Source organism: Caloenas nicobarica, chromosome 14 (assembly GCF_036013445.1).
Source record: "Caloenas nicobarica isolate bCalNic1 chromosome 14, bCalNic1.hap1, whole genome shotgun sequence".
Classification (NCBI taxonomy): Eukaryota; Metazoa; Chordata; class Aves; order Columbiformes; family Columbidae; genus Caloenas; species Caloenas nicobarica.
In genome coordinates, this window is record NC_088258.1 from 8,503,796 (window position 1) to 8,723,720 (window position 219,925).

A 219,925-nucleotide genomic window follows, 5' to 3' on the forward strand; every position below is an offset into this window, starting at 1 on the left:
TTGGAGCCTCCATCACCACACTGGGACAAGTGCCTGGTGCTTTGCATGGTTTTGGTGAAGTACCATCCCCTGTGAAACCTGCCATCCTCAAGCAAGTCTCCAGGGACCTCAGGATCAGCTTGTTTAACTCAAGACGCTTTTGTACAGACCACTGCAGTGTGCCTCTCTAGTAACACAAACCACAGTGTCCATCACTATACACTGGCTTCTTAAGAGTGATGTTCAAAGCAGTACCTTCTACATGCTCCATGCCACACCATGCCAAAAATCACCTTCCACCCTGCAATGAAGGCTGAAATGAGGAGATAAGTTTCATTGGTCTGCAGACCATCCTTTGATAAACTCACCCTGATTCTCCAAAAACACAGCAACACTGAAGTATTCCCAAGTGATAGTCTTTCCTCGGGATCTCATCTGAGCACTGGCTGCCCTAAAGCCAAGGTTCATACCCAGTAATGCGTCTGTAAAGAGAGGAACTGTAGGGTGGACCAGATAGCTCAGACAAGGAGGCAACACCCAGCAAGCCAAAACTCCTGTGGAAATTTGCAGCTACAGAAAGCAGCGTTATGATGACAGACTCGCCATCCAGTGTCACTGACACCAGGCAGCACTAAATACGGCCACTGGCATGCACAAATGAAGAGTTCTGATTTCATTGCCTCTTATGTGCTTTTTAGATGAAATAACCTCTTGGTATAAGAATGGATCAGTCTGTCTAATCAATTAGGGGTTAGGCAAAGAGCAATACGGAAAGAAAAGGATGAACAAACAGTGCCAATTATTTTTTCAGCTCATTTCAGATTCTCTCCATCCCCACCCACGTCTCCAGCTCTATCCCTTGCAGCTTCTAGCATTTTTTCCCTACCATCATACATCACTTTTTATCACTCCCGCCATTTGGTTTCTCAAGTCTTCCTCATCTAATCAGTGAAAACTTTATCTGTCTCTCTCAAAAACAAAGCCTCAGTGAGCTATTTCAGAAGAGGTTCCAAGAGCATATATTTCTGCTGACAGACAGTCTGAAAAACTGCCTAATCATGGTCCTCATACCCTATATGACAGTCTATTCAATGCATTAACTGATACTTTATGGCATTAAAGAGATAACTAAGTTTTTTAAAAAGCTCCTGATACCAAACATCAGGCAACATTCTTTAACTCCAACTGCCAAAACTTGTGCTTACTCATCCATTGTTATTCCCTGCCACACATTTTCTGAATGGAAAGTCAAAATGCTGAACACATTTTAACCTAAGTAATCAAGCACTGACTTCAACAGCACCAACTGCTCTAAATCACTGACATGTTTTATATTTTAAGGGCAAGTTAGGGTTTTTGCACTGTACTTCAGTTGTTCTTCCAAGGGAGAGGAACCAGGACAGGAGTCAAGCAAGGCTGGTGCTGGGCAGGCAGGAGCAGACAGCAGGCAGACCAGGAGGGAGGAGCTCAGAAGGATTTCAACAGAGGGACAAGCTTGAATCAGAGGTAGAAAAAGCTATCTAAGCATATGACATATTATTAGTATACACTTATATTACAGTGGGTAATAGGATAACGTACTTAAGTGATAAATATAATAACCACCTAAGCTTTGAGTAATACATGAGCAGTAACTAGAGGGTTTTCATACTGCATTCTCTGAATCAGCCCAAGGTCCTCCCTGGGCAGCTCTGGGGCTGGTTCAGCAGCACAGAATGTAAAGATGTGCAGTCTCCCTTCAGGCCACCTTGGGTTTCCTGGCATCCACCTCTGCTCCATCTGGACTAGTTAACCAACCCTAACACCGCACCTCTGCTCCATCTGGACTAGTTTAACCTATCATCACTCCCCACCTACATCCCTCCTCTGATCTGTCAGGACTAGTCAACCAATGGTTGTGGGAACTGGGGGTGGAGGGTGGAATGTGGTTCTGGGAACTGGGGACAGGGACAAGACCCAGGGCTGGGGAGAGAGGGAGGGATATGGCCCAAGGCTCTGGGCAGAGGGAAGGATTTGACTGTGGGCACTGGGGGACAAGAAGCCAAGGTGCCTGTGGACCTGGGGAGAGGGAAGGCTATGGTTGTGGGAACTGAAGGGACAGAGAAGGACATTGTATGTGCAAATTCAGAATAACTTGATTTTATGGATCTCTTTTCACTCACGGCCAGTATCAAAACGAACTTTTGGGTTTACTTCATAGAGATGGTAACCTCTCAGAGTTTCACAGAGGCTGAAACCACTTGACAAAGTAGTGATGTAAGGCAAAACACCACTGAAGACATTAATGCTGCAGAGCAAAGCACTGGGGAAGGGGATGGCAAAGAGCAGGGCTGCTGGTGCAAGATTAGCTTGGCTCCCATGTGGGAGCACAACTGCAGCCTAAAACCCAGCCCGCACTGTAAGAACTGGCATGTACAGTGGAACTGTTTTTCTCAGTAAACTTGGCAAGCTCCTGTGCCTGTCATCAGTCGTATAGTTCAGCTCAAAGGTACACGGAGTTTTGCTCCCATCCAGTTATTGACTGATCGGTCTGTTAAAAGCCTTGTTGCCAGGGGTTGAACACCACAGCAAGTCTCATCTGGGGGCAGGGAGGTTGTCACAGCTAAAGGGATCAGGAGGCATCTGTCACCCTCACATCCACCCACACTGTCAGCTGGACGGAACCAGCCCTTCTCTTTGTGTGCATGCTCCAGGAGAAAGGCTGGAGAACAGTGCTTGCACTTCCTACCTGACACACTGCTCCAGCAACACCAACCTCAACTCTCATCGCAGGCTCAGTATTTCCCCCCCAACATACACACACAATGATTTCACAGTTTTGTTTCTCTGCACACCTTGAGACAAACAAGCACAGCTGTTCAAGTGTCTGCATGAGCAGAGCATCCCACAGTGCTCAGAGGGCAAAATGTGCTCTGAACAGGGAGACAATCTGAGCCTTTACACAGATGAACACAAGCCACTTGTCTGATGAGCAAATGACAAAGTCGGGAATGTTAAAGCTTCTGACACCAACAGCTCAGCGTCCAGCCCCCAGGAAAGAACGCTTCTGCCCCCAGGTGGCAAGCAATCGATGTTTAAAGGTAACTTAAGACAACGGAGAAGAAACAGTGCCCAACACCTCATTCACCAGCATTAAGGGATACAATGGAAATACAACATCAAATAAAGTAGCACCTGAGCAGCACAGTTTGATTGATGCAAGTTTCAGAATAGGACCTCTCCCCTGCAGCAAAGTGAGACTTGCAGCTGGATCAAACACTAATGTAGAGCCACATTTCTTGGTATTGATTTAGCAGTACAAAATGCAAATCAAGATTTATTTTTAAAGCCCTATTGCAGTGAAAAGAAACAGTTTCATACAGAATTGCATGGTGGCAATGTAGAGATGATGGCTACAGTGGTTACCATTTCCTTGGGGGGAACTGACAATGCCTTGACCTTTTGGCTCCAACCAGAACCTACTCATTTGTACACATTATTATTTGCACCCACTTATTCCATCAATAAAGCTTGTCATATTTTCCCTCCCTGGTCTTGAGCATCCAGTGCAGCAAACAACAAATGTCCCAATCCATGAGACAAGTTTTGACCACAAGCCCAGAGTGCCACAGCTTTAGTGCATGAGTCAATAAGAAAGCTCTGAGGCTTCCTTAGGATGTGCAATTTTATTCCACTCCCATCTCTGAGAAGTCAGAGCAAAACCAGTCACAGCCAAGAAGCAGAATTCAAACCACTCCTTGGGTGAAGGCTCTTGTGCTGTCTTTTCTCCATTAGCCTGAGATGGAGAAGTAAAGTACAGAAAGACAAGGGCGGGGGAGAGAAGTTCAGAAACAGTCTGCTTTTGTTACCTGCATTTTTTGGTAAAAGCACAAGGAACAAGACTCTGGCCTGGCAGGCATTTGTCACAGCCCTTCATTGTGGCAGCTGGGCAGGCACTAACCCTCCCTCAAGAAAGGAATTTTCTTCCTTGAGCTCCCTCCTGCTGCCCTTGCACAGCAGAAGGAGCTAACAGCGTCTGCACTGGGGGCTGGCTGCTCCCAGCCCCAATGGAAACGGCCAGAGCTACCAGGAATCTCAGGAGAAGGAAACCTGCAGCCTCTCCCGGGAGTTAGTTTTCATCACACCGTTTTTGCTGGAGGAGAAACTTCTAGTGACCAAGAACAAAACACTCAATTAAACATTCCTTCCTCAAACAGAAACAAAACAAGACACAAGCACGGAAGAGGTAGGAGGAAGAAGTTTTTTGCATGCCCAGTTGACTCCAAATTCCTGGGTAATCATGTTTGTTTATGAGAAATTCACTCTTCTTACATCAACTTTGGCAGCAGTTGATATAAAGGAAAGATATCAAAAAGCATAGAAGTGACATTAGGATCTGGAATTGCTCTTTCATTAGCAATTGTACTTTCTTACACAGCATGGTGAGTTCATGCCATGCATTAAAGAGCACAGCATCTCTGCCATTAGCATGAGCTCTTACTGATTCAATTGCTGGTCTTAAAGCTATGTTGATGAGTACTATTATTTGCTATTTGACACAAGAGGTGAAGAGGTAAGATTCTTCTATACTGCTCTTGAAGCACTTCTGACTTATTTGAAGAATAATGTAGAAGTACATAGAAATCTTCACCAAGATAATATTTGCTGGGTGATGTACATTAACTGTAGACACAGTAGATCAGAGCAAAAATGCACCTGTCCTAGCATCCTGTCTCCAATAGTGGCCAACATAAGACACTTAAGTGACAGCATAATAACAAAGTGGTATTTCCCTACTGTGATATTTTCCTGCCAGCTTTCAGCAAGCTCTGGCAGGTCAGAGCCTGCCTCAAGTAACTATATTCTAAACAGTGTTTAGCTGGTAAACTGAGGCACTCGGAAATGCAACATATCTCCTCCAAGGTCTTACAAAGAAAACAGAGAATCATATCCAGTGATATGTAACAGTCTGTGAAACACTACACTTTGCTTTGGAAAAATCCCCAAAGAGAGTCAACATGCTGGTTGTTTTGGTGCAGACAGTATCTGTCTCCCAGGAAAGGGAGAGATTTCTTTGGCTTAACAGTAACACATCACTACCCTGTAGGGCCAGCCCAACCCTGTCACTCCACACAATACATTCCCAACATGGATAACTGCTAGGATTGCCTTTAATGGGCAAGACTTCTCAGGAGTCATTTGCAAAATTGTCACAGAAGGACTTGATTCATTTATCAATTTTCTAGGTTAACTATTCGCAGTAGATGCAATACAGGATAAAGAATGGGAAACAACTCTAAATAAGAGGACAAAAATATTTCAGAGCAGTTGGAGGGCTCCAATTACTAAAGAACAGTAGCTGGGGCCTTGAAAACTTTTAGCTTTACCAAAGGCGAAGATGAACTTTAATCTGAAAAGCTGTATAAAATTATCAGTCCCACCATCTGAGTCTCTATTGATTTCCTCCAGACTTCTCAAAACTTTGATATTGCAGGCGGCTTCTTCTCCAACTGCAAGCAAATAAAGCTCCAGCTGTGTTAGTCACTAATTCTGACTTGGGTAAGAAGAGGTGAACATCGCTACTTGTCCCTGCGTGAAATAACTATATACTATCTCTACAAACCTGAACTTCTCTATAGGATGATGAAAAAAACCAAACAAACACCACAAACTCCAAAACAACCACACTGGGTTCTTTGTTTCCAAGCCACCTGACACATTTTTCATTCTGATTCCATTCTATGAGCCTACCACCCTCACGCAGATACATGCACACCCACTCCCCTTTTTTATCCAGCTGTCACAACCCAGTGTTGCAAGACCCTGACCTTGCATCGTACCCAAGATCTGCTCGTGTCTGTTTACTGCCTTTGTTGATCTGCCATCACAGCCAGCACAAATCCGCTCTTCTTTTGAGAAGATCCATTATCGAAGAGTTAATGCTGTCACACATAATTCTCATTAATTGGTAAGAGTGAGGCCTGTGCACTCTACGACTACGGAGGTTCCTACAAGATGCAGATGAAGTAAGTAGCTAAGATAGTACCACATAAATTAGCAGGTTAGCTTTTGTTTAAAAGGAAAGTTTAAAGGTTTCTATGAAAGCTGAATAAAGCTTTTTCTGTCAATTATTGCAGCCTGTTTGAGATTTCACCAACTGGAATATTGCACAGAGGTTGCATGCTGTGTACTGCCAGTTTCTACCCCTGCTCACAGAAAAAAGGATTTGTTTCTTTATGGAGCCACGTGTATCTGCCAGGCCACTCACCACAGCCCTTAAGAGCCTGAATATTACTGAAGTGGTTGGATCCTGGTAACTGGATAGACTAAGACTGAGAAAACAAGACACAGCAATGGTCGGAAACTTGGCAGAGATAATGGGAGTGTGGACAGAAGCACAATTGTGTCCTTTATAAACAAGCACAAACCCTGTGCTGGAATAAAACATCCACTGAGGGGTGTGTGTGCACATAGAATTCAATCCATGCTTCCTACCCTAGAGGAGAAAGTTACTGAGAAAGGTGCAAGGAGAGCTTTGTTTGCAATAAGCCAGTTAGTTTTGGGTGAGGGGGAGAAGGGAAGTCACCAAGCACATTCAGCAGCAATGCAACCAAAACTTGAAGAAAGATAATATACCTGAAAACCACAGTTACCAACCTATAACATGTGCAAGTTCTAATCCTCTTGGAAATGGGGATTTAGCAGCCTAGAAACCACAGCATAAAGAAACTGTATTCTAGTTCAGCAGTTTCAGAGTCGCATTGAAAGGAATTACAGAGAAGAGTTGAATTCTACTTATGATTAAGCAATCTTAGGACTGGATCATAAAACTTTACTTCCCCTTTGGTGCTTCTGCAAAGAGCTTGACCTGTACTCAAGCTTTGGGTTCTAAAAGCTCTTAGAATGACTGTTCTTATCCCTGAATAAAATACGTTGAGTTTCATAGGCTAAGGTGTGACTTTTAAGAGGAAAATACAAGGCCTACTGTATGTGGTTTAAGTGTCATTTTTTACTTACCAGTGTCTTCCATCTGTTCCATGTAGGCACTCACACTTCAACATGCACGGGCTCCAGAGTGAACCAACTCTCTTCTTCCTATTTGTAACCCAGAACAATGGATTAGTGATCCATCTGCAGACGTCATAGCGCATATGGTAAAAAGTATTTTCACAGTTTGAACCGACAACACCCTGATTTGTTTCCTACTTAATTTAAATAGTACGACCAGTTCACTGCTAAACTTGCAACTACAGTAATGTAAAACAAACAAACAAAAGCAATATGGAAAACTTGTTTAACTTCATGCAGGATTTATTAGAAAATATTTGGCTTCTACTGGTTCTTACCAGTAGTACAACGTTGTAAAGGCTGGTGCTGCTAACGGCTGACGAAGAGACACTCGTGCTCTCCTCAGGTGCACAGTACCAGAGGCCTGGGCCTGGCCAGGAACCATTAATGTGAAGCCCTGAGGTATCTCCACTCACATGGTGAGGTATTTTCACATGTTCAAGCAGCGACGCATTTCTCTCGAGCTCATGTGAGAGAAAATGACACGACAAGTGTGAAAAACACACCAAATGCTTCTCTGAACGAGCTGGAGTGGAACAGGTTCCTGTGAGGGTCCCTCAGCTCCCGCTCCACAGCCTGACATGTGCTGGGAGCCGCCTACAGCGACCTGCAGCACAAAGGGAAATCGATCGCTGAACCAGAGCGGGCAGCGGAGGGCACCCTGTTGCTCACACCCGGTACAAACCCGGGTGACCAGCCCCTACGAGCGCGGGCCGGGCTGCACCGGAGGGGCCGGGGCAGCGGGACGGGCCCTGAGCGGCGGTACCGCCCGGCGGCCGCTTGGGGGCAGCAGCGCGCGGGCCGGGGCCACCGCGCACGCGCTGCCCGGCCACGGCCGTAGCGCGGCTTCCTCACCGCGCATGCGCCACAGCCAACCTGCGACATCGAGCCCGGCCCACCAGGAGGCAGCAGTGAGTGAGCCAGCTTGCGCGCCACCGCGCATGCGCAGCGCTGAGGGACGGGACTGACTGCCGCTCGCGGGGGCGGAGCGGGGACTCCACCCACGCACGGGCGGCAGCGTCACCGCGCAGGCGCCGTCCGTGCGCTGCTGCCACGCGTGCCGGCCAGCGGCACCGGCCCCGCGAAAGCCGGCGCGAAGCCGGCGGGACCGCGCAGCTCCCGGCGGGACCGCGGCAGGGCGGCAGGCCGCACGGCCCTGCCTGCACCGGGAGCACGTGGCCGAGGGGCGCCGGAGAACTCCCGCTCCCGGCACACCCCGCTGCTGCGGGGACGCCGCAGCCCTGGGCGCTGCCCTCGCCTGTCCCGGGAGCCCCGAGCGTGGCCTCGCCGCTGTCTCGCTTCAAGTCCCGCCCCTTCGCGCCCCCGATCGGCACCACCGCCCCCAAGCCTTTACCCGGGACCGCAGTTGGCGCGGTGCCGGCCGGACGCAGAGCCCCCGGGCAGTCCCCCGGCCCTGGGTCGCTTCTGTCCGGACCCCGTCCCGGCGCTTCCCCGCCCCTCCCGGCGTTGCGTTCCGTTCCGTTCCGCCGCGGTGCGGGGGCCGCCCGGCCCCGCTCACCTCGATGCGCCCAGGGGACGCCCGGCAGCAGATCCGCAGGCCGGGCTCCCTGCCGCAGCTCGGTTCACAGCGGCCCGGCCACCGCCCTCCCCAGCCGCACCTGCGGCTCCTCCAGCCCTGGCCCGCAGCTGCAGCCCATCAGCAGCGTGGGGCCACCACCCGCTGACGTGCAACCTGCTGCCCGGGCGCCGTGACAGCCACCTGTTGTCATCACGGGAATTAATCCTGTCTGCAAGTCCCTAAAGATAGGGAAATGCTTTCAGCTTTAGGTCAGTCTGGTCACATAGCAAAGATAAGAGCGACTTGCAAGACAGCTCATTGCGAGCTACAGACACTACTGACCTTGCAGCTTTAGACATTTTGAAGCCCGCACAAGTAGTTGAGTCTTGCTCTCAAGACTGTTGGATAAAGTGTCCTTAAGCTGAATGTTGCTCATTATACACTAAAATGATTATGTAATGTAATATGCAAATGTGTAACCAATTGGCTCTTTAGGACTGCCCTGAGTAGTGGTAAGATTTTTGTATATAATGGCTGTTACTTTTTTTTTTTTGTATGCTGTCTTTATTCCAGTATCCAGCTTGTGCAACTCTCTAATAAAGCATATCTCATCTCTGTGTGCTACAATTTGGCATGTTTGCACACTGGTCGACAGAACCCTAGTTTTGGGACAACACACCGACCAAGTGGGCACAGCCATATGTACGAATAAAAAAAAAAAAAGCACAATCATTTATTTTTCAATGCACATGGGTCATGGGACTCAATCTGCTGCAGGGCTCTGTGCCTGTACTCCCTTTTCCCCTGGGGCACCCATTGCTGCAGCAGCGTTCACCAGGCTAGTGAGGAATGGTCGGTTCCTGCAGGGAAAGGTTGCAGGGCAGTGATGACAGGATAAATTAACAGGGCTGGGGAGCAGGACGAAGATAGAGGGGAAGAAGGGACAGCCAGCTGGACAGAGTGGCAAGAAACAATGGGGCAGGCAGCGGAACACAGAGGAAAAAGAGAGGGACAGGGTGCAGGACAAAAAGATACATGGAAAGTGAGGGACAGGGAGCAGGAGAACAGATAGGGAAAGAAAAAAAAATACAAACGAACAAATAAAACCCCAGGAATAAGGAGGAGGACAGAAGGATAGAGAGGCAAAGAGAAGGATGGGGAGCAGGACAGTGGGGTAGAAACACAGAGGAACAGGGAGCAGTACACAAGTATACAAAGAAAAACCAGGTACAGGGATGCAGAAGGAATGACAAAAAGGAATAGAGGTCGAGTAAGAAAAAAGGAACAGGGAGGACAGAGGGATGGAGAAAAAGAGTGGGGCAGAGAGCTGGAGAAAAAAATACTAATGGGGAGCAGAAGATGGGGATCAGGTGAGCAAGATGGGTGGGAAGCAGGACAGTGGGATGCAGAAAGAAAAATGGTGATGTAGAGAAAGGGAGGATGGGGTTGGGGAGCAGTACAGAAGAACAGAGAGAAGAAAATAAGGACAACCAGTTGGACAGAGGGATACAGCAAGAATTGAAAATCAGTAGGACTGGGAGCAGGACACAATGACAGAGGAAAAAAAAAAGCAAAGGCCAGAAAGACTGAGAGTAGGAGAGGGACAGGGACCAGGACAGAGGGACTGACAGAAAAAGACAGGGACAGAGAGGAGGACAGACAGAGAGGCAAACACAAGTGGGAAGAAGAACAGGGGACATAGAAAGATAAAATAATGACAGTGTACAGGACAGAAGGATAGAAAGAACAACGGGAAGAAGGACAGAGAGATGAAGAGAGAAAGACTGGGACAGAGAGCGGGAAATGTGGACAGAGGGAGAAGAATAAGTACAGGGAACAAGTCAGATGGATAAAGGGGAAAAAACAGGGGGATGCAGATCAGGACAAAGGGATGGAGAAATAAAAAAGCAATGGACTGCAGGACAGAGTTGGAGGAAGAAGAAATAGGGACAGGCTGTCAGCCTGGGCCCACCAGCCCAGCTGGAGTGGGTATCTGGCCATTCCACCATCATGGGAGCCCAGGCGCAGACCCTGGAGTGCAGGGGACCCAAGGGTACCAGCAGCCTGAAATACTTGTGTGTGTCCAAGGAGCTGGTGACTCCCTGGGTTCTCTTAGGGCCATCCAACCTCTGCCCAGTGCTCAGGACTCCCCAAGAGAAGCTGCTGGGGGAGCTCCTGCTGCCCCTCAGGTCCCCAGATAGCGCTGGAGCCCTCCCTGGTGCCCATCTGGGACAGGTGGCTGGTGCTGAGGGATGCGCGTGGATGGAAGTACCTGTGCAGGTGTGTCAGAGGTTGCGTGTGCAAGGGCAGGCATGCGTCAGGTTGTGCTCAGTGTCGGTGTTCAAGAGGCTTGTGCTTGCTGTTGGATTTTATAAGTGTGTGCTTTCGGGGGAGTGTGCATGTGGTGCGGGTGCTGAGTGTGTTCTGCGTGCGGGGGGCGTGCGGTGCGGGGGGGCGAGTGTTCACACACGGGTGTGCAGGAGTGTGCGCCTGTGTTACTGCCGCTGTTGGCGTGTGTGTGTCTGCACACGCGTGTGTGTCCGGGTGCGTGTGCATGCACGGTTTGTGTGTGCGAGTGCTCGGGGACGCGCTGGGGCAGGGGCGGAGCCGCCGCCAGCAAGCGAGTTCTGCCCGAGCGGCACCTGCAGCTGGAGCGGCACCGGCCAGCGGCACCGGCAGCGGGAGAAGAAGTGGTACCCGCAGCAGAAGAGGTACCAGCAGCAGCACCGGCAGCGAGCAGCTGCCCTCAGCGGCGGCGGGGCCGGGGCCAGGTAGGGTCCGGCCGGTGCCCCGTCGGGGGCAGCGCGGCCGCGAGCGGAGCGGGTGGCGGCGGAACCTGCAGCGGACAGCGGTGGGCAGCGGTGGGCAGCGGTGGGCAGCGGTGGGCAGCGGTGGGCAGGGGAGCGGGTCGCAGGCACAGGAAGCCCCAGCGAGGCGCCGGCGGCCGTGCCCGCTGCAGGACGGGGCAGCGCTCGGGCTGCCCGACCCTGCCCAGCGCAGGCAGGGGGCTGTGGCCGGGCTGGGTGCCCGGTGGAGTGCTGGCGGGCAGCGGCGGCTCCCGGGCTAAATCCCCGAACCGGCCAAGCAAGGGGGGCTCTGGCTTGTGCCCCCGCAGAGCAAACGAGGCGCCTGATGGCAGCTTTGCTGCACACACGGGGAAGCAGAGGCACCTACAGCCTGTCCAGCTGGTGAGTGGCAGCTTCTTGAGAAGATGCTAAATAGGGATTGGGAGACATCTCACTCTGCCAGAGATGCTCTGAATGACTCCATGAGACTTTCTTAGCATCTCAGTGTCCCAGCATCAGCGTCACAGTTTGTATGTGTCACTTAAGAAAGCCTGATTTCACTCTGTGCCCGTTCTACCACTGTCCTGTCTGCAGGCAGGACTGGGCACAGAGGAGTGATCAGAGTTAACCCAGCAGAGATAAAGATTTGTTTCTCAGCTGTATCAGTGAGTTCCCTGATCAAACGAGTTATAAAGCCACCTCTCCATGCTTGCCGTGTCTCAAGTCCCATCTGTAAAGGGACTGAAGCACTAATTTGACTTCATGTAGGCAAGTCATGAGCCATGGGCAACCACAGAGAACCTCAAGATGGCATCCTGCTTCCTAGACCTTATGAGCCTTTGACACTTGCCTCTAGAGATACTTGAAACTGTATGGGAATGGTCTCGTTACAGCTGTGATAGTGCTGAACAGGGCTTGGTGCGATCCCAGGCAGCTTGCTGGGTCCCCAAATCTGCATGGACACAAGGAACACTTGCAGGCAGGGACCCATGCTCACATGCCCCTTGCAGCGCTTCTGCTTCAGACATTTGCTCTGTCAGTGCTCCCCAGGGAGCACCTGCTAATTCCCCAGCCTGAAAAAGAATGCACAAGCTGGAGGTTGGGTTCTTGCACAGGCTCTGCAATGTCCATGCTCATGGTGAGGCAGCCTTGGACCACACACTCTGGTAACCACAGCACATCCCTACAAACACTGCAAAGAGGGGAAGAACCCAAATCATGCTTTATTTAAGGGAAGCTATGCATCTGTATGTGATATTCCTCCAGCTCCAGAACTCAAAACCACACAGATTTCTATGCCTGTAACAGAAAAACTAGTGTTTGCACACATAATCTCACCTTCTGCTTTCAGTCCAAATGCTTGTTTTGGGGGCAGGGGAATGATACAAAAAGTGCAAGTCCTGGGGAGAGCTGCCCTGTGAGACATAGAAAGGGTCACTGACACCAAAGCAGGAGTGATCCTGTCAGAGCTGTCCTTCTCAGAAAGTTCCCACCTGGGCACAACAAGGAGCTGCGTAGTAGCTGTTACTGCCAAAAGCATTTCCAGTCCTATGCCTAGTGTGCAAGGTTTATTCTAGGAGCAGGTACCAGCAAAGCTGGGAGCAGGGGAGCGATAAAAGTCCGTATGCCAGTATTCGGGCAGCAAACATCTTTGCTTGTCTAGATGGTTGGTTTGGGGCTGAAGCCCCATTTCTGGGAAGGAATATCACACCCCTCCTGCAATCAGCTGGACCAGCTGGGAGGCGGAGATCCTGGCTCCATTCTCTCATAGAGGAGGAAGCTGGGGACAGATGCCATCCTCTCCTCTGCTCTAAACCTCACCTCCAGCAGTCAAAGGCAGTGTCTGAACATGGGCTGAGGATTCACTCCAGGGCACCCCACACCCCCAACCTAACCCCACCTGCCATCCAGGCCAGCAGTGTCCAGAGGAACCTGCTGAAAACCATGCAGGTCACAGAGCTGAAAATGGGCTCTGTGTCTCCTGTGAGCCAAAAGGTCCATCAGCCGAGCTAACAAGCTATGCAGTGTTTCTCCAGTCTCTCACATCTTTCCTTCTGCTGCCCCAGGCTCCAACATCTCACCGCAACGCAGAATGACGGAGCACGAGGACTTCGCAAGCTTGGCTGGGTACTGGAACTCGTCCAACAGCTACCAGTTCAGCCCTGCCAGTGTCATTGTCCCCGTGGTCTTCTCCCTCATCTTCCTCCTGGGCACAGTGGGCAATAGCTTGGTGCTGGCAGTGCTGCTGCGCAACGGGCAAATGGGCCACAACACTACCAACCTCTTCATCCTGAACCTCAGCCTGGCTGACTTCTTCTTCATTGTCTTCTGCGTGCCTTTCCAGGCCACCATCTACTCCCTTGAGGGCTGGGTCTTTGGCTCTTTCATCTGCAAGGCTGTCCACTTCTTCATCTACCTCACCATGTATGCTAGCAGCTTTACTCTGGCTGCCGTCTCTGTGGACAGGTAATGGTCTAAAGTCACCCTTGGGCTGAGGAAGGAGGGTGGTCTGAGAAGATGGGCTGAGTGAGGGCATGGGAAGATTGTGGCCCACCACCATGAGGCAGATGGTTCAAACCTCAGTGGTATTGATCCAGGCCAAAAGCAGTTTGGGGACCAAACCTTGCCCCAACAACCCCCAAGCAGCACTTCCAGATCTCTTGAGGGCATAGCTGGTGCTGATCTTGTCTGCGCTTTCTGAAGGAAAGACCTGCCTTGTGGTTAGGGCATTGCGAGACCAAGCTCAGCTCCCCGCTGTGCCAGACTCCCGCTGAGAGTCACCTCACTCTATATTAGCGATGGCACTCAGAGGGTCCCCAAGCCACCACTTCGGAAAAGCATCACGTGCAGGCAGCAAGGTAGACAGAAGGCACCATAAGAGAAGCCACATAAATTCGCAAGAGAGATCCCAGTCCTGCAGCAAACACATCTCTCATTCCCCAGGGGCTGCCAGCCCAGCACAAAACCTGTCATCTAGCAATTCCCACCGCCCTCACCCCCATCCTCAGTCCTCCTGCACTCCGTGCAGAAAGGCACCTGCACTGTGAGCAGAGTCCCTTCTTGGGAGGTCACCCAGGACACTCTGGCCCCGACTGGTGCCACCTACATTATTCCCAAGGGCTCTATAAGGTGACTGTGTCAGCTGCCCCACTTCTGACTGAGCCCACACTAATGGTCTAGGATGAGGAAGAGGTCCCCACTGGGGTGAGCTCCAGCCTTGATTCCCACAGGGAACACATCCTGGCCCACCTTGCTCCTTGTACTTGTGCCCAATGTACCAAGACAAGACAGGACCAAACAGCCGCCTGTAACAAGGATGTTCATAGCACTGCAGGCAGAAGGAAACTTCAGTATCAGGGAATATCTGGGCTGAGTTAAATCCTAGCAGAAAGTATGGTTGGGATACTCTTCCACCCCACTTCTACTTCATCCTGCTCCCAGGTGCCACCTGCAGAAATGGGCACCTGGACTCAAACAGTGATCTGACACTTGAGCAATTCCCTCACCCTGAGATGCCAGCACCCCTTGGCTGGGGCAAGGGAGTCGCGTGGAATCCCTGACAAAAATATCCCAGTCCTCTGGGATTCCAGTTGTTAAGCACACAAGGAAGACCAGAGATTTCTCATGGTCTGAGCCCCTGCACCTACATCACGCGAGTGCAGTCTGCCTCTCCAGCCTGCTCAGAATTAGGACAATATCTTCAAAAAAAAAAAAAAAAAAAAAAAAAGGACATCTTGGCAAGGTGCTAATGCCTGTGTTCTTTCCTTTTCTGGTGGCACCTGTGTGCCATGGTGCAGTGCTCCACTCAAGAGGGGTGACAGCCTGACATAAAGTGATTCTCACAGAGCTGCTGGCAGCTTTTGGGATGACAGGACCATCAAGCAACAAGGGTTTTGTCACGTGTGTGACCCTTCACACCAACTGCATGTCTTATCTACCTGTTCTGCTGGCCTTGAGGTGCATCAGATGAGCATCCTTCTGCAGATGTTGGCAGGCTGAGGCTGCAGCAGCTGCACTCCTGTCTGCTGACAGCTCCTCTCCATCCCCCACCCACAAGCACCAAGCCACCTTCTCTCCTTGCCAACATCTACATCTTTGCCCCGTGGTGTTGCCTGAGGTGAGCGAGCAGAGCTGGCCATCACACCGTATCTGGCCACTGCTGCTGGAGGGAGCAGACAGACCATCACTGTCTGCTTTGGGCTGGCCTGAAAAAACAGACAGTACCAAAGGCAAGGGCCCACCTGGTCCCTCTGGTACCAAGGTGGAAGCAGCCACAGCTCCAGTAGGCAAATCTCCCTCCTGCCAAATTGATTCAAAAGCCTGAGAAGGCTGGAAATATGCCCTCAGTGGGCAGGAGCTTGCATGGTGTCCATCACCCTTTGAAGCTTCCCCAGGTCTTGAATCCTCAGTTCAGACCTCTTTCTGCTGGATAATTCTGCTAAGCAGTGGACATCTGCGTGTTCTCCACAGCACCATCGCTCTGGCCCCAGCTCAGGGACATAACCCATCCCACCATGTACGTAGGGGATGAGCCAGCCTAAGGCTGCGGAGGAGAAACATCCTTGCTAGAAAGAGAAAAGCTGCTTTACTCAGGGCTGTATCTCAAAGAGGATGTGAGATAACAGGTAGGGCCACTGCTCAGGAACTTTCAGGAGAATGATGGAAACTTTCTTGTCCCTGGAGTTTCTGTGGCCAGGCAGAGCTTGGCTGAAATATCAGTGCTGGTTGCTTTGCTCTCCCCTCAGGTACCTGGCCATCCGCTATCCCCTACGCTCTCGGGAGCTGCGGACCCCCCACAACGCAGTGGCTGCCATGGCTGTGATCTGGGGCCTCTCCGTGGTCTTTGCTGGGCCCTACCTAAGCTACTATGACCTGATTGAGTGGGAGTCCAGCTACATCTGCATGCCTGGCTGGGAGGAGTGGAGACGCAAGGTCATGGACACCAGTACCTTTGCCTTCGGCTATGTCATCCCCGTGCTGGTCATCAGCCTCTCCTACACCAGGACCATCAAGTACCTGTGGACAGCAGTGGACCCCCTGGAAGACATATCAGAGTCCAAGAAGGCCAAGCGGAAGGTAACCAAGATGATCATAATTGTTACCATCCTTTTCTGCCTCTGCTGGTTGCCCTACCATGTAGTCATCCTCCGATACCTCTACGGAGACTTCCCCTTCAACCAGGCCACCTATGCCTTCCGCCTGCTTTCCCACTGCATGGCCTATGCCAACTCCTGCCTTAACCCCATCGTCTATGCTCTGGTCTCCAAGCATTTCCGCAAGGGCTTCAAAAAAGTTTTCAGCTGTCTCTTGAGGAAAAAGCACCGCAACAAGGTGCATGTGGTGCACGCTGCCCACATAGTGCCAGGATTTGAGCCAGGCTCCACTGAAGTGTCCCAGATGCATGAGGAGAACAACAGGCATGAGCTGATCCCAGCCTCCATGGCAGTCCCCTCCAGTTCCTCCAAGCCCCTTCATATTCCTTAGTGGCCAAGTTCCACACCATCTGCCAGCTCAGCTGTGTCACCAGCTTCAGACCACCCTTCCCCCTGGGTGAGAGGGGATGCTGGAAAGGCAAGCCAGCAACTGCTACACATGACTTCTGGCCTTGTCGTTCCTCCCCGTTCCATTCACCAGCTGTTCTCCTGAGCAACAACATGCTCTCCCCACAACATGCTGCATGCATGGGAAAGGAATGAACCCAGACTTGCTCCTGATCCTCAGACCTGCTCCTGATCCTCAGACCTGCTCCTGATCCTCAGACCATCTGGACTCCAAGGACTAGAGCTCCAGCTCCTCTGTTGGCTCTCATCCTTCCAGCTCCTCTGCTCCATGACCCCACTGCTCTGGACACACTGGTTAGCTGTCAACAAGTCTCTTCTGCCTCTCAATGCCCCATCTGGCCAGACAGGCTCCCACCAGCAGGAATGGCAAGGGAGACGGGCAGTGCCCACAGGGCCAGACAAGCAAAGGTGGTGTGGAAAGTGGCTGGAGCAGCCTGTGGATGGTTGCACTGACGGCGTTGGTGTTGGCTGCACTGCCCTCCCAGTGACTGGGCCCTCCCTCGGGTGGGGGGGTGGGCTGTTCGCTCTCTGCATGTGTGGGATGTTGCTGCTGTACACGCTAGAGAAACGTCTTTCTAACCCAGAGCAAATAAATGCACTTTCCTCATCCGGCCAATAGTGGAGCCTGTGGTGGTCATCGGGGGTGGGGATGGTACCCCGTGCCTGGCTGGGCTCGCACAACAACGTCCACTTTATTTGCTTTCCCCTTCATCTTTGCCCAGAGGCTCTCAACCAAAAGCCACGCCAGCTGACTGAGAGGCCAAGGAACGCTTGATCTAATAAACATATTTCTCACTGTGACTGATGGTAACTCACAACAGCCAAGCTTTATCAGGCCAAAATCTGCAAGTGCAAGATACTTCCATGCCAGAGGCTAGCACCTAGGCAGTCAAAACTGGGAATAACTTACCACTCCTTCCTTGCTGTGCTCAGTATAGTCCAACCAGCTCTCCTCACTAACTCAGGGACTACTCTACTTTTCCAACAGATGATCCCAATCTTGTAGAGCTGGGCAAACAGTGGGATAATGCATACCCTCCTTCTGGCTCTAGGACTGGGACCTGTATGGAACAAAACATATCTAGGCCTTAAAACCAGCCGGCTGCATTCTCTGCACACCTTCCCAGTCCCACTGGTAAAGCCCTGGCACTTGTCCGGCACTGCCACCAGCTCCATTGCAGGACAGCTTGGAAACCCCAGCTATGGGCCCTCACTGCACATGCACAATGCTGTGGGAACCCAGAGCAGGGTGGGTGCCTGTCCCAGAGACACTGCACTCCAAATAGAGCCAGGTAGCAAGAGTCTTACAGTTGTAAATAACTCGACAGGTCTAATTTCTTCCTGACATGCAGGAGAGTGAGCAATTTCTTTAAGCTTCTTTGTCGTCTGGATCTATTTTGCTGTACATCATCATCCAGCGTTAACAGTAATGCCCCAATATTTGCCCAGGCACCCAGACAGACAACCACAGCACCCATTTCAACCCCAGCAATGAGCCACAGCAGAGCCAGGACTCACCCTGCTCTGAGGGGAGCGCTGGGAGCTCAGCTGATATCTGGGGGTCGAGTTTTGGTTGTCCTGGGGACAGAGCCCACACAGCACAGTTGCCAGGGGTTTCTCCTTGGGCTGGCTGGAGATCTCTGGGTTTGCTCTGTATTCTGATGGTTTGGGCAGACTAACACACCGTGTTTTTCTCATATGAAAGACAGTTTGCTGTTCCTGACCGATACCGAATGGCTTGTAATTACCTTAATTATGCTCCTCTGTCCTAATGTCAGACAGAGACCGGTACTAATTCAAGTACATTGGCGCAGACACGCGCTATCATTTAGCTGGGTGGCTCATGCAGGGTCCCAGCAGCACCCTTAATAAGTGCAACGGTAACACAGTCAAGGAGGAGATGTGAGTCCTGGAGATTTGAGCTGGGGTCAGTAAAGACATGAGCAGGCAGACATCTCCCTTGGGCACGGAGCCTGTCTTCCACATGGGCTGGACTGCATTCCTGAGGGCCCCCCTCCCATGCCTGCTTCTCCATCCTCTCAATATATCGCTTTTATAAATGCTGTGATTAGGGAGACTGTAGCATGATCTGACATCAAATAACACAGTCTGTGCTTCAGGACAGGAGTCACAATGCTTCCAGATTCCTTCAGAGCAATGAGTATCAACCCAGGCAGAAACAAATGACTCCATCTGCTCTTACAGCAAGTCCATCCTTCCCCGCTAACCAGGAACATTCAACTGTCAGAGAGCAATAATTTCATTTGGATGAATAATGCTCCAGTCAATGGAAAAAGAAGCTGTGCTGGGGATACCAGGGTTGTTATTCTGCTCAATGTTTCTGGGTGAACACGTTTTCTTCCCAAAACTGCATTCAGTGGATAAGTTAGGTTTAGCTTCGAGGCCCACATGGCTGTCATCTACACAGTCCTCTGTTAAAGTCTTTTTTTTTTTTTTTTTTTTTTTTTCCATGTAGCCAGAAAGCATCAGCGGAAATAGTCAAACCATTCCCAGATTGCCAAGTCTTGAACCCAGGCCAGGTAATACAACATCAGGCTTGAAGGGGACCTGTGGGCAGACATAATCCACTCAAAACACAGCATGCTACCAGCTTTCCTCTGGATGGGTGGATGGAGGGGCTGCAGTGTGTATAAAGGTGGAATTACTGCCCCACAGGTATAGCAAGAGAGCATCAGAGTCTAAGTAGTCCAGAGGACAGCACAAAATGGGGAGCAAAGGCTGGGGGAAAGAAGAATAGAGCTGATTTTCTCCTCTCGGTAGAGAAGATATTTCTTCAAGTCACAAACAAAGAGCAAGGCTTTAGGAAGAGCCAGGATTCACTAGGTCAATTTGCTGGGCTGGATTCTGGATCGGGTCCTCCCAGAAAAAGACAAGTATTTCAAGGGACATTTAAACACAAATTGATTAGTGCCATCTAATAGACTGATACATTGTAATCAATTTGTGCCAACAGCTTTGACACATGAGAAATATTTTCCATTAGGGACTATTTTCCATTAACAGAATTACTACATCCTGTGCTCAAGTGATCTCATCAACTGCTCTTGCCCAAAAACCAGAAGACACTTGACAACAACAGAGAGACCTCACAAATTACAGCAGCAGAACCTGGGGGGAATGCTCAATGCAGGAATATGTGAACACAAACCCCTGTGCAAGGCCCACGAGGAGCAGGCTGAAGGCTCTCGCATGTCACATCTCCCCAGCACCTGCCAGTGCCGCTGCCTCTGAAAACCACCTGCTGATGTCTGAGCAAAGGGATTGCACCCCCTAGCCCAGCCCCACGCCACAGGGAGCTCTGACAGCAGCAACACAGACCCTGCGCGCCCAGCCCACCCCCAGCCCGCACCCCCAGCACCGTCAGACACACGGATGCCGTGCCGGAGCACGGCCTGCGGAAAGGCTGCGGACAGAGCAAGCAGTTTGCAGATTTGCTAATATTAGAATGTTACACAGCTTGCTTCTAATGAAGTGTTCATCCTGACTTTGGCTAGACAGCAAAATCCCGGCACTGTGTCCTGTACGGCTTCCTGCCCACAACACCTACCCATGTTCTTCCTGCTCACACTAATGACTCCCAGCTGGCTGTCGCCCCAGCCAATAGCTAAATCTAGAATAAGTCGATCTTAGTCTAAATTTTTCTCAAATGTTTGGTGGTGTTTTAAATTAAGCCACTTGCATCTTTTCCTTGATGATTTTAATGAAAAAGCTTTCCTGGAGAGAGATTATTTTAAAGCAGGGGAAGAGCAAAATGCATACAGCGAAAACAACAAGAGTTTCTCTCCTGAGTTTGACTCCACCATGAGCTGCTGCCATTGAGCACAGGGCCTGGTGCAGAGGAGAAATCCCAATTGAACACCACAGCTTGGGGATGCTCAGACTACCTGACAGCTGGCAGCAGGTTAGAAGAGAAAAAGAAGATAGGTAAGAATAAACTGCTTCCCGACCAATGTATAACAAATAACCAAAGCTAGAAAACTGATAAGGGAAGGAAGGAGATGGCTATAGCCAACAGAATTACCTTGAGGAGCTGCAATACTAGCACAGACAGGACAGAAGAGTTAATTAACATTTCTGTTCTCTTTTGGCAAGCGGTCATAATGTGTCCCTATCACAGGAAGCAGAAATACTCCCCTGCAGTAATAAAACCTGGCAATCAACAGAAAGCCCAGAAGCAGGATTTAATCAGCAGAACTGGAAAACTTGCATCTAAACTTTCTAGGAACTCTCAGGCCAGTCAACGTTGGCTTTCGGTAAACCTTCAGACTCTTTGGAAGGTCTCAGGGCTGGCACTGAAATTTACAAAAGGAACCAAGAGGATAGAGGTAACTATACAGCCATCAGCCCGATGCCAGCTCAGGAAAATAATGGAAAAGCTGAAATGGGATTCATTAATTAATACGTCATGTGCTGGTAGTTCAGAGCTTTTACAGATATCTTCTTATATAAAATATCCACTTGCATTGAAAAATATCAAGTGATTTTGATGAGAGCTATTTTCTATAACCCCACTTTGATTGGCACTGTCTACCAGACCATCCCTGAATGCTTGATTAACACACCAGAACAATACAGAATCAGAATAATGCACACTAAGTGGGTTAAAACTCCTTTAAAACGTCTGTGCCACAAACCACAGCTAGAAAGGGAGAATCATTGCTGAGTATCGCTAGTGATGTGGGATCCTTCATCACCCATCTTGTTTGGCAGACTGGGGAAAGCAAGCACTTGGCATTTCAGTCTGGCTGAATATTGCATTGTTGTGCTAAGCAAGAAAAAAAAAGAGAAGCCCCATTTGCAGGCTGGGATCTCAGATCTAGCTGGAAATGGAACCAAAGCACGTATTTCTTTTACTTGGCAAGATGACAGTTGTTAGAATTGGCAGCAAATCCTCCACCCTGACAGTGGAAATGTTCAATCTCAGATCAAAGGCTTTCTCAAAGAAAAGCTAAAGGTCAGCCCCGGTGACAGGGCTTGCAGGAGCTTGTGCAGTCCGAGGCTTGCAGGGGCGCGGGGCTGCTGTCTGACCACCCAGGCTCTCTGGGTGAGCTTAGGGCTAGAAACACCCCCTGATGGGCACCTCACCTGAGCAAGAAGTCGCTGAGTGGCTCCCTTGGCCCCTCTCATGCACCAGTATGAGTGTTTGTATTCCCTCCCTGTCTTCTTCACTCATGATCTGACTCCCTGCATGGGATTTGACCTCCAAATCTGTGTTGCTGGTGTGGCCTGATCCTGCTGATCACCTGAACAGCATCGCCCACATCACTACCAAGTACAGAGAACCTGGCGATCTTCTTAAAGAAGGAAGAATTGCTCTCACACCTATCTTGCACTGCCCCACAGCCAGCGGCCATAGAGGCTGCAAGCTCACCATGCTCTCCTGGGGGTGTCCAGCAAGAGGGTATCCCAGTCCCAATGTTTAGTGGTGAAGAGGAAAATGCAGGGACAGGGAGAGCAGCTGGACCAGCAGTGGGAATGCAGCAAAGGGGGGAGCAGAATGAGCATAATGGGGAGATGCAGGAAAATGCTGAGTGATTTTGGTGCTCAAGAGTCAAGGACCACCTCCCACACTGGCTCCATATTTTGGAGACTGTATTTTCTCTGGGAGCACAAATTACTTTTGCACCCAGAGGCATGTGAGCCACAATCTCTCCATTGTCACCATTTGCTTAATCTAGTTCTTCCTCCTGTCTATTTGCACTTATCTAGCCATTCAGCAGATAAATGCAGCATTCTGCCTCTCAGCCATTCAAGCTTTCAACTTCCCCAGCTAACTTTCCATCTGCCTGTAAACCCACTCAGTCATCTAGCTGGCCATGTGGGCAAATCTATCCAGCCACTGTCTCTGGTGTCAGTGCCCCCAGTCCAGCTCTCACAAACAGCAGCCCAACGAGGAGACTTGAACGTCACTCCCGTCTCTGGGCAATGAATCAGCGCATATGAATATCTTTCAGGTGAATTACGGACCCTGCTGATAAGAAGCCAAGAGGTAAAATATTCATTTGCCTGAGTCGACTGCAAATGCTTCTATACTGACACCACAATTCGAGTGGTGGTGGAATTTGGCTCTAACTATTAGATTGTAGGAGAGAGAAGCAGGGACATATTGTATGGCCCGCTGCTGACAGCAATCAGGACAAGTAATTACACCTTCTGCAAAGATTACCAGCAAACAGAACCCGTTCTGTCTCCCACCTCAAATATGCCACAAGGGTGCCTGTGTTCCCCAGCGCACCTTGATGCCTCCTGCTCCTGCACACATCCTGGGCGGAGACAGCAAGCTCTTACATCTGTGCAGTGCATTCTTACCCGTGACAGACCATGAATTCTGCATAGAACTCCTGCCCTGTGTACCAGGAGTTGTATCGATTTCGTGGAAGTTCTCCTCATCCCAGAGAAGGCAAAATTTTGCCCTGGATCTTACCCCAGGTAGACCACAAAGCACCACATTTCAGCTGGAGCCCCCATGCTCCTTCCTTCGGGGTGGAACTGCTCTGTGGGGAATACAGCAAAGTTCCCTGCAGCAAGTTTAGCACAGGCCAAACTAATCTTGCTTCTGCCAGTGATTTTCCCATAGGGAAAGATGTCACCAGAGCAGCCAGGAGGAGGTGGAGGCAACTCACCCTGTGCAGCCAAGGCTGACCAACGAGATCCTCCCTCCCGTTGCCCAAATGAGCAGAGGGAATGGATGTCTCCAGGGGATTACAGCCCACCACATTTTTGGAATGGTGTAACTGAGGGACCTGCAGTGGAGAGCAGGCGGTCAGGAGACCACGGCTGCCACAGTGAGCAGCCATCTGGGTATAAACTGCAAGGACCAATAAATGAGACATGTTCAGTGAGTTTCTATGAAAAGCGCAGGGTACCTGATTTTGAAATGTCCTTGTTGTTGCAGTTTAACCTGAGCTAGCAATTCAAAACCACGACAGCCGCTCGCTCACCCTCATTGCCAAATAGGGGAGAGAATTGAAAGGGAAGGGAGAAATTGACAGCAAAGTAATCTTACCATGGTGAAGTCTGAGCCTCTCCCAGCCCAAGCATGCACCAAGAATCTCCATTGTTCATCAGCTTCTCTCTTAATGAAAAAATAGCAGCAATAATATCACCAAAATAGCACCCATAACAGTCCCCTACCCACTTTGCAGGGGGGCTTGTAAGGCCTTGTTAGGGTTCCCTAGTCCTTTTGAATACTAATAATTTTCTTGAGTCAGAGCTTAATCTGGAAACAGGTGTGCTTTATTACAAATAGAAGGCAGTTGGGGATTTTCAAATGACAGAAGCAAGAAATCAGTGCCTAATACTTTACCTAGTAAATGCTCTGTTAAAACATCCCACACCCAGACACTGCCTCTCACCAGCCACCCCAAAAAGCTCCAGACACCCAAGCACTCCTGGCAGGCTTTGCAGTGGCCTTCCCTCTTGATCCAGCTTTCCTGCTACTTTAATGCTTGGCTTGCTGAAACTCCAGTAGGTCCCTCCTGTTTAAGCCACAGATCAAGCGTGCGACCCAGCATGGTCACATTCAGGCTGAGCGCCGATGGATTCCTGTATTCTGCCAGTGTTTAGATAAACAAAGCCAATGTACATCTTAGCCCCGCACCTCTTTCCTTCTGATGTCAGCTGATGGGTGTCCCTGGGAGCAAGGTATACGGGGCTCTTCTCAGCTCCAGTCGCCAGGGACCCACATGGGTCGCTCCCTGTATCCCAAGGCTGATCACAGAGCCCTGTCATGATGCCTCCATCCACCGGACTGCTCTCCAAGAAGCAAGCAGGGACAGTCTCCTGGAAATGAGCAACAAACCGAGGGTTCCCTCCCCAGTGTCCCATCCCAGGAATGAGAGCCAGGTCCTGATCATAGGGGAGATCAGAAGGAACAGCAGTTCTGCTGGAGCAAACAGCTTGAGACCTGGACAGCAGTTCTGCCACGCGAGTCACCTTCAGAAGCAGGAGGCCATGCATCAACCTCTGCAGCACCTCCTCCCACCTGCTGAGGATCTGGGAGATGGGACCAGACAGGCGTGAAACTACACTGTTAACTCCACAGAGCAGAAACCTGACTGTCAAATCAGCTTGTCTGCTGCCATTTCAGATAACACAAGCACTGTCAAGCCTGGGGTGTGTGCAAGCAAAATCCTTGTCTCAGCCCCCAGGTTTTTGATGAGGAGACACAGACCCACCCCAAGCATCAGGGAGGATGGTGCTCAGGCAGCACGGCCGCCGGCACTCGGCTCCGCAGGAGGCAGAACCCCCAGGCTTCTCCTCATTGGCGCCAGACCAGCACATGCTGCTGAGGAGTATCACCCTGCTCATGCTTCCACGGCACCAGAGTTGTTCTGACCCCACGCTGCCTTCCCGAGGACTGTGCCATCCATCTCCAGCTGCCTGGGATGCACATACAGAAAAATCACACCAAAAAACATGTTCAACACTGTTAACTACAGCTATGACAGTTACCACCAGCTAAATATCTAGCCCTTGTCAACTGAAATCAAAGCTTCAGCTAACCTTGCAAGATCTGAGGGCTGCTCAACTTGGCTCTAAACTCACATCTTCACCTCACACGACTCATCCAGGTCTATCTTTGCTTCATTGGGATGTCTCATTCTAGCAAACTACTTTTGCTATGTGTTTTTTTAATTGTTGTTATTGTGCAAAAATGAAAAGCAGCTCTTGGTATTAGATGTTCCTGTCTGTAAGCAGCATTCCCTCAGGACTACTGTACTGCTCAGTAATATGCACAAGGTTCTTACAAGGAATACATTTTTATAGCCTCAGTGAAGAGCACTGTGGTCTGAATTTCAAAATTGGTTTTGCACCTTTTAATGCAAAACAGTATGGAACAGCAGTAAAGGCAGAAAACATTGTGAAGAAAGGCGAAAATAAACTGCAGCAGGTCCCGTAGCTGCTGCTCTCTGACCCTCCAAGAGAAGAGACATGGGGGGACAGGGGCTGACCACCTGGAGCAGGACCCCCAGCCTGGTCCCTCCAGCCTGGCCAGCCGTCTTACTCTGCTGATAATCTGGAATAAGCCCCTCTTTGGGACCTGCTTTAGGACAGCTTCAAAAGCAGAGAGCCAGGGCCTGGAGAAGATCTCTGCCCAGGTTCCTCACCACCAGTACAGTGGGGACCACATACATGGAAATAGTGTCAGCAGCACGGTGGGAAGAAAAAAATGACAGCATGTGGTGGTGGCAGAGAGGGAACACTGCAGAGAGGTGCCCCTGGCCTCTGCACGCCTTTGGGGCAGCTGGGCTGCTCCCATGGATGGCGGTGCCTCCAGCCAGGCCCAGTAACACCAGCCCAGGGGGAAAAGCGCAGCTTCCCCAGCCTCTTGCCACGGTGGGTGCACAGCTCAGCACAAGGCATGTGCCAAACAGCTTCTGGGTGCTGGGCTTGACAGGCAGCTGCCCTCGTCCCAGCAACTCTCACAGTCCTATAGGAATGGCAGAATGTGGCCACTCCGTGGCCATTCAGCAGGCAAGGGCAGCAACAACAGCAAAGATACAGGGCCTGGAGGAAACACTCCCTGTGTGACCTCCCCTGGGTGCAAGGCCACTGTCATAACCGTGCCATCACCTTGCCTAATGCCAGCACAGTGCCGAACAGCCTGGGCTCAGACGGTGTTTGCGGGGTAGCCATGCCCGGTGTGATGTACAGCACTTCATGCAAAGTGCTGCAATGCCAATGGGGAAAACGGGGAGCAGAGAGCCAAGAGGGTCTTCTCCATCTTAGTTCAGGCAACTCTAATTCTTTTTCAAAGGGCATGTAGAAGCTCAGCAGCAGAGGCCCATGGATCAGTGACTTCTGTGGTTCCAGAACCAGCAGCATCCAGGCGGCAGCAACACAACTGCTAGACCCACCAAAAGCAGGCAGCTGGTGGATCTAAGCAGCAGAACTCTATCCCTGAAGACTTAAGTAGAAATTCCCTGGGCAAAAGGGAAAAAGAAAAGGGCCAACAGGAAAGGTTTTGCTCAGGAGAACTACAGCTTCCCCAAACAAAGCAAAAAAAGAGAGAATAACAACCCAGCCCAGGAAAAGGCAGACAGTCTGATTATTTTATTCTGCTCCAGTCTCACAGCAGCACTCATCAGCGCACATACCAATCAAAAGCCCTGGCAGTATTGCAGAGTCCAAAAATCACACACACCAGCCTCACCAGGCTGCAAAAGCAGAGCCCTTGGGGCCTTGTTACTTTTCTTCTGCACTCAGAGGTTTAGCGGGGTAAAGAGATAAGACTGTTAAGTCTTTTCATTGGCAGACCCTTGTTTTACCTTTCAAATCATGGGGTACCAGGCCAGGGTTCTGGGCCAGCCTCTCCTGCTGAATCTCACCTACCTTGCCGTTACACTGTTCTGTTCCAGTGACCTCGGCAGTGTCCTGCAGCAGCTATTGCTGCCACCCAGCAGTCCTCACAACACAGCCACTGCGCACCAGACCTCGCATCAGGACAGGTATTCCATTTTGCATGTTCCTTGCCCTCCAGAACTGAAGATTATTTTCATCAGAAGAAAACAACACACACTGGGTTGCACGTTATATCCCTTTCAGCAGGAAGCCGAGTTGGAGAGGATGTGGCAACATTGATTGGACTGAACGCAGCAGTGTAAATTAAAACAGGAGCCTCCTCCACACACAGGAAGGGTTAAAGAAGAGCACAGACAGCTCCAGAGAGGTTATTACCTGTAAAAATACTCTAATCTGAGAAGTTGTTAATGGCGAGCGGTCCCGCAGATGTGCAATCACTTTCTAAGCAGAGAATGGTCTGGAACAGAGCAAGGGTTGGTAAATGCATACCCAGGGTCATGACCGCAGCCAGTCACAGGGCTAATTGACTGGAATCAGTAATGAGTCTGCTGTTGCATCAGCCCATCCAGGCCTCTCTACCTGTCACCTTTCATTACTAACAAACACATCCATCGGTCACAGCCTGATACTCATTTGTAGGCTCTGCTAGTGCCTCCAACCTGTAACATTAGCATGCGTTGGACCAAGCACAGCACCAAGTGTCAAGTCCTCAGAGAAGGAGGCTGCAGCAGTAACAAAGCTGGCACTAACCCACTCCAGATCCCAGGGACCTCACAAAGAGACAGAGAGGTCACAGACAAGGTAGGCCACACACACCCAGAGCAGAGGTCTATACAGAAAAAAAAATAAATTAAATCAACACACCTATCTCCAGTCTCCATCCTTGGAGTTATTCAAAAGCCATCTGGACACGGTCTTGGGAGACCAGATTTGGGTGGCCCTGCTTGAGCAGGGGAATTGGATGAGATGGACCATGAAAGTCCCCAACTGTTCTGTGATCTCTTCCTTTTGAGCACAGTGCTCTGGATAGCATGTGGAGAACACCAGGATCCTCCTGTTTTCCAATCATGCTCTGAAGATAGGTTCCATTGACCCTGACGTTTTGTAGGGACCTCAGTGGGCCTGCAGCCTTCACCCTGGCACACATGTAGGCTCCTGGGTAAGGTATTCCCATGAGGAAAGGCACCAGAAACACAGGCTGGACAGGGTGAGCTGGAGCCAAGCAGGAAACAAGTGATGCTTCCTCATCCCTTGACAGCCAGCAACAGGAGCCAACTCAACCCAGCTTCTTCCAAACATGACCGTCAAGGGAAGCTTGAAGAGCTACTCCAGGTAATACTCAGGTGTCAGAAGCTACACAAACCAGGCCCAGCCTTTGACGTGCTGCCCAGCTCAGCCCTCAGAGACCACTACTGTCCTCCCAGTAAGGCAAACAGTAATCCAGCATGTGAGACTAAGAACAGCCACTCACTTGTAAGAGAGCACATAATCCTTGATACTCTTTCATTCTCACCACTGACAGCCCGCAGGAGCATGGCAGGTCTGAGGGTCTTTATTTCAGTTATCAATGGCTAGAGGGATGAGTTACATACTGTAGCATCCATAGGTAGGCAGCAAATTGTAGTAACAATGTGATACTCACTTTGGGTTTAATGACAGGATGTGAGACTGCACAACTGTGCTCAAGGTACCGAGTCAGCTCCAAAAGCTGGCAATGAAAACAAGATACTACACCTGGAAAAAACCAATTGGCCCAACTCCAACTAGGGCTTAGGAAAAATATATATAATCACATTGATGCCAGGGGAAAAAAAGAAAAAAAGTTCAAACAGCAGCAAGCAAGAATATCCCCAAAGGGGAATCAATAACATGGACATAGACCAGATAGGAGCTGGAGAAGCTCAGGGCCAGTCATAACCACAGCTGGACCGGATCACAACATATTTCACTACATGGAGCAACATGCCTTACACTTTTTGTGCTGTGTTAAATTAGTCTGTCTTCATCCCTCCCCAGCTGTAGCCCAGCAGTTAGTTGCAGCACTGTGTTCAAATTCAGTTAGTGAGAGTAAGTCCACTGCTCCCGTCCCTTGGAATGCACTAGTGTAATTCACCAGAGGCTTGGAAGCATCAGCCACATGACACACATGAGAACAAAGTGAGATGGAAGCTCTTGCCAACCACACAGCGTTGCTTGGTGCCCTGCTCATGCGGGAGTCCCAGACACGGCTGCTAAAGTTGTGTCTCTGGACAGGCTGACCCTACCCTACGGAGGGCCACATGGTAGTGAATCACAGCACTCCCCAGGCTGACCTGGACTCAGCTGGCACGTTGAAAACAAACAGGGAGACACTGGAAGTACTGTAAGAACTTGGATACTCCACAGAGAATTAATACGGCCTGTAGTTCCAGTAACTGGAGAAAACAGAGATCTGGAAACCAAGAAGAAAAGCAGGTAAGTTCCTGTATCCCTTGGGCCATAGAAGAAAATGCAAACAATGTGTGTGTGAAGATTGAGCTTTACAGTGTTACACACTCCAGCACTGCACTGCAGGAGGACAGATTTGCTGCTATTGTCACTGAAGAGGCAGCCAGGTCTACTGGAATCTAGTTTGCCGAGATCTCCATGCCTCCTCCCCAGCACCCTGGCATCTCCTCACATCCAGCTCATGACTGAGAACACAGAAGTGTCTACCTGCTCCTCTCCATCTAGTCACATATGCCACACTGCTACACTCATCCCAGATGGCTGTCTCCCAGGCAGTGTCAGCCAGCTCCCTGACTCCAGAGCATTAACTCATCGCTTGTTTTCAGTTTATATATAAGTTGTACAGAGTAACATCACATCAGATTTTCAGGAGACCTGAGGTCCTCTCAAAATCCAACATTAAAAACAAAGCCCCTTCTCTAAGGCCATTACCTTGTCCTTCAGCTGCTGGCAAAGCTGCAGTGAAACTGTGAAGAAGACTAGGGCATCATTTAACCATGGGACAACACATTCCACTTTATGGACATGGCTGACTTCATATCGCTGGTTGCCAAACTCACTGGAGTGGGAGAAAAAAGAGCACAGCTTCACACACAACACTCAACTGTCCTCCATTCTCACAAAATAGATCGTTATGATTTCTACTACACTTAAAACAGCACCTGGCAAAGTTATAGGGTGTAAACTCTCAGTCTACCTCTGACCAGATTTTGAGTCAAGCTAAAATCTGAAAGGGTTAAGGTAGAAACTTTACCACTTTCCAGAGAGGCACAAAGGCAGGAAATGCAGGTGACAATGCCGTCACCTGATGTTCATTTTGGTTGACAGCTCTCATCTCTACACAAACTCATGGCACTGTTTGGGTGGGCCATATCCTGAAAAGCCACATCTTTGGGCCTTTATGACCAAGTCATTAAAGAGACACTATTATGGGCACCTGTGCATACACAGGCACAGCCACAGCAAGTGACTCAGTCCAGCTCCTCCACTTAACAGATGTTATAATCAAAACCGCGTAGTCATTCGGATCTCATCCTCAGCATGCTCCTACGCCTGTCACACAGCCCTTGTAGTGACTGTACTTACAACATGGCTCCAGGGTTGTGTAGAATGGACCCTCCAGCAGGCTTGAAGTTCTAAAGGAGAAGGAAAAGGTTATCAGGATTTTGATGCAGTAAACAAACTACTTAGAAGGAAAACATTTCAGGTTTGCACTTTCAGTAGCCTGACATCCAGAAATGCCTATACAGTATCTGCCTGAATACTCCCTTCATAAAGAAACTATGTAATTTAGTCTCTTCCTGCTCCTTCATGAAAAAAATTCCACACAGTGTCCCAGTCCAACTTAGCTCCAAATTTTAGCACCACAAAAATAAGATGAGAAGATGCATTAGAAAAATTAAAGATAGAATTTAGGGAAAATATCCTTATGGAAGGACCGCATTTCATAAAGCGTAAGAGCTTAATTCTGTTTTTACAGGACATTAAGCTGACCCAAATGAAACAGGTGAAGCAGAAAAGTATCCATCAAAACTCCACTCAGAAACCCCAAGATGCTACTTGGATGTAAACTGGATTGAAACAATTATACCCTTCCAAAATTATCCAACTATATTGTAAGATAAAGCATTACTTGGGCAAAAAGGGTTACTGTCTTTCTCCAGAGCATTGGTATTTTCTTCTGAGCTAAGTGGGCATGCCCCAAACTAGATTTAGAGCCAGTGTTCTGTCTGCAGCAGGTCTAAACACAGACACTTAACACCAGTTACAGTCATTTCTGCATTATCTTATGTATGTAACATTGCACCATGTAGCAGTGTGATCTCCTTCTCACAGTGGGACGTAGGAAGAGGTAAGTAAACAAGGCTCAAGAAATAGTAGGCATCACCTTGGTTGTGCTGGGCTGCAGCACATGGAGTTGATAGACAGTCAGGCACAGCTTATTCAGGTTAATATAGAAATTCACGAGGACGTCTGGAGGCAGAGCAGGGGTGAACATTTTCTGTTGAGAAAATAAGTAGTTTCTTTGTCAGTGAAAGGAACATTATTTCTTAAAGTTGGGAAATCACTACCTTTTTCTAAGCCATACTCCAGTTACCCCATAGTGAGAGGGACATTAGGAAAGAAAAAAAGACTGAGCAGCTTGCAGGCAATGGTTCTTCCTCTTGCTGCACTTGATCAAATGGTGTTGACAGGATGGTGACAAAAGAGGACGGAGCAGTGTTCACAAGTACAAATCATCCCTGGCCAAGATTCCTGGGCAGAGAGCAGAACTCACTCTGTGAGATCCCCAATCATCTGCTTTCCCATAGGAAAATACAGAACAGCCAAAAATGCTCCAGGTTTGCACCTACTTCAGCTCTATTTCTGCCACAGGGGACACTTCAGAAATTCACTTCCACCAGGATGCCACACAACATGCTAAATGTTGCATCCTGCCAGACCGCGCGGAGATCGAGACCACCACATACTTACTGTGAGGCCACTGGAGGCAATCTCTGGTAGAGTCAGAGTGGCTGGAGTGGTAAGCCGATTTCGGGCTCTTGAGAGCTGTAACATCACAGCGTCCATAAGCTACAAGATAATGTACAGTACACAGCTGAGTGGAGATCCCTGGACAGCTCTGGATAGCGTGCTGCAGAATCCTACAGCCTTTTGCAGTGTTAAAACAACAACAACCAGCACCACCAACATCCCCCACCCTTCCAGGAATTCAGGGACTTATTGGGAAGGGGTGGCTCCCACATAAATGCAGTTTAACTGTTATCACCGTCACAGACACTTCTGAGACAGACCAGGAGTGTTTAATACCAGGGAATGAAGAGAGAGCCGCTATTCATTAGAAAAATAAGAGGAGAACATAAGATTAATTACTGATGCCACAGAAGCATTGACAAACTCATCATCAAATCTTCTGAAGAGCTGGCACTAAGGAAAAACAACCAGCTGTGTTCTAGTTCTCCCCATTCCCACATCAAGGGTACAGCAACTGCTGAATGGGCTCCCCTGTTCATAACCATCTATGAGTTAGGGCACTAGAGAAAAGAACCAGCACGTTGCGAATCCAATCCTGCCAGAAACTACAGTTCAAAGGCTTTATTCAGGCAGACTTCCTTTTGCAGAAAAAAATGTGGGAAGCAACACATCTGTTATAGAGATCATGACTGCAAAGATTAAGGCGTTTTATATTATGACTAATTTCTCCCCCTTACTTCCACCCAGAAAGTCAAAGAAAACAGTTTTATTACCTAGCTTCTTCCTAACAGCAGCCCTTGCCCATACGGAGACTAAAAAGGTTTAGCTTTCTCATGTTTGATATTGTGATGGATTCTAATGAGTAAGTTGAAATTCTGGTAGCTTCAGAGAGCATTTCCAAGCAGAGGGCTGGGCTTTATTGCCATGCAGCAGCTGCTCTGTATCAGACTGCATCAACTACTACTAGCAAGCGAAAAGTCACTCAAAATTGTCAGTAAATAACAAGTACTAACTGTAATCTTTTGTTTGCTGACAACTTCCTCATTTCTTGTCTCCCCAAAAGCACTGACTGACCAGGAAGAGCATGAGCTGTGTAACCACATCATCCAAACAAGATCAAGGGAGATGCTCTCAGAATATCACTGCTGTGCAGCAGGGCACTAACTGCTCAGATTACCGTTCACCAGACTGTACAGCCCTGCTACTGATGCTAAACTGGAATAGATTCATATCAAATACAAGGTCACGCGGATACTCTTGATACAGGTACATATGGGTACAGCTGGGGAATCCATTTCCAGTAAGAGTCTCAAACAGTAATGTGCATTAACTGTGTTTAAAACAAGAAATGGAGGGAAGAAAAGTGCACGTTCCTACCCAAGTAGAGAGGGCTTTCTCCTCACCTTGAGAACCTCCGAGCCTGTCTTGAACTGGTAGTTTACATCTCTGTTCATAAGCAGGTAAATGGCTTGGTTAACATGGTTTCTAGCATCCTGGATCTGTAAAGGTACAAATGCAGCCCTATTAAAGAAACACTCTCTATAACACATACGAGAAAGTAGAGGTTTCCCTGACTGTTTCATTGGCCCTAAGAAAATGGCGACTTCTCAAATCACAGAATCACAGAATGTTAGGGATTGGAAGGGACCTCGAAAGATCATCTAGTCCAATCCCCCTGCCGGAGCAGGAACACCTAGGTGAGGTTACACAGGAAGGCGTCCAGGCGGGTTTTGAATGTCTCCAGAGAAGGAGAATCCACAACCTCCCTGGGCAGCCTGGTCCAGTGTTCCGTCACCCTCGCTGAGAAGAAGTTTCTTCTCAAATTTAAGTGAAACCTCTTGTGTTCCAGCTTGAACCCATTACCCCTTGTCTTACTGTTGGTTGTCACCGAGAAGAGCCTGGCTCCTTCCTCGTGACACCCACCCTTTATATATTTATAAACATTGATGAGGTCACCCCTCAGTCTCCTCTTCTCCAAGCTAAAGAGCCCCAGCTCCCTCAGCCTTTCCTCATAAGGGAGATGCTCCACTCCCTTAATCATCTTTGTGGCCCTGCGCTGGACTCTCTCCAGCAGTTCTCTGTCCTTCTTGAACTGAGAGGCCCAGAACTGGACACAATATTCCAGATGAGGTCTCACCAGGGCAGAGTAGAGGGGAAGGAGAACCTCTAAATGTTAAGGCCATTTCTGTCTCAGTATCAGACACTCACTGACACAAATCTACCACTGCTGCCCAGATGCACGATTAAGTTCTTCACTCAAGGACTGGAGACGCAAAACAGCCTGATAGCTACATCTTGGATTGTCAATAAAAATATTGCTGCTGTTGTGGAGAAACTGCAACATCAGGCACTCTCATCCCAGGAGGACTCTGATTGTGACTGTTCCGGTAGGAATCCTCACTGTTGATGGGATACGGCAATTACACCTAGCAAGAATGATTTATTCCTTAGGAACTATCAGAGCTAAAACTAATGACGTAAATTACATCAATAGCAGCAAACACTGATTTCCAATAGAGCATCTCTGGCAGTATTCCAGAGTCCTTCTGAACTATAATTGTTGGGGTTGAAAGTTATCTCCAGCAACAAGAAGCTGCAATCGTGCTGCTTGTGTTGAACCTGACCAGAGCAGTTAGCTCGAGTCCCTCTTGAGCGAGACCACTTGCAGCAGGGAGAAAATTATCAAAGCAAGGTTGATAAGTGTAGGCCAGTGCTTTCATGGGAGCAAGGACAAACCAGAGGAAATCAGTTTCTGGGGGAAACTGATTTGTGTTCAGTTCCAGGGAGCAGCAGGAAAATTGAAAAAAAAGCAAAGGGGTAAATCCGAGGGTGTAAAAAATTGAAAAGATAAGGAGGGAAGCCTGTTTGAGAGGTGGCTGCTGGGAGAGGGATAACACAGCCTGGGATATTTGTAGTTTGATGCATCTAAACTGCTCCCCAGGAACCCTAGATCCCAGCTCAGCCTTGTAGAGGCCCCTCTGGCATAGATCTGCACGCTGGTTCCTTCTCGTGTGGAGCTCAGAGATCACAGAACAGCCCTGCTTCTTAGGAAGTACAAGGCACTGGAGGCTACAGAAAAGAGATGATAAAGTCCACTGCCAGACTGCAGAGAGAGTCTGCGGGTACTTAGGTTATGGCATCTCCAAGCGTCACCACCTCCAGCCTTCACATCTCCCAGATGCTTTTGAACAAGCTAAGTGCTTCCTGGCAGCGTTACCCAAGCCAGCAATGTCAGTCCTGCTATTATAAGGACTTGCTTCATTCCTATTCCCCCTTGATTTTTCTCTAGTTTATAATAAAGTTCCTCAAAACTTGTGTGGCTGACCTGTGTCCCTCAGAAATGTGCCTATACTACAATTTCTTACTGATGACTTTGTACAGAGAAACAGAACTCCAACTGGCACCACTCAGGGAAGAAACTCACAATACTTCAAGTTGCTCATTTTTAATTTAGACAGGACAAAGATCTCCACATAATCACTGTAAATGCTTCTGCACAGAGTCCTTTAGGCACTGACATTCCACATCTGAACATTAGAACACAAAACTCTTCCAAGTAAATAAAGGAAGGTGTTTTCCATAAAAGCTCGTACAGCTGCTGCCTATGAACCAGGCAGCAGCACAAAACATGCGCAAAATAGGATGCACTGCTGAGTGTTATCACAAAAACTTCCTTGCCTTTTTGCAAGGCATAAATAAACTCAGTCAAGTTTGGCATTAACATCTCAAGAACACAATTTTCTAGATTTCTACAAAGTTACTAGGTAGAGCTTTCACTCCGCTGCCAATGCACTCAAGACAAAATGCAGATTACCTAGAAGAATCTGAGCCATGGCATAGCGAAGCACGTGGAATACATATTTCTCCAACCTACTCAGCTATGACAAAGCAACTGCAGGAAACTATGTTTTCAAGATCAGGCACTAGATCAGATCCTGAAATCAGGTATTTCACAGCAAAATGGTGGGAAAGATTCACTGTTCTGGATAGCCACATCCCTTTAACTCCTCACCTGAGGGAACTCAGCTATGCTACAAGAGCACAATGCAGTGAGATCTGTTCTTAGCATAAAGAAACACTTCTGTAACAGAATGAGACGAAGCTATTCAAAGTCCCTGAAGTTGCTCTTTGCCCTGCTAGCCTGGGTTTTATGAGCAGACACAAGGCCAGTACTGCACAGGCAGCCTAGGCACTCCTTTTAAAGGATTATGGCTGTTATGCACACAGCCTTTGGCTTGCGGGTGTTTCAGGAACAAGCAGAACACACCTCTCTCTCCTGCACCGTAACTGAATTTAATTGCATCTGTTTCCTCCCTTCACTTTTTCTGCTGAACCTAGTGTGGGACAGACATAACCTCCTCTCTTGGAGAGCAAGGGGCTACAGCTACTGCCTGAAGGGCGCAGATGCTACAGAGGGGTAAGCATCTAAAGTTAACAGTACCTGCTGCAATTTCCACTGCTTGTCTTCGCGAAATGCAAAGTGCAGGAGCTGATTATTTCTGGGCATTTTCAGATTAACGTCCTGAAGAAAGAAACAAACATGTGAGAGCAAGCAACTGCCATGCGCAGAGCATGGAGACTGCCAGTCCCACCCCATTCTGCCTGCCAGACCACCCTGGCAAGCCGCTTTCAGCAGTCCTGGCATGACCAGAACATCAGTCTCCTACGGGAAGATGTTAATACAAAGGATAAGTTGAAAGGGATTTAGTGAACCAGGATCCAGGCAGGACACACGACCTCACCTCAGAGGGCCCCCAAGGAAATTTGATATTACGCAACAAAGGTGGTAAAGGGAAGGAATCCCCTTGAAAATCGACTCCACCACTCACCAAAGAGTGTGTGTGCGGAGGGGGTTAGATGCCAGATCCTGATAAATTTCAACAGTTGCTGAAAAGTTAAGGTTTTACAGCCTATTAGGGAAGACTGGCAAAGAATAATTATTGATCACTGGTAAAGCATAATAGGGATGGCCTCTCCCTTGAGGTCATCAAAATGCAATACAGATGACTCCCACCCCTTGATGGTTGTATGAAGCAGGAAGCAAGGCAAGTACTCACAGCTTGACACAGAGCATCTCCCTGCAGTGTCAACACACCCTTCACCTGGTCCGTGCTGGAATGAGAAGGAAGATCTGGGTGACACAAGTTACAGGAGGCAAGAGACACCTACCGCAACTGCCAGCCTGACGCTGCTCCTCACCAAACCCGAAGCTGCCAAGTTCCCATCCTTGAGGGGTCAGCTGGGGGATGCAGGTGAACCCTACACACACTTTCAAGACCCCAGCTCTTGGCCTGTGGAGGCTGCTGTCATACTCTTTTTGAGCCACCTCCCCCTAACCGCCCTGCCTAAACCAGTTCATTTCTGATCCCATGCTTAGGTCATGTGTTACCTACCAACAATTCGGTTGCTGTTACAAACAGCTCTCTAGCAGGCACAAACACCAGATGTTAGATGAATTACTGACATTGGAGTGCTATCTGGTTAATATGGGAGTTGAAAGCTGCAAATCCCACTACCCCCAAGAAAAACAAACCTAAACAAACAAAAAAACCCACACACCAAAAAGGTCCTGCAAGATGGCTCATATCTACAACGAACAGTGGGGGAAGACTGAAGCGCACTGATGCAACACACCAGCCTGTGGTCGGGAATCAAGGACTTTATTATAGTTGTCAGTAGGAAATGGCACAAGTGTGGCTAAGGCAGCCCCTGGAACATGGCTGCAGGCTGCTCTGTTAACCTGCTGTGAGAGTTTGTCCATTTGTTTTCCTGAAAGTGAAATCTCCTATTAAAAAAACTCATGTGACTCCAGGGGTGCTGTGGAGGCCTTTGCCACAGACATTGAGGGAGCAGAGAGCAGCCCCTGGCACAGACACGAGCATCGCCATGAATACTTACCCTGACGTGCCGAGAACAAAGTTCTCCTGCTTGACGGCTCCTCCCGAGCCGCTGGCAGGCAGGGCGAACCGGTGAGCGGCCTCCTGCGCAAGAGAGGACACAAGAGTGCTGGAGCGTCCACTGGGGCCCAGCCCACCACGATCCGGGAACAAAGACAAGGCAAGAGCAGAAATGCAGATGCTGGAGCGGTCGCCTTTGTGCAAGCCTCCCGCAACCCATATAGCAGAGCACACGGATTTTCGCTCATCCTCCTGCAGGACGCACAGCCCAGGAGAAGGCTCAGTGCCTGCAGCTGATGGCAGAAGGCACTGGAAATCCTGCACTCCAGCTCCGCACCCTGGAGCCGGGCGCTGCCCAAGGGTGATCATGCTGCGGCAGGAGCGGCAGCCCCGGCTGCACAGCGCAAGCACCGCCAGTCCCTTCCCCACGTGGGACGTCTGGAGCGAAAACCAGCCCTCCTGACCGGGTTATACTGGTTGGTGACTGTCCTTTAATCATGCTTCACCCTTTAAACTACAACAAATTCTTCAAAACAGATACTGTACATACAGATACTGCACCTTATTGTCACCTGCTGCTGAGTCACGTCCTGGGTCAGTCACTCCCACATTCTTGCCCCTGCTCTTGCACCACCCACTAACACCCCCAAAACCTCGGAAGGTAAAGGGGCTGGGCCCGTGGAAAACTAACGGGTCGGGTGAGCAGGGACTCTCCTGCTCACAATCCTCTTTGGCCAGTTCACCACCTGGCTGCCCAGGAACAGCTGAACTCGGCAGCTCACGCTCCGGCTGGTGAAAGTGTTGCAGGCCCAGTTCAGCTGAACGCTTCATGCCTCTAAATGGGCAGGTACCGGCAGAGAGGTGGGTATATCGAGGGAAAGATGGTTTTGCATGAGGAGGGTGCATGCTACTTGTTACTGTGCAAGTAGGAGCTTGTCGACTAAAGGCCATCGTGCTCGTCCCCACTGTCACACAACAGAGTTCCAGGCAGATCCAGATTCTCTGCTCCAGAAAATATGTCTCAGGCAAATGCCTGGCAGACAGGTCTGCCTCTTCCATGCAGCCCTCTCTCAGCGAAGAGGGTCAAGAACAGAGCAGTCCAGGGGAAATCAGCTTTTTTGTGAGTCCTTGAGATCAGAGGGCAAGCAAACCCTTGGGATAGCACTGGATGTGCATAATGGACCTGTCTGTGCACCCTCCACCATGATTTCTTTCCTCCAGGGGAAATCTACCACCATTCCTCACATGAGAGAACAAACAAACCTGCAATGCAAAAAACCAGATGAAGCAAACTAACGTTACCTTCAAAATATCCTGCAGCTGTTTCAAAACAGCATGGACCTCTTCTTGTAAAAGCCATTTAAATTCTTCTTCCTACATTGTGGAAAGATAGCAGCAGAATCATTAGACATCAAACACTAGTAAAAACACTAGATAATATTCCTGTTCACCATGAGAAACACAGAATAACTACTCGCTGATGTGTCATCACCTTATGCAGGAGTTATCTGAACAATGAGCAGGACAAGGACAGTTTTATTTTAACAACCATTCACTCCAAGCAGGTACACACAACAAACCCAGGCGAGATTCTCCATTATCCTTCAAGCCTGTTTTGGGTTTCTGGGCATCATGTTGACATATTGGATTCCCTGATCTTCCGTTCTCTTCCCAAAGGAAGAGAAATCACGTAGGTAGACACCTTCACTGCCTTCCCCATCCCACTGCTGTCACACAGATGCTTCTACTTCAAATCATCATTAGTGTCTTTCATCCCCCTAGAGACAGGAGTTGATCTTCCCTCCCGGTATGAATTTCAGACTAAGGCAACTTCATTCACCATGTCTGCGCACCACTCATCTGTATTTCTGTGGAACGCTAGCCCTATCGTTCTAGATCACATTAACTACAGAAAACTCTGGTTTTCACACGCGGCTTTACACCTCTCCCGGGTGCATCCCTGAATTCCCTCCCCAGCCAGGAGGCCTCCACCGCCCGCGCAGCCCGTGTCCCCGCAGGTGTCCGACCCGCCAGCTGCTCTGCGGCGCCCGGCCCCGCCGGCGCAGCGAGGCCGCTCCGGCACACCTGCCAGCCACGGGCCGCTGGGCTGACGCGAGCAGCGCGTCCGGCGGTGAAGCGACCCGGGTCACACAGCGTGTGTCACCGTTCCCCGTAGGCAGGGCTGCTCCCGGTACCGACCTGTGCCCGGGCACGCTCGAGCCGGGGCAAGGAGCGGTGTTACCGCAACCCCCGCTCGGGGGCTGCCGGGCGGCCGCGGGCCTGAGGGCAGCCCGACGGCGGAGCCCGGGGCCGGGCACCCAGGCACGGCCCCGCAGACCGGCCGGAGCGGCTGCCCCCAGCCGTGAGCGGGCGGCCCCCACCGAGCGCCTCAGCTCCGCACGGGGAGCCGGGGGCGGGGAACGGCGTCGCCGCTGCCCGCGGCCAAGCCCTGGGGGGCTGCTCCCCACCCGGGCCCGGCCAGCCGGAGCAGGCCTGCGGGGGGCCCGGCAGGGCCACCACCGCCCGGGCCAGGCCGCTGCCGCTCGCTGGTTGCCACGGCAACCGCGGACCCTCCGCCCGCCGCGCCCCTGCCGGCTCACCAGCACCGCCCGCTCCGCCGCGCTCGCCATGGCCGCCGCCATCCCGCCACCGGCCCCGCCCCCTCGCGGCGCCCTCGGCCTCCCCCATTGGCTACCGGCACCGCCCTCCGCCCGCCCACGCCGGCACGGCTTCTGCCCGGCAACGCGGCCGAGACAGCGTCTGATTGGGCAGCACCGCCCTCCCCTCGCGATGGAGGCGTGGCGGGGGCGGTGCCCGAGGTGTGACGTCAGCGAGGGGGTGGCGCTGGCAGGGGACAGCGGGGACAGCGCGGGGTCAGCGGTGGCAGCGGGGCCCGCGGGCTCGGCCTCTTTCCGAGCGGGATCAAGCACTGCCCAGCGTCACCCACACACCCCACAGCTCAGCGCCGCTGCCAGCAGCACCGGCGCGCGGATGCCGAGGTTGTCATGGCAACAGGATGGTTTTTATCCGCACCGCTCTCACCCATAGCTGACCGCGTGCAGGTTAACGTAAAATTGCGCTACATGTAAGAATCCTCAAGAACTCGTAAGGGCTTAGAAGTCTCATCAGTTTATTGTCAAAATTTTGCAATTGAAATGAATTTATAGTGGGACTGAAGCCTCTGCATTGCAGCTGGTGCGTTCCTCTTTGCAGGGAATGTACTGCGGGTGAGAGGCGGCCGAGAGAACAGCATCGTCTTCACAACCACAGCAGCAGGACGGGATGCATTATTCACCCACAGAGCAGGGAAAGTTTCTGGTGGAGACAGCTCCTGCTGCAAGCACAACTCTGACTCGGTGGCCTTGCTCCATCACTTTCTGCATTGCTTTTAAGCACAGCGCTAAAACTGAGTTTTTCCTTACTTAGCACCTGTACTTCATTTCAACTAAAGCACACCATTAATCACTACTAGCCCCTTATGCCTCAGTACACAAACATCTACTGCTATTTGACAGCAATCACTGCCTGGATGACAGAAAAGCAATGCTCTGGAGCTTGCAAACACTCCAGCTAAGCGATCTTGTCTTGGAAAACCCCACTTACTGCTTAGTACTCAAAAAACCCCAAACGCTAGAAGGAAGGAGCCTCCAGACAGAGCACTTGGGCCACCAGGCTCCCAACACTTTGGCAACACAAGAGGTCATCAACACCAGAAAGCTCCTGGAGCTCCCTTGCAGCATTCTTTGCTTTAGAACTGACCTTCATCTCCTCGCAGCCCAGATGCACAGAGCCCTCTGCATGCGGAGGCTGGAATTTATCCAAAGTCCTCCTTTGTAGTGCCTCGCTGACAAGATCAGGCTTCTGCAACAGACAAAAATGCCCTCGGGCATACTGCTTTCCTTCAGCAACTCGGATTTTTGAATGTTTTGACGAATGCACATACTTCTTTAATGCCAGAAACTGCCACAAGAACATTATGTTACCATGAAAGATTTTATTCCTTTTTGCCAGTAGCTTTGTTAATTGCACAAAAAAATTTTTGTTTCGCCATTTAAACATTTTCACACATCCTATTCTGAATGACAAACGTTAATTAAAAACAAGGCAAAAAATAAAAATTCACAACCTTAATTAACTATAGGATCTATCATTGAGGAAAAAAGAAATTGCTTTTCTTACAAGCTTTTCACAAGTGTCACATTTTCTCTTTAAAAAGGAGGGAGTCAAAAAAAGCAAATAGCTAAAACAGAAATCCTCGTAAAAAGGAACTTTACAGAATTGTCAACAATATTAAGACAACATTGACTAGCCAGTTTTATTGGAGCATCTCTCAATCCACAGCTTCTGCCCCTTCCCTCCCCCAAATCTCAGGCCTCGGAACAGACTAAGATCCATGTTCAGAGGCAACAGACATAAATACAAGAATCTGAGTGAGACTGACACAAGCCAGTCTCAAGCGGCATCTGAAACAGTCCAGTTTCACCATTTCCATCCCTCCTCCTCACTTCACATCCACTTCAGAGCTCTCGGTCTCCTGGCACATCTGGGACGGCACAGCTGGCTGGGCAGCTCCGCGCCCTCCGGCCACTCCACATCCACCGACCTTGCCAGAAAGCTGCCGTCAGGCTTTCCCAGGATAAATGACAGTGTTTAACTAGTCTGCACCTGCTACTCCCACATCAACAACCATCTCCATTTTGAGAACTACAGTATTTCTGGAAAACAAAACCTGCAGCTGTAAGTTGCCTAAGGAGTGGTTCTCTTACAAATAGGGTTCTTTGAATTTGCTAAGAAATACGCTTCACAGGACTCGAGAGCTCCTTTTGTGTTCTCACTCTAGCCAGAGGCACCACAACGTAAAAAGGAGGGAGATCCCCCATTACCTTTGCTCAGATCCATTCACCTCCGCTCCGGCCCAAGAGACCTTCTCAGGACAGGTCAGGGATGCTGCTGCGCTGGCTGGCTCTGCACGGTTCCACCCTCAACTGGACCCCAGACAGCTCCTCTCTAAATCTTACACTATAAAACCTGTGGTCTTATCTCCTGCCCCCAAACCCACAATTTCCCTGCTGATGCCCTCAATACACAATTAATGTAAGTGATTTCTTAACCGCGGCATGTTTAACCAAGGACTTCTGACACTAATAGCCAAGTTCTTCAGGATGGGGGAAGCGCAAGTGTGTCAAAAGCAGGCTAATGGCTGGTTATCCTGGGTAGCTATATGTGCTTTTAATGTGAGCATCTACATGCAGGATGACAGCTGCACTGCAAAAGAAACATGTATGTATAACTAGTATTGTTCACAGATACCACTGACAAACAGGCGAAGTGATGTTTAGCAGATCTATTACTTACTAGGAGGTGTTCACCACAGGACATAATGCGTAATACTATTAGCCCACAAATAATAGTGATCACAGGAGGTGAAATACTTAACAAAGTAACATTTACAGCATTAGATGTCATGATTCATAATGAGTAACTGATACTTTCTCTGTTTCTTAATAAGATGGCCCTGAACCATATGCACATGCTGCAAAAAGCAGGATTGGTAAGAAATCCTAACCCACAGGAAAACTTCCCTACAAAGCCATTAACTTCCTAGGAATTTAAGATGGTGGGAGGGGCAGACCTCACAGATTTAAAGCAACAAGGTCTACTTTGAATTTGCTTTCTTTCCTGTCAGAATCCCAACCCAAGGGAGGAGATTGTGCCACTGAGAAGTGATTTTAGCCAATAAAGTTTCTTACTGGCATTTTACTTACTCTCAAATCTAAAATGCAAGAACCCTCCTAAAAGGCTAATACTGAGAACAATTTCTAAAAAAACCAAAACATGCTCTGTGTATTTTTAGAGAGACAGGCATCCTTTGGGCTCTGGGTTGCTCTGCTATTAACATTAAAAGCATCTCTGCTCTCTGGCCTTGGCATCTGCAGTTCAAGCCCCACGTTTCTAGACAAAAGCCCAGCAGTGGTCTTAGCCTTCCACTTTCCTTACTATTCTTTCTAGAAGTTGGTGTCTGGCCACAAGCAGGGTCACGGGTACAGAGAAAAGTCTCATGCTGTGCTACTGTTGTACTCAGAGTAGTAACACCAAGAACACGTATGGAAAATCTGACATGTATAAAGATCACTAATCAGTACACAAAATATCCCAGTGAGGTAGGTAACCATCCCCCACCTTTAAAGATGGGCAAACAGGCTAAGAGATGTAATGACCACGCAAAGGCCAGAGAGCGAGTGTGGCAAGGAGCTCAGGGTCCTCAGACTCTTGGCTCTATGATTGCACCTTTCAGACTCACTCTGCTTGTGACACTGCTACAATCCAATACACCTTTGTAATTATTGACTACAAGGGCAAAAAAAAATAGAAAGCGAGTAATGAAGCAACATCAGCTAAGGCCACGAGTAACCCTAAGCTTTGTTCCTTCCCCAGATAAAATATCTCTGGCCCAGTTTTAGGCAATGTTTCTCTTGCAATTTTCCATGCAAACATGTTCTCTCCAATGCTGTTTGTGGAATAGGCAGCTGTGATTAGCCTTTTAGGAGGCTCATTTAGAATGGCTTTCTCTTATCTTCAGCAAGGTTTGTGTTCCCTAAGCAATAGTTGTCTGTACAGGGGAAGACATCAATCCAATCTGTTTTTCTTACCAGTACAAGGAATTCCTTCATCAAAGTGCTGGGGAGGTGGAAGTTTAAAAAGAAACAGAATCAAGACAGTGTTGCATGCAACCTTCTAGAACTGCCATTCTCCTCCATGGGAGGTGCTTTGTTCTCTAACAGTGGCCGATTAACAGGAATGCTCCTCACCTTACTTGGGACCAAGGACTTTAGTGATATTCACAAGTAGATGGGATGTATGTCACCTGTCCCCTTGATGCAGAGAGTCCAACACGCGCATTATTTCACAGCAAAGGAGAAAAAGGATCGTTAGAAACAGCATCTTGGACAAGCATACAAAGAAGAAAATAAAAGCAGCCAAGCAGCAGATTTCTGGCAGAGTTGCCTCAGAGCTTCTGAACAAGCCGCCACTGTTCTGTTCCATGACTGTCAGTGCATGGCATGGAGTTTTCTAATTAGACTGCAACAATTCGAGCCCCCTCCTCCCCCCCTTCTGCCACCAGGGGAAGGCTCACCGCAGCAGCTGCCTCCGTGGCAGATCTCAAAGTCTGTATAAAAGGAAATGGAGAGACAGAGATGGACTGGTCCAGAGTTAAAACCCAGTATCATAATAATATTAATCAATAATCATAGTATTAACAGTAAGAACGGTGCAGCCTAATGGATGTAGGCCCGATACACTGCAGACATGTCGTTGTCTGATTGGTCCAATGCTTTTGCTCGTTTATAGACCTAGAGAAGAAAAATTAGAAAAGGATCAGTGTCTGCTCTTGTATAAAGCCTTTCCCTGGTAGAAAAATTACTTTGCTGACCATTGCAAACCACAGAACTGCATAGTATGTCAAGTAATTAGAGCAGCGCAGATCAGAACACACCAGGTCTTGTTGAGGCCATCTGTGTTTACTGATGTGACACTCTAAGGGGTTTCTACAATCAAAACAAACCCAATTCCATCCTAGTCAAATATATTTCAATCGCTGTTCCCTTGTCTTAGAGATGGCAAGGGAAGAAATGTTGAGTAACATATCTGAACGCTGAACAACTCTTACCTCATTGGCAGCAGCTGCCATGGGAGTTGGGTGGTTGACAGAATCGCCCAGTGCAATAGCTAATCTAAGATCCTTCTGTATGTATTTCAGGTAGAAATCAGGTTTAAAGTTTCCTTGCAAGATATCTGTTGAGAGGAACACGTACGAAAAATAAGTATGACAGAAGTAAATCAAGTCCACACTGCAAGGGTATGCAATTCAACACCAAACTTCCCTTTCCCATGCTGATCATCACGAATACTGCTTTTAGCTCTTCTGTTTCTCTGCTCTGTATTTTCATCTGGCCACAGCTGATAACTTCACTATTGCCCACTGACAAAGTGAACTCAGATTTCTAAGCAGCTTGCCCTCCATGTCAGTTAATACCCTGCCCCAGTGAAACCCTCACTGTGAACTCAAGTCCTAAACAGGCTGTAGACAATGCAGAGCTTGGGTGTATTCTCAGAAGCCCTGGCTATGAAGGGGAAGGAAAGGAACTCAGCTCTTCATTTCCAGAATGCTTAAAATACCCCAAATTCCAGGCTGATAAAGATGGGACAGGTATTTTCTCCCTTCTGCCATTATCTGAAATGCTGCTAGCTTGTGGCAAATATCCTATAATAAAACAATGTAAGAGAACTTTACTTTGGCACTTCTGGTCCAGGAAGATGCTGGCAAGTTGTCCCTGATTGAGGATATCCAGAAGGGTCTGCTGGGACTGGCCAGTCACTTGAGCCAAAGTCAGTCCTTCTGCTATCGTTGCCATGAAGCTGCCTTGGACCATGTTCACGATCAGCATCATCTTGGCAGCATTGCCTACTTCACCTGAGAGCAAGACACATGGTTGGGCATCCCTCCACAAGAGACACAGCAGCCTTGCTTCCCCACCCCACACAGTATTAACACTACCAGACTCTTCATATCAAGCACTTGGCAGCTCTCCCTCCCCCTGAAAGACTGCAGAAAACGAACCCACTTTCCAGGCACTCAAAGGAAGGGAGATATCATAATAAAGTATGACTTTAAATAAAAAGAATCATAGATCCTCCAAAATGAGCCAGTATTCAAAAAGAAAACTCAGGCTGGAGGCTCTGAAACCAGCCAAGTTCCAGAAGAGAAGGCCAGGTTCCCATACTGCCCAAGGAGACCAGGAACAGATGACACACACACCTCTCAGACTCCTTGCTGGAATTCCCCGTCCTTGCACTAAGAAACTGCTATCAGGCCCTTTGTGTTTCAATTACCTAGAAAAAAAGAGGTCTTCCCCATTGCTTGGAAACAGCTACTGCAGTCCTCGTATAAACCCCTGTCGCCAGCAGCCAGGATCACGAGCATCCCATCATTAGATAGCTGCTGATTTCCTGAGACTGGTGCTTCCAAAAAGCGACCGCCCCGGGACACTATCACCTGGAAAAAGAGCATCGCTGGTGAGCTGTGCACAAACAGCACACACTGATGCTGAGCAGGCAGCACAGCAAGAACGTTGTTTAGGGCATTCCTGTTCCTGAGGACAGAATTTTAAAGCCAAACACACAGCTCAGACATACAAACAGGAGAGGAAAGCACTAATACGTGATGCACTGCATCCTGAAAAGGGTACTAGAGAACAAAACTTGACCTCACATTCCAGCAACACTTTCCTTCACCCATCATGACTGTTCCTGTTTTAAGCAGCTGAACTTATGTGCTTTTGCCATGGCACCCCATAACGGTCAATGAATCAGTGCTGAAGTTGTACATGTGGTGTAGGATCCTAAGTCAGAAGATTGACCGTTATGATATTTTCCCCTTTCTGCCCAAAGAGGAAAGGCCTTTGACAGATCTCTTGAATCAGAGGTTTACTAATATGTATGACTCTTCATTCTCCAAATTCATGTTACACACTACTGCATCACCAATATGTCTCCTTAAAACATCACCAAAACTAGCTCCTCTTCCTTGTGCAACAACACATACTGCTGTTAGGGCAGAGGATAACAATCAAGAACACTGAAGAGGAAATCAAAGTCACCACATCAGAAATAATCAGAACACTTCCACAGAAATCCTCTCCGTAATAATATTTCTACAGAATGAAACATGAAGGCACTCTTTTTCACCAACCCAAACATTTAAAATAAGCAGACTAGGCATTTTATCAATTTAAGGACAGTTATTAATCCAGACAGTGCTTTCTCCTCCAGTTTGCTAAAGAATACCAATCTGGCTCTAAATACTTCTTAAAAGATCAAAATTTGGCTGGCTGTTTGCATTGCTGCCAGCTAACAGCCCTGCCAAATCTACAAGCTTTGCTGTTACCACCAACTTTGTTTGGTCAAGATTTGACAGTTTATTTTGTCTTATTTTCCTGAGACTTGAGTGTCTCCTAAAAGAAGCCCCAAAATCTTCAGAAACATCTTTATTATCAACAGCTTACCACCTGAAGCAAAAAGAACTGCAGTGCTGCTGCTGAATCACAGATGTTACAAACTCAGTTCAATGTGATTACCTGGGCCAACTCCGTGACTGTATCTGCATCCACAGTGGACATGTCCACGTAACACTTCCCTGGGCGAATCCCCTGCAACACTCCACTCGGACCAAGTACCAGCTGTGGGGAACAGAAGAGCGGTAAAGCAATAGGGTGTCTGCAAGGAAACCTCAGTCCTCCAATCCTGCAGGACAACAGTTCAAGTGAACCTGGCACTGCAGTGGTAGATTCCTAGAGTGATACCAAAACCTGTCCCCCAGGGATTATTTTTTAAAAAGCATGATTTTTGTCAAGACATTTATTTTTACATAGCTGCACCGCCCTGCATCTACAATGACCCAGGCTACCACAGTTAGTAGGAATCAGAACTGGTACTCAGCGACCGTATCTTGTAGTCTAGCTAGTGGAGGAAAAATAAGAGTTAATCCTTACATCCTTCGCTGCTTTTGGATCTGATACACAGGCAAAGGTGATATCACAGGTGGAGACAACTTCAGCGGGGGTTCTTCCCAGCCGTGCCCCCTCCTGGATGAACAAATCACACTGCAAAAGTCACAAATTCAGACATGAGAAAAATTAAGTACAGAGCAAATGGGTTCTCTAGCATTTTGCTGAAACAAACTCTGCTGCTGGACCCAACTCAAAAGGAACCAGGCATGTTAATTACACAGCAACTGTGTTGTCTTCTGTTGGTTTGTCCCCACATACACAAGGGGCTCTTTTGCAGCTTTTCTGAAACCCCAAGTGAACCATCCATGTTTTGCAGTTAAAAAAATATATTTTAATCCCTTCTAACAAGGTAACCACAGTGCTCTTCTTGCCTTTGATATTCCATTATATCATCTGAGTACCACATCTCCCCCAGTTACCTACTTTCCCTCCTCCACTACTAAGAATAACGCCAGCTAAATGTAATATAAGCTCCATTTCCTCTCTGAATATACCTATAAAACCCTTCTCATCCTGGCCTTACAACACAGGCAAGTTTCCAACAAAACTTTTGTTACTACAACATGAACAGCACAATGGATGTGTAGATGAAGCTGTGATCAAGCAGTGCATCTTACCGCACCGCTCCTAGGACCATCTGCCCAGCACCTGGTCTTTTGTCAGGCTCCATGACACAAAGAATTGGCTATTTGCATCAGCAGTATTTCCAGAAGCTCTTGATACCGCACTTGATTCCGCAACAAATAGACAAGGTTGTTAACTTTTCTGGCGACTCTCTCCTCTCACACAAACCAGCAATGGGGTGGGGACTGGTCACATAAGAACATAATAGCATAGACCACAGCTTCATTTAGCCAAAAGTAGCCACCAACAAGCACCTAGGAAATAATACTGGAACAAGGTGGCAAGCAAATACTTGTGTTTCTTTGGCATACTCTCCTAGGCAGCACTGACTGGTGACTCCAGGCCTCCCTGAGCTAGAGGTGGTAACTACATGTTTAGAAAAGGTTAAGTATCACCGGTACCTTAAACATGTGCCTACCTTCTCAGCAGTTCGGTTCCAGACAGTGACAGTGTGACCCATCTTCAGCAAGTTGGAGACAATGCCACTCCCCATCAGGCCAAGTCCCAGAAATCCTATCCTGAGGGGAAGAGATAAACATTAACGCAACAGAAAACAGTTAGTGTCAGCTTCTCATGGTCTCAGGGATGACGAAGAGCAAACCCTGGAACATCACCAGCAAAAAAAAAAAAAAAAAAATCCCCAAACATGTTCCACTGCAGCCACAGCTAGAGTAAGAGGATTTTTAAGCCACCCATTCCAAATGGGCAGATACTGGTATTTATTTTGCTCACTAAGCATCCCTAACAATTTTCTGAAGAAAGTCTTTAGTCTGCTTCGGAAGACTATTTAAGTATTAAAGGTTTGGGTGGTCTGATTTTGTTTGTTGGGGTGGTATGCTTTGTTTGTTTATATTTTTTTCTGTTGTTCGATTAAAATCGCTGCTCTTGTGCCTTCTATTGCCAGCCACTGACTTACTGAAAATAAAAGGAACATTTAGAGATCATCAGATGCTTCTCTAATTAATCTTCTGATTTTTAAACCAAGTCACAAGTACAACAACTTGCTTATACTATTGAACGACACATTACAATGTAGACCCAGCAAGGACTACTGGGCTAAGCATCATGCACAGACCAAAGACCTAGTTCCTGCTCTACAGCTGCAATTTTGGATAGACACAGAAAGGAAGGAATAGGCCAGTACAGGTCACCACGAGTGACAATACAACAGCCCCAGACACCAGCTGCCTTCCCCGAGCCTCCCCACCCCCACCGCAAAACTGGCAAGAGTTTTGTTCTCCCTCTTCAAAAGAGCGCACTAACAAGTTCCATCCCTAGTTACCTGCAACAGGAATTCCTTTGCAGTCATTTCTGCAAGGATACTTTTCCACGTCACGCAGCTAGCTGCATACCAAACCCACAATTCTAGTAGGAGATTCTGAAGTTTCAGTTACACGTCTGATGTAACTTCACGACAAAATTTGCCTGGCAATTCCCCAGCTAATTCTTCAGAATCAGCCACACTACAGATGTGCTGTGGATTTCACAAGCCACCTGAACTCTTCCACCAAGGCATGCTGCCTTTTGCTAGAACAAACTAATTTAGACAGGTCAGAACAAGTCACTATAGGCTCCTTAAACAGCCTGAACAAGGTCCACCTATTTTAAAGTCTCTAAATCAGAGGAGATATTCCTTCTCTCCCAACCCACCTCTGAGCCACGCTTTCCTGAGAGCCTGTTTTACCTGAACAGCTTCATTGTTATTTTGGTTCCCCTGGAGTACAGTCGAGAACTGACATCCCATGAGAACGACCCCAACGGCAAACACCAAGCTGTGGCCTGAACTCAATTTGAACAGAGCGGAAGTTACAGAGTGAAACAGGAAGCTCAAGTTAAGCTTCTCTCACTCTAGAAAGGAGAAGGGGGACGTTAGAAGAAACCAGAAAGCTCACGTGCTACACAGCAAAGCTCTTGTGCTGGGAGAACACGCCTCCCCCTTCCTCTTGCCTTCTACACACTCAGAAGAGCGATTAAACAGCCCCAGTCAACTGCCAGGCACTACTGGAGAAAGATACCCGTTTATCTTTCTGCCTTATACAGCACTCACACTGCTCCACGCTCTGCAGTCTGCCCTACAGGAACAAAGCAACTGCAGACAAGCCCTGAAATGCAAATGTATCCAGGCCAGACCTTATTCTGAATTTTTCTACTGTATAGCCCCTGTTCATTTTTAGCTGCCTCCCTTCCCCCCTGCCCCCCAAATCGGAGTTTGACACAAGGACAGAGGAGATCTGTAGTTAGAGGGAAACGTTAGATTTATTTATTCTCAGTGACAAGCTGGATAATGGCTGCATGTATGAGCTGGGAAGGAGAAAAAGGAAGGGAAATGGCTGAAGTGCGTTGGAGATCTTACTTTTTGTCTGTAGGTGTGATACTGCCATTGACTGCTGTGCTGTCTGCTGCCTGGATGGAGGTGGATCCTGTTTCCTGGGGGGGTGGGGGAGGGAAGAGGGAAAAAAAAAAAGAGAGTGCACAGCTCTGGAGGAACTGCAAGTCCTCATGACAATAAGGAAAATCCATCAAAACCAAGATTTGCCTTACCTCTTCACAAACCTTCAGCTTCTTTGTGATGGCTTGATAGCAGACAGCTGGCTGTATGGAGAAGACAAAGCATTCAGGGGAAGGACAGTGCTGATTTGCTCTGCTGAGCAAGCAGACCATCTATCCTCATTACAAAGAAACAGGCAGCTCACCCACTCACCACCATCTGCAAAGCAGGAAAGCTCTCAGGCTTTCCTCAATGGGAGAAAAATAAAACCAAAACGCGTTGCAACATACTGAGCTCTTCTTTTCCTACCCTGTCCCAGCAATTCCATCCATCTCCTGACACAGGTGCTGCAAACTCCCTTTGACAGGATCCTCCAGAGCCGAGGATCCAGGGAACCCCTACTCTCACATTTGGCCCAAAGAAAACAGAGATCTCTCAAGCCTGCCACAACCTTGCCTCATACCTATGCTCAGTGTGTCAATGCAGCTGTGGAAGAAAAAAAACCTCCTTGTTATGATGAGAAGGCATGTGTCTCTCAACAAACATGAAGGTGAAGGCTGCCCCTTCCCATGCTGCTTGTTGTGAGCTTGTCTAGATTAAAACTGTTAGCTGCTCTTAATCCTTCTGGCTCTGCTCAGATCCTCAGCTAGATACAAATCCTTTTTCATTTAGTTTTATCTTTCCTTTTCCTCCTGATGTCCAACTGCTGAAGATAAAATCCCACAAGGCTTCTGAGTCTCAGGAGGTAATTTGGCTATATTTTACATGAGCTTTTCTGGTCCTGGAAATTCTCCTGCCATATTCAGTTAATTGACAAGTTCATTCAGATGAAGGAACTGGTAGGACAACCAAAGATAATCAAACAACAGGGTTTTTAAACAGAAAAACAGCTTTTCCTGCCCCATGAATTTACTGTAACAGATCTGTCAAATCCTAGATAATCTTTAATTACTTAAATGACTCACTGCACTCAATGCTAAACCATTCTAAACCTTAAGGTTAGGAAGTAATTGAACTAGAAGATTGCACATGAGAATCTAATTGCTGCTAGCCCCAAAAGAACACAATTTCAGAGCTCCTTCCGTGTACTCCTTGTACTTAGCCCCAGCAAAGGGCAGGACGCCAAGCTAGACAGACCAGCAGAACAATCCTGTCTGCCAAATCCTCACCTTCTCTGTCTGGCTCAGCAGGAAGTGATGAAAATGGGGGTCACTGTCCTTCACAGGCTACAAAGAGAGAAAGTACAGGCTCAGAAACATTCCCAGAGAGTCACTAAACAACAACAGCGCAATTCCCTTGTTCCCCCAAGCTGCATGAGAACAATAGCTTCAGGTGGAAAATATAAAATGTATCAGCAGTATCAAGCAGCCTGTTTCAATTAAGCAGTTTACGTTGCGTTTCATTCCCAAAGCCATTCATATCAAATTCCTAATTTTTTGACATCTGCCAGAAAACAGAAGATTATGAGCAAGATTTACATGGCAGGAAGAGATCTCATATCCTGCTTCTTCCTCTTCCCAAGGAAATGAAAACATTTATTTTCCAGCTTCCAAGGAACTCCTTAAAACTGCATTCTGGAAACTGACTGGAGATGACACCTAGCACTGTCACATGCTAGGGAAACTAATATTAACAGCAACAAGGACTGTAGCCCAGGTATCTCACCTCCCCGATGAGCATCATATGCGCTGGCCTAGAGTCACATTGCTCTTATTCTGCTTTACCAATCACTCCTTTATTTATGGACAAAAATGAAAGGTTTCCAAAAGCTGCTTATGCGGGAAATCAGATGAAACCATCCCATACAATGGTATCTAGACAGGGAGAGACTATCCACATCATATCCTCCCGTTTTGGAAAGCCAACCCCAGAAATACTTTTGAAACAAGAAGTGCAAAAATTAGTGAAGCAAGTCAAGTGTGAATCTGCAAATGGTTCCACAAAGACTGAAATCTCACTTGCCAGCATACTTCTTAACTGACCAGAATTTTGTCTAGCTTTGTTACACTACAGAATGAGAGTGTCTTGTTTGTTCCTACAGGCAGAAGGCATCTCAGTGTTCGACAGCCCAAAGAGTTCTAGATTTGCCTCCACAAACTCTGTTCCTAGATCACATATGTTGTGAAGTTTCTCACCTCACTGACGCTTGGCGGCCACTTAAATCCAGCCACTGTTCCAGTCATCACTCTCTTCACTGTACTTGACTCTGGAATTGTGAGGTCCTGAAGAGATAGAAGGAGGATCAGAAAGAACTCAGAACCTGGCTCAGTGGCTGGCCACAGCACGTTGATCATATGAGCAGACAGAGTTTTGAAAAGCACTACAAATGCCTTCCATTTCACATGCTTTTCCATGGAGAGCTGATATTTAAAGAGACAGTGTACTATCAACACAGGTGAGGTGAAGAAAACATGAACTGCCAATGAAGGAATTCAACCACAGTTATGGCTTCTGGAGAATCCATTCTTCAGATGCAAGAGGAATCACTGTACTTGTGTAATCATGAAATGAGCAGAAAAGCAAACAAACACATTTGATCCAGCATTTTCCTCTGGTGGACGCAAAAAGCTAAACAAACAGGTAAAGAACATCACCACGGTCAGAGGTCTGAACACTTCTAATCCTCCGCTGCCATAAAAAGTAGCCTGTTAACAGAACCTTCAAAGCATGAGGGTGACAGTCACACCTGCTCAAATTTGCAAAATCCACGGGACAAACTCTACGTGGAACGCCCCATTCACTCAATAGGCCCCGATTTGTAACGTCATGATAATGCTTAACACATCAGGTATTTCACTGTTGAGCAGATTAAAATTTATCTGTCTTATTTCCTCAGGATACGTAGGTTAAAATAGGTCTTTATGCTACAGGTCACAGACGTATGCTATAGACATATAGATCTTTACGCTATATGAAGAGAATGCGCAGGACTTCATCATATTATGTGTTGTCTTCCTGAAATGAAGGTTCAGAAATGGAATCACATTATCTCCCCTCCAAAACAACTTCCTGAAAATGCACAATATACCTTGGTGATCATGCAGAACCACAAGAGAAGAGCACTGTGAGAGCAAGGTCCCTGGATGTAACCCAGATTGATGCGGCTGTTTCATCTGTCACCAGGGACAATTTAGACATGAGTCTCCCATCTTAAAGTGTCATTTCAGTCTAGGGAGAGCCCTGCACACTAAAATCCTCCCCTTACAGACCACACTGCTGTTTCAACTGGTAAAGTGTGGACGTAACCTGCCCTGATACCTATGAAGTCATGTTGGTCCCTTGAAAATACTCATTTAAACTTAAAAATGAGAGTATCTGCATGATTTGAACATGTATGCCTACAGAGCATTTCTAGATAGAGCACACCTCAGTAACAACGGCATCCTCGAATTTTGTGCATCCTTATTACTTGGCAAGCCAGAATTTGGACTATGACAGGGCAAAACCCCCTAAATCCCCACAATGCAGTAATTCAGAACAGTGACATGTTTTCTACCCTAGGGCTAAGAATCGTGGGAAAGTATGAGAACCAAGCAAGAAGATGACAAGATTTTAAAATTATTTCACAGGCTGAAAAATAGTATTAAGGCAGTACTGTCATATTTTCACAGCAATGCCTTTGTCAGTACATCACTTCCCAGAAGCTAAAAGGCTATTTTCCTACATTAGCCTGTGGCCAGACATTTATCACATAGCTGGCCCCCTCTTTGTGATAATCTGTTCACAACCACTCAGCTTGCAACTTGCCAGTAAAATAGTTTCTACTACCACAATTAACTCAAAGTGCTCTGATGCCCTGAGGTAGCTAATACAGTAAAACCTAAGCATGGAATGTGTCAGCACGATCAGAATTCTCCCAGCCATTAGTTTTGATTGATTTTGGAATGAATCTACCTCAAAGACACAAAAGCATTTTGCAAGCAGGAAAAAAAGGCCCTGTGGCTTCTTTCAACAGAAATATGCAAAGATACAACATGCTCAGAGCAAGACACTTTGAAAGGTGAAAGTATGTTGCCAGTAAAGTGTTTTCCTCTATCACTCAGGCCACAAGTTCTGTAATTATTAGTAAGAATGAACAAATATGCATCCATTCCTCCCCTCCTCAAACTCCCCCGAAAAAAGGAGAAACTGATGGGCTATTGTACAGCCTGATTTAACAGAAGCTGGCTCTACAAAAAAAAGCCAGTATTTCTTTCATCGCTCATATTTGAGATGATCAGCTTCATTTTACTACATCAAGAAAGAGTTTGCTCTTCAAGCAGTGAAGGCCAATCCGTTCCCAATTTTGGAGATCAAAGATTACCATCTTGACTTGCATCCTGAAGTGCACTGAAAGCAAAGATTGTGAAGCACAGCATAATGTGATCCCTTTGGAGCACAGGTGAGCAAGCAGGCTGCCACACGGTGTATCAGCTGAAGTCTCCCAGTGGTCTTCAGGTGTGGTGTCTGATGGAGCACGTGCATTGTAATAATCCACTGAAATCATTATCCACTTGGAAAAGGAAGATCTGGACCACAACAGTGAGTTCCGCAATAAATAACAAGGCTGGAACTCAAGATGAGTAGACAAAGTATCGGTGGCTATTGTTGCTGCCACAACATCCAGAAATAACAGGGAAGTACTGGGGATAAACCAATAATGCTCCAAGGTTGGACCTTTATAATGGAGGATGGAAATATATCCTATAGCATAAAAGCTGAAATGAATACAATTCATTCTTCTGGTGGATTCCCCATGCTACAAGAGTTTCTTCTTTAAGCCCTAGCCCTTAAGAATAACCCATTCTCTGTAAGTACTGAGGGTTGACTAATAATCACTTAATCCTACAAAGGAGATGAGATGGCAGAGGTCAGGAATCAGATGAAGACCTACATCTCTTCACTAATCCTTCCCACATAAACTGAACTTGAGGGGTGGCAAGATGAAAGGTGGAGTCTCATGTTACAGCTCTCCAAGTCCTCTCAGAGATACGAATAGAGCCACTCAAAATAACTAACTGGTAAAAATCACAGGAAGAATCAACAACATGCTTGCCAAAGGTATCTGGCAGGCAAATGGTCTAGAAGTAGTAACATGGAACAGCTTAAAAAAAAACGATACTGAACTGACTCTTCCTGCTGGCCTTTTAGTCAAGGTGCCAGTCAACCCTAGAGTCCATCTGCAAAGTCCACAGGTATTGGCGGACATGCACAACACAAACCTTCTCATCCTTGGGTGGACGCCCCCGCTTTCGGGGGCTCTGATCCTGGGCTCTTTTCAAAGGTGATTTTGATCCTCTCTCTGACGATACAGAAGAGACCCTCTTTTTTCCTTCCCCTGTGCCCTTCTTCAACTTCCCTTCAGACAAACTGGCTTTGCGTTTCTCTTCAGCAGCAGATTGCTTGCCTCTTTCTTCACTGGAATTACGCCGATTCTTCTCTTCATTGGAGTTATGGGAAGACGCCTGAGAGATTACAGAATAGAAGACGGTAAGGAAAGAAGAGAAGAGCTGGAATGATTTTCATGCAAAACCAAGGATGTGAAGGATGCTGTGGTGATTACTACCAAGCAAAACAACAGCATGGTAACTTGAAAACTAGGTATTTGTTAGCCCTTACAAGTTGGTGAGTGAAGTTCCTTGTTAGTTCTCCTGCAAAAATGCATCAGTTTAAGTAAGTGAGTAACAGAACGGGCCACTTGAAGACTTGCTGTGAGTGCGTGCACTCCATCTGCACTTCCAATATACTAAAGACAAGATTAGTAGATATCAAATTCTAGCCCAAAACTTAAGACTGATTTACCAAATCATCATAAAATCAATCAGCCTCTTCAGTTTCTTCATCAGTTTAACACCACCTTTTTCCCCACAAAACAAGATTGAATGGGGAAGAAGATAAGATAGTAATAACAAACAAACAAAAAACCCATAAAGGAATGAAAATGACACACCCCGCCCCCCTCAAGAGGCATCAAACTCCTTTCACATAAAAATGTATCTGACCACCACTCATGCCAAGACTTGTTTTGATGCACACAGTAAAAAAGAAACCACTCACCTGGTCCTTGCCTTTGGTTTTTCTAAGAAACTCCTCTACAGCATCCACGGCTTGCTGGAAGCGCTTACCCTTGTTAATCTTTATCATTTCCTCTTTGTGAGCGTGATAAGGCTTCAGCTGCTCCACTTTGATCCAAGCACTAGAAACCAAAAAAAAAAGTTAGTTATATTTTCCAAACAGCAACTTTCTCAACCACCATCCTTTTAGAAACAGGTATATTTTTTGTCTCCAGAGCAACTGATGATGGTAGTCCTAAGTCACTTGCTTTCTACAACCTGAATGGCTGCAATTTCTGCATTCACTGAAAAGTTTTCTGGCACTTTTACTTGGTTTCTCTTTCAAGTTTTATAACCTCTCACGCTAGAGGTGCTCCGCTCTAAGCATTATTCATATTCTCTGTCACCAAGACAACTTTTAGATGTGATCACAGGTATTTGTTTAGAACAAAGGTGGTCTAGAGACTGCTCTAGTATCACCAGGAGGAATACCCACAAGCACATGCCTCCACATAAGGGAGCCAATAATATGAATCTGCTCAAGAGGCTGACAGTGGAGGCCACAAAACAATTTTAAGTCATCAATCCCTCGTTCAAACATACTATGCACACACAAGTGTCTGCAAAAATTGGAGAAAAAATCCTCACAAAATTACATATCTAACAATAGAGCTGACCACAAATAAAGTGAGCACACACAACTCATTGCTGAACATATTTCTGATGTACCTTGATATTCTACAGGAAAACATCATTTTGACTTTTGAGGAAAAAGAACTGTTTTATTCGCTGTTGATATTTTAAGATAAACTGGTACAGTAGCAGAGTATTAACCTGACTGCAGTCCTGTGAGGAAACTCAAATGACTTTCCTGTTTCCACTGCTGCATTTACACATGGTTAAGTGGTCAAGTATAGGGTGACAACTCCACTTTCCTTCAGGTTGACCAGCTCTTCCACCCCTCCTTCACTGCAGGAATGTCTTTGCTTTTAACATTCCCTGGGGCTCTCGCAGAGCTAACACTACCCTCTTCTCACCCCAAACTCAAGCCCAGGCTTATCAGCCACACTGTTACAAAGCTGTTTCCATCCTACTGAAAACAGACCTGTATATGAGTTAGAAAAGCTTTTCCTGAGCTAGAACAGCCAACGGTACTTCTTAGCATACAGCAGCCCAACACACAGCCAAAACCAGTCAAAATTATTTTTCGTGGTCTCAAAACACCTGTGTTACAAACACTGAATAGCCACGATTACAGGTTTAAAATATTCTCCAGTGCAGTCGAGCTCCTGCAAGCAGCTGAAGTGATTTAATAGCTGCTTTTTCAGACACTGTGAGCACCATGTCATACAGTCAAACTGAAAATAAAGGTGAAAATAATAACAACAACACTGCTTTGCTGGATCTTGCTTGTCCTCTCTTCATGGAGTAGTAAAGCCCAATAAACTCTTTAAAACTTCATGGAGATCTTTCTCTTCAATGGCATTAGCCATTGTTTCTAGTCAGGAATCAACTTGCGTAAGGTAAACTGAAACTTCTTGGGTCGTATTTGGAGAGGTGAGGTCTCCTGCTAGAAGTGACTACAAAACCTGCCGGCATCTGTCCATGCTGCCGAAACCAAGATTCCACCACAGCTCAGAGGCAGAACCGCATAAGCTTTTGCATGCAAAGCTGAATCCTTGTGCTTAGTTTACACCCTCCTCATAGTAACTGACTTCATGTAATATAATGAATCAAATCGTCACTTTCAGACTAGAGCCTGCCATCCAGCGGCTATCAGAGAATCCCTCCTAGCTGCCCAGACAACATAGTGAAACATATAGTGAAATTCTCTTATACTGTAAAGCTCTTCTGTGTGGCACCTGGTGACAAAGCATCCCTAGGTACTGGAAAACATCAGCTCATCAGAAACCTTTCCTCTATGTATATAAAGGAAACAAAATTTTTGACTGCATTATTATAAAGCATTTTAAAAGTTGTTGCCAGATTTGAATTTCTAAATAAAGATAACTTTTTTCTATCAAGGCATTCTCTTTGGTTTCTGCACACCCTATCCCTCCTCACTGCACAATGTTCATTAGCTTCCTTTCTCATTACTCTTCCTTTGCTACAGAAAAACTCTGAAGCATAAAACTTTCTGGCTCCTGGCTTCAAAGGTACATCTTGGCACTTGTGATCCCCCAAGACAAAGAGCTTGAGATCTCAGAAACAAACAAATAAGCGAAAAAAAGTCTAAAATACTGCCTCAGGGTTAAAAATAAATAATAAAACCAACATTTTTTAAAAAATAACATCAGTCTTTTTCTTTATGGCTTATCCTTTGTGTGTCACCTACCTGGACAACCTTCTAAAAGATACAACCATGTCTTTTGACACCTGATGTCCATAAAGGATTTGTGTGCAATGTTTCAAACACTTGCAAACAAAAGAACCTTCCACCAAACAAAATCATTCATGTTTACAAGAAAAATTTCTCTCTGTTAAGCAATAACCTCAAAGCCAACAAAGGCAAATATTTAGATAAGAGGTCTCTAGGATGCAACATATAAAAGGAACTATTCTCTCTCCCAACTCAGCAATGAGTTAGTGCCCTAGAAAAGCATTAGTGACATTACATCACTGAAGATGTGATATTTAAGATGAAGTTGTATTTATACTGCTGCACAGAGGTACCTGAAATCTGTAAAGAACGAGGTAAATGGAGAGTGAAAAGGTGTAAAACGATACACGTTAGTAATGGGTTTTTCTGTTCATTTCTCCATATCCTTTCTCATCCCTTCCAAAATACACTCTTATAAAACCACTACTCATGTAAAATCCATGTTATATTCATGAACAATAATCAAAACTTACACTGCTTGTAAAGCAGAGACAAGTACAAATGTGACCGGGCACAGAAAACACTGGCACAGAAGAGATGCAACCAGAGATACCAGATTCAAACCCATGATAAAAGCTTAGCACAGGCAAGGAGACCTTAAAACCCTTAACTTTCTAGTCATTCTCTCCTAGTCAAAAGATATCAATTCCTAATGATAAATTAGAGACATGAAAGTGGAAGAATATCCACACTCACTTTTTCCAAGCCTTACAGTTAGGGATGGAAAACAGTAACACCGCATCTCCAAATTTCTATTACTTACTACAGTCTTGGAAAAAAAATCATAAAGTTTTACACTCTAGCAGTTTAGATACCCACACAAAATGCTAACACAACCAACAGTCAAAAGAAAACTACTTAGTTATTTACAAGCCCAGTGTGCATGAGCACACAACAGAGAAATCAGGATAGGTTTCCTGCTGTCGAAAAGGGATGCCCCAATATTCATCAGTAAAACGACTCAAATGGCTGAACTCTGGAATTTGATATGTAAACTTCTTAATGGATAAAAGATACAAAAATGACCACACTAAATTAGAACGGATGTCCATGCAGGGGATACTTAGAAAAAGACAATAAGCAGCAAGGCAATTCTGAAAGAAATCGTAAGTATTAGATTTTAAATTTGTGCAATAAAAAAAAAATGCAGAACACACATCCAAAGATACCTGTAAGAGGTGGAAAAGTTTTGACAATCGTAATTTTCAGCTATGGCGCTCTGCGCGCAGAGATACCTTACAACATCCCAGCTGGCTCTGCTGCCCAGCAGCCTGGCGCCAGCCACAGAGAGCTCTGCAGGGGATAATGCGCACAACTGAGAAACACCAGCAAGGTCAGGGAGCCCCCTGCGCCTCAGACTGCCAATGAGCACCACGTCCGACACCTGGCAAACTTTAAGCAAATGTCTTCTGATGTCAGGACCTGAAAGAACATTTTAGAAAGACTACATCCCCAAATTCCTCTCTCCTTGAAAACCAGGGAGAACAACAAGGCAGAAGAAGAGGGTGGGTGTTTGCATCCCAACAGGATATAGAGGATGGGAAGGCAATAAGCGCTGTGCTAAAATCACTGTGACTGATGGAAACAGGCTGCAGATTATTATACTTATCTTGGATTGCAGGCTTCCTCCAATTTTTCCATAATATTTCAAGTCAGGAAGTGCCCCTTGACCCCATCACATTTAGTGAGACTATTTGGTTTTGTACTGGGGCTTCAAAAAGGTGCTATGAGTAAGAATGGACTGATCCAGCTTCCTATTAAGACTTTGATATCTATGACCTGCAAGACCATTTGGATATTAAAGAATATCTAAGGGGGAAAGAGGGTGGCATGGGAGGTGAATGTGTGTTCGTGCACACATCTCTGATGACTGCAGGACTCTCCCTACTACTTCCATGAAACAGAAGGATAACTCCAAAGCAAAGATTATTTTTTTAGTTTTGACAATATCATGATGAATTCCATAGCAGGCCGTGAAATATAAGAATATTTTGAACTGGATAAAGCACACCAAGAAAGATTTGTAGGCTATGGGTCTGCCAGTCTATTAGTTCTAGCTACTAAAAGCAACAAATGCACATATATAGCAATGTATACGTTCTCACATTGCAGAACTTGACTACTGGAATGATCTACAAGATTTCCTACAAGAAGACTGTAGCTTGGAAAATAAAAGCAGATCTAAAAACTATCTGAAAAAGATGGTTAGAGACACAGATAAGAGGTCAAAGTTCCTCTTCTATTTAGAAAGACTAAATTAAAACCATTTATACTCCCATAATTGTTACATGCTTGCCAGGTCTATGGGCAGGAAACATCAACTCTTCTGAGTTCAGATGAGGAATCCTTTTAAGGTGACTTACTTTGGGAAGAGACACGCTAGAGAAATAACTTCTAGGCAGACTAGAAAAAAAATCTTCCAATCAATTTGGAGAACAAGTTAACAAGAGACATTACATGGGTATGTGCATCACAGTTAAGGCAATCACAACAGGACATGGATACTGTATTACTACTAAGACCATCAAGGTGGCTTTCATGGGTAAAGCACGGGTGTACTTTGCACTTTGAACACCTCACACACACTGGACAACAGGCCAATAGCTCATATCCGCATCCTCACCTGTTAAACCTCGACAGGGTAAGGCAATAATAAAAGAGGTGTAAAAATGGATCAGTGGTACAGTAACGTCACCCTACAAACTTGAAAGCGGCAGAAAGTGAGGTGCCAGAAGACAAGCAATGTGCACTAGAATATCGGCATGAGTCAGCGTACTCATCACACCACGGACTCCAGCCAGTGATGGAGCTCTGCATCCTCCTCCTCGTGCTGTTCACTACGCAGAGTAGTGACATTTTGTCAGCTACGTATTTCCACTTGTTGTTTATACACACTGAGGAAAAAGTATTTGCAAAACACATTAGCTTACCTGCACAAAATAATTAAAGTGATTTTCCCTTCACGCTCACTTTTTAAGTGAAAATATTCACATTTTTCCTCATTTGGTTCTCTGATTATGCTCAAAGATAAGGATTTTCTAAAGCAGCACACTGGTTAGACCAGCATAGTTCTAACCACCACACTCTTCTAAAGTTTCAAGACAGAACAGGTACACAAGCTTCTCTCTCTTCTATCAATATTATTTTAAAAGAAGAACAAAGGGGTCAGTATTTATATCCATTTAATTTCCAGGTAGGGTATGCCAGTTGAAGCAAGTAAATTTCTAAATAATTACTATCTGGCAGGAAATTATTACATTTCACAAGCTGGAGTAAGGAGGAGACACCACCTTACTGTGCCAGACAACTGGATTTTCCCTAGCCAGAGCTTTAGAACTGTGTAATAAATCCTGATTATTTTGCAGCTCTGAACTCTTCATCTGCAATCATGCTGCTAATCTCAGCTACAGTACCCCAGATATATGACCACTTTTTCCAAACTTGTCTTAAAACAAAACATCTCTATTTTTGATTCAATAATGTGAAATACAAGAATCAAGAACTAACAACTGGGACAGAAACAGGCAATCTCCTTAACTTTTAGAACTTAATTAGCTCAAATAACCACATTTAACAACGTCACCACCAAAAACCACTCTCTGCCCTCAAATCAGCTTTCACCTGCCTTTTGTTACTACAGATCTAACAAATGTTCCTATTAGTATGCAGCATTCACTTCTACTCTATCAAGTTCACACCCAAATTTTTAATGGAAAATGATTTTTAAATATTGAGCAGTCAAAAAATATTTTCCTTAAGGAACATCCATTAAATGGTCTCAGTTCATTACCTTTCTTCCAAAAAGGGTTTTGTAGTCTTCTGCAGATATTTGTAATTTTTTCCCTTATTGTATGACTTAATGCAAAACAGCAGAAAATAGGGGAAAAACTGGAAAATTAACAAAATAATATTCAGTTTCATGAAATATCCAAGTTTTCAGTGGTACGGGTGTTTGTTTGGTTTTTTTGTTTTGGTTTTTTGTTTGTTTGTTCTTGGTTTCTTCTCTCCAGTTTGTAAGTATCTAAGTCTAACACAACTATGATTTTGTACATGTGTTTGGAATGAATAAATTCTGCCTTGCAAAAAAGTAGCCTACAACAGTTTTGGCATTCCTATAGTGTAAAGTCTTCCCAAAGCACAGCCAGAATGTTTTCAATCACCAGGTATGATGGTATATTCTTTAACAAATGGCAAGCATATAGCTGTTTTATTCTTCTGGCAGAAAAACAAACAAATACTCTTAGCTGTACCTTTCTCATACATGGTTACATGCTAAAATCTAAGTCATGTCACACCTACTCTCCTAAAAATGGCAAACTCCCAAGAACTTTCCTTCACAGCAGCAACTTAAATCCTAACATGATTGAGTACTTAAGTCTTTACAGTCTTCATACACCCACATGAGCAGCTATAGCATGCAATAATAGTTTAATTTTTTGTGTGTGTAGATCAAAGACAATCCTCTACAAAGTTACACTGCACTGTTAGTAAATATTTCTTCCACGAAATATCCATACTATAAGGCACAGTATTTTCACCAGATGAAAACAAGCAGGTACATACTGATCTTCTGTTCCAAAAAACTTCACAAAGAAGCACTTTTTTCCACGAGGTTTCTTCAGATCTTTAGGTGGATTAACAATCTGAAGGTGATTAGAAGTGAAAGTTAAAAAGCACATAATGAAAATTTATGCTCTGTGATTTTACTGTCATGTGTTCCAGCTATTGTAGGTGGTTTTTTTTTTTTAAATCTGACTAGTAAGAGAACTTGAATCTGTTCTATGTCTTTCAACTAAACATGCAATCACGCACTTCCTTAGAAACGGGTATGCTGCAGCAGAACGAAAAGTACCCAAACTTCACTGATACATCACTACATTTTTAGTGAGGTTTCTTCTCCCTATCCCTGATAGATACACCAGCAATCTTTTTTAAAATTTAGAAAACCAGATGGCATTAATAAAGGTTTGTTCCACTTAGGCAACTTTTAAAATTTACATGTAAAGTTTTGTCTGTACTCCCAGAATAGATTGCTTTAAATCTTTAAAGTATTAGTAAAGGTAAAAGCCGTCATTCAGTTACACAGGTGACACCTTAAGGACTGCAGTGGAGCCTGGACTTGACTTGATCCAATAACCAAACATTTGCAATTGTCAGCCACAGTGAGAACAACTTTCCCTGCTGGTTACCTCAGCATGCTTAGTCCTCATACTTACACCAAAAGTAAAAACAAAGTTCTTTCAAAGAAGTTGAAATAATAAAAATTACATACATAATCTATTTTTTAAAATTATTTTTTGGTCTCTAATCAGAAAGAAAACAACCAGATCAGAAGAGAAAGTTCAACTACTCCCTACCTCCCAAATTATTACTCAAAAACCACAGCTCTAAACCAGGATCTTGAGAAGCCAGGCTCTTTATTTCTATTATTTAACACAGTGCATTTAACCAATTTACTATGGGAGGAAAGAAATCTGCCTTGCAGAAAGTGATAGGGATTAAATAACTAAATCTGGGAAACACAACCAGTTCCAGAGCCGGACGAACAGCTCTCTGTTGCTTTTCATTCCATCTGAACTAACAGCTGTTAGTGACAGGCTGAACTTCTAGATCAAATAAAGCCCTAAACTGGTTCACAGTTTAGATTTGTGGGGTATGTATTTAACAAAAAACCCTCGAACAAAAACAATAACAAACCAAAAAACCACCACACAAAGAAAACAAACCAAACAAAAAAAAAAAAAACAAACCAGACCCAATATTAATCTTTAACTGAAATGCTTTCAGGCAAAGCTTTCTCTGTGCACATGGAAAAAAGCAAAACCAAACAAACACAAACAAAGCAACAATAAAAATAAAACTAAATCTTACCTTTCCTGGCCATGGAGGATACCGGCCCAGTTTCCCCCTAGAGAAAAAAAAGTATTAGGCACTAGAATCAGAGAAAAAACAAGTATCCCATGTCTACCTTTTTGCATTACATCACATTTTTCATATTAATAGAGTTACAAGTCACAGTAACCTACCGTGAAAGGCAAGACACACAGCTGACACACAGGCACTGGATTGTTAGATACCTACACCCAAACTAAGCCTCCAGTCTGCATGAACTCGCTGGACTATCAGAATTTAAGTGAACAGAACAGCAGCAGCACAGCTGCTGCCTGGAAGACACAGTGCTACAGGGCTTACTACTCTTGTAAGACTGGATATTCCCTCACAAGGAGCTGAGAAGGTGCAGGGAATCAAACCACAGTTCAGTTGGTAACTTATATCCATCCGGACGGAACAGTCTGGGGAGCAGAGCAGCCACCCACTGTCAGCTCACATAGCTGAGATTCTTACAAGTTCTCACAGAAAAGCATTAATGGCAGGATCCCCCGAACAGATGCTCCATTACCACTTTCTTCGGGTGCTCACCACCACAGTAAGACGTGCTAAAGGTATAAAAGAGCTATAAAAAAGGAAGAAAAGTTTATTTCCTACGCTTGCAAATGTTTCCATTATGAAAATGACACAAAAAATATTTCTTCACAGAGGAGGAAGAGACATCAGTTTTAGCCCTCAGCATGGTGGCTTTATATGTGTTTTACCCTTGTCACTTCCTCGGGCTGCAGTTCTCTCACTAAACCTTACCAGTCTTCATCTTGCAAGAGATTGGCAAAGGACCTGTGGAGCCTGCCAGCTCTTGAACCAAAAATTCTCAGCAAGTGGCTCTGCAGCCCCTCCTGAGGTGGCAAAGCTATGCAGATGATTCGATAGCGATGGTCAGGCAGGAACACTGCCAAGAGCTGTAACTGTGCATCATATTCAATGCTTCCATTCATGTACTGAACAAGACATCCACCAATGCCTTTCATATGTTACTGTCTTATTGTTACAGTTCTTCTGTAATGGCTCTAGGGTTAGTACCTGTCTAGGTTGTCATGTACAGAATGAAAGCAGGATAATCTGCATTCCAAGACTGAAAGCAGTGCACTCCCCAAATCCTTGCTGGAAAAAAACAAGTTTGCTAAAAGGAACCAATCTTTACTTACTTTGCTATATAAATTAGACAACTTCACAGCACTGTCAATTTTTCGGATGAGAAACTGCAGTTGCCACAGCCTGGAGCACGCGCTTCTTTTTATCTGGGATATAAATATAAATGCATGCACTTGCGTGTTGGGGATTAGCTATTTCTTGCAAGCCCTAGCAGGATGCCCTAGCTTATCGATTACAGTAGAGCCTTTGCACTGAAAAATCAGCGCTCAAAGGGCTCGATGGAATCCCCTTGGTTCTCCTGATCAGGAAGTAGGAAATCACAGGTCTCGGACTATCTGAGGGTAAAACTGGAGTGACAAGGGGAAATGGCTTCTGTGAGCTTCAGCAGGGACATCCTAACCTGGAATAAACCCTTTGTTTTCCCAGACTGTTGTGTTGGCTCATTAAAGCACTGCCAAGAAATCGCATCGTTGCTCTCCCTACATACGTACTAACTTATCTACGTTCTTGTACAGCTCCTTTGGCAGGAGACCGTATTTCCAACCGAGCCCCGCAACGATCGCCCCGCTGCCCCGCTCCCCTCACCCGGCTCCGTCTCACACAGGTTCTTTTATGTGCCGCCTCCCGCCAGCCCCCGGTGCCGGCCGAGAGCCGAGCCGGGCTCCCCCGGGCCGCTCCAGCCCCGTCCCGCGGCCCCAGAGCGGCCCCCGCCCCTCACACCGCCCCGACGGACGGCGGCAGCGAGACCCGGCCGCCCGGGCCGCGGCCCCACCGCCGCCAGCCCTACCGAGTCCCTCTCTCCCCGCTGCCGCCCCTCAGAGCACCCGCGGCTGCGGGGTGACAGCGGCGGGCCCGGCCCCTGTCGGCTCCCGCCGCGCCGCGCTCCGCCGGGCCGGGCACAGCCCCGCCGCCGCCCCGCCCGCGCCTCCGCTGCCACAGGCGGAGCCTCGGCCTCGTTGCGCAAGAGGCGCCTGCTCCGCTGCCCGGCGGCCGCTGCCCCGCTCTGCCCCGCCGCCGCCCGGCCTGCGCCGCCACTCACCACACCAGGTCTCCGAGCCTCAGACTCACGGCCGCCATCTTACCGACAGAGCCACAGCCGCCCCGCGCAAGGGCTGCCGGGACAGGACGGCACCCGCCGCGGGGGGGGGGGGGGGGGGAGGGGGGCAACGGCAGCGGGGATTGGGCAACCTTCATCACGTGGGCGGGCGGGCTGTCACCGGCCGAGGCGTGATTGCGGCGGCGGCGCCGATTGGACGCGCGGTGTCGTGATGACGTCGGGCTCGCGCGGGGCGGTGGCCGCTCCGGGGCGGCGGAGCGGGGATGGGCGGGGGCAGCCGCAGGGTCCGCCCGCCCGCCCGCCCGCCCGCGGCTCGGGAGGGGCCGCCAGGCGGGAGGACGTTGTGCTCAGCACGTCGGGGGCAGCGGCCGTGGCGGTCAGTGGGTCGCTGCTGCCGTGCCCGGCCGCTCCCCCCGCTCCCGTGTCTGTGCCGGGGGCGGCTGCGGGAAGGAGGTTTCGCCTTCAGGAAAAATAAACAAAGGACGCGGTTGCTGCCAGGATGGCACTCCTGAGGGGTCTGCGTGCCAGGAGACATTGTCACCGGCACTTGTATCTCCCAGTGGCCCCCCCGGGCCACGCTGGCGGGTGGTGGCTGTGAGAACACGGTTTGCGCTTGCTGTCCTGCGCAGCGGCCAGGACTTGCTGTCTCTGCCCACCTGTCGTAGCGCCACATCGGTTTTTCCTGATGGCTGGCTGTGTTTGGTGTTTCCCTTCCTTTCTGTGCGCCTGGCTAAGCCAATTTCACGATTTTTTTGTGCCTCCTTGTGTCATTTTCTGTGCCCCCACAGAAACCTGAATGTGGGTGCCTTAAAGGGCACGAGTTTGAGAACTGCTGCATAGCCCCACGTATGTACCTGTAGTAAATGATTAATTGCTGTGCTGCTTCTCCCGAATTTGTGTGGATTGAGGTCGAGTATGTTATTCCAAATCAGCGTTTGTCAACTTCATCAGGTATGTTCTCCTTGTTACAGCTCCCCTGTCCTTTTTCAAGAGAGATGTTTTATATCAGGAGGAAATGGCCTATTTTAAGAGCAGTAACAGCCTTTAAAACGGGTGTTTTACTTGTTCTGTAACACACACCCCCGCCTCCCCCACTTTTCCTCCACACATTGATCTTGGCTGCTGACAAAACCCGTGTGTGCCTGAATGCCTTCAGCAAAGGGCTCTACGGCAATACTGGAATGGATGCGTTTCCTTCAATCTAAGATATGGGTTTGAAAAGGAAAAAACAAACAAACAAACAAACCACAACCTTTCTCCTGGCAGGTGTAACTGACCAGTCTGTAGCCAAAATCCAGGGGTGAATACAGCCCGAGCAGGTCGGGCAGAGGGTCGGAGTTACAAAACTCGGCTTCTGCTTTTGGCTCAGCATGACTCCAGCCGCGGGCCGACCTTCAGCATTGCTTTAATCTCCGAAAAACCCGAGAGACTGACTCCCTGCTTTTGAAAGTTCCTTTAAATAGGTGAATCTGTCTACCCGAGGCTTTCAGTGATTAAGCTCCAGCTGAACAAGCAAAACGTGCCGATTCGAAGAGCACGGCAGAACCGCGGGGCGCCGCTCAGCTGCGCCCTCCGCACGGCGGCCGGGCCCCGTGCCCGGGCCGGGCCGCCCCCGCTGCCGAGCGCCCGGGGCGGGGCAGACCCGGCGGGGCGCCGCACGATCGTTCCGCCGCACGATCGTTCCGCCGCGGCGCCGGGCGGGGGCGGCTTCCGGGGGCCGCGGGAAGCGGCGGGGGCGGCTTCCGGGGGCCGCGGGAAGCGGCGGGCGCGGCGGGGTCGCGGGGAGCGCCCCGCGCTGCGTGCCGGCGCCATGGCCCGCAAGAAGCTGTACCGGCCCATCGCCGCCATGGCCAAGAAGATCCGCGAGTACCGGGCGCTGAAGAACCGGCCGCGGGACTCGCAGCGCTTCGCCCTGGACTACGAGACCATGCGGCGGCCCCTGACGGAGAAGCGGCTGCCGGTGCGGGCCTGGGAGGACGTGCGGAACGAGAACCGGCTCTTCGCGCTGCTCTGCCGCCTGCCGCAGTTCGGCGTGGGCCGCACCGTCACCCGCAAGTCCTGGCTGTGGGAGTACGACGAGCCCTGCTACTGGGTCATCACCAAGGTGAAGGCGGACTACACGGCCGAGGTAACGCCCCCCCGAGCCCCCCGGGCCCCCCCGGCCCCGCCGCCACCTCCACAGCTTCTTGTTTTCTTTGCAGAACATGGATCATGGGAGAGCTTGGGGCTACCTGACCTTCAGAGGTAACGCCGGCTTGTTTTCCTACACACGAGGTTTGCAGAGGGAACAACGGGGCTGCAGCTTTCCCACTTGGGAAATTTGTCTTTCTCAGAAGAGAAGTTCTCCCTTTTTTAGTTTCAAATGCTGGGGTTAAGCCCTCAGAGTGTGTTTCTAAGGAAAGACAATGGGGTGACAGACTGTTTAGAGACTTCAAAAGCGAAATTCAGACTGAACACAAGGGTATTCCAGGTAAAATTGTCGGTATAACAGGAGCGATGGCAAGTAAACTACATTACTAGGATTTTAAATTAACATGGAGTTGAGTGAGTGAATTTGCCTTTTTAAAGCTGCTTTATATTAGGCATGTGTTTGTCGCTTCGTAGAGTTTCTGAAACATTTCTCATTCAAAGGTTTTAAAGTTATTGGGTATTTTTAAAATATTTCTATATCTATCTATCTATATCTATATTTCTGTATCCTGTGTAACCTCATCTGGGTGTTCCTGCTCCAGCAGGGGGATTGGACTAGATGATCTTTTGAGGTCCCTTCCAATCCCTGACATTCTGTGATTTCCCAGGGAATGTTAACCAGTGTAGAGAGAAATTACTCTCGTTCCTTAGCCATGGAAACTGAACCAAAGAGAGATCAAGTGACATTTTAAATTAAGAGAGAGAGTCAACCATGGAATTGGAACAACTTGCCTGTAGTCCTTTCAGCCTGTTTCTGATTTGATTACCAAGGACAGAAGTGGGATCCCATAGTATAGCAGGAAAGATACTCTCTGAAACTTTGAAAACTTCTTTTGATATTGCCTGTTGAAGCACCTTTGATACTGGAGAATCAATACTTGCTACATTTCCCAGAGGGAGTTTGTTGCCAATAGTGTTGGACAATGGTGTTCATCATCTTTTCTCAGGCAAAACCGAAGAAGAAGTGAGAGAGATTGATAAAGTCATGTACCACGACTGGCGTATGGTGCCCAAGCATGAGGAAGAGGCTTTCAAGAAATTCACCCCAGTGCCAGAGGAGACCATTCAGTACGTTCCGTACCCGCCTCTGCTCCGAGCCATGATCCTTGCGCAGTGGCAGAAAGAGGGAAAACCAATCACAGAGGAGCCAGTGATTGATCTGAAGAAGGTCATGGCCTCTCCCTTTCGGAGTGCAAAGAAAAAAGCTGCAGGGACACCTGTGTAAAGACTTGTTCTATGTCCCAAGCTCCCCACATGCTGTCACTGCGTGTTAGAAGCACGTCATCTTATAGAAAACCCTCTTATCTGCTGCGGTATGGTGTATCTGGGTTTCCTAGCACTGTACAGTCACCTCATCTGAAAGATGCAGCTGCATTCAGATTGTTTTATCCATAACTTTGGTCTCAGTCAGCAGAGAATCCTTCTTGGTTCCTTGTGTAGTCTCTGAATGCAGAGCTGCTGTCATCCAGTTATAGTTCTTTGGAGCACAATTTTCTTTACAGCCTGAAAATGACGTTTTTAAGAACATTTTCCAGACAATTTGGGTTCTACATAAATCACAGAAAAATGGGAATATAATGTTATTTCACAGGGCTGTGTACAAACGTATCTGCTAACAGAAATAAATGTTTTGTTATTTCTGCAGCACAGTTCTAAGAAAACTTGGTATTTTTTTTTTTCAGTGCATGGATATCATCATGAGGTCCAAATACAGGCATAGCGTCAGGTTCCTCTTAACCACTGCAGAGTCATTAGGGTTACTAACATATGGTGGCAATGAGCAACTTGGAACCAACTTCTCTGGTTTCCACAGCCTCTGCTGCCATGTGCTGGGCTGAGCTGGTGCCTCGCTGTCCTTACTGTGATTGGAGTGCTACTGAACCAGTACAAAAAACAAGGACAAGCAAGGTGGGACAGGAGGTGTGGATGTCAGACATGATAAGTAGAACAACCTTATCCTGTCCTGCAGAGCCAGGAGCTGAACACAACCCCAGCACAGGCAGTGTCCTCCCTGACAGCGCGCAGGCCCACAGAGTGTGAGCTCGGTGTGCAGAGCCAAGCGCTGGTGACAGGGTCCACCAACAGCCCCATACAAGGCAAGAAATGACCCATGACCAGGGTCTATCCAGGGATCCCAGCCAGGAGCAAAAGCAGATGGAGATAATCCACCATAAAGCATAGAATCATGTAGTGGTTTGAGTTGGAAGGGACCTCTGAAGATCATGTAGTCTAAACCCCCAAGTCCAAAGGGTCCATCTAGGAGCAGGTGGAGATAGGCACAGCTACAGCACAGCTTGGGCAAAGACTGGAGGCCCCAGCTGGTGCTTAAATGAGGCTCCTGGGCCGTGGGTGGAAAGGGCCTATGTATGGTGGAGGCCCAGGTGAGGCTGACCAGTACAATCGTGGCCTGCTTTCATACACAGCCCTGGGCAGCCTGGGACAGTTGTCTGAGTGTGAAGGTCCCTTCTGGAAAGCTGCACAGCCTGGGTTTGCGATGTGTTGCATTCAATGCCTAGAACATGCTGGGAGCGCTGCTGAGACTCTCAAAGCCGTGCATTAACCTCCTGCATCGTTTCAAAGCATGGAGATGGTTGTCTGAAGGGTGACATTAGTGAGTCCCTTCCGCAGCCACCCACCAACCCACATTTAATTTCTTGCCACCAAATTGATCAATGGTGAACACTTGATCTGCCATTCCCACATGCTCTTCAATGACTGAGAAGAAATCCCAGTGCCCTTCTAGGAACGAGATGCCCTGCACTTGCTCATGTTAACACATTTATTACATACAGAACAGATATGGTTTGTTGTTTGATAGCATAGGGGACAAAGCATAGGAACATATTCATACAGCAGTCTCTTTACAGAATGCCATCTTCAGACCAAACAGCGGAGTTTACAGGCCTTAAGACACTTTTTAAAATCCTTTTGTAACATACAAGATACTTTACATACATCACAGTGGAGATATGACAGGGAAGTGTGTTGAAGCCAGTCAGCTCTCACCTTGCTGCCCAGCAGCCACCAAATGCCCACAGGATCTGACAGCAGAGGCTGGTTCTACGTTGCTGGAGTCGCCCCTCTTAGACATGTGCTTCTCCTGGAGGAAAACATGCACTGAGCTGGAAAAGAACCTGTTGGTAGAGGCCCCAGACCGGTCTCCTTGTGTTGCCAGGACCCAGTGGGTGACAGAAGACTGAGTACTGTCATTTTGACTGCTAAAACCAGATACAGAACAAACAGTAAGAGGTAAGAACGTTGCAATTCGATATTTTCCTATGAAGGGTCGATAGAGCTAAGGAACTGGGCCTACTAGGGCACTTCTTTTTTCCTTCAGTTAGCTTAAATTATGAACTTTACCTGTCCCTAACTGATGAACTGTCACGTCTGTGGAATCTGTGGTCTAAATGTTGATCCTGTTAACTTTAATGCACTCTGTGTTGTGATCCAAAGAGCTCTTCCTAGCAGAAAGCATTTTGGGAAAGTGAATGAGAACTCTCGCACGCTCAGCAGTGCCCCAGTGAAATGTCCCTGGTGAAATGTCCCCCTGCATACAAGTGGTGGCTCCAAGCATCCCTTGGCCAAATGTCAGCCACAGAGCCTGGCGTGCCAACGGCTAGAGGACACTCTGCAGCTGGTCTCCTACCTCGGTGAGGAGTGGTGTGGGTCACCAGCACCGCTCACAGGCAGCATGGCCACCACTGTGGCTCTGTACTTGGGTGGCTGAGGCCTCTGTTCTCCAGAGATGTCCTCTTGCCCCAGCCTTTTCTGAACTGTGGATCCAAAAAGCATTCTAGTGCTGCTGCATCAGGACAGATGCCACATGTTAGAGCTTCCCCAGGGAATACTGCATCCCTGCAGCATGAGTAGCTTTAGATCACAAGCCTTGGGGGCAGCCTGGTCCATGGGGACAAGCACAGGACACAGCTGGGAGATGCCCAGGAGATGGAGGCTCCCCCCAGCTGTCCCCATAGTGCCGCACTGGCACTAGGACATCCCTGTGAACTCTGGAGTGCTGCACAGCTCAGGGAAGAAACAAGATGACCACAAGAAGCTTCCAAATTCATCCCTAACAACTGCTACTCGCTCTAGTCCTGCACATCCAGGAGGGAGCATTCAAAGGAAACTGAACATGTCCTTGTGGAGACAGGACTGTTTCTGCTGTCAGAAAGGGAGGACAAACCATTGACTCTACATCTGGAGCTGCTTTTCAAACTACTAACAAAGTCAGTGCTCGCATTGTTAAGTAAAGGAAGTCGGGAGATCTGGCCTCAATTCCTTTTTCTGTGTGACCTCAGGTGAGACACAGCCTTTCTATACCTTGACTGCACCTACAGAGCCTTTCCTAACGGACAGCCAGGGCGTGAAGGAAAACAACCATCTCCTTCCAGCGGTTCCTGGGACAGGGACACAGCCTTATGAGACAAGGTAATCTCAGTGTGTTAATGCAGAATTCACAGCAGACCAACATCATCTGCCTTCACCTGTATTTTAAAAGCCAAAAAATGCTATGCAGAGATAGCTTTCTAGTGAACCTTTCAGAATGAACTCAAAAGAGTTCTCTTCTGTCTGCCATTTTTGGAAGGGGGAGTTAAAAGTATTGCTCTCTTTTTTTCTCTTAGAAAAGCAAGGTTCCAGTACTCCTTTTCTACCACAGCTTCCAAAGGCTCTGTGGCCTCCACGATCAAACACCCATCTCCCATCTGAGGCTACCCAGCAATCCTCTCGGGACACACACAGTCACCCAGCACGCAACTGCTGAGACAACAGCAACAGCAGCAACAGAGGAGGGGGATTTTCCATCTGCAAGTACGGCGGATGTGTTGCCCACAATAATGGCACTGCTGCCTTCTCCAGCCAAACTGAAGTGCTGCCCAAACCCTCACACCACTTTCTGTTGAATGTTCCTTGGACATGGCTGCTCTCAGTCCATGAGACATTATTCTGTGCTTAAGGGTGATACGGTGGAAAGTCCACTGGTGAACTAGAAAGGATTTCTGCTAGGGTGCTGCAGAAGTTGTGATTCAGCATCACCACTTTGGCAGGGGGAATGTACTTCTTCTCATGCAGGTGGGAGTGAGGCAACTGCTGGAGAACCTGAGCCACTTGCCATCCAGCTGCCAGCTCCCGAGTGCTGGTCAAAGGCTTTGCACAGTTCTAGCTCCAAGCTTCACTTCACCGATGCACTGCCATTTCTCTCCTTGTAGATGCCAGCTCTAGAGCAGAACAATAATCCAACCACGCAGAAAGCGCACGGGCCCAAGATGAAAGCTGCAAGTTCAAGGGTTAGAAGGGGGTCACAGTCCGAGGCAGGAGCCGTTGCAGATGTCTGGGGTCGGTTTCCAGCAGCAGGTATAATGCAGGCGTTCTGTATGTACATCTTGGCATTCAGGTGGGAAGAGGGACACTTACATTGGTGGGAAAGGAGAAATTCTCACTCAGGGATGTATGATACCTGCCACACAATAATGTGGCTCCTTTCAGCCTTGGAAAGTACTGGCTTCACCTGGGTGGCATCTCCTGCATTCTCCTCTGTCTCATCATCTTCTCCATCCCCTGAAAAGAGAAAATGGAGAATAAAAAAGGCAAGAATGAAAATCCTGAACTGCACTGCTCTGGAATACTTCCAAAGAGGCTAATATTCCTGCTACAGTCTCGGCAGCCTGACAACACACAGCATGAACTGAGACCTTCCTTTATGCCTGGAGAACATTTATAGCAACATGGTGCTTTTCTGAAGTAGGACTGTATGGATGGAAAAAAGCAGCAGTAGAGAAAATCCCCCTTCCTTTCAGAGAAGCCAATGTTTACAACACAGAGAGCCCTCGAGCAGCGTAGGTGACCACAGTGGGGCAGCGATGTTTGGAGCCAGTAGCACAGATGATTTTGTTCTTTCTACGGCGATTAACGCAGACTGTGTGGCACTGCAGGCACAGGCAGGAGCATGGTTTGGCAGCCCTGTGCTGTGCAAGGAAAACACTTGCTACCTGCCCTCAGAGCCAGAGGCAGAAGAAACAGAAAGCATTGCTTTTCAGATTTCATTCCCCACAGCAGTGACCTCTCTACACAACTGCAGCCCTGCACCTCCCCCCGTTCCAGATCCCTCCCACCACTGGCACTCACCGATCCGGAAATCAATGTATCCTTCTCCTCCGCTCAGCACCAGGACGTTCTTCAGCTTCTGCCCCTCGGTCTCTGTGGCCGCTGTGCTGGGGTTCTCCGAAGGGCTGTCCAACACGCTCCCATTCAGGGTTGCCAGGACATTGCCTGGGAGAGGACAGAGGTGCTGTCAGTGCCCCTGCTCAGCCCCATGCGGTTAACACACACACACAAACACACACACACAAATGGGCAGACCAGTTCCTTCTGCTGGTGAAATCACTGCAGATTAAAGTACCAATGCCTGAGCCACAGTGATCTGCCAGCGCTAGAAATGGCACGGACAGCCATCTGCTGCAGAGCAGCTCACACTCCTGACGCAGAACAGATGGCAGGACAAGACCCTCACAAGAAAGGGCTGGGCTCATCCTTACCAGGCACAGAGACGAAGAATTTGACAGCATCGCGGTGGCCGTGGAAACAGAGCTGTGCCTGAGCCATGGAGCAGTATGGAATGAAACTGCTGGCAGATTTGTCACTGTTGTCATCACCATACACGTGGATGACCCCACCAGAGCTTCTGCCCTCTCCAGAGGTTGGTGAAGTCTTGTTGGCTGGGGACAGGGAAGAGAAATATTGTCAGCGATAGCTTTGAGTCCCATTTACAGAAAGGACTCAATCAAAGAGAAAACTAATGAGCCATGAAGGAAAACCTTTAGAGGTGCAGGTCTCTTTAAAGGTCTCCTGTGAAGGATGTGATTGAGGAGACCACACTAGACTCTCTCTCTTAAGCTGGTAACAATCCACTTATTACAATAAACTACATTTTCTCATCAAATCTAGTACTTGGCTACTAATGAGGCACACATCCCTGGAGGTGCTAGGCAAGAGTGACCCTAGGGCAAGCTTGACCAGGCCTCTGAGGTATCCCAGTGAAGGCCTCTTCACCAGCAGCAATCCTCCAGAAATCACCTACTGTCCTAGAATCAACCTTGGTCTTTAGTTCCTGGCACAGCATCCAAAGGTGTCCACTGTACCCATGAGACATTAAGGCTACCTGAAGAAGAATCACTGCTATTTTGTGGATTGGTGAAGTTACTCAGTTTCCAAGTCACATCCTTTGCTCATGCAGAGCCATGAGCACACAGGCTGCTGAAAGCAGTCTCTGGGTCTGGTGAAGACCTCTCAGTCCAGTAAAATGTCACAGCAGCGGAGTGAGGTTCTTTCATAGTCCTCGATTTAGCCATGACACCAGAAAATCAGCTACTCAAGCAATGAACATCTCAAAGCTGCTCACCACCCACAGCTTCCAATGATTTTAAGGTGGGCTCAGGGGCCCATACCCTTCACATCCAGGCTTCGAGAACGGAGGTGCTCATCAAGGAACAGAGACCAGTGCTTAGAGCTCAGGATGGGAGATGCTTTCCTTCCGCACGCACCCACATCAGTCAAACAGAAACAGTACTGAAATCAGAAGGCTTTCACTTCCTGCGACAGAACTGAACTCCTTGTTAATTATCTGTAGTTCTGTATTTTGGTTCGGGCTGGATTTCAGTTATTAAGTGACTTGGACAAAGGAGACTTCTACCTATCAGGCTCAAGCTGGGATGGCAAGACAAGTACAAATATTTTAATGGAAGAATGAGAACCAGTGTATGCAGGGGGAAGATCCCCAAGATGAAGGCTCTCTGCACCTCTGTGCTTTTGTTTGCTGTGAGCGGCTACAACTGAACGATCTCATCTGACTGGCATACAGGGTTGGTATTAGGACTTCTTCTTGCTCAATATCCGGCTTCTTCCACAACCAATATCAGATACTTTAGAAGGAGGAGAGACATGTTGATAATGCTTCTGGACAGCCACAGAAATGTCTTACAATGAGAAAAAAATACTCATTTCTGACCCTGGAAAGGCTAAGGTAAGCATAAATTTGAACCCGGACCCTGCCTTAACTGGCACAAAACCAAACCATTCTTAATGTTTACCAAGGTCCTCTCTGGTGAAAAATCTTAGTTGATTACTTGCAGCTGGCAGGTACCACAGCACCTCCTGCCTTTGGCCTGGAGCAGATGAGAGAAGCATCCTTAGAAAACTGGGGATGACCAAGGAAGACCTTGGAAGAACAGTCCACTCCTGTTTCCTGGGAATCTCTGACTGCATGAACTTTTACAGTCCCCAATCTCAAACCTAGTTTATCACAACAAGGGAACTACTGATGAAGAATAAAGTACTCTTAACACGAAATAAACCCCAGAGGGATGGCTGGTGAGGTGGATGAAAATGGTTTTAGCCATGGGAAATTAGGATATTTACATTACTGTCTCTGCTTTTCTCAGATGCAACATAGAGTGATGAGGAGAGATGGATGGAGAGCGCTGAATGGCAGGATGGAAGGGTGGGGAAGTGATTGCAAAGGTGAATGGGTGTAGAAGGAGTTAAAGCTGAAGGAAGGAGGCAACCGACTTACCCCGGAGCCCAAGGAGTTGGCCTCGGTGGAGGACTACAGCTAGGCACAGGCAAGGAGTGGGAACACAGAGAGGCACGGGAAGAGACAGGCAGGACAGGAGAGAAGAAAAAGGTGATTACTGCGAGAAACGTATAAAACCTAGAGAAACCGCACCAGGAGCTACAGGCTCTGATCAGTTTATACCGACATTGTTCTTGCTCACTTTGCTAGAAAGACAAATGTAATATCTGAGATGGGAGAGGGACCATGGTCACAAGGATCCATTACTAAAGTTTCCAGTGAGACCTTACTGCTTACCACATTTTTACAGGAATGCCAAAAGATAGTGCAACTCATTTACAGCAGGGAACAAGCTTGATTCAAGATTAGGGCAGCAGCCCCAAAGAAGAACGGGCTTTAAAACAGGGGGTCAAAAAGGAGACCGAGATTGCAATGTGCAAAGATAACTGTGTCACTGGCTTCCTGGTGTCAGTCCTGGGCACATCCAGCTCCAGCAGCCCTAGAGGAGACCTTCTTAGCCCTGACCTCCACAAGGATTACACCAGGTTTGTTCCTCTTATACAAGAGCCATTTGCTTCTCAGATTTCCTACCAGCAGCGGTGAGAAAATGCAAATTTGGCTGCTTTCTGTTGAAAGCAACTGCAATCAGCCTCAAATCCTACTCCCCCATTATAATCTGCAACAGATCTTCAAAATTAGACGTTGACTGGCAGCTACAGAACAGGATTACTAAGAGCTCTGACTAAACTTCCAGCTTCAGAGACGCACCTATTAACTACTACCGCTGGGTCCTCTCACCAGGTTGGATTTGGTGTAGGATACTGATTTCTACTTGACTGATAAAGCTGAGCCCTAACTTGAGTAAATGAAGCTTTTCTAAGGTCAGTTTCTGGAAAATACTGTCACGGAGACATTTAGATGTCTATGCCAAGGCAAAATTTCCAGGGAGGTCTTCCTAGTGGTTTCTCATCCCATGGCCTCCTTTTGGAGACTTACTACAATTCCCAAAGCTTTGTTTCTCCTGCTTTCCAGTAGCTACAGAACCAGTTCACATCAGTCTGCTCTGTCCAGGTCACACTCAAAAAAGAAGACTGTACAGATGGCAGAGATGTCACTGGTCCCCAAGAAGAAAATGGCTTCAACTGAACTGAATGGGACAGTAACAAATACCTATTTGGTTTTAAACAGGTTAAATCCATTCAACCGAACACTTAATTCCTTAATAGAGAGTTAAATTCCTTAATAAACAGTTAAACCAAGTTCAGAGTGGCTCATACTCAGGGTGCTTCTCTCTGAACACTGCTATGATCAAAGGTGCATCAGGTTCAGAGTAAAACTATCCAGAAAGCATCAGCCTGCCAGAGCCACCCGCCATGCTGCACAAGTAACAAACAAAAGCATTTCTTTTTTTAAAGGGAAACACAGAAGTATTTCCAATAAACATCACTTACTCTCAGTCAATGGAATGGAGATGACGACACCGTTCCCTGTCCCTACCCAGAGGCGGTTGCCAGCGATGAGCAGGGCTGTAATCCGCACAAACGAGAAGCCCAGCTTTCCAGTGCCTAGTAAACAGGCATAACAATTGGAGAGCCAGTTATGACTTTGGGCAAGGTCTGCTAAAGAATTTTGATTTCTTTCTGATCTCAATACGCAACAGACCATTTACTGACAGCCTCTACTGCCTCACCTAGCATCTTGCTGACATAAGGCTCAATGTCGACATCTTGGAGATGTTGATGGCTGTGGGCATGGTAAAGCCTCAGAGTGGAGTCCAGGCGGATAGAAACCCACACGCCATCTCCGATCCACGCCAGCTGTCGCACCTGACTCTCCCGCCGAGGGTGAGCGTCAAAGGATTTCTGAAATGCCAAACAGGTGGGCCAATGTGAGTTCACAAAAGGTTTGCAATTATCTACATATTTACTCCATTTTCCTCAACTGAGATCACTTGTTTGGTTTTCAAAGCTCTTGGAGAATATGTGTTAATGCTGGCTGACCTCAGAAGTTCACTACAGTACAAAGTCCCTCGCTTTAAAGATGAGTTATATAGCAGCTCTGCAGAGATTATGGTCTTTGCAGACCACTTCAGGAGCAAAAGAACATTTAGAAAACAAGAGCTTTCAATGTGCTCGGTAGAAAAGGAAAACACACAACTCCAGTATAAATTCTAACAATCAAACTGCCTTGGCTCACTGACATGAACTTCAGATTCCGCTCTTCTTCTCCCTTTAATTAGAATTATTCCAAACACTACCAAACAGGTTTGTAGCACAGCACTGGACTGAATATCAATGAAAAGGCTCTAACTACCATTTTATAGTTAGGCAAGTGGGATCACTGGGGCTTGCTAACGGTACTCTTCCTTTGTGCCACAATACCTACAGATGGAGAAGTCTTAGACCATATCAGAAGGGTCGCTGTGAGCACACACATACACTTGTACAGTACATGGCCACTCAGACTCACTAGTAAAGGCAAAGCAAGTGCTCAGGTTAGACTTATCTGAAGATTTAAGGTCTGCAAATGGAGGAAGGAATAAACACACGCCCCTGGCTAACTGCATCATAACATGACCCTGGTTGACAGTTTGAGTCCTACAGCCAGCAATGCCAATACAAAAGTTTTGCATTTCCATACCTGTAGCAGAAAACAGCTCTAAGAATAAATACAACACAAGCGTGTGCATGCATGCATACACATGTGCTCTCTTACCTCAATCTGCATTGTCTTAGGCTGGATAACATGGATTTTGTTCTTGTAGCCACACCAGACTCTATCATACACAACGGCCATGCAGCGGATGGAATGGTGAGTGTGACCGAGGTCCATTAGGTGGTAATTACTGAGATCCCACTGACCATCTAAGGTGAAAAACAAGTGTGGAAAGTTGCATCTCTTTTATGACGTCAGTATACAATAAAATCATCTGCCTTTCCATGTATGTCTAGGTACATGGGCTTAGCTAATACTGCAATGCTCATTTTGCTTATGACTGTGAACTTCCCATGAATCCATACTACTGCTGTGTATGTCAATTCCCTGGGAAGCAACAGCCTTATTTGCAACTGCAAAGATGATCTGCCCAGGTACAGCCTGAGCTATGTGGAGCTCCCTGTACACACCTGTACCTGCCAGAGGCTGGTTTGGGGTTTGGTTGGTTGTAGAGCTGGAGTGGTGTTGGTGCAGCCATTGTTAGAACAGGGATGAATTCTGGAGTTGTTTAGTTTGGTGGGAGTGGATGTGCATCTAAAGAAGGGTCTAGATCGCTTGATAGGTTCTAGATCACGTTCTAGGGTGCTCGAAAAGTTCTAGAGCGGGTTCTAGAGCGGGTTCTAGAGCGGGTTCTAGGCAGCTTGGGAAAAGTTCTAGATTGGGTTCTAGATGGGGGGTTCCAGAATTCTTGGCTGTTTTAGGTTACTTGCCTGGTTCAGAATGGGGTTTAACTCAATTGATGGTCCACTTGAGGCTGTTGTTCTGGCTCTACCCAATGTTTCTAGAGTCTGTTGTTAGGTAATTTTGCTGGTTCTAGATTATGCCCCAGCTCAAAGTCTCTGGTGTTCTAGACCGAGCTCTAGGTAATTTTTAAGTCTAGATCTGGTTCTAGATTGCCTGAGAGGTCTAGAGCGGTTCTAGAGTGGGTTTTGGGCCACTCGGAAGTTCTAGATCATGTTCTAGACTTGGGGGGTCCAGAATTCTTGGCTGTTTTAGGTTGCTTGCCTGGTCTAGAACAGGGGTTAACTCAATTGATGGTCCACTTGAGGTGGATGTTCTGGCTCTACTCAATGTTTCTAGAGTATGTTTTTAGGTCACTTTGCTGGTTCTAGATTATGTCCCAGCTCAAATTTTTTGTGTGTTCTAGACTGAGCTCTAGGTAACTTTTGGGTCTAGATCAGGTTCTAGATGGCTTCAAAGTCCTAGAGTGGGTTCCAGAGTTGACATACAGTTCTGGAGAGGGATTGTGTTCTGAGAGGGGTTGTTCCTAGGATCTAGTAATGTACAAAATTCGAGTTGATTTGTGTGTGCACAGTAACACCAATACAGCCCAAATGCATTACATTTCCCAAACACACCTCAAACGACTGCACAGCATATGTATTCCTAAAAGTGTTGCGTTTACCTCCCATGTACTACACAGCACATACACACATCATTTTGTTCAGAAAAGCTCAGGAAATGTTGTTAATGGAAATGGCCTTAGATGTTTTAGTATAAGGATTACATGTATATAATAGCTATGCATTTTACCCATATGTTTGTACTGTGGCAAGACAACACCTTTCCTTCTTGACCCAGAATAGCATTTAATCCATTGTTACAACCTTGGCCAAGCTTGGTTTTCTCTTACTACGTTGATTCTTACCTTCTCCCCGGTGGAATATGGCTAGTGTTCCATCTGCCAGAGCAACAAGGACCCTCCCTTTCACATGCCTGGAATCACCGAAAAGTAAATACTTTAAAAAAATCTGGAGAAGTAAGCGACTAGCAGATATTTTCTGACATCCATGCACACCATCTTTATGTTCTGTCTACAATTCCCACTCAGTTTAGCACTTGCAGGAACATCCTGCAAGGATCAAGGGTCATAGCTCTTACCTTTGCTGTAGTAAGATCATCCATGAATTTCCTGTGGAGGTTAACTTTTCCTTCATACTACAAACTCCATCAATTTCAACAGATTCCACCTAATTAACACGCCAGTGAAATTTTCCCTTTCTCCTCCTCACTTATTTCCTTCTGATACTACTAATCTCATTCAGTACCTTATTCACTGAATGGGGTCAGGTCTGGAGTTGAGCAGAAAAATGACTCAGTATGAGGTTTTCCAGTAACAAACACCTTGGGAAACCCTCCTCACAAACCAACACACTTAGGAGAGCAAAGAAAAAGACCACTAACTGAGAGCTGCTACCCCCATCTAAAATATTGCTTAGGCACTGAACCTTCTCCTTCAGCATCCCCTGCCATGCACACTTACACTAGACTCAGTACAGAGTCCTTCAGCTTTATTGAGTGCAGACATTTCTTCCAGTTGGATACAGCCGAGTGCACATAAAGCCTGCGAGAAAGGACAAATTGGGAGGGTTAGCAGCAAGGCCCCACACCTTCAGCCCGACTAGGCTTGAGCCTTTTCTTCTGGTGGGGAAGGTGAAGGTTAGGTAAGAAAGTGAGATTAAATCCCTGTGTTTGTGATGAGCAGAGGGCTCAGAACGACAATGACCAATGAAAAACTACTCCAGAAACAAGAAGTGAACTAAAGGTGTGAGGACATGACAAATGGTGCCCAGAGAGGAATGGAGGTGAGAGAGGGACCTGCCAACCCGTGGGGAACTCACCAGCCGTTCTGTGCTCCCAGCCACATGGTGGGGGCAGCACTGGTGCAAGTCCCAGCAGCGTCCCCGTTCAACTCCTGGTCTGGCAGTGTTGTGCTTGACTCCGTCTTTGGCTGCCCATTCTCCCTGAAGAGGCAGAAGAACATTGTCAGAGGCTTTTATTAGCAGCAATGCACAGAATGCTCATCTGTGCTCACAGGCTGGCACTCACAAGCAGATAAGGGCACTTGTATACACAAATCGCTTCCTTCTGGTCAGTGTTTTTTAATGCTTGACTCCTGAATCTGCAATTTGCAAAACTTCCTTTTTTCCCCACCAATACAAAGTACCTCAAATCTATGAGCTTAACTTAGTGTTTGGCAGTACTACTATATAAACAATATTTTCTCTGTTCATTTTCAACTTTAACAGAAAGAACTTAGAACAACTTAGTCATTTAGGAACAACTTCTATCCAAGACTTCCACCTTGCTCCTCAGGCTATCACATTAGACTCATTTGTCTTAAGAATTTTTGGGTGGAGAATATGCTTTCTTCATTATCTTTAGAGCACATTAGAGATACTACTAGAATAAATCATTCATTATTTTTACACATGGATCAATAAGCTCCTTCAGTAAGAAAATCAAGTGTACACGCACTTTGAAAGATCTGTCTTAACAGCAGGTCTAAATTCATACTGAGAGATCAAGTATTTGCACTTAAACAGCTGACACAGTCTGCTGCAGGTTGAACCATGTTTATTTTAATTTCACTTCTTTCTTTCCCTATCATCCCAGCCGTAATACTATTTGGGCACAAAACTGAAAAAAGTTTGACACTTTATCAGAATATCAGGCTGGTTCTCATATCAAAAGGCTTATGAAAACAGAGCTGATAAATAACGGAACTGGCACTTTGGCCCCAGACTGCCTACCCGTTCTGCCTGAGAGGTGCCTGTGCAGGGACTGGATCCGTAAACACGTGCTCCGTGAGGGGCCCAGGCCGGGCCTGAGCAGGCTCTGCCTCACTTGTACCGTTCTCTGGTACCTCCGTAGCTTCTGTTGCCTCCTCAGTAGATTGGGACTGGTTGATCTTCCCATTGCAGACAGCAGCAACCTCACCTAAAAGACAAAGAACAGTGTGAGACATATTGGAAAACGAGCTGGTAAGTTACCTATACAGAAATCAGGCTGTCAACTTTTTAATTTATCCTTCCTTGCTGAATTCAGTCAAGCCCTGAGCCTGTACCACAGATGTACCACCAATATGTTCTGCTTGGATGGGGAACGGAGGCTATTTAAAAGTGAGCCACGGTCTGTGATGAGCAAAACAGCAGTTGTCCAGGGCTGCCCACGGCAGTATGGAGTCAGCAAGGGCATCTCTATGGTTTTCATATGGGCTTAACTGACTTCACAAGAAAACATGGTTCAGAACAGAAAGCAAAGAGAACAGAAGCAATTATAGCAGAGAAAACATATAACTTTTCCAAAATACTCTGCTGTATGACCCCCGCAATCAGGCTGCAGGATGTGGATCACTCGGAGAGAAAAGAAGGGCTCTGAAGAGAAATGTGCCAAAAGGGCCTTTCGTCTTCCTGTACCACATCGAGAAACTTCTTGAGGCCTCTGGAGTAGTTAAGTCAGGGACAGGAGGATGCAGCTGTAAGACCGTAAGCTCACATAGGACTAGCTATAATTGGACTGCCACTAGGTTTTATGCCCCAAAACTCACTCTGTCCCTTGTCCAGCACAGGTGTGTCACCACGTGAGGAACAGTTGCTTCGTGGCACATTGCAGCGGGTTGCACAGCCCACCAGAGTGATTCCTGCCAAGACGCCATCCGTTCCAGACGACTCTTCAGGATTTACATCTCCCTCCAGAAAGATCTCACCTGGAGGATAATCGCTCTCACTGGCCGCTGAAGGGCAAAGAACAGATTGTCCCGTAAATCTAGCTGTCACCGCTAATTGAAATGCAGCATCAACATCCAGGCTGGCTACAGAGCACTCCCAAACCTGGGCAAGGCTCACTCTTGCTCCCAAAAACCATCCTTTATGTGCCAAAGGAACCATTTGCTAAACATTCGACAGTGAGGGATCTCTGTAGAAAGGTCCTACAAGAAGGCGAGGTCTGAGTTATGGTTTTGAGGTACAATTACAGAATGCAGCAGGGTCCAAGGGTTAGTTCTGAAGTGAGGACGCTACATTTGTCACTCCTCGGTGGAGCAGGTGACCCTGTGCAGGTCACAGCCAGTGCCTGGGCCCCACTTACCAGGGATGCTGGAGATGCAGAGCACATGAGCATTGCAGACAGTGAACTGGTCCACCACTGTGCCAGGCTGATTGGCATCAATAATGACAACTTTACTTGTTGACAGCGTACTGGTGAGGATCCAGACACGACTGGATGTGGCATCCATTTCATGGAGCTCCTTTGCCTTCAAGAGAGCAAAGACACGGGCAGGATAAGTGCTCCTCTCAGATCAGACTGAGCGTATTAGCGCTTGGCAACATTTACACACGGAAAGACCACAATGCCGGCTTCAAAGAGTGAAGTGTCTTCCTAGCTGATGCAAGTAAGCAATATCAGCTATGAAAATTTCGTTCACGTTACCACGCTGGTATCCGGAACACCAGCCAGAAAGCCTGTCTGGCTCCTTAGGGCAAGAGGAGTTTGGCCATTCATCTCCCTTCTGAGATGTCTGACTAATGTATGACTGAACGTTCACTTTAGACAGAATACCACGGAGCTGGGATGCACTCGACCTGCCAACTTAAGCAAGCTCATCTCAGAAGACTACAGGGCAGCAGTGTAAGACAGTGTAGAAAAAAACCCCACAAACCAGAAAGGATAAAATGTTGTATTATTATCTGCAAATTACAGCTTGGTTCTTAAAAAAAAAACCCTAACACCTAACGCTATTAAAAAACAAAGCTGGAATAAATTTCAAGAGCTTCAACTTCTGAACCAAACAGACTTCATGGACTCTGCTATATCTCTGTTCTTTTTAAGAAAGCTTTACCTGAATTTCTTTTTAGTTTACAGTGATGAGGACTCCACAATCTTCCTAGCAACCTCATCAAGCACTTACTTACACTTATTATCAGGATTTTTTTTTCAAAATTCTAAATATTTCAACAGCAGAAGCTGGAAAATTTTACCCTGGATCCTGATTTATCCCAAATCACACATAAGTTACTGAAGAGCTAGAACACCAGAACCCTGCCCCCCACAACACAATGTCTCAGAAGTACAAGTGAGAGCATTATATGTCATAGTACAAAGGTATTGAGGGAGGGGGCTTGTCAAGGATGGAATGAGAAAAAACCCTGGAGGAAAAACAAACATTTTCTTTTCTGACCTTTTTCTTTTCAGGAGAGGTATGGTTACTTTTGTTGTTCTCGCCTTCTACTTCTCTGTCACAGGTGAGGGGATCACGTCCAGGATCCAGTTTCTGTCCATTCCCAGACTCCTGCTCCAAAGGTCTCCATCCCGTGAGATTGACTCCAGCTGCACACCACAGCTAAGTAACAGAAACAGGAATCTTAAACCAAGAACTCTGTAGGCTTCAGGGTCTCTTGAAATTCAGGCACCTTTGTAGAGAACTGTGGACACGTGTCAAACATCTAAAATATTTACTTGTAAACAACACATCTTGTTGATTCCTACTAGGAGACAGTCATATTTGGTGGAGGTAAGATAAGGTTCTTGTAACCTAGCAAAAAAAAATCACTGTTTTTTTAACAGATGTGACTCACAAATTTAAAGAAAATAAAGATAATAAATCAGGTGCATAACTGAAAACAGGCTTATGAAATGTCCCCACTCTGGTGTTCCTAAGTCATGGTAGCAGAGCACGCAGGACATGGCAGATATCACTAGCCTGGAGAACAAGGAGCATGACTGCTCAGCCAAAACTGCCAAAACTTGGCTGAGGATCCACCCTCAGTGCACTCCCGTCCCCCTCGCACCCCTTGCACTCTTCTGCTTCCTCACATACTCCTTTGCCCCAAAATCAGTATTTATCTAATCTTAGAGAGCTATTTAAAGAACTAAGACAGCAAAAAATGAAGTTACCAAAAAAAAAAAAAAAAAAAAAAGAAAAGAAAAAGGAAAAAAAATTCTGCTGGTGTAGCTCCTTATGTAACAACTGTGGAGCGAAAGAAACACACCGCATCCTGGGCACAGGGCTACAGAAACAAATACTGGATTTACCCAAAATCATAAAGGAAAGATGCTGAACAGAATAGTATCCAAAGATCACACCAACCTTCTAGAAACAACAGTGTAAGAATTTTCTTACGATTTAAACATCAGAATGACATTCTAAAAATCAGCTCTGAATAAACTTAATGACAAACTACCTATCTCAAAACAACTAATTACAGCAGATGAATGTGCTACCCGCAGAGAGACGACCATCCATTTTCAACTGCAATTCTACTCAAAATATTCCACTATTGATAGACACAGCTTCACAAAAGTCTGCTCTAGATTATTTTGGCTCATTACCAGTGAATCTCAGTCAACAATGGAAACTTAAAATGAATGATGAAATGCATTTTTACTTTCACCTGCTTGTTTTCATGAATTTTATATTGTTTTGTATTATACCCATAGGAGTCTCAGTGAAAGCCTTATAAGCCTAAAATGTTGCTGATATAAGAGTTGTCTCAAAAAAGTATAATATGTAAGACAGAGGACCTGGCAACCAGAATCAGCAGAGAATTATGTCCTTACAGAGAGAGGTACTTTTCCCTACGCATACTAGAAACCACCATCCAAAAAAGGAAGCAGAAGATAGAATTTGGAATATATGATGTAAAAAAGTTATAGATTGCTGTAAAAATTGCACGATTAGCAAGCAAAATTGTTTGCTTATTCCCTGTCCCCTTTCTGGACCGGAATGAAATGCAGAGACAACGTACCTTCATGGTTGGGTCCTTCTCTACTAGTGGGCGACAATATACAGGCACGGGGACGTTTTTCATGCGAGTGTCTTCCTGACCACCATTGGGACTCAGCTGGGGGGGGAAGAGAAGATGAAAAAGAACAGTACAAAGCTGTGAACACCAGATTATGATGAGAGAGGTGTCACCGATGTGGCAGAACCAAACTTACTAGCCTCAGAGATGGGTGCAGCTGAGGCTTCACCTCACATCTTGTGTGAAACAGAGTCCCTACAGGGCTGGGAGCAGCCGACCCAAGACACTGCCCCTCTCCCTGTGACATGGTGCCCCAGCTCTGCTCAGCAGAGGCTACACACTGCATTGCTCACGGAGAAAGGGTTGTTAAGAGGAAAGAAGTCAGAACACTGGTGTTCCCTTCCACTATGACTTCAAACTCATCCACTTTCAAGCCACACTGCAAGACTCTGTCCTTTCAGGTCATCTTTGACCAGCTGAATGAGTCACAGGCTAACAAATGAGGCTGATGGCATTTGATTTTGTGTTACTGCTGGGGAGAAGTAGAAGCAAACTGCGCTGCATTTGATTTTTATACTAAATGATTGGTAAAGTTCTCAGGGTATAAAGGAAATATATAATTGAATGTGAACATTAGATGACACAGAAATAAAAACAAGTACCAGGCTTGGGACAAAGATGAATTACTTTTGGTTTAGGATAGGTTCTTTCAGCACTTTGCATGCAGAGGAATACCCCCTCCATTGACTTTGGTGAACATACAGAAAAGATTAATCCAATTATCATACAAATAAAACACGCGTATGATACCTCTAAATGAACTATTTCAGGACTAAGGCTAAGGTTACCGGTGGGAGAGTTAGGTCCTCACAGGTTTCACTGTGAGGGACGACGTCCCCTCAGCCTGTCCAGAGGGCAGTCCCTACCTGCTTGTACTTGGCAGGGAGGCTCCAGCCACAGGCCTGCAACCGCCCATCGTCGTTCCGCACGTGCTCCCGCACCTGGCGGTACTGCTCCCGCTTCTGCTCGCGACGTGCTGAGGACGTGCAGTCACTGAGGAGAGAAGCACCAGCGTTACTTCTCAATCTCTGGTTAAAAACAGAAGCTTGAGGTTAAGGGAGTGTCGCCGTAGCAGGGGGAAGAAACACAAAGCAAACCAAATCCATCTTTGAAAATAGATGCAGGAAATCAAAGAGAAAAACTGTTAAGAAGCAGGCAAAGGCATCCCTAATCTACAGCTCCCTGTTACCCGAGCGATGTGACAGGCCAAATCACTGTCGTCTCCGCTTCAGTGCTCCAAGAGCCCTTCACAAACAGGGAATCAACCTTCCATAAGACCTATGAATCTATGAGATTACACCAATTTTTGCTTAGCTGCTAGAATTTACTGATCTAACGTCTCCATCAGGAAGACATTCTGAGTTCTTCCCTTCTTCATTATAGTCAACTATTTATTTTTCTGTCCATTTTAAAGCTTTCTTTGCTGACAAGGAAAATATGTACTAATTGCTGTTGAAACTGCTGGTTTCAAGCTGGAACAACTCCAGCTTTACATTGGCAAAGGTTAAAAGAAAAATTGATCCGTGAGCTTTTAAGATATGTATTAACATAAACAAAGGCTGTTTGAATACCAGTTCCAGCTCTCAATAGGTTTTTAAAGTATCATTCCAAGGTACAAACATCAGCAAAAAATCCAGTCCACAACAAAAACACCTACACACATATGCACAAACATAATGGCATATATACTCCAAATAAAAACAACCTCCTGCTAAAACAAAATATTTCCCTGCACGTGCTTCGGCCCCTGGGGAGAGGATGAGAGAACAAACAACTTCTGACAGTGGTTAGTCACATCGTTTAATGCACTGCTGGACAGCACTCAGACACCACATAGTGACTACGATATTGTAAGCAGATAAAAAGAACAGAATAAAGGCAGTTGGTATCTATAAAATCCAAATTTACCCGTCTAAAGACAATCTCTATTCTCCTGATCTGGCACCCTTCCAACAAATCCTTTTTATTGCTGAAGTTATAATACTTTACCATGACACTCTCCAAAGTCCTTCCACAAAAACATACCACATACAAAACTGTACAACCTCGTCATGGTAGAACACATGCATTTTGACATCAGGTAAAGCACAGAAGAGTTTTCTCCCTTCATACCAGAGACATAAAGGCTAGGGAGAAGATTCTGCAGTAGCAACACTTAAGAGGCTCTTTTTAGCATTGTTAAGATTAAAGCCAGATATTGTAACCTAAATGTGCTGTTGAGAGAACTTCTAATCTCCTTGTCAGGAGGGCTGGGCAAGACACTCCATCTCACTGTCCTAATGCTGCCATCACACTCTCTCTCACAAAAGTCCTACTTCAGTCCATCACGCAGTCTGCAAACACGAGTGCAGAACCAGGGGTGAGGCCAACTCAAGCCGACAGTGGTCCCTGCTGAGATGAACCATCACGGCCTAGAAAGCCATGGCAGCGATATGTTTGGGAGGACAAAGTTTGCTGAGCCCATCCATGTGGTAGTTAATGAGTAAAAGACCAGAGAGATAAACCACAAGAGACATAAACATATTAACACCACACAGACTTTTTAAAAAGTGGAAACCAGCTTATTTTAAGAAAAGCTGCTATTTGGGAGAGCTGCAGGGAGAGCTGGCTTGGCACCCAGCACGCGACTCACTCGTCAGGGAAGAACTCCAGCGTGCGGCTGCCGGAGGAGATCTGGCACATGGTGTGACTGCGGCGCTGGCTGAACCCCGCTGTGGTTGGAGACTTGTAGTGGATGTTCACAGACGGGTAGGTCCTCTTTGCTGGTGGGGGACTCGAGGAAGAGCTGAACAGACGGCTGAAGCTACGGACAGAAAAAGGCCAAGAAATAACATAAAAGGTGCCTGGGGACACAATACACTGTCAATTAACAACAGGGGAGCAACAGGTATGCAACCAGGGGCTGTAAGCCCTTCATGAAAACTGCCCGACTTCAAACACAGAGCTAAGTCCTCAGTTTGATTGACATAAGGTGTTTTTAGCTTCCATGAAGAGATACTTTCTGAAAACAGTTCTTTATTAAAACTGATCGTGAGTGTATGTATGTTTCTATTCCAAGGTACTCACTATTTTTCAGCTTGTAGAACAAAACCAATGTGGATGTTCAGATCTGATTTTAATTTCGCTAAGAACAAAGGAAGCCCTTGAAGGCAAAAGGGTTCAGCTAACAATACTTTCAGTTGACGTTTCATTAATGTCAGAGTCTATAAGTTGCTGTTTGAAGTAGAAATGGCAACGCTTCCCCTTTTCTTAATCTTACACAAACTACCAAAGAACTTACAACTGCCAAATGGTGGATTTCTTCTTCTCCTGAACAGATGGGTGCTCACGGGAAGCTCTAAGGATAAAGACAGCAGAAGCAAATTAATTTCAGCTTCTCTTATCCAGGTTTATGCCAACTAGCAGGCCGCTTCCATCAAGGAAGCCATGTCAAAATTCAGAATTCATTCTAACGTTTCAAAAATACAGAGGAATTGACATGCACCAGTCTTCAATGTAAGCACACCCGAGCACTTCATGTTTCAAAACTGAAATGAAGCGTGTGTCCAGTTGGAAGTTTTATCAGCTCCCTGCAACATTATCATTGCCACAGTTCTAGTCTGGTAACTACAAACCCCAGCACTACATTCATTTCAAGCCGTAGCCCTTAGAATTAATTAGAGGCTGTCCTATTCCCTACAGCTTCTCCTAGCTTAATTAGCACACAAGAAACAAGCAAGACAAGCAACTGCCCAGTGTCTCCAAATAATGACGGTAACTCGAGATTTGTGGCCCAGGTTCGGAAATAAAAGAATTAGGCATTAGGAGAGAAGCACCTACAGTTTGGAAAACTTTCAGCACTTCTCAACTCGTATCTCAGTAAGGTTTCCATCAACCACAAGGTCAAACACGGCCAGGTTCTGTCCTAAATAGGAATGTTCACCACCGCTCAGTCTCACCTGATCATCTCTGTCCACCTGACAGCCTCCTGGAGCTCCATCAACCGCTCCTTGTATTGATTGCGCTCCATCAGAACCCGAGCCATTTCCACGCGGGTGAAGCGGCGGCGCTGGGCTATGGGAATGTTGTCCTGCAGGGGGGAGGAGCACTGCTTCAGCCAACAAAAGATGGAAGGGGATTGATGTTAGTACAGGACAAGTCAGGAGACAGAAAGACATATTTGTTAGCTGTCCTTCCGCATATGAGGTGCTAATTCTAGACAAGTGATCTCCAAACTATGGCCCACGGACCTCTGGGGTGTTCGGCAAACCCATGGAAATTAGAATTAGAACCACCACCAAATTGAAAACCCCACCCAGGGACTATTGCCAGCAAGGTGCTTTGATAGTCTGCAAGGAATCAGGAGAGGTGACAGTGGTCCGTTGGTCCAAAAGTTTGGAAACCAAAGTTTTAGTTCATTAGTAAATCCAGCCACAAGCAGCAGGGAGCACCACATAATGCCACCCATCCCCTCAAGGGGACTATGAAGGAGATGTTCTGGTAGTGCACACTGATAAAGGTGTAGGGCACAAGAAACTAAAGGAAGGCCTTTTCCACTTTAGTGATACAACTTGGCCTTCCAATGAGGGCACATGTGGCTTTGGGTTTGGAGGCAACAGAAATGAGATCCTGTCTGTCTCTTTTGAGGAGTGGAAAACAAGAGCAACATGGCTAAGTCGGGGAAAACACCTGCCCCAAAATAAATTGTAGGATTTTGGGAACTCATTACTAGGCAGTGGCACTGGGTTTTGCCTAACTGTGGCAATTCCCAAACTCAGCCTGTGTGGTGAGTACTGAGAGCTGGAATAGGGCAAATTAACCAGGTCCCTCTACAACCTCCCTGGACTTGGAATACACATGTATGACCAGTCAAAATAAGAAGCATATAAATGAAAAATAATTTTACAAACATTTTTTATTATTTAAAAAAAACAGACTTCCTGCCAGTTCAGCTTAAAAGAAATCTCTTGAGCATTTCACAAGTGCAACTTGAAAATTTTCTTATCTGCCTAAATTCTCAACAGACCAAGTTCACTCCAGTTAAGCCAATGAAATTAGGATAGAATTGAACCTGCTCCAATACCTTCTACACACAGTAATATTGAAAAGAAATGTATCTAATTTCCTGTCCCAGCAAAGTGATATTTAGAGGTAAAATCTCTATTACTGCTTTGGTTTGCCTTATTTTTTTTTCCCTACAGTTGGTCTTTGTTGAAAAGTCTCTACCTCAGCCAAACCAGTCTGAAGAGCTATAGAAGAACAGTCCGTGAGCCTTCTCTGCCTGTACCTTGTAACAGGCACTACTGGCTTGTGTAAAAGAAATAATGAGAAAAACAATGTCGCAAGATCGAGATTACAGAACTAATAAAAGAAGGCAGTTACGCTGCAAAGCTGCCTGTATAACCTGGGTTTCACTGCATAATGTCCTCACAACTTACAGCTTCACTGACAACGTGGAGACAACCTCTTCTGAACTAGCCTGACTTGTCACAAGACCCCAAGAGAAACCACACTGCACACTAGACTGTAATTCAAAATTAGGAGGACCTAGATAAAACAGGAAGATGCTGAGCAGGACACTGCTCAGATATTGTTCTACAGAAATCACATTGTGCACGGTAATTGCCACTTGTGTGGGCTGCATATTTGTGCCAAACTATGGTTTGAAACTCATATGAAGAGGTAATCTCACAGCATCTATTAGCAAAGCTCATCAGCAAAAATCTTCAGCTGCCATCATTGTTAATGAAGATCAATCTGCATCTCAGGACCCAGATACATGGAGAAAGAGAAAGTAAGTAGATAAACCCCCTCTCCCCGCAGGCATTTTAGTAATGTAATATACCAATTCTGTACAGAGATAGCTGCTTACATCCTCCACCTCCTCTTTGGGTTCTCGTCGGGCAACAATCGCTTCAGATTTCACTCTAGGAAACAGGAAGAAAGGCATCAAACCAGCAAGTGATACCATGGCTGGCCCTGGGGTGTTTTGGGAGAATCATCTATGGGAAGGTCTGTCTGCATGCCTCACAAGGAAACATTTTCAAACCACAACCTAAGTGTCCAAGTTATGAGATGCTTCTCTGGTATTTTTCCTTCCCTTTTGCAGCACGTTACTCTGAACAGCTTCACCAACATCACACCATTTCTTTGGAATATTTGATGTAAGCATCAAAATACAGACCACTGGAATGGACCAGCCCATTTCTATTTCAGAGCAATAATCTCTGTTCAAATGTTTGATGAGATCTTAACCACGGGAAAACTGAGCCTTTATCAGCAGTGAAAATGCTGGCTTACGTTCTTTTGGGCTACTTCTGTTTTCAGTGCAGTGAAAAAAGTCTCAATTGTGAAGGACAGTCTGCCATAATGGTAAAGAACACCAAATCTGTGTTAATAAAACATTTAAAGTATTTATCTGAGTGCCTTTAATTTCTTTAAACTCCATACTGTGGTGCAGTCGTGCAGTCCCATGTGAATTACAAGCACTTTTATTAACAGCAAAGACAGTGCAGAAAAAAAAAATGCTGTCTCCATCTCCTAAAAACTCGCACTTGCCAGTTAAAAGTCCGTGTCCCTACTACGTAATATATATAATATGTTATATATATTACATATGAGAGACTCAAAAAGCATTAAAAAAAAATCAGACCTATTTCCACTTCTGTGAGACTACTTCTATTTCAGACATTTTGAACAATGAAGAGACCAATTTGTGTTAATCTTGGTGATTCTGCACTCAGATTACAAGGGCAACCTTCCAAATTCCAGCTGCAAAATAAGCACTGTCCTCTGAACTGAAATACCACCGTGCAATGCACAGCTAGTCGAAATACAATTCTGCTGCTTTGAGCCCTGTGGGTCATCTTTGGTTTTAAGGATGTGAAATTATCACAGGCTTTGCTAGTTATGCAGGCTTCGCTTTCTCTAGTTTGAATGGAAAAGATAAAGTGTTATCTCACCATATGCTACTTGCATGGGACTTTAACATCTCTTCTGCCTCTTCTCATTCTTAACATGAACAATGAAACAATTAACAATACTGACATTTAAATATTGTTTGTGGGAGTTTGTATTAGCTCTTTCATTAAATGAATGGGCATTCATCCCTCTCAGAGCTATCTTGGCTGCTGCAAGGATCAAGCTCTTGACAGTGCTCTTGACAGTTTCCTTCAAAACTATTGGTTTTGAAATTCCCACCCCCCCTTTTTTTTTTTTGGTTTCAAACTGCAGATTGAAACTCTGAACACTTCCCTCCAGGGAGCCTGGATTTGCAGTTGCTGGTGCAGAATCCTAATCCTGGGGAGGCAAATTCTGCAGGTTTTCTGACATTCAATATGTTCCAGTCCAATAAAAACAACATAACACTAAAAATATCTCAGCCACCTACCATCAGCCTTGAATTACCTTTGAATTCCAACGCTGACCTCCGCGATGGAAACAGAGCAAAACTAACAGAGGAGGAGGGTTTATCACTCATGTCCTCCCAGCTCCCTGGGGCAGGGTGTGAATCACTCACCTTTTCAGCTCCTCCTCCAGCTCCTTGACTCTGGTTTCCATTTTGGCTTTGGCCTGCTTTGCTGCTTCCAGCTCTCCCTTCAGCACTTCTTGCTCTCCAGACAGCTGGTCCACCTTGGCAATCAAATCATTCTTCACAACGTTCAAAGCATTTCTTAAAGGTGTGAAAGGGACAATAAGCAAAAATGCCCAAAACCAGCAGCTGTCCATAAGAGAGACCTGAAACTAAAGTCACAGGCACTACAAGGAGAGTTGAAATGAGTGTACTTAAACAAATCGGTCCAGCTATAACTCATGGAAAAGTAGATTTTGGTGAGAAGGAGCTGCAGAAGAACACAGAAATCATAGAAACATTTAGGTTGGAAAAGACCTTTAAGATCACAGAGTCCAACCGTAAATCACCACAATTGGTCAGGACGAGGTTTGTCCAGTCCTGTATCCTGACTGACAGACCAAGATCTCCTTAAGAAGGTGACAGAATACTGCAGAAAGGCAGGTGTATGGTAACCTGTCATCTGCATAAGGTTCAAAACTATTTTTAACTGAATGAAGATCTGAAACGCCTTTCAGAACTGCTATTATCTGTAATTGTGGATAATTGTGGATGATGGTGATATAAATAAGCACTTCCAATCAGCTCCGAAATACCTTAACATCTTTAAAATCAGCAGCTTCCTATAGTAAGTTCTCCAACTTTACCCTAGGAGTACTTTGCCTTCCTCTTCCTGACTGCTTAGCTTAGTATCTGGTTTGCCAGCCTTTCTCAAAAAATAAGTCCATTACATTGTCTGCTTCTCCCTTATCAACTATTAAATCTTTGAAAACTCTTCTCAATAGTAAGAAAATTGCCTTTCCAAATAGCAAACCTTGCAAATAAAAGCTTATAAACAGCAATATCCTCACAGAGACTCAGACCCACATCTAGATTCCCTCTGAAGTTCAAAGCTTGCCATTGATTTTGGCTGGGATGAGACCCCACCAGCACATGCCCAGAGACCTTACCCAAGTGCCTGCAGAAAGGTAACAGGAAAGTTGCGCAGAAGAGCAATTCCTCTTCTACAATTGAAGGAACAACAAGTATTCAAGAGAAACTGTCAGACAAGTGAGCAAGCCCCTGTGAGGCAGGAGCTCTGGGTAAGACCTACTTGAAGAGATCTCACTTACAAATAGGCAGGCACATCAGAGCACACAACCGTTCCTTACTTGGTCTCCAGCAGCTGCGAGTTCTCCAACAGCAGATTCCCCACTTCTTTGCCCATTCCTGAAAAGAAAGGCCAGGCAGTTTTCACCTCCTCTCCCAGAAATACGAAGCTTGTGTGGCACTGCCTGACTCATGCTTGAGGAAGATAAACCACTTTCGTTAGGCTTCCCTAAGCTTCTGTGTCCTGCTGTGGAGGGTGAAGGGCCTCTTGCTGAAAGACCACGCAGCACAAGAAAAGACACTCACGTGTCCTTCTGTAAAGGGCCCAGATGCAGACCTAGCTTCTTAGCCCAGCTTCCACAAACCTCCGTGAGAGGGACAGAGGAGAGCTTCCCTAATGCCAGTGAGGGGAAGTCAGTAACTCCTGGTTCAGCCCTGAGCTATTGCAATAGTTTTTTTATCATCATGCGTACAGAAAGAAGGTAGAAGTTACTGGGTTTTTCACGGAGGACAGCAGAACACTGTCCAAATTGCTGGCCAGAGCTGCACATCAGTGATTTTCTTTCTTTCTTAGTATAAGCCAAATTTTAGGTTTCTCAGTGCAGATTTGGGATCATGGTTGTGACCAGCTTCATGCAAGTGAAAGGATGCCCATTATCAGTCTTCCACCAGAAAAAAAAATTAACAGGAGTTTAGACTGTCCATTGCTCTATCTTTAACAGTTTTCTCACGGATGTTTAAAATATGAAGTCCCAGTCCTACCACTTAAGACCCACACTCAAGAAAACATCTACATCAGACACACTGCACTTGCACTTGGGCATCAACGTACGACAACTGCAATATGCAGATTGGGTTGCAAGCACTTTGAAAAATCTGGGGCTAAGAGTGAAGGTCGAATTCAGTATTTTATAAAACCAAACAGAAAGGAATTTAGGGACCAAAAGCACATCTGGATTGCTTCCTGTTGCCAGGGGACTCGCTGGCTCTCCGGGTCAGCTTCTGTCTTACAGTGGGGAATAAAGCCCACTCGAGAACTAAAGGCAAAGAGACTTCTCCCTGTCAGGGGACAGTGCTGAGGGTTTCAGCTCATTTCTCACCACGGGTCCCAGAGCACGAAGAAGTCTCACAGCCATCGGTGTCTGTGCTCCTTGTCCTGCCCTCTGAACTACCTCTTCCTTTACAGCAAAGACATCAACAGTTTTCATGATCTGTTATTTGCTGATTAATTAATATTTGCAATAAAATAAAAACAACACAAACTTGAAGTAAATGGAAGTTAAGAGAAACATGGTAGTATACAAGAAGTGAGAACACAACACTCCAACATACAGATCCTCTTCCCACAGTTAAATGGGATGAATTTATGATGCCAAAAGCAAATTCCCAGCAAGAATGAGTAAGAAGCAGCATTTTCAAACAACTTTTGAAAAATTAGTTGGTGGATAATTAATCACTTTGATGTTTCAGGCAACAATGTTCTTTGGATGCTGTATCAAAGAATACTGCAAACAGCAAAAAGTGAGAAACACTAACTGCAGTATAAACTGAGGTGTATTTTTGGTTTGGAAAGGTGAATGACTTATAGCCCTTTCTTTTGTGGCATGCCATGCGTTGATTGGAAGAACAAGAAGTCATCCGTTTATTCAATGATTTTCTTGTTCTTTTTTACTGATTCTACAAATTATCAAATAAATATTTAGCCAGTAAGACATTAAAATGGCACAAGGACTTTACAGCTGCTGAGGGACATCAAAGGAAAGAGTTCATCCCCAGGTTTTTTGGACTAAATCCTTTTCTTTCCCATTCTTGAGTCATCTGTCCCTCTGTGTGGCTGTTTTTGGGAGGGAAATGAACTCTGGTGAAGAGGGTGAGCTATCATGACAGAACTAAAAGCCGCACAGCGTTCCAACCATCAGTATCCTCACCATAGCTTCTACCTTATTTGTGTGTGACAGTCACAGCCCAACACTTTCACCAGCGAGAGGTCTGAAGGGCTAGTCTTGCAAAAAAGAAATGGATAAAGCCACCTCAGAGCCATAGAATGGACACTATGAGATAACCTTATGCAGGTTGTAATGGGAGAACCCTGCTCATGGGGAAAAAAACCACTGTGGAGTGACTAAAAGGAGGTCTCTTCAGCCCTTTGTGTTGTGGAGCAAAGGGTTAGGGTTAGGTTAGGTCTGGACTGAACCCTGTCTAACAGAGCCCATCCTACATGGTTCACCTCCCATAGCAAGGCAAATAGTGTGAAGCATCAAAGTGGATAATCAACTACAAGAAACAGAGGAGAATCCCCAAACCACCGCTACTGACCAGCAGCATCCTGCTTCTTGGAGAGGTGATACCACCACAACAAAAAAAACCAAACCAAGGTAATGCAAGACATATGGAGGGATGTTGAGTGAATGGAGGAAATTTAGAAAAAAATGCACATTAAAAAAGAAAAAAAAAAGAAAAAAAAGAAAAAAGGCCTTCGCCTTACCAAAGAAATCATCCCGTACTATGAGAGCCATCCCATACGAGAAAGGGAACAGAAAGAGATGAGGACGAAGGGGAAGAAAGGAAGAGAAAAAAAGCAGCCATTAAGTACCAGTCTGTAAACAGCAAACAGAGCAGCTCATCAGCGTGTGTACAGCTGTGTGTGGTGCCAGAATACGTGATGCTCAGCAGTAACTAATCTACACCTTGTTCTGCTGCAGCCTGGCCTAACAGGGATTTACACCTGCAGTGTCAGGACAAGCTCAAGATGAGCTCATCTGTTTCTTCCATCTTCATCATTTCCCCTGGACTACATGTCTTTGGGTTTCTCACCCCACAACAAAGGTAGTTCAACAGACATTATGAGTACGGTGAGGGAAGGACAGGGGCAGAAGGAAAAACAAAAGGGGGGTGAACACCAAAGCTCTCATCTGGCCTTTTGCACAGGCCCAAATCCACCTCCGCACTGCGACAAACTCCAACTCAACTTCGGCGGGAGGTTTTCTGAGAAAGGACCACAAGAAAGTGGCTTACAGTAAAATCAATTTGAATTAAAAGCAAGGATGACGCCATCCCTTTCTTTTGTAGCCTCACAGAGCCAACACCAAGGGGTGCTGGGCAGAGGAAGGTGGCAGCGCATCACCACACAGCATCACGCTATTGCGTCCGCACAAGTCACCTGCCTTTACTACAGGGAAAACTTCATGCAGTTTGCACTGAAATCAAGAGAGATCCCCTTGACTTCATCTGAAATTGCATCAGGGCCTAAGTGCATTTTATGGAAAGGCGCAAATCTTCTGACAACAGAAGGTGGTGTGTCTTCATCGAAACAAAGGACAGAGCTATGACTTAAACTCCTGTCAGAAAGGCAAAGCTTCCATCAAAGACAGAGGCTTTGCCACTCTAAACCATCAAGAAAGTGTCTTTAACATCACTACAGATATTCCAGAAGAGGGCCAGTCTGCATCAACTAACCCACAGTGGCCATCATGCACGAGGGATTCCTCACAGCGTGGTTCGCCGGGAGGGGAGTGGAACCTAACCCTGCGCCCAGCCCAGCTCTGCTCCAAGCTCCGCACCCATCCTGACAGAAAAAAACCACTTTGATCCCCAAGACCTTGAGTGACAGGCCAGTGTGACACGGTGGAGCAAACCTGCAGAAAGCCACGTAAGAAGAGCTTATTGAAAGGCAGCAGGCGTGTGAGCACAGAGCGGGGATGTCCTGCTGCCCAGGGACCCGCCGGTGCAAGGCAACCAAACAAGGAGAAGTGGGAGAAGTCTGCAAAGCCAGCCGTGTTTGGACAAGAGCAGGGGAGTATCACACGTGTATACCACGTCATTCCACCTCAACAAGGAAAAAAGAAACAAGAAAGGAAACTGAGCAGAGGAGATACACACCTGAGAACTCCCCTATGGGTCATGTCCAGCGAAGCACAGAGAGACAAGGGAAAAAAAGGAAGTGAAAAAAGGATCAATCAGTGACCGAAACCAACAAAATAAAATTTTGTTAAAAAAAAAAATTAACAATGATTCAGCCATTTCAATGTCAAAAGGCATGAAATAGTTAAGGACAGGACCTGCCATGACTGTATATGGCATGACTCTACATACAGGACATTAAAAAAAAAAAAAAAAAAAAAAATCAAGGGAAGGTAACCCGTGGTACAACTGCAACCACATGCCTCAGCTGCCCCCAGTTTTCCAGACATGAATCTCAGGCAATCGCATCTTCCTGAAGCGGATAAACCTTATTTTCTTGTATACCACTAAATGCAGAACAGCTAGTTCCCACTACCTTCTCACTTCCCCTCCCCTTGTGATTTTAGTAACTCAATCTTCTGATAATAAATGTGCTCTTCAATGATACTTCGGCTTGCAAAAAGACAATTAATTGTATTTTAAAACTTTTTTTTTTTCTTTTTTACACCACAGTGCTGGGACTCAGTTTGATAAGCCCACTTCAACTTATGTACAAAACTTACCACTATTATGGCTGAGTTTCTGTCTTCACCACAAAACCCCTGTTATTTGAAGGGAGGTTTTAATCTCCAAAGCAGACACAGTTGGGCATCCTAAAACTGAAAGGAAGGACCTGCCCATAGCACACAACCAAACTGCTGGTGCTCCTGCATGTCCAGAAGCTCTTGGGATAGGGAAGAGCAGGAAGGGGGAGGACGTGAGAAGGGGGAGCCTACTCGGGATTAGAGGTAGGAACCTGTGTTTAACAAGTAACTACACAGGAAAGCAGCCAACTAGTGTTCATAAGGCCATAGTGATAAAACAGGAATTTGGTCTACAATTACCACTAGTAAATAATTGTTCTCATTCCACATTTTTTCCCCAGAATACTTCCTATATAAACTCATGTATGTAAAGCAGTATTAGGGGCAGGGGAGGAAACCCACGGATTTTATTTATTATTTTATATTCCAAAATTGCAATGAAGGCTGTCAATTTTGTACCAAGAGACACTGGCCGCTTTGCAGATACCTGGAAGGGATGAGTGAGATTTTCCATTCAAGAAACAGAACTGCCTGCCAGGTGCTGCTCAAGGGTAATTTAAGCAGGAGCCCCAGCCTTCCTGCAATGACTGCTAAACATCCAGGTGATCCTCAGACCTGGAAATCTTGCTTTTCCTTCTAAATCCTTAATTTTGTAAGTATCTGCTTCAATTTCAGGCAGAGAAAGCTTGTGCTTTCATTTTGACTCTTCTGTAGATTTTTTTCTTTTGGCAATCTCGAGTTGGAAGTGAAACAACAGGTGTTTTAACACTTCATTCATGAGTGCTCTCTAGCATGTTGCAGAGCTAGCACCATGCTTCTAAAAAAAAAAAAAAACACACACCTATCCATATCAAAAAGGTATTGCAAGTGTTCTGATCATAGTTTAGAGTGTGTTCTTACATTCCAGTCACACTATTGCCTACAATAGTAACAATTTCACAGATTTTTGTCTTTGATAAAGCAAGTACTGCATTAACCTCCTTTCCAGTCTTCAGTTCACGCCTTCATGGTTAAAATCTTCGGCGAACAGGGTAAAATCTATCCCTTCTGCAGAAACAAACCCTTTTAGAGGGTCCTGATACAAGACTCATATTCAAAGGTGATACAAGTATCTTCCTATTTTAATTTCTGCAAAGCTGAGCTGCTGCAAATCTTGTGACATGATTCAGCTCATCCTGTTCTGGACATACATACAGAACCAAACTTAACAAGGTTAACCATAAGCAGCTCTTACACCTGTAATCACCAGAAAAGAAATGTACACTTTCAGGATCAGATCTCTTGCTACTAAATGCATAAAAGGCGTATTGTTGGAGTCCTGTTGTTTCCTAAGGCTCCCTAGATCAATCAGTAAAATAGAAAGTGAGATACACAGTTATAAACTTTGTCAGCTGCCCATGTTGTCTGAGTATTCAAAGACCATTCGTATTGTCCTGAAAACAGTCAGAAGGACTTAAGAACACGCTTAAATTCTGTCATGAATTAAGGTCTAGATACTCAGAGTCCAACACCAAAAAGTATGGCAAGGGCTCACACCGCTACCTGAGATAAAGCTGCTTCTCTGACTGCTTCAATGTCCTAGTCAGGAATATGGACTATAGCAAGAGTTCAGGTATTACAAGCTCCTTCAAAATCAGCCTAAAAAGTGAATTACTACATCTCTTAGACTGACTATAAAAGGGTAAAAACTGCAGTACAGACCAAAATACTTCGATATCACTTAAACTTCCAAAACTTAACAAAAGGAGTTACTTTCTTGCAAATTTCAAGCAAACTCCTTCTTCCAAGTGAAATTTCTAGTGTGTAAAATTACTGGGGGGCAAAATTTGGGGGAAGAAGCAGAGGAGCAAATTTTGTCTTCAAACTGTTTGTGTAGGAGAATCCTACAGAAAATTAATTATGCACATAAAGACAACCCAAATAAGAGTTACCCAACAGCTAAAGTTATTTTCTAAGTAAGCATTACTGTACTGCGGGTATGTATTTCAGCCATATAATGTATCGATTTCCATGCCATTTTTTTAAAAGTCAAACTTCCAAGTTCTGAAAAAAAAAAGAATATAAGTGCTTCTGGAAGCTTAACATAGCTGGCATTGTACCAGACCAAACAGAATGGTTCTAAAGTTTTTACCTAGCAGATCTGCTCCTTCATCAACATCTCCGATAACTTCGGACCCTGCTGTGGAAAGTTCATGATACAGAGAGTCTGTGTTGATGCCAAATGCTTTGTTCACAATCCCCTGTGTTGGGCTGTTGGAATTAAAACAAAAAAACAAAAGCAAACAAGGACTCTTGTTACTTGGCAACATTTAAACTAGAACATTCCTCTCTGAAATAGTGAGCATCCCATCAAAACCCTGAGAGCACATTCCACCTGTTCACCATGGGCTGATTCAGGGAACATATTAAGAAAAAAGCATGTTTTATTCCCCATATGAAGGACAAGTACCTATCATGCACAACCTCAAGGCCCACCTAGCTGACTTCTTTTTAAATCATAACAGTTAATAACTATTCAATATTTGATTGATAGAAGAATTTCAACTCAGAGAAACTGTCAGCTCTGACTCCTCAGACTCTGCAAGGATTCCCACACTTCTGTCAATTTAGATAGCAACCTTAGATAGCGGTAAGATCAGATAAGGACTCAAATGTTGAAAACAGCAATGGTCTGAAAGGTTAGCTGCTTCTTCGGGTGAGTCTATGTGCCAAAATGCTTCTTCGCATGTCAACAAAATGTATTTTGTTAAAGCTAAATCAAAGGTGATGTTTTTGAATGATATCATATGGGAGCACACCTCCACCTCTTGGTGTTTCTGGTACCATCAAGAATCTTCTTGCACTTGTTGACAGTCTCACAGCTCAAACAGAAAACAGCTGCTACAGGAGGCGAGGATGAGGCAACCTCTGGGGTTGTCATTATCTACTCTAAAAAATGTTCTTAATGTGGGTATAAACGCTTTTAAGTGCCCTGCCTTGTATGAGGGGAATCAGCTAGCATGAAAAGAGGCTGTGCAATTTTTCCAGCAGGTCAGTACCACTGGATATTATCTCAAGTTGTGTGGCTGCTTTGATAAATCAACTCTTGTTGATAATGCCCAGAGATTACAAATGGGGTGCGGTAGCTCCCTCTGATATTACAGTTAGAGCACATTATGGAGAAAAATTTTTTTAAAAGGTGGGTTTTTTTTCAATTACAGAAAAATTAGAGCTACCCAGACATCTGAGCACTGAGGAGTTAGAAATGCGGGTCATGACTGCACCAGAATTAATCAGTGCATGCAGTCTAATGGGCAGCACAAGCGACAAGAAGCAACCAGCACTCAGCATCTGACCTAAAGACCCAGTTCAGCTGGAACTTACCTCTTCAGCACTCAGCTTTCAGAAGCTGTATATATCTCAAAAGCATTCTGCTTTTAAAGCAGCAAGCACACTGCTCAGCAGGTCCAGAGTTAGCTTGTGTCTCCTGTAGCTTTCAGTCTCACTATATGGATCAGAGACCCCTGCCCAAAGAGCTCCCAGTGCAGCAATCTTCTCCATTCCCTTCCTGTCCTGGGATCTGACCAGTTTTTGATCTCATCAGTCACTTCTGTTTTCCCCACACAGAACTGTTTTGGCTCCCCAGATTCCTCCTGCATCTGACCCTAAAAATTGTCTGGGCATCCAACATATTGTGATGGGAGCTTAAATATATGTGGTTTCACAGCTGAGAAATGCATCTATTGTTGCTGCTCACGCCCTTCTCAATGAGGGTGTTCAACAGAGGGAATGCAGTCCAGATTTGAGAGAAAATCTTGTCTTAATTTTGTCGGGGTGTTATCTTTCGCATACCTGTAAGAGCTAGGGGTTATTTTTGCTGGTGTAGTGTTAAATTACCCACTGGATGAGGGGAGAAGATAATGAATCCTGTAAAATTAACCACCAGACCTTAATAAAAATGAATCAAGATACCTAGACTAATAATCTAGACTAACACATGCCTCACAGAAATATTGTGCCAAAATTAATAGCCTTTAGGGAGCCTCCGATTTAACACAAAACAGGTGATGGATAGGAACCAGAGCAGCGGAGTAGTTCAGTAAATGTCTGCTAATTCAGATGGTTCTGTTGAGGTCCTGAGTGCACTGATGGGTCAAAATTGCTCTGAGCAGCCTCACCTGCACCCAGCCACTGGTCCAAGGGCCCCGTTTAACCTCAGGCCTGTGCATTCAGTCCTGTGAGCTACACTGTAGACGTCCCTGTCTTCAGCCGTGTCTCCTGCTGCTCATGGGCAGCACCAGGACCTAATCCATCCCCTTGCCTCGTCTGCGGCTGCTGGTGGAGCTCGTTATCAGTGCTCTGCCCTCTCTGCTCAGAACCTGCAGGACTGGGATCACCGGGGTTACTCCGGCTTGTCCTCCCTTGTGGAGCAGCCCTGCTCCTGCTCTTCAAACACTTGAAAAAATTAAAACTGAAAAAAGCTTGAGGTTTTAAAACTGAGTTCAGAACTGATCTTTTATTAGACAAATGCATCTTTTCCCTCTTCCTGACAGCCTAAACCCATGTCTCCTTTGCCTGTCTTAAGCCTTTTGTTGCTCCATTTCCCCGTCCTCCCTGATCCAGCAAGGCAAACGAGCCCAGTTCTGGGTCAGCTGGATGGATCCTTCTGCAGTTTACCAGCTGACATTTGCCTTCTCCAGAGAACTCAAAGAAAGTCAGAATCCATCATATTCACACTAGGCAGAATAGATGGACTTTCTCAAACGGCTGCATCTTGAACTCAGCGTGAGCCACCACATCTACTCCTGATCTCTCATAAAACCAAGCGAAAGGTCACAAAGTCATAATCTATACCTGTTACCAGTGCGTTCCAGGCGAGGGTCTTGACACATATCCAGCTCTGGAGTAGAGTCTATGATGTCCTGAACATCAGACCACTCATCACTGCTGCCCATTCCTAGGAAAAAACAATACATATGATCTATAGGATCAGAACTTCCACAGGATGGTATTCCTTGAAGGGAATTTTGCAGCTTTGAATACTGAGGTTTCAAAACTTCATGGTGTCCTGTTCAAAGTCTTAAAACAGGAACAGAAAGTGGCTGATAACTAGAATCACAAATGCGCCAGTGCTGGGAAGGTGTCCTTACAATTTCAGAGCAGGAAGACCATAAGCATCCCCTCCCCACCACCTTACCAGAGCATCACCAAGGCCACTGGCCTGAATTCTCATTAAAACGTGATAACCAGAAACACTTCATCCATTAAAACAAACTCCAAATAAACTTTTTATCTGTCAGTAAAGGCTCTTCAATCACCATGTAGCTTTAGCTGAGATTGGAGACAGCACAGTGATTTTCTGTATAGTTTCACAGAGATTACTGAAGTTATGAATTGGCACTATTTAGTTCTAATAGAAATGAATTTTCAATACAAATTCTGAAGTCTACAACTGGTTTAGATAACCATTACAGCGAAGTTTCACTTAAAAATTGATAAATCAATTCTACCCTGGTTTCTGTATAATCTACAGCCTGAAGCCAGTATTTGAAGAATAAGGAATTTTCTCCTCTTGTGAAGTCACATTTATTGGATACCAAACTGCTCAAAAGCTCCAGCTTGCACCTATTCTAAACAAGCAATACAAACGCGGTGTCTGTACACACAAGAAAATCTCGAAGGATTAAAGATCTAATTTGTAAACTGCATTAGTCCCTCAAGGGTGCTAGATGTGAGATTTTCGACCTTTCCAAACATCCTCAGAAGCCAAATATACGAAGTCCATGACAACTTGAGGGTTGACTTTGTTCACTTAGGCTGGCATCGTGCACCAGCTGGCAACAAATGCTGTGTTTGAAAACAAAGCGTGATGTGTATCTGTTGCCAAAGTAGGCATCCATAGAACAGTGGTTCTCAAGCTCACAGAAAGAGAGGCTTCCTTTTCTTCATTTTTCAAGCTGGGAAGCTTTTCTGCAAATACCTTTGAGTACTTTTTTTTCTGTAGTTCAGCTCTAAGGCATTTGCATCACTGACAGACATTTGAATTATAGACGCATAAAACACATAATTAAAATTCAAGTATCTGTGTTTCTCCTCAGCATGGAGATCTGATTTTGCATTACATGTGAGAAATAGCTCAAAGGTTGAATATGCAGACTGTGTCATAAAGATACAACTATCTGCCTTGAGTAGATTCTACAATGACACTTCCACCAAGAAAAAAGCAGCTTTCATGTGCACAATGACTTCGGGCTTACACACATATAGAATAGAGCAGACTTGGACCCAAGAAAGCCACTGATGGTAAATGAGCTTGTAAAGCGGCAACTGTAAAAATATGGATAAGTATCTGCAGAGCATTTGAACTACTGACATCCATGCTCTATCTCTACCAAGTGCTTCTACTGACTCGCCCTGGCCAGGACCACCGAGGAGATCACCATTCACAGGTGGCTACGCAGAAGCCATCCGCTTTTACAGAAAACTACACTAGTTTCTGGCAGATTGACATCTGTGACCCTGGGACCCCCTCAGCTGCTAATAGAAATACAGAACGGGATTCAGTCACGACAATTCTCATTCGAATGCTACAACAAAAGATGTTATGTGTTGTTTTAGTCTTAATTTGTTCAGAACCAGCTGTGAACATCAGCAGAGGAATTTCCTCTGCATTACTTAAGAAAAAAAGATCACCTGGTTCAGATGCTAACCTCAGAGACCTACGCTCATCCCTGTGCTCCTGCACAGACTTTCCTTATGATCTTCGGCTAGTTTTACAGTCCTTTTGTTCACGACCTGGAAAACAGACCACTTCTTGTTTCTGAAGGCTGCTGCAAGTGTAAATACAGCATATGCTGGGAGTCGCTCAGACACTACCTTGGCACAGCTACATTAAAAAGCACAGAAAGGGCCTTTCATCATGTTATTACACCATTTTCTTCATTTAAACAGCCTAGTACTAAAGCCTTAGGTGATGGTTTTCCTGACAAGAAATAATGAATTCAAATCACCAAAGGACTCCAGGAAATGGAGAGAAAACAACCATAACTTCCAACGATTGGTGAGTGTCTTATACAAGAAACAGCCTAAAAGAAAACAGCTTATTTAGCTGAGAAAAACAGCTGGATATAGTTGCTATTTTTAAACACATCAGGGTGTGGGACGAGCGCACAGAAGATAATTATTTAACGCGACAAATTTGTCATATGAACAACTGGATATCAAATACTTACTAATAAATCCAGAGAGAAAATGAAATGGAAGCTCTGAACTATCATATTGATGAGGTCCAGAAACAGCTTTTAAAAGCTCAGTTAGACTAAGATGGGACTTGATTGTGCATGAAAGAGGTTCTATGACATGGATGAATGCAACTGCAGGGGACTGAACTCAATAACCTATTCCCATCCTGCACATTTGTGAAACTATTTGCATTACTGACATTTTAAAAATTTGCTACCTGGAAAACTGCTAATACCCAATCAGCCCTGTCTCACTTACGGATCTTTCTAAGTAAGGCAACCTCAAATTCTATACTTACGAAGCTGATTACCCCTCAGTCTCCCAGTTTCTTGCTGTAACAGAGGGACACAAGCACTGGGAAGCCAATTACTCTAATGACCAAACCCCCAAGCTCCAGCCTCCATACCTATGCTGACATTCCTCATCTCCTGGGTGACCTGGACTTCCATGTTCCGGCTGTTCCGCTTCTCTCGTGCCCTCTTATTGCTCTTGGTCGTGCCGTTGTATTCGCTGATGGGCTGGATGCTCTCGTTCAAGGGTGTGACGGCAGCAGAGGGCACAGATGACGTGGGAGTGTTGGACTTGGTTCCAGTGGTGCTCGGTGTGGCAGCTGCTGAGGACTGCCCAGATTCGGACATTTCATCTTGGGGACACTGTGGCAATTACAGGGTGGGGGAAGAACAGAAAGGGAAAAGCACAGCTATACATTTCAATTAATCTCCCATGTGGTGGTGTATGGCTGCCTTAAAGCATTATGGAGAACGAGTTTTGCTCACTGTACCAGCTACATGTCCAGCGCTTGTTGGTGACACCGGGCACTGCAACCACAATGAAGCAGTGAGTTCTCGTGCTGAACTCAGCAAGCAAATCCCACTCGAGAAAGGAGCGATATCCTCCCTCTTTTACTACTAAACATGGTTCTTCACAAGTCACATCAGTATGTGATCTCTTCACCATGCATCTCAGGATAGGTGGCCCTGTCACCAGTGAAAAGCACCTGCAGCTCACACTGACTGCAGTGGAAGCTGATGGCCTTTAGCACTCGCAGTAAGCCAGGCCAGCGTTTCCCAAGACTGGAAGGCAACATGGATATTGCTTGGGAAGGATCTGGAGTGGTCTCTTGGAGGTCTTGGATGGTGTTATTATGGTAAGCCATCAACACAACCTGGATGAGAGAACAGCAAAGTGGTTTTGACACTGAACTGCAGAAGCAAAGCGGATACTGAGCTGGGATGGTCTGGCTTTGCTAGCGCAGGAGACCTGTGCCCCCACACCGCCTCCGGCTGAGCCTGGCCAGGCATGGTCCAGCTTGACAACACAGCAGAAACACGTGTGGTCTCCCCACTTCCAAATGACAGGATGACAAGACCCAAGAATTCAGAAATGAGAAGCTGACAAATTAACGTAGGAGATGAATTCCCAGTGTGAAATGCACACCAACGGCTCTCAGTTTTACAGACATTACAGCCCCATTTCTTGTAGTATCACCTCTTGAAAAACATGGGAGGCTTTCAAGGCTCTGGCAGGATTTTACACTGTGACCCTTGTTTGTCAATTAAAACGGCAGTTTCACAGCCAGCCAATTAACATCTTGACCAATGCTGTGATCACTCCCAGACCCAAATGAGATCTCCTCATTCTTCATGGCAGCCCACTCTAATTACTGCCTGCAGGGAGATGACAAAATTAATGTTGAGAGTTACATGTGATAATGAGTTGCAATTGGGTGCAGTGACATTCAGCATCTGCACATCCAGGCCCAGCTTTAATCTTTACTACTTGTCTCTCCTCTCCTGTGCAAGTACTGGAAAGATCCTGATTCTGTTCAGAGGCTGCTCTGAGCCTTCCAACCTTGGAGCTGTGACGCTGTTTCATTTCACTGATTTGGAAGTCTTGTTCTCTTATTCTAATAATAACAACCTCATAACATGACAAAAAAAAAAAAATCAAAATCAGATGAGAGAGAAGACTGAAAAAAATGGTGAGTTAACCCTTTGCAGCCTTTTTTTTTTTTTTAAATCTAGAATCTTACTAAGATCTTCCTTTAATTAGACTGGCCTCTGTACACTTATCTTAAAATACCCTGTTGCACACTGCACTGTGGAAGTCAAAGGTTTTATATTGCATCTGTGCATTTATACTGGAAATTAAGATTTTTTTTAAAAACTGCTTTACCATTAAATAAGATCCACATTTTGTATATAGTTTCTACAGACAGCACCCACATTCCCACATGGACATTCAAATAATCTCCCTGCACATTTGCTGATTTTAGCATCAAGACTGAGATGGGGACTTTTCACTTAGGCTGCTACATGTGAAAACCACACTTCCCACCTGTACTTCATACCCTTGTTTTAGGAGCTGCTTTCCTAATATGTAAAGAAAAAAAAATTAAACCAGGTTTCTGAGAACAAATACAACCCAGTAAACTTTGTACTACTTCAACTGCAGTTTGCCTGCTGTGCTTTCTAATCTACAAAGGGACAAAGAGTATCAAGTGTGAAGTGCAACCATAAAACCTCTTTCCTCAAACAAAACCCTGTTGGATGAAAGGATTCAGAGATGTTCTTGTACCCACTCTAAGTCTGTAAGCATAACCAGAGTCCATGAGCATCTCAGCGCTGTAAAAGAGACCCAGGTAGGTCCACATGTCATTCCTTGTTCTTAGGAACTAGATGTCATTCAGAAACCCTGTATCATCAGTGTCTACAGGATGATATTTGTATCAGAGATATGCTGTAACTTTTTGTTTATGGACATAATCTGCCCTTCACCCAGAACACACCAGTGAGTAATTACCTTGGTCTTTCACTTACTCTTTGGTTATACAGCTGAGTTTTATGTTTAGCTAGAAAATGTACATTATCCACCTATGAGCCTGCATTGGAGAAATTCCTCCCAAATGTAAATACCACCAAGATGCTCCTATTCACAGTCCAGAAGCTCTATTATAATCTTAGCTGGTATCTTCCTTCTATTGACCTGAGTGCTCCATTTATGCTAAATATTCCACTAAGTGTACAGCTCTCTTCTACAGCGTAGGAGGCATTCTCCATAACCCAGAGCTCACCCAAAGAATACTCTCCACAACCACCACTTACCTACAGCCATACCTGTCAACCTCCTAAACATCAAATGTGTAGTAGTGACCTCCAAAATGCATTGCAAAGGCCCAACATTCATAGCAGTCATATGTCACCATGAGAAGCCACAATTGTATGGTTATAACACTGAAAGCATAGTACATAAAAACAAAAATGTTAAGGACTTTCATCTGCAAAACATTGCATAAAATAAATGTACAACTGAATGTAAAAATAAAATAATATAATGACAGCAACTAAAACAGAAAATAGTAATAATAAGTATACAAGAACACTGAAAATATGACTACAGTATGGCCCCATGAAGAAGGAAAACTAGTCAGAAGAGTCAGGATATACATACTGGGAGGGCGAGCCATGTGTGTGCAGTTGATGTCAGTGAAATATCAGAGCTGCTGAAGAAGAGGTGAGGAGTGCATGAGCAGGACTGCTGAGATTTCAGTCGTGCAAAATATTTAAGAAATAGCATTGCAGTCAGAGAGTGTGCAAGAAGCTTGCAGGAGGAAAATCTCCATTCCAAATTGCAAATCTATTACGTCAGTAAATCACATCCTTTAATTATTCATAGGTTTGCTCCAGAACACTTAGGAAACTGTCAGTAACACACCAGCCCATCCAAGTCTTCCACAGCCCAAGCTCCCTAACTCCACCCCACCAGCTAAGCTGAAACCCAGCACTCAAACGAGTGCCAACACAGATCCCAGCACTACCTGGCAAATCCATTTGGAGCAGCACACCACCGCTTCTGCACAAAGCTTTCCTGTAACCAGAAGTGGATTTTTTTTGCCTGGCACTACCACCACCATATCACTAAGAGATGCAGTCAGTAACCCTCTATTACCTGAGCTTGGACATCAAACTTCCAATTTATCTGGGTTCCTGTTACATTCTCCTGCAACACAGATGCTGGATTATCAGTGAGATCTACTCAACGTCTTTCTGAAGTTCTGCAATGGAAACACTTAAAGAATTACGCCTTAGCAAGTCTGTGGACGACAGATCTAACTCCAATGTCCTCCCAGCTCTTCTCTAAAAACTAACCCTTGCTGCACATGCCTGACTGCTACAGAGCTCAAGGGCACATTCACACCATGGCGTGCAGCACTGCCTGGAGACCCCGAGGGATAAACTGGTTCCAGAACCAGAAGCGGGTTGGTCTCTGTGCATTTTGGTTGTTGTATCCTTGGCAGCAGTGCTGTGCTGGCACAGCACTAGTCTGAAGAAACACACTCACATTCTATCTTCATGTCCAGCATCCTTAACTACATGATTGCACTGTGGCATTGCTACTCCCTAACTCCAGGCAAAGCTCTCCTGAAACGACTGTAGGACCTGACTGGCATTCTGCAAGTTGCTGCGTTTCCCAAACTTCCATGCTTCTGACACTACAGCAAGAGTCGGGTTCCAAGAACAGTTCCCATCCCAGCAAAGATGCTGCTTTCGGATTTCCAACTTCCATCACAGCACAGGGCTGACCAAGTGCTACGGTCTGTGCTGTGCTAGCCCTGGCTACTTTACAAAGGTAGTACTAAGAAGGAAAGTCGCTGCTTTGTTTTCTGCACAAATTTTGAAATTGTCTAAATTTCTTGTGCTATGCATCAAGGAGGCCACTCCTGCAGAGTCCCTCAGGCCAAAGTACCATTAATGTAATCTGGAAACATGCAGAATGGGTACAATAAGTTGGGTTTTTTCTTTCTTTTTTTCCCCCTCTCCTCTTTGCCTTTACTGCCTCAATGTGTTTCACAGGATTAGTGATTTACGACTTCTCAAAAGGAGCCCAGTCATTAGATGCGACGTATGAAAAACATGATGTTCTACAAATTCCAGGCAAAGAGAAAGAAAATTTTATCAGACACTTTTAAAGCAGACCAGAAACTCTGTGAGACACTGGTGGACATACTGCAAGCTGTGCTGGGTAGATGCACCGCTGGCTCTTAGGCCCACCACCAGGCATTTGTGGAACATCACTCAAAGACAATAATTTGGTGGGATCCTGCGCACAAATACTTCGAGAAGTCTACAGGTACAGCTCATGGGAAATGCGGCTCCCATGCGTAGTCTAAACTGTCAACAATCGCGGTGAGCTGTCAGCTAAGAGTACAACATCTGGCTCTTTGGGCTCAGACCAGTCTCTGAATGGCAGAGCAGAGCACCACAAGCAACAGACAGAACTGGGCAGCTGCTCCAGTGCAGCTGCAATGCTGCGAGTTTTTTGGCAAGCCCCAGTACAGAAGGCGGCGTGCTGGAGGTGACAAGTGTCCTGAAGCTAGACAATGCAAGTTTGGAGCAATGACTGGAAAGATGAGGAACTGAAGACCTTTAAGCACAGTGCAAGACTCTGGTATCTGGAGAGGATCAGAAGCCGTTTTTACTAAAAAGAGAGGAAGGCCAGAACAGTGGTCAGGCAAAAAGGACAAACACCGTAGAGCAAGCGCAACCCAATGCCTGGTCCCAGCTGAGGTGCAAAAGCACTGCTCTTATTGAGGGGGAGAGAGGGGACAGGTTCCACCGTTTCCTCTGCCAAATAAGTCAAAAAAAAAGTGAAAGATTCATCTTCCCTAAATCCCTAACTGTCTCCCCATACATCCCTTTCTACTTGGGGCCAGCCAAGTAAAGGAGATTATCACTGAGACAAGAAGCATGAGGAGCTGTGTCAAATCCCTTCCGCACCATATGCCAGATCTGCAAAAGAATATCCTCCCACCTACAGCACAGCTACCAAGGGAGCAGATGCACGGCAGGGAGAGGCTGCAAAGGGTTACAGACACAGATTGGTCTCCATCTTAATGAAAACATGAGATGCTATTGACAGTGGGAGAGTGGGAAACCCTTGCTCCGTGATGGTCTATAAAACCTTGTAGCTGGAGTTGGACTGCAGCTGGCCGAGGTCACTCAGGTGCCAGTGGTCCAGTGTTGGGACGATCTTGGCCCCTATCTGCCCACGTACCATGCCATCCGTGAGAGGGAACACATTCAGAGAGTTAGGACGTTCCTTCCTGCTAAAGAGAGAAACAGAGAGAGAGGGGAAACCAATCTGTTAGCCATTTACAAGGTTCTTATAGAAAAGAAACAGCACACTAGCTTGCGTGAAATATCAGTCACCAGAAATTGAATTGCACTCCTTCCCCTCATGTAGCAGCTGTACGAAACCTCAACTCCCACCCTGGTGTTGTCTACTCAGACCGGTGGTGTCCACTGCTAGAGCCAGACATCCTCCTGGGGAGACTCTAAGAGGGAAGGGGTCAAGTGACCAAACAGGCATGACTGACTTCTTCATCAGTAAGGAACATCTCGGGGGAATGCAAAAGTGCAGGGAAGCATCAACCAATTTAAGTCGGTGTATTTTCTGGGAAACAAAAGTACTGTGGGAAAACAAGCCACAGCAAAAAATACTCACAAAAAAAAAAAAAGGTTCCATAGATCCTAGAGAAACCATCACTGCGTCAGGAAAGAGGCTTTTCAGTATGAGTCATTGGTGTAGGACTTCTGCACACTTCACCCCAAAACTGGTTAGCTTCAACAGCAGAAATCAGAGGGTTTGGGATCACTTCCAATATTAAGAAATATAATACTTGTACTCTCTGATCCCCTCTCCATATCCCTACTATAATGCACTCAAAATTCAGAAATCAAACAAAGGTATAAATGAATGCATCGTTCATATTGCTAGATGTCTGTAATAACATTTTCTTCATCCTCTTTTTTCTGGCAATTGCAGGTGACTAGCTAGCTGCAGGTTTGATCCTGAACACACAAGCTGGCACAAGTTTTGAGATTAAGTTCCAGTGGGAGAAAATCTAGAGCAAGCAGTGGAGGTGGAAAAGGCTGCAGTAGCGCACTGAAACTGGCAGCTGGTTTTGTGCCAGAAGGTCCCAGGTTTTGTCACAGGCTGCAGGGACAGAGCACAGATCCATTTAGGAGACATCCCCAGCAGCCTCTGCTCGCTGGACTCCAGTGGCCCTGCAGAGACAAGCTAAGCTGAGCCGCTGTGTGACAGGCACCCACAAAGGGGTTCAAGGACGGTGCTTCACCTCCTCCTGCAGGGGGCTTCTGCTTATTGGTGTGGGGAGTGATGAAATCTGCCCTTCTGTACATCAGTGTTAGTAACAATAGACCTTCATGTGCCTTTCTTTAATGATCACCAGCACTGGTTTGATGACCACGCTTGGGAAGCATCGCGACCACCTCACTCATGACCATGGGCGAAACCACTGCAGCAGGACCTGAGAGCCCTAACACAGGACACTGCACCACTCAGCTCCTTTAGGAAGGAAGGAGGTGCAACGTCTAGCAGAGGAGACAATGTTTGTGGAGAAAACCAAAATGCTCCACTTTCCTGCCCTCAGCACTGTCCACCCAGCACAGCGGGTCACAGCGCTGCAGTGTCACTTGTGCTGAGGAGCAATCACTGCGGTGGCCGATCTTGGACAGGCAGAAAAGGCAGAAAGGTGTTTCCAGTACGGAGATTTGGGATGCACTTTTCCTAAGAATCTGCATTAAAATCCTCTCCTGAAGATCCCAAAGACTCATACACAGAAGTGTCATAGAGAAACCTTCTTACAAAGGCAGGATGTTAACTGGATTTTAAAGGAACAAATAATTGGCACAACCTCATTAACCTTACTTTTATAGAGAAGATGCAATCACCTTTCAACAGATTCAAAACCGGATTCATGTATGATAGGGATTATGAGTTTCCTTGTAGCCTTTCCACTCAAAAGGCATCTTGGTGCTTGTTACTTTTAAATTTTAACAAATCACTGAAGGTTTATAGAAAACATTCCACTGGTGCTTGCCTAAATATTGATTAACGACCTCTGTCCTGGCATTTACACCTGCTCCTAGTAGGTCATGATGCCAAAGTTCATTTACCTTTGTCTGTCTTCCCATATTTACCTCTCTTCATCCTATTGCTATCGCTCCAAGACCCTGAAAGTTTCTAACAGCTGTGTTTAAAGTTTCTAAGTAACGTATTAAGGGAATTTTTCCCCTAATACGAAATCTTCACCACTGGCACTGTACTGATCTAAAAGCCACAAAAAGTATAGTCAGTTACATATAAGATATTATGAAGAGATTCAAAATGAGAAATTAGAACTGTCTGCCACAAAGAAAGAAAATTCCTAGTTTTACAGTTAAAGAAATAACTCAAGGGCCCCAAAGAGTCTACTTCAAAAGAATCATTCTTTTCAGGGAGGAAAAAAAAAGTAGGCCTTTTTTTGAGCTGCTTTAACCATTAGTTTCATATGTAGTTGGAGATAATTTCCTATAACTGCAAAACATTCCTTGCAAAACAAGTGGTGTATTCAGAATATCTAATAACATGCTGTATGCTTTTGTGACTATGCTGGGATGGCCTGACGTAACTCACTGGCAGCACTGGAAAATATGAGCCTTCCAAACGCATGCCGAGAGAAACACTAAATTATACTTCCTCTTTGGGTAAACTCTGTCAGATTTCTTTTGGGAACCCATAGCTTATTTCTACATTCATTTACAAACACATGCACATTTAACATGCAAGGAGACACAGCACCCATTGAATGTACAGGGAATGTCTGAATTTCACAGTCCCTGCTAAACAGGGACCAGAGGTACAAGGGTCCCCATCGCATCAGAAGCTGTAGGATCTTCAGGAAAGGATTTTAACATAGATTGTTAGGAAATTTCCTTGCTGAGTTTCTTTGAGAACATGTTCTAGCCACTTCTGAACCTCCCAGGGAAGGGGAAAGAGCAAACAAAACTAGGATTTGTTTGCCAGCATTCAAAGATGGGAACTGCTCTCCATGCAGGCTCTGGGCGCAGAACTTGCTGTCCAGTTCCAAGTCAGAAGTGCCTTCGGAGAGCTACTAACAGTGACACACATTTTCTGCCCTGCTCAGAAAATTTGCATGCCTTGTACTCTATAGGAAAATAAGGGAGAAAAGATGACTTTTCAAAACATTCTGTGATGTTAAGTGTAAATGTCCAATCACAGAGGACTGATCCTGTTTTGGGACCAAATTTCTGTGTCTTCTGCTTCTGAGTACACAAGGTTCTTCTGCTGTGTTATCCCAGCAGGTTGGTGGCTCCCTCTGACTCATCTGAATGAGCAAATCTAACACAGGTACCAGCAGACACGGGGCAAACATGCCAATACACTCCCAGCATCACACTATTGCCACTCAACAGCAACCTCCACGACTAGGATTAACAAAGTTAAGATGCAGCAATAGGATTTACCTTTTCCTCCACGACTGGCGATGACTGCAGTGACAAACATAACAGCCAAAACAGAGCAGCAACCGCACAAAAAGCGAGACAAAAAAACAACCATTAGAGAGCAAAGGTCATGCAAACATGCAGCCCTACAACAGACATGGTGTAGGCATGCACTGGAATCCTATAATCCACCCCACGTGAAGTGTGCACCCTGCTCGTCACCCCTCTTAGGCAACAGGAAACCCCCCACCCTCCCCAAATAGTTCTTGCACCAAGTTCTCCCAAGTGACAGGCAAACATACTCGATGTACTTACGGTCTTATGTAAATATGCACCCCCTCCACAGTCTAACACACCCAAGCACATTCACAGATGAAAATAAATCAATGCACTTGAGTTCGTGTGACAGGCCATGAGAAATTATGCCTATGTCCCCCGTCCCCCCCGTGCACATCAGTTCACCAAGATCCACAAAGGCTGGTGTTCGCCCCCACCCAGCTGTGCAGGGACACAAAAACACTCGTGTGACCCCAGCACTTGTGCACAAGCATTTACAAACACAGAGCTACACACGCACACACGCAAACAGTGCAAAGCTTGAAATGAAGGAAAAAGTCCCATTTCTCACTGGTGGTTCCTACAAACTCAAGTCACAGCCCCACCAGAGGCTTTCAGAGACATACGGTGTTTCTCTTTGTTGCTCTCCAAGGAGACTAGCAATGCCACACTTTAATAGGGTGAAAGACTAATTTCTCTAACATGAGGATGCAATTCTTGATGAAAATTTTGCCCTTCATCCCAGAGAACGACAGTTAAGATGTACCTGTACAGGAATCAATGTAACTGCAACCTTTGCACTTTAAATTTGTTCTAACACTACAAAAGACTAGTTCTCCATACTGAACTTCTTTCCTACCACTGCCTTCTTTAAGCAAAGGCTGGTTCTTACGGAAAAAATCAATTTCTTGGGTATAAGTAGGTCTATTGGGTGATTGATTTACAGAAAGCTTCCCTTGAAAGAATAGGGGAAAAAAAATCCTATAATGGCTAACACATTTAATTGCTACGGTTTTGCTGGTCATCACACATATAAAGACACACACACACAAATACTTTATTTGATGCCTCCATCCATTCTAGAAGTAAACCTTTTACATGCTACCTGAGAATACAAGCAGGTTTTTGCAGAAGACCCCATCAGGAGCAGTGTGACAAAGCCTAAGCTTTGTAGCAAAACACATAAAGCTCCTCACCATCAAGCCTTAGCAAACATACTCACAACTCACCCACAACCCATTACAAAAAAGCTTCAACCACAATCTATGCCCATGGGGAAAGGTCCCGCTTCTGGTTTCTCTCAAATGCGCACACTCGGTTTGTAAGTTGCCAGATGGCGAAGGTGACACGGAGAGGTGACAGCCCTACCTTCTCCCAGGTAGACTGCCCTCTGTTTGATTATTTCCTCCAACTTGCTGCATCTTGGATCGTTCAATGTGTTCCACGTAGGTCTGGATCATCTGTGAAGAGAAAAACAATCCATGAGCCAAACACATAAGGACAGACTCACTTTCTACTTTTGTTTGATCTTCTCCAGCACCCATTTCCAATTCCCCTTGTTTTTTTGCACATATCCTTGTCTTTTCTCTCATCTTCTAAACTGATGATGTAAATGAATGGAATAATCTGACAGAAAATCCGACAGTAAATAGTGTTGGAAATTACTTAAGCTTAACCTCATAACTGGAGAGCCGTGAAAAAGCGTATCCAAAAATAATGTAAGACATCTCCTGGAGGCTCGTTTGCAGTGGGAGATGAGGCAAAAGGGCACTGTTCACAGAATCACACAACAGTTGAGATTGAAAGGAACCTCTGGGGCTCCATCAGGTCCAACATCCCTGCTCAAACAGGGCCACCTAGAGTAGGTTGCCCAGGACCATGTACAAGCAGCGTTTGACTGTCTCCAAGGATGGAGACTCCACCACATCTTCAGACAACCTGTGCCACTGCTCATCATCCTCACAATAAAGAAGTTTTTACTCATGTCCAGAGGGAGCCTCCATGATTCTGTGATTCCAGTTTGTACCTGTTGCCTTCAGTCCTGTCACTGGGCACCACTGAAAAGCGTCTGGCTACATCCTCTTTACACCCTCCATTCAGATATTTTTGATGTTTCCAAAGTTCAGAAGCTCTAAACATCACTAGTATTGTAAAGCTGAATTCTTTGACATGACTTTACATCTAGGCTAAAACTTTATTTATTTAGAAATAATGAGATGACATCCTACCTCTGTGTGACGCTGATGTAGAGCATTGTACTCTTTCTTCATTTCTGACTCACGTTCCTCCAGTCGTGAAACTACCAAGAGAAGATTTCAACCATCAGCTAACACACAACAGGATCCCCAAAGAAACTAGAAGTCTCAAAGCCTATTTTGTTAGAAATTAATTTATACCTTCTGAACAAAACAAACAGTAAGAGAATAATGCACGTTGTGGGATCTGGTCTTCATTACAAACCCAATTCATGGGTATTTGCATGTTCCCAAGATGAACAGAGCAAACAGTACAAAAAGACCATAGAAGCAGAGCTCTTCAGCAGCAGCCTGGTGCCCCGTAGATGTTCTAGTTTGACAACAATGTAAATTATCCTCTTGGATGGGCATCTCTGGTTATTTGAGGAACAGGAGTACTGGACAAAACACCCATGAATTCTGCAGGGAATCTCAGGCAACAAAACATGGCTACACATGTTAAGGAGCTATTTGTAAAAATAAAGAAACAAACGAGTAAATGTGATAGTTTATATATTTTAAAAATGGGAGGTTCTATTCAGGGACAAGGAGAAACTGGAAAGCAGATTCCAAAGCTACACCAATAGCCCAAATCTTGTATCTGGAGAGACTGAACATGCCCCACAGAAGAGAAGTAATGATGCCTCTACTAAATTAATGTGGATACATCCCATTCTTTAGAAGGCCCAGAATTTTATACCAAAGTAAAGCATAACCAGACATTTCAGATTTTGTGTAAGTTACACTAAACCAAACAAAAAGTATGAAAAATATTTTCGAAGTAGCACTATATTTGTATGGAAGACAAAGTGTATAATCACGTCAGGTGCACAGCTTTGCTTACTCTGATCTGCATAGTTTTTGGTCTTCAGCTCCAGCTGTCGAGTCTGAAATTCAAGGTGTTCCACTTGGATTTGTAGTTCTTTCTTCTCCTGCTCCAGTGCATCTTCAAACTCTATAAATTTCTGAATAGGGAAGAAGCAGAAAAGGAGGCACGGATGATGAATAAATGTCAAATGTGATCGCCCCAGATGCAGCTCTCATCAGCAACAACAAAGTGGCGGCTGTGCACAGAGTAGTGTGGACTCCTGCACAGAACATTGGGCTGAAGGAATGATTTTTACAGATACTCATTTCATGATGAAAACACAACAGAAAAACACCTATTTTCAGGTTATTACTTCTGTAAAATGTCACTTTTGACCTGGGAGCTTTAGTCATTCTCTGCATCAGATACCAGCATGCACAGCAAAGTAACGTAAAACATGTGAAACATTCAGTTCAGCTCCACTGTACTGAACTGGTATTGAGCATTAGTCTTGGTAAGAGCTACAGTTGCAGTTGCTTTCATGAAATATTTCAACTAAACAGGGTCTCTGGAAAGCAAACAGCACCTTCAGATCTCTGAGTATGCTGATACAAGCCTGGTTCTTTGTGGTCACCAGTGTTTCTCAGCACAAAACACTAATAAATACCCATATGCAATAATGACCCACAATCCATACTTATGGACTCAGAAACTGAGCTGATTCTAGTAACACCTCTGACACAAACTTGTGGGAAAATCCATAAGTCTCAGCAAACATTTGCTCTGTTAACCACATACATCCTCTCCACAGCTAACCGAGTCTAAAGCACGGCATCACCACATTTACAATGGCGTAGGATACCAAAGCTGCCTCACTAGCTCCAGAACAAGTCCTACCCTGGCATTACGAACCCAGACATTTTAGTCTCTTTACATTACTCCTCAACAGCCACATCCAAGGACACTAAAACTACAGTCATCTGCACCAACTAGTCCAGTAATTAAAACGCAAACCCATCAGCCGAGCGGCAAGAGCAGGCCTGGGGCCGGGAGCAGCCCTGGATCCAGAGGGAGCAGGGGACAGAGCTGAGGTGGCTTTAATTGACCTTCCAGGTGTTGATAGAACAAGAGGAACCTGTGGGACATCACTCGGGGCTATGAGGAGCTCACAGGGGTGCTCTCTCCTGACCCGGCCTCTTCCTATCCCTCTGGTCCCAAAATGCTCATTAGGTGGAGCTCAAACAGACTCACCAGCACATCAACTGGCTGAAACCTCCTCTAAAATTACGAATTCTAGAGAAGAAAAGCCTCCTCTCATCCTCTGTACTCTACACAGGGGAAAGTATTGCACTCGGCAAAGAATGCTGCTCAAAAGGGCATAGCAATTTTAGTTTAACAAATTACTCTAAAAGCCAAAGACTCTGGTGAAAATCATTTTTGACAAGATTCCCAGGGAAACTAAGACATTTAAATGCACAGTAAGATTATTTCGTTAAATTCTGCATGTGAAACAATATGCACAGTATTTAACTGCATTCTCAGGATAAGCCACGTGCCCATTTCCTATTACTTTTACTGGAATAATTAGAAGTGACAGTGGAGCCATCATTATGTTTGTGAACCGGATCTTCTCTCTGTAGACGACTGAAAGGCTATATCATTTATTATTCTTGCAGACTTTTAAAATTGTTCAGTAAATTCAGCTGAACAATGAGTCAGAACAATGAGGAGTTCTTTCCTACATACCTGTATTTATAGAAACGACTAAATGTATTCTAGCCATATCTCATTTTCCTGCACTCAAGTGCTCTGCAGTGCTTTTAGTCTTTAACTGGGCTTATAACTTTCTTTTCCTTCCTGCCCAAATTTATTGCAACAAAGGGGTTTTTCTTCCCCCTTATGGTTGCTTTCCAGCAGTATTTTCTAGAAATACCAGAAATGCCAATACCTTTCTTCCACTATAAAGGAGTCATCTCAGAGGCTAAACATTTACTTTTTAATTAAATTTTAAGACTGCACAAGGTTTTGTAATTTTAAGTAAGCATTTTTTCTCAGAGATGTCAATTAAACATTGAAATCACTTAGTCACTCAAATATTAATCGATCTATTTTACGGATTTTGACAAATTTATAAAGCAATCTGCTTTGTAAGTTTTCAGATTTACTCTTGAAACTTTTTACAGAATAACAATATAATTTCAGAATGAGTAAAAAGGCAAAAAAAATCCTAACTGACACAGCTACACTGAGCAACAGTCCCAGAGAAGCAGCAGTTTAACTCGCTCCGTTCAGAGGACCGATGAAGCTACACTGACAAAAGAGCTATTTTCCTGGTATAATCTCCATCTCCTCGCAGGGTTTTGCTGGAACCACTCTGTGCTAAAGCTCTATTGATGAACCCTTTTAATTACAGCCAAGGGCTAAATCCCCATCACATCGCACCGGCTCAGCTTTCACCACCCTCCTGGCTCGAGATGCCCTCCTGCTCCTGGTCCTCCGCCCAAGAGAGTTCCAGCCAGGCTAGGCAGGAATGAGGTTTTTAGCAGCAATAAAAATGGACTTCAAGGAAAACCTTCACAGATTTCTCAACAGTAAATTAGGAAGCAAATGAAGGTACAAGCCCAATTTTATTCCCACTATGTAGGTCATCTTAAATAGGATTCCTGGATTTGCTACTGCTGTTTCAGTTTAATTTAGAGGAAACTGATTGAAATATTAAGTCTTCCACAAATATGGCTCAGTTTTCTTATTTGGTCCTGTCTATTTTGCAACCTAAAAGTAATAAGATACAGAAAACTATAAATCAATTAACCATTTGGAGAAGAGACACAGAGACAACAATATTAAAAATTAATATTACCCCAAGTATTCTCAGGGAAGGAAAGCATTTCAGATAAATGTATTGCAGTATATCCTGTCCCGTCTGCTGAAGAGATCGAACGACGATATTTGTGTGCGGGGACCCAAGGTCTCTTTAATTTCCCTGTCTCTGAAGCATCTTTCAGCTGCTCCTGCATCGTAAGCCACCATCTCACCTGAGATTCCGCTGTGCGTCACAAAGTCTGGAGGACTGAGAGCAGGAAAAGCCCCAGATCCAGACAGGAGGAACAGCCCCCGCAGGGGATGAGGAGGGAAGGTTTCTCTGGCAGGGCTGTCCCCGAGGAAAGTGTGTTCCTGACTGAGGAGACGGCTCAGCACAGCTGTCACTGCCGCGCATCCTTCGTGGTACCAGTGAGCTCTCGGCAGGGTATCCGGGCAGACTTTATTTTTTTCCAACAAGCCAGCAGCAGACATTTCATGCAGCATCCAGGAAAGAGCCCTACCAGCCACTAAAAGCAGCAGAGGTTGAAATCAACGTGCTCAGGAATACGAGCACATCCACAAACACAACTGAGCAGTGCCAGGAGTTCGGGGAAAACAGGCACTTCAGGCACGTTTCCATTACTCTTGTGAACAACAGCCTCCAGAGACAGAGACGGCAGAGGCAGCGCTTTGCCTGCAGCATCATGTTGTGCCACGGTTCTCAGTCCAGGGCCTGTGGACCACGGTGCGTGGCTGCAGATGGCCGGGGCAAGCAGCACCCCCGGGCTGGCCACCCACTCTCTCCTGGCTAACCCATCCCCAAGCCCACAGCAAAGCCCCACCACACAGCGCTCCCCACACCAACCCCTGCCTTCCTACATCGCTAAAAACTCACACGAGGACAGGAGAAACAGAGAACACAAACTGAATTTAAAGTATCTATTTTTTTAAAAATTATTTTTTATTAATCAGACTCAGAGAGGCAGTTATGCTTTAAAACCAAGCACAGATTGTTGTGTGAATGCAGCTCAGTTAACAAACATCCACAGGCATTTCAAGTTTTCCATCTTCCAGGGACATGGGGTAGGATCCCGGTCCTGCTGAAGCTGTGGGAATGTTCTCAGTAGCTCAAACAGGACCAAGATCTCACCCCAACCTTTTTAATCTCCTACAGATAAACAGGTAGAGGGGACACTAATTTGAAAGTCACCTTCCCATCTGAACATTTTCTGCCTGTAATATTTTTTCTAAAGCACCAAAATAGTTATAATAGAAAAAGAATCCTTCTGGTTTACTCTTGTTTCTTGTGTTTTTCATCTAAGTTTGTGCACACCCAATCCTATCTAAATGCTGCAGTTCGATGCACAAAGATGAAGCTCCACGTCTCTGGAGGTGCTAACTAAAATCAGCAAGCCTTCAGAGAGGAAAAGAACATCCACATGAATCAAATTCATACTTCTGGCCTCAGACATAGTACAAATTCCAATGACTTACCGAAAGCAGACACTGCAGACATTACTCTTGCTTCATTATACACTTAAATATTTAACAGGATAAGAGTGGGTAACACACAAAAAGAAGCCAAACCCAAACAGCATAGCCTTATAACCTTTTAAAAGAAATCTTTAAATAACTGAGATACACTATTTACAAAGAACTCTGCCACAAATTAAAATGCCCAAGGTAGTAAGTTTAAAAACTGAAATGCAAATTTGCTGACTGCATTCTTTTTACTTCAGTGCTGCCAAGGGGCAAAAAACCCATGGTGCTGGCAAAGAATCACAAGCTTAACTTGCTGCTGTGAGCTGCCCTTGATTTCAAGGGTTTTCTCATTTGCAGCGCCAGGTGCTGCAACTAATTTTCTCTGATGGTTTCACTGCACAGGGCTCAGTTCAGACCCACACCTCAGGGATTTCACACCTCCCAGCTCCATCTTTATGGAGATACAGTAAAGGCACTCAGAAAACAGAAATAAAAAGGACCAGATAATTCCACCGATAGTTTTTTTTTCTTGGATCCCACTATGACAAAGTAGATGAGTACACTGGAAAAAGAAACTGCCCACATTCCCAGTAGTTCTCAATAGCAAGGCTGACCACAGTGGGTTTTTTACTATTTTTAACCATGTTTACTATTTTTTCCAGAGGTTTATGCTTGCTTTCAAATAATAATTTCTGAATATGAACAGCTACAGTTAAATAGTTAATCACCTCAGTAACCTAAGAAAACTGGAGTATGAAACTGCTAGATATACAAATTAGTCACATGGATTTTTTTCTGCTAGCCACTGTCCCCCGATTTCAAGCAGGATAACTGGGCTGCAATAACCCAGGATTATGACAAACAACAATGGCTCACACACTTGTCTTCACAAGGAAAATATCTAGCATAAAATCATCTTAAGGCAAAAGAACGAGTATTCCTCTGAAAATCAGTGGTACAATGCAGATCGCTTGGCTTCCTGCTTTACCGCCTTTTGCAGAGGAAGAAAATGACTAAAAATAGTAGCATATCATCAGAAATCATCACATCACATCAGTGATAAACCAAGCAGAGCGCCAGAGATGCACATAAACGCAGAAATCTTATTATGTGGCCTTAATCTGCGGTGACTGGCAGTGTGTGCAACGGTGCCGGATGGCACAGGGAGCAGCAGGGGGGCAGTCTCAGCCCTGTCCCCTCGTCCCTTTGCTGGCAGGGGATGGCAGGGCTGCTCAGACATCACTTCACCACCTGAAGTCAATGCAGAGCAGCCACCGCTTGGCCAGCACTCCCCATGGGAGCTCCAGGACCGTGCAGGAGATAAGAAGAGGAATGGAGCAGCTCCTCTCACCTGGGACACCCCAGGCTTCCTCCTCAGGGGCATGAAAGAGTCTACCCTGCTACAACTTGTTGGAGGCATCATGACAACCAATGATCATGGAGATGTGTGCCATCTTCATCCTCCTCAGCAGGCAAGAGGAAGAACGGAGGTGCCAGGGTGCCTCTGCTAGATGCAAGATTGCACCATTCTCAGGAGAGTGAAGACTGGCATGGGATTGTTCCTCAAACTCCAGCCATCACCATTATTTAAATTCATTTGCAATGGTAATAAGTCCAGACCTTCCCATACCTTCTTAGCTTTTCTCCTCCAGTTCTACCTCCTGAAACCCCAGTGCCAAGTTCTGCCTTCCCAACAACTTCCTTGAAAAATACACCTGCAGAGCCATGAACAGAAAGTGACCACGAAGCAGCCTGATTCATTTCATCAAGAGGAAAAAAAAGCTTCTCATCAAAGTCTGCTTGGGGATTACAACCTATTTTATGCAGATAACCCTGTTGAGGGGAAACCTGGCCATCACCCCAGATCATCATCATCATCAATCAACATCCAGAATATTATCTTGAATTGTTCCTTAAATAAAGTACCAGCTCATAGTGCTCACTCACATTAATTTTACTTTAAAGGTAAATTTTAATAACATGCACTGATATTTATAAATATTAAAAAGTGCCATGAGCTTGAGTGACATAAAAAGGATTTGTATGAGGGATCTGTATTTGGATATAGATTATTTTCCTCCAAGATTAATGAGAATAAAGTAAGGTTACCAGACGGCAAGGAATGATGGGCATTATGTTTTGAAAGCCTGATTCCTCATGAAGAAGTGATTTATAAATATGTATCATGCGGTCAGTTTCTATTGCCTGTCACAAATTAATTTTGTTAACCTTCTTTAAATTAATAAAACTTGTCAACTGAAGAGCCTCCAAATTAATTTCATCTAATCACTGTAGACTTCATACCATTTATTAGAAAAATTTAAGATAACTGATCAAGCACTTTTAGCAAGTGGCTTTCCAACATCTGTTTGTCCTATAACACCACCTCTAATATGTAAAACAAAAATCTACAGTTTTTACTTAAAAAAAAGCATCCTGTACACAAACTTCTTATGGGGAAGATCAAACAAGTCTAGGGAGGGACAAGCTGCTCCTGCATTTCTAAGAGCACTTTTTCCTCTGCCTAACCCCACAGCATTACATCTTGTATTTTAGCTCTTAGTCTGTATTTGGTACCTCATCAGACCAGCTTTGGCTTCTCACCAGCAGGATACATCTCTCTTCTGCAACCCAAAAGCAGCGCTGACCGGTCCAGCACCCAGACAGATCCCGTGGGAGACGAGGCCCCAGGAACAGCCCGGCACATCCTGCGTCCTCCAGGCTGCTGCGCTGCTGCCAGCCGGGGCTGCACCCGCAACCCGCACCCGGCCAGGGGCCCGCTCGCCCTCCTCCTGACGGGGCGATGCACAAAGGACGCAAATAAAACCGAGTGGACTGCCGCAACACTAAAATCACACTGGGGAGAGGGAAGAGGGTGGCTGCTGCTCCTAAACCTCTGCAGACCGTCTCTTCCCTGGTGTCACATTGTCAGGGGAAGGGGCAGGACAAGAACTGACCTCGAACTGCAGCAAACCCGCTTTCTGCTTGCAGAGGCAGCTCTAGACCCTCACATCTGAGTAGAAATGGCACCGATTAATTATTTCCCAGCAAAAGCCCCTATTTCACCTTCAAGGGAAAGAAAGAATTATCTTTATCGCTGTTATTTGCATTAACATCGATTGTAGTCCTGCATCAGGAGACACGCAACAGGATGTTAAATCTTTGGCTTACAATCCTATTTAGTTTTATTGCTACATTTTTTTGTAAGGAAAGGCATGCTCAGAATCCAAGGATCAGCATCCTTCACACGGTGGATGTGCTAATTGCAGGCTAAAGCAGTGATGAGGTTGTCACTATTGTTAAGTATGGCTAGTAAGTTTATTTCACCGTTTAAGAGGGACAGCAGAAAACCAGTATTTTTATAACTAATGCAGCCTACTTAGGTATGAATTTGAAACACAGGGATCTCCAGAAACATTTCTTAGTTTTGCTTACTTTTTAAATATATGGAGTTAAATTTATTCTCTTCAGTTGTTGAGTTCTAATCATAATCTGCAATACCACGATCAATTCTGAATCACGTTCAAGTGATAGCACTGACAAAAGACGTAAGAGACAAATGAGAAAAGATGATTAATATCCCAATGATTTGTCTCACATGGACATGGGACCGCTTTACAGATGTTCACATTTGTGTTGCTTTTTACTTCTGAACAACCAAACGGATGCATTTTGGAACCTTAAAACAAGTAAGGAGGGAAGTATCATAAATATGGAATCTAACATTTGCATGCTCAGTAGGAAAAAAAAAAAACCAAAAACCGACATTGCAAATATCACAGTACTTTTCCTGAAAATGGGAAATCCAGTTTCTCCAGGACCAACAGCTTTTGTAAATCAAGACAAGTGCAAAAGAGGTCTCAAGGTAAAGTGGAAGAACCCTCTAATAAAGACAGGGATTCTGCTGCCCATTCTGCTGGTGAAATCTGGCCATGCCTGCAGGCTCCAGGAATGGAAGAAGAAGGGTCTGAAGAAAATAGAGCCAGATCTTGTCCCCAGACAGCCAGGCAGCAGGGCCGCACCTCAGGCCTGCCAGTTACTCCAGCTGCATGTAGTGGAAAGGATGACAAGCAAAGTCTTTCTTTATCTGGTATCTGCTATTCCCAAGTGCTTTCCTCCTTCGATGCTATGAGGTCACCATCAAGCTGCAGAAACTCCCATTAATCAGCTATTTGTGAGGTCAGGTTTCAGAGCGGGGAAACAGAAAGTGCCTTCTCAGGCTGCGATTCATTTCAGAGAGGAAGAAAATACAAGGCAGAACGGGAAAAAGTGCTCACAGGGGAGAACACCAGAGGCTGGAGCACAAAGCATCACTTTTATCACCCTTCCTCACCGCCTTCTTAAAGGGAATTAGTGTATGAGGGAGGGGCAATATTTACAGTATCCCTTCACAAACTGGGGGAGGGGGTGATTTTCAAAAGCCTTTCTGTTGTTTGAGATGCAGACAGGAGCTGGTGAACTTGCAATGTTGCCACGCAGCTGGAGAGCTCTTTGAGCACCTCAAGGCACACAGAAACCTGCAGCAACCACAGCCCGTGCCTCTCACAAGGGACCATCTCTTCCCAAACGCTGCCCACCGATTTTCAAACCAAACACCACAGGCATCTCCAACTATTACATAAAAATAAAAAACTGGTATGTGAGTGTGCTTGTCCTGTAAAATAACAATGCAAATAGCAAGCCATAAAGAGGAGGCAATGGCCACGGTGTCATGCCATCCATCAGATGACAGAAATGTTGCTTTTGTTTGGAAGTGGGAAAGGATGTCAGCTAGGTGTCTCTCAAACACGAGTCCTACAATGGACACGCCAACAAAGAGCTTCTACGGTTCACGTCCTTTTTGGGTCTGGCGCCTGGGGAAGCACAACGCCAGGCATCAGGATATGCTGGGGCCACCCCGTTAGAAAGCAGCACGGCAGAAAACTGGGGGTCCTGGTGGACACCAAGTTGGACAGGAGGCAGCACCGTGGCCTCGCGGCAAAGAGGTGAACGGTGTCCTCGGCTATTGCCAGCAGGTCGAGGAGGAAGGAGATCCTCCTCCTTTATCCAGCACTGGTGAGGCCACCTCTGGAGTGCTGTGTCCCATGCTGGGCTCCCCAGTACAACAGAGACAGGGACACGCTGGAGAAGGTCCAGTGAAGGGCCACGAGGATCAGGAAGGGGCTGGAGTACCTGGGGAAGAGAAGGCTCGCGGGGACCTCATCAATGTACAGAAATACTTGAAGGGAAGGTGCAGAGAGGATGAAGCCACGCTGTTTCCAGTGATGCCCGGTGACAGGACAAGAAGCAACGGGCATAAACTGGAACACAGGAGGTTCCCTCTGAACATCAGGAGACATTTTTTCACCATGAGGGTGACTGAGCACCGGCACAGGCTGCCCAGAGGGGTGGTGAAGCCTCCATCCTTAGAGAGACTCAAATGCTGCTTGGCCACAGTCCTGGGCAACCTGCTCTGAGTGACCCTGCTTGAGCAGGGTGGTTGGCCCAGCTGGCCTCCAGAGAGCACCTCCATCCTCAACCAGTCTGTGATCCGGTGAAGTACCCAGAGCACAGAAGCACCCATGGGGAAGCCCGGAAGATGCCATCTCAAAAGAAAGCCCACTGGGAACGTCACGCACAGCAGCGCACGCTGCTTCAAGGGGTCCCTGTGCTACCAAAGCTCAGGTCACATCACCGGGCAGCTCAGGGCAATGCTGCCCACCTCTCGATCAGATCCAACAGCAAGACAACAAGCCTTTGAAAACCATAGCCTGGAAGGCTCTGCCACACAGCCACATGCCGGCTCCTCACTCCCAGAGCCGAGCAAAGGCCCAACCATACTGACACGGGCAGTGTCACCTGCCCGCAACACCTGAGCCTGGACACACACCTCCCACTACAGGCAGAAGAGTCGTCACTCAGACACTCAGAACCACCAGCCATGTTTACCAAGACAGAGGTTTCTTCAACCACTTTCCAACAGAAGTTGCTTCCAGGTGCTGGACTGCCATAGCAAAGAACACCAGCAACAAAAGCCCTTCACAAGGAGGCCAGACCTCCTCACCAGCACTAGGTACTTACCCCTATGCCATAAGTATATGCATGTTAAATGAGCATCCATTTAAAAATTCTAATGAGCATTAACTGATGTTGCAAATCAATCGACCAAGGTCTTACTTTGCTATTAATGCACTTTTTGTTTCTTTGGACAGCCACCACCATTCCCTTGTGATGTATGAAATTTCACTGGCAGCACTTTTCATGTAGCGGGAGGTCAGAAGGCCACCTCCGCGTCTGGCAGAGATCCACCTTGCTTTTCTGACCTCCAAGCAGCAACACTAACGTGCACCCACTGGCCCTGTGCTTCTGTGCTTCCCATCCGTGGAAGCTTTTACATGCATTTATACACACGTGCTAATGGTGGAATTAGTGCCCAAACGTGACTGGCAGTCTCTGCAGAAACCAGCATTTAGGGCACACGCTGGTGGTTTTCTACAAGGGAAGAGAATCCAGAACATTACGGAAGTGGCTTAGATAAAACAAAATGTCTCATTAAGAGTGGATCCAATAAAGCTTGTTTACCCTGGGGATTTCTGCTGGTGTCCCCTAGCCCCTTCCGAACTCTACTCTCATGCATATTCTGAGCAGACACCAGGAAGAGATGGTGTTTGCATGGGCTAACAAGAGCTGGACCCACCTGCCCCAGACCCACGTCCAATTGTCCTGCTGCCTCCTACTGAACTGCATGCTGGCAAGCTCTGCCTGCCTCTCCTCCAGGCAGGACCTTCACTTGGCCTTTCTCTCTCTTGCTTTTCGCAAAAGCAAAATATATATATATACACACACACATATAACTACCCTTTTTTTTTTTTTTTAAATATGGCTGAAAGTAGATGCCAGCTTCCTAAGTTATAGGGGGCAACTGCCTAACAGAATGATCACATAAGCTTCATTTCCCTAAGAAATGCTAAAAACAATACTTGGGCCATAAAAATAAATAAATACCATGTGTTAGTATACGCCACCACAAATACCAGGGGCCACAAGGGTGGTCAACAGTGTGGAGCATCTTTAATGGGAGGAGGAGCTGGGGCTGCTCAGCCTGGAGAAGAGATGGCTCAGGGACATCTTACCAGTGTGTTTAAGTCCCTGCTGGGAGGGAGTGAGGACAAGGCAGCCAGACACTGCTCTGGACAAGAGGCAATGGGCACAAACTGAACCACGTGAAGTTCCCTCTGAACACAAGGAAGCAGTTTTTTACTGGGAGGGCGGCCAAGCGCTGGGACAGGTTGCCCAGAGAGGCTGGAGAGTCTCCATCTGTGGAGATGCTCAAACTCTGACCGCACACGGTCCTGGGCAACCTGCTCTGGCTGACCCTGCCTGAGCAGAGGGTGCTGGACTAGGTGATCTCAGGAGGTCCCTGCCAAACCAAACAATGCTGTGGTGCCACAAGACGCAATGCTACGCAAGCGATAATTATCCTATGTTCATACATAATACAAAACAGATGGAAGAAAACAAGAACACTGAAAATCTGGTGCAATCCCACATCTTCAGTAGCTTGGAGGTCACGAAAAACTGAAACGTTGTGTACTAAGCCCCATAGTCGCAGAGACTGACAGCACCACCTCATTTCAAGGAACTTCTATTTTCAAGCCACTTGCCTAGGTGCTTCTGCTGTCCTATTTTAGGGTGAGTGGAAAATACGGAGTCACTCTGCAGCCTGTTCAGAAAATAAAACAATAATTTGATTTTGGCCAAGACTGTTTTAAAAGAAAATATACAGAATCATTTGAGAGAGAGAGACAGAAGAGTATTGAGAAGGAAAACTTTCCTTGATGGCATCTAGCGGAAGTGAAATGAAAGTTGTTAGAAAGAGTCTTAATTTAACCAAACAAACCTATAGAGTCTGTTTGTGCACAATTTCTGCATAAAGATGAAACAGCAAGATTTGACGGTTCTGCAGTGGTGGTAACAAGACAACACAACACACATTTTATGTCAGAAAGCAATGCCTGCCTGTGGTTTCAGTTACTTTGAAATTAATGCACTAATACAAAGCAATTATAACCCAGGGTCTTTTGACATGGTATTGCAAGAGAAGAACACATCAGTTCTTCAACTCGCTGCTTTATCTGTTGTAATTAGCACTCATACACAGAGAGTAACCAAGACTGGGGTCAAGTCCTGTTCCCAGGGGAGGATCCTCCAACTTAAAAGTGAAGATCTCCCCCCAAGACGTGAGGTGCAGCACAGGACGCCGAACGCTGCTCGAGAAGTGGGACGGACCTTCCCTGGTTACTATGGGCACTGCTACAGCACAGCAACGCGCATTCTGGGGGGAAAAACATTCTGCTATTTTTTGATCATTTACAGTTATCTGGTAGACAGCGGGATTCTCTGTAATACATAGATTTTCACCTCCATAATATGTAATTTACTGCATAGTAAGCGGCATATGGGAAACGGGTGCAGATAAATAACGTGCTTTTTGTTATATGCAGAGGGAAATAACAGACATATATTTCATATACGACCTTATAACAGGGATTATCTGGAGGCAGAATACTCACTTATTCTTATACAAAGCACATTATCTATTCCTTTTTGGTAACAAGTCTCCTTGCAGACACTTTTTTCCTCACTTGCATTGAGTTGTGCGTAGGGATGACAGTGTCACCATCACTGGTGCATTTGAAATCTCAGCAAACACTATCCGGCTGTGGTTCAAGAGTTTCCTTGCAGGAGACATAACTGTTGTCACCACATTTGCCTCCAGAAAACACATCCTGTACCCAGTAAGTCAAGAACAGAAATCTGCCCGAGTCCAAAGATGCAAGATCATTCCAACTGGACTGCTCCATTCCCCATTTGTAGGCCCATTTTTTCCGCTGTAAATAGTACACTTAAAAAAAAAAATTCTCAGAAGCTGTGAAAGTCTGTTTCCAAACAAAGTTTAGTAAGTAAAGTCTCATGTACTCAGAATCATTTTTCAATCCCTACATGCATTCAAAAGAATTTGAAAACATAATTTATTAGTCCATTAATACATAATTAAAACTCAAGACTAAAACTTTAATTGACTGGCTCTTGCTTTCAGTATTAGCAATGGACAGCAAGTATCCTCCTCCTCAAGCTGGCAAGATTCTTGCACGAGATTATTAAGCAACAAGAACACGTCTGTGAAAATACTGCATGGTGCTTTACATTGTTCCCCAGTTCAAAAGCTATTTCATTAATTACCCCTTAGCAAATCAGAACTTGACCCTTAGTAAGACTATTGAACCTGCTCTTTCTTAGTCTAAAAGCTGGGGAAAAAACCCCACTTTTTAAGAAGTCGTGTAGTGAAACGAGGATGATGTGGGTGGTGATGGGACTTTTTCCACCATCACTGCTCCATCCCAGCTCACAGATCATCCCTTCAAGAGGCCAAACAGCAAACCCTGTGGTTCACAGGCCTCATTTATGGCTCGAAAGATGCTCTTGATTTCAGCAGGGACAGGCGCAGATGTAGGAAGAAAACAGAGTGCAAGTCACCTCCCGTCTCTGTTTTGTCTACATCTGAGTCTTTGCAACCAAAAGACTTTTGGCTCTTTCCCTCAGAGGGGTTTGTTCCCAGTTTCCCCCTCCCGCTGAGCAGCTGGGACACGGCTCTCATGGGACAGAACCCGCACCCCAGGAACCGCGGATGCCAACTCGGGACTATTTTATTAAGGCTCAGGGTGTAGTTTTGGTAAAAACAAGTTTCAAAAATCAGATGCTCTACTCTAAAGGCAATTTCTTGCTCCAACCAAATAGCTTACTGCCGACATTAAAAAAGCTGTAGGGTTCACAGGAATTATCAATTTTAAGAAGTATTCTCTAAACCACAAGTCACCACAAATGTCAAGCCCTCTACGTGTTGTTGGCATTCCAAAGCCGCTTCTTCAAATCCACGGGACTGCAGCTGGTTTTGTTTAGTTTTCCCTGCCCGGTTGTGCCGGGGCGGGTCAGCCGCAGCGGCACCTGCCGCCCGGTGCCGCGGGGCCGGGCCGGGCAGCGGCCCCGCCGGGGGGATCCCCGCGGCAGGGACGCGTCCCTTCTAGAACGTACCGCCGGCCGCTGCCCCGGGGCTCCCCCGCCGGCCCAGCCTCCCCGCCCCGGGCCCGCCGTGAGGGGGGTGGGGATCCGCCGGCAGCGGCCCATCGAGGGGCCCGAACCGAGGCCTGCGGGGAGGCGCCCCCGGCGCAGGCCCGACCGCCGCCGCGGCCTCGCCCCGCCGCCCCGCCCCGCGGGCCCGGCCGCCCGGCAGCCGCAGCGGGGCCGCGGTGCCCCCGCCCGGCGGGCGGCCAAGATGGTCGCGGGGCGGCGTCGCTCACCTCCTCGGCCTGCTTGCGCAGCGCCTTCTCCCGCTCGTACTGCGTGAGCAGCTGCTCGTTGTCCTCCCGCAGCAGCTCCAGCTCCACCTCGTGCTCCTGGTTGTCGGTCAGCACCGAGTCCAGGTTCTCCAGCACCGTCACCACCAGCGGCATCAGCTCCTTCACCACCTCCTCATCGTAGCAGTGGATGAGCCGCTCGAACTCGCGGTAGATGCTGTTGGCGAGGCCCGAGACCCGCTCCGACATCACCGACCCCGAGCAGTAATCGTCGCCCGGGTACCCCCCCACGCCGCCATCGTCCAGCTGGATCTCCAGCATCCTGCCGGCCGCACAGCCGCCCGCTCCAGCCCCGCTGCCCCGCTGCCGAGGCCGCCGCCGCCAGGCCCTGCCCCGCCAGGCCCTGCCCCGCCCGCCGCGTCACGGGCCGCGGGGACCGGCTGGGGCGGAGCGCGGCGGCGCCGCCCCCGGGCTGGGACCGACCGCGGGACGAGGCCGCGGGGCGGCTGCGGCTCCCGGCACATCAACGCTCTTCCCGCTGGGGAGACGCTGACCCGTCCGCCAACAGAACCCGCCCCGCCGAGCCACCCCCACGCGTGCGGGGAGGCACCCTGAGCTCAAACCCACCCGCGGCCGGTTTCTTCCCCCAAGACTAATGGCCAGACAAAGGATGGCGGGGAAGCGTCCACTGCATGGACGAGACCTCCACGCGCGACGCCCCAGCGCTGCGGAGCATCGAGAGCACGGACAGTATCGTGCGCCTTGACGCAAGCTGCGAATCGCGCCGCGTCCTGGAAAGCCATCTTCCCCACGACCGTCCATTCTGTTCATCCTCATTGAAATCAAAGTCTCCACGTGCAGATCTGGACCCCAAAACCAAAGGATTAATAAGGGAAAACAAGTTGTCCCAGGTCTGAGTATGTTAACAAGCTACAAACTGGAGAGGCCTTCAAAGTAAATGGTCCAAAGGTCACAAACGAGTCAATTCTTATGCACGCTCTCAAATTCTCCGTCATCTAACAAAAACACAAGAAGCGTTATCTAAACTGCATGTTGTTCAATCTGAGGCCCGATCTGGAAGGACTCTTTTTTGAGGGAGAGGGAGAACTTCCAGCCAGAAGGGTGTTAGAACCTGAATTTGCAACCCAATTATTAATGCAAAACCTCCAAATACCTTCGGGCTTGCAAGCCTCTTCTTAGTACCTATGAAAATCAGGGCGCTCCTTTGCTCCATACGTTACTTGTTTCAATTTAGTTACTCAATTACGTTTTCAAGATAAGGCAGCTGTAGTTACTACAGTGACAGGAGACAAGGACCCATCCAGGCAGGGATGAGCTGACGGATGAAACCAGAGATCAAAACTGCCCATCTGAAGTCCTAAAAAAAATCCAGCACCTGAGCCCTTGAAAGTAGCAGAACAATTGCAGAACTCCAGCGATAGGTTTCTATCAGCAGCAACTATGGGAGGCCGACCCCAGCACCCACAGCACGTTACAAAAGGCAGGTTGATGCATATGATACTCATTTATGTAAAACATTAGTACAGAGTCTAACAGTGGGGTGGAAATGCAAAATAATGTTCCAAAATGGCTCTGTTACCAGCATCCCCCAGCTCTCACTGCTGTGACCAGAACATTTCATTACATGGTTATTCATCTCAATGCCCTTGTGCAAAATACCCTTGTGAATAACCTACTTGTGAGGGATCTTGCTTTTCACATTCTTAGCTCAGAGATTTTGAAATATCAAGGACATGTTTTACTATTCTTAACAAAGAAAATTCAAATGAATTCTTTACCTATATCTGAAATTAAAAAGCTTCAAGTTAGGGGATGATCTGCATCATTGGAAGAAATAAGAATGGGCAAATGAGAAAAGAGATTTATTAATTAGCCAAGCTGATATTGCCTTTAAAAAAAAAAAAAAGTCAAGCCCTAAAAGAGGTTCTATTGTATGCAAAATAACTATTCAATCACATTATCATCAGAAATATTCAAATAAAGTATCTCTCAAGTTCTCTGAAGGATAATTTTTTCCACTTTCAGAGGGTTTCCAACTAATTGAAATTTAAGTCTAACCCGAAACTGTTACAGGTTTACAGTGATGGTTGCCATTTCTAATTTTCTCAACAAAATATTTCAAAGTTACGGGGCAAATTTATGAGTAGAAAATGTGACCAAATCATTCTTCACGTGTTAAACTCTCCTTTGCAGCCCCCCAGATCCCACTCTAGTGCCCCTCCCCAGCGTTTACTTTTGTCTCTTTTAAGGGCGCAGAACAGCTCCTGAGAACTTGTCTGCCCAGAAGGACGAACGGCGAAACGGACACCGCGAGCAGCTTTCAGATATTAGGGATGCATTTTTTCATCACTAAGGCAACACTTCAGCCTGAGCCTAACGAGTGGCTGCAGGGCTTCATGCTAATTGCGCTAATTTGTGTTAGTTGCATATATATTAACACCCAGGACACTACAGTGTGGCTGCATTTCAGGTGCCATTCAGTCAAGTCCAGTCTTACTTTTTCTTCCTCAGATTTCTACAAGTCAAGAATAGACACTTAAAAAAAACAATTATTGGACAAGTTAGGTGTTTAGGTTCTCGGAACATACATATTTTACTGTCCCTTTAAAAAGCTCTATAAGTACAGAGCTTTTCCCAAAGAATCAATTTGTATTTTGTAATCTTAAAAAAAAAAAAAAAAAAAGAAAATGGCCAAAGAGAGGCCAACAGAACTATACAGCCCATTCATTATAAGGAAACATTTTCAGTTTGGATGGTAAAAGGAGGAGACCAAAGAACTGCTTAAATTAACATCTTAAAATCAGAAATAGGTTTTCAGATTTGGTATTGTTATTAAAGGCTGGAAAACTTGGATTAAAAAGACATACCTGTTTTACACCTCCACTGAAATCTGCATTTTGCAATACAGCTGTGTTTAGACTAAACTGAGATAATTTCACAAGTCTGGTTTTGTAGGCAAGCAATACATTACAACAGTGAAGAGCTGTTTTATTAGACAAACTGAACAAGCTGAAGTACATATCATCTTTCCGAATTTCAGCTGGGCAAGGCTACAACAATATAAATACTGTGACCAAAAAAAGGGATATACCCCAAAGTTATATATGATTGTGTGGTTCAGAGGAAAATTCAGTGGTTCAATCCCCTTGAATATCATCCCAGATATTAGTGGCTGTTATTTGGCATGGGAATAAAAGCTGCGTGATAGAAAACAACGTGGAACATTTTGCTCACAGATGAACTGAGACACTCACTTCCATTCCTACAGATGCATTATAAACCAAGTTTTCCTATCTAACACCACCAAATAAGCACACCCAATGGAACCTTCTCATTCTGATGGGTATTGTCCTCTAAACATGGGAAAATGACATTTAATCTGCATCTCCAGCTTCCTTATTAAATACCTAGAGAAGAAATATTCACTAAACCCGTATGCTAGCGCTTATACGTAGCTATTTCCCTTCCATACATGCAGTAAGTACTAAATCAGATAAATCCAATTGCTTTTTCAGACAGTGTCAGACGTAAAGATGTAATTACTACTTTCAAATAGGTAAAAGATACAATAGCGTAATTCAGATCTCAAACTTTTTCATGAAAAAAAATTAAAATTGCACAAAATGTCCTCCTGTTTTTGTAAACAGCCCAATTCAACATATTTTCTTGTGTATTTAAATGTTCCTTTCATCAGAATTTATAGATAACATAGATACAAACGCTAATCAGGTCTTACACCTTCTTCTTCTTCTCTGGTTTAGAGATGGAATAAACTGGGGCAGAAGCATTAAATGGACCCCAAAAGACCACGCAGGGAAGGACTGCTAGAGCTGGGATTAGAGCAAAGGAGCTTTTGAGCACTAAAAGCAGATCCGGAGCCTGCATTTGACCTGTGTTTTCATGTTTCTGCAGCAGCGTGAGGCTCTGCCGGGCTGACAGTCTGCCTGGGTGCACCGGCGCATCCCGACTGTAACAGAGTTATCAAGGTGAGGGAAATGCCAAAAGGGTTGTACTTGGATAGGGACCAGCTATTCCCTTCCGCAGTGGCCACAGAAAACCACTGCAGGCAAAGCTCAGATCAGTGAGCCAGATCTCGGGCTCAGCTGACCTCAGACTGTCAATTTGGAGCAGGAAGGCAGCAGAAAGCATCGTTTGAGTCCAGCCTGCCAGGATAAAGACACAAGGTGTTGATTTGTGGAAAAGCTCCCAACATACACATTGGCTTTAGAACTCTTGAAGAACAGTGAAATTCTGAAGTTGTCATTAGCAATGACCTCAAACGCTTCAAATTGGGAAAGAACTTTCAACCTACCCAGAAAGCATAATTGCAATGGCAATATCACATCTCATCGGTAATTAACAGTTTAAAGTCTTGTGACTGTTCCATCCTATGTTATGTCATTATAGCTGAATATATTGCTATAGATTCATTGCATGATAGCTTTTAGAGACAGTTGCAATTATAGCAAAAAAACCGTGTCCCCAAAAAAGGAGAGAAAAGACGAGAGGACAGAGGAGAGAGAAGATACATCAGGAAATGACACACAAACAGTACAGTATTTCCTTCAGATGGCACTGTGCTAATTAATAAAGCACTGATTGCAGCGGTGATCTGCCCTAAGAATCTGTAGGATCAGAGTTCCATCTTCTGTCTCTGTATTTTATTAATTCTCATAGAAATCATAGAAATATTTAGGTTGGAAAAGACCTTTAAGACCTTCAAGTCCAACTGTATTCTCATTGCTTTATTATTGATATCCAAGTGTGCTTTTCAGAGATGATAATTACATTCATGGTGAACATTAACACCAAAAATACATGCAGCGCGTAATTTCAGGGTATTTTTTTTTTACTAACTTGCATAGGGACTTTATTCTTTTTTTCTTGCATATTAAATCGATGAGTAGACCTTGAACTGAAGGCAAAACACACCCTGAATGAGGGCAGGATGTCCTGGTCTGCTGATCTCAGCACTTTTACTCCCTGCCCTATATATAGAGAAAAAAAAACCCAAACCCCAAGCAAGCTACATTATATGAAAGCCATGGCCACTGCAAGGAAGGGTTTCTCATGGTAAATTAAGAAAGAATAGAAGCACAGTAAAATGTGCAGAAGCTCATGATGTTTTCAGAAACACTGGCAGCTGTTGTACGTTTTATAGTAGCCCTTCTGCACACGATATCCTTCCATGCCAGTGGGAGACAGCGAGAAACATGCAGGTACTAGGAAGGGATATTTCAAATGTCAGTTTTGACACATATGCTGCTTTCTTCCCATGTCTTGGACCTTAACCCCAGCCCCACTTGGACTCCTGTGCCTTTAGCTGACAAACTGCAGGTGGAGGAACAATCTTTTCAAGCAGAAAGGGGCAGCTGCACACACCTTAGTGCCTAGATTTACATCAACTCCCCCATTTCGTTCCATTTGCTTTTTATAAAGTAGGAGAGAGACTCTCTGCAGAGACTCTAGAAACCTGAACTACACTTAAAAGAAACCTTCAGTACAAATTTAAGGTGCCAGAGAGATGCTCAGATATGGCGATAAGGGGTGCAGTACAAGTACCAAAAGAGTCAGGTTGCCTTTATCAGCAGTTCAGCAAAGAGGGAAAATTCTGCCTCTGTGACAAGGGCAAAGAATATAATTAACTAATGAGACTCCTTAGTTTAGTGCCATATTAAATCCATGGTGGGTTTTCAGGTCTGTCTTGAGTCCGTGGGAGGGACGGCTGCTAAGCTAGCTGGAATGAACATCAGCAAATGGAGCAGGAACACTAGAGCAGGTTACATTATTAATTATATTAGAGCGCTCTCGCAACAGCAGGACATCACAGAAAAAAAAGAACAGCTCATCCCTCAGACTCCGCAGTAAGCAAACACACGCAGTGTGGGTCTTCCTGCTGCTGTAAACCCTCCTCCTAGCCCTGCTCACCCCCTGCGTTGGGGATTTTCCTCCTTCCAGCGCTGGGCCGGCGGTGAGCAGCGCACATCATGGAGTGACAGAGCCTCTGACAGCATCAGCAGCACAAGATGTTTCAGAGCTCAGCAGCAGAACAGCCTCCGGGGACCCAGTGAGCCTGAGAGAAGGCGCTGGCCGGTTGGTAAGAAAAACACGCAGTCGTGAGAAGGATATGGCAAAATATGTTAAACGATTACATACCAATGCTCCTGTTTCCTCTGTTTTCAGAGAAATAGACAATTCATTGCAAAATGAAGTATAACACCTGACAAATTAAAATCACTTGCCTGCCTGAAAACGTTGTACTTACTACAGCTATACTTTTACCTGACTGTTTATGACTGAAGAGAGAACAAAAAATACAGTATATTTTATTTTCAAAAAGATTTAGCACAACTTGTCATAGAACAAATTTCACTGTTTTCTCTCATGTACGGGAATCACTTGGACACATGCTTTAGGAAGTTGAGTGTTAAAGAACTGTCCATAATAGTTGGACGTCCCTGAAACTCAGACCTTGGTGAGGAAAAACCCAGATAAACACAGGGAAGCACATACCCAGAAGAGACCGTCTGTTTTAAGATAGAAAATTGAGCTATAAAATCAGAAAAACTGGCACAAGAACTCCAAGGTCAGGAGAAGGACTTGGTACTACTTTCAGTAAGCCTTCTCTAAAACTGAACTACAATTATCTGTGTAGGTTTTTATGAGACGACTAAACTCAGGACCTCGGAGAGCTTCAGGAGATAAAACAAGCCCTGCAGCTTTGGAATAAATTTACAGTCAAGGCAAAATGTAATGATGATACATCTATGGATGCACAGGTGTAGGAAATTCAAGTTAATATGAATGGAATTTGACAGAATTTGACCTAACAGACAGGAGACAATATTAAAGTCACAGATATCGTAGAATCATAGAATGGTTTGGGTTGGAAAGGACCTTAAAGATCATCTCGTTCCAACCCCTGCCATGGGCAGGGACACGTTCCACTAGAGCAGGTTGCTCAAAGCCCCGTCCAGCCTGGCCTGGAACACTCCCAGGGACGGGGCACCCACAGCTTCACCTGGCCCTGCTCAGACAGTTGTTTTCAACTGACAGGACACCTGAAGTATTTTTATGCCTGTCCCTTTCCTCCCTAACAACAGCCTAAAGGTTCTTCTAGAAGTGCAGTAACCTGAGTCTGGACAAACAGTCATGCCTCCAATTGCAAATCCCTCACAAGTGTTTGACCTCACCGTCACTAGTCCTAAAGACTAATTCTTACTAAGGGCTCATGAATCACACACACTTCCAGTCCCTGCTCCAGATCATTTACAAGCTGGAGCTAAAAGGGAGCAAAAAAAAGGGTAAAATTCAAAAGGTGGATTAATTCTAACACATCAAATCCATGTAGCCTGTTAGCCAAAGATTGAAAAGAAGGAGGGGGAAATATTTCATTTATGTGGAAAAAATATGTGAACTATTTCCATATATATAACATGGAATATTATGAAATACATATATACATATTTCCATATATACACGCACATATATATATATGAAATATTTCATATATTTATATAGATAAATATATGGAAAACAAAACACTTCTGAGGGAGAAAATCAAAGTGTGTGTCCAGACTCAGTATGCAAAGGAATCCAATCTCTTCAGCCTACTATTTACATAGCAGGATGCTGATACATAATTTTCATTTCCATCCCCTAGGCACCACAGTGAATTTTGTCCAGCACATTAGTATTTTTCATAAGTAATGTGACTGCAACACAGGTTCCTTGTCCAGATGGGAACCTGCTGCTGCTCCCAGCAGTGCTGGTATGGCCCCCCCGCCGCTGCTGGTAATGGTTACAGCCTGGAAAGACATCTGAGAATCTGTGGGCTATAGTACCCTGCACGTATGTATTACTTCCAAGTCTGGAATCTTAGATTCATTCTTTGCTTTAAAAAAGTGGTGCTGCTGCAGTATATTGATGGCTGAAAAGGCTCTCCCAGGTGCCATTTTAACGGTACGTGCCAGCAGGCAACCTTCACAAAGACATAAATCAGAAATGGAACGAGGGGCAGCACTCTTAGAAGGAACCGGACTTGGGAGCATTTTGTGGCTTTTGTAAGGAAGTACCTAGAATCAAAACCCTGCTGGTTTCCTGAAAACCTGGAAACCATTAGGAAAGCTCTAACCCTAGTTTTCAAATCAATCACACACACAATTGTATGTTTTATATATACATACACATAATCTTTTGTATACACTGTCACAGTTTAGCTCCGGCTAGCAATCTGAACCACAATAGATGCTCGTTTACTCCCCCCTCCGCCCCCAAATAGCAGAGAGAATCGAAAGTGAAGGGAGAAACTCATGGATTGAGATAAACATAGTTTAATAAAATAACAAAATAATACTAATATAGCACTACTGTTAATAAATACTCACTGGGGGAAGTCAGTGAGCAGTTGAATGGGGGCTCAGCTGCTCATCGGGGTCAGCCCACCACAGCTATGTGAGGACAAGGCTCAGCAAGGTGAAGCATCCTCTGCACATACGGTAACGATGCTGTTTCAGTGTTCTCCACACATGCAGCTCAAGGAAGCAAGAAAGCATAGCGTAGGATAAAATAAAAAACTTCTACATGGCAGCACAAGCGATGTCTGAAGCAACAGCATTTATAAAAATAGACTTTATTTTGTTGTCTTACTCTGCTCACAGGTCAGGTGCTCCTAAAATGGTTAGTTACTGAACCATTTTCAGTACACGTCACTGTTAAAAAACTTCCATTTAACATTGCATTGGCTACCTGAGTAAACTTTGTGTTACGGAACATACAACATGAGCACAGAGAACGTTCTTTGAGACGTACCCAGGTTGCTTAAAGTTGTTTTTTCATTCTGTACTTTTTCCCTGCTGTGTGTGTACCTTTGACCCACTGGCACAGGAGAAAAAATGTGGATTCCCAAGTCCTGCTGCTCACTGTGAAGGACAGCAATGGCACATAGCCTCACCCACGTGTTTATCAAGCTCTTAGAGTCAGGTAAGGCACTGGCCCTCACTGGTGCTATTGGAAGGCTTGCCTTATTTGATGGCTCTTTGTGCCTTGTTTGGGTAGAAAATATTCTTCAAACAGGAGGAAAAATATACTTACCCTTTCAGTCATACAGGAGTTTGGGGGTTTTTTGCCCTTTTTTTTTCCCCCCTGCTTTTCCTTTCCTTCTTTTTCTCCTTTCACTACTAAGACACTGCTCTTGTGATCACTAGAAACCTCTAATTTATGCTTGGCTGGTTTCTATCTGTTCTTGTGCAGTATTGTCTACTGGCTTGAATAAGTGCCCTCCCCCCGTTTCTTACATGAGACACTTCCATTAATGCATCCTAAAAGACATGCCTTTTTTTTTTCCCCAAAACACCACATTTTTTACTCCAGTTTCTGATGCATTACAAACCAGCCTCTTCTGCACAGCTGTTCCCTGGTCATCTATTCCCCACCTTGCATTTACCCATTTGCCCCCTTCCTTTTACGCGTCCTAGTTTTAACTCTCTTTACTGAATTTCCTCTTTTTCACAGAGGATAACTCCTCCAGCTTACCACGCTGCTTCCCAAAGCGGATCGTTTCCCTTCAGATTCCCCTCAAGCCCTTCCAGCGCTGCCCGGGCCCGGGGCGGTACCAGCGCCGGAGGCCGCGGCCGCGGGCGGGGCCGGGCCCGTGTCCCCGGGGCGGGCGGGGCCGGGCCCGTGTCCCCGGGGCGGGGCTGGCGCAGGGGCCGCGGGCGGGGAAGGCGCTGGCCGAGGCCGGGCATGGCGCTGGCGGCGGAGCGGGGTGAGCGCCGGCGGGGCGGGGGGCGGGCGCGGCCGGGGCTGCGGGCCTGCGGGCGGCCGGGGTGCGGGCCCTGCAGCGCCGGCGGCGGCTGGAGCCGCTGAGCCGAGCGGCAGCTGGCGGCTCGGGAGGGCCTGCGGCAGGGCCGGGCCGTGAGGGGGTGAGCCGAGGGGGTGAGGATGGTGAGATGAGGAGGGTTCTCCCTGCCCCGCAGGCGCCTACAGGTTCGTGGTGCTGCTGTTCAACTGTCTCCTCACCTTCGGCTCCTACTTCTGCTTCGACATCCCCAGCGTCCTGCAGGAGCAGTTCCAGGGGGTAAGTGCTGGGCCTTCCTCTGGGCAAAAAAAAAGGCAGAACCAGCAAAATGGAGGCGTTGGTCAGCAGTAGATTTTCAAAACCTTTTCTTAGGATGTTAAGTGGGAGTCGTGCTCCAAGGTCTCATGGTCCGGATGGTGGGGGTGAGGGCTTACTGCTGGCGTGTTTGCTCTGAAGAAGATGCACAAAGCCGGGACAAGCCGTGAGGTGTTCGAGTTCTTGCTGCTGTCCAGAGAGCTGGAAATCTAAAACCTGCCCTTGCTCAATGATTGTCAGCTCTCCGTCCAAATGGCTGTTCCCTACACTGATGAAGGTCAGAATTAGAATAGTCTTGATACCGCTCTGCACGTAGAAGATACACAGAACTGACCGTTAGTACGTACACTGGACTGGAAGGCTAGTGATGTTGGAGATGGGAGACTAGAAAAGACCTTCTGGGTCTTCAGCTCCAAACCTCCTGATGCTGCAGGTGTCACATCACATGTTTGTTTGCTACCCAAAAGACAGAGCTGGGCAGGGAGATCACAGGAGGACTCAGTCGTGTGAAAACCAGTCGTATTTTCAAATGCTAGAAAATGTGGTTGTTCAAGGTTCATATTGATATCCCAGTTGATTGATGGGATTTCTCCAGGGATGCTGGGGTCCCGAAGTTCTTACCTGAATTCCTGAATACCTGACAAATTCTTACTTGACTAATTTATCTGCCATTATTGCATTTGTTTCATCTGTTTTGAGAGCTGATTTTACTCATGTGTGCCACCTGCTGGCAGATTAGTCTGTGTAGGCTGAGAGCCACTGTCCTGTTTGCTTCAGTAGAAGGAGTAGAAATATATATAGCTCGCAGGTATAACTTTTTTGTTGTTTAAATGCAGGTAATCCATAACATTCAGATAGTGAACCCCAGGATAAATTGGGTGCAGTTTGTCATTGCAAACAGGAGTAAAAATAAAAGGTCAACATTTATTCATTGGTCTTCCCACAACTTCTGTAGGTCTGTGGGAGAACAGTCAGTCATTTATTTATGGAGTGAAGGAAAGGTGGTGTCATGTTTTGTTACCTAAGTAACTTTATAGGGTAGCCATATTTTTCTCTGTTAGGTACTGTGCAAACAGTGTTTTATCTGTTGACACTCTCATCACATTTTTACTCTGGTGAATTTACACAAGTGGTCCAGTGGTAGTTGGAGCATCTGAGACCAGTGCTTACAGTGCAAGCACTTTGTTCTAGACAATGGTTTCCCTGCAGCCTCAGACATTTCTACTACAGCAGATCTGAGGGCTTTGTAAATATGATGGCTATATAAAAATCACGTGGTTAAAATCATGCTTTCCTTGTGCTTATTCAAGCTGTTAAACTTGTGCCTACTGGTGTGGAAGATCTAGTGTCCATTTCCTAATGCAGGTAGATTTTTAGTAGTTGGAAGATCTAGAGCTTTTTCCTGATCATGTGATGTTGAGAAGATGTTGCTTTTCAGTAGCAAAAATGACGTTATTAAATCTCGCTAGGGCTACCAGTTTCCTACTGCTCAGCAAATGCTTTATAGCTGTGAATTAATATGGGCAACTGCTAAGTTTCGTATTTACACACTGCTTAAGACTTTATTTATGTAATGAAGAGTCAGATCAAGCTAAACTATATACAGGAAACTAAGGGATCAAACAGACCTCATGGTGCAGTCTCACGGCTTTTCGTTTGGACCGAAATGTGTATAAAAGTGCCGAGCCGCTGCCGCTACTGCCGCAGAAAGGGCAAGGGAAGACGTGATGTGCCGATGGCCAGTCATTTCTCATTTGGCAAGGGCTGGGTTCCTGGGAGAATACACAAGTCCTCTAATTCCTGGTCCTGGAAGTGGGAACTGAGTAGGAGAAACAGAAATCTAGTAGGCAAGAACTGACCTTCATTTTTAAAGGAATGCGTGGGTTTTTATCTGTGTCTGCTGCCCAACATAGACTCTGTGACTTGTTATGCAGAACTTGACCTGCCCCAATGGAACCCATCATAACGGCACTGGGCACAACAGCACGCTGGACTGTGTGGAAGGCTTGGGAATGACACCTGCACAATACAATTTGCTGTACGCCATCTATGCTTGGACGTAAGTCTCTTTTCTCTTGCTTTTGGAGAGGAGGGCAGTTTACTAGTTGCTTCCCAGCAGCAAGACACAAATGTTCCTGTTCTTGTTTTCTCCTAGGAATGCAGTAGTGGTTATTCTGGCTGGGTTCCTGATTGATAAACTAGGAAATCGCTGTAAGTTCCAAGGATCGATTAATTTTTCCTTGTACTGAAGTGGGATTTCAGGCTGTTCTTTCAGTGCAGAGGGATGATCAAAGGTTCTGCTTCAATAAGATCATGGAGGAATGGGAGAGGAGGGACAGCTCTGTGTGTGGAGTGTGTGATGGTTCATTGAGCAGCTCCATGGAGGCAACTGAGACGTTTTCATCCTTTGACCACTGACTTATCTGAATTTACACAGCAGTGCAGTAAACATGCTTTCCTCTGACACTCATGTAACAGGTAATAGTGTTACATGTTTTCGATGGGATGAACTGATGGTGTTCTCTTCCCTGCTCTGACATTTGTTCTGGCATTTGCCATAATCTAAGGCCCAGCAGTCCCAGCAGTTCTGCTCCATCTCCCTGTCACAGAGGTAAACATCTCACAGATGAGGCACAGAGAAGGGGCTCACTTGCCCTAGGCCATAGTCCGTAATGGAGCTCAGGACTGGAACAGGGACTCTGTAGAGTTCAGGGTGCTCTATCTGACTTGTTCTGCCTCTTTAACCTTCCACCATGATAATATCATCATGATTTGGGGATTCCCAGGTCATTTTATAAAGAGATCAGTCTTTACAAAATTAAAATAATGAGGGTAAACCGATGGAAGCCCACAGGTTTACTGGCATAATTTGAGGTTGCTCTTTTTCTTTTTGACAAAGAATGCTTTTGTCCTGATCTCAGCATGTCTGTTGAGGTTAATGTATTTTTTTTTTCTGTTTCTGTCTAGTTGGTGTCTTTGTTTTCTCTCTTCTGACTGTGCTGGGATCATCAATCTTTGCTCTAGGCTCCCATTTCAAGGGCTCGCCGTACCTCCTACCAATGATGCTAACAGGAAGACTGCTCTTTGGCTCCGGGAATGGGTCACTTACTAGTAAGGAATTAAAATTCTTAATTACTCCTCACCAGAGGGTCATGATGTATTTTTATTTTGCCTCCTAGACCCTTGTCCTACCAGTCAGCTTCACCTGCTTTGCCCTGGGAACCTACGCTGCTAACAGAAGAACACTGCTCCTTGATGGGCTGCATGGATCTAATGTGTGACAAGATGTTCAAAAGTCTTCCCCTCTAACAAGTTTGTGCTTTTCCCAAGGGTGGGGACTGACATGTGATCGCTGTACCTTTGGGGTTATTTTCACTTGCCTTATTTGAGGGAAAAGTTCACCTCCTGTGTCTCAGCATGATGTAGTTTTAAAATGGGCTGCAAAGTTGACACATACTGTCTCCACTGGGGATGTGTAGAGGTCTCTTACGCCAGCTCACGTGCTGGAGCTGCAGAGGTTGTTTGTTGCTTCTGTGCAAGGCTCTTGGCCAAGTCCGTCTGTTCAAGAGAGGATTTTTGTCTTCTCCAAGTTGTGCAGAATCGTATCACAGCCTTCTGGTTCAAGGGGAAGGAACTGGCACTGGCATTTGGACTGACTCTGTCTTTCTCTCGTCTTGGGAGTGTCCTCAACTTCTTCTTCACCCAGCAGTTTGAGGCCAAATTCGGAATGCAGTGGACACTCTGGGGAGGTGAGTTTCTTTGATGCTTTGGCCTTTTATTTCTTAGACCTAAGGCTGGCCTGTTCCATCCAGTTATGAAAAGTACCTGAAAGAGATAGTGAAGTTAGCAAGAGGAGGCACATTATTTTCCAGGTTTTCCTGTTGCTTTCTGTAAGCAATGGAGTGGTATTTTCTTCATGGATGCCTAAAAACCCTGTAAAGTTGTAGCGTCAGCCTGACGGTTTTGTCTGCAGTTTTCTTGAGATATTTTAACAGCTGCAGTCACAGGTAGTCAGTACTTAATGTAGGCTTACTCCCATGGAATGGAAAATTCAGGGTGAAACAGAAGAGGATTCAGATGTGTTCTTCTGTATTTTAGCTGGGAGAACATGCTGGTTCTGTAGTAGTATCTGCATTGGTCTCAGCACAAGATGCCTTGCATGCAGACTGATTCAAAGTGTTGGTTTAAATTACTGTGAGAGGTAGAATATGAATTACTTGTTTCTTAGTGTGAGTCAGTTCTAGGGCTCATATCTTTCCAAGATTTGAGTTTCTGTCCTGTCATTTGTGCAGTGAGATGGGACCTGTCTCTTGCGGAGGGGGTGATCTGTTCCACAGTGCAGTTAAGTAGTGGCACCCAGGTGCTCTGGTGTTCTGGAATGGTGATGCCTCAGGGCATCCTCTGTGTATAAAGACTCAGTGATTATAGGCAGGTGTTATTTCCAAACAACAAAACAGTTTGGGCCATCACCCATGGAAGAGAGGGTGCATATGTGAGAGAAATCTTGCAGAAATTGAAATCCCTTGCTCTCCTCTGATTCCAGCTCTCAGAGAAGAAACTGGGATGGGCATGGTGTGTTGCATCCCGTCTGACACTATTAACTTTGTGCTCAGGCAGCATTTGCAAGCACAGCAATTTTAGTAGCCCATGAAGGGATAAATACATCAAAGTCTGTTTGCATCACATTGTTTTGGCTTTTTGGAAAACAAAATTGATACAGATCTTTCTCTCAGAGAATGTCTGCAGCAGATGCCCATTGCCAAACTTGCTTCTGGCATATCCAGCATAATCTGACTCACTTCTCTGGAGCTGGGTGTGCAACAGGTCAGATTGCTGTGGTAACCGCAATAGGTCACATAAATGAAGAGGTGTAACTTGGCTTCCAGTACCAGCCCGTATGCGATACCTCTCCTGCTCGCGGGACCATGGCAGTTTTGTAATGTCTGGCTTGTTTTAACCTTGGGTTTGTTGCACACAGGCCTGCTGCGGTTTAGAAGGGATTCTGGCCACACTCGAACAAAGTGGCTGCATTTAGACACAGGTGGGGCTTTATCTTCACTGGCCTCAGGCAATTCTGCAGCGTTGGAAGCTTAGTGGACAAAGAGCTCAAGGACTCAGACAGGGCGGTCAGAGGTGAATGGCCCTGCTACATGGCTGTTAATGTTAAGGGAAACCTGAAGCAGGAGTCATAGAGAATTCTGTGGATTACACACAGCTGGTTTTGTTGTTCAGCTCTCCACACTGAGGAATTTCTAACACCTCTTACGTTTTTTCCAGGTACCCTGCTCTGTGTGCTGGGTTTCGTTTCAGCCCTCACGGTCAGTGTACTGGATAAAGTGGGCATGAAGCAACTGGGCTTGGATGGGGTTATCCAGCAGGAATCCAAAAAAGTGGTATGTGCTGCACAGACAGCTTTTCCATCTCAATCTTGAAAGCCTGGGGTGCGTGAGGAATGCTTTTGCAGCACAGGGACGCCTGCAGTCGCAAGAGCTGGTCCTGCCCGGGAGAGGGCATTGACACCACTCGGTTAAACCTCGCAGAGCAGTTCTTCACGTACATCTGAGGATATTGCATCTGCAAGCCACCAGAGTCTAAGTTTTCTGTTTCAAGCTTATGTACTTGGAGCCTTCCAGAGAGCTGAGCTGGCACTCTGAATGGCATTACTTTTATGAGCCAGTTGCTCCTTGACTGTAGGTGGCTCAGAAGAGGATTTTGTGTGTAGAACTAGACAGTAGCCTCTTTCTGGAACTGCTTTCTGGCTCACAGGATCCGTGACCAAAAATAGCTAATCTGGTCAGTACTGAACTGCCTTTTGCCAGCCCTTATCTTCCATTCCTCCTTGCATACTTCTGTCTAGGAACAAGTATTACAGGCAGTAGGTGGCAATTTTTATGGCACTTGAATCTATTAGACAGCTTCCTTCTCGTGATGGGAATCTTACTGATTTCTGTATCTCAGTGTTGTGACTCCTGTTGACACTGTGTCTTTCCACTGCATTTCACTTAAGGTTTTGCAGTAGAGCGTGCTTAGAATAGTCTCTTGCAGCCATAACCTTTACAAAAATAGTAAGAAAGTGTTTTTTCTTCTTACTGAATAGTGTTAAGTAATGCTTTGGAGTCAACACATGCCAGATTTTCTCAGAGGTACACGAGCTGCCTTTCAATTCCCTTTTACCTGCTGTTACTTCCTAATTTCTTTTTGACCTTCAGTGGCTTGCAGGAAGTGATGTTAGTGTGAAGCTGAAGACTCTTTCCTGGTGAGTGAAGGCACATCTTATCTTTGCAGCGGATTCAGGACATCCGGCGACTTCCCCTTCGCTACTGGCTCCTGGTCCTCACCATCATGTTCTTCTACAACGGAGTCTTCCCCTTCGTGGCAGACGCCAGGTACTGCTCTATGGCTGTGGTCCCACTGACTGGTACAAGCCCACCAGAGCCTTGCAGGCCCTCGATTTTTAGCTGACTGGGAAATATGGGGGTAATGTGCTTGTTCCTTCGACTCACAAAGCACAGAAAAACAAATGTCTTTAACATGTAGTTAAAGATATGAGGGTTCTTTGACCTTTCTATCCCTTCAAAGACGAGGGAGGCTTCTGAAGGAAAGCAAAAATAACTTAAAGGGAAACTATTCATCCAATGTTTAAAGCTTAGAACACTGCCAAAGGAGGATCAGAAGGATTTGGGAGAAGGGGAGAAATACTTTATTTAAAAAATAGCCCATAGACATTTCACCTTTGTGACAGGCCTACAAAGTGGCTGGCTGTCGAGCTGGGTGGGGTGCTGGCTTCACCTGGGGCGGTTCTGTCCTGCAGTTCCTGCATGTTGTCTGCTGTGTGCAGAACAAGGCTAAGCTTGCGTCAGCCTGGATTTGTAAGTGAAGAAGCCTTTGCATCCTAGTGCAAGGCTTGCAGAATTCCTTTTTTATGCCTTCATTTGCTTAAAACAAAGAAGCAACCTGCCCAGCTAAATTGGGACTCCTACTTCTGTCCTATGGCTCTGCCACAGACTTGTCACTTTGCTGCTTTTTTCCTGTTTGTGGATGATGCGGCTTGTATCACATAATGAGTATGAACATTTATATTAGCAAAGGCCTGCAGTAAAAAAAAAGAAAAATATTTTGGTAGTATTTATTTAGTGATATATAGTAAGCCACTGTGAAATTGGGAGTGAAGAAATGTCATCAACATTGTCATAACAAATGTACAAGTGACCTTTTATTAGTAAAATAAAGACATTCAAGATGGCAAGGATCGTCAAGTCCTTGATGAGATGGGCTGTCAGTTGCCCTCTCATTTTAACTAAAACCAGCATCTGTTGATCACACAGAATCCTCATTTCTGCAGTTCTGCTTCCCTCCAGAATTTTTCTTTTGTTTGCTCCCTGTGGAGCAAAAGTTCAGGCACCAAGAGTCATGTTCCACACACCTTTTCTGGCAAAAAATGCTATCCTGCTTCAGAAAAATAATGGTCCCAAGGCCACTGCTCTTTGGCAAAGTCTGTCGCGGTAAATCTTCAGGGAACAGTGTCTTGTTTCAGACCTTGCTGACAGGACAGGCTATAAAGGCTCATTATTACTAATGCTAAGTAGCCATGCAAGGAGCCAAACCAGGTTTAAGTACCTACAAGATCTCTAAATAAACTAGTCTTTCTAAGCTGTTACTACTGTATGACTATACATTCTGTAAAGAATTAAAAGTTTTAATGTCATTTTTGTGTGTCCCTCACAAAGGTGAAAGGCAGACTTCTGACAATGAAAACAAAACTGGGTTTGTATGTTTTCTGCTTTAACCAGAAGTCTACTTAAAGGTGCTTAGGGGGAATTCCTAGTACTTCTAAAATGCAGGTGTTCAATTTAAATGCTTATCTTTGCTGTGGGATTATGTTAAAATATTTTTTCTGCCCCTCAGCATTCTTCCTCTTGGTTTTATAATGCTTTCTACTTCTTCAAAGAGAATGTAAAAAATTCATTTGTATGTTTTGGACAGGTGATGGCAAATTGCTGCTTGTGAGCTGTGCTGATGTAACTAAACATATGCCCAACTTTAACCTGCAGTTTTACTCTGCACTTGTAGAAGAGTCCTGAAAGTGGCCATTTAAGCTACCAGCTTCTCTATGGTGTGCCACGATTAAAAAGAAAATAAATAACAAGGGCTTGGCACTACAGACCAGATGGAATCAAACTTCTTTACAAGTTTTCTCATTAAAACCCTTCCTGTCCATATGTTTGTGCTCAGACTTACTTTCTGTCAAAGTAATCAGATCAAGAATCCTAATTATGTATTTTTTCTCCCCTTTAATTTTATTTTTAGCAAGTTTATCCAGGATAAATATTCTGGTTACAGTCAGCAGGCAGCTGCTTATATTGCTGGGGCAGTGTACGACAGCTCCCTTGTTCTCTCTGCAGCAGTTGGCATATTAATTGTGAGTAGCCAAAACCAGAAGTGTTTGATGATAACTTTTTCCTAATTTTTTGAAATGTCTTTGTTACAACCTCCCCCACCAGAATTTAGCCTGTTGTTGCTGAACAAGCAGTCTTTTAATTCCTTGTAAACTGCAAGATGCACTTTTGTCTGAATTAAATTACAAGAAATAACATTAACCTGTTTTTCCCTGTGTTCCCTAATTGTGCTGTGGTAGCATCAAACCACGGCAAATGGCAGTATGTTGTGAAAAATCTGAGACTGGAACAGAAAGGATCACAACAAGCTTTGCAAGTAGATGGGAAAGGACAACCTGCACGTAACTGGTCCCTGTTTTGTCACTCTTCCTTTCCTTATTTCCATAACGGTCAGAGCATACTGGTGTGGTTTTCTTCCCCCTTTACTAAAGCTTGCCCTGTTACATGAATACTGAATACTGATCCTCTGACAAGTATTTCAGTCTTCGTTCAGGAGTGTGCAACTAGTAATAGCTACTCTGCTACAATATCAACATCTAGGGACTGATGTGTTGCTGCCACTCATGCCAGCCCGCTTTGTGCAGCCACTCGTGTCAGCAGGATCTGCGGAAGCACAAATCCCTTATCAGACCCCTTCTCTTTGTTTCCTTCACCAGGACTACGTTGGACTGAGAGGCGTCTTTGCTGTCAGCTGTGCTGCACTGACTCTGCCAGTCTTTGCTCTCCTGGCATTTACGTTTGTTCCTCCGTTAGTCTCTACCATCTGGTTGGGGATTACTTACTCCTTTGCTGCTGTAAGTTCACAACCCTGCTGCTGTAGTTGAGTGTTCTGTGGCTGCGCTCCTTGCATGGCACATATTGCTGCTCTGGTGTCCTGATGAGCAGGTTTAGCAGCCACAGTTTGAAGCCACTGGCTCCCCAATCCTGAAGACTTTGGTTAGTAACAAATAACCCTAAAGAATCAATACCGAGCAAAACGCAGAGCAGAGACCATTTGATATAGCACGAAGCACTAATCTGTGCTATTCTTTGTGCTTTTTTACCTTGAATGTATCACCTGAATCTCCCTTGAGTCTTATGAGCTAAATCATCAGGTCTAACTCCCCTTCAGAAATCTAGAGTCAGGTTATTCCAGTTTCAATAACATGTTGTCTGTGCTCTCTCAAGCTGCTTGAAAAGGATGTGCAACAGTCTAGAACCAGCCAATAGGCTGGGAGGGATAAATACCAGTTTTTTTGAAGAGAAAGTAGAAATGGTTATTTAGTGAGAATAATTCCTTTTTAAACCAATGACCATCTATTATAACAGCTTTAAAATAAGGCTTTGAGTTAATTCCTCTTCTCATTACTCCTACCAGGCTAGTATGTGGCCATCCATACCTCTTGTGGTCCCCCAAGCAACTTTAGGGACAGCTATGGGGCTTGCAACTTCTGTGCAGATGATTGGAGTTGGCCTTTCAAATCTGATTGTTGGACACATTCTGGGAACAAAGTCCAGGTGAGAATGCTTTTTCCTTTTTTTTTTTTTTTTTTTTGAAGCAGAGACATGAACAGTGCTTCAGTGGAGTGGTTTGAACAGAAATCAGTGTCTTTGCAACCTCATGTGGCAAGGAACTGTACAACTGCCTTAAATATCTTCAAGTGACTCGTTGTTCTATCCTGTTTTGGCCTTTTCTAGTGAATTAAAGATCCCTCTGTGGCGCTGGCAACAGATGATGATCTTTATGTTGGCAAACACTATTGCATGCATTGTTGCCTCCATTACCCTCAATATTGTGGACAAGAAACAGGTAAGTGTGATAAAAGGTGAAGAACAGCCTTGCATCACCAAGTTGCTTTTACTGATGTAATAGCTGTTAGGTGTGTATAAAAGTAATTTCCCTGACATAAAAATGAGACTGCATAAAAATAGAACTATCTGCTAAAATATTGATGCAGAACATAGCGGTCTTACCTAGTATCAAGCTATTTGCTGTATTTTTTTTGCAAGAAGGTGAGGGAAAGGGCCAGGATGCAGCTGTAGAAATATATGTGTTCAGGAACAACAGTATCGTTTTTGTCACTAATTGCTTCTTTGAATTTCTAGGGTGGGACACTGAACAGAACAAGAAAGGGAGCACCTGTGGAACAGGAGGACAGAAACCCTGCAGATGCAGCACCGCTCCTTGATGATGAAACAGGAACCGGAGGCTCTGTCAGCTAAACCTGTGCCACGTGAGAACAATGACGGCTGCCAGACACAGCACTGATCACTTCTGTTTGAAAGTGGATTTTTAGCCTGTGTATTTTCAACCTCTTTAAATGGAATCTTGAAGGGAACTGTCTACAAAAAGGGAATGTTTCCACGTTCTTATGCCTGGCACACAAGTGTGTTGTATGGTTCTTAGGCGTTCTCCAATGTACAGAAACCTGCATAGGGCACTTTAAGAACTACACTACAGTAAGTGGAACCAACCTAGCTGAAACTTGTTCATAAGCTATTAGATGGTTGCTTTTCACTCCTGCATTGAAACTGCCTGCATAAGGTGTACCTGCCTGGTCTGCTGCTGTTTCTCTGTCACAAGAATCCTGTACATCAGTACTTGCTAACCCACCTACCTTGGCAGGCCTGCCCTTTCTGTTAGTGCTCTAGATTAGCATGCATCTGTCACAAATTACATATCCATGCAAGTGACACCATCATTATTCTTCAGGCAGGAGACTGAATTAATCAAACTGATTACCTTTTGCACACAAGCCTAGCTTAATTGCATATTACCTTCCTAGAAATGCTTCTGTAAGCCGTGCCTATTCATTTGCCTTCAAAAGCGTAAAAGGTTTTGATCTGAAATTCTGTCCTTTAAACCAGGGTGCTCTTACTCATGAATGCTAGAGGCTTGTTTTGCTCAGCCAGCTGCCCTTTTCACTATGCAAAACACTCACAATCACCCACAGTGTTTACAAAAGCACAAATGATGCTTTAAGAATGAAGTAAACTTTAACATAGCCAAGTACAAGGAATGCTGAAGTGAATGACTTACATAAATTATTACATATCCTTAAGAGAAATAGCACCTCTGCTCAAGTTGCATTTAATATAAACACTAGCACTAGATTGAAAACAGTTTAGGCACTGACAGCATCCAGTGAATTCATTTTAAGCAGATGTCACAGAACACAAATCTACCCATCAAAGCAAAGTTTTCTAAAACTGATTTACTGAAAAGAATGTCTTCAGAGAGCAATGTCTTCTAAGTTTGAAGTTACACTGTGAATTCATTTCACACAACAATTAAAGGATTTCCCTGTTGGAGTCTAGTGCAGACAAAATTTGGGGGTGGGGGAGGAGTCACAGAACTGTAAAAATCACAGACTCTATTTGGTGGCAACCTCCTGAGATCACCTAGTCCAGCACCCCCTGCTCAGGCAGGGTCAGCCAGAGCAGGTTGCCCAGGACCGTGTGCGGTCAGAGTTTGAGCATCTCCACAGATGGAGACTCTCCAGCCTCTCTGGGCAACCTGTCCCAGCGCTTGGCTGCCCTCCCAGTAAAAAACTGCTTCCTTGTGTTCAGAGGGAACTTCACATGGTTCAGTTTGTGCCCATTGCCTCTTGTCCAGAGCAGTGTCTGGCTGCCTTGTCCTCACTCCCTCCCAGCAGGGACTTAAACACACTGGTAAGATGTCCCTGAGCCATCTCTTCTCCAGGCTGAGCAGCCTCAGCTCGCTCAGCTTCTCCTCCCATTAAAGATGCTCCACACCAGCAACCACCCTCATTGACCACCACTGCACTCCCTCCCTGAGTCGCATCTCTTTCCTACTAGAGTGCCCCAAACTGGACTCGGTACTCCATGTGAGGCCTCACCAGTGCTCTCACTGGTACATCAGGCTCCTGCTAGACTGTGGCTTTACATCCACCCTTCAGCCTCCAGCCAGAGCAGCACTCCTCAGTGCCAAAATCCCACAGTTGCATTTTTTCATAGTGGAAAAATCCCATGATGAATTTCCAAATGTCATTATGAAAAACCACACAGAGCAGTTCTATATACTCATGTTGGAGGCTTGTGTCTGGAAGAAAGTACGTGTTCAGAGCTAATTTTTTATGTCAATACTACCAATGCCTGGCTTAAAAGCACTGACTTCAGCCTGGCTGGCAGGAAGTCATCAACTGTCTTAGTTTGTATACCACACAATGCTGCAGCCAAACTCAATGGAGTTGTTCCTGTAATGAGTGCTGGGATACCCACTGAAGGTCCTGTACTCGGTTCTTCATGGAAAAAGCTCAAAAGGCAGCCATTCCTGTTTGCCATCCCATAATCTCATACTACCAAATTACCAGAAACTTTCCTCTTCTGTTTTGAAGAAGAGTAGTGACACACTGTCCTTAAAGTCTGCCACTGGTTAACAAGGTTCCTGACAACTTTGTGCTGGAAATCTCACTGCCTACTCTACTGTGTTTCACTGCAAAGCCTTCCTGCCTATTTCCTCCATTCACTGCCCAGGAGAACTGTTGGCTACAGAGGTTGTTGTAGATACTATTGTACAAAGATCACTGCACGTGCTTTTAATAACCCTTTCAGTTAAGCTGAATATATGGGGAGATCCTAATGACCTTTGAGACTGTTGCACAAAGACCATCTTTAGGTCAGGAGGGTTCTGCTAGAGTCTCTTAGAGGCAAAGAGTTGTTCTTAAAATATTGCTCATGACTTTCAGCTCAGATTAATAAAGCTTGAAGCTGATGTAATAACAGTGAGGAGGCAGAGAATGAGCCTTCTTGCAACAGTACCTGCTCATCTCCATTGGAATTCATCAACAGCTTCCTGTTACTCCTGTTTAACTGCTTTTTTCATTAATTACTCCACTGATGACAGGAAAGCCACCTCCACTTTGCCTGTCCTCCCGATTCTTGCTTGACACCTGTTGTTGAGGTGCCAGGGCTCACTTCTGAGAAACTTTTTTACAAAGTAATTGCATGATTCTCTACCATGTTTGAGCTTGTCATGAAAATGAAAGGGTGGCATTCACTGAGGTCAAGGTGCTGCAAGAAATGGAAAGAAACAATCAGCTGGTTTTGTTTAATTTCTGCACAGATCATGTATACAGGTAACTGAAAACCTCCATCCCTCTCCCTTGCCTTGGGCAGCCCTGGAAGCAGTACACTCTTTTCAACAATACTCTTCAGCAGAACCTTCCCCTTGCCCAAGACACAGTGGATTGCAACTCTTAAGGTATAAACTGTGAAACTCTGACTTAGTTCAGGCAATTCACACTGAGGTGTTTTGGGTTTTTTTTGCTCATCATACTCCAGAGCATGCTCTCAGAAGCCAGCACATTAAACGCTTTTACAAAGTAGAGCACATGTTTACATGAGTTTGTGGGAGGTGGCAGTGAAGGAAAAAAGCCATCACCTTTATGAAGAAACTGGCACAACATTAAGTTCCCGGTTACTCAGCGCTTTGGCACAGATTTTGCAATTTTTCCAATTTCAGATAACAAAATTAAACAGTGTATCTACACTGAACTAGATTAGCAACTAATTTATAAAAGCAGACATTTACAGCACACAATGAAGTAACAAAATACAGAGGTTTATTGACAATTGCATGATTTATCATTTGATTTCCAATCCACTTCTGTCCCAGAGAAATGCTCTTATCAATCTTACTTAATGAGTTGAAAACATGGTTTAGATTCCAAAGAAAGAAATGCAAGAAAATGAATATAGTTTAACTAATTTAAGGCCTAGTTGGAAGTTGCTGTTTTTTTAAGAGACAGGCATTGTAGCCAATGCACATCAGGTACTAAAAGATGCCAAGTCTAAGCTCAGTATTACAGACAGGATCGATTACACAAGACCCTTCAATGCAGAAAGCAGCCTCTGGTTGACTTTTCCACATGGCAGCCTCTTTAAAACCCTGTCAAGGTCTGAAACAAGGAATTGAAACTTAAAGATGTGTCTGACACTCAGCCAGAGGCTAAACAGCACAGAGTCAAGAACAGCTGCTAGGAAATGCATGTTTGGAAGTAACATAGATCCGTTACAGGGTTGTAGTTAGAATATTTTCCGGGGCGGGGGGGCAAATAACAGGGAGCTCCAAATATATCTGAAGGGTACCAAGGCATTGAAATCCCGACTTTCCATGGCTATTTCTACCCTTAGCACTGCCCCATATATTTAACTTTCACTATTTGAAAAGGCAACTAAGTTTTCATACAGTCATCCACCACTTCTGATGTCAACCGAACTGAGCAGTCTCGTAAGCACTACAGTCACAGAGTGTTTTAGCACGTGGCCCAGAGACAGTCCCCTCCAAACAGTGGCAGTTTCCAGGGAACCTGGGCTAGAACAGCAGTGGATGTACACAGATAAGGCCACTTGTTCTTTGGTGTACCTGAACAACTCCTGGTTTGATATGTCAAATTTAAAAAGTCACTATTAAATACATTGAACTGTAAGCACCTAATGTTAACATTCATATATCAAAGCTCTGGATATGATCAGAAAAATCCATTCAGAGAACAAATGTTTGTGCAAAACATGCACATCTTCCAAACATGATTTAAGATAGTCAGCACAACTGAAAGGTTTGTATTGCTGAAGTCTTTGATTCTCCAACTAGGATAGTCTACAGCATGTCTCAAAACAACTACAGCTGTGGTTTGGGAAGAATCCACGTAGTTCTCCCAACCTTACCAACAAAAATTTGACGCAATCAAAGGCAAATGTAAGGCTGACCAAAGACAAAGGAATTCACTAACAGAGTCAGCACAGACAAACAAAACAATGCACTGTGGTGAAGACAGCAAACAGTCCTGGTTTCCACAGGGTACAAAGTGAAAACCTGTGCAGAAGCTAAGGCATTTCTGTATAGGTTGGGTTGGGCACCTCAGTATATTCTCCATGGTAATTCTACACTTTAAGTTGCTTCTGTTCAAAGAGTACCATAAAGCTATTGTTTGCACCCACAACTTTACCAGAAAGTGTGCAAGCACTAACCAGGATACTTTATTTAAAAGTCTTCTAGAAGCACCTACATGAAACAGGACGTTGGACTGATATTATTACTTGTCATAGTAATCAGCAGATTACTGAAGGCATCAGAAAGGCCTGAATACTCTGGGGAGGGGGAGACCACAATATTTTTAGCATGTGATGCTTTATGAGTATAAAAGAAACTTTCAGCATGATTTGTCCTTGTATCAGCAGTCATGTGCTGCAAAGCAAGCAAGGAGAAAAAGAGAATCAAAGACTGAACGCACTCAGCACCGCGGCAGCACTACTTGTTCCAGTGGAACGTATTTACATCCAAGTGACTGCAAGTCAACTTACGCTGTGAAGCGGCATCCTGTTGCCTAGAGGAGAGCACAGCCTACCTACCTGCTGTGCTTCCGAATCCTTCAGCTCTGCCCTCTAGGTCCAAACCCTCTCCGAGTTTTTACCTGTTGACTGCATGGATAAGCCTGACTCCACGAGAGTGTCCTGAGCCACTAGCTAGCCAAGAACCTAACAGTCTGACGAACTCACCACAAAGTAGCACTGATCTCTCACAAAGTTACACCAATGTCCCCCTCTGCCACCCACCCAGGCAGCCCAATACTCGCATCTCCCACGGGGCACCTTTTCCCTCCCCAGCCCTCCCTCCCCAAATCATCAGGTTATCCTTCCTACACACGTTAGCATAACCCTCATCCATCTGCCTAAGAATCTATTCACAAACAATAGTCTATAAACTGACCTTGCAACCACAGCCAAGAGTTTCTGTGCAGACTCCGTTAGCGAAAGGGAACAGATGACCCTAATAGAATGCAATACTGGATTTACCCCCTGGCGGATTGAGAACTTTGTTGTGTGAGCGTGGCCTCGGCCCTAATCGGGGCTCATGATTGTCTATCTTGGGTTCTGGCTCCTTGCATCGCTCCTCTTTGCCCAGATCTTTTTTCTCGCCTCCATCTTCCAGCTGTGGTTTGATATTTTCTGTAGCTGAATAAAAGCAAAAGGGATTAGATCAACTTGCTATTCTGTAGTGCAGAAAGTGCCTCACCTTCTGTAGACTGCATTATTTCCCATGTCTCCCAACCATAGCACACTAAAACTTCCTGTATCTGTTCATTTTTCCTGAAGGAAACAGGTGCTGAGGAAAAATTTCACTTTTTGCAACCATTCTCCTCTTCCCTCAGCAATATTTCTATAGGATATGTAGGCTAAGCAATACACCTTCAGAATTATTTTGGCAGTTTCAGGCAATTAAAAGATGCAACATACCAAGGAATCCTTTCATCCTGAGCTTGAATGCTGTGTTCCCATTATTTTTTAACAATAACTAGCTGAGCAATAATATATGTCAATCAGCTACTTGTTATTTACAACTATAGAAAGCCAAGTTTACACATTGAAGGAGATGGCAAGGGAGGAAGAAGCAATCTGACGGGATGCTTTTCTATATATAAAGATTCTCTATAGCTCTATTTATACGCGTATGGTATCAAGCGAAGTATATACACACATGCATAGTATCAAGACTCATGCCTGTGGTGTTCTCCTCAGTAAAAGAACCATTTCCCTGAGACAAGTGATTAAATTTCTGACTAACAGAAGGAAAACTTCTCAGTTATATTATCCTAAACACCAGCCTTAGTCTTATGTTTTCTAAAGAAAGTATAAGAATCTATTCCTCAAAGAGAACAGAGGAAGGAATTTCTCTTGCTGACCTTCTAGCTTCTTTGGTGTTTCATCTTCTTTCAAGACAATGTGATCCTGCAAAGAAACCAAAAACTATCTTAGTATATTACTGTTCTCAAACAGTAACTCTGTCACAAAATCTTTCAGAAAGTTTTGCTTTGTTTCTGATCTAAGTTTATATGTTTATCATGGTAAAAGCTAACAGTTGCAGACACTGTGTGCAACCCTTCATGCCCTCCACCACTCCATAACCCCCCAAAAGCAGTGTTAGAAGGGAACTCCTACGTTATGTCAAGGTGCACATCTCAGATAATTCACTGAAACACAGATGAAGACGCTACATTAGTTCACCAGAGGCTTAAAACATAGTCTATGATAAACAGTTCACTACAAAGGTGTAGAATTACCATTCTTGACAAGTACCCACTACCACCCAGAGGAAGTAGTGTTCATAACTGGAACACAAGTAGCCCTTGAGCATCCTATTCATATTCTGCAATGATGCTCCTCAGTGAGTATCCATAGTGACCCCAACAGTCAGGTAATTAACAAAACGTTTTAAGACCATTTCCCCAACAATCCCAATTGATTGTCAGAAATACACAACAATACTTCAGAAAAGCTTTCATGTTTTTCCCACCCATGAAATTCAACTTGCAGTAATTTTTGCAAATATGCCATCTCCTTTCCATCCCAGTATTTCCCACAATTCCAGTGCTCTAATTAAAGACATAAGAATTCCGAAGTGTTGTCCTCCGTTTTGTCAAGAATACACAGGAATTAATATGTTACATTTTTTTAAAAAGCAACTAAAACCAATCAGAGACCAGCCCAATAAATGGGCACAGAGGAACAAAACAAAGCCCTTTCCTACACCAATAGCACTCCTCCTGACAACACCTCGCTCCCAGTCTTTTTTTCTCTCTTCCTTTCTCATGACCCAAATCCCTCAAAATATACTCTGGAGTCTGCATAAAAAGTTAGGCAAAAGCACACTACCAGAACCTTCAACTTTAAGCAAGGGGAGAACGGAGAAAAAAGGTTCTAAGGTTCCAGGAAAACTTAAGCCTCATCTCCTGCTAAAGTGCCTTCATGTTGAATGTAGATACATATATTTAAGAGAGGTGAAGGGCACAGCCAGGCCACATGAAGATTTATGACTGTAGCTCACTGGTGCTCACTGACTTTCCAGAATTGGTATCAAGATAACCTCTGACAAATTGCAGAATAAAGATAAATATCTTGTGCCTCACTAGCTTAAATGCCTCTCGGCTGTGTGCCGAAAACTCCAGCTGTACCTCACTTACAAGGAAGACCACAGGCTTTGAAAGCATTTTTTCCTTTTTTTTTTTTTTTTGACCACACATCTGCAGCCTGATTAAATAGCTTTACTGCAAACTACAGAGAATGCTGAGATCTTATATACCAAAGATAACGAGCTATCAAAACCAGACTTTGGGAATAGCTGTCTAATTTGAAGTTACCCCATGCATCATTAAGGTCTGTCATCTTAAAAAGAATAGAGGTGTTGCATTGTGACAAGACTACGAGACGACTCACTGAGCTGCTCACTTCTTGGTTGGACAGCGAAAGAGGTACAAATACCTTAGGCTTGTTTGGGTGTGCTCGCACAACACTGGTAGGTACAGGAGACCCAAAGATATCACTTGTCTTCCCACCAGGTGGATTCATGCGTGGACGAGGCTGAGCAGAACTCGAATCCTCAAAAATACCACTTTCTTTTCCCCCTGCAAGGCAGTAGTTAGATTTTTTTTTTTCTAGATGACTTAGTTTTTACCACACTGTATTAAAAAAATAATAATAATTTAAAAATAATTCAAAGACTTTTAGAACTCTACTGCCTAGAGACTTACTTTTGCTTGCCTGAAGATACTAGTTGAAATCCTTTGTTACAAGAATTCACTACAGGGTCTCAGATTCACAGCTGTACTTACTGCAGCTAACAGATGACACAGCTCTAGAATAGAAGCATTTTCCTTTCATCATTTCTTAGGCTTTGCGTTGGAAAGAATTAGGCTTGGATGACGTGCTAAAAAGTATGTGAACGCGTAGATCACTGAAATATTCATATGTTCAGAAGTCTGAGTAAATTTACTTTTCAAGCCCACTCAATTAGTAAAAATACAACATAGACTGTTCACAGTGTTCCACTTCGGGAATATGAAAGCAGTTCTGTGCTGCTCTGAATTCAGAGCCCAGTTGTGCTGAAGGAGGTGGCTGCGCTTACCTGGAGGGTTTGTCCTTTTTGGAATGTTTTGAGGTTCTTCTGATGCTCCAAAGATATTGGATGCCATCCTGTGTGGCCTGCTTGAAGAAGAAACTTCTTCTGTACTCCCAAAGAGATTACTAGAACCTCCTCCTGGGGGCTTCAATACCCTACATTGCAGAATGAGAGAAGCAAGAGACAAAAGTTTGTTTGAAATTTACAGTATTCAACATATTTGAATTCCCCTTACCATTCTCCCTTGTATGTTATGGATAACTATTCTAATTTGAACTTCAGGTAATTCTGCTATGTCCATAAATTATCTACTTTTTAAGAGCTGTTCTAATAAAATATTTTCAAGTTCAGGACAAATATTGCCAACCTGCTAGTCAGTCAACTTGATCATTTTGTTATCTACGATTACTTGGAATGCTCATAACAGTGCCACCAGAAGAAATGGCCACGCTATCTGTGCTGTTACAGAAGCAACAGGAGATTAAGAGAAGACATATGACTCTGGTTAATATTTTAAAAGTAATCGGTACAGAATCAGACTTTCTGCTAAACTGCACATATTGACTTTGCATCTGTGATAAAATCCAAACTCATCAACTTTTAAATAAAAGCAGACCTTTTATAAGTACTAAAAAATTAGCTAGTTTCAACTATCAGTTATCATATCAGCTTCTGTAGAGTTTAGAATGGAAAGGTGGAATGCCAAGAAGCCATATTTTTAGTGGTCAAGATGCAAATCCATTAAGACCAAAGCTCTGCACCAGTGGTATATCAAATGGCTAGAGGCTACAATAGAAATGAATGGGCTTCTTGAAAAACTACCAAAAGTCATGCTTGTCCTTGAGTAATAAGTCCACAGTTAGTAACTATGCCTTGTTCGACTGAATTCAGGTCCTGTCCTGAAAAGGAACTAAACCACTATGTGGGAGTAGAATTGGTGGAATTAATTGGAAAATTAACAGGAGAAGCATGGGAGAGTGATGAATATCTAGGTATCAAAAATAATCTTTACAGTTATGTCTACTTGACCGGTTACCTACAATCTTAGCAGTTGAGCAAAAGTAGTAGCTGAATTATACCCCTTCTAATCTGAATACTTGATCTCAGACCTAAACTAACCTTTACTTTTATAGAGAGAGAACGGTTATAAATTGCAAGATCTTTATCCCATTCTCCCTGAACAGAATTCAAAGGTCAGTGAATTAATAGAGCACATCCCCTCCACAGATCTGTGACAGAAGCAAGCTATTTCAGGTTAGATATCTGCCAAGCATAAAAAGAGGTTCCTCTCAGAGCCAAGATCTACTCCGATTTAACTCTAACACTTAATTTCACAAAACCAGAGACATTTGGCTGCCCTGTCAGAAAAATCAGCTTTGTCAGCACTTCAGATCTCAGGATTCAGGAAATCATTCTATTCTCTTTGGGAGGAAGGAGAAAAAGTGCCTCTTTTAGTCTGGAAGTGGTTTATATAGTCAGAACCAGCCTCAGAGAGACTGTCTTTACTGGCCAATTTCAATATTTTAATCCTTAGTATGACTGTGGATTTAATAAACCTTTTAGCTTGAGGGATTGACTAGAATTACAATAGACAGGACAACTGCCTTATCCCTTGCACAGGTGGTTTATTTACCATTTAGTGTTCAACACACTACAGATCCAGCTATGCTATAGGTTTTCCACATATCTTAGAAGATGTAGAACTGCTATTAAAAAAGAGACACCATAGAGGCAAAATTATGTATTTTGAACCTTCACAATGGCCCAGAAACCATGAGGCAGGTAAAGCTTTTAAAACTGGGAGATGCAAAGAAAAGGGGGAAACTCCCCCCCCAAAACCCAAGCCAAACGATCAACAAGAAACTAGAGGAGTTTGGGAAGGGGCTCCTGTTAAAAAAGTAGGTCTGCTAGTATGCCTCACAATTTAAATGTTTTCTGACTTTACCCACTCTTTTCAGCTATTTATTAAATGCATTTAGTCTTTCTTGAGTTCTAAGTGTACTATCAAAGAGATTAAAAGGAAAATAAACATAGTTTATACAGATGGAGTCTCTCAAACGAGAAATTCACTCCACTTACCATATTGTTTTCTTAACACATGGTTACAAGCGTAGGAGGGAATAACAAAATAACTACAATTAGACTTTTTTGGTTAAAGGAAAACATCTAGTCATAAGAATCACATTACTTCTTATTCCTGCAACTGGATTTAAGATCCATTGCAGAAAAAAATTCTAGAGAAATTCCATTTTAAGGTTAAAGGTCTTGATTATTCAGTTAAACTTAATTAAGCATCAAAAGAAATCCAACACTGATTAATCTTATATTGTCTTCCCATTTTCAGCTCAGTATACACACTAGGAAAACCCTACTGTTGCAACGAATGAGGCAGAGGCATCACTTGAGGTGCTTACCAGGCACTTGGAAATCAGCATAACGGTGACCTCTTGTGCCAGCACCACCCAAAAGAATGTCTTAACTCTACATACACGAAGTGAATTTGCCTTCTCAATTTCAGAAACTTCTAATTGCTAGGAACCTTCCAAGCATTCCATAAGCTATCAAGCAACTGCAAGAGCAGGTCCATAACATTCTAAGTAATGTGAAGTCAGATAACTAAGTCATTCACAGGAATTACCAAAAATAATATTGAAGTAGAGCAACAAGGTCTTCCAGCTAATGATAGCAAAGAGGACGGGGTTTTGCATTCCTTTGCTTCAGCCAAAACCTGGGGAGAACACAGAGCTATTTTCTTGCTGTGTAGCCTCTAGAGCATTGCTGACCTCCTTGCGCTCCTGAGTCACTCTGCTCTAGATTGGAGTGAGATGTGCAGGTCTCCCACACCAAAGGAGAAGATAAGACGTAGCCTGTGAATCCTACCAAAGGAAAAGAGCATGCTAAACTTGATAAACCAGTGTGAGCTGCTTCAACAGAGTACAAGCAAATTCAACATATACTTTATAGTCATTTTAGTTTATATTGGTATCATGCCAGCTTACATAAAGAGATATTTTTGTGTCTTGTGGCCAGATAAGTTACATCTTCTTTCTTCCTCTGTGAGGAGGGGAGGGAAAGAAGGTGTTGCTTTATTCTTGTAAATAGTAAAAAAAACCCCAAACCTTTGTTTTCCATGCAGTCTAAATACACCTCTTCTCCCCTTCCTCTCTAGTAGACTAGAAGTCTGTCAGTTCCTTAGAACAGCTAAATTAAGAACCCTACCCGATAAGTTTAAAAGCCTCTACTAATTGCTTTGTTCTCTTCTGGCAGGCTTGAAGAATTTTAATTAGCTCTTGTGGTCTTTTTTTCCTACATTCTAACAAACTTGAATTTGAATGCCCACTCCTCATTAAACCTTTCAGCCAACCTATGGAAGAGGTGCCAAGACTTACCCACTACTTCAAGACACTAGCTATATAATTTTTTTTTTAAATTCTGCCTGAAAGTTAAAACACTGAAGTCCTACCAGTTTTCAGAAAGTTCTAATAAAGCACGTAAAACAGGAGAGTTGCAGTACCTGTAAGGTACCATCACTAAGGTAACCAGCAGAAAGCAGGTGTTAAGATTTGGAACATCAGGCACTAAAGCAAAGACCAGAACATTACTGGGGGTGCTCCTGCTGTTGGATCAATACCAATTCATGGCTCGTTAAACAGCTCACTCATCTTACAAACAAACAGCGAGCTTTGTTAAGTCAGTTATGCTCTTGATCTGAAATCCCTGCAATATTCTACAATACCACTGAAAAGGGGGAACATGTGTAGCATATTTCCAAGAGGTCTACATTTAAAATTTTCAGCTCTGTACAGTAGTTGTGAAACTGCTCCTGTACCAGATGAATTGAGGACACACAAAACCAATTAATCTTTGTCGTGTGTACAAATAGTAGAACGGTAGAACTCTCTTCTGTTTGGCTTTCAGAGCAACAGCAGCTCGTACGACACACAATTCCTCATTTTATTTTGCAAAACTTCCTTAAAAATACAAAGCATCATTATTAAAGTTTAATAAAATAGAACTAGGCAGTTAACTTGATTCAGCAAACTAATTGTTCAATATACTAGCATACACATTAACAGGATCACTAGAGATACATCTTACTGGACAACTATTTAAGTGAAAGCTTCCAGTTAAAATACTTTTAGCACCATTTATTTTTAACAGTAATACTGTGTTACGAAGTTCTCATAATGCAAAGCATTTGTTTATAATTTCCTTGCAAAGATTTTCACATTAGGAAGAGTTATTTTTTTCCTCACTTCCACAGATGTTGGTGGTTGTTCCAGGGATTTTGAACTGGACTTGTTTTTAATTAGAGAAACTTCTACACATCAAGAACCACAAAAGGATTTGCATTATCATCAAACAAGGTTTTGTTTAGGGAATGAATAGAATAAGCTCTGGAAAAAAAAAAAAAAGTGTCCTTAAAACAAGTACTTTTTGCTTTTGAGGGCACAGGCCATGTGTCAGCTGTCACCATCTTGGAGACCATTCTGCAAAATCCAATAATGTAACATATTGCAGCGCTGCGGTGTGTATGCTTGCTGTGCCGGCTCTGTTTGTATAGTTATGTATTGCTATAGTTTGTTCTCAGGTGTGATGAAAACACTCTGCCACAGTGCCAGAGAACAAGCTGTAACAAGACCACTTTTGCTAGCTGTTAACTAAAAAGTTACGATGGCCTGCATTCCAGACCCTGTCCAGAAACCCAGTTTATAAGTTAAACATGGTTTCAAAATCACCGTGAGAAGAGAAGCTTCTCAGAGACTACACTAAGGGCAGAGCATCCTCAGACATCTTAAAACCAGGTCATAGCTTAGAGTGACTGGAATAAAAGGCAAACCTAAAGCACTCTTACACAATTTCGAAACACTTCCCTTCTTCCCCTTCAAGCACATGATTACCTCGCAGATGGGTTAATCACTCCAGCTCCAAGTTATTAGGATATATGAGCTCGTCCAAGTATAACAGTATATCTCAACTCCGCAAGCCGAAAACAAGCTAACATCTGCTTATGCAGGCGTTTGTGCTGGACCCTCTAAAAGATTCGCAGAGTGTCACCAGGTCCTCCTCCCTCCTTGTGAAGGTACAAACCGGGGGGCAGGAGGTCCCCCCAGCGCCAGGCCCTTCTTCCCGCACAGGAATCTCCTCAGGATCCGGACCCCTCTCCATCTCCGCGGCCCCCGGCAGGAGCTCGGGCCCCTGCGGGCGGGCCGGTGCCAAGCGCCGAGCGCCGCGGCCCCACGGGCACCGGCCCTGCCCGTTCTCTCTCCGCAGGTACGGCAGCGCTGCGCCCCGCCCGCCCGCGGCGGCGTCACCCCCAGCCCCGGGCCGCGGGACAAGGAAACCGAGGCACGGCGAGGCGACCGGTCAGGAGCGAGCGCCGCCGCCCTGCGCTGCCCCCACGCCCCAGCGGCTCACGGATGGTCGGGGAGCGGCACTCCCGCCCACCGCGGCCGAAAAGGCCCCTCAGTAGCGGCCCGCTCCCCTCAGCCGGAGCCCCCATCTGCTTCCCGCCCCCCGCCCTGCGCGCCGCGCCTCAGCCGGCGCCTCTGCCGAGCCGCGAACAAAGCCCCGCAGCGGGTTCCGCGCCGCCGCACGGTTCTTCCCGCTTCCCTCTTCGCCCCGCACCGCCAATCCACCCCCGCTGCGGCACCTGGAGCTGGGTTTGGCCGCGTCGGCCTCGGGGCCCTGGAACATGGTGGCGGACAACGGGCTGAGCTCCACAGCCCCGCGCGCGGCGGCTCCTCCTCGGCTGCCTGGACCGCAGGTAGCGCCGGCCGGCCCGCCCTGCCCTACCGTTGGTTGACCCACCTGCCCATCAGGTCTAGCAGCCTATCGAATGCAGCCCGCCCTCTCCACATCCCGCCTGTCCCGTGAGCCTCGCAGAGGGAAGCTTGACAAGGTCCGTGACGTCATTCACTCTGGCCGCCTTCCATTGGTGAAGCCGAACGTCCGTCAGAGGGAACGGCGGAGCCATTGGCTGCGAGGAGCAGTAGGGCAAGGGGCGGGAGGGTATTTAAAAGGCCACGTAGGGCAGGAGGGGCGCGGTGCCCGCCGCGGGTCTGGCCGGCCGGCGGGGAGAGGTTTTCTGGGCTGTATAAAACATGATGGCCTCAATACAGCCTCCACGATCTAAAGTGCTGCTTGTGAAGGAAAAAAAAAAGCTAGAGGAAAAAAAGGAAACCCACGATAAACGCTAGTCTTTTTATTGTACCCTTTTGTTTGGTGATTTTTTTTTTTTTGGTGCGTGTAGTGTGTTTATTTTTTCCTTTCTTTGCCTTGTTACTGGTGAAGGTGGACAAAGCCAGGACAGCACTCTGGTTTGACTCATTTCTGACACTCACAATCAGTGGACACCACTGGTGATGGAAGCTGTAAAGCAAAAAAAAAAACCCAACCAAACAAACAAAAAAACCAACCGCCCCAAACCTTCTTTCATCACAGTGAAAATAACAAAAATTCTGGGATGGGAGATGTCAATGGAAGTTATGCCACTGGTGTACCAGAAACGAGAATTTCACCTTGGAAGGCTTGGCCTTACAGACAAATTTTTAGTATCCCCCACGCCGGGCCGTTATCACAGCAATAAAGGTTAGATGGGAAGATATGATAAGGCATGAATGGCAAGTAACACACTGGACGTAAGTTAGACCAAGTATTAGTATGTATTTATGCACAAGAATAAAAACAGCTTTACAAGTTGAATTGGAAATTTAAACAGAGGAAGTTTAACAGCTTTTGTATATTATATTAAATAACCAAAACACCTTTTTCCAAAATTGGTAGAGAATAAATAATATAATTTACAATATGGTACAAAAAATAATCAGTAAGGACAGGCATTCTGCTTTATACATACACTATATAGGTATATTTATAATCTATAAAACAAATTCACATCTCAAACAAGCCAGAAACCTTAGATGATATGGCTTAACTATTATTAAAAGAAACAGCATTAAATTTTGCTGCCAGAACCATAAGCTCTAAAGCAGTTATCATGTTTCAATAATTAATGATAACTTATTGCCGTAGTGCTTGCCAAGGTTTCACTTAGTTAACATTTACAAATTGCTGTGAAATTAAGAGATTAAAAGGTTTGAAAAGGTTAAAAAAAAGTGCAGTACTTTCCTTATAAATGCATCCGAAGTCTGAGTGTAAAAAAACAAAATGCAACTTAATTTTCACTCTGGGATCTGCAAAGTCAGTACATGAGATGTCTTTATGGATGAGGTTTGATCCAAGCCATTTAATTCAATTTAGAAATATAAAGAGGGGTGTCATGAAAAGGCTTAACAATGCCATATTAAAAACAATTAGTATTCCTATGCTTAATAGATTTAGTGGTAACGGATAACATGAATTGTGTGGGTAATCAGGACGCAACACCCAGCAGAAAACCCCGTTAGCACACGCACACAGGGGAGATCCAAGTCTCAGGATGTGGTACTTGCTTTTCACCTGGGCTGCGATGACAAATCCTGAATTTTCTGCTATTGACCTTGCTGAACTACTCAGAACCTCCTTGTTATCTATAATCATTAAACCAACACAGGGAAAACCTAGAGCAATTATACTAGAACTGGATGTTGTTAGTGTCCATTTGTCCAACCACCTCACAGTGCCCCAAAGAGCTATTAAGCTAACAAAGTCACCTTTACCTCAAAACCAGTCCTGCGTGCATCTCACTATAATGTGCTTGAATATTTGCTTAGGATAGGCTGACATGTATGGATTTTGTTACTTCTGTTGGGGGAGTTGAAATAGTAAAAATTGAAATTCCGTGTTTTACAAAAAAATAAATATATATATACACATACACACATAACCATACATATGTATGTGTGTGTGTGTGTGTGTGTATATATATATACACATACACATATTCCTAACACATAAAATCTAGAACTGGTGGAATCAGAGCAGTGTTTAAATGACCTTTCACATAACAAGGATAACTAATTCTGCATCAATTCAAAATTACCACAATGATCAAAGTTATTTTCAAGTTTTTCCCTGATGAGACTTACTTGTCCTGAAAGGGCTTTATTATTAAACCGCAGTTTGCAAAGCATTACATTTCTGAAATAAAATTATATGTCATAATGACCACTTTTAAGAGGCTGAGGCCAAATACATTTCTAACCACAAAATTCTGATTGCTGAACTAACTTCTGTCACTTCCACTTTGTTATTACTTGGTGGTCCAAGTCTACTCGCAAAGGTTCAGGATATTAAAGTTTTCTGATCTCATGGCATCATTAAAAATAGCCACTATGCTGACTTCATTCTGCAATTCTGTAATTCCCCTGTGGCAACTGAATGGGCTGGGAAAGGGCAGCCTGACAGCTCCTGGTATCAGGTGGCAGAAAGTCTTCACAGATCTCGAAGCGCTCTGCCACGTACGTGCGGCAACACCAGCACTTACTCTGGGCAACCTAAGAGTCAAAACCAGTGTCATGTGCATGGGTAAAGACGACGAAATGTTTGTCAAGCTACCTAAATACACTGGAGACTATCAGGCTGGTCATTCAGTATTTAGAAGTTTAAGAATGAGAGTTCAGATTTTTCTTTTTTATACAGTACTTGATTAGAGTGTATCACATCTCCTCCTGCATGTCCTGTAAGCCACCACAGGAGCCCTCTACTTTTGTCCTGCAAGTCCGAAGGATTTTTGGAGGTACACCATATAGGATAATCAGCATTATTAATGTCAGAAGCCAAACCCGAAAGGAAACAATCTGGGAAAGACCAAACCAAAATACAGCTCAACTCCAAGTAAATCTTAGAAGTTTTAGAGGGAGTGACTCAAGATTAATGGGCATCCTCTCCACACCAAGGCTGAATGCTCAGAACGATACACTCTTCAGCATTCATTTTACTGACAGCCTTCAACTTTTTATATTCTGGGTTTACATGATTTCCTGATATTTGCATCAGAATTCTCCAACAAGGCTCTATAAGAACAATGAAAGAGAAATTACAATGGAAGGACTTGACATCCCACATGACAACCAGTCAGCCCACAGGTTTGAAATTCTCCATTCTTCTAGTCATGATTCTTTTCTTCCTAGTAACATACGTTTGCCTCCCTGTTGGAAATATCCAACTGTACTAATGCTGGTTTTACACATCTGCATGGTTCCTATGTCAAAGAGGAGAATATAGCAACCCGGTATGTGGGGCCATGGAATGTCATCCAAATCTCACCACTTTTTGAGTAAAATCAGGAAGGCTGCTCTGGGCCACAAAAAAGGTGCATCAGAAAACTTGTTACATTTTCTCTTAATGACAGAGCACATAAGGCAAACTATATAACGGTTAAAAAAAAATGAATCTACCTAAAGTGGGGTGACGTGACTGGGAAAACAGCAAATCCAATCAGTGCATTGTGAGCAAGGTTACAAGAAGAAACTCCCAGTCAAATACCTTGTAAAAATAGCTAAAGGTAGGTAGAACTATATCCACCAAGTATAGTGCAAGTTGGGAAAATGAACCCCTGATAATAGCCTAAGAGATGGAAAAGTTTTGTTTATTTATTAATAATATAAAGTTGAGGTTTGTATAGGACAAGCCCCTTGGATAAGTTCAGAGCCACTTAAAATAGCCAAGGGACATCCTCTTACTGGAGAAGCAGACAAGTGCTTAAAAAAGGGGCTCAATAAAGGTATTCTCTCTCATGGCCAATAGGACAGGAAATAGGAAAAGCCTCCTGAGTTATAAAGGTAGAATCGTTGGACAACTAGCTGTAGAGAAAGTAACTTTGTATTCCTTCGAACCTGCTGGTATCAAGATCTGGGTCTTTCAAATATTAAAAAGCTAACATTAAATGCATAGGAATTTAGTAGAGGGAGTACCAGATCCACTAGTGCCTGGGAGTAAATATAATGAAAAAAGGTGCCCTGAGGTACCAGAGCACCTGGAATTCACAGAACAAGGAGGAAATAAGGAGGGATTAAGCTAGGACTTGACACCTCTCTATGACACAAACCAGATCTCATTAGCGTTAACGTATTATTTGTTTCTGTGCATTACAATATTCTTTCCTATTTCCTCTCCCAAGTAAATGCTCAGTTTTTGTGGAGAAAGATGGCAATATATACAGGTTTCCAGCAAAGCCAAGACTAATTATGACAAAGTTTTCATAGTGACTCCAACAAGCTCTTTTGCAGTGTTGCCTGACTTAAAAAGCAACCGTTCTTCAGGGAAAGCAAGAAAGTACTCTCCCTCTCATGGGGTGAACTGTGCAATGTGATGAAGAATCTCGAAAGTGAAGCATATGAGTGCAGTCAGGATGATGATGACTGTGACATGTGACGGGCTTCAAAAATAGAGGAAACTCCCCAAGGATCCATGCAGTCTGGGAGTAAGGTGAAATCAGAGCTCCCCTACAAAACAAGGAAGCAGGTTCGTGCCCCTGCTGGAATGCTCAAACAACAAAACATAGCCAAAGAAACAGAATGGTCTACAAAAATGAAGCATCGTAGAGCTGCAGCGCCTTGGAGGAGAGTGCAAGAAACTCCAGTTTGACTGATTCATAAAAAGAGTGCCAACTAGGACAAGACAAGATGCAAAATGGTTCCCACATCCCTCCCCTCGCTTCCTCCTCCACAACTTCAATGTGGATCTCAAACCATCATTTTACTAGGCAAAAAATTATCCGTGTAGGGGAGCTGTTGGCAATACCCTTCCCCGCTTGAGCTTCTTGCTTAGGCCATTCCAAAGTGCAAGTCCAGGACTGTCCCATAACCCTGCCTTCTTATGTCACTGATGCAAGGGACACACCATTTCCTGTAATACTATTCCATGTTTTGTTGTTCCCAGTATATTGCACATTCCAGGACCTGCACATACTTCTTCAGACCTTTGAAGACAACGCTTCTCTTCTAGAAAGAAGTGCACAAGACAGGGACAACTGAGCCTCAGCTGCTTCTCTGCAACCTGCCCTTGCCATGATCCAGCGCTGCAAGCTCCAACTTTAGCTGAAAAGTCTACACCAGCCTGCTGGTCTCAGACACTCACTGTGAGAGATCCCCAATTGGGGGACCACCACCTCCTCCATCAAACAGAATTTCCCTGCGGGTTGGCTCAGGTATCGATAGTTCCTGGGCAAGGTCATTAAAACGAGATATGTAATCTATGCTGTTCTCATTCATCATGCAAGCCAGCTGGGAATCCACCACCTAGAAGAGATATGAAAGAAAAAGAGCTACATGTCAGTGGAAATTTCACAGAATCACAGAATCGTGTAGGTTGGAAGGGACATGTTGAGATAATTTCGTCCAACCACCCTGCTCAAGTAGGGCCAGCTAGAACAGACTGTCCCATATCTTGTCTGGTCACGTGTTGAATTAACTCCATGAATGGAGATTCCACAACCTGTCTGGACAACCTGTTTCAGTGTTTGACCACCCTCACATTAAAAAAGTTTTATTGGGTTTAGGTGGAATTTCATGTGTTTCAATTTGTGCCCATTGCTTCTTGTCCTAAGAAGAGCCTAGTTCCCTCATCTTCATTCCCAGCCTCTCCTCATATGAAAGACACACCTTATCTCACTTTATCTGAGTTAGAGAATAACTCTTATCCATGGCTAAATGGAAGCCTCTAAGAAAAAAACCAAACCAAACAAACCTGCAGTCTCAATGGGCTTTACCTGCCTATCCTTAATTCAGCATTAAGGTGCACCAGTAGATGCACTGTAGAAAACCTCTATAGATATTACCTCTAACATAATAACTACATTTGTACATAAAACTTGATTCTGCAGGACACTTAATAAAAGGCCTTTCAAAATTCTCTCATCATTAAAGCCATTTTTAAATGATACTTGCTTCCTCTGAAGACTCCCACACTCCTGCTCTGTAGTGCCTAAAATGGTGGCTTACCCCATTTTCTTCTGAAGGCAGTTTATAAGATCAAGGGCTGCAATGTCGCTTCAAATTCACACACACAAAAAAAAATCATACATTCCTTTAATTAACACACACCTTGACACATTCTCACCACCAAGTGAGCAGAATCTTCGTATTCTGGAAGGAAGTGGAGCTGTGTATGGAGTCTGAAGCTGCCAAGGGCACAATAAAACAGCAAGAGCTTGCTGCAGCTTCTGGTTGCAAGGTCCGTACAGAACCTCTTTATCGAAATCCAAGAGGCAGGGGAGGAATGACATTTTCCTTCCATCAGGGCAAGCCTCCATGAAGTTACAATGTACGTGATGTTACACTCAGTCAGTGACTAAACTATGGCATAATTAAGATTGGAAGGAACCTTAAGAGGTCTCTAGTTCAACCTCCTGCTCAAAGTAGGGTCACCTAAGATGACAGACCAGCTTACTCAGGGCTTTATTCATGTTAGTCTTGAAAAGCTCTGAAGACAGACACTGTACATCATCTCCGGTCAACCTCTTCCCCTGTCTGACTGTCCTCAGGGTATAGAAGTTTTTCTTTATATGTAGTTAGAACTATTCTCAGTTCAGCTTTTACCTCTTCCTCCCACCATGCATCACCACTCTGTGAAGGGATCACCTACATCTTCTTGACGACCTCCCCACAGGTACTGTCAGGCTATCAGGTCCCTCCTGCCCTGAAGCATTCTCCAGGGTGCCCAGGCCCAGTACCATCAGCCTTTCCTCACAGACAGGTGCTTCAGCCCCTTCATCATCTTGGTGGCCCTCTAGTGAACTTGCTCCGGTTTATCTATGTCTTTCCTGTATCGGTTGCTCAAAACTGGTCACAATATTCTAGACATGGTCTCACAGCTAATGAGTAGAGTGGGATAATCACTTTGTTCCATCTATTGGCTATGCTCCTGTTGAAACAGCCCACAACACGGCTGGTTGTCTTAGTGGCCACAGAATACCCTCGCTCATGTTCAGCTTGCTGTCTGTCAAGACGCCCAGGTACTTCTCAGCAGAGCTGTTTCCTGAACAGCCTATATTGCTGCTGGGGTTATTCCCTCCTGAGCGCAGAACTTCGTGTTTGTCCTTGCTGAATTCTATAATGTTCCTGGCAGCTCGTTCCTCTCGTCTGACTCTGTCCCTCTAAAAGGGAGCTCTGTCCTCAAACCTATCAAAACCTTGGTAACTGCTGGTCTTCGCTCTACCCCTTCAAAAGATTTCAAAACAGAAGGATAATTCTACCAACAGAGAAAATGACCAGCAGCACAGGACCTTCTGCAGTTCTCTCAGGTAACTTAGTATTAGGTGTTTTCCACTTCCTCCTTCTGGACCTATTTATTTTTTCTAGCAGTCCTCCAATTGTACTGTAGCTGTATCAGTACTAGTCTTTCTCTCATCTTTAGTGTTTTCAGTTCCTGCTCTACAAAGCAGGACACAAAGAACAGAAGGATTATAACTCTCTCTGTCGAAACAAAGAGATGTCCAACAAGGTGAACATGACACCCCCCAGCAAAAAGAACCTGGGTCAAAGGTGCTCACAACAGCTTCTAGCACCAGCTCTGGTGCAATACACTCTCACATCATCTTACATCTTCCCGTTAAGACTGTACCCCTGCTTTACTAAGCTAAAGTGCAGATATCAAAGCACCTTTAAGTATCTTGGGAGGTATGATGGACAATGTACAATAGCAGTGCATGAAAAAAGAAAGCAGACAGCTGAATGTAGACTGATGACATACCTCTGCTACATCTGCCAGAGATCGTGACACAAAAGAATCCCGTGAGTTTCCATCCAGAAGGCTGGGTCCCAGTAAGGAGGTGCCACTGGCAGTCCCAACAGGAGTTGGCAACATTTTTCGTCCCTTCTCAGGGGAGATGAAACTTGCTATAAAGAACAGGCACATGAGTAAGTCACTGCTCTGAATGTTTGCAATTGGGAGGATAAAGAGACAAGACAAGGAAATAGAAAACGGAGGACACATCTGTTTCTCCCGTCTCTTAAAAATTATGTGTTATGGGCATGAACACCATCAGGATATTGCTAAGAGTACAGAGACTCATCACACTGGACCCACTAAATATTAATTAAAAAAAAGCCAATCAAACCCCAAACAAACCGAGTGATCTCACATCTCTGAGATTATGCTCACCAAGCACAGAACAAAGTCTATTTTTCCAATACCAGGGCCAAGGGCATCTTTTCATTTTGGCAGAACAGCCAAAATGTCTCAACCTAACTGATGAGTCAGGCTCCAAACTGAATACAAAGAACTGCCAAGGAATTATCTGCCCCAAGGTATGGGCCCCAATCTAACAACAGGATATTTTCAGGAGCAGACTTGTAAAGAGAAAGAAAATGTATTCAAGGCAACACTATTGAAACGAAAACAAAAAGGGAAGAATTCTACAAACGTGCTACTGCATTTACAGTTTTCCAAAGGATTCACTTCTAATAAACAGCTTTTTTTATTAAAAAAAAAAAAAAAAAGGAAAGACCTTTTTGTTGCAGTTCTCTGCATACTGACACTTACAAAACAAGCTGCTGAGAGACGAGTCTGTGGAGTCATTGGGGTACCACTGGGGATCATGGCTGGGAGAGGCAATCCAGTTCTGTTGAGGACTACTGGATGGGGACGGAAGACTTTTGGAGCTGTCACTGCCATTCAGCTTTGCAGGAGAGAGAGAAACACCTTCACCTGTAAGCCAATGTCAGGAATCACTTATTCAGTCAATACAGAAAAGTTATAGGACACTACACTGATTAATGTTTAGAAAGAAAAAAAAACAAACACCACCACACAACAATTAAAAAAACCAAAAGAAAACTACAACAAAACCAAACAAACAGAAACCCAAACACACACACATCTATATGTGCCAGAAGATAAAGGCTAGGCGCATAGGCACATAATTTTATTACTAACACATACTGAAAAAGAAAATAACCAAGAACTGCTTCCTGGAAAAGTTTCTGCTGACACGTAAGATGTCAGGGATTTTTTTTTAAGTTAATAGGAAGACTTTAGCTAAGCTCAGACTTACTGTATTGGCCAGAGCTGATGGCTATTTCAATGATAGAATCACTGATTTGCGTGGCAGGTTCTCCTTGAGAAAGCACATCTTCAGGTGGTCCAGGCAGAGAAATATCCAAGAGAGCAGAAACATTTGGAGGAGAGAGCCGGGTGCTGGAAGCCTCTGATGAGGGAAGTGGAGGCGTGGAAAGACCATTTTGGAGAGGAGTTTTGGACAGTTCTGACAGAGAAAGGACTGATGTGCCCTGTTACAAGAAAGAGTTAATTGTTCATGAATTTATGAAGGACTTGGAAATCTTTCTGAAAAGCAACAGCTTAGCTCCTAAGCATCAGATTAAAATCAGATTTTTTTTTTTAAATGAGGACTAATAACCCATCAGATAATCCTAAAATTTTAGAAATATATTACTATTTATATAATAAATTTGTATTATTTTCATGAAAATATCTGTAAGCATAAACAAACATGCTTCAGCCCATATCCTGCCTGATCATCTGAAAAAATATCGGTCTGTGACATTCTAAAGAATATTTAATACAGCCTACATAACAGAAACAAGCATAATAATAACATTAATGTGATTTTGACGAATCTACAAGATAGTTCTTAAGAATTAAGTAGTAATTTGCCTTTATATAGGCAAAAAACCCTGTAACTGCTATATACATATTCTGAACTGCTAACTCACTCCTCTTTACAGCCAGACTCCCAAAACTTAATTGGTCTTTTTTAAGGAGTCTCATTATTAGTACCTCATCGTAGAGCTGTTTGTAATTTTTTTTCTGTAGTATATACAAAGCTTCCCTAAGAGCAAGAACTAGAACCTAAGGCCCCATTACCACAAATGCCCAGTAGGTTAATGTCCTAACATCTGTGCTATCAAAAAATATCCTTCTCCTTTATGCTCTCCAATCAAATTAATTTGACCTTTTTCACATGTACCTGTGTTATAAGCAGGGTGGGAAGTGACAAAAGGTCCTGGATCTCCCTGGAGAAGGAACTTGGGGATAGGATGACAATACTCTTACAACTTAGATAATGTCTTATTGGATCCAGCATAAAGAAAATTAATTCTCTGAAGAGGATGCTGGCATAACAATCATATTTCTAGTCTTAACATTCTTCCTTCAGCAACATACAAGCAGCAGGACTGCCAAATGCTGAAATCTTTCTTTGTGATGTCTGAAATACACATGTACAACACAGCAGAGTAATTATAAACTCCTCCACTGGATCGAGAAATACATAAAACTTGTTTGTCCTTCAGAGGTCAGACTGTCAGCTTCGCTTTGCTTTTTTAGAGAATGGCACCCACATAAATTCAAGCAGCTTTCCTAAATTTCTTTCTTTAAATTTCTTCAGATGCTAGAGATTTCAATTCCCACAAAACAGTACGAAAGGTGTAAAACTACCTGGGAACCTGGGCTTTTAAGTAGTAATACCAGTGTTGTTTTCAGAACATTATCAATTTCATACAACTCGACTTTCAACACATACTCTACCTGGAAACCATCAGGAACTGCCTCCTGCTCGTGCCGTGTTGGCAGGCTGATGAATGGCACCCGACACCCGGGGCCTGAGCCCTACAAACACAACAGAAATCATGTGAGTGACAAACATTTACAGAGATGCTGCAAATAGAGCTGGGGAGGTAAAAGACAAGTGCACATCATCATTTATGAATGCTCTTCCTACCATCAAGCCTTTCAACATCGTCCATCAATTCCCTGAGAAAATGACATGGACTAATAAACATGTATCTGGGTCTCAATGAAAGAAACAGTAAGGAGAAAAAAAAAAAAAGTCACAGCTTCCATTCCAAATACAGCCTTTAAAGTTCATGTTTTGCCCCAAATTCCCTCCTGAATTACTGTTTATTGAAATGCTACTATTTCTTTTCAAGCCCAGATTTCCCAATGGCCAACTTCATCTCATAGCTGAAAGTTATTTTATCAGATGCAAATGTGCTCAATGTGACGAACACACACTATACAACAAAAATACACACTATATAACACAGACGGGGTTTGCCATGATAAAAGTGTCAAACCACAAGCTCCAGGAGAAAGCTCATTAAAGAGTCATTAATAATACAGCTCTTTTACACAATGGAAGAGCAAGACACTTAACTACTTTTAAAAGTACACTCAAGAGACTCTGACCTCTACAGCAGCGATGGAGCCTCCGTTCTGATGTGCTGCTGTTGACTCCTGCCCTGTTACCACCGTGGTCACTCCATCTGGTGACAATGGAGACACACCTGACAAACCGTCTGCATCCAGGACTGGCATAGGGCTACCAGGGATAATACCAGCACTTTTAGCTGCCAAGTCAATAGCACCTTTTGTGAAACAAAAAAGCAAAACACACATTACAAGCCTGTTCTTCAGGCAATTACTTTGTGGTGACTCATCTAAAAGATGATTTTTTAAAAAATTGCCCAGTGTCCTAACTTTACATATGCAAAAGGCAAAAATGGTAATTATCTCATCAGCTATATCAGTTGTTCCTCTTCACAAAGTACAACATTTCTTTTAGCTAAAATGTTTCATTTTCCTGCCCTGTTCCAAGACGTTATCAGGTACATCAAAACGGTGTAAAGAAACATACTAGTTCTCCTCTCCGCCCTTCTATGTTTTTTTTCTTTTTTGTCCTGCAAATTGTCAAGCATTTGGTTATGCAATTTATAGAAATTTCCTATGGTTTACTAGAGGAGCTACAAAAACAACACAGCTTTATTATCTTGCTTCTATATGCCATTTATACTCCATATAAAAACTTTTGTTGCAGGGTAAACCTCACCTAGATCTTCTAAAATTCACCTAAAACATCTGAATGTCTTCTGATTACAGAGAATCCTGAAAGTAAAACTGAGGCAGTCATTGTTTTCACATCACTAATCCTTCTAATTTTGGAACTCATTCTTTTGTTGCAAGACAGTATCTGCTTGGGGTACACTGGCACGTTTTCTTTCTTGCAGAATTCACAATCCCACTTTAATAGATAAGCAAGTTTATTTGAAATATGTCACAAGCCCTTTTCAAAGTGGTTTTACAACAAAACATGGCAAAAGTGCTCAACTGTGGTTACAAATTCTAAGCCCTTGCTTTGCCTGCAGGTCAGACACAGCGAAGGAACCTAGTTCAGACTGTCCCACCGCAGACTGCTCCTTTCTGCAGTCACACAGAGCCACAGAAAGCCCAATATCATAGCACAGCTGTTGTCTTTAACTTCCAAAGGCACTAATGATTTTACCTGGGAACAGAAACCAACAGTGTAACATCATACAGATCACAACAGACCGTGACTCTCGTTCTGTTTAAGAAATGACTTACTAGACAGATGGTTGGTAGCTTGTGCTGGAAGAACTTTGGGCACAATTGGCCGAGAAACAGCAGCTTTAGTCAGTGAGGACTGGATTGGCCGAAATGAACCTCTCCCTAGGGTGAAGGATTAAACACCTCTCAACAAATGAAATCGACATCTTTAAAGCTGAGCACAACACAGTTCAATGGAAGAGAACAAGGAATGCAAGCAGTGGAGACAAGGAAACAGTCATGCGATGCACTAACTGGTGCCTTATCACCAAAATGCAACAGCAAGTGTTGCTGTGGTGTTGAAGGTGCTTTCGTTATTTTGAGTGAAGATAACCTTTAAGGTCTCGTGTTGATTTTGAGATTTAAGCCAAGATGGGGGATCACCTGTACTACCATTGTACTCAAGAGTGTATCAGCAGAAAAGGACAAATGGGCAGTATATTGATTAGACTGTATGAAATCTAAACAGTATCTCAGGTACTAGGAAAAGCCCATTGTAACATCCAGACAAATGAATACACCCTACAGAAAAAAAAATCATATCGAAGTAATTTATTCCAAAATTTTGTGTCCTTGCAGAGAACTCTTTACTCTTCCCTGCTTTCAATACTGGGAAATGGAAGAAAAAAATTTATCTAACAATTGTGACTTGCTTAACAATGATCCAGGAGAACAATTCCATCATCCTGTAGGAAGTGACTCAAGCAACTGGTAAATGACTCTGTGGTTTTGAAAGGGTGTTTTCCTCTTTTTTAGAAATTATTCCTTTATGCAGTTTTAGGGACACTTTCCAGTCCATCTCATGGCAACACAGAAGAGATAGAAGATATGCAGACTCACCTGTAATGGATGAGTTGGATAAGATAGAAAAGGAACAGACATGCTGGGACGGGTTTCCAGATGGCCTGGGGAGCAGTGTTCTCTACGTGAGAGAAATAACAATAAACCAGAACATATTTAAACACAGAACAGAGGGTAAAGCTCATCTTCTAAGGCACAGAAGTTCATGATGCCTTCCAGAATAAGCAGAGTATTTACATGGCATGACTGTCATGCCACAGACAGCGATAAGGTCCATGTAATCTTGAGAAAGAAGCTATAGATAGGAATCATGTGTTTTCTCTGTAAACTACTATAAGAGAAAATTTCCACATGGACAATTATCTGAGAAATGCCACTCAGAATTATATTCCTTTCTGATTATTCTTGCAGTAATTTCCAAATCTCTCACAAGATCTACAGCAGTGATCTTAAGGATGGGATCTAGTCTGCGTGCAAACTGATCTTCCATTACAATTAAACAAGTGTGAATTAACGAGGCAGCTGTATGTACTCAGCTCTTAAAACCAGTGGAATTGCATAGACCAGAATATCTTAGTACCAAAACCCAGCACGTATGTAATTTCTAGGTCTCCAAAGTTCCATGACAACAGGTTACTTCTTCCATATATCTCTTTGCAAGTCCCATTTTTTTTTCCAGAAATCATTGTTTTTTCAAATAGTGTTATGTTTTATATCACTACAGAGGTTTATGACGCCCCCAGTTTAACAGCCATTAGTGAGGAGGACGCAGGAAAAAATATCTACAGGGAGCTGTTGTTGCAGTAGCACTCACAGCTCTAACAATGACAGTCAGGATACCACATGAACACGCTGCTTGTGCGTCAGTACCAGCTGCCCCAAACAGCAGAACCTGCTTTCAGGTGAGGGCCTTTTTTATTATTTCTAAACTACCTCATGCACTGGACTACCACTGCTGTTGACATTCCTCATACAGGGAACATAACACGGCTGGTTACAATAAAGATTAAAATGCTCATTCCCTCATATGTTCAGTTTTGGTTTTCCAGCAGATGTGTGAGGGAAGTTCAGTTTTTTGTTTCAGTTAGGTGCAAATCATTACAGCCTTACTGGTGTCTATTCAGGAAGCAAAACAGGCATTTCACACTTTGCCAGTTGTTCTGACCTGTACTACTAATGGCTTCCGCAAGTGCCTGTTCCGTAACTTCCTTGGCTTTGGCAAGAAGAAGTCCGACTGCATCTGGACAAGAACAGGAAATGCATTAGAAAGTATTTTAAGCATGCAAACACAGAATAAATTACATCCCCAAACTCTGTTTTTCAGTAAAGTTGTACCTATTTATTATTTGTTTCAGACAGCAGAATAGTCTTTCAGCTAGAGTAGGAAGATTTTCCACCAGGAATGCTTGGATTGTTTTGTTTTGTTGTTTTTTTTCTTCTTTTCTTTCTGTTTTATGGAGATAAAGCTTTTTGCCAAAAAAGTCATTTTGCTACCTAACTACTGCAGCTTGCTATGAAGTTGTTACTGAGATTGTATATATAAAATAAAACAAATAAAATAAAGCATTTAAATTAAATACAGCAATGAGGTTGTATTAAAGTTAGCTGCCCAATAAGAAGGATATCAGTTTTGCTAAACTTGGCAAATATATTTGCTGAAGCAACTTAAGTAGAGAGTGAACCAGTTTCATCAGGCTGTGCAATAGCATTCAGATTCAGGTCTGACGAGGTCATGTCACTTGCAAGTATAGTTATATAGTTAAAACTGGACTAATCTCAGGTAATATAATGTTATGCTTGAGCATCACTAGAAGCACTGCTTCATAGGGAAGCCCATGCTTTCTGAAGACCCAAAAAACCCTGGTAATACCAACTGGATACTGGCTCAGGCACAATATGCTACTTTTTTCCTTCAGTCATCTCACTTACACTGATTGTGTCTAAGTGCTGCCGGAAGGTCAGTTCTGCTTCTTTGCTAGGCAAGAACAGTTTCCCATGGCGGCTGTTGGGTGGTAGAGTTGTAGGAACAGCAAAGAGTCCACCGTCCGCATCGGCGCTTCCAGAACTTGAAGGACCAGCCACCAAGAGAGGTCTAGGGAGATTTCTCAAACCTAGAAGATTTTAACAACAATTTAAATGAAGTGAAAACAAAAAGCAAGTAACTATTTAGTAACTGAAGAACAATAGAGAGTGCTGAGGCTTTGGGATTCTGGTTCTGCCATCATCTGTTTGTGATCTCAAATCATAAAACTCTGGATATTTCAGTTTTCCCACCTGCAGACGGACAGTATTTACCTGCTTCATAAGGACACTGCAAACATTCACTCCCCTTGAAATCCTTGGAAGAGGGGGTTAAATGCAATCTTATGCTACTAAGGAAACTAGAATTTAAACACACAGTTTTAAGCCCCACACAGACCGTGTTAACCAGTTTATCTAGTCAGCTTGTAGAAATACTTCAGAGCCCCTCCCATGAAATGAATTGCATATCCACCATTCGTTTTGTAGAAGATAATAAAAACACAGGTTCATTCCACAATATTTATGTTTTGTTTACACTCTCCCCCAATCCCCATGGTAATTTAAAGTGCAACCCAAATAAAGTCATTCTGATGACAAAGAAATGACAGAGCGGGGATCCATTTACCAAAATATCTTCCAGAAGATGGAACTTTAGAAAAAGTTAGTCCCCAGAAGTGCTCGCTGCATGTGTAACACCAGGTTTCCTTACAACAGACAATGACAGTGATTTCACACTCACTGCAACCCTGCTTGTCCGGGTACCCCAGCATCTGCTGGGGATCTCGGCTGGGAGGCAGGAGGCACCTGCCTGGGCCACCCCAATGCAGAGATGGGTACACACAACAGTAGTCGGGAAGTGTTTTGAGAACATCAAACTGTATTTACCTAACAAATAAACCTGCAGGTTTTATTCTCCTCCTGTTTAAAAGACGAAATTGCCACCTCCACCCTGCTGCTCTAGATTCTGCTACTTTTCCAAAGGATGAATTAAATGCAGAACAACATATACATTTGTGCCTCTTGCCTGGCCAGGAGTTAGAGAGAATTGTTGAAGGTAATATGCACAGTAATATCTTTTAAAAAAACAATAAAGAGATGCAACTGTAATTACATAGTAATATTTTAAGCACTATAGGTGATGTTGCATTACAGCTGTCACTTCACTTTTTCTAAATCTCTCTGCGCAATTCTTTTTACCCTCTTTTTTGTTTCTCCAGCAGGCTGTGTGGCTTTTGTGGAACTGTCCGTTTCCCAACCCTTTCAGTTCTTCTGGAGCGGATATGCACCATCTTCTAACCTTTATTTTCTACTGAGAAGGCCAAATCAATTTATCTTTAATTAAAAAACCACAAAAGATGAAAACCAAAAAGCAGTTAGCACCTAGACGGACTCAAGACCAAAGTCTATAAGAGAACACACCTAGAAGTCTCACCACCAAAAGTAACCTAGCTGTTTGCTTTCTGACAGCCAAAGTGCTGCAGTCATTTAATAGCACTGTGTGTGAGGATACAAAGCAGCTTGATAATTACTGTATACTGAAGGCTGCAATCCAGACCACAAGCAATCCTGTTCTAGATCCAGAACACCCTGATCAGGGCTGATAAAAGGCATTCAGTTTGTCTACGAAAACAACACAACTCAGGGTGAAGATATACTTGCTCAGGTATCTGTGTGACCCATGGAATGCCACTACCTGAGGCCCAAGCCCAGTGTATTACCCCAGGCAGAATGCTTGGAAGCGAAACTAATTAATTAAGTAGAAAGTTGTATTGAAACATGCTTTTACTGCTCCTTTGCTCCAGCCAAACAGCTCTGCTGAAGTCAACTTCAGTCTCTTCAGCATTGCACAAAAGCAGGAATACTGAGTCTGTATTTTTCAGTCCTGACATTGCTCTCAAGACTATGCGCTTCATTATAATATGTTAAACCCTAGTGCTGCAGAGCCCTATTTGCAATTCCGTGATGTGAATCAAAGAGTAACATGGACAATTGTATTTGTTTTTGAATCAATGAAGCTCTATGTAAACAGAACAGGTGTCTGTTTTCAGGGGATCAGATACAAAGTATTGTTATCTTGTTGCTGTTTCTGTCTGGGATCCTGCGCAGAGGAGGATCTTCCTTAAAATGCTTCAAGAAGGATTTTCAAGGCATTAGGGGAGCATGAAGTACAATCTCATCAAAATGAATGTTGCAAACTAAGGAAGTTTGATTCTACTTGCACGTCTGATTTTAAAAGTATGTCCTTCAAGCCTCTGTATCTCACTGAAGTGTAACAGTTTATCTGTTTGATCTATTAAATTATTGGATTTTTACTACATATTTAAGTAAGTATGCCCTTGTCTGCAATGAAGCAGTGAAGCTCTAGACAAAGATTAAATTGCTATGTCATTTTAAAACGAAAACCACACAGAGCATCAAGTATGTTTTACATCATTGGTTAAATTGCTCATGGTCCATTGCTTCTTACAGCATGGGTTTGAAAAGGACAGCATAAGAATCACAATCATTCCCAATAACCCTGACACCTTCACAGACTTTCTGAAGTCATAAAACACTTGCTGGCGAATGCAACTGGACTGGAGAACAGAACTGAAATTTTGGGTCTGCATGGCTAGAGCTCACAAGTTATAGCAGCTGCACCTTCTATTAGAAGGTAATTCATAACCATTCCATATTTTATGATGGCAGAATGGCAAATAAAATTTTCAGTAATTATTTTATCAACAAACCTTACATCACATATTTACTCTCCTGCTCTGTAAGCCTCCGCTCCCTGGAGATATCCTACCCTGTAACGAACACCAGCATCTTCTGCAGGAGTGACGAGAGCTCTTCTGCATTGTCAACTATACTATTGACATGCCTTGTTTTGCAGGATTCAAGGAAATATTGAATTTAGGACAACTCTAAAGCAAATTATCACACACCAATATTCTTAAACAGTTAAGTTCTTAAGAGTAAGAACACTCATTCTCCCGGTGGTACATTACTGGGATGTGTTCCTCATGGTACGAGGTACCCACGGTCTGACCTCTTGAAATGGATTTGTACGAACACTCACCTGAGGAGCTGGATGCAGCACCGGGAGAAAAAGTCTTGTTGTTGCGAAGGGCAGATTGATTTCGTGCACAGCCTGGACTCCTGGTGCTGATGGCAATGACCTTTCCTGGAGGAGTCAGCGACTGCTCCTCTTGCACAGGCTTTATAGGTGATGTGGCAACAGAGCTCATCTCGGGCGTCTAGAAATGCAGACACATTAAGTAAGCATTGGGTACTGTTACAACAAATATATTGTTAAACTCATGCTACTTAGGAAGCTAAAAAAAAAAAAAAAAGACAAACCTGACATACTATAATACTTTTAAGTAATCTAACCAATACCTCTGTGTGTGCATGTGTGTGGTGGGCAGCAGAAAGTCCCTTCCTGTGCATTTAGCAGTGTTAAATGTCATCAGTTCAAGATCATGAATTTATGTTATTATTGGGTTAACACTCAACAAGCTTCACACAGTGCGCTGGACCACCCCAGGATAAAAAGAAGAAAAAAGAACAAAAAAAGAAAAAAAAAAAAAAAAAAAGGTAAAGAGACAGATCTGTCACAATAATGGAAAAGGTCTTGTTTTTAATTCAGTGCAAAACCAATTTTCATAAATTCTAATTCCTCTGGTTGGAAGTACACTTGGACAAAAACATTTTGCTCTTAATTCTAATCAAGTAGAGACCAATAGTTTTGTATTTTTTCCATCCTTTCTCCTATTTCATACTGTAGAACAGCAATAACGAGAGGCACATGGCAAGGTGCTTTACTAATTTTCCATGCCTATTCAGTTATTAAGTTGTTTAAACACTTTTTCAGAAAATGCTCCCCTTTTAAGGAATCTGTGTGCAACCACAGGCATAAAATTACCACCCAAACCGGTGGGTGACTGGTTATGTTACTTCTTTTTATTGGAATGTATGATACGGTAAATATCTGAAAGAGCTCCATTGTTTTTCAGAAGCACTAAGCTACTCTGATTAAGACACTAAGAGTGCTAAAGTGACAGGAAAACACTTGCAAATAGAAACCGCTGTTTTTCCCCTCCCCTATTCTATCCCTCCCCCCCAAAGCCTAAGGAGATGTCCTTTTTTCTAGTTTGTGATTGTTTAATAGTGTCATCCCTGGCTGTCATGTGTCACCAGAAGTAGATGCTAAAAGAGGAGACACTGTCACGTATCTGTGAGATGTCAGACCAAAAGCCTTTATAATTTAAACAAAGTCTATATCTGGAGCTGTATCTAAGCAAAGATGGTTTTACATTTTTTAAATCCTGCATTCTATGTCTATAAAATCAGGATCAAAAGGAGCTTCAGGGGTGGGGTGGTTAAGTCTGCACCAACAAAGAAAGATCAAAGAACTATGTGTGTTTAGGAATAGTGAGATATTTGCATCTTATGCCACAATATGATGCAAATGATATCTAACTTACCTTATCTCCATCACAGGAATTCAGTCAGATCAGTTGGATTCAGTGTCTTTTTGGTCTTTAAAAGGATGTTTTACTAAGTTTTAACTGGTTGCACTAGGTGGAAAGGGCTGCCCAGTTAGCACAGGGACAGGTCTTAAACGTTGGTTACAGTGCATGAGAAGGAAAGCAAGTTCATTCCCTGTCGTCTGCCTAAGGAAGATCTTTTTCTGGGTCTGTTAAAACTATTCTAGAGCCTGGCAACTTTTACAAAAATCACTGTGGCAGGCACAGCTATATTTGCTATGCGATCACAAAGAAATAAATGCTTTTCACACTTACACTTAGTGTTACTTGAATTACATAAACACTGGAAATTAAAGGTTGCAGTTTTCATGTAGAATATTAATCTCATCTGGGCTCCCTTTGTCACCCAGGCTCCACTTCCCACAAAAGGTTGGACCAGATGATCTGCCAAGGTCACTTCCAACCTGGGCTGTTCTATGAATGTGAGAGAGAATAGAAGGCATCCACCTAACCTAACCTTACGACTACCCTTTTCCATACTCACATTAAATGTTCACTGTAATACAACTGAGACTCACAGCAAAGCAGAAACAAAAATATATTGTAAAAAGCAAATGCAGCATACCGAGGAAAAGAAAACCCACTCTGTAACAAGTCAGGTTGTGTTGTTGCCTTTAAAAAAAACCCCAAAACCTAAAAAAACCAAAACAAAACAAACCACACACAAAAACAAAACCCCAAAACCCACAACAACAAAAAACACAACAAAAAACTAAACCACTGGTATCTCCAAGATCTTGACAAGGCTGGTCGTTGATTTACTATGAAAACAGGACAGGGCAATTATTCCCCAGATGAAATAAGAGTTTAGCAACTGGAGCATGAACAAGAGCTACTTACTGGTTTGGGATTGACCTCAGTAGAGATGAGTTTTAAAAGGCAGTTTAGGAGTCTCTGCTTGTGAAGGGTGGTACATGCAGGAACAGCACTTGATTCAGATGTATGCTCCCTTGCATCTTGGGTTTCTGGCTCCAAGACAGCCAACCAGTCATATTCCAGCTGCAACTTGTTCGGTTTGCCCATCATGAGGTAGACTTCAGCCAGCGTGAGGCTCTCAGAAGTTCGTAGACTCCATCCTTCTTCTCTAACCTGTTGAGAGAGCCGGCTTGGGTCATCCTTGAGAGACTTTGTACTAGATTGTCCCTGAGGTGGAGGTGGAAATGAGGAGCCCAGCTTCTCTTGAGAATCCTCCGTTACTGCGTCTGTTATATCCTTGGTACAAGCATCAAGCTGCTGGCCCTGGCTGTGGCTAGCCTGAGTTTCGTATCTGGATGGGCCACTGCTGGGCGAAGCCACACCACCTCTCGGCAGCTGTGAACAGGAGTCAGATGTCTCTGTGCTCCTCCCACTTGGAAAAGCCACAGGAGAAGTATCACCAGATGCTGGAGTAGAGTCTTTCCCAGGCAGTTTGTCTGTGCAAGAACATTTCTCTGGGACAATCAGGTCCTGACAGGACTTCATGTACCGTGGGAATGGATCGAGCAGAGACAGTTCCTCCACATCAGGTATCTTACTGCAAGCACAAGCGGTGCTGCACGACGGTAGCACAGTTGCTTGGTCACTACCCAGGGCCTCCCTGCCCTCCACACAGAAGGCCACTGAGCTCAGTTTCTCATGGTTCCCTCCTGGATCTTGAAGTCCAGAAGGTGGTTTTTGGAGAGAATTAGTGATGCTAAGACTCAAGGCTGCTCCTTCCAACAGGCCAGGCTCTGGGGGGCCATCTTCAGTGCTTGCAGAAACTTCAGCTGTGGGCTGAGAGATTCTGCTTGACTCTGTAGTGCTCTCTGCCCTTCCAAGACCTTTACCTTCTGTTCCCCGCATGTATTTCAGCTGTCCCCTAGCTGTCCCCTGACCACTCTGTATGCCCAGGATCTGCGCAGGGGGTAGTAAATGAGACTCTTTTGTGTTTTGTTTGCATTTGCCAGTTTCCTGCCAATGCACTGTGCAGAAAGCCTTCGAGTGGACCACTCTGGCTACCCCAGGCAGCGGAGTGAGTGTACAGTTCTCTCCTGGAAAGAGATGGAGCATCACTTTCTCCTCTGAGAAGCTGCCTCTTGTTTCCGAGTCTCTGGAGTCTTGAAGCTGCTGTTCTTCTAGTGTTTTACGCTAAAAAAGATGTGTCAAAGAATACAACAATCATCTGACCCTTCCAAACAAGCACCTTGCAGCCTATTTTGCAAGTCCAAAAAAAAAGTAGCTGATCAAGGACACGTTCTCTATTCAGCACAGGTATGAAGACTCCATGATCAGAAATAAACTCCTTTTGTGGTGATAAGGACTACAAGAAGACCTGCTACAAGCACAAACTAAATCTCTGTTTCAGACAAAATGACTCAACTCTGCTTCACATACCACTGTAATTGTAAAAAAACCCAACTAACTAACAAACCTCAACAAAACCAAGCAAAAAACCCCAATGTCACTGCATAGCAAAACAGACTCCTTGTTCTGTGCAGTAACCTCCATCTTTTATGTTTTGACATCCTTCTAAGTTTCAAGTGCTATGCTGCTACTTCTTCCAGGCTCACAAATTAAACAGAAACCCCTGAATTAGAGGACTAAGAAAGGATATAGCAAACCAGTCAACAGGAGAACAGAACTGCTGTTAACTCACAAATCCTTCTACCCCAGGGATCAAAGTTCAGAGGGAGGGATGTCTCCAATGTTGTATGGCTCAGACAGCACATAGATACACAACAGGTAGTAGCAGCTACCCAGACAAGAAGCTTAAGCCTTCATTCAGTGAAACTGCATGAAGCAAGTAGAAAGATCTGGCCTTAATCTCTTTGCTGAAATTGGAAACAAAATCATCAGTTATTATCCAGGTTTCCATGGATTTTGCCCATCTATAACAAAACAGAGTAAGTCACTGTTTAGGAAACTAAATAAAGGCGTGGAGCTTCACTTATTACTAACCAGGTTTTCAGGGCAACATAGTAGAGAAATGTTGAGGTGAAAGTGGAATATTATGGGATTTCCCAAGAAAGGCTCTGTTAGTGATGCTGAGATACTAACCTCTACCTTTACTAAGCACAGGCTGGTAAATTTGAGGTAGAATCACATTTCTGATGCAAAAATGAGCTCAGAATAGAAAGGGAATTGCTTCTGGGACACAGCATACAGAACAGACTAAGCAGAAAAAGGATACAATACGCACTTCATGGAGAGTCCACTTCTGCTTCAGGAACTCAATGAGGCTGGAGACCTTCCGATGTAACTCCACAATCATCCTGTAGGTAAGATAAACAAAGCAAGGGAACAAAGAAACAATGTCAGCACAAGTTCAAATCACAGCCTTGATGCTAGAGTGGGAATTAAGGGAAAAAACTGGCATTCTGTGATGCAAGGACAGAGAACAAACCTACCACCCCCAAGCTTTAAGAAAAACAAACAAAAACACAAAGGAAAACAAAAACACAAAGGAAAACAAAAACACAAAGGAAAACAAAAACCTGTTATCCTGCAACTTTAAAATCCAGATAACTCACAAACAAGAAAGACCTAAAAGCCTATCAGATAAATCTGATTGCCATGATTCAAGATACTCGTTTATCCAGATGGAAGAAGACAGGAAAAGATGGTATGATTTAGCTAAATGACAAAAGTGCAAGCAAGGCACAAAGCTACCACATGAGGTGGTCGCTCATGTGGTTGAAGCAAAGACAAAAAGGGGCACGAAAAAAATCCCAAACATTTACTTTTTGCTCTCAAAGCATTTTACAAAATACACCTAATGCTAAAAATCTTCATTCTCCTCTCTGCATGATCTCTGGTCATTAGACCTAAGTACTCTGTTTGAAAGAACAATCAACATCACACAGGCCTTGCATTTTCTGCCCTCAGTCTTGGACTAGATCTAAGTACCAGGATGAGGAGCCATCGATGACACTGAAACAACAGCACCAACTACATTTTGCAGGGAGGAGATTAAGCTACAAATACCTTCCTTTCTGCTAGTATCACTGTGTTGCAGTTGACACGCTCAGAGTCTTGGTGCAGGCACCTCTGGCCATTGTTTTACTTCTCTCTCCTGTGCCTCTGTTTCATGGTACATTCAACACAAATTTTAGTGGAACTAGTGCTGCATCTATTTTACGTGCGCTCTTCTCTGACAACTGTGTTTAAGTAGCACAAAGTATATTTATCTCCAACTCTAGTAGTTTCTATGATTACTCAAACTAAAAGACATAAAGAACAACAGCAATCCAATTTTCAAGTCTGACACCTCATGTTTACAACAATCATGTACTGTGTCTGGACACAGCCTTCAGAATAAGTACATTTAAGCAAACTGCATTATCAAAGACGAACTGCCCAGTTGGCAAAGACAACCCTGAAGAAAGAGGAAGATAGTAGAATGCTGCTCATGTATTTCCCTGTTCTATTCTGAGCACCACAATCAGTTCTTCATTACCTAAGACGTGGGTTCTGGGCAAGACTCTGTACTCGAGCCCATGCATGATTATTTCGTGGCTGCAACTCCACAGGGACCTTGAGAGGAAGACGTACTGGTTTCTGGTCCTCTTCATCACTGACGCCTGAAGGGAGACGAAGCACAAAGGGCATTGGTCAAAGCAAGGACAACTCAGCACACTATCTGCTCAGGAAACTTTGAACAAGTACAGTATTTCAGACCTTTAAACTGCACTGATTATACTTATTGTGTGGGGGAAGAAAGAGGAAGAAGAATAATAATAATAAAATCACACATAGCTGAACTGGAGAAGCTAAAAAAAAAAGTCTAAAATGCTCAATGCTAAACAACATACTACTGCTTATTCACTGGCACAAGGGATTAAACTTCACATACAGTGAAAGCACAACTCGTAAAGCAGTAGCGATCTTGCCTGGTGTAGCTATTTCCTTTTCAATTTAGTTAGTGACATATTCCAAGACTTAGACAGCTGGGTGGGTCCCAAAGTTATTGGGATTATACAAGCAAACAGGATAAGTAAGACAATAGAGACATATCTGTGACCAACACAAATGTGAAATAGCACACATCCCCCTGCCAGTGATGTGCCCATCAACACAGGCCTACTCTCCCTCATATTCTTCTGACCATCTCTTAAAACCTTTTCACATTCCAGCATCTCTCACTTACCATCTGGATCACAGAGTTTCTTCAAAGCCCTGCACATCGGAGCTTTGATACGAAGGTTTCTGCCTTTGTAACGAACAGTCGTAGCCCTGAATACATTGAAAGAGAAGTACATACAGGTACCATTAACAAATGTTTGTGAATACATATGTATTAGGGACACAGTCAAATACAGTCATGGCTATAGGAATGAACAAGAAATAAAAGGGTTTCCAGTGCATATTCACAAGAGCCTTCAATCTTTTCTATCACCCTACTTTTCATTATAGAAATGCTGCTCTTGTGACCCTTCTCTTCCAGACTTTCATGCAACACTGGGCCGTCTGTTTAGGGAGGGATTGCTATTTTATAAAGCGGACCAGAATTATGTTACTTCAGTTGAAGAGTACTCTCAGAGATAGCTTCTTCATAAAAGACGAGCGGTTTTGCTTTAGTCTCCTCTTTATAATCCTACCTCTTAATTATGGGAAGAAAAAGTCAAAAGTTTTTGAAAAGTCTTCCATTGTGGAATATCAACACCACATCTGTTGCAGAAATGAGCTCTAACAGCTTGTACGGGAATCTGAACAAAGTAACTTTTACAGTATGGTTTCACTGTCTTTTGGCTTTAATACCACATTAACAACTATAAAGATCCTTAAAAGCAAGAGACCATTTTTGTTTTCACACAGTAGAATTATTTGATTTCTTCACTCAATCAGCCCAAAGCTTTGTTTTTAGAGACTTAAGAGGCACACGCTGAGACCAAAGTCACCCCTGGCAGTATTTGCTACCTAATAGTTCAAGCAATAAGGATCAGGTAGCATAGAAGCAGCAGGATTGAACACAAGTCTTTGCAAGTAAAATGAAAGAAAATATGAAGAATACTCCTACAGCAGGCTCTTATTTTTTCCTGTGCTCATAAGATGACAACATCAGGCAGAAACAGCACTTGTCTACACTGCTCAGGGAGAAATTCTCAAAAGGGCAGCAGAAGTGAAGCCAGACCTGAGAAGATGGAGCTGATGAGGAGAGCAGCTCAAACGTTTCACTTCCTAAGCTGTGAACTTCTACAGATTCAGAATATCCCAGGGCTGGAAGGGCAGATTTCCTCAACTTGCACTGAGCTGCCAGAAGCTCAAGGGAACGAGTCAGCACTCACTCCTTCTAACGAGCCCCAACACAGACGTAGTGACGGCGCAACCAGTGAAAAGAAGAGAAGGCTCTCAACTGCTGAGGAGAACCTAGCAATAGTGCTACTTAAGAAAAAATTAAAAAGACCCAAGAGCTACTTGGCTGGTTTTAAATAGTGCTTCCTAATTCCACATCTGCAACAGCAGACAACACTACAGCTGCTGTAACAGAAGCATTGTTGTTACTTCTCCTCTTTCAACTTAACCCCAACTTGAACTGTTTGAAGCTAGTGGGTCCCACCAAGTGCAATGGTCAATCTCTACCAGTGGAAAGACTCTTGGAGGAAGACATAGGAACATTTGTGGGTATCTAGTCAACGACATAAGGTAACGACGGAAGGTAAAACTTCCTCCTGGTCATTGCAACGGACACCTGAGCATTCATGCATGACGTTAAATATCCTCTTGTCATTAAAGTGCAGGTATGATTTTATCAGAAAATCAGCATTTTTTAGAAACTAAATCTCCTGAAAATAAGTTTAATCACATGCAGCTAGCACCCTCCTCTTTTTTTTAATGTGTAAACAAACTCAGTTTCAATACAAGTGAGGACAAGATCAGTATGAATTAACACAAACTCACTTATGTCAAGTTAATGGGGACTGCCATGTACACACAGGAAACTCAACTACAAGTTCTGCTGCTCTCAAACTCAGCTGGTCAGTGTTTTGACAACTTCCCTCTTGGGTCTGAACCTTTAGGTGGAGAATCTCTGCTTTTTTCCACAAGCCCAAACTTTGGTCTCAGCCAGCAAGCAGAAGCAGCAGCCTCATATAAAAGCGCCTGGTGCAAAACCTGAAGGATTTCACAGAATTTATTTGCACTAAATAAAAAGCTAGATACATATTACATTTCTCTCTCCAGTGCTTATTATTTCCTCTAAGAACAGTAACTGAAAAAACAGCCGAGGACTAAACCTCTTCAACTTTTACTGTAGCTCCTAGAAATCACTCTTCCTGTTAGATCGTTTTACGTTAAAGTAACAACATTCTCATGATTCACAACAAATCCCTTCTGCTTTTAACTACAGGGATTCAATGAAAGCTACATTTACTCCATTACCACTAATGCTGTTCATCACAGTAAGTCATTTTATAAAGCTCCTGTTGAGATGATACGATGCACGAATGCACCCAACTGCTAGAAAACACGAAGTCTGGGAATGTGATAGAACGGTTGTATGGAAAACAATGCTGCTGCGTGAACAAGCCAAAATTACTGTCTTCCTTGCTCCTGCAACGAGTTAATTACAGCATTACAGCAATCAGAACTGCTCTAATGATCTCCTTGCTTAGTAAGGACATGCCTAGATATTCCCTCCTGTTCTAGCGGAAAACACGGTTTCCTAACAGCCTCAATCAAAATCCACTAAAGCCAGTGAAAATTAATCCAATAACTGAATGCACCTTGAAACAGGTTGCTCAACTGCCAATTTACACTACTTCAGGACAGCAAATTCCTTTGACTACCTGTGCAAGCTCAGACTCTCCTCCTGCATTTTGATTTTAGCTAGTCAGAAATAGCATTATTATTATTGCTATTGTAGCTTTGACAGCGTAAGGGTATAAGTGAGAAGGGGTTTGTGGGTAGAAACATTATTTCTTCTTGAATTAACTGATACGACTATCTAAACCAGACAAGCTTTGTGGAAATTGTTCCATCATATGACTTGACAGTGACTGAAAGAAGGGCCTAAATGCTCAAAAGGCCATTTGATCCACCTAGAACAGCTGAGCTACTTTGATCAAGAAAAAGAAGGAAAAAGAAAAGCGCCGCTGTTCATTTTCTGTATTTTCTATTTCTCTTAAGGAGCCTAAGTAGCTGGTCAGAAAGCATGTTATTGCGTCAGGCTTCCTGGCGGTTTTTCCTGATCAATTTGTCTACCACCTGCTCAGCTGCACCTCGGGTCTGTTACCACCACAGAGCAGCTCACAAATGAACAACGGATCAGCATCATCAACTCCCGGCTGCATTTGTATCTGTGCTTAAATGGCAGATAGAGGAGAAAATAAAAAAAAAAAACAACGCCAAAACCTAGGATAAAAGCCAGAAAAAAGTGAGAAAAACATGTCACAGAAAATATATTAGAATAAATAGTAAAATCTATGAGGAAAATCATATTAGAGGAAAGAGAACAAATGCAAAACTGCTGATAGCACTTAGAGAGGAGCAGGAACTACTGTGTTTCCCGAGTATTGAGAACGGTACAGTTCAGAAGTCAACATGCAAAATACACTGTTCAGTAAATGAAGGGACACAGAACACACACGAATTTGACAAAACAACATTAAAAACTTCACGTAGAAGTTTTCGCTCTGGCACTACAGCACTCTTCCATAACTACAGCAATAGACACTTATTTTCACTGTTCCCTAAGATACATTTTAGAAGTAGCATCCCAGCTCTCTAGATTCAGGTGTTCTGCTTGGAAAGCCAGGAATAATTCCCCTAATTCCCTTTTTCATAAAGTATGATGGGCTTCAAGCAGGCTAGGGAGCGTCTGATAATATGTTATTCTATACACTAATGTAAAATTAGATATTTTTAGAGACTGCAGTTTCCTAACTGAAATCCATTGCTGGGAGGCTGGAAAAAAGAATAGTTCTACTAATTTAAAAGAAAAGCACAGTAAAAAGGAGACTGCCTACAACAGAACACCTAGACTTCATAGAAATCATCAGCCCTCATTAACAACTAATTAGAAGAATTAAGGTCTTAATCATGCAAAGTGCTAGACTGACACTACAGCTCGCTAAGTCAGTCTTATTATGGTTTAGTCTATTTGGATGACACACTATTAGAAAGGCTTTCCAGTACAACACAGAGACCAAACTGACTGTATATCATGAACTCTAGAGATATTCAGGACACTAGGGAGAAAGCGCTCACCCCAAGCCCACTTTAACTGATAACTCCAATTTAAAAAAGTAATTTCCCTTAAGAATAATTTTGTTACATGAAAAAATTCACTGCTAAGATTTTTTTTTAACTGTACAAAACCCAAGCCAAACCACGATTTCTCTTCTAATTTCAAGGAAAAGAACCTAGGGTTGTTGGTTGACAGCTGGCTGAACATGAGCCACCAGTGTGCCCAGGCAGCCAAGAAGGTCAAGAGCACCCTGGCTTGTATCAGGAGCAGTGTGGCCAGCAGGACCAGGGCAGCAACTCTTCCCCTGTACTTGGCTCTGGTGAGGCCACACCTGGAATCCTGGGTTCAGTTTTGGGCCTCTTATGACAAGAGAGACCTTGAGGTGCTGGAGTGAGTTCAGAGAAGGGAACCAAGCTGGTGAAAGATCTGGAGCACAAGTGTGATGGGAGCGGCCGAGGGAACCGGGGGGTCGAGCCTGGAGAAAAGGAGGCTGAGGGGAGACCTTATCACTGTCTGCAACTGCCTGAAAGGAGGTTGTAGCATGGAGGGGGTTGGTCTCTTCTCCCAAGTAACGAGTGATAAGACAAGAAGAAATGGCCTCGAGTTGCACCAGGGGAGGTTTAGATTGGATATTAGGAGAAATTTCTTCACGGAAAGGGTTGTCAGGTACTGGAACAGGCTGCCCAGGGAAGTGGTGGATTCACCATCCCTGGAGGGGTTTAAAAGGTGTTTAGACGTGGCTCTAGGGACATGGTTTAGTGGTGGACTTGGCAGTATTAGGTTAATGGTTGGCCTCAATGATCTTAAAGGTCTTTTCCAAACTAAACGATTCTATTATTCTGTTCTATGATTTTATATTCCCTGTAGTGAATCAACACAGTTATAATGCTGTAACTTCTGCAAAGAACTCATGTCATTATATTCTTAAATTTCACCCATCATTTCTTTCTAGTAACAATTAATGGCTTCATGGAAAAGGGGAGGGGAAAAAAAAGCCATACAAAACAAACTAAGGATGGAAAATGTCAAACTGCAGCTCTAAAAATATAAGAAATGCCCCCTAGACACTCGATGACCAATTCAACAATCAAGGTGCTGAACAACCCAGTTTTAAGAGTTTCAGGAATAAGTTCTTACTTACCCGGCTTGAATGAGCTCATTGAGTTTAGCTGCGTTCTTGTCATCCATACCTTTAAACGAAATAGGATAACAGAGCGAATTAGAATTTAAAGTGATATAGTCACGACCTTTTTCTGCACCCTATTTGCTTTTCAAAGCTATTTTATTCTCATACAGGATTAATGTACACAAATAACAAGTGATAGCACAAGAGGAAACAGCCTCAAGTTGTACCAGGGGAGGTTTAGATAGGGTATTAGGAAACATTTACTCATTGAAAGGGTTGTCAAGCACTGGAACAGGCTGCCCAGTGACGTGGTGGAGTCACCATCCCTGGACGATTTTAAAAGATGTGTAGACGTGGTGCTTAGGGAAATGGTTTAGGTTAATGGTTGGACTCAATGATCTTAAAGGTCCCTTCTAACCGAAATGATTCTGAGCTAGAACATACCCTTCCTTAAAAGTTTCTATTTTCATAATGTGCAAGCTTTACATGGTCTTTGCCATGAAAATCATATTTTACTCATGGATTAAACTACCCTAGTTTAGGTGGTACAGTCATCTTGGGTTGCTGAGCATTAATCTGACACTGCAGTATTAAAAAGAAAAGCTTCCTCATCTTCCTGCTCAATCTCTGTTGCTAAGGCAGCACAGCACAGAGAAAGAGCATCAAGCCCTCACAGTGCTGAATGCAGTAAGTAAATAAAAATAATAAAACACACTTATAACCCACACTTTTCTTCTATACAGCACATTTTAAAATGGACATTACAGTACCTTGATTTTTAATATATTCCCTACAATAGTTAGGTCCACATTTATTTACTGAACATTTAACCTCCCTCTGGAAATGCTGAAAGTATTCCTGACATGTTTTTGTATCTCAATAGCTCTACATAAGTCATCTTGATTTCTGAGAAGACAGGAGTGAATAGTACAAGAGGGAAAGAAAAAAAAATAAAAGTGAAAGAAACTACTTTCACCAGCTACAGAGCAGACCTCTCATAAACTGGGTGTAGAAGCTGCAGCTTAAGTCCATTTGGTCTTGGAAAGTATAATTTTTTCCAAGTAGCAGTGGGTAAAATACGTAACCAAGTACCCAAGTTATAAAAAGACAGAAGCACAGAGTATGCGCGCATTGCCATGGTGACTGTGTGAAACCCTATTCCCAGCCATAGCAAGGAGGGTCTGTTTATGCTTTTAAGACAAGACACAGATATAGGCAAGAAACACTCATTTCTACTGACAATGCAACCTGTCTTGCCTCTACGTCTTCTGTGTCATGAAACAGTTCAAAATTGCTTCTCCAAGATGAATTAATATATTGGAGATCTTTGAACAAGCAGAATAAAGTCAGTATGAACAATCACAACAGCGTTCATGACACATTACAACAGGTAAGGAAACAATACAACAACAACCAAAAAAAATCTTCCAAAATAGCATGGTTCTATTAGGAATTGTACACATCCACTCATTAAAGCTTTGTCTTTTACTTCGCAACTAGTATGACTTGCCAAAGAAGAAAGCATTTTGATGACTTCCCACATCTTACAAATTAAACAAAACAAGTAGAATATGCACTGTGATACAACACCAACTCTACAAAAAGCTTGAGAACAGATGAAAAAACCCACACTGATAAGAAGGTATGTGTGCGTGGCCCAGTGCATACAGTGCATGTTCCTCTGCCCGTTCTCCAAGCCAGCCACAGCAGAGCTCTCCCTCGTCTGGAAGCCATAAAGGCCACACGAACTGGATCCCAGGCTGCACAAAAAGCAGCGTGGCCAGCAAGCCAGGGAGGTGATTCCCCCCCTGCTCCACTCTGGTGAGAACCCCGCAGTGCTGCGTCCAGCTCTGGGGTCCTCGGCACAGGACAGACATGGACCTGCTGGAGAGGGGCCAGAAGAGCCACGGAAATGATCTGAGGCTGGAACAGCTCTGCTGTGAGGACAGGCTGAGAGAGTTGGGATGTTCAGCTGGAGAAGAGAAGGCTCCAAGGAGACCTTATTGCAGCCTTAAAGAGGGCTTCTAAGAATGACGGGGACAGATTTTTTAGTAGGGACTGTTGCAGAAGGACAAGGGGTGATGGTTTTAAACTAAAAGGGGGAAAATTCAGACTAAACATAAGGAAGACACCTTTTACAATGAGGGTGGTGAGAGCCTGGCCCAGGTTGCCCAGAGAGGTGGCGGACGTCCCATTCCTGGAGACATCCCAGGCCAGGCTGAACGGGGCTCTGACCAACCTGATTTGGGTGAACATGTCCCTGCTCATGGCAGGGGTTGGACTGGATGAGCTTTGAAGGTCCCTTCCAACCCAAACCATTCTGTGATTCTACTAACATGGTACTAAGCCTAAGCTCAGATTTCTTGCTAATAAAACTAATCAACTTCCAGAAAATGGGGGAGCATTGCTATGGCACATACTCATCCGTCTACACTCATCCTTACAGACAAAACCAGCCTCTGGGATCAACAAGGTCAGAACGCATCTTGGTTGCCCAGTACAGTTGTCATTTCTGATGATGACTTGTAATGCTTTTTCATCTTCAGGGTTCACTAAGTAAAGCTTTAGAGAATGACTTAAAGAAATGCACCATCCTAGATTTTGATTGCATAAGCAGAAATAATTGCGGGTGCAGATGATATCATTCACACATTTAATTGCTTAGTTTTCAAGAATAATAAAACAAGACAGATAATCCAAGCTGAGTATACATTTACCTGCGATCTGTGGGTATTATAATACATGCCCTGCATTCCACAGATAGCAAAAGCTAAAGAAATCTGTCAAAGAAAAAGGGACTAATACAAAAGCCTAAGAAAGTATTTAAAAATAAAAATATGTCTCACAGAATATCACAGAATACTGCAATATAATACATTGAATATAAATTCGACATAACTCCAAAGCGAAACTGTACTAGACGTTGCCAACTTCAAGGGTAGACACCCCTGATTCTACCATATAAAAATAATATTAATTCATTCATACTCACATCCCCCAATCTTCTTCCTTAGTTCCCCATAGCAGATTAAGCCATAAAGCTCCAGGGATGATTTTTTCAGCCCTTGAGAAAACACTGAAAAGTAGAAAAGGTGTGAGATGCAGCCAGCAGACACTCATATACAGCAACATTGCAGATACTCATTTCAACACTGAGATTATTTGTATTTTCAATTATGAGACAAACACCTCACCGGCAGGAAGACTAAATTCTGTTTCAAGAAACACTATAATGAGATGTGTTCACCAATTTTCTTTCGGTGAGTTAAATATCTGGGAAATGCAACCTTTTTAGATTAGAGAAAAAAGAAAGCAGCTTCCACAGAATTTAAACAAATATGCAACAGTTCAATATGCAAAATACAGCTAATTCATAATAAAGCTAACTCTAGAATCACTTAAATGTTTACAGTTTCTAAAGGAGACATGTAGATGCCCCGAAGAAAATGCATATAGAATTCTTTCTTACATGAAAATTAATAAGTAGGTCTGAATTTTCCAGAAGACAGAGAATGTCATCTGTGCACACAAATACACCTTAGAGATTTAATGCAAATTCTAGAATCTACATTTTTATATGAAGAATTACACACATTTTATTCAACTTTGCAAGGTTTGTTTCCTCGTTTTTCATTAACACACATGATGTGGACATAATTATGGCTAATAGATCTAAATATCTATGACATCATGAAAAGACAATCTTGTGTTTTACAGATCATATGATAATATTTATTCTTGCCTATTCATCAAAAATTCAGTTCTCTGACTCGCAGACTCATTTAGTCTCAAAGTCCAGGCACACATATTTCTACCAATACTAAAGCTACTCAAACTACTGCATCAATTCTTAAATTCCTTCAGCCAGTGAGATTTCAGACCTTGTACATATAGATACAGAACTTCACGTTATCCAGAAAACAGATTAATTTCCTTCATTACCCCTTTTTATAAGTTCTTCCATACTGTGTTTGCTCTAACATTTGTTTTTAAATATAATACTAATGGTTTGTTTCATCTTAAAATGCTGTCTTGTTTCAAAAAAGGAACTCAAAACCACACCTTATGACAGGTGTTTTAGATGTGTAACTTGTCCTTTAGATAACCCAACATAAGGAACAAACAAACCAATTCCATAAAGACGCTATATTGTACACTATCATTGCATTCCTTCAGGTTTTTTCTAGTGATATCCATTTCTCATTAATGAGTTATTTTTAACTTGAGAGGCTCTGGCCACAGATCATATAGATGAATTTACTATCCAAACTTTTGCTGATGTTAAATAGAGTTGTTTAAAGACCAGAAAATTCAACGACCATGAAATTGTCACGATTTATGTAACTTAGAATAAATATAGCATCATAAGGATACGAAAGCCCTAGAGTCTTTACTTGATCAACAAGCTAATGGGACAACTGACATCCTCCATACCTTAAAAAAGGCAAAACAACTCGGTCTAAGTAAATTCTGTTCACTCTGCAATACATTTCTTTAACCCGCTATTCAGATTAGGCTACCCAAAAACTGACTTGAATTCTCGATGCCTGTTAATGAATAGTATACATTTGATAAAAATCAATTATCAATGATCATCTATTAATATTATTGTCACAAAACACCACTAGCAGTTCATATGACTTTCCAATATTCTTTTCATTTAACAAGCTGAGGAAGGAATGAAAATAATGAGGAGAATATAGATCTTCGGCTACTGAACCAACTGCAGGTTTATTTAAAGCGCGAGCAAATATTTCACCATTTGCACTTGTATCAGACTATTTATTTCTGCCTTCCCCAAGAAGTGCAAAGTACTGCTGGAGTCAATTTGCTTGATGAAGTCATGACTGACCAACTTTTAGATAGCTGACCTCAAAGGTGTGTTCCTGAGACTACAAAAATGTTTCCTTGAATCTGGCTTTTCCCCAGCATTAACTGTAACATCGGCATTTATTATGGTGTGGTGAATTGACATAAAAGCAGTGGTACAAATACCAGTTTTTAAAAAAAACCATGAGCCTCAATACAACACGTTCACAGACATCCTGTTCAGTATTTACTTTCTCATCTCCACCATTCCTGCCCTCCAAGGCGGCACTAAAAGGCAGAACTCCAACTCTCACGAGACTGTGAGGTCTGCACTGAGCCCATTCCATTCTGTACTAACCATTATCAAAGTCAATGTACTTTGAGATCTTGTGCCAGGTGCGGTAGTAGAAATGGCGAACCTGCTCCTTATTCTTCACCATGCTTGCTGGTTTGCCTTTCTTCTTGTATTTCAGGGCAATGTTGTTCTGGATAGCTTCAAAGTCCTTCCCATGCTGAAGAATAAATCAAACAAATCCAAATACTCAAAACCAAACTTACATCTTAAGACAACTCGAAGAACGCGAGGGACTTTGGGGTTCTTAGTGGGAAATTAGATTTCAATGGTCACTGTGTGTCCCTTTAAAACCAGCCAATTCCTATAAAATCCTTAGAGTTCAAAAGAGGAAAATTTAATTTTATGTATAAAGAACCATAATTGAAAAATAATTTAAATTGTTATAAACATTCATTAACAAAACTCGAATATTTGCTGTGTATTTCAAAACAACAAAAAAAAGCTTGACACTTTTGCACGGTGGCTTTGACTGACAGCTGGTTTATAGCCAACTGTAGAGACATATATGCACAGACTAATAAATGCACGTGTACATATGTATTTTGCTTATGTAAATTTCAACTGAATCAGCCTTCTTTAGCAATATCCAGATACTAAACAAAGCCATCTAAGCTTGTTATTTGCTTCTACACATACCTCATACAGTCCCTCGAAGAAAGTATTTTTGTCCTCTGTGCTCCACGACTCCCACTGCCGTCTGACCTTCTTTCCTTCCTCCTTCTCTCCGGCTGAGGAGCCCAGGTTCCGTGCTGCTGACTTGGAATTCCCAGCAGGATTGCTGGGAGGAATTCCTGATGCGCCACCAGATGCAGTCCCTCCATTATCTGCTGCTGCAAAAAACCATGACCAGAGTGAACATCAAACCAACGGCAGGATTCATGGATAGAGGTAAGTGAGCAACTCGGAATTTCCTCCTTCTTCAGCACTCCCATTTATGTCAGGTTTTTTCCAAGATATTTCACCCAAAATACATAGGCAAATAACAATGTCTTTTTTAAAGACATAAAATCTCAGAGTCACCTCCAAAATGATTAGTCTCTCAAAGACATTTTAATTGGTAAAAATGTTACAAACTAATCTTAAATCTCTGGTTTATTCACAATAGAAATCAAACTGAATCTCATGCTTGGTTTGACACTGTAACAGATGATTAGAATGTTAATCCAGAAACCAGGGAGACTTTCCAAAAGTGCACTCCATTTTTTCCATAAAAACGTAACCATTCTCAGTAACTTACATTTCCAAAACATATTCTCGTCAATTTTGCTAGGAAGTATTATTTAAGATTTAACTGCTCTTACTAATGCAGTAGCATACTTAATAAAACAGAAGCCTCTTAACATTAAACATACATTGCTCATTATAAAGAATGCTTATTACCGTTTCCATTTGTCCAGTTACTGTGCGTTATGTTTTGTGTTTTACTTTATGATAAATTGGCTTGCTTTAGTTTGTTTGCTTATAAGTCCAACTTGTACAATACTGCAGTCTCAACTAGTTTGCCAAACTTTTAGACACATTCGCACTCTCTCTTTCATATTTAGGCTTTAAAAGTCCAGTTATATTTTAAAATTCCATTACACGAAGCAGTTTGTTTACCTGAAAGAGTCAGTTTTTAATATATCTACATACATATATATAGCTCAATCAAGAATTAGGATATCCCCGTTCGATAATCCTAATATAATTTTAAAGAGTATCAGAAGAATCGACTGTGATAGGCTTACTATGCTTTAGAGATTTGAAAGACTTATATGTAAATCTTATCTGTAACTATTCAGTTGGAATTTGAAAGTAATTTCTTTGGATGGCAAAATCGTATTGCCCCAAAACCCAAAGAAGCTGTTCAAGTAACAGAGAACACTTGAAACCAAATCTGGAAGAGAGTAAGATGCATGAAAGTACATTTTTTGCTGCATAAATATTTACTCAATAAAAAATATGATATTGTGACCATTTTAAGGTTAATGTTCCTTTTATTTCTAGGAATGATTATTTGATCCTTTCAAAGAAAACTACTGCCACCACAGGGAAGCACGTAAGGCAAAATATGAAAAAGAACTGGACATATAGAAGGAAATGCACTTAACTTCTCAAATAAACAGCTGCTCTATTTCCTAAAGCCTTCATCAGCCACTGATAAAATAATTGAAAGTTAAGCAATTTAATTCTGGTACTGTGAAGGTAAATCCTCTAAAAAAATGAAACCATTACAAAAACCTGAGTACTTTAACAGATGGCTGAGAAGAAAACCAACAATTTTAAGACACATAATCGCTGCTTTATTCTGCAAATGTGAGACTGGAATATCACAATTTGCATGGTAAAGAAATACAGATCGTCATGCTTAAAATCTTTGGTCAATAAAAGGGAATTAAAACACATCGGTCCTCAGTCTCAATCTACAATTTCCCGTTGCTACTAGTTCCCAGTGCAGAAGACGTTCTTTATCAAAAGACAGCTACGGGTTTCTACTCCATTCTGATCTATTCTGATCACATTGACTATTCTGATCACAGACCTTCCACTTTCTGGGAAATCATTTAGAGGAACCACGAATGTGGGGCTTGGGGAGTTTGTTTGTTTATTTGTTGGGTGGCTGTTTTATGTTTGCGGGTTTTGGGGTTTGGTGGGTTGGTTGTTTTGGTTTTTTTTTTTTTTTACATCACTGTATACATACTCAAATAAGTAAAAACCTGAAGTGAGCTCCCTGAAGTTGAGATCTTATCAAGGATTTTCTAAAGATTGTACAGTACACTTAGTACACACGAAATTTTCATTATTAAAAAGTGTAAGAAGCAAAAGTATCAGAAAGGACTTTAGATTCTAGTAAGACTAGAAAGTTCAGTAGATTTCCTCTTAACTGTATGTAAAAGATGAAATGAACAGAACAGTTCTATGCTAAGGGCTCCACTGATTCAACTTCTACAAAGTAGCTCATAATTGCTCTTTTGTTCCTTCCTATATATTTACTATTCTACAAGAGAAACTGTAGTCCTGGGAAGTTTATCACAGTCTGTCTTGTTTTAAACACAAATAAATTACTATCCAGACAATTGTTTAGAGTATATGATGTATATAAAGATCTAAAAACTCTAATATCCCGTCACCTCTCCAGAGGTGCCTTACTTCTAGGAATAAAGGAGTTTCCTATGTCATCCCTCTGCAAAAACTTCCTTACTACTGTGGACAGTAATATTTATCATTGGGTTACCACAATCCACTCTTAAGAGTTTATTGGATCTTGCTAAGACAATGTAATGCAGTATATTCTACAACATGGTATTAGAAACCAATTCAGGATAAAAGGCAAAACAGTAGTCATACATCATTAAATTAATAAATAATAAATAAATTCAGTCTTTCAATCTTACTGTATGAGATTCTTGTAACATACAAAACAGCTATCAAGTTTTCATCCTCTCCCTAATGATAGATGATGATGATCACTAATTCCCAACAATAGATTATTTACAATTTAAGCAACACATGAAAACAAAAAGGTCCATCGAGGTCGTCAAACCATTCCTGCAGCAGAGCTGCTGGAGCGAGCAAGGAGGTTGGAGCAAGCAAGGAGGTTTGCTCTAACAATCTGCTTATGTGCGTGTTCTAAGTAAAATCATTGATAAAAGGAGGATGCTGCAGACAAGACAAAGGCAACATGGTCATTCTCACTCTGTCCACTTATCCTGCATCGCCCAACCACTGGACCAGCCTCCCTCACAAGAACAGCCATGACAATTCCCTCCCTTCACTCCAACCACAGTGGAGCACCAGCATCTGCACCCCAAGTACAAAACAGCGAGTTTGGACGTGTAAGTTCTCAGCATCTTCACTCAGCTTTCAACCCACGGTCTGCAAAGACATCAGGTTTCTGTAGTTAGATTTGAACTACAACCCCCAACAAAATCATGGATCCAAACACCAATGTTTCAGAGAAAATTATTCATTCCTTTTATCCAGTGATCCCTACCCATTTATATGCCCCAGTATTAGGTCTTCATTTATCTCTGAATGGCATAACATCATCTCAACTACATTTTCTGTAGAAAAAGCTGCCTGGGTAGTGTGGGATGAGATCCTATGGGGTTCTGATCCTGAGCCACTTTCAAAGTAAGGGAGTGAGAACTGGGGTAAATGGGAGGGCAAAGAATGAATGAAAGCATGTCAGGGTAGGATGGAAGGAGAGTACCAAGTGTAAACAACACGGAGAGAATTAAGGAGAATATCAGAACAAGGGACCGTGCCAGTAGTTAACAGTCATTCATGCCCTAGAGAAATAATGCTGGAGGAATGACATTTCAAATGAAGGTACAATTGATTCTGCAGTCTACAAATTTGAGAAGATACAATTGTATTGCAAGTACCTACATTGGGTATCTTGGTATACACATCCTCTCCACAGGAGAGGACAGTAGTTAATTTAATCCACATGCTACAGGACATGCAACTTTGATGGGCTGAAACAAACTGGACTGCTTTCTAGCAAGTTTTATACAATGTCAAAAGATGGAACATTTTAATTCAACTAATGCTTTTGGATTAATAATTCTTTTTTTCAAGAGAGGACTGCTTATTACTGCAAAACGAATCCAAATACTGGTTTGGGCCATTCTACACATTTTGTGAATAAATCTAGAGCAACAGCATGAAAGACGTCTTCAAGCTTCAGCTCATCATCATTAGATTTTGTTACTATTTCCTCCAGACTTTATTCCGCATTCAGAAAATCGGTAAAAACATGGAATGGGAACACTAATTCAAACTAAATCTACAGCACATGATGGCAAATATTCCACATATGCTTTTACCGATGTGGTCACAACATCCACATGCATATTCTTACCACTCTTGCTTCAAGGAAAAAAGCCTCAAAACACACCTTAAAACCTGTGCTCGACAACCATGTGGCATATTTGTAAATGAGAAGTTAATTCTCAGAAACCCCTCTTTTTCAGCAACCCTATATTGGTCTGTTTTCTCTCTCTCAATAAACCCACCTGCTTTCGAACTCTCATGATAAACTGCCTCCACCCCACTATCCCTTCAAGTTCTTCCACTGATTTCATGCAAGTTACTTTAAGACTTCCAAGAATTCATACCTCAAAAAGTATGCACTATTTGAGGTGCAGACTATGAATTCGAAAATACAATAAAAAGTTGACCACCATTTGAAAACAATAATTCTTTTAAAAAAAGCATAAATTTAATTCTTTGTGCAGGAAATTTGATAAAACTTTTCAGCAATTCAAAACGTATTGGCTTTTTGAAGCAATACAGTTTTCAAACTTTATTTTACTGTGCTACTTTCTATGTCATTTTTACCCTAAACTCAGAAATGCAACTCAGTACACAAAAGACAAGAAACAGAATCCAAAGACACAATTAAAGATTATGTCAGGGTAATCTGAAAAATAGTAGTATTTTTGTATATCCTACTAGGCAGAATTTGAGTATTACTGACAATCTTCCCTGAACCATAGTAAGGTAAAGTTGAAAAGTCAGCAGCTGCTAAGCAAACTCTTCTTACAGTTTACAGTAAAGTTTACTTTATCAATAACTCGTCTGCTACAATGAAGTACCCTAAAAGCACAAATGCTGAATGTGAAAAGGGATCCACAACAAGACAGAAAATAATAATATTTTCAAAACTTTTTAAAAGGCATGATCAGGACAAGCCAATGCCTGCTGAGCAACTGAAATTTGAAAAAAAAAAAAGTTTATTGATCATACTCCTTAATAATAGCCCTTGAAAGGGTTTTAACTTTAGAATACACGGACTCTAAAAGCGGGACCACTTTAGTAAACTTTACAGGTTACAAAGCATTATTAAAGACCATGATAAAAACAAGTTTCTGGTTTCACTGGAGCAAGCTGTGGCCTATACACTCCTGCTGGCCAATGTTAAAATTACCTTTGCAGCTTCCACCTTGACTGGGACATGTAAAATGGAAAAGCTTCCAGTTTTCAGAGTTGAGCCCAAACATATGCATTGGACCTTTTGATCATGTTTGTTTTTACAGGGGGAAAGGAAAGTTGGTGGGACAGCAAGTAGAAGGATTTAAGTCCAACCTTTATTAGTAATCTTTACTCTTCCCTGAGTTCCCTATTGGTAGCTCACTCTGTGAGACACTTCACTCGAAATGCAAAGCCCTATAAATTCTAATCACAAGACATAACACTAGGGAGAATTCAGACAAGCCTGGAAAACCTCTCAGTATACACCCCTGAATGCAAAGAACTCAAATTAGAAAGGATCTCACGCCATGGCTCTGTTCTCCAAGATCTGACAGTTATAACCTCAACCGTATCGGAGAAATCAACTTTGATGCATTCACATCAAAACTAGCCAGGCAGAGCTGTGGCTGGTTTCACAATTCAAAAAGTTAAAGCATAGCCATAATTCTACTGCTGTCACTCCCAATGATTTAAGAAGTCTGCCCAAACCTGACAGCATAGTCAGGTCAGTGACTACAAGCACTATCTATGACCAATTACTGAAATAATATTTTCCATCTTGCATATAATTTTATTAAGGCTATTTTGGAATCCAAACTGCAAAATACATAGTTTTCCAACTCTGTCAATACATCTAGTTAAAAATCGTTCTGCTGCTCTAAAATTGGAAATGCATGTTTATGTACAAACATACAAACAAGAATATGCACAAACATACGTGTATTTTGTTCACACATGTACACACTTTCAAAGCAACGGAGTAATTTCAAATGCATATATTAGATTTATCAATCATGGACAATATGTATGCCAAAGAAACACTTCCTTGCATTTAATACTGTTTACAACCCTTGAAATAATTATCTGTAGCTAAACACTCCTGGGTATTACATCTGTTTGTTTATTTGGTTTAATGCAACTGGGAGAAAAATTACATAGGCCTTTTGTTCTATCCTTCAACATCACACACTGGAGTTTTTAACTTAAAAAGTTAAAGATAACTTACTAAGGTATTCAAAAATACTTTTGTAAATTATAGAAACTAACTGTCAAGCAACCGAGTTCAAGAATTTTTTCGTGACATGGCAATAATTAAAACATCAGAATTTGCACTGTTTCATTACTGGAACACAAAACTATCATAATTAATAATGTTTACCTAATGTCCAGCACGTGCATACCACTGCAACAGACCAAAGAGTGACGTAATCTCTAAGACACATTTATGCTACATGGAGTTTAACTTCATTTTAGCATACAAGAGTAAACTTTGTTATTTCAAATGTTGAAGAAATCTCCGAATATTGTTTTTCTCAAAAATTAACAGAAAATAAAACTCAAGTACTTTTGCATAGGGTATCCAAAATGAGTCTCAGGTGCAGCTCCACTACAGTGCCAGGTGTCATCCAGTGACTGCTGAGCACACACAATAGCACCAAGATATTCAGATATCCCTGCTGTCTTCTGGCTACACAAGTAAGAAACAGCTTTGAAAAAAATCTAATTCTTATCTACAATGCTAAAGTGAAAAAGCCTCTGTATGTATGTACACACATACAGGTATTCAGATGTATACAAAACAACAAAAACTCAAATTAGACGGAAATGCCCAAACTGTTCTGAAACAGTAATGCAGGGCCCACAAAACCTGAGAAAGAAATATGCCAATATGTTTATTTCATAGCTGTTTCCAACATAGTTCTTTGGATAAAACAGTCATAGAAATAATTGGGAGAAACCACCAGTGTCTTGTGAGTTGGTTTTTTTCCCTTTTTAACTAGCACCCAGTGCATATTTTGTTATCCAAGAACAGAATTCAGAGTGCAGCCATTTGATTACACAGCTAGCTGGAGTCTAATTTCCTAACCAAAATACAGGAATTTTCTAAAACTCAGGAGAAATGAAACGCAGGAATTAAAGGTTTGCTTCAATAATGGAGAATTTTTCCTCCTCCACATCCACATTCAAACCCCCCAGCTCTGCAAGTGCACAGGGGATAGTGGGCAGCAAAGAAGCTGGAGCTTTGGGACACAAAGAAGATTCCAGCTACTGTGAGAAACAAGCCCCAAAACACCTTCCTCAAAACCAAACAAAAGATGGCATCTACAGGAGGAGAACGACAACCCCCAAACCCACAGGTGACTCCCCTACCCCAGCACCCCTCTTGCCAGTGTGTTTTAAAGGTGTCAAAACACGGTACCTTTGCCTTTTGCAGCAGTGCTGCTGCCAACCGAGGAGGATGCCTGGGAATCCTTCTTCAGCCTCTTGCTCTGAGGTCTGACGCTGGACCTGAGAAAATGATGCTGGTCCTGGCTGTGAGAGGGCTGGAGGGAGGCCGGGGCCTGTGATAAGCCGGGGTTCGGTGGGGGGCTGCTGTTAGTGTTGTTGTTAATAATCTTCTCTTCTTTCTTTGTGCTGCTGCTGCCTGGAGCTGCCTCTCCTCCTCCTCCTGCCCCTTCTTCTTCCAGGGACTCCTCATCTCCTCCTGCTCTCTTGCCCAGCTTTTTCACCCCTTCGTCCCCGCTGCTCTCTCCCAGTTTCACTGTCATCCTGTTGGGGAGGAGAGAGAGAAAAGAGGGGGGCACAAAGTCAGGCCAGGGAGCCCCCCAGAGAGGGAGAGAAATCCCTGGGCTGAGAGGGGAGAAGTTTAGCTGCAGAAATTCCTCTCAACATGGCCGCCGTTGTTTGTTACTAAATCCCCTTTCGTTTGCTGTCCCGACCCAACAACCTGTGCCGAGGGCGGGAGGGGGAAAGCCCCGCCGGAACCCCCCCCAAAGCGGCCCAAAAGGCAGCCGGGACCCCCCGGCAGCCCTCCGGCACCCTCCCGAAGGGCTTCGGGGCGCCTTTGGCGGAGAAATCGCCCAGCCAAACTCGGGCGTGTGGAAGCGCTCGGCAGAGCTGAGAGGAAAGGCAACGGCCGAGCCCGCGGAGCGGGGCAGCGCGGCCGGGCCGGCCCGGCTGCTCGCCCCCCATCCTACCCCTTCCGCGGCTCCTCGGGCCCAGGGGGGCTCCTCTTCCTCCTCACCATGCAGCCGAGGCGATCCGACCTGCCGCGGGGGGGGGATTCATGTTCCCAGATGCGGCGGCGGCTTCTCCTCCTCTGTGTGTGTGTGTGTCTCTGGGGCTGGGACTGGCCGAGGCTACCGAGATTTCCAGCTCCCCCTCCGCCCCCACCCCCGCCGAAGCCCCGGCACCTCTCCGCCGCTCCCCGCCGGGCCGCCCCACGCCCGGCCGCCTCCTCCGCCCGGAGCATCGCGCCGCGGCCCGGCCGCTGTCACCGCCGGCCCCGCGGACCGACCCGCGCCCGGAGCCGGCCTGGCTCCCCGGGCCGGCCGCTGCTGCCTCGCCTCTCAGCACCTTCCAGCCTTTTTTTTTTTTTTTTTCAATTAACGTAACCCTATTTATTATCATTTTTTTAAAAATTTTGAAGGGCAACAAACTCCGCAGGCACCTGAAGCGGCTTTTCCCACCTCACTGGGATGAGGACAGTGCAGCTCATGGTGATGCTGCGACCTCTTGGCCAAGAAACTTTTAAAGCCTCGTGTGCTGGAGGACCAACTCCTGGACTTTCTGAGAGGCATCGCCAAACAACTTTAATTCCAAATCTGACACCTGGACCTGCCGCTGGGATGACCGTTCACTCAATGCCTAACTTCATAAATCTTCTCAATACTCAAGTTTTTCTTAACACTTGGAACAAAACACCAGATACACACACACAAGCTTAAGGCTTTAAATCATATTATCTGCTAAAACCCAACAACTGGTTTGTTTGTTTGTTTTCTTAAAGTGTAAAAATCTTATTGACACTACATCTAAAATAAGTCAACTTCCAAGAAAGAAACAACTTACAGCAAACCAGAAAAAAACAGCAGTTGCAATGCAGCTGCATTATCACCAGAGCGGGAGCCACAGTCCAACTTCGATTAAGGGAAAAGAGAAAACCTAACAAGACAAGGAAATTCTGAACATCACAAATAAAGAATGAAATTACTACGGATTAGGCTGACACCAGAATAAGATAAACACGATGCATCAGCATTATATGGCGTAGAAATTTGTGTGATTACAGTTTATGGATTGTGTTGCTACTATTAAACTGATACTTTTCCCTCTAATGATTTTCAGCTAAACCACTGAATCTACCAATTCAGAATTATGTTGGGCAACGTCCCATTCTTTGCAAACGCTCCATAAACTCATTTGAACTGTGGATCTAAACTCATAGTAAAACTTGGCTAACTTTTTGCCTGACAGGTCCCTAATTACAAGCACAAACTTGTTCTCCACACAACAAAAAATGTAGTGTTTTCAGTTATTTTGAGGACAGAAATCTTCTGACAGTCCGTGCTCAAAAACTTCAGTTAAGTAAGGCTTAAACTTTCTTGATCTCAAGTTTAGTTTTGTTACTGCAAATGAAATGATGCCTCCACTGGAATCGCCCAATAATCAGTAGGGGGATACCAAAGAAACACATCTTGGGGACAGCTGCTTACAAGGCTAGGGTAGCAAATCCCAATATCTGCCCCACTTCCCAACGTCTGGCTCCTCAGAATGTCCTGCCCAAACCCTCTGGCAGTGCCCTGCACCCAGTTCACCCATTTCAGCTGCTTTCTCCTTTGGCTTTCACATTGCATCTGCTTTTCCTTTCTCTTCCAAAGCGAAAATCTTCTCAGCCTTATTGCTTGGGTCCTCTAGACCTTCATACTTAGTCGCCGTCCCTTCACTCTGCCTCCTACCTCAGCCCGGCTCCCCCAGGGGAGCTGCTTTCCCCGCAGACCCAGCGTCGCCGCACCCGGTGGACGGACGGCCCGGCGAGCTGGTCCGGGCGGTGCCGGGCCCCCAGGGACGCGCACGCCCCGCGGCTGCCAAGGGTCCGTTTCTCCCCTTCCCCCGCAGCCCGCTTCGCCCCGCGGGAGGCTCCGTCCCCCACCCCGAGCTCACCTGCCGCATCAATGCCGCCCTGCAGCCTCCGCGCTCCAGCTCTCCCGCCGGCGGCAGCCCCGGGTCTTCCGTCCCCCGCAGTCCCAGGCACGCCCAGCCTGCGCCCCAGACCCGCCAGCTCGGGGGGAGGCCGGCGCGTCCAACCGCGGCGGAGCCCAGCGGCCCTCCCAGCTTTGCTGGCGGCGGCAGCCCCGCTCCCGGCCGGGGAGGCGACCTCTCTTCCCCGGGCTCCTCCGAAACCGCGGCCGCGGTGCCGGCACCGCCGGCTCCCCGTTGGGCCTCCGCGCCCCCAGCCGGACCCGCGGCTCCCTGGCGTGCCGGGCTCGGCCGCGCTCCGCCGTCGCCCCCGGCCGCAGAGCGGGCCCCGATCGGCTCCCGGCCGCCGCGGTTCCGCTTCCTCGTCACCCTGCGCCGGGCCGAGGGGGCGGGGCAGGACGCGGCGCGCGGGCCCAGCTGAGCGCGCCGGCACTCCCCGCCCCGAGACCGCAAGCGAGGCATCCCATTGGCTCGCGGCAAGCGGGAGCGAGGCGGAAGGCGGGGCCCGGGCCCTAACGCAAGCCAAACAAAGCGCGGCGCGGGGCCGGTGACGAAAGCGAAGCGCAGAGGAAGAGACGGCAGCCGGCGTCCGTCAGAGGGCAAGAGGAGGCCCGAGATCTGGCTGATGATTGGCTAAGTGAAAACCAATTGAGGGCTCTATAGCCAGGGCCTTTGGACGTGGCCCGGGATTCCATTGGTGAGGAAACTGCTCATTTGCATGCGGCGGTCTATTTCTTGCCTGCTGAGGAAGCGTAAGGGTGGTTGTGTGGCGCTTTTTTCTGGGAGGTGGTGGGCATGCGGCGCCGCAACTTTGCTGCTCTGCTCCGCCTGGTTTCCCTGCGCTCCTCGGTGCTCGGGCCTTAGCCAGGCGGTGCGAGCAATGTGGGGCTGCTCGTGGCCGCGCCCGCTCGCCCAGAGGGTTCCCCTGGCACAGGCAAGTCCTGCTCGCAGTGCTGGGTCTCCTTGCCCGGTGAAGTGGCATCACGGCGGCAGCACCTGCTGCTCCCGTTCCCTTAATGCCTAGTGGAGCATCGGGGAGTCCTGGGGCTGCTCCTTCCTGGAGCTGTTCTTGTTTTCCTGGGCCAGACTGCAGGAACGTTGCTGGGGTATCCCCTAGGGATAGCCTGATGGCTCTTTGGTGTCAGCTAAAGAACTACTTTTTGCTAATTTTGTATTGTTTTTAGCAATTCTTAAGGAGAAGGGTGATCCCAGGGAGCATGGCTGAGTGCCAGGGACCTGCCAGCTGCAGTTGGTGGGAGGCCAGGGAGCCCGAGGTGGCAACCACGCACTGAGCGGCTGCGGGCTGAGCAGAGCCCTTGGGCCCAGGGCACTCCTCAGGCACTTGCTGACCTGGCAGACCACTTGGCAACACGCTTCCTACTCATTAAGCATATTAGTAACTTCTTTATTGTTTGTCAAGTTTACAAGTAACATACATAAAACTATAAATATGAAACTTCCTGAGGAGGCTTAATGTCTTCACAACTTCTAGTCGTCTTGCAGAGTTTGCGCTTGCATAGGTACCTTTAAGTGAGATGATTTTGTTTAAAGTAAACTCTCTCCAGGATTGAGATGCTTTATTCAATGATGTATGGAATTAAAGTGGGTTGAATTTTATTTGCTGATCTAATGTTTTGGCCTGTTTTCCAGCAACTGTCCTCTGATACTTTCATGAGGTGAATTCATCTTAACTGCTAGGAAGAATTACTTCCAAAAAAAATCTTATAACTGATACTGCATGAGATTTTCTTTTTTTCCTTAATAAGTTCTTTGTGGAAAGAACATTAGTTCATCCTCTTTTTGAACCTTCATGGTTATCACAGCAGGAAAGGATGCCTTAGTCCTCTTCTGAGGAAAATCTTCATAAGCTGTAGCCTAGAAATTAATGTCTTAA

At 44.7% G+C, this 219,925-nt stretch overlaps 8 protein-coding genes across 39 annotated transcripts; 3 read left to right on the plus strand and 5 right to left on the minus strand.

Moving 5' to 3' along the window:
• Positions 1-12,581: 12,581 nt before the first annotated feature.
• Positions 12,582-40,731, minus strand: ROGDI (rogdi atypical leucine zipper). Of its 8 annotated transcripts, XR_010607005.1 has the most exons (13): positions 40,678-40,731; positions 39,380-39,451; positions 38,079-38,161; positions 37,238-37,292; positions 36,622-36,702; positions 33,584-33,679; positions 32,181-32,279; positions 31,594-31,707; positions 30,792-30,841; positions 30,138-30,264; positions 24,514-29,649; positions 23,920-23,988; positions 12,587-12,630 (listed from the first exon to the last, which is right to left on the minus strand). XR_010607005.1 is itself a non-coding variant. In XM_065645092.1 (11 exons), exons 1-11 carry the CDS (start codon positions 40,717-40,719, stop codon positions 29,608-29,610), a joined length of 861 nt encoding a protein of 286 aa, XP_065501164.1. In that variant the 5' UTR covers positions 40,720-40,731; the 3' UTR covers positions 24,179-29,607. The 8 variants fall into 8 exon arrangements, 1 of the variants encoding a protein (XP_065501164.1); XR_010607011.1 differs by lacking the exon at positions 23,920-23,988 and having other exon boundaries at positions 12,582-12,746; positions 29,531-29,649; XR_010607010.1 differs by lacking the exons at positions 12,587-12,630; positions 23,920-23,988 and having other exon boundaries at positions 24,179-27,593; positions 29,531-29,649.
• Positions 13,307-16,815, plus strand: LOC135994468 (galanin receptor 2b-like). The gene is made up of 2 exons (XM_065645017.1): positions 13,307-13,797; positions 16,077-16,815. The coding sequence occupies exons 1-2, from the start codon at positions 13,424-13,426 to the stop codon at positions 16,813-16,815; spliced, it is 1,113 nt and encodes a 370-aa protein (XP_065501089.1). The 5' UTR covers positions 13,307-13,423.
• Positions 40,732-42,053: 1,322 nt separating the features above from the next.
• GLYR1 (glyoxylate reductase 1 homolog) lies at positions 42,054-68,274 on the minus strand. Of its 3 annotated transcripts, XM_065644729.1 has the most exons (17): positions 68,193-68,272; positions 67,207-67,299; positions 66,041-66,077; positions 64,733-64,812; positions 57,794-57,932; positions 56,959-57,201; positions 53,893-53,979; positions 52,927-52,983; positions 51,811-51,861; positions 51,623-51,696; positions 49,688-49,787; positions 48,628-48,738; positions 48,214-48,315; positions 46,970-47,132; positions 46,371-46,550; positions 45,747-45,871; positions 42,055-45,429 (listed from the first exon to the last, which is right to left on the minus strand). In XM_065644729.1, the coding sequence occupies exons 5-17, from the start codon at positions 57,878-57,880 to the stop codon at positions 45,355-45,357; spliced, it is 1,455 nt and encodes a 484-aa protein (XP_065500801.1). In that variant the 5' UTR covers positions 57,881-57,932; positions 64,733-64,812; positions 66,041-66,077; positions 67,207-67,299; positions 68,193-68,272; the 3' UTR covers positions 42,055-45,354. The 3 variants fall into 3 exon arrangements, with proteins under 3 accessions (XP_065500800.1, XP_065500801.1, XP_065500798.1); XM_065644728.1 differs by lacking the exon at positions 67,207-67,299 and having other exon boundaries at positions 42,054-45,429; positions 48,214-48,309; positions 48,625-48,738; positions 68,193-68,274; XM_065644726.1 differs by lacking the exon at positions 67,207-67,299 and having other exon boundaries at positions 68,193-68,274.
• Positions 68,275-69,922: 1,648 nt separating this feature from the next.
• On the plus strand, positions 69,923-72,044 carry MRPS34 (mitochondrial ribosomal protein S34). The gene is made up of 3 exons (XM_065644844.1): positions 69,923-70,338; positions 70,412-70,454; positions 71,348-72,044. Exons 1-3 carry the CDS (start codon positions 70,021-70,023, stop codon positions 71,623-71,625), a joined length of 639 nt encoding a protein of 212 aa, XP_065500916.1. The 5' UTR covers positions 69,923-70,020; the 3' UTR covers positions 71,626-72,044.
• Positions 72,045-73,181: 1,137 nt separating this feature from the next.
• Positions 73,182-136,993, minus strand: MAPK8IP3 (mitogen-activated protein kinase 8 interacting protein 3). Of its 19 annotated transcripts, none has more exons than XM_065645239.1 (33): positions 136,636-136,993; positions 122,051-122,171; positions 121,201-121,271; positions 120,341-120,432; positions 118,937-118,960; positions 115,662-115,710; positions 110,014-110,260; positions 107,220-107,322; positions 104,518-104,636; positions 101,782-101,793; positions 100,388-100,405; positions 97,965-98,022; positions 96,763-96,915; positions 95,089-95,170; positions 93,203-93,333; positions 92,545-92,601; positions 91,897-92,067; positions 90,131-90,257; positions 89,208-89,303; positions 87,641-87,802; positions 86,551-86,716; positions 86,012-86,197; positions 85,215-85,401; positions 84,303-84,425; positions 83,945-84,025; positions 83,330-83,397; positions 81,682-81,830; positions 80,657-80,828; positions 80,418-80,531; positions 78,967-79,005; positions 76,934-77,113; positions 76,524-76,667; positions 73,182-75,956 (listed from the first exon to the last, which is right to left on the minus strand). In XM_065645239.1, the coding sequence occupies exons 1-33, from the start codon at positions 136,951-136,953 to the stop codon at positions 75,835-75,837; spliced, it is 3,942 nt and encodes a 1,313-aa protein (XP_065501311.1). In that variant the 5' UTR covers positions 136,954-136,993; the 3' UTR covers positions 73,182-75,834. The 19 variants fall into 19 exon arrangements, with proteins under 19 accessions (XP_065501311.1, XP_065501314.1, XP_065501310.1 ...); XM_065645242.1 differs by having other exon boundaries at positions 95,116-95,170; positions 115,662-115,713; XM_065645238.1 differs by having other exon boundaries at positions 115,662-115,713.
• Positions 136,994-146,355: 9,362 nt separating this feature from the next.
• LOC135994182 (major facilitator superfamily domain-containing protein 1-like) lies at positions 146,356-160,987 on the plus strand. The gene is made up of 13 exons (XM_065644541.1): positions 146,356-146,419; positions 146,631-146,731; positions 148,702-148,826; positions 148,923-148,978; positions 149,735-149,878; positions 150,358-150,516; positions 152,045-152,160; positions 153,053-153,153; positions 155,075-155,186; positions 155,820-155,957; positions 156,521-156,660; positions 156,841-156,952; positions 157,249-160,987. Exons 1-13 carry the CDS (start codon positions 146,398-146,400, stop codon positions 157,363-157,365), a joined length of 1,443 nt encoding a protein of 480 aa, XP_065500613.1. The 5' UTR covers positions 146,356-146,397; the 3' UTR covers positions 157,366-160,987.
• On the minus strand, positions 160,711-171,821 carry JPT2 (Jupiter microtubule associated homolog 2). The gene is made up of 5 exons (XM_065644542.1): positions 171,714-171,821; positions 166,067-166,215; positions 165,424-165,566; positions 163,848-163,893; positions 160,711-163,119 (listed from the first exon to the last, which is right to left on the minus strand). Exons 1-5 carry the CDS (start codon positions 171,755-171,757, stop codon positions 162,935-162,937), a joined length of 567 nt encoding a protein of 188 aa, XP_065500614.1. The 5' UTR covers positions 171,758-171,821; the 3' UTR covers positions 160,711-162,934.
• Positions 171,822-172,798: 977 nt separating this feature from the next.
• Positions 172,799-218,394, minus strand: CRAMP1 (cramped chromatin regulator homolog 1). Of its 5 annotated transcripts, none has more exons than XM_065644763.1 (21): positions 217,996-218,394; positions 215,252-215,601; positions 207,730-207,923; positions 207,097-207,250; positions 204,922-205,005; positions 201,945-201,993; positions 196,766-196,851; positions 196,076-196,199; positions 194,810-194,891; positions 192,502-193,767; positions 190,191-190,368; positions 187,037-187,218; positions 186,273-186,347; positions 185,147-185,228; positions 184,325-184,429; positions 183,152-183,330; positions 182,492-182,572; positions 180,999-181,233; positions 180,488-180,652; positions 179,696-179,841; positions 172,799-177,243 (listed from the first exon to the last, which is right to left on the minus strand). In XM_065644763.1, the coding sequence occupies exons 2-21, from the start codon at positions 215,598-215,600 to the stop codon at positions 177,079-177,081; spliced, it is 3,981 nt and encodes a 1,326-aa protein (XP_065500835.1). In that variant the 5' UTR covers position 215,601; positions 217,996-218,394; the 3' UTR covers positions 172,799-177,078. The 5 variants fall into 5 exon arrangements, with proteins under 5 accessions (XP_065500835.1, XP_065500834.1, XP_065500832.1 ...); XM_065644762.1 differs by lacking the exon at positions 217,996-218,394 and adding an exon at positions 216,077-216,159; XM_065644760.1 differs by lacking the exon at positions 217,996-218,394 and adding an exon at positions 216,030-216,155 and having other exon boundaries at positions 207,730-207,920.
• Positions 218,395-219,925: the final 1,531 nt, after the last annotated feature.

What these genes read in the sequence shown, in the direction of transcription:
- LOC135994468 (XM_065645017.1), top strand. Translation starts at nt 13,424, where the DNA reads ATGACGGAGCACGAGGACTTCGCAAGCTTGGCTGGGTACTGGAACTCG. An exon ending in GCTGCCGTCTCTGTGGACAG is followed by an intron (nt 13,798 to 16,076) that starts GTAATGGTCTAA and finishes CTCTCCCCTCAG; the next exon opens with GTACCTGGCCATCCGCTATC.
- ROGDI (XM_065645092.1), bottom strand. Translation starts at nt 40,719, where the DNA reads ATGGCGGCGGCCATGGCGAGCGCGGCGGAGCGGGCGGTGCTG. An exon ending in GAGATGCTCTGTGTCAAGCT is followed by an intron (nt 36,703 to 37,237) that starts GTGAGTACTTGC and finishes TTCTTTCTTCAG; the next exon opens with GACGTTAATCTGAAAATGCC. An exon ending in GCCAGCAGCTGAAGGACAAG is followed by an intron (nt 29,650 to 30,137) that starts GTAATGGCCTTA and finishes CTTGGTTTCCAG; the next exon opens with ATCTCTGTTTTCTCCAGTTA.
- GLYR1 (XM_065644726.1), bottom strand. Translation starts at nt 68,230, where the DNA reads ATGGCGGCCGTGAGTCTGAGGCTCGGAGACCTGGTGTG. An exon ending in TGCTGAGCCAGACAGAGAAG is followed by an intron (nt 51,862 to 52,926) that starts GTGAGGATTTGG and finishes TTCTCCATACAG; the next exon opens with CCAGCTGTCTGCTATCAAGC. An exon ending in GAAGACCTCTTTTTTTCTAG is followed by an intron (nt 46,551 to 46,969) that starts GTAATTGAAACA and finishes TCTTGCTCTCAG; the next exon opens with GTGAAGTAGGCAATGCTGCC.
- MRPS34 (XM_065644844.1), top strand. Translation starts at nt 70,021, where the DNA reads ATGGCCCGCAAGAAGCTGTACCGGCCCATCGCCGCCATGGCCAAGAAG. An exon ending in AGGCGGACTACACGGCCGAG is followed by an intron (nt 70,339 to 70,411) that starts GTAACGCCCCCC and finishes TTTTCTTTGCAG; the next exon opens with AACATGGATCATGGGAGAGC. An exon ending in GGGCTACCTGACCTTCAGAG is followed by an intron (nt 70,455 to 71,347) that starts GTAACGCCGGCT and finishes ATCTTTTCTCAG; the next exon opens with GCAAAACCGAAGAAGAAGTG.
- MAPK8IP3 (XM_065645251.1), bottom strand. Translation starts at nt 136,953, where the DNA reads ATGCTGGAGATCCAGCTGGACGATGGCGGCGTGGGGGGGTACCCGGGC. An exon ending in GGCAGTCTACCTGGGAGAAG is followed by an intron (nt 115,714 to 120,340) that starts GTAGGGCTGTCA and finishes TTCTCTCTTTAG; the next exon opens with CAGGAAGGAACGTCCTAACT. An exon ending in TCCCTGCCAAGTACAAGCAG is followed by an intron (nt 89,304 to 90,130) that starts GTAGGGACTGCC and finishes TTCCCCCCCCAG; the next exon opens with CTGAGTCCCAATGGTGGTCA.
- LOC135994182 (XM_065644541.1), top strand. Translation starts at nt 146,398, where the DNA reads ATGGCGCTGGCGGCGGAGCGGG. An exon ending in TACGCCATCTATGCTTGGAC is followed by an intron (nt 148,827 to 148,922) that starts GTAAGTCTCTTT and finishes GTTTTCTCCTAG; the next exon opens with GAATGCAGTAGTGGTTATTC. An exon ending in CAGCAGTTGGCATATTAATT is followed by an intron (nt 155,187 to 155,819) that starts GTGAGTAGCCAA and finishes TTCCTTCACCAG; the next exon opens with GACTACGTTGGACTGAGAGG.
- JPT2 (XM_065644542.1), bottom strand. Translation starts at nt 171,757, where the DNA reads ATGTTCCAGGGCCCCGAGGCCGACGCGGCCAAACCCAGCTCCAG. An exon ending in GCGGCCAAACCCAGCTCCAG is followed by an intron (nt 166,216 to 171,713) that starts GTGCCGCAGCGG and finishes TCTGCAATGTAG; the next exon opens with GGTATTGAAGCCCCCAGGAG. An exon ending in AACACCAAAGAAGCTAGAAG is followed by an intron (nt 163,120 to 163,847) that starts GTCAGCAAGAGA and finishes GCTTTTATTCAG; the next exon opens with CTACAGAAAATATCAAACCA.
- CRAMP1 (XM_065644759.1), bottom strand. Translation starts at nt 216,079, where the DNA reads ATGGTGAGGAGGAAGAGGAGCCCCCCTGGGCCCGAGGAGCCGCGGAAG. An exon ending in GAAACTCTGTGATCCAGATG is followed by an intron (nt 196,200 to 196,765) that starts GTAAGTGAGAGA and finishes GTCTCCCTTCAG; the next exon opens with GCGTCAGTGATGAAGAGGAC. An exon ending in CTGAGGTCAATCCCAAACCA is followed by an intron (nt 190,369 to 192,501) that starts GTAAGTAGCTCT and finishes CTGCATTTCTAG; the next exon opens with ACGCCCGAGATGAGCTCTGT.